We start from the raw sequence: 288,358 nt of genomic DNA, 5'->3' as shown, positions 1-288,358 counted from the left end.
AGAAAGACTTGATGAAACTTGACAAGCTTGAAGAGATATTTTCTTAAGATCTTTTTGCCTGAAACAGTCCCCAATAACAACTCAGTGCTGTAGGACTACCAAACCTGACATTGCAGCTGCTACCATAATTCAAGGCAGCCACCAGCAGAGGACAGAGGGTTTCTGTGTCTGCCATGACATCCTCTTGCTGCACCCCACCATGCCCAAACTACTGCCTTAATTCACAAGTGGATCAGGGCAGAGATGATTTCCATTACAAATTTGTCATTTGGGGTTCATTTTTGTGAGCAGTTCAAGCAGCATCAGTGTTGACACTGAAGACAGTCAGCTCAGCTCAGATACTTTTGCTGAGAAGTTCACCAGCACTTTTTCCTCAAATTCTAGGGAAAGTTAGGTCCATTAGACTTGCACTTTGATTTCTAATTTTCTGCAAAGCAGAATGACAAGGGCCTTGTAGGAGGAAAATGAAACACATCTTGTTAGTGGCTGTGTTAGACTGAGTCAGCCAATAACCCACTCAAAGCAGAAAGTACTGGGTACTGAAGACACTGGGGCTCTGCCACCAACTGTTTTATTGGGCATACCCAGGGGCTGCTGCTGTAGGTACCACAGAACTCACTGTGTCCTCACCCAGCCTACATCCAAAGGGGATAACAGCTCTTCATATCTCTTGATCTCAATACACAATAGGGGTCTGCAGAGGTCTTTGCCTCTCTCCACTGCCTGTCTAGTGAAATTACACTCTTATTTTAAGAAACCCTGCCAAAGCATCCCCAAAGTGTATGACTATCTGCTAAAGTACTCAGTCATCAAAAGAAACTTTTTGGTTTAATATTTAGCTAGAATATTGAACCTAGCCTTTCAATACTTTATTAATGTATCGATATTATAGTTTGACTCCTGCTGAAAAAACACGCAGTTTTCAGTCCTAAACCATTTTCTTCTACAGTCCCAAAAGAAAAAATAGACATTTTCCCCCTGCTGCAGCTCCTAAATATGATACTGGTGTCACCCAAAAGTCAACTATGCTTCCTGCTTTTATCATTGATGCACAGCCCCAAGGCAGGCTGCTGGTGCAGCGTGGGACAGAGCATGAAGATTTATTTTTGGCTCACTTCATCTTAGGTGATCAAACATCAGGCATTTCAATGCAAGATACCTTTCTCAGGGCAGTGTAGTGTGCTCCTCACTCTCAGGTGCTGTGGGATGCTCATCCCTCTCTTCTTGGGGCTGTGGGCAGTGTCTGCTTTAAGAATGGACCTGACTCCTGGGATCAGCAGATGCTAGTCATTATGAAGGAATTTTTTTTTGGCAGAAACAGCTTCCAAGGGACTACAGCTAAGGTTTAAGGAGTGACTTTTCACACAGGGAAAAAAAGTGTTTTACACTTTAAATAAGAGGAGGACAGGCTAGCACCCCAACAGTGTGTGGGCAGGATGCAGTTAGTGCCTGATTGCCATCTTCAGCCACCTTCCTGGTGCAGCTGTCCCAGGAGGAGCGACTGTTTTTGCAGAAATGACAGCTACCGGAAGGTCAGCCAAGCTTACCTGCAACATGAAGTACTCTGGAGGGGAGGAGAAAGCCTTCAAACAGAGGCACAGCTCTTGCCTCGGGGCCTATGTTGACTCTGGGTAGACAGAGACCAGGGCAGAATACTGACAGATGAGGAAATTAGGGTCTCCCTGATGCCATGCAGATTTTGAAAAACTAGCTCCTGAGTTGCACCAGTGCAAGCAGGGGTGCATGAATCCGTTCTATCCCGGGCACTCGTGGCAAGAGGATGCGTTAGTGGGAAATATCCTTGTTTCTTCTTTTTGTTTTGGCCCCTGTGAGGTGCTCTGCACACCCACGCAAAATGCAGAGCTCACACAGTCCAGGGAGCACAATGAGGGGCACAGCAGAGGCCCACAGAATCACATAGTCGTGGGTGCTGTTCCCACCATAATGTTAGCCAGATGTCCCGGATAAAGCCTGGTGTAGATACACAGATTTAGAGAGAGCAGTAAATCAAGATGTGCTATAGCTAACCCCAGACATACAGAAATCGTGAGTCATGCCCAGAATAACCCAGAGATTAGCTTTAAAATGTGTGGGGTTTGAAAAGCATAATGGATGTTGTACTGCTTTTATTTTCCTGCCGTTCTTTAACATTTCACATGCACTTTGATTGGATTTCGAGTAACCATATGGGTTAAAACGGATTTTTTTTTTTTTAAGCTAGATTTATAAAGATGCTATAATAACCTGATTGACAGGGATAAGACTTGCACCAAAAAAAAAGCACTATTAAGAGGGGGAACTTCAGTACAGTTGCAGAGTTGGGTAGCTTTGAAGTGCCCCCAAGCTCATCCTTAATGGAGACTAGGACAGTAACAGCCTCACTGATTTGAAGTCAGAGTAAATATCCACGGAGAAGTCACTATGATACAGTTATCTCCCTGTAGCACAGCAGCATCTAATATGTCAACAGCTTGAAAAGAACGTTTCTCCTCCAGGCAGCCTTTACCCCTTTATCTTAAAATAGGGCTGAGTGTTACTCTGTTCCTGGCCTTTTAGGAAACACCAGCCTGGACTTTTTAACTTCCCTGTCCCACTCCTCCTGATAGTTTAAGTGACATAAATAAACCATGTGCTTTTAACTCGTGGCTTCACTGCTTGGTTTTTTGTCTCTTCCATAGCTAAGCCATAGCTGAGAAAGCTGAAACTTAAATAAATATCTGTATATGTACTATGTTGCTGCTTTAGTGATGGAATCTGAACATGAGGAAAATTTGAACAACCGTTGAACTACTGAGGCACCACTACAGTGAAATTAGATGCAGCAGATGATTTGCCTCAGGCAGGAATAAAATAATTGGCGTCCCGACCATTTGTGGTTTAGCATAATGGGGGTTTGGGTTTAGCCACCCCAGCCAAACCAGTCCCATTCTAAATTTCCCATGTTTTTTGTATTTAAATAAAGTCCAACTCTCCCAGGCTCTGTGAGGAGTAGCAAACCCGGAGGTCCTTGTTTTCTGTTTTCTTTTAAAAGCTGGGACATACTCCTGTGTTTCCACTCCTACCACCTCTGCTCTCCCTGCATTTGCTTTGGAGTCACAGCTGCCCCGGCTGTTGGTCCCAGGGAAACTTCCTCTGATAATGCTCCTGGGAATAGAAGAGATATGTAGCCAAACTGGTAGCAAGGCTGTGGTTGCATGCATGTTTGCAAAGTTTGTTTTGTAAAGATTTAATCTGAGCCAAAGCGACAGGGATGGAATTTTCTGCTACTTTGGGCCGTGCACAGACACTTTGTCTGAGGTCTCCTTATCTTTGCCTGCAAATTCCATCTCACGTGTGAGTTTCCGCTCCAAACCAATGTGATATATACAAATTGAATATTCAAAAGAAGAAGAAGAAGAAATGTTTGATAATTTTTCAAACTTTTTAAACGTTTTGGGCTCTGTAAATCTCCAGCAAAAAAAGACTTGTGTGGTGATAAAAGAGAATGGAGCTATTTCTCTCACCTCCTCCTCCTCTCCCCTCCAGCTTGCCCTGCAGGAGAGGACCTCTGTCCACATTCTGCAAAGCAAGAGAGAGACATGGCTGAAAGGAACCAAAAGCCAGACTAAAACCTTGCTTATTTTGCAGAAGCTGCTGAGCTGAGGTTGGGAGGCACTTCTATGCAAGGAAAACTAGGGAGTTGCATCAGGAGTGGTGGGAAGTTTACAGTCAAAAACCTGGGCCACTGGTGGATCTGCACATGAGCCCCATGTTAGTCGTTCCCCCACGTGGAGAAAAGCTCCTTGCCTCACCTTGAGGCCCAGAGGCTAAAACTGAAAAGAAAAAAAAACCACCAACCAAAAATAAAATACATCTAGGAGTCTTCAGAGGACTGAACACAGAAAGGGATTTGGTGCTACAGGGATTTTTACAAAAGAAATTTAATAGTTGGACAAAAAGAGGCACTGCTAAAGGAACTGAATGAGGCCTCTTTGAAAATGGGGAAATTAATTAGCTAGGCAGCACGTAGTTAGTTTTAATTTTCTCAAACATCTGCATGAGAGCTTCAGCTAGTTTTCTATTAGTGACCCTCAAATTTGATCCTTGTGCTTGGAAACCTGGCAGCAGAGTCACAACACAGAATTATTACATCTGTGAAGGTGCAGCTAGTGTGTGTGAACTGTGTACAGACTTTCCAGATGGCCACTGCTTGGTTAGCATGTTGTTGTCCACTTTTATAATTTGTGATATGTGATGATGCAACACTCTAGTCTTTCAGTAAACTTTGACCAGATTAGTTCGGGGGTTTTTTAACCCTCAAATCGTTTTCTTGTTTATTTAAGTAAGTCTTCCACTGCCAGCTTGCAATATCTATTTAAGGGAGTTCTGCTGCTTTCCAATGTGCTGTGAGCTAAAGGAAGTTATTAGGTTCTTGTTTTGGTCAGGGTCCACCCAAAAAACGATTTCCTCTAATTTGGTGCATTTTGGTGGTGATTTCCATTGCTGCAGTTGAAAGGCTGTTTTAACATCTCATGCAGCAGCATTGCTTCTGTGTGAATATCCATCTGTATGCTTCCCAGAATTGAAATGACATGGTATATCATCCATTAAAGAGAGAGTGAGGTCATGGTGAATTTCAGAGACATAACCCATCTTTCTCATGTAGCATTCCCTCTACTTCCATAGATTTGTTCCTTTGCCTGTGAACCACATCCTGCTGTTTTGCCAGTGTCGTTCCTTTGACCTCAGCCTTATTGTAAAATGGAGTTCTATTTCATGTTGCATAGTTTTCATGGAAAAAAAACCCCAAACAATAACACGCAGTTAAATATCCCTCAGTTTATCTTTCCTCTAAGGTATGTGCTCTAGAACTATAGGAAATTGTACATGTATTTTGGCCTTCCTGGACTGTCCCACAGCTGAGGCACAATGCATAATGGAGTTAATTGTAATGGCAGGCCTTTGTATACAAGCTGTCCACACTGTTGTGTTTGTCAGCTGAGCTCTCAAAAAACTATTTTTCTATAAGATGAAAAAAACAAACAAACAAACAAAAACTGGTTCACCAATCTTCCAGGACAAAGGCCAGGCCCCTGTTTTTTTCCCAGTGCTATGGCCTCTTCAATTTCCTTGGAGTCTTTGAGCATTACTGTGACATAAACATTAAATGACGACAAGAATACAGCAGGAGAATAAAGAAAAAGCCACATATAAGTTCTTCCCTCCACAACAAATATTCTTGAAACACTGTGAGAAAGACATTTTCCCACTGAAATATTCCACAGGAAATAAGAAAAACCATCAACATTCTGACTTGATTGTCTAACTGAACTGTTTTCTCTTTGTACGGGAATTTAATGATTATGAAAAAATTTGGTTGGTTAGTATGCAACAGATAACACCAAGGACCTTTGTGACCAGAGCTCAGAGCAAATATTTGCGATTTTTAAGGTGGCAAAAGAGGTGTTACTTAAATGAAGGCACTCTAAAAAGTCTCCTTAAACCATCCAACTCTCCAAACCCCCAATCTGAGGATTAGTTTGAATTCACTATAAACGTGTCACTTATATTCCTTTTCTTCCTTGCGATGGGTTTCTGCGAAGACTAAGAGATCTTACATCCATTTCCACTAACTCCAGATTCTGCTTGTCCCTCTGTACACTGGCAATCAGACACAATATTGCAGATTTGCTCTCATCCCAGGAGAGCTCAGAAGAGCAGACAGGGGAGAGCAGGGTCTAATTTTCAGGACTAGGGAGCCCTTAGGCTTTGGCCAGTCTTCCCACTGTCCTGCTGTAAATCAGGGTGCTCCTGGATAACACTAGTCACCCTAAAACACTGGTAGATAAAGGTTCTATGCATTGACAACTCCTGTGCAGCTCAATGGAGGAATTATATATTTCTTTTTATGCTTAAAAAAATATAGGAGCACTAGAAAGTAGGCAGATAGCCCTATTACTTAGAAACCATCATAAACACAAACCTCAGATGAAGTGAAAAATAATAAATTCTCTTACAAAATCAAAATACAGACAACAGTTACAAAAGTTTTAAAGATCAGTAAAAAGAAATAAACACATTATTATATGTATCTATGTTTCAGATCAGCTCTGGGAGACCTCAGCCCTCTGCCTCTGATAGCATTTACCTGAATTTAGTGCTTAGTTTTTGCACATTCTTCTTCTCTGTACCTGAAAGAGACGAATCAGATACAGGAAACATTTAACTGTTATGAAAACTGATGTTGCACTCCTCTTTAAATCTGTCCTTCCTACCCCTGAATGATTCATACAAACATGTTTCAGTCAAGGTATTAATTTTAACCTTTTGTTTGTGGCTGAAGACCTTTCTTTACCCATAAGTTTTGTTCAAATACCCTGGGCACTGCTGGCCAAAGCTGCCTCCTGCCCAAATGGTAGCCTTCAGATTCAGAGGGAAACTGTGAAGCACAGTCGAGCTCTCTGGGCACTGTCTTTGGAAAACAATTGCATTGAAAACAACTCTTTGCCACCTTCTTGTTCACCCAGATGATTTCCACAGCGGGGTCAATGCCCCCAGCCACCCAAACATGAAGTGAGAGCTGCTCACTCCAGCCCTGCAGCCTGGAGAAAAGTCCACAGGCACACGATCTCTGGATGTAGATGACTGGAACATCCCTGCTCCCACAGGTCTCCACATGCTCCACGAGCATAGCAAAAGGAGTGAGCTTTGCAAATCACTGTTAGCTCTTGGCAGAGGGCCCACGGCAGTGCTGTCACGCCCTGAGGGGATTCGTGTCCGCTGCTCTCGGCTATGAGGGCACTGGGACATGGTGTTTTTCCCCAGTGGAGCCCCAGTGCCGTGGATGCTGTGCACGTCAGTCCTGCAGTGAAACCTTTGTGTGGCTCCTCCACTGACTTAGTGTAAAACACTGAAATGGTTCATGGCTCAAACATTCTTGAAATCGCTGGAGGAGTTTTGTCCACTGTGGCAAACTGTGCAAAGAAGCAGCTGCTCACCAAAGCCCAGCCACCCCTGGACATGCCTCCTAATGTGGACTGTGGAGGGAACTTGAGATAAGATAAAGGTGGTACTATTGTCCAATTATCCCAAGAGAAGACTGTATCCACAGCTGTGAAAGACTGGAATGCTAGTGGCTCAGACAGTCAAGGTGAAAGCTGAAGACCTGCAAAGTAACCACCTCAGGCTACAAGCTGGGTAAGACAAGGAAAGAGGCAAATCCTACAAGGAGGGTAGTGTTTCTTGTCCTTACACAAATGACCATGGATAGGTGCAAGGAAGGATGAAAGTGTGGGGCCAGCAGTTAGGTGGGCTGTTCCCTGACTCTTTTTATGTAGCAGAGTATTAACACTCACACAGAAGTGGTATTATGGGTAGCTCTGCCTTGGCTTGGATGCACGTGGACATTTGTGGCTGACTTACTTCACTGTCACCCAGTTGCAACTTCAGTAAAGCACTGAAGGCAAAGAACTGCATTTTGAAATAAGTATAAACAGTGTTGCAAACTAAAACCTCAGAAAATATGTCCAGAAAGGATGTGGTAAACATCTGTCAGCCTTTTTTTTTTCTTTTAATACCCAGGGGAAGTACATTTCATTACTACACATAATTACCGCCGGCTTAACATTTTCGTTGAATAATTGAGTATCCTTCATATTCTGAACCAGATGAATGGTTTGTGAGAGTTGTCAGGGAGATTAGACTGCTTGTAAATAGTCCTGGCATCCATCCATTCTGTTCCTCTCTCTAGAAAAAAACCCAAAACTCATCAATGAGGGAAGATCGCTCCAGAGGGACCAGTTTCATAGCAGTGGTTTATGTAGTCACAGTTGTTCTGGGGACGTTGAATCACTCAAGGGAAAAACTAGTTGTTAATGACTGAGAGATATGCCTTACATTTATTTCAGAAGATTTTGGGGCAATCTAGCAGTTTTTTCTTTTCTGTCTTCCGATATGATTCACCACATGAAAAAAAAAAAAAAGGAAAAGCCATCAAAATCATTACTGTATAAATAATATTAAGCATACCCATAAGAAAGGATTATGGTTGTTTGGATTTCTATTAAACTTAATATAACCTGAAAACTTCCTGCCTATATAAAGCATTATTGTTTGAACTGCAGTATTTCCATAATGTACTTTATCTAAAATTACATATATACTCTCCAGCTGGACACAATTTTAACCTTGTCTTTCAAAGCTGGATGAGGCCATATGCCAAGAGGGCAGAGGTACATATCATTAGATGTTTGCAAGACCAGTGTCTGTGTCCCACCGACCCTATTTGGTTTGCAACCAATCTATTTTGAAAAATATCCTACTCTACTGACAGATGTAGTGGTCATTAGCAAGGAGCAAGAGAGGAAGTCACTGCACAGCATCTAAACTAGGCTTTGCATTTTGTATCATTTAGGTTAGGGTTTTCAATACCTCAGAGAAACACATTTTGTATTTTTTAGACAGACGGAACAAAGAGGCATTATAACCCAGATAATTTTTTTAGAGTTAGTTTTTGTTCTGCAAGAGCAGTAGGCCTTAAACCGTTCAAAGTCTCAAAAGCAGAATCACCGTGTAGGAGCACGTGGTTTAGTTATATTGAATAATGGAAGTGCTTCAGTTCAGACAGACCTGGAACTGAAAGCAATGTAACCCCATCAGTACTGCTGCTCAGGAAGCCTAATTAGCTTAGTCAAACAGACCCAGTTTTTCAGAACAAGTGCATGTCCATCCAATGTAGATATTCCGAGTTAGACTGCTGATAGAGACAGTATTTGCATCTTATATACAAGTATGTCCTAAAGCCAGGAGTCATCTCTCCTAGCTTCAGGCACTTAAAAGAAATATTTGTTAGAAGCTTATTTGCCGTAGCATTATTGTACACCAGGCAAAGACAGACAGACACTTTCCATTAGCATTTACATATTTGATGAATTCTAAGACAAAAAAACCCTGTTTTACTTAGGTGCTTTGAAAATACTGTTCTTTCTTTCCAACTTTGCCAGTTTTTGACTCAGATCCAAAATTAGAAGTTAGTTACAATTTCTTCCATATGGCTGTCATAAATCTGTCAATATATATATGATATATCATGTAGTACATAAAAGCAAAAATAGCATGTGAAAGCTTTGAAGCATCCATGTGTTTGACATGGTTTGGTACAGAGATTCAAGGGCAGTGCATCAAAACCAGAAAGTGTATCACATATGCATTTACTCCATGGTGCTGTCCAGGACCCAGAATCTATTTGAAGCATTTTCATTTGACCATTTTCATTTCTGGAGCAACAAACAAAACACTGGTTGTGGACAGTTTTACATTTCTGAATCCCAAAGTCCTGTGGTAAAAACAGTCAAAGACAGGAGAGAGAAAACAACGTGTTGGACATGAGTTGTACTGAATATTTTACGTTGAAGTAATTAATGTAACTTATTTAGAGAGGGACTCCAGTGCTCAGTGTTTGCATGCCGTGTAGGACAGGAGAAGAAGTAACAGCAGAGTTAACTTCACAGAGCACTGCTGCTGTGGTCTGGCTTCACCCTGACCCCAAACACAGCGTCCTTGTGCTCGTGGGCATCTCTTCAGGATGCCACAAATTGGAAACTCCACACAGCATTCCATCAAAACACAGATCTTAATCTCAAAAGGAGAAAATAAAGCAAAATAAAAATTTTGAAAGAAAGGCCTGTTGATGGGGACTTATAAGCACTGTCAGTTGGTTGAAGCTCAGCACTGCTCTAACAGATTCATGTGGCCCTTGGCCACCGTAGCACAAATATACGACACAGACATCCTAGCAGTGGATCAGACCTTCCATTCTGCCTGGAAAAATGTTCACTGGAGACTGGGCCAGCAACTTTCCTGGAAAAAAATCCATTTGTGGTTGTTTTTCCTGCAATTCCCTCACCCTCACATCTAGGATCGAGGTAGGTTGTCCATCCTGCTTCCTCATATCTTCTCCATGGTCCTGCAGGTAAAATCACAGGGTACCCTGTAGTGTTTACCTTCTGTATCCTCTTTCTTGAGCAAGTGGACATCTGCTGTCAATTGTAGAGATACAGGGCCTTACAGGTGGGGGGTAGAACACATTCTCTCTGAATTGCTGGAACTCCTGAGTCAGTTTATCTGTCAGTTTCTCTGACACCTTCTCCACAGCTGTGACGACGGAGGAAGGCACTGGGCATGTCTTCACATTCTCAGAGCTGCCAAATCGCATCACCCACTGTTGGTGGTGCATCATCTTTCCAAAGTAAGGGGTTGGCATGCACTGTTGGTGTACTCTGTATAAATTTCTGCCACGTGTGTTGTTGACATAAGACATCATCTGGATCTGTGGGGAATTGTGCATTGTCCAGGTCAAAATATATAATTTCTCTCCTGGCTAACTCCCTCAGGTATTGAACACCTTTCTCTGTTGCAGTCCATTTGCCTCAGTTACAAGGAATATCATCTTTATAGCGACACCTTTACCTCACACTTGATGAGAGTCGCCTCCAGAGAGGCAGGACTTGTGTCTTTTTTCTCGTGTCTTTGTCAATGCCTACTTCCTCAGCAAGTCATCTCGTGCCTGGTTTCTTCACCCTCTAATTCCACGCTATTGGCTCCATTGTGCCAGTGCTGGGACAACCAGGCTGTAACATGCTCATGTGGATTACAGCTGAAATCTTTTCATATCTCCCTCAGCTCACTAAAGGACAGGGATCGAGCGGTGGTTGTCTCTTCTGACTCCTCTTCTGGTTCCTGTGATGGCCTTGATGATGGCTCTGAAATTCGTCCTTGTGATGGTCCTTCTTCTTCATCCTCTCCGCCCTCTTTGATCTCCTTGTCCTTCTTGACTGTTTTTGCTGGAGCTTTTTTACAGGGTCACTTTCATGTACATTTCTGCTGCTGGTGTGCAGGGACAACTGACACAACCACCTGCTGATTTTCTGTTTCAGTGGTTTCAGTGCCAGTGCCTGTTGCTGGCGCTGGAGCAGCTGTAGGGCCTGTTGTCATCTCGTTGTCAGATTTAGAGACCTTCTCTTCCTCCTGCAGGTACCAAGCAGTGTTAAGCATGGCTCAAAAGGCCCCCAGCAGTGATCTAGGTCCTCTCTGCGGTGCCAGGGTGACAGCATAGCTTCTTAAAATATTATTCTAGTGTTTCTGGATTCTTCACTTGTTCAGGGCCAAAGCACAAACATGTTGGAGGTGCCCACTGCCTTAAGAATTTGTCCATACAATCCCACAGATCCCACCACTCTGAACTATCGAGCTTTTGGGCAGATTTTTGGGTGATGTTCTTAATTATTTGTCTGACTTTAACCAAGACCTGAACCATAAAAGACAACATGATTTATCCTAGCAAGAATACCAGGTTGGTTTCAAAGGTAGTCAAGGGATATTCAATATCTTTAAAATTTTCAACTACTGTAATCAGCCTGGAGGACAAGGAAAGAAAAAAAAAAGGAAAAAAGATATAGGAAGATATCTCCCCCAGCTGTTGTTTCTCTGAGGAGAAAAACACAAAGGTGTGAATATTTATCATTCACAGTGGGTGACTCCCAAAGTACAGAGGTACCTACAATACTGAATATGTACACCAGATTGGTGTCCTGACACTATCATATCATAAGCCCATCCTACAAAATTCACCACAGAGAAAAATGTGGTGAAAATAAGGTGTTCCCAGTTTAATAAAGACAAAATTCCACAAATACGAGAGCAAATAAATCCACGTTATAACTAGCAACTATTAAATCAATACAGTTGTTCATAACAGTTTTCTTTTAACACAGTCTGGTCAGATGTGTTGTTAGCTCAGCCTTTTATGCCCCACGCTGGGAGCCAAAAAGGGTTGTTGTGGTTTAAGTCCAGCTGGGAATTTAGCACCCCACAGCTGCTGACTCAACACCCTCTCTCCCTTCCCCCCACTCTGGTGCAATGGGAAGGGGTAGTAAAGTAAAACTAGTAGGTTAAGAACAGTTTAATGATGGAAAATAAAGTAAAATACAGTAATAATGGTAAATGATAATAATAATGGTAATAAAAAGTGAAAAACTAGTGCTGCGCAATGCAGTTGTTCATCACTCCTGATCAATGCCAGACCCCCCTTCCTGAACCCAGATTACCCCCCCTTCAGGGTAATTCCCCCAAGTTTGTGTATTGGGCATGATGCTCTGTGGTGTGGAATATCCCTTTGGTCAGCTTGAGTCACCTGTCCCAGCTGTGCTCCCTCCCACTTTCTTTTGCTGCCTCCCCAGCAGGAGTCCTCGACATAGGATAAACACAACTTAGCAAAAACCCAAAACATCGGCGTGATATCAACACCGTTCTCATTCTGAATCCAAAACACAGCACTGCCACAGCTACTGAGGATAAATTAACAGCATCCTAGCTGAAACCAGGACAATGAGATAGGAGCAACGTGGGAACAGCACGGCCTTGTGCTACAGCAATCGCGCTCCAGAGCTAACACGGCACAGGCATCACGGCTCCACTGCACTCCCAGGGCTGGGAAGATGCAGTTGGATGTGTAGCTGCTTTAGGTCACATTAATTGCAGTTTTCCCCAGTGGAAATCCCAAAAGAGAAGGAAGGAAGCCTCATGAGGGCTTCATTTATGAGTGAGACAGGTCAGCTTACAAGAATATGAAAGGAAATTCTTCTTGCCAGGACTCCGTGGAAGGAGCCATTGGGATTTCCTGTTAGGTATTTGCTTGCTAGCCATCAAGCATACTCCAGACAGTATTTATGTAACATCAGGCATTTGTATTCCTCTCTACTTCTTCCACAGTCCTCTGTCACTTGAAGACATTTTGAGAGTTATTTCAACCTGGCTGTGCCCAGAGTTGACTGTGGGTGAGGCTGTAACCACTGTGGTTCATTCTGAAGCCAAATTCCTTAAATATTTGATTCAGCCACATTACCAGGAATCAAGAGACTCATTTTCAATTGCATTCTGCCTGAAAACTATTATCAGTTGGATCCTTACATTGCCTTTTTAGTGCCTGTCTCCAGTGTAGTCATACTCTGCACACTCACTGCAAGAGAAAAATCTATTTCTCAAAAATATAAAAAAAAAGTATTTCACAACCTGAAAACTTGAATGTCAGAGAAACTTACAAAATCCCTTGTATTTCCCCCTCACAGCCTCATGGTTGCTGATTTTTTACCACCTTTTGTGCTTTAAGCAGTTTAAAAACGGTGATCAAACAGCTCCTGATAACAAAAAAATGAATAATGAATATATATTCTTCTTCAGACAAGACTTCTTCCTGTGCCAAGGATCACAGCAACAAGCAACGTGGTAATACTACATGCCCACACAAGCCTCCCCTCTGCCTTTGGTCCATGTCAGTTGCACGCAGAATTAAAGAGAGATTAGTACAAAGCACAAACCTTGAAAGCAAGCCTTAACAGAGATTTGCTTGGCTGATTGCTTTTTGCCTATCACACCCTTTGTGCGGGGTTATGCTGTCAGATTTGATATCTGTTGGACTTTGCCTGAAGATGCCTCTGGCTCTCTCTGTGCGTGGAGTCACAGAGGGCTGGGCTGGCAGCCCTGGCTATGTTCTCTCAAGGAGGCCAAGGAAGGTGCCCTAGCAATGCTGCTGTAAGCTGTTCTGCCCCCAAAATCTCCGGGTTGCCCTTTAGCACTTCCCCTCCACAATCCAAGGAGGATACAAGGAAACCAAGAAGTGAAAACCTTCCCACTCCCATGGCAGTGAGCGGCGCTCCCCGCACAGGGAGGAGCCAGGACACCAGTTGTGCTGCACTTAATCCTCCTTATTTTTGCAGCACTTCTTGTAATTGTCGAAGATGCATTAGGTGTTTAACCTTGATTGTGGCAGTTTGATGTCTTTTGTTTGAAAGCTGAGCTATGAGAGCTGAGGTAAATCAACTTTTTGCATCACATTGTAACAAAAACCTCTGCCGTGCCACCTCAGCCAGCTTGCACACTAACACATAAGCTCATTTTTTAAATAAAACTAAAAAGGCTCAGTGGAACTGCCTGTGCTTTTATTGTAGGCACAATAGGAACCTAACTGTCGTGTAGGATCACAAAGAGAGAATAAAATATGTCATAAATACAAACACTTTGGCACCTTTCCATTGCTTAACACAATTTACAAAATACTTTGAGTGAATAAAACATCAGTTTGTAAAACATTGGCTAATTTTGTCCTCAGATTAACAATTAAAGAGGAACCACCTCTAATTTACTGCAGACAAGCAGTAATTTGAACAAACTTTAAAGTTAAGGATTATTTACAATTTGTTGTCTGGTCAGTCTGAGGTCTTCTGCACAGAAATTTGTTTTGCAAACTATAGCGAGCCACAATCTCAGTAGGCAGATATTTCTGAACAGCAGGGAACCCAACCAGGGACATCTGTCCATCTTCCTAAATCATGTTTCTTTCTGCGTTACCGAGGTGGGCATTACCAGCTCCTTTCTGCCACCCAAGTGCCCAGCAAAATGATTCATAAGCTGCAGAAACAAAATGCATGTCCACTGCTGTGGAATGAATGAATTTCAGTGCCACAGGCGTCTCTGAGCACAAGGCTTCCACTTGCGATCATAAAAAGCAGTTCAGATCTTTCCAAATTCCTGGTGTCACAGACCATTTTTGGATGTCCTGCATAAACACTAGGACATCTTCCACAGCAAACAAATGGACTTTAATTGGAAGAAGGAATGATCTTTCTGGTACATAAAAAGATGTTTCTCAGTGAAGAGTGGTCACATGCTTTGTATCAGTAGTCCCAGTATTACCCACTAATTCCTGAAGTAAAAATCTCTTAAGGCCTGGAGTAAAAGGATAGTCCTGTTACAGAGGACAGGAGCAATGCATACACCTAGTCTCACAGAAGCACAGCACTGACAACTCACACCAAACCAGCTCTTAACTAATATAAACAGAGACGGTGATTTTCCAGATGATGACTGCACTTTACTTCACACCCAGCAGGGTTCCTGTGAAGGTGTCCGTTGTGGCAGTGCTGGGAAAGGCTCTGCACATCACTAGTAAAACGGCCTTTGACATCCAGAAATCCACCTCGAAAGACACAAAGGACTAATGAACGACTGTGATAAAGATCCTCCACAGATAGCGCAAAAGCTCAGCAACACAGAAGTCAAGGAAGAACAGAAGAGTCTATGCTATAGAAAAGGTGGGGAGGAATTTATCACCTTTCAGAAGACCTTTTCTATCAATAAATCCTTCTGGTTTTGTCTCTGAGGGAGACAACATGTTCATGAAAACTCCTGTTGCTTTGCCACACAAACACTCACTTGCACATCTCCCTCCTGCAATTCTCCACAGTTCATCCATTAAAGTAGCCACTCTCACTTGAGTCATCCACCCCCTGTATATTTATAGCACTTCTGCTATTAATTCACTCTTTTTGTGGGTGATCTCTTGAGATATGCTCCCCCTTACATCCTGTGATTATTCATGAGAGCTAAAAATAGACAGCTGAGTGGGTCAGCACATCCTTTCCCCTTGTCTGAAACAGATCTAATCTACACAAATACCCTGCTCCGCGTTTTCTGAGCGGGGACCTCTTTACTGCTATAAGAAGACCCTTGCAGAGGATATTGCTGAGACTACAGTATCTGATGAAATAAAATTAGCAAGGTGCATTTCTCCACCTCTCCTGGGGACCAAAAGAGAAGGAGCAGAGTCTTGTACAGGAAGTATAGGCAGATGCTTTATTTTTGCAGCCTCACATGACCCCCAGCAGAGCATCTGTGGGGAAAGCTTCTCAACTTGGTTATCCTTAATGTGTGGACACATGGTTATACCTGTAATCATGTCTCATTCCACAACGACTACTAAGACATTGTGTCATTTCCTTCAGAAGGAGAAGAAATGGCAAGGGAATCATGCCCGATTCTCCAGTCTTATAACAAGAAGAATTCATATCAAACTATTTTAAGCCACGCTATTTTAGGCTGGCCATACATTAGAGGATGTTAACTGATAGGACAATAACCCAGGTTCAACAGAAAAACTCACCAAACAAGCCTGTGAAAACAACAGCCACTGTCAGCGTGACCATCAGTTAATGCAGGACAGCAAATACAGATCACGATAATTCTTCAAAATTAAATCATGAGGGTCTTCAGAGTTTAGTGGTAGGTAGTTGCCTCACCTTATACACATCTTGCATTTGCTATTGTAGCCCACCTCCTTATCAGATGAACATCTCTTGAAGACTGCAAGAATATGCTGAAGTTTTCCTTAGAGCAAGAGGCAAAAGGTCTGTCAGACTCGGCTCCAAGACAAGCAGCATACTTTTTTATTTCTTCTCTTTAAAAGGCTGAGGAAAAAAAGAAAACCAGAACAACCGCACAAATCCTTTGAAATGAACAAATTTATGCAGAGATCCAGCTCGATCTGGAACTTCAAAAAAAACAAAAGTAAAAAATAAAAGTTGTTCACATAAAACCCTTCTGATTGTGGAGATCTTAAGAAACTGCTCTAAGGTGACACAAAAACTGCTTTCTAGTGACACAGCAGTTGATGTTTTCAGACTCATCTAAAGATGACCCACTGACAAAATACAGCGAAAGGAAACTAAGAGAAGAATGCAAAACATATGAGATGTACACACAGAAATTCAATAATGTAGCTATTTTCACTGAGACTACAAAATTAACACTTGTAAACTTGTGGACACAAAGCAGATTTCGAAATAACAAAACAGCACTGAAAATAGTGCAAATTTTGTTTCCAAAGCTCACCTATAAACTGTTGTATGCATACATTATGGATGACATTTCTAGGAGGAAATACTCTTCCAGTGGTATTTCTATTTGCCTAGAGTCTTTGGAAATCTGCTATGTGTCGAAGAAAGGTACCACAAATAGCATCAAAACTTTTTCAATCTTTTCTGTATCTTGTCCTACCCTTCAAAATTCCTGATTCCTGATATCCAGACTGATGACACTGACAAAACATAATTTATGCATAAGTAGGTTTCACATAGATGCTGAAGTCAGAGCTTGTGGGCCCCAGTCAACAGGAAAATGTGTACCAGCTTCACTGTCTTCAGGCTGAAGTTTTGACCAACAATTCAGGGCAGAAATGCATAGCCCATCATTTCCAGACCGTAATCAATTAATACTTGAAAATAAGAACTGTTCACTTTCTGTTTCTATAAAGTGACTGAGACAATTAAGTGAAAATTGCCCATTGATTTAAATGTGCAAAACCAAGAGATCTGATTTCTTACAAAAATCTCCAAAGTCTACGAATAAAAAGTGACATTGCGATTTATTTTCCACCACAGCCACTATCGTGTGTTACTTCTTTGTCTTCCAGAACAAGGACAGCTCTGTCTGGAGGCAGCATGAGACAGTGACCTCTAAGAAAAGAAGTGGATACAAACCAGCGTTTACAGAGAAAAGGTGACTGGTATGGAAACAGTTACATCCTGTTTCAGGATCAGCCAAATGGCCACTGTCCACTATATGTAGTGTGAGAGCACATAGGCACACACAATTTCTGCCAGAATTAATAGTGGCCAGGTGCTTTAAAGGAGAACAGAATGCAGTTACTCATTCACTGCTCTTTCTCTTTGTGTCTGTACAGATAGTCTGCCCCCTTGTAGACAGAAAGACTATGTTGCTTTTTGAAAAAGTATCACAGTGCAGATCTCCTGATGTGCTCTGAGCAGCACAACGTTTTTGGTGTGCACCCAGCTGTGGTGACACCTCTGTGTGTTGACATCCACTCCCAGACACACTGGTCAATGACTACAAATTCATCCTGGTCCACGTCCAAGGGCTCTTGGGAGCACTGTAACACCAACCCCCTCCATGTTTTTTTGTAACGGCAGCTAATTCATTAGCCATTGAAAATGAACAAAAAAAAATATAAAGAGACAGAGAAAATTGATATAGTAGTAAAAATTTAATGGAGCAACTCACTTTTGTCAATGAAATAGAGTGATAGAAGATGCTTGCAAATGTAAGTTCCAAAAAATAAATACCACGAACATTCAAACCGCTCTCAGAATGAGATGTAAATAGCTTATAACATCTTCATCTCGACCTGCAAAATTTTCTCCTACCTATAACTTACTTTAGAACACTTTCTTTAGAAATGCCAGCATCAGCAAGATTTACAGGCCTTTATACAACTCCAGGGAAAACTGAAAGAACATTGAAGAAAATACAGAGAGGCATGACAGATTTTGGATTTAATTTCATGCTGAGCTGTGGATTCTGCTTTTCAGACTTCCCTGACTAACTTGAGCTCCTGAGGCTTTCAGCTGCTGAGAGCTGAGGTGCAAATGTGCAAGCAGTCCTCTGCCTTGGGGCTCCTTCTGTTTCCTGTGCCATTCCCTTTTCCTATGCTGCCTATCCCAGTAGGGTGGGTGGAGAGGGTGTCTGAACTAGGCAGACATCTGCATGCAGCAGAAGGTCATGGATGCTGACACATATACTTGTATCTTTTGCACTAAGGTATTACACTAATTACTCCCAGTGTAATAGCAGTGATGGTCCTGGTGCCAGTGAGGGTGTTTTCCTCCCATTTTCACTTCCCTCCCCAGTGCATGCACTGTTTACCCAGTAACAACTGGAAGGGTGCCACTGGTAACAATCTGTGTCCACACACACTACATGACCATCAGCACAGATGCAAATGGAGGATTTGTGTTCCAGAACCACACAGATCTGTGTTTAAGCTAAATAAGGCTTTGATTATGCCTTTTATTTCCAGGCTTACCAAAGGGTGGGGCATAAATAACACTATTCCAAAGGCATCCTAGAAAATAACATGCCCTGGAGACACACATTCCTTCTCTGGAGGTGGGAGAAATTATCATGATCCATTATTCTCCTCAGGCCATTATCCACCACCTCAGCCATCAGCCACACCTAGTTCCACATCCATTTACCTTCAGCTCTGCCAAAGACCCAAGAGACAAGGTTTGACCAAGGATTGTCTCAGGAAACATCATCACACTTAGACAAGTTGTTCCTGCTCCTGTAGACACCTGGGATCTTATGAGCTGCAGCACTAAACTGACAAAAACTTAATTTTCGGTAACACTGATGTTTTAAATATTGCTGTGCTTAGAAGGCCTTTTAAAAAGTAGCAATGAACCGATAAAGAGAAATGAAAGGAGTTGGCAGAAGGCATGGAGAGTTTAAATATTGGCAAAAGAAGATCGACATCAGAGATTTCAAGCCTAAGAGAAGAGAGTAGAGAAGAATGCAAATATGAAATGGAAATAGGAAGGAATACAGGAGTAATTAGTACAGTAAATTGAATAGGAAAAGAAGATTCAGCAACTGGAGAACCTGAGGTTCTGAAAAAGGCAAGAGATATAGAAAGCTAAAGTGTAAGAAAGAACGCAAAAGAAGCTGTGGATAAAAAGGGGCCTTATGAAGTAACAATAATATAAGGAACTTTAATATCAGCAGGGATCTTTGCCTTGTGTTGCAAAAAAAGACCAGCATTTCACCATATTTGCATTAATTGGTAGTGATGGGTGAAAGAAAATGACACAGACAACAGACCTAACCAAAGGTTGCTGACAAAGATCTCTGCTAACAGAGCCCAGCCATTAAATTTACTGGTGCCCTCCCGGCAAAAACGATTGGGAAGTGCTACAGCAGCTCCAGGAAGTGGCTTAGTGCAAAAGAAGATAATGAGATAAATGACAAGTGTATAGCATGCAGAAAGGACATGACCTTGAGTTATGACCCTGAGAATGTCACAGACAGGACAGAGAAGGTGGTAGGGTGTCACCAAAAATGTTACTTAGCAAAGCCAGAGACCGAGGAGTGTCCCACCCCAGAGTAGCAACGAGGCTGACAGTATCTGCCTGAGAGAGTGTGGGTATTACCACACAGCACTGCCTCACACCACACAGACCTTTTCAAGAGGAACACTGAAAAACTTACTGAAACCTTTAAAACAACTCTGTGTGCTATTATGGATAGCATCATGTGGATATGCGTGAAGGTGTCTGGCAGGCTCACTCAACTTCAGGTCTTCTTTCACCAGCAATCTCACTCCGTTCAGTTACATGACAAGTGATCCTCAGTCTGGCCTGCAGGCCTTATTGCCATCTGGGCATTATTTACATAGAGGCTTACTGTGACACTTCAGCCATCTTATTGCATGAAACAACAACAAACACGCCATCCACTGGCTCCTAAATAGCTCTTAAAGTCTGATTCACAAACAGGGCACTGGGGGAACCCCAGTGCTTCTGGGGAACTTCTTGTTTCAGCAAGTAATAGTACTCCTCAAGAATGCTATGTGGTATGGGAGGAATTTATCTTCTGTATAAAGGGAAACAGATGTCAAAAGGAGCAGGACACGAGAACATTAAGGGGCTGCTGTGAATGGTCAGGCATTCTCTTCTGAACAGTGCATGTTTTCTACTTTTTTCATAATGTTGAGTTATTATTATAAAGTCAATACACATACCTGATTTTTAACATTTCTGGGCACTCTCAACCCCTCTCAGCTCTTTTAAGAGTCAGAATTACTAAATGGATTTCAAAATCAGGTCCATTATCTCTTTTAAATCTTAATTCTTTGCCTCCTCTCTTCCACTTCTCTTTTCTTTCCTTATATTTGTATGCTTCATTCTCAGCATACAAATTTCTCACAGCAGAGACAGCTAAAATTTCATTGCCTAGAATGAAATGCCTTTACACTCAGATTAGGTACAGATTTTAGCCCCACATCCTACTAATACAAATAGTGGTCTCTCTTTGAAGGGCTTTCCCCCTGCGGCTGTGTCCCATACCCACTGTGGAATATGCAAACTGGCTTATGAAGGATTGTGTGTTTTCTCTCAGGTTCTGGTCTTCCCAAGCAGGTCTTAGCAGGAGGTGTAGGTAGCCTTAACCCAGGCTGCCTGCAGGCAGCTATGCTGCAACTGCTCTGCAGACATAAAGACCCTTAACAGCCTCTTTCTTTCTAATCTGCTCTTATCTGGACAGTTTAGATCCAATTCAGATCTCTTTTTATTTGTTCTGCTAATGGAACAGGTATTAGGTTTCCACAGCTGAGTTCCATACATCCCACTGTGAGTTTCCTGCTTAGTTCCTGACATGCTTTGTCAGCAGTGACTTGTCCAAGCTGGTAGCAGCCAAGATGCAACTGGCCATGCAGTCCCTGCGTGCTGCTGGTGAGCCTCAAAACACAACTTGGATTGCATTTTCCACAACAGGCTTTAAGAGAATTTGGAGACATTTAGAGAGAGCTCAATCAGCAGGAAGGTACCTTGTTAACTGAGTAAACCTGACGTGGGACAGAGTCACGGCTGTTTCAAAGCAAGGCATACCATGGAGTTCTGACTCACTACCCTTCCTGAGCTCAGCAGAGATGATTCAATGTTGGGGGCCTGGGGGCACTGATCACTGCAGGGGCACATCTCCAGCCCCATCTCCTGCTGCTCCCTGTCTTTACAAGGAGTAATGATGACCCTGTAACCAGCCCCTGCTGTGGGCCCTGATCAGACCTGTGGGTGACCTGTGGGTGAGGGCTTGGCCACACTGAGGTGGCCCCTCTTCAGGCTTCCAGACATTAAAGATCCTATAATCACAGCTTATCATGCCTGCTTGAGGTATGGTATACCTTACAAAGCAGACATCAGCAGGGCTGATGTTAAACCCGCCTGAACCCATGGTGCTTTTCAGCCCAGAGCACAACTTGATGGCCAACAATTGAAAGCAAAAGACCAAGCTATAGTGTCTCTTTATGGAGGTGGAAACAACTTCCAGCAAAATGGTTGATAATACAACAGGGCTGCAATAGCTTCAGCTTACCTCAGCAGGGCCAGAAAGTCAGTGTCCCCAGAATTATGACAGCTAAATACAGTACATCAAGCATCAGAGTGAAAAAAAGTTCACTCTTCCAGCATTATAAAAGCATTGTATCAGCACATACTCAGGGGAAAACCTTGCTTTGTGCTTCTTTGTTGTCCCAAAAGAGGTCCACTTTCAGCAAGATGTCTGAAGAGCCCAACTGTTGTAAATACTTTTTTTCCTGCTGGTTTTTTGGGGGTTTTGTTTTCTTTTTTTTCTTTTTTGGCTTGCCCCAGGCCTTCAAGACTCCCACACAGTTGCAGATTTCCAAGAAAGACTTCAACATGTTGGTGAACAAGAAGCTCACTATGACTCAGCATTTGCACTTGCAGCCCAGAAATCCAAAAGTGTCCTGGGCTGCACCAAAAGAAGCACGACCAGCAGGCTGAGGGAGGTGATTCCCCCCATTACTCTGCTCTTGTGAGACCCCACAAGACCCCCACTGGAGTGCTGTGTCTGAGCCGGGGGCCCCCAGCACAAGACACACCTTGACTGTTGGAATGAGTCCGGAGGAGAGACACTGAGTTGGTCACAGGCCTGGAGCACCATTCCAGAAGATCAGGCTGTGAGAGCTGCGACTGTTCAGCCTGGAGAGGGAAGGTTCTGGGCAGCACTTCCAGCAGCCTTTCAATGCCTAAAGGGGGGCTTACAAGAAGGCTGGAGAGGACTTTTTGCAAGAACATGGGGGAATAGCCTTAAGCTGAAGGAGGGCAGGTTTGGATTAGATATTAGGAAGAAATTCTTTACTGTGAGGGAGGTGAGGCACTGGGACAGGTTGCCCAGAGAGGCTGTGGATTCCCCACTCCTGGAGATGCTCAAGACCAGGCTGGATGGTGCTCTGACTAACCTGGTCTAGGGGAAGGTGTCCTTGCCTGTAGCAGGAGGGGTAGGAACTACTTGATCTTTAAGGCCCCTGCCAACCATTACCATTCTATAATTCTATGCATGCATCTCCATTTGATAACATATGCTTAGCCTCTGCTTCCTTAACTTTTCTATTAATAAAAATTTGATTCTTCACTGTAAAATCCATTAAAACCCCTCAAACGTATTTTAATTTTTAGTCATACAACAGTCTTTGGCTAGTTTAGAGGGAGTTCAATCAGATCACCTACAGTTTGCTATTTTTCTCTTCAAAGCTTTTCACCGCCTTTGCTGAGAGTTTAGGTTTTTTTCATTCTTTCATCCTTTTCTATTGGTTTCACTAAAAGACAAACAGAAAGGGTCAGTCTGCTCCAAAGGGCATGTTTGCATTCCCATCACCTAACTGAGGCGTAGCACTCCTCCTGGGACGGTGTGCATGCTGCTATGCCCACGGGCTTGGCAGTGGTCACTGTGCCTCTGCCATGCTCTGCCTGCTTTTTTTGGGGGCTACAGAAGCTCCCATTGCCAGGATGGGGTGGCGTGGAGGCAGCCCTGGCAGCAGGAGCTCTGCTGGGTCTCCGGGTGACAGACGTTGTTGCGGCAGTGATGGCACCCATGTGAGCTGTTCAGGTCACCCTGGGCATCTCCCTCTGGTACCTTGAGGCTCAGTGCACAGGGGGAGACCACAACTACGAGGGGAGGATGGGAATAATGCATGGAAAAGAAAGGAGGGACAAGCCTTCAGACAGTGATGTAGGCGTACAGTCTTCATGTCTGGAGTGTTGAGCTGCAGGATGCAGATGGGGAAACCCAAGGAGCTGTCGGACTGAACTCATTTCCCCTTCTTGTTTCTCTGCAATTTCACTTTTTACATCATGTCTGGCTGGAAGTGCTGTGATAACAGCTATCTCTCTTTTAGCATGTGCAATCTGCACAGGACTGTATATTGAGCTGAGTCAGTCTTGATGTTAGCAACAAATATCTGGCTGTGCTCTGAGCACCTGCCCCTTTATCCCTAGGGGAAGGTGTCACTTGCAGAGGCAGACAGAGTTCAGCTCAGCTAAGCACGTGATCCCAGCAGTTCATATAAAACATGCAGCTATGTCCTATGGGTATATATTGTATTTACACATGATAAGTACAAGACTGTACCTCTCAAAAACACCACGGCAGTTACAGAAAAGAAGACGAAGAAGAAAGCACACACAAAGCTACAGTTTTCATATGAGCTTGTATGCAGATTAGAAAAAAGACAAATGTTTCATCCCAAATAATGATCTGAGGGAGCAGAAAGTAGGTGTTAATGTAAGAGGTGTATGCGTTTTGTCACGGTGTTTGTTGATAATTTCTTAGACAAACTCCAAAATGGTGTGTTGAAGCAGTGTGAATATTTCAAGGTGCTCTGAATCAGAATATTGCTGTTCAGAGATAACAATTTTAAATATATTAACTCAAATGTATTGCGAGATGCTGTAATTCAAATTACATTGACAAAATGTTAGCAATGCTGAGGTAACAGTGTTTTCAAGATCTTGGCCTCAGTCGTTCCCGTGATGGATTTACAGAGTTTGTGTGTCAGCTTTACTTTTGCCAAAGAAAGGAGAACATGTATCTTTCAAAAAAGTTGAGACAGGCAAAAGAATACAGCAAATATAAAGACATGAGATACAAGTGCATGAGGATGTGAAAAAGTCATAGTTTTTGAAGGTTCCAAGATATCCTCTCTTTATATTTTACAATGATTGACAGATTTCTTCTTTGATGTAGTAAACAAATGTATTTTGGTCACTGCAGATAATGATTAAACAGTACTCCAAATAAATTTTCTCCTTTTTTGATTTTATGTTTACACTCAATTAAAATGTTAATTAAATTTGTCTTGTTATGACTTCTAATTTAAACAATATTGCATTTAATATTGGCTTAAGTCACAGAAATATTGGCTGGAGTCACAGAAATAGGAACAAAAATGGTGTCACAAACAAAAAGATGTTGCAGCACTTCATCATCTAGATGCAACAAGTCATACATAATACATCTTGTTAATATAAAAAGGATAGTTCAGCAACAGTAGAGAGCTAAAATATGTTATCATAGAATCAGATAAAATCATACTATTTTGAATTGCTCTGCTGCTGTTTAGTTTTCACACCAAAACAGTCAAAAATAAATTACTGGTTTTCCAAATGATGAAGGGTTACTTCAGGAACTCCAGGTAAGGAAATCAATGACAGACCTGTGAAGCATTGGATGAACGTCAGTACAAAGACATTATAACTAATGCATTAATAAAACATCACATGATCTTGAAAGACAGAAATTACCAAGATTTTATCACACTCTAAACAGTTACTAGAAAAAAGTGGTCTTAGCTGTAACTAATACATGAGAAGGATAATAATAATCTTGAAACATGAACTGCTTTGTCTGTAGAGAAACCACAATATCTTTCATCTGAGGGTAACACTTCAGCTTTTATTGCATGTTTATGTATTTTATCTATCTGTAAATAGAAGCAGCTTTAACTGCTTTTTTTGACTTTTAAGCATGTGCTGAAAAACCTTCTCTATCAATGGCACTCACCATTCACTGCTTTCTCTGGACCAAAAGCCACACACGGAAGGAAAAACCCTTCTTTGATCTGCTATTCCCTATGTAAAACCCACGACAGGAGGGAAAATCCGTGGGCTGTTGCAGGGTGCTGGGAGGCCCAGGACCTTCAGGTAACTTCACCAGGACATTTGCTGAGCCAATGGCGTCGGCTGAGCCATCTCCCTCCGAGTCCCTCTGCTGCCTCTTCCTCTGCCATGCCCAGTTTAAATCCCCTGCAGAAATGTCTCCTTTTTCAATACCTGTAGAAGTGGGCAACAGACACACTGTTAAGTGTGCCACAGCTTGCCCCCACAGTCAAGACCATACTTAATTGCAACAAAGAAGAAAACAGCCCAGAAAGGGTTTGGCCCTTGGAAACTTTGGAGCTGAAATCGAGCAGGGCACCCACAGTCTCTGCTTGGGACTCCCACCCATTGTGCCCTGCACTGCTCTTTCATTGTATTTAAGAGCCACTGACAGGCCTTTACTCTATGTGGTTTCATGTGGTTTGTTTAATGGCTTTTTCTCTCCTGTTGATTGTGTTCCACAATTCAATGGTACATTGCCAGAAATCTGTGTCCTTGTGTTTTAAAATATTCCATCTTGGTTGGTTGTGTTTTTCCCTTTTTCAGACCATTACTTAGACCCAGCTAACTTGGATTTTCCCTCCAGAGGTGACTTTTCTAACTATGCAATTGCCTTTTTTGCCTTTTTGTGTTGTACTGCACTCTCAAGGAGAGGAAGCAACCAGAGGTACTCATGGTACTCAAGGTGCCAAGTTCGCAGAAACATGTTTTCCATTTTGTTCCTTATTCCTTTCTTTATAATTCCTAGAATTCAGTTTCACTTTAACAGTTAAATGAACGTCAGATGCTTTCTAAGAGCTATCCACAAAGACCTCTCTTCTGAGTGTTAGCACTGCGTGCAGATTTGTGGATCTATCATTGGAGCTGTTTTTCCTATGTTTCACTCAGCAGCACGGAAATGAACACAGCATTTATCAGCAGGTCACTCTGGACCTCCAGATATTGGAAACATCTTGTTCTCAGTTTTAGTTTCACCGTCAAGTACCCCAAATAACATCAGAAATGGCTGTTTTCCCATTATTCATCCTGTTTGCCCACTCACTCAGGAATTTCCAGGGCAGAAAAGACTTCTCACCCCTGGAAAATTGAGCTGTTAACCTTCTGTTGCCATGAAAATTCATTACAGTTCCTTTACTTTCTATGCCTTACTTAGTCATTAATCTCTTTATGCCACAAAAATGTAATTTCCTTTAAGGTCAAGAGCTTCGTGGAAAGCTCTCCATGCGTGCATCACTGGCTGTTGCGTGACATTTGGAATTGAACCAGGGGGTTGTATCAGCTATTGCCAGAGAGGCTGAGCTCCCCAAAGCTTTTTGCCAACAGTTGCTTTGGCAACATCTGGTCCTCACCACGGATATGCCATTTTCCATGCACACCCCTCTCTGAAGTGATTCCCTTGTACTGTAGTGGGGCCTTGCTGTGGGCTGCTCCTGTGGGTTGCTGGTGGTGGTAAGGCCAACTAAGGAAGGCCCTTTAAAACCATCTCGGGCAGCAGGACACAGTTTACCAGCTCCTGGCACCACTGCCAAAAGATCTTTCTGGTGGCAGTATCTTGTCCCCTTATCTATGACAGTCTGATCAGAATGACTATTTCTTCTGGCTCCCTTCTCCAAGCAGGCAAAAAGTAGCAAAGGAAAAAGATGGAAAAGAACAAGAATAATAGGAGAACACAGAGCCAAGTTAGTGCCTGCTCACTGAGACATCTGCTCTACAAGAACTGGTTCTTGATGGCATGTAGCAAGCAGCTACCAGGAGAACTATAGAACTTCGTGGGGTGGTTTTCAGGGAATCTGCAGGACAAGGTTTCGCTTAGCAATGGGAGAGCAATGATTCACAGGCCCGGGCTCCCCTTTGCCTAAAAGTGGTGAGTGCTTTTACGTGACATGGAAGGAGTTTTCCACTCCTCTCCTATTCCACAGAAGAAAGCAGCTTTCCACACAGCACATGAGGGGAGAGGACAGGAGACAAGGCTAGGACCATCAAACATTGTGTATAGTCCAATCCATAGCTAAGTGGGGCCGTGTCCATTGGGCCCATCAGCTTTGAACCAAATTCACCATCATTTTGCCCTGTGTAGTCCTTATTTCCTATCAAAGTCCTAAACTAGAAGAGTTGTATTACTCTTTTTCAGCAGATAAAAAGCAGTCACGGTAGCAGTTTGTTCTGCTACATCTGCTTAAACTTTTGGCTATGAAAAGCCTAGTTCTGCTTTCTTCCAGCACATTTCTCCCCTGCAGAGCAGCAGTGCAGGCGACCTGAAAGCCGAGCCTGCGGCATGACTCCGAGTGCAACAGTGCTCAGGTCCAGACAGGAGGCTCTCAAGAAAAACACTGCAGCGGGACGACTAGGCAACCCTGTACGCTTGCCTGCACTTTGCAAGGTTGTTGTAGTGTTCCTGTTCGCCAGCTCACCGCAAACATTTTGGCAGAAAGATTTGCTGTACCCACTGGCATCTTATAAGTACATTTTAAATTAGACAGTTGCAGGATCCAGGTTCCAACTTCTTTTCCAAAGCGCTGCTCCTGTCACTGGGGCAATCCGCGTGCCTATCGCCGTCCTTGAGTTGCTATTACTCAGTCAATAATTCTGTCAAGTGGTACCTTACCAGGAAACACGCCGTAATCGGCAGCTCTGGGTCAAACCAGAAGTACTTGTGCTTCGCCATGTGCCTCTTCATTCAAGCTCTCTGAAGGTCTCATTATTGGAGACGGTCAAACAGAGGGGCAGATGCAACACACGTAAAACCTCTCTCGAACGCGATAATTGCTCGAGCTGAGTAAGACCTACCCAGAACTTCCTCCCTCCACCACGCATTGTTATGGACGCTACAAATACCCGCCGGCGGGCTCTGCCGTCTCACATTTTCACCCCGGCTGCCCTTCGCGCCGTGTAAGAATTAAACCCCCCGCTCTCCCCGCGGCCGAGCCCCGCCGGCAGCATCCAGCTCCGCGGCGCTGCTCCCCCGGGCATGGGGCACGGTGAGCGGCCAAGGGGCGGGGTGAGGCGGGGCGGGACGGGACGGGGGCAGGCAGGGGCCGCCGGAGCGGGGAGCGAAGCCTGTCCGGCGGCGGCGGCGGGAGCAGAGTGCCGGAGGCAGGACCCAAGGGGGGCGGACGCGCCGGAGAAAAGCCCGTAGGGGAGGTCGGTCAGTCGGGGGGTACCCGGGAGGGGAGGCTGCGGGGATTGGCGGCGGGCAGGGCCGCGGCGATCCCATCCCATCCCATCCCATCCCGGCCCGGCTCGGTCCTGCCCGGCGCAGCCCCGGGGTGGGATGCGGCGGCCGCGGAGCTCCGGGGTGAGCGCGGCGAGCGCAGCTCGGGGCTCCGGGGCGGCCCGGCCCGCACCCCGCCCGCCCGCCGGGGCCGTCCCGCTTCGGCGAAGGAGGGCGAGGTGTCCCCGTCCTGCCGAGCCCCGAGAGCGGTGCCGGTCCGGCCGTGCCTGGTGCGGGCGCGGTGGCGGGCACGGGACAAGTGGGAGCCCCGGGACTGTGGTGATTGCTCTGTGAGACCGCGGACACGTCGGGTGACTTAGGCAAGATGTTTGTCACCTCCAGAAAGTTCGAGTCGCTGCAGTAGTGGAAATCTGTGAACGGAATCCCGGAGTTCGGAGGCGGGGGGAGTAAGTCGGGAGTGCTGGGAGACGGGGAAAGAAGTCCAAGTGAGTTCCCTTTAACGTGCAAGAATTAAACCAGCCGGGAGTGATGGGGGTGTGCATGTGTGCTACTCGGAATTACAAAATTCAAACTGATATCTAAGAGCCAGAAGTCAGGAAAAGTAACTATTTGTTTTTCTGAGGCGGTAAACTGCCAGCACATCCGCTTAAATAGAAAATCTTTTTAACGTTTATTTGAATTGTCTAAGACATTGTTCTGCAACAGATGTTTATTGTCTAAACTTCATTTGCATCTAGCACAGCTTAATTTCAGTGGAAATGTGTATTGAAATGTGCTGCTGTTTTGAAAATCCTTTTCTGTTAATGAGACTAGCTGATAAATTACGTTTACTTTTCATTTGCAAAGGCTGTACAAATACATAAAATACAAAAAAGTTTGGCTTTGGATATGTACTATTGTCTTTGCCATTTTTAAAATTTTCTTTGGTGGCCAAAGACACGGCAGAGAAGGGAGAACTGCAATATGTGTAGTGGTGGTGAAGGAGCATCCAGTTTCTTTGGTCAAGTCTGTTCATGGCCACTTGGGAAGCAGGAAAATACAATTCTGGCCAAATTACAGTGAGCGTACTGAATGCATAGCATTATACGTTCTTGTGCAGGTAAAAGTACATGGTGAAAAGTTAAGTTTTATTCTCACTTTGTTCTCACTTGTTGCTTTGACTTTCAGAAAATTGAGAGCAGTTTGGTTCACTCTTTTGAAAACAGAAATTTCTTATTTCTCTTAGATGTAAAGTACAGAGCGACTCATGAGACGGTAAAAGCCCTCAGGTCCCTGTGGGACTCTTAACCAGAGTGCCTGCTGGAAACAGAGAGCAGAGATGTACTGGAGATGGTTGCTGAAGGGTTTTGGCATCCCCATTATCACAAGTTCCCTGCTGCCTCCTGGCATTGGGAATTACACATTCCCAGAGGAAAATTGGAGGCCAGGGGAGCTGGTGAGAGGAATGATTCTGAGTTTCTGCCTATACCATTATGTGTTTGAACTGGAGAGGGCAGTGGAGATGTGCCTTGCAATAGGGCAGGTTAAGGGATTGTGGCCTTCCACTCAGTGTTGCTTTATTCATGGCATGTGTGGCAGAGAGACCATATAGACCCCAGTGGTATCTAGGTTTATGAGCCATGCTAGAGAGCCCCTGCTCCAAATTGAAAGGGTGCTTGACCCTACTAGGATCCTTGACCTCTGCAGGAGACCACATTAACCACTGCAGACACCCCAAAGCATGGGGTGGGCCAGGAGATCAGCTAGGAGGGGGATATCTTGGTGTTCATGGCTGACCCTGACTGCTCTCTCCACCCTTGGAGTAGGGAAGCCAAATAGCTGGAGGAGGAAGCTGAATTTTGCCCTCCACATGATTGTGGTTCCACATGACTGTGGTTCTTGACATTGTACCACTGCCTTTATTTGAGTAATGTAGTTGTCGCTGTTTTAGCCATCAGATCCGTGAGGAAGCATAGCCAGACTGCCCCTGCAATGCAGAGAGGTTGGTTTATCTTTCTAGTGGTACCTGGTGGTGGAGCGATAGGGATCCCCTGCCTTGCTTTAGAGGGAAAAAAACTCATTCCCGGTGGTTTCAAGAGCTCGGGGGGCTGAAGTACCTAACCATGGCAGTGCAGGGCAAACAACAGGCCACAGGCAGGTTCTTCAGGTTATTTTTTAAATATTCTGAACTGAAGTCCATACTTTGCAGTCAGTATGTGACTGGGGCAAACGTGTTTTGCAGAGTAAATTGTGGTACTGTTACAAAGCAGTGACACAGGTTATCCCGGACCTGGCTGTTGCTGTCTTGTTATTGTAATGCAAAACCAACATCAATTTTTCTAACTGCTAAAGGGAGACTGTGCTTTCTGAGTTACTGGCTACAAAGCAGGAGAAATACATAAGAAGAGTATGGCTAAAAGATATTATTTCAAAATGTTGCTGCCAGAAGAGAATAAATTTTAATTTATTGCATTATTATTTATATTAACTTTCAAGTGTCTTATGCGTGATACTCATTCCATGAGAGTCCTGGCAGACAGTAATGTTACAACCTTCACTGCCTTCTCGCTATCCTGTCAGAGGCAAAGACTTACTTTTGTGATACTAAGTTTGCTGTAATAATTTTAAGAGAAGTAATTTCGAACAGTGGCAGAGACCCTGTATGATTTCTGCTGATTGAGTGCATCGTCCTTGCCTTCAGCCAGGGGAACTGGTACAGCACCATTGCCTTTAGCAGAGTCATGACAGTTTGTATCTGCTGAGTTGTGGCTGATAAACTCCTACGTATGGCATATAATTTTCTTCAAAGAAAGAGATGTATTTGCCCTTTGATAGACCAGTGTGATAACTGGCTTGAAAAAGACTTCCAGAAACATTTATTTTGTTATGTGCAGTGCTCCTAAATGTTAGGAATATTATTCTCTCAGGCAGCCATCAGCCAGCCTGGTGAGTATTGCTGGTTGAGCTGTTATTAACAAACACTTTTCAAGTCAAATGTAATTGTTTATTTTACAGTGGAAAGCACTTGCAATTCATATGGACACAGTGGGATTTTGTTATAAGTCAATACAATGAAAGGCTGTGACAATTTATGTGATAACAGTGTGCAGATTGTGAGTGAATTACAATTACATTGAACCTTAGCTGAGGTGAAGTTGTTCTGTCGAGAGCTTCACTGTTACCATGTTTCAGAAAAGAGTTTTAACAACTCGAGGGCCCAGTTCAGCTTCTGGGAAATGAATGAGGTGGTTGCTGTCATCTTCAGAGCGAAAAAGGACCAAGGACACCACAGTTTGGAACTATGAACTAGAGTGGGGAAATTACAATGGGTAAATAGCCAGTTATTTTCTCAGAAAATAATTTTAAAACACCCTGAGTGTACTAAAGAATTCAAGTCAATTTACTGTAGGCTTTTGTCAGATCATGTCCTTTCTGAAGGAGGGAAACCAGGAAAAGAGAGAGTAGAAAAATAGGGTGTGGGTCATCCCTTTAAATCCCTTTACAATCTTCTGGGATGTGGTTTGCTCCTCCCGTCATCCTCTTGAGAGACACTTGAAAATATATTTCTCACTTTTTAAGTGCCTCAAGCAGACTGCTGCATTGGCAGTGGCTCACACATTTTTCTGGTCTTCAGAAACCTGTATAGGATCATAAAATCATAGAATAGATTGGATTGGAAGGGACCTTAAAGATATCTATTTCCACCCCCCCTTCCCTTGATACCTCTCTTTTGAAAGTGTCTTTAATGTGCTTGGAAAATGCTCATTGACTAAATAAATGGTACGGTTTAAGAGCTCTAGCTCTTAAAAGATTCCCTAAACTAAGCTACTTAATTTTGGGCCAATGGAAATTGTCCTCCTATCCAGCACAAATTCTTATTTTTTTACCTTTCACAGAAAAAAAAAATACAAATTTGGTTCAGATGAAACAAGTTCTTTCCTCATCCCCATCCTGGTTTTCATAGAAAACTGAAGCATTGGCTGTTTTTTCATCCTCAGTGCATACATTTGGGACACGGGCCCTGATTCTCATTGGATTATGCTGCAACAAAACTCTTACATTTTTGGTAAAACAGTAAGTTCTTCTGACATCTGATATTTTTACAAAGCTGTATAGATCTCTTCTGATATTTATTGAAAAAAAGTTTGAAGGATCTGCTGCAAAAATAGAACCTCTAAGTCCATGGGAAAACACTGCAGTTCATTCTATGTTGTAACTCAAAGAAAATCAGAATTTTTGAGAAGGACAATTAAATTGGGTGTAACTATTTTTTTTATTTTTTAAAACAAACAAACAAACAAACAAACAAAACCTTTAAATGTATGACTTGTATACATATGCAATGGGAAAAAAAAAAGTGAAGTGAACCATAAAGAAAAACAAAACTTATAAACATATGACTTGCTATGTTTGTTTTTAAAAAGGTAACAGAAATCCAACTAATTTGAATGGGAAGTAGGATTGATTTTATGATGACTGGCTTTCAGTGCATCTTCTCAATTGTAAATATCATAATTTTATACTATTAAGGGTGGGAAAGTTATTTTGGGCATTGGCAACACTCATGCTGGCATCAAGACTTGACACCAGCTTTCTCAGAATCTTTCCTACCTCGAGTCTGCATGGGGAACAAGAACAAGCTTAGAAAGCAGAGAGTTTTCCCCGCTGCTGCTCAGGCAGTGATGGTTGGGTGGTGTTTTGGTAGCAACGTGTGCACTCAGGTCTTTTGGAGGATCAGTGAGCTGTCTTGTTGTGCACACTGGGGCTTGCTGGAACCAGAGATTTCATAGGGGGAAACACTTTTGAGCAGTTCTCTACATTGCCCTCATATTTCTGCAGCCAAGATGTGTCTGGACTTACCTACCCTACAGCTACCTTGGTAGGCATGCAGCGATGTTCTACCTCAGTTTCCTGTCACAGTCACCATCCCTCTCTCTTGGCTCCTGGGTGCATCTTGCAGATTGAGCACTGGGTGACATGGGAAGATGGTGATATTTATGTTGCATTTGTTGGTTTTATTTTCAGAGCCTGGTTTGCAAGCCACTCTCCCTAATTAATATGCAAGGCTTGCTGGAGCTGGGGATACACAACGCCTGCCCAGAGGAGTGCTGGGAGGAGCGTGGCTTGATCTCCCTCTTGTGGAAAATTATTGGAACTATATTCTCGTGATACTGAGGAAAGAAAAGTCCAGCATCCACCAGGGAACAAATGATGGCAGCAGTTACCATGCCACCTGATGCTCTTGTCAGCCCTCAAGGAAATGAAGAGATGGACTCTCTAATTGTACTGCATTATAATTACACAGGAAAGCTTATTTCAAGGGAAAAGGCAACTGGTAATATAGACCTGCCCGCTATTGCATTTCTCATCCTATGTAGTTTCATAGTCCTGGAAAACTTGATGGTGTTGATTGCCATATGGAAAAACAATAAATTTCACAACCGCATGTACTTTTTTATTGGCAATCTAGCTCTCTGTGATCTTTTAGCTGGGATTGTTTACAAAGTAAACATTCTTATGTCTGGGAAGAAGACTCTGAGCTTATCCTCCACAATCTGGTTCATTAGAGAAGGCAGCATGTTTGTTGCCCTGGGAGCCTCCACTTTCAGCTTGCTAGCCATAGCTATTGAGCGGCATTTAACCATGATTAAAATGAGGCCTTATGACGCAAATAAAAAATACAGGGTGTTCCTTCTCATTGGCACATGCTGGCTTATTTCAGTTTCCTTGGGTGCCTTACCCATCCTCGGCTGGAACTGTATAAACAACTTACCAGATTGCTCGACAATTTTGCCTCTGTACTCCAAGAAATATGTTGTGTTCTGCATTAGTATCTTCATAGCCATTTTGGTTGCCATTGTCATCCTTTATGCCCGTATCTACATACTGGTTAAGTCCAGCAGTCGCAATGTCACCAACCACAATAACTCGGAGCGCTCCATGGCGCTCCTTAGGACTGTCGTGATCGTCGTTAGTGTCTTCATTGCCTGTTGGTCTCCACTCTTCATCCTGTTCCTCATCGATGTGGCCTGCAGAGTCAAGGAGTGCTCTATCTTGTACAAAGCCAACTGGTTTATTGCTCTGGCAGTCATCAACTCTGCAATGAACCCAATCATTTATACCCTGGCCAGTAAGGAAATGCGTCGCGCCTTCTTTCGCCTTGTTTGTGGCTGCTTGGTGAAATCCAAGGTGGCCAGATCTTTGCCTATTCAGCCCACACCAGATCACAGTCGGAGCAAATCCAGCAGCAGCAACACCCAGAAGCCAAAGGAAGATTTCCCACCAATTAATGTTCCCTCGTGTATCGCTGAGAAAAATGAATCTTCGTTTCATAACGGGAACTTCTGTAAATAAAGGACTCCTCAAGACAAGTACTTTTCCATGGCTTTTAGATTTAAACTACACATGAAGTTTAAATATTCATGCACTTAAATCACAGGGGAAAACACTAATCACTTATTTAACTTTGAGGACTTATTTATCAACAATCATGTGTTTTGGGTGTTCATTCAGTAACACATCTGATTCAGAAAAAACCTTTTGTGCTGCCCGACAACTGGGACAGAGTCCATGTACATCTAAGGACATCACACACCATAATGGCATTGCATGCTAAGACTGTATTTGGCACTTACTCATTTTGGAAGACATCACTAAAACCTGTTAGAAACTTTAGATTTACTAAAGACTGCTGATGGTTGGAAGATGAACCCGATTATTGTCAGCTGGGAGAAGAATTCATTACGTATGTTGTAATGTTGACTGTAGTTCTCTATATGTATCTTGCTGTTATGTTAATGGCCTTATATATATGTGGTATAAATAGCTGTATATTTGTACAATTTGTTACTAAAAATTCATTGTTTGGTAAAAGTTTACAATATGCTAAACATTGTATTGCAGTATACAGTGTAAGGTGACTAATTATACAAATAGATGTGTTTCAATGGGGATATTTAAAATGAAGTAGTAACTTTTAACTGTCAGGAACTTTAACGTGTCATATCAATGCAGTATTTTTATTTTTTTCCATTGTTATTCAAACTTTTCGTGTTTAGTGACAGATAGTATGGCAGTTGTCACTGTGGCATTTCACAACGCATTTTAAGCAAGCAGTAGTAAATAACCATTGTGAGAGGATATATATATTTGCTATTTAAAGTAGTTAAAATGTGACCCCACAACACACATGTAACAAATGTTTATTCACGTACTGTTTCAATGCATATAATTTTGCTTACTATTTTCAGTGTATTTAAAAATTTGTGTCTGACCTACGTAAACCCGTGTACATTGTGAATGCACTACCTAAGCTGAGATCCTTCAGTTCTGAAACAGAGACATATCATTTCAGAAAGCAATGAACCACAGTGGGTTCCCATGGAGTTCCTTCTTTCCAGGCACTACCACAGCATGGGATTGTGTTGGGAATTCTCCCTGGGAAGTTCAGCAAGTAGGACAATATCCCATTTTCTGTTAATGGGACCCTGCACCTCTATCACCTCTGGACACTTTTGCAGATACGAGAGAAAAGATGCGGTACAACAGGATCATGCTGAAGGGTATATCTCCATTTATACCTGACCCTGCCTTGGATCTGGAAGGAAAGCTTGTTTAGTTTGGAAGACCTGGAGCCCCAGCCTTTTGAGAGGCTGTTCCAGAGAAACCTGAAAAAAACTTTATGGTTCATCACTACCTTACCAGTCTCAGTACAGAATGGTGGTCAGTGTCAAAGGCGTTCCCTGAGACTTAGAGTGGTTAAGACTTCACGAACGTCTGGTTTCAAGTCCTCATGGAAGCAGCCCGTGGCACTTCCATCGATAGTACTTTACGGCTGGAGGCTTCAGTGAAGTTCAGCAGGAAATTCTGAGGCAAGTTCCCGCTGTCTTTCAGTAAGAATGTAACTATCTAACTTTGTTGGGCTCTTTCAAAGATTTGTGTTTAAGGTCTCAAAACACGCCTTGTCTTGTGCACAATCAGAAGTAATTGAGGCTTTTTTAACACACAGCCTGAAAGAGCTCATCCTTAGCTTTAATCTGGTCTTAATCATTTAAAGCAGCAGCATTAGACTCTTCCAAAATATGCATAGTGTATAAGCTGTGTAATGTGTGTAGCAAAAGCCTTTAAAATGTAGAGGTTTGCATTGTGATTATCTTTTACAAATTAGCAGTCTGCTTGTAAATATTTTATGCTGTTAGAAAAGTGTGTAAGAACAAAGAACTCTATTTGAATGAAATAACTGTGAAAGAGAGTAGTAAATACAAAATAATTTCTACCAAAAATGTTGAAAAGCAGTGCACTTCAAGAAGAACAAAAAGCTAAACCAAGCAAAGCATGATATAACTATGTGGACTGCAGATACAGGCTGCAGGCTCTGTAACTTTGTGAGAAACAAGCTGGTGACACTGCATTGCCATGTCTTGCTTAGGGTTTTAAGTCTTACGCTGCTTTTTGGCTGCATTGTAGAAGTTCTTCTCTGAGGCTGTGTCTTCAAAAACTGCCAGCTAAGATATTTGTATACTTCTAGCTTAGTTCATGTGGTGGTGGCATTTGGCAACATTCCTTGCTATTGTTCAACAGACAGGCCTTAGGAACACAACAGTTTGAGAAAAGGTGGTGGCTGAGCCCACACCAACCCTCATGTCAATGATGTTACACGATTTCCTTAACCTTCTGTCTATCTGCTGGTGACACTTCCTGAGCCAGCCTAAACTGGGCATTTTCCTCCGTGTGGTTGCACCATTCAGATAAACTATCACATAGTTCTCAGCCAGCAACAGCTCTAAAGTGCCAACTACATACTTAAATAGATTGTCCATCAGGTATCTGTAGTTAGGCTGGCTGCTTTCAGGCATAAAGCAAACAGCAAACACAACAATGGCATTTAACCCATCGTTATAATAATCTCCATGACTGATAACTTTTTTATAGGGTTCAATTGCCTTCATGTCCACCCCGTGGTCCTGTGCCGCGGTCCGAAAGGGGAGGATAGAGCCATGGCACAGCACGGGTCCGGGATACAAAGGTGGGATGCAGGTAGAGTCCTTTATTCACGTGTGCTCCCGGTCTTTTATCAGCTCGGGAGGGGAAAGGGAAAGGGCCAGAACATAGGGCGGAGTATGAGACAGACAAGCGGGGGGACAAACCAGGATAAGGACACAGGCAAAAGGGGGAGGAGCGGGGGAAGCAGGCAGCAGGCAAACTCATGGTAAGCCTGGGCATGTCCAGGCTGTGCACTGTGTAGTGTGAATACAATGAAACCACATAATAACAGTGAAGTCCATATAATAAAGTCCTGCCAATTGCTGTATGCTTTTCTCCACGCCTGGAATTGTTCCCGTCCTGAATCTTGCTCCTTCACATCTCACCCTTTCTTATTTGTTTGAAAATGTCTGTTGTGATAGTCCTCTTGCAGCATGCTGTGACACAAGAAATAGTTAATAACAATACAAACAAAGAAAACAAAATTTCAAAGCAAGTTAAAAAGGGTTTGTTTAAATGGACTTAGGGGAGGACAGATCTGCATTTTCCAAATCAGTTTGGACAGCTGCATCTGCTGAGTGACTCCCCCCCTAAAAAATTGTTTCCAGTCCAAAATGCCACTGCTCCATGGTGTCTGAAAGCTTAGTGATAGTGATCTTCTGTGGAGTACGAGATCCTGGAAAGTAAACAGAACATGTTAGAAATGGTCTTTCTGCTGGTACAGCTGGAAGGGAGAATTTAGGATTGGGGTCGTGTGGTAAGGGCACAACTCGCATAATCTGTTCATCTGGTTTAAGATGAACTGCAGGGAATGGTAGGTTTAACATGATTCATTCTAATTGCTGTGGTTTCCTGGCACCTGTTGAAGGGATGGGTTACGCAGGATGGAACGCAGTTGAGGGGGTGTTTGTGTTATCACGCCACCCCTGGAGCTTGCTGCTTTGTTTCCTGACAGTTCACAGGTACACTGTTTAGGATCTGGCATTGAATTAAAAGTCACTTTTCTCCTTAAGTCGGGTGACTTTTTCGGGGGCAGCAGTTCTCCGTAGATGTCAGTGAGGGAGTGGCAATCCTTAGTCCAGTGTCTGCTTTTGCCACATTGCTTGCACGGTGTCTTTGGAAGCTCAAATTTTGTGGTTAACCTTGGGCAGTTCTTTTTTATATGTCCTGTCTAACCACAGTGAAAACAGGTTTGTGGTCCAGCTAAGGCTTCAGCTATTAGCCTTGCTTTATGAGAATTAGACCCCACATTCTTGCAAGCTTCTATCATCTCCAGAAGTGTGGGATCTTTTAGCATTTTTAAAGCTCGTTGGCAATCCTTGTTAGCTTTTTCAACCACAAACTTATTAAACAGAATGTCTTGGCTTTCTTTCTGCTGGACTTGATGTGCTATAGCTTCTTTTAGCCTGGTTATAAAGTCCACAAAAGGTTCTTTTGGGCCCTGATGAATTAGGGTGAATGAAGGTGTTTGGACTTATGCATCAGCAACCTTTTTAAAGGCTTCCATTGCCAGTTCTTTTGTAATGTCCAGATATTTTAAATCCACAAGAGACTGGTCTTGTCGGCTGGCATAGCTGCCCTCTCCATACAACATGTCAATGGCACTGCTTATTGGAATACCACGCCTTTCCATCTTTTCATTTACATATTTAACTATAAGCGGTTTCCATTCTGCTTCAAAAACGGACGCTTGCACAGTCGATAACAGTCCATTAATTACCGCTTTGACATCATACGGTATTAAACGGTAGGCGAGGAAAAACGACTCAAAAGGCCCAATGGTATAAGGTGAACCTAAACCGTACTGCACAATTGCTTTTTTGATGTCTTTCAACATAGGGTGTGACACCGGACGCCATTCTGGAGCACGACCCTCCTCTAGATAAATTGGAAAGGCTTTTAAAAACTCGGTGTCATTAGCCTGCGCAGCCTCTGTACTAAAGGCTTTCCAAATACCGTTATAGGGCAGGGGTGTCTTTGCTGTCCGGCAGCTGCAGGGGGCTTCGGTAACAAAGGTTTCACGCGGGCAGCCATCTCCCCTGATGTTATTGTCGGAAGAGGCCCCGGCCCCGCTCTGAGCCCTGCGCCGGGCCCGGCTCCAGCCCCCGCCGCGCTTGGAGCTGCCCCTTAGTTTCCATCTCTCCCGGGAGGGCGATGACGTGGGGGTAGAGGTGGCGCTGGAGGGAGAGGGCGTTCTGCTGGGAGGGTCCATGGGCGTGCCGGGGGCGTACGGGGGTGGACACGGAGGGGGACTGGGACCAACGGGGCGCGCGCGAAATCTTTGCATGTCGTTTCTCCACGTGGCACCGGGTCCCGCGCTCGTCCCCCGCGCTCGCCCCCCGTTTCTCCTGCGCGACAGCCCAGCTCGCTGATGCCATGATGCAAAAACCGCTGGTATTCCGAGCTTTGTTTCTCCCTCCCGCCATCCATGCTCTCTCTCCCCGCCCCTGCTGTCCCAGGACCTTCGGGGCTTGTCCTTTCCAGGGATGGGGGCTTGGATTTTTGCTCGGATTCTTGGAGATTTTCATTGGAACTGGTTATTTGGTGTTGTAGCATCATCAGAAACAACCTCCAGGCGATTAATGCTTCAATAGCAATTTTGTCTCCCCTCTCTTTCGCTTTCCAGATATTATATCCAATTTTCTCCCAGTCTTTTAGAGACATGCTGCCAGAGACTGCTTCCCCTCTGTTTTCAAGCCATTTAGCAAGGGCTTTTGCGGATTTTTTGTCTAAGGGGTGTCCATTTTCCAAAATAAAGTCTTTAAGCTCACGGTATACAAACTTTTGAGGGGTAGATAGCGAGAGGCCCATATTTTTGGATTTACTTAGTCTGCAGTTGGTTTTAAAAAATTTTTGTGAGGGTGGGAGGTGGGATTAGAGGTTTTACCGGTGCTCAACTTTCTCGGTGTGATGGCCATCTTGCCGTGATCTGGGGTTCAGCCAAGAAGGACCAGTGGGATGAAAACGCTTCTCTTCACGTGGTCTGAGCCCTTGTGGTGTGTAGGAGGTTTTTTAAGATAAAAACCTCTACCTTTGCTTTGCGTTGGACGCCATATACCGCTGTCCGAAAGCGGGGGATAGGGCCGTGGCACAGCACGGGTCCGGGACACAAAGGTGGGATGCAGGTAGAGTCCTTTATTCACATATGCACCTGGTCTTTTATCAGCTCAGGAGGGGAAAGGGCCAGAACATAGGGCGGAGTATGAAACAGACAAGCGGGGGGACAAACCAGGATAAGGACACAGGCAAAAGGGGGAGGAGCGGGGGAAGCAGGCAGCAGGTAAACTCATGGCAATCCTGGGCATGTCCAGGCTGTGCACTGTGTAGTGTGAATGCAATGAAACCACATAATAACAGTGAAGTCCATATAATAACTGTAAGGTCCATATAATAAAATCCTGTCAATTACTGTATGTTTTTCTCGACACCTGGAACTTTTCCTAACACAGTCCTGCTATCCTATCCTGTGTCCAGTTCTTGCCAGTTCTGGGCCAGCTCCTGTGCTCAGTTCTGGGCCCCTCAATTCAGGAAGGATATTGAGAGGCTGGAGCAGGTCCAGAGAAGAGCAACGAGGCTGGGGAAGGGACTGGAGCACAAGTGCTGTGAGGAGAGGCTGAGGGAGCTGGGACTGTTCAGCCTGGAGAAGAGGAGGCTCAGGGGAGACCTCCTCACTCTGCAACTCCCTGACAGGAGGGGGGAGCCAGGGGGGGTTGGTCTCTTTTCCCAGGCAACCATCAGCAACACAAGAGGGCTGGGTCTTCAACTGTGCCAGGGGAGGTTTAGGTTGGATATTGGGAAGAATTTCTTTCCAGAGAGGGTAATCAGGCATTGGAATGGGCTGCCCAGGGAAGTGGTGGATTCTCCCTCCCTGGAGGTTTTTAAGGTGAGACTGGATGTGGCATCAGTGCCGTGGGCTGGTAACCACAGCAGTAGTGGATCAAGGGTTGGACTTGATGATCTTAGACATCCCTTCCAACCCAGCTGATTCTATGATTCTATGATTCCATGATTCTTGCTATTTAGATGAAAAAAAAAAAAAAGAATGTTTTTTAATAGCCATAGTCCAAGAAAATGCACATAAAAGTGAGCTTTAACATCTGCATTTTACCCTTAGCTATTGTCAGTGTTGGTGTAAGGTACAGGTAATGCAGGCAACTCCACTGTTGGAGGCGATGTGATTGCATGTCTGTACAAAAACCTTTAATTCTACTTTGATTTCCTTTTCTTATTTTGGAGTTGTGGGGATATTTTGCTAGTTCAATTCCCTGCTGTACTTAAAGCAGGTTTCCAAGATTCATGGGTTCACATATAACACTGATAATATGATTTACAAAATACCTAGGACTGAAGAGAAAAAAACCCTATTGTTGATGCAATCTTCGGTGGGCACATTCCACTGGGAAGTATTAGATAAGGCATAGATCATGGAAGATTTCAGAACAGAATTTTAAATTAGGGCAAGTCAAGAGCTTAACAGCAGTGGATGTTAAACAACCAAGAAGATGATGTATTCTTGAAGCTGTGAAAAGATGGAGAATATTTTCTTTAACCCTAAAATATTAGAAAATTCCTTCAAACACACCCCAGAATCCAAGCTTCTTACCATCTAGGCTGATTTGAGCATACAGGAAACTGAATAACATCTCCCTTTCCGATTGGTTTTAAGTGGAGCAAAGGCTACAAAGGACACTTAGCCTTTCGTTCATATTATTTCATGAATTGGAATGTTTATTTTTGCTCTGAATTACAAAATAAATGCTAATTCAACCACCTATGGAGAAAATAAAGGTTTTCACAAGCTGCTTTCCAAGAGTCTTTTATTACCAACAGTCTTCTAGAGTATTTGCAAGTGACTAGGTACCATAAACATTTTGAAAACTTTCAATAAAAAACCTCAAACCTTTGAGCCAAAGTTGTCATGTAGCACTCATTTTTCAAAAAATTGTAAAAGAGATTTGGGCCTTCTATGGAAAACATGTGTTTAAAAGCTGGGTGTTGAGCCTGAAGGCAGTACCTCAAAGACAGAAGACCAGCTTGGCTGAAAGGGGTCTTTTGAAAATAAGACAAAAAAGGAAGCTGTATGCCCAGAGGTCTAATGAGATGGGAGGACCTCAGAGATGCTGCTTGCTGCTGCAGGGGGAAAATTCATGTGGCTGGGGCTCAACTGGAGATGAAGCTGGCCAGAAATGTGGGGGACAATAAAAAGAGTTTTTCTCCAATATATTAATGCCAAAAGGCAGTGTAGAAATAAAAGCTTGTTACAGAATGAGGTTGGTCACCTTACTAACAGAGACAGAGACTAGGCAAGAGGAGTTAAGACTTTCTTTGCCTTTGTCTTCAACATGGGTGTTGGACCAAGGGGGTCCCAGTGCCCTGAGCTGGAGAACCATGACTGAGAGCATGATCAACCCTCAGCTGACCCTGAACTCATGCAGGATCTGCTGCTTCAGCTGGATCCCTACAAATCTATGGGGCCTGATAGGATTTATCCCAGAATTCTCAAAGGGTTGGCTGATTTAGTCACAAAGGCTCTCTTGATGATTTTTGAGTGGTCTTGGGAATCCAGAGAGGTCTCAGCTGACTGGAAACTGGCAAACATTGTCCCAGCTTTCAAAAAGGGCAAGCAGGAGGACCCCAGAAACTACAGGCCTGTCAGTCTCACTTCAGTGCTCAGTAAAATTATGGAGAAGATTATTCTGGGAAGTATTGAAAAACACCTGGAGGGCAGCACTCTCACTGGTCACAGCCAGCACAGCTTCGTGAGAGGGAAGTCCTGCTTATCCAACCTGACCTCCTTTTACGACAAGGTAAGCAACCTAGTTGGCCAAGGGAAGCCAGTTGATGTGATCTTTTTGGATTTCAGTAAAGCTTTAAATACTATCTCTCATGGGATCCCTCTGGACAAAATGCCAAGCACACAGCTGGATAACCAGGTTTACACAATGGATGAGCAACTGGCTCACGGATCAGGCACAAAGAGTTACACTGAATGGGGTGACATCAGACTGGTGACCTGTCACTAGTGGGGTTCTGCTGGGCTCCATCCTTGGCTCAGTTCTCTTGAACATCTTCATTAATGACTTGGACTCAGCACTTGAGGGAATACTAACTAAGTTTAATGACACTAAATTGGGAGGACTCCCTTGAGGGCAGAGAGGCCCTGTGGAGAGACCTCAACAAATTAGAGAAATGGGCAATCATCAACCATGTGATGTTTAACAAGGGCAAGTGCTGGATTCTGCACCTGGGACAGGGCAACTCTGATTGTGTGCATAGACAGGGATTGAGAGGCTGGAGAGTAGCACTGCAGAAAGGGACTTGGGGGTCCTGGTTGATGGCAAGTTGAATCTGAGCCAGTAGTGCCCTGGCAGCCAGGAGGGCCAACCCTGTCCTGGGGGCATCAGGCAAAGCATCACCAGCCGGTCGAGGGAGGGGATTGTCCCACTCTGCTCTGACCTGAGGCAGCCTCACCTTGAATATTGTGTGCAGTTTGGGCACTGCAATATAAGAAAGATATTGCATTCAATTTAGAGAAGAGGAGACTGAGGGGAGACCTCATTGTGGCCTTCAACATCCTCACAAGGGGGGGCAAAGGGGCAGGTACAGATCTCTTCACTCTTGTGACCGGCAACAGGACTCAAGGAAGCGTCGTGAAGCTGAGTCAGGGGAGGTTTAGGTTGGACATCAGGAAAAAGTTTTTCACCCAAAGGATGGTTGGGCACTGAACAGGATCCCTGGGAGGCTGTCACAGCACAAAGCCTGACAGAGTTCAAGAGGCATTTAGACAACACCCCCAGACACATGGTGTGATTCTTGGGGTGTCCTGCGCAGCGCCAGGAGTTGGACTCCATGATCCTCATGGATCCCTTTGGAATATTCTCAGAATATTCTATGATTCTACCCCTGGGAATGTGATGGGCTCTGCCTTCACCATCCCCAAGGTTGATGGAAGGCTTTGCCCCTGCTTTCTGGAAGAAGGCTGGGTCCCTTGGCCCACCTGCTTGGAGAGCTGTCTGCTCCAGCTGCACCACCACGGCTGTTCCCTAGAAAGGCACGTTTTGCCAGGATCAGCCATAATGAGGGTGCCATGCTACCTGCAAGGCTTGCTGTTTCCAACTGCTCTAGTAAAGAAACAGAAAACACACCTGTGCATAAAGTGCCAGGTACCAAAAAGCCAGGTCCTGAAAATGGGCATCTCTGCTGCTGATGAGCACAGATGTGCTGGTGTCCCCCTGCAGGTGCCATTTCGCTCACTGGCACAGCTAAGGACACTCCTAGCAGAAGTGGAGAACTCCTAGCAGTAGAGAACCCAGGCCACACTGGGCCTGGAGACACTCCCTTCTTATGGCCAAACTCACAGGGGGCAGGCACAGCAGCAGTGACTGGGGGGTTCTGTTTGCTGCTACCCTGAGGCCTCCCCAGCATAAGTGGGATGGAGGCACCGTGCAGAGGCATACGGGCCAGGCAGGTACCCCTGCTCCCTTCAGAGCTGCATTTCTTCTGTCTGGGAGCAGCGTAATTTCCCACGGCATCCCCAGGCTCAGCTTTTCTCCAAAAGGGTAGGAGGGAAGGAAGGGCCTTTGCTGGGAGACATTTGGTCACTTGAGGAAGAGGATTTGGGGAACACCAGCCCAGCTAAGCTTCCTGCTGACATGGAGCCATTCTCCTCTCCACAAATACACTAAGTGGCTGCTCTTGTATGGACCTTGTCCTTGAAGTCACTCTCCATGGAAAGACCATTAGAGTAGCCTACCCTTGTCTGTCCTCACCTGTTCAGTGTGCCAAGCAGGAAAACTACCCTTTCAGGAGACTGGCTCAGAAAGAGGGCCTGTGGGAACGATTCCTTGCATCATGAAAATGGTATTTGTCAAAAACAAACCCACGGAACTTTGCCTCTGCCAAAGTAAGTGGTGCTCCTGTGGTATAAGGTCACTGTAACTGAAGTCCAAGTCCTCATGTGCCATTAGGGATCAGACCCAGCCAACATGGGTTTAGGAAGGGCAGATCCTGTCTGACCAACCTGATCTCCTTTTACGATCAGGTGACCCCCCTGGTGGATGAGGGAAAGGCTGTGGATGTGTCTGTCTGGACTTCAGCAAAGCCTTTGACACTGTCTCCGACAGCATTCTCCTGGAAAAGCTGGCAGCCCACGGCTTGGACAGGGGCACTCTGTGCTGGGTCAGGAACTGGCTCGAGGGCCAGGCCCAGAGAGTGGTGGGGAATGGAGCTGCATCCAGTTGGCGACCGGTCACCAGTGGTGTCCCCAGGGGTCAGTGCTGGGCCCAGTCCTTTTTAACATCTTTATCGATGATTTAGATGAGGGGATTGAGTCCATCATCAGCAAATTTGCAGATGACACCAAGCTGGGGGGGAGTCAATCAGCTGGAAGGTAGGAGGGCTCTGCAGAGGGACCTGGACAGACTGGAGAGATGGGCTGACTCCAATGGAATGAAGTTCAACCAGGCCAAGTGCCGGGTCCTGCCCTTTGGCCACAACAACCCCCTGCAGCCCCACGGGCTGGGGACAGAGTGGCTGGAGAGCAGCCAGGCAGGAAGGGACCGGGGGGTGCTGATCGACAGGAGGCTGAACAGGAGCCAGAGTGTGCCCAGGTGGCCAAGAAGGCCAGTGCCATCCTGGTCTGCATCAGGAACAGTGTGGCCAGCAGGAGCAGGGAAGTGATCCTTCCCCTGTACTCTGCATTGGTGAGGCCACACCTTGAGTATTGTGTTCAGCTCTGGGCCCCTCAGTTCAGGAAGGACATTGAGGGGCTGGAGCGGGTCCAGAGAAGAACAACGAGGCTGGGGAAGGGACTTGAACACAAGTCCTATGAGGAGAGGCTGAGGGAGCTGGGGTTGTTTAGTGTGGAGAAGAGAAGGCTTAGAGGCGACCTCATCACTCTCTTCAACTACCTGAAGGGAGGTTATAGCCGGGTGGGGGTTGGTCTCTTCTCCCAGGCAACCAACAATAGGACAAGGGGACATGGGCTCAAGCTCTGCCAGGGGAAGTTTAGGTCAGATGTTAGGAAGAAATTCTTTACAGAGAGGGTTATCAGGCATTGGAACGGCCTACCCAGAGGATTCACCATCCCTGGAGGTTTTTAAAAAGAGATTGGACGTGGCCCTTAGTGCCATGATATAGTAATTGGAGTTGGATCAGGAGTTGGACTTGATGATCTTGGAGGTCTTTTCCAACCCAATCTACTCTATGATTCTATGATTCTATGATTTGGTCCTCTGACATTTTTCACCCCTGATCCTACTGGACTGAGCAAGTTATGACTTATTAATATTCAGTATCTTAGTAAGCCTTGCAGAATGGCACATATTCTGCTATAAAATGGGCCTCTCTTCAGGTTAATTAAAAACAAAAACAAAAACCCAAACCCAACAACTGAGGCCATTAGGGAACCCAAGCATAGGAGAACAGACTCAAGCCCACTTCACATGAATTTCAATCTAATAGTGGTGCTCACTGTTTTATTACTTTGGTTAAACATATACAAACTGAATAGTCAGAAAACAGTTACATGACACTTATATTCCAAACTATGTTGCTGAAGGACTTCCTCAGAGACGAAATTTGCCTCTAGAGCCAGAATACCACAATCAGCAGACAGGCAAAACTTGAGATTCACAAAAATGGTTGGGAATATAAATTATCACAATATCTCCACACACATTATTTTTTATGCAACTCTCATTTAAAAATGTTTCTAAAAATAATAAATATTAATAAATGATGATTGTACAGTAAAAGTCCCTTTTACAGCAAAATAGTCACTTTTTGTTGTTGCTGCCTACACAATGCAAAGAAAAACATGTACCTCTAAAGAAGAAACCTGGCTTCTTTCAAGGTTTAACTCTGCAGGACTTTACTGAGAAGCAGTTATCACACCAATCCAGACACAAAGGACACAAATATATACCAATTATAATCTTTACATTCTTCACTTATTAGAAAATTTCACTTATTTTGAATTAAAGTATGCCTGGGTGTGTTTGGTGGTTTTTTGCCTCACGGAACAAAAAGGAGAACTGCTGAAAAAAAATCCTTCATTTGACCTGGACTTTATTTGATCTTCATGATCTTAATCTCAAAATCTGAGGCTACCTTTCTCTTCTGAGTCATCTGCACTGTCTCTTACACAGTGGGGTAGCAGAATGAGTCACCCAGTTTTAGCTTCTTTCTAGCTTTGGTTTCCACAACCCGTTTTGTGGTCATACAAGGTTTAAACAGTCTTTATATCGTGCTTTTTCTAGAAATGTATAGCTCTGAAATCTTATTCCCCTTACTGAGACAAAAACAAGCAGCCCTGCTTTTTCTCAGTGGAAGCCATAGAAGTTGCTTACGCTGGAGTATGCAGAGGTACAGATCAGGGCTTATGAACATAAATGTCTCAGTAAGAGATGAGCAGCAGGCATTGCATCCCCAGAGGTTCTGCTTTAACCCCGTCAACCAATTAGCATGTTTATAATTTGGCAAAGGCACTCTATTCTCATTAGTAACTTTCATGCCTATTGGCTCATGTTTCCAGGCTTCACATTTCTTATCCCTGAAGGTTTCTCTCCCAGCGCGGCTTCTCGCTCTCTATCCAAGGCTCTGGTTAACTGCTGGCAAATTGTATGTCCATGTTATCTTTTCCACAGGCCTGTCCTCATTCCAGCTGCATCCAATGCAGATATGACCAAGGTCCACAGACACTGTGGCTAAGTGAATGGAGTAAGTACAGCTGATCACAGAGCTTTTACTGGGAATTTGCCCATATCCTGACAGCTTTGAACAAGCACAGACTTGTGAAAAGAGTGCAAACCTCGGTTTGGGCAAAAAGACAATGTAAATCAAGATGTTTTTGACAGCACGTTGAGGTAAATCTGAATTTGGACTTTACACAGATATATTTTGAAACTGTCTGGAAGATAAAAAAGGGAAGTATGTCTGTTACTTCAGTTTAGACTTTATTTATGCAAATATGGTTTGCTGAATATAAATTCTTGGTTCTACCACTTACTTCAGAGACATTGAAAGATAAGAACAAAATCTTGAAAGCAGGATTTTTAAGCTTTTTCAGAATATTCACAAGTTCCAAATATCCCCCTTAGAGCTGCAAATTTCCTAGAAGCTGCAAAACTCTGCTAGTTTTCAAATGGAACATTTGCTACTTACAAATATCTAAATATGCATCAACTCTATTATTAATACATTGTAGCTGGCATCTGGCACTTGATGTGCCAGCAGCAATCACACTCTGGCATAATTTTTTTTAAATTCATGTCATCTGGTTGCATGTGATGCCTGAGGACTATGATGACAAGAAATGTGAGCATATTATTCCACAGAGATAAAAAAAAGAATGAACTCAGGATACAGAAAATTTAGTGCTGGCAGGTGATGTTTGCCAGAATGTTAAACATTTTCTTACAGTGAGAGTGCACATTTTGCACACAAGAATTGGTCCCAGGACTACGTCCTTTGTTCGAGCTTTTACTGAACATGTCTGGCACAGAGGTTCCTGGCAGAACCAGTGTGAATTGTAGGATGGGGAGTGAAGATACCGCATAACCTTCTATCCTCACCGTGGGTGCAAAGCCCTGGGCAGGGAGGCAGGCATTAAGCCATGGAAATTGCATCTCCTCATATGGTCACCAGCCGGGCATGGTCGATTTGAACATTCTCTTCTTGCATTAGGGAAGGGAAGCTGGGAGTCCTCACTCTGAGCAAATTCCCATTTGTCAGAAGCTAATTCACTTTTCAAATCGCATTTTCTACCTTTGAGGTTTCATTGCTTCTGAAGCATCTGAAATAATTGAAAGTTTGCGAATGTGATTGTACCTAGATGTCCAGTCTATCACTGTCAGCATCACTGGAAAATTTTATTATCTTAATAATTGCTCTAGATCTGCAATAAAAGTATGCGGAATAATTTGGTTCACTTCTAAAAGTTCTTTCTTTAAAGGAATTGAGCGTGTTTTCATTGCCAATAGTTTCTATAATTGCAAAACAACTGGAAGCAAACCTCATAATTAGAAAGGGCTCAAAATCAATGTAAACAGTCTTGCAGGATATTTAGTTTCAGTTCTGACTTCTCAGCTATTCCCTGGGAAAATCTCAAAGGATACTATAATATTGCCTAATCTCAGTGATTTCTACTGAATCCAGAAAATCTTTTCTTTCAGTAAAATCTCACTTCTTGAAGTCATGGCACTGAATTACCACCAAGAAGAGCGTAGCCCTTGAGACTGCATAAAAGAATAACAACAAAAGGTGGAGGGGCTCCAAATGAAAGGCAAACTTTAAAAGGCTCACATTATTACGCTGTTGTTTGTTTGGTTTTCAGCCAATCACAGAGTGTTTGAACCTCTCTCATAACTTCCGCATCTCTTAAATTGCTGTCAGTGTTGGTTCCTTACAGAAGTGAGCACAACCATTCCAGCAGGTTCAATTACCTCTTGCTGAGTTCAGTTTCAAATGGACTTTGACTCTAATGGTAACAGGTTTGGAACTGCCATCCAAATGGCCATACAGTTTTTATATCACTTTCATGAAGGGGGGAGCAGAATCTACCAGAGTGACGGACAGAAAGCCATGGCAGGATCCGCAAACAGAGCATTGACTGGCACACGTGCCCTTCCTTCCTGGACAGTTGTGAGATCATTTGGTTCCGAAAGGACTTAGAAAAGCCTCTGGATCTTTCTCACCTGGCCAGACAGGATCTGCTGGCCCACTGCATCAGCAGGGCACTGTCACAGCCCAATGGCACTATTGCTATCCAGGACCAAACTGCATCTCATCAAGGTATATGCAGCCTTTGCATAACCAGTGCACATGCTGAGCTGTGTAAGTTGGCTGTGCTGACAGAGCAGCTTAAAATAGCCACATTTTCCTGGAGGCAGAGTCTGTGAAATGCAGTCTGGGAAATTCAGTGTTCCTGTCAGGCTGGTTCATTTTGTGTCTCGTTGCTGCTTGCTTTAATTTCCAAAGCATCCAGCTAAGTGGGTGCTAAGTTATTAAAGCTACAGCTAAGACAATGGTAAAAAAAATTTAGACTTTTTTTCGGTGTATGTTCAGTGCCTTCAATTCATACACCCAAATCTTGTCACATTTTTCCAGAATATTTAGTAATCCAGAAAGGACATAGGCAGCAGGTGGGCATTTTGAAGACGCCCAAGGGGGTTATGCACCAAACTCTTACTGAAATTATACGAAATATTAAAAAAAAAAAAGACACCTTCTCTTACAGACAGTGATTTCACACTGAAAACTTTCCACAACGTGGCTACAGGAAGGCTAGAACATGGAATAATAAGTGTTATTTAAGAAAAAAAAAGTGGCAACTGAGATACATCAAAATGGAATATGGTGAGACATGGAAACTCAAATAAAGTAATTTTGGTGAATACTACTTCGGGATAAAAGATCTGTTCACATATTACGATTTCCAATGTAGTAAAACCAGATTTTAAGAGTTCCTGTAAATTTAATGCCATACTGATTTGGTTTGCAATGCAGCATTTAATTTATCTCCTTTGCTCTCAGCTTCCATCCAGATCAAGAAAATATCAAATAAAAACTATCCATAGTAAAATTAATCACAAGCATTTTGTTTGCTAATGTCTTAGTTTGGCTTCTGGATGTCTTGATTATAGAATCAAGTGTATCTTTATGCCACAGATTACATGATTAGTCTTAGGTACCTCAATCATTTTCAGTTTTGAGGTTAACCAAAATAAAATTCCCAGGCTGCAAATTCACCATATTTAAAAGGAGATGATACAAGAAAATTATTTCAGAATTTTAACATCATGGTCCTGCCTGAATGTACTCTAAGTAAATCATTCAGTCAGTTTTGTTATGTCTTGACAAACTTTTAAACTTAGCAAATTCTTAGAACCAAATCAAACTTTAAGTAGATTTAAGTGTTGACTACTGCAGGGTAGGTAGATGCTTAACCTAGACTCTACCCTGCTGAGTCTTTATGAATCAAGTCTGAAGATTTGATTTGAGAGACTGGTGCTAGAGAAGACCTCGGATTGCTGAAGGCTAAATCTTGACTCTGGTACAAGTTTTGTCTTTACAGGAACTGTGTCTATTGAATTTGACTCATAATAAGATTCCTAAAATGGGAAAATAACTTCATATAATGCTTAAATGTGAATAGTACAATCATCCCTTAAAGCATTTCCCAGTACCAAAAGTCGAGGTCGTTTCTGCCAGAAACGCGTCTTTAGTATATGTGTATTTTTTGAACTTGATGCTTAGAGAAAAACAGTGTATTTGCAATACCTATCACTTGCTGAAGGCCAAGATGAAGTTACGCTTTGGTAGGTAAGTGCAAGTGGCAAAATTTGCAAAACTGACCACTGAGTTGGGATAGTTTTCACCATCCCTAAGAAGAAAACGCTTTTCAGATATGTCTTTGAACAATCATGTATATCTTGGATTAAGCCTATTACACACAAGTTATTTGAACTTGTCTACTCAGTATGCAACATCTCATTCAAGACTGTTAGTCAAGGACACCTAGATCTTCACCATAAGCAGAGAACTACTTATAAATGACCTTTTAGCACTGAAATTAATAAATTACAATATGTTGTCACAATATCATCAGAAAAATCAAAGCACACACCTCATACACAGAGAGATCACACCAAATCATTGTTAAAGTAAGATACAAATGTTTCGAATATCACCATATAAGAATTCAAACTTGACATCAGAAAGATAAAATCCTTTTGACATCAATGACGTAAGTGGATAATGCTTTCAAAAATATTTTATGCTAAATTTCTGAGTTGGAATAGTAGATGCTGAATTCAGGCTCCTACCATAGTTAATTAGCATAATCCACCTATAATCCCCATAGTTGTGCTTCTTAGGTAAAATCAGAAATAAGATTCCTAATATTAAATTTCTCAAGAAATTGAGACTGCTGAATTCTACTTTTTATCTGAACAATCACAATTGTCATTTTTCTTTTGGTAAAAACACATGGCAGAGAAGATAGTTCTATACTGTCAATAGACTGACTCAAAAAATATAAATATATACTGTATTTATATATATGGTATGTATATATACATTATCAACAGTCACATTAGAGAATCTGAACAATCTTATTGAAATTACTTTTAAGAAAGCTTTCTGCTGTGATTTCATGTCTACACAAAGAACTGAGAATTTTCAAGTGTACCATATGAAATGGGGCTTCTTAAACATAAAGAAAACATACTGGTGAAGTATACGTGACTACGCATTTTTTTTAATGTACATGTTTGGTTTTTTTAAGATCTACAATTTCTACCAGTTATAGCTTGCAAGTTACAAAAACTAAAAGAGATCTGGAGTCAGTGTTTCCTTTCAGCAGGCTGTTGCAGGCAGAGTTCACTCACTGAAGAAACTATTGGTAAATTATTCTCAAGATGATAGTTGATGAGATGACTTATGCTGTCAAAGACACGATCTTTTGTACGAACCTTCAAAAAAAGGATGCAAGAATATAGATTAAAGAGTAAAGTACTTTCCCCCTTAACTTCACACTAAAATTGTCTAAGAACAAAATGACACAATCATGTTTTAGATACTGATTCCTTTCCCATCAAAATTGGTGGAAATTTGGCAGTTATCCATCTTGGCTTCTGTTTTATCTATTACTCTCTCTATTTTCACCAAACAGGCATTTTGCATGCAACCCCACGGTCCAGTCTACTCTTTCTGATTAGGTCTGCTTGTAAACTTTCTGTACAACATTTTGTTTCACTGTAGGTCAGAATTTTAGACCAACTTCTCTTCTTCAACAGACTACCTGCTTCTTTTAGGTGTTTGCACCTTTTTCATTAGAAAGAGCTGTGCCTCCGGACATGTCAGAACCCAGCTTTCCTGTGCAGCTCAGCATTTTTGTGCTTTTCTTAACAGAGACATTCTTCTTCAGGTGCTTGGAAATTTTGTTCCCCAAAAGTGATCCAGCCACCATATGTGCTTAGCTTGTGTTTGCCCCGTGCTGCACATCCCTGTGGTTTTGGTGCTGAAACACTTCAGGGCAGGGAATGTCACTTTTCTAGCCCACTTACCAGCCCTCTGTTCTAGCATCCTGCTAACACATATTTATTACCCCTGTGATAAGAGGAAACTGATATTGCAAGATAAAACAGTCAAGATTACCAGGAGAGGCCAAAAATTAATCCATATTACAAAACAATCTTTAGTTATTTAACCACACCTTCACAAAACGTTTCCTTCCTACGTTTAAAATGAATTAGGCATGCAGTTTTCACAGGCAGAGCACAGATCCACTCTGACAAACATCATGTTGCAGTACAGCTTTGTTTTGGGATGTCTCTACACTGCCTCAAGAAAATGCCTGTGAGCACTGCTCTGAGCAAGGAATGTCACACATTCTCCTTGAACTTTTCTCAGGAAGAGAGAACAACTTCTGTTAGAACTTTCCAAAGCCAGCTGATGTTGTGTTGAGCACCTCTCTTGAAACACTTCAATCTTCAACATTAAATCCTGGCAAAATTCCTGTAAACTTCAACACAGGATGCCACAGGGTAAAAAAACTTCCTGTAAACTTCCACATAGGGTAAAAAAAAAACAGAAACAAAGAATTTTGATGGCAGATGATGCTATCTGCTCGGTCCACATGTAGTTATATCACTGAAAGAAACCAACAGGCTCTCCTTGTTCCTGAGGCATACTGCTTTGAAAAGTAACATTCCCTAAATTCAAAGCTACATTTTCAAAATGAAAAGGTGTCTTTAAAAAGGCAGTAACTTTCTTTATCTATACTGAGATTTTCTTAACACGAGTAGCCTGCCATCACCAGAGTTCCAGTCCTCATTCTAAATCCAGAAAAAAAACCCTGCAGTCCTACATTTTAAGCACCTGAACGAGGGATCTCTTGTTCCTTTTTTATTTTTCTGTTAGTTGGATGAGAGCAGAGTAACTGGACAGTTAACTCTGCTCTGAAAGCACACCCTTAAGAGCCATAACTGTGTCATTGGGCAATGTGCGTGAAATGAATTTTCAGGTAGCATTTTTGTGAGTCAGTTTTTAAGAATAACCACACTGAGGCCACGCAGAAGAAATGCAAGCTGCTGGCACGGTGCTGCAGCTGGTCACGTGCTGGTATTTTACTGATGACTCTCCACTCTGACAAAGTTGCAAACAGAGCTGCTCAGAGGCCACGTGGGTGTCCCACACCTCTCAGAAAAGCTGTTGTTCTGGAATGGTGCCTCCTGGGCGAGGCATTTCAGGGCCATTTGGGCCACGATGGCACATCACAAGCAGGGGTAGATGCAGAGAACAAATAGGTCTCTAGACAAGGATGTCAGCAAATTAGAGCTGCTCTAGAGGCAGTGCAAAAGAAGATGGGAGGGTCTCCAGCCTTCACAGGAGGAAAATGCCCAGGAAGTCATCACTAGACCTGAGTACTCCATGCCAGTCAGCAGTGCAGCAGAGCTCCTGGTGGGACCCTGCGTCCCTGCACTTGCCACGTCACACAGCTGTAACAGCTACTTGTGGGTTTATGTTAAAGGGAAAATTAGAGGACCTCATTCCAGAAGCCACAAAACTGTTGGTAAATGTTCAGCAAGGGAGGCTACCCCCCAAGAAGTGCAGAGCCACTTCCCTGGGCTGATGTCCCCATCAAGCCCAGGACTGGGTAGTTGGCACCTCGAAAGTGCAAAACTGTTCTTTGTCTGGCCTCATGTGACAAATGTGACTAATAACGAGTACCATGGGCATTCCTTACCGCAGCAACACAGAGTCTGCAGGGCTGGCATAATTCTGCCACAGGTTTCTCAGCTGAAAGAGATGCCAACAGGCCAACTCTCACCTACTTTGGGGCTGGTTATCTAAAGTTGTCCTTTACAGAGTGTCACAGTTTGAAATTGGCCCCCTGAGAGGCTGGGGGAGCTCAGAGGTGATTGGGTGCCAGGGTCGTGTTCCCTGGAGAGCCAGTCACTGTCCATGTTGTTCGGTTCTGCTCAGAATCATACATCACAGTACCGGAAGCTGTTGGCAGTTCTGTCTTGGCTGTTTTGCTGTTGGTGTCTGCTGCGTGTAGGTGGACAAGGCCAGGGGGTGGCTGGGCTCCTTCTCTTCCCCTCCAGGGGAAAAAGGGGAGCCCTGTGACCCCCCAACTCTGCCTAGGCCAGAGTTAGAGTCAGCATTTGGAGTGTGTGCTGTGAAAGAAGAAGGACGAGGGACGAGGGACGAGGCCAGGCCTTCTTTCCCCCTCCCCCTGCAGCTGTGGGACGCTTGGGACAGCGCAGAACTGAACCGAGTGCCTGTGGCCAAGGCTAAGGGGCTTTTTCCCCCCCACTGCATTTAGGTTGGTGGGGCATGGATTTTAAGGCTCAGCATTTGAGCAGAGCCAAGTAGATGGGCTGATAAATCAGCTCAGTGCTCAGGAGAATAATGCCAGGCGAAATTGGAGATGAGCCAAGAAAGGTTCTGGGGTTACCTGCGGAAGCTGACCGGAGGCAGCTGAAAACTGACTCAGAGGACACTTGATAAGCTGGACTACACTGCAGCAGCCTACGAGCCGAGGTATGAAACCGAGAGGGAGAGATCACACAGGACCGAGGAGCAAGGACTTAAAGCTGTCTTCTTGGACTTCATGAGGAGGAGAGACTGCAACAAACAACTGGAGCTTGGTGAGGGGGGAACGTTCAGGCCCAGAACACTCCCACAAGAGAGACTGCATTATCCAGCAGCTTGAAAGGCTTCTTCCTGGACTAAAGTTAAAGGGAGTGGCAAGGGCTTGAAAGGACTGACAGACAGAAATGTAATATAAATATATAGTTGCCTTTAGTTTGTACAGTATATTTATTTGTGTAAATAAATGTATATACTTCCCCCTTCCCCTATAGAAGCCTCTGGTCTGAAAGTTTCTCTCAGTTTCTCTGAAAGTTGGGATAAATTGTGGGAAGGGGTGGGGGAAGCCTGAAAATTGGATTTTTGGATTTCTAATGTGGCTAAAACTGCCACACAGAGGAAAAAGAGTTACCCACTTGCAGCTACCAGGACTCAAGAACAAAATTCAGGACAATGATTTTAATCTCTGAGCAGAGGCTAAGCCTCCCCAGAAACAGGACAAGATAGCTACAGAAAACTGGAGCTCCCTTGACCTCTCCAATCCTGCTGTGGGGAGGGTCCCTTCATCAACTAAGGCAGCCTTTCTGCAGCAAAGAGATGGGTCTTGTTTGGGAATCAGGTCCCTAAGGCTCCCTGCAATCTGCAGAAATCGTGGCGTGTGTCTTCTTCTAGGCATCCGGGAGGGAATCAGAGATGTGATGGCGTACTAGAGATACAAGGCAGTACTTATGAACAGTTGTGAATAAGCTGTAAAGAACATTAAACACATTTAGAGGAAACGTGCAGAGCCAGAAACCTCATGTATTAGTGAGGACTCGGTGCTTACAGTTCCTTCTGGGTCCACCAAAAGAAGGTGCTTGGCTTGTCCGTTGTGCATGCCTGTCAGCACGTAGGAGCCAGGATTCGTGGTACTCTTCCTCACAAGGAAATCTCCACACTTCTTTAACAGCTGTTCTGCTTCTTTCCTGCTCATCTCTCCTTGATACCACGGCTCTGCACTCAGCTCTTCAGCTTCAGTCCGGGCAGCTCCCCTGGATGAAACAGGACTGGTGCATCCCGTGGAGGTGGATTTCTTCAGCATGGCCTCAGAGGTTTGATTCCTGAGGGCATCTTCAAATGGTCCTGGTTATGGAGATAGAAGCAAGAGCAAGATCATTCAGAGGTAAACCATGTAACAAAATGGTGATATTCCAGCCGTTTTAAAATGGGTTTGTTTTGCGTTGTAGCCGCATCACTCTACCTTTATGAAAAAAATAAAGTAAGATATACTATGAGATTTACTGCTTTATGGATTCTATTAAGACTGAGGAGTGTAACATGTTTAAAATGTATGTTATGCACAGAAAAATACCAATAAAAATGGCAGTGAACCTCTGCAGGAACTTTTGAAAGGTACTGTTTTTATTTCAGCAGTGGCTATTGTCAACAGCTGTGTTTATATGATCTGGTACCAGGCAAAGCTCTCCTTTAGTCTTGCTAGGTATATCAGACAGTTTAATTTCAAATAAATTGCATAATATGGGTAGCTAATGTCATTATACTCATATCTGGTCTCTCTTCAAACAATTTATTCATTTAAAAATTATCCATTACTGAGTCTCCAGCCCAAGGCTATGTCTAGAAGGGAACAGCCACCCCTACCACTCAGCCCACTCCTAGCCTCCATCTAGGAAGAGAATCCTGCAAAATAGACAAAGGTTAACACATTTAATGCCATTTACCTGGCTAAAATCAGCCTCGGGGAAACATCTTTTAAACCCCAGCTAAACCCCAAATTCAGTGCTCCTTCCTGCAGAGTCGAATGGAGAGATGTGCCATTACAGACCCCAGCAGGAATAGCAAATATGTCTGTGGGTGTTTCATTACGTGCTGTACTGACCCACTGGAAGCTATTTTCCCTTGCACGACCTTCGCCTGTTCCACTAGCGCGCACCAAAAAGCAGAGTGTTTTTCTGTGCCCACTCGACCTGCAGAAGGACATCTGCAGGGCAGTGCTGTGGGGCAACACTCCAGCTCTGAATAGACTGCTCAGATGAGAGGAGTACACAGCCATGCTTGCATGGGACCACAGAGAGGTTAATTTAGCTCAGGGAAATGGAGTAAATACCGTGCTGTCACAGCTTATTGATGTCTCAATTATTAGAAGTAGCTTATATATGTCTTCACTAAATTGCAATCTGCACTAAGCCCAATTCATGTTCAGCCTGACAAACACTAACTTAAGCTGGAACATTTTCTAATACTACTTTTCTCTGATGATCCAACGACTGATAAAGATTAATGAAGGCTGGAGGACCATAAATCAATTTTCCCTATTTTTAGGAAAATAATGAGTATAAAATGGAAGTAAGCATGTGCATGTTTTAAGGCATGGCATGTTAGAAATCAAAATTAACACCTCTGACTTCAGACAGCACACTTTTCTCATTTCAGATCTATATTCACAGATAGATACTCTCTCAGCTTTCTTCTCTCCCCCCTTCTTTCAATCCAAAATCCCACTAAGCTGTGGAAATAGAGTCATACCTCAACAAAAACATGCCAGGAAGACAGTTTTATGTATACTGAGATAACAGAAATGTAGATACATTATTTTACAAATAACGTATAGGCACCAACTGCTTTGTCTCACTGCCTTTTAATCACACAAACTGATTTAAGTAAAACGTGTCAGGAATTTATTTGAGGTAGGAAGTGTAGAAAAACAAAGAAATTTTTCTGTGCATCAAATGCTTTCCCCATTATTTCCCGTTAAGTGTCTCTCTGAGGCTGAAAACAACGTGTATTGTTAGCACCAACATCAAATTATGGCTGATGCTTAAAGCATTGTTTTGCAGTTATGGCTATAATTCTAATTTAGGAAAAGCAGACTTCAGAGTTGGAATAGATAGGATAGTAGGCCTACCCAGTGCAAGAGATAACTCAGCCTTTTAATTTCCATTCCTTGTTGCACAAAGCTTTTGTTATACGCCTTGACTTCCTAGTAAAATACTCACAGGACAGGCTGGAGCCAATTCTCCACCCATCCACTCCTCCACTCTCCTTCACTTCCCTGTATGACAGGGCTCCTGATTTACTTTTCTTCTGACATAGTTGCCTGTGATGTTCAGGATAACATAGACTGCAACTTACCCTAACTCACATAATGCAGACCAGCTTTAAATCTTCAGCCACTCTGTTTTAGCTCAGTCCAATATGAAACCATCATGAATTCTAAAATTCACCAGAATTACACCAGGAATGCTAAACTTTGGAATTAATTTTTTTTTCTTTTGTTTAATTCAGAACTAATGCACAAACATATTGGGTCATTTGTTAGAAAGGGAGTGAATAGGAAGGGAACTCACTCATGTCAAACAGATCTTTTCCTGGGCTGCTTGCTTTGGTCTCCTCTGTTGTTCCACTGAAGGTACATTCAGCATCTGCCTGAAGTGCCAGTAGAGCTTCTACATTTATATGCTGGGTGTTTACATATGTTGGCATCTCTGCTGTAGGTATTACTTCTGATTTCTTTTCTGGCATACTAGAGATATCCAGAGATCCTGGAAAATTCAAGACTTTATTTTCCTCTTTTTTTTTTTTTTTTTCTATTTGACAAAGCAGTGTTGGTATAAAGACCAATTAACACCACACCACACTATTACAAGTTTAAAATTCCCTGGAATGGGAGATGAAAAGTCAATAATTGCAGGATCTCGTAGAAAAAGGACGTTGATTAATGGATTCAGGACTGTGTTTCAATGAGGGTTTGGGGGCATTATTATTCAGGAGGAAAGGAAACCTTTGTAAATAAAGACTCAGTTTCAAAAATTATATTCAGCTGGGGAGTCATGAGAGGAGGAGAAGGAATAAAATCCTCAACTCTACAGATTAACGACAGACAACATATTCTGGCATTTGAAAAGAAAGTGTCTCTAGAAACACAGAAAGTTGTCACATAAAGGTGGATGAGGTGAAATTTAACACGTTTTGAAGTTATCTACTTGGAATTTATAGACAACTACAAAAAAACCCATTACACATTATTTGCTATTTGTGGAACAGAGAGCATTGCTTCACATTTCAAATGAAACTTCTCACTTTAGGCCTTTCCTTAAAAAAATTCCATCTCGCATACTCTAGTAGGTCGGATTTTCAGAACAGACCATGCAGCCTGCCTTTTAATATCACAGGGGTTTAGGACATTGAAAGTTAGAAAGCTGAAGATTTGGGCAACTCTATTTATGAACTGCCCTGCAGAAGAAAATATTTTATGAAAGTGTGCATTTAATAATTTATCCAGAGGTAATTAACAAATGCATTTCAACTGGTATCAACACTAAAACTCAGACAAAGGGAACCTATCAAAAAAAGTGCAGTTCGTTGCCTTAAGACTTTGAGACATCAGACTTTCACATGCTTTGCCCACCCAAGACCACCTGAAGTGTTACAGCTAAAAGTAGCAAAACTCACCTTGTGTAACAGGCCCATGATGCCATTCTTCACTGACTTTGTCTCCTGAGTGATGGCTCTGATAATAAATTTGCTCTCTTCCCACTCCTGTTGCAGACTGGAATGGACATGTGCAAGGAAATTTTCAGTTGCCTTTAAAATGCTCAGATACATAATCAGTGGCTCTGACAATTTCCTTGGCTGTATTCTGTGTACTCACACTCTTCCTTTCTGAGTCATCATGGTGTCAGAATATATATATATCCCAAATACATTTGTGTAAGAGTAAGATATTACCAGTGACCTTCATGCATACTTCCCTACTTCCTGCTTTTATTAAGCCCCACAATACCGAAGGATACCATCACCTCTTTCAGTACATTTTCCTTTCACATAACAAGCTCTGACACACCGTTCCTGGGAAAAGTCCCATAGAAACCTGCCTGGGACCAGAAGACAGCCCCAGCAGTCTTCAAACCACGAGCTGAAAGACCCACTTTGGTACCAGGGAATCTGGTACCAAAACTGGATCTGAAAACTCCTCTTAAGTGACTATGTTGATATTGCAGTCAAATTTTGACAGGAGTGCTGGTAGAAATATCCAAGCTGACCTTAGTTCAACATGAGGTGGAAAACCTACCTAGGAGTCTGGCTGAATACTGATGGCTGTCAAGTTATTAACATAATGAACTGTTTGTAATGACTGCACTAGATTAAGTGATTCTGCATTAAATCATTCCCAGTTAGTGTACAGTATTTTATACTCTCTGAAGCAGACATGGTTTCCACAAATGCATTTACCCTCAGTGGATTTCTCTTCCTAGATCCTGATTAATCTTTTAAAACCACAAGGAACTCACCTCCTTTGTCTTGTTCTGAAGCTGCCTATCGTGTTGCCCCCCTAGGTCAGCAATGCCCATTCAAAAGGAAATTGGTCATACACGAAGGACTGTGAGCTATAAAGGCTGCCAAAGTAAATCCCATCTTAAAATACACGTCTTTTAAAAATTTTGCATCCATCAGCAGGATGGCAGAGATGCAATTTCACTGACCTGAGCTGTGACTGCAGCAGTGGGAAGTCTTGTTTTGAGCCTGGTATCAAGGAAGCCGCCAGGGGGAGGTATTTTGTTTGGGATGTTGTTGTAATAGTGATGCTCTGCTGCCTCGTTTTCTTCCTCCGTCCACGGGTCCTCAAAACTCTGCATCCTGTAAGGAAGCGAGTGCTTTGTTTTGCCCCTCGCTTGTAAAGCACTTAAGAGATATTTTCATCAGGTTAAGACTGCCTGTCAGGGGATCACTATTGCGTGTTATTTGGACAACCCAGCTATCATCATAAGTCGGGAAGCAATAATGGATCATGCAGGAGACCTTCTCTGTTTAGACACACTTATCTAAACCTCCTTTGCAATGGATAAAATTCTTTATGCTGAGTAAAGGATGTTTTTACTTAGCTTTAAAGACCATTACAAATCGAATTAAGCAATTTTATCTAATCCTACAATAGCACTTGTAATATTATGAGTTGATTGACCAACTAGGCTCTAAAGCTTTATATCTAAAGATATGCTCTATCACCAGTACAAATCTGGAAGAACTTCACAAAGTCAAGAGACATGAATACAGCATGCTTCCAGGTTAGGATAGTAGCATTTTATAATCACCATATACCTGTTTTACTTTGATATAAGAGATTGTGGAGGGTACCAGCTCACTGGAATTTATACTAGTATTAACAAGCATATGACAATCCATGTCTCCAAAGAAAACAGAATGCTATATCCCAGGTTTTTAAACATGCACAGACAGATTTTGTATCCTCCAGAGAACAATGCAGTCAAAGCCTCTGTATAATACATCAGATTCCCCAAAACATCACCCTAATATGAGAAATAGTGAAACATCACTAGTCATTTTGGAAGCCCAGCTCTCTAACTTACTCCATCTAAACTGACACAGCTGCTATGACAGCAACAATGAGGAAACACCACAAATAACATCCATTCTTGGCCATCCAACTCTGCCTACTAACAGCAACAGAAAACACATGATCGTTTCAACGTCGCCATGAAATCCATATTTAGCCTATTCTTTTTAAATTAATGTGCTCCCTTCATATTCATTAGGTAAACGCTGCTACGCTAATTCAGCAGGAACCTCTTTTTAAAATGTTTAAATCCTGTCTGTCTCCAGCAACATCATCCACCACACATTTCATTACATAAAATAGAAAGCTAAAGGAGATCCTTTAGCAGTCTTCTGGAATGGCACTCACCTATCCTGGAAAGTAGGTATCTTAGAGGGACATCGCAAATATTGCTTAAATCGAAGCTCGAATGCTTGCCCTATGGTACTGATGACATCCTGGGCCAGGCCATCACAGCATTCCAGTATATGACAAGCTAAATGAAAAAGATTTGACACATGTACATGCAAATCATTGTTCTTGTTGTGGTGGGACGCACTGACCTGTGACAAAACACCTACATGTCAAGTATAGTTGCCCTATTAGAAGTGTGCACCCTTCAATAAAAACCAATTATGATACAGTGAATTTCAGGTAACGGTGTCTTTGTAAAGGTTACATAAAATTGCACTGGTGTGTAACTGCCATGGGCAAGATCACAAATCTGTTCTGCTATTTTAACAAGTCCACAAACGCGAAGATCTCGTACAATTTCACGTTATTACCCTAAAGCAATAGATTATGTAAGAATTCTAAGCTTTAAGCTGAAAATACAAAATATTAATAGATGGTAATAACAGTAAAAGCTTTCTTGGGTTTCCTCAATGTTATTACACTTCAGTTCTATATGTAATCACCCCCAAGCTCACAAGCTGTTCACTTTTTCCAAATTACAGTCTGAGGGAGGAGCAGTATACTCAGAATACTTTCTAGACCATGGGCCCTGACCTTACTCCAGGAGTACAGATCTTGGTACCTTTTCCTGCTTCCCTGCATGGAGACACTCCCAGTAAACTGGTGGGTCACTGAAGAGCACAGAGGCAGGAACCTGATTAACTCCAAACCTTCCTCATGTGCCACCTCTCCGAACCCACTGCGACACATGCAGTAGGGAGGGAGGCTGGCAGCACAAGCTCTCTTCCTATGGAAGACTGAGAAACCTTTATCAGCTCTCTGAGCACCCAAATCTGCCACAGTTTTAGATCAGCGAGTGGCTCAGACGTCTCATGTGACAACACAAAGAGGTGAATTCATGGAGAACTGACTCAACATTGCAGGAACATAGATGGGTGTTAAGAGCTGGAAGCTGCAGATCTGAATGAACAGCACTCATCATGATATGTGGAAAAGCCCAGGCAAATTAATTTTCCACATTCAGAGCTGGATGAGCACATGGTCTACTTGCTGTAGCCTGGACTGGGTTTGAAACTCTGCTATTTTCCAAGTCCTAAGCATTAGTGTGGGTCTTTGTTCAAAATTACTAATTTGTATCACCCCAGACTGCTTTAAAACCCGAATACAAACTCTTCAGCTGAAAAACTGCATTTTAGTACATACTTAGTGTCCAGCTCAGTGGAACCAAGTGCTTTGGATGCCAACGTCCTACAAATAAGGGTTGGTCACAACATTTGTGTGACATAGTTTTAATTAACATTACATAGAGAGACTAAGTAGGTTTAGAATTGACTTCTCAGAGGCTGATCCACTCGACAGACATCTGACGAGGCCAAAATAAAGGGCCAAGAAACCTGCAGTTGTGCAGGTATGGAATGCCTGCTGCCTCTTCTTCAGCAGCACCTCACACAGCATGAGATGGCACCAGTCACAGTGCTAAACAGATACAGTGGTGTTCTCTTCTCACCTTAGAGCACCTGCCATGCTGACCAGCAAGCTGAGGCAAATCCTGATTCAGGGGAAAGGCCGCTAGCTGCATGTTGAAAGTGGATTCAGCAGCCAAAAACAGGACCTCCATGTGTCCAAAGGTGGAGGCAGACATCCCCAACTAGCAGCAGGATATTTGCTGTTTGCACCCTCTGCACCACTGCTGGTGGCATCCCCATGAACATGGACCAAAAGCAGTTAGGGTAAACAAAGCTAAGATGTTTGCACTCTCTAACTAGAGTGCAGATTTAAAGAGGCTACATTGCTCACTGCTAAACCTGTGCGGAGCTGAAATGGAGCATGAGTCATTAAGTAGTTTCAGTAGGTGACATAATGAGTAACCTGTTTCCTTGGATACGTGAATGGACTTTCAGCAGGTAGGAGATATGCTTCTTGTAAAAGGCTGAGAAGGTTTGGCTCACACAGAGATGATTTTTTTGTGAATGTTACAGCAGAAAATAGACAGCCTTTAGCTTGCTAGATCCAGAATACAAAACACGAAGACAGCTTCTCCATCCTTGGGAAGAAATGAGTTTAATATGGAAGCTATGCTACAGCACTGGTGGTAGTGTCAGTAACAGCAGCAGTAACATTTTCACTAGATATAGAAACAAAGACAAATTCCATTCTAAATCGATTTGCAGATAACACAAAGAATGACACAATGGCAAGTGACGGTGACAGAGGGCAGTTCAGATCCCTTGGTATATTAGATCCCTTTTAAAAATATGTTTTAATGCAGGCCACATAAAAAGTCACCGATCTGCAAATCACTGATGTAGATACAGGAGTGGGGAAAGTGCCCATAGGAAATGCAGAAGGCTTCAAGATCACAGTGTTGCAGAATGATTCAAATTTAGTAGTAGAATGGCTAAGGCTTAGTAGGAGAGTAGGCCTAGAGAGCAACACTCCAAAGTAATAGGTTAGCAACCTTGTTCGTGAGAATGGAATGTACTGAAGAGGTAGGAACAATAATCAAAGGATTTAGCCAAGCATGTATATAACGATTTGTTACCTTAGATATAGTAAGGGTCTGCTGAACAGTTTCTAGGGGTAAGACAACTTAAGCAGATTTATGATTAGAGTAGATGATTACCAATTGTTATCAGTATGAAATATGAGTTTGTGTTTGTAACTAAGTGTAACTGCTTTCAAGTAGAAATTGTACGTGGACATGTTTGTGTGAGAGTATAAAAGCTGTATGAAAAACGAGGGTCTTCGGAATCCTGACTTGGGACGCTAGTCCTCAGGTTCCCGGGCCCCGAATAAAGCACCGCATAAACCGGCACTCTGTTGGTTTGTGTTTTTGTTACGGGCAACAACAGCATGAAAGAGTTTCACACGAGATAACAGTGCTTCACTGCAGCCAAAAGGGCTAATGATGAGGACAAAAGCAAGGAAGACTAGGAAGGTGCAGCCTCCACTGTACTGGTAGCCCCTGCTATAAAGGTATATTATACCTTTTTAAAACAATACAGAAAGATCAAAGAAGGAGAAATCAGCAGAAGGATGGAGGATGTGCACTGCAGCTGGAGACCTACAGAGTTCACTGTCAATCTTTTCATAAAGAAAACTGAGAAATTACTTGACCTAAGCACACCAAAGGAAAACGACTGAATGAAGTGTTCAGATGACTCCTCAATCTGGGACAGACCAGTTCAACAAGGAACAGTCACAGGAAGTTAAGGCTAAACACATCCAACACGAGATAGAAGGAACACATTATGTGAAACAGTTTTTGTCTAAAATCCATTCACACAGGAACAGAAAACAAAGGACAGGGCTCCTGCAAACCCTACAGTGCAAACATCTACAATGCCAACCCACTACATCATTACTGAGATCCCTTAGAACAACTGAATCAGACTCTGGTTTAGCAGAAGGGTACTGCTAAAGCAGGTGGGGTGGAGAGCAGCTCTGCACCACACATCCTACAGTCTGATGCTGGAGCCTCTCTGAAGGGGGACACATGATCTTGTAACATGTCATCCATTGCAAAGAACTGGACTAACTCCATACCTCCCATTCCCCATAAGTTTTCAAGGTGTTTCACCAGTATTCAGAATATTAGTGTGTTTAGTGCAGGTATTATTTATTTATGAGGTAGTGCTCTCGAGTCTGGACATCTCTGCACATGGACAGATTCTTCAGGTATCTAAAATCATTAAAGAGAAAATATGGAACCTACTAAATTAGTTGTGTCGATGGTAAGGTGGGCAACTCAGGGTTTGCAGAGTTAGCTTTTTGGAGTTTTTTTGAGCTATTCTGTTCTTCTCTATGACTCTATAAATAATAAATAGATTCTCAGGTATATTACACAATACTTTGTATCTTGCATTAAGACCTAGTGATGCTTTCTGCATTACAAGCAGGAATGTCTTTTGGACCTATTATTTCAGACTGTAATTTACAATCCTTATAGTTTATTTTTTGAGAATGTGAACTGTATCTTAGATTTTGAAGACAGTCAACAAGAAGGTCCCTGTCCCTGACTGACTGCTGCTAAAGCAATGCAACCTTGAATAAAACCTCACTGAGAAAGAGAATTACAGTAAGCTGGCTGAAAGCTCACTATTTGATAAAGAATGCGATTCTGCCAGGAAGAATTAGGCATGTACTGAGAAGACCTAACAGATTCAGCTGCCTCATCAGATGACTTAATCAGAGGACTGTTTAGTTCTTGCATGGTGATTGGGTGTAGGTAAGATTTAGCTGTTGCCTAGAAGCTCATGCAGCCAAGTAAAGCAAGTGTTTGATTTAAGAGATGAAGAGAATCAAAGTGATATTTGGATATGAACTAGAGGCAAGACTTGTTCCAAGTCTGAGAACCAAACTGTTGCTTCTTATTGCTACACAATCTTTTTGTGACTCTGTCAAAGGCAATCTTTTTATTGGGCTGCATTTATATTTTCTCGGAGAAAAAAAATCTGACTTAAACCATGAATAATTTGTGTTTCTCAAAGGAAAAACAGATGTCAAACAGGTATTTCTAACTTACCTCTCCGATTAACAGGATCCTTAGCTACATATGCAATATAGTCAGTTGTATCCTGTCAAAAAATTAAGATATCTACAATGAATGCAAAAAAATATTTGCACTGATCATAGCAAAAGATCACAGTCCAGAGTATGTATATTCCTGTGTGTAGAGCTTCAAATGACATGTTTTGCTCTACAGTTGTATGCTACTTAAACCCCATATAAATGTTTATGGGTTTTGGTACTGATTGCACCACTTTCTCCAGAATGTGATCTATTCCAGCAGAATTTAAAAATCTCTTCCAAGGCCTTTGAGAATTAATTAAACAAACTCAGTAGGATTTGGATCAAGCCTCATTTAGGAGGGAGTAGAATTACAAGTCCTTATTTTCGAACTGCCCAGAGATTTTGGTCCAGAACATAAATAATCAACCGGTTCTGAGGTAGAAAGAGTGGGAGTGACAGCCCTGCTCCCCAGAAATACTGAGCAATGGTATTTATTCGTGTGTGAAAGCAGGTGTGTTTACTGACTACTACACCATATGGCACAGAGGTGGTCAGCCCCTGCTTGGCTGTGACAAGCAGAATCCCAGGATGCTCTCCCCTAGCCCGTGGGCTGCTCCTTGCCACACTCCTTGCCACATGCCAGGTGGATTTTCGGGCAAGATATTTTCCTCAAGGATTTTTTGCTTGCTCTCCTGCCACAAGGGGCGCAGACTTGTGTCATTGTGCAGATGGAACAGAAGGGGCAGTGTTTCTGGGAAACATTTAGGCCACACAGCCCTGATGCAATCATGAAGTCCTGGTTAGATCTGGTGTTTCCTGACATGCCTGGCTAGTCAGGTGTAGCTAAACCTGAGGGATACACAGGATACACTACAGCTGGCAGTATAACTCTATCCAAAGCCTTTTCACTGATCCCAGATCATTGGCAATTATACCAAGATCTAATGCCATAACAAACATGAACCTTCAGTTAAAAGACAGGCTTCTTCAGCTTAGTTTTCTCTAGTGCAAACACACAACACAACCACCCACCCAAAACAAATCACTGTGCTGCATGTCTGTACAATTTCCATCCTAAGGAGAGAGCAAGGGAAATGATGAAGCAAATTCATGGTTCTAGTAACAGAGGTGTAGCCATATCACTTAATAGACTATTGGAAGACACTCAGGCACAGTAGCAATGAGGTTGGCCTATAAAAAAAAGCAGAGTAGAATGGCCCTAATATTTTGTCCAGTAATTTCCGATGAATCCTGTGACGCAGTGCCTGGGCAACCACTAAAATGGAAATAAGGGTGCATATCAAAAAGTAAGGGGACAAGAAAAGTGACTATGTCTATAGTAACAGATAAAACAGAGCCAAGATGAAGGCCTGAGAGTTGTTTCACTGGTGTCCATACTGTTCTATTGTTGCTATTCTCTCATGCCCCTCTGTGCTGTTTTCTCACGCCATGCTCTGAAACTCTCTGAGGGACCAGCATGTGCTGGGCATCAATCCCAAGAGGCCACTATGAGGGAAGAGGGTAAATGTTTGGATGCAAATTTCACTGTGCTATTTAGTTGCAGGGCCAGAAGGGCCAGAAAATGGGCCACAGATCAATTTATTTACTGGTTCAGGCACAGCTAATGGATACATTAATGGCTGAGTAAATCATAGATCTATCTCACAGCTAGTGTGGACGTGACAGTCTGGAACTACCAACTCGTTATTACCTCTAAAGTTCAGATTGAAGCTGACTATGACAAATCATTAAGGACTTAATGTGGGCACATTCCACAGTGGGTAATTTAGAAGATTCCCATCCAAAAACTACACAAAGATGGGCTGATGCAGCAAAGTGGTCCTTGACATTTAAGGACTGAAAACAAGTATGAATGAGCCGTAATTACCACTCCTAAGAAATTGCATCGTGGTGGTAAAATTTGGAGGTGTGGCTGAAACGGAAAAACTACTGCCTTCAGGGACCTCTGAGAGACCTGCCTTATTAGACCTTATGAAAACCTCCACTCTGGCATTTCAGCAGATATCTCCAAAAACAGATGTCTTGTCTAGCAGCCTGGAAACAACCGCCTGAAATTACTATGGGTGAAAATTGTTTAGTGTATCATAAGGAGGGGCTGAAGAGAGCTAAAGCAGATCCAGAACACAGTCTTGGAAGTGAACTAAAAGTTGTTCTGAAACGGTGTGTAAAGGATTTGGTGGGGACGTTTTTAAGCTGCCATGTACTGACACAGCCAGAAACTGACTCACTGCAAATGGGAATATTTCAAATATATATATATGGTATTCAAGCTGTTCTCCAAGACTGTGGAACACTTCTCCAGTGGTTACATTTTGAATAATAGAAGATAATTAACAGTAAGGGAGTGGGTGGAAAGTTGTGAAGATAATTTCTGCCATGAATGTGAGGCAGATAGCCAGAGTATAAAGGTGGATGGGGTAGAGAAGTGAGGGTAGTCTCACTTCCTAATAAACCAAATTCCAAAATTCAAACTAAGGGAAAACATGGGCTCAGATCTAGGTTCCTAGTTCACTATGACCCTTCTCTATCCAGTTTAAATTTCATATAAAGAGGTGAGCTTATGGGCTGGAGCCCAACTGTGGCTGGGAGACACAGTTCAGTGGCAGCAGTCCTCCACCAAGTGGAAATCACTAAGGGCTGATGAAAGTGGTGTCTAGATGACCCTCTTAAGAGTAAATAAAGCTGTGACTTAAACCACATCCTCGCACCTTGTCTTCTTCTACACACATCCAGGACAAAGGAACCACCTGCTTTATGAACAAGCTTATGGTTGTTCAAGCTTATAGTATCAAGCCAGACACTAGACCACTAAGATAAACTTGTAGAGCGTCATTAGATACTCATAGCTACCCTCTTCCCCTCAACGTCAGAATGAATTCATGCAGTAGTAGTCTTATAGGGAAAACAACTTTACAGTCTCACCATATCTTGTAGGCTCCCTTCCACCATGCAATTTTATTTCTCTGGTAGCTCGCTGACTCAGTAGCATGATTTTTATCTCTCTAAAACATTTGGAAGATCTTGTTTACTCCAAATCCAATCTCTTCTACTGCTGCTCCTCTCCTCTTTCCTGGTAAATCACTCTAGCAGTGGGCAGAGTGAAATGGTGTTTCCAGGACTTAGCATTTGGGATGGCAGATGGGCAGCGAAGAATCTTCTTACGGAGGCAGGGAACTGTGCTAATCACTCCTCTGCCCACTTCAGGAATTGTTCATTTACAGCATACATTGCAATCTGTTGTATTTCAAAGCTGTTGTTGATCCATATTTTGTTCCCCAAATCATTATGATATGGTGTCCTTTTCCCTTCTGTAACTGCATTGAACTCTGCAAAGCTATACTAAGACTAAAGATTGCTTTTACATTTCCTGAGGGTATCTAAATGAACAGAGGAAGCGCCAAGGATCTTTACCTTAACAGCGTTGAACTGCGAGAATTAACTCACAAAGCAGGCTAGAAATTGCCTTACCTGTAGCACACGACTGATAAATCATGGATGATCATACGATGGAGGAAAAGGCACTCATTCAATTAATCTAGGTTTAAAAGCTTTCAAACCTCTAAGGTAAAAGGTGAGCAATGTCAATATTTTATAATTCCCCCATTGCTTCCTGAGTGACAAATACTTTTTAAGCACATTTATTAATATACCTTCAATAGACAGCTTATAAAACTAAGGAAAAGCACAACAGGCAGAAATCTGCCCTTTGCTCCAAATGAACCAAATGGGTAAAATTGAAAGCTGAATTGGAAACCGAAAGCTTTGCAAAATGAGAAAGTAAGATCTGTGCTTCCTGAAAGCCTGTCTTCAAGCCATATGAGTGCAGCAAATGCACCTGAAGGCAGTATTTAGTAGTCTTCTTCTCAATGCACACTTAAAGACGAGAAGGAAAAAAAAGTGCTTCATTACTATAACTGCAACATAGTCTACTACTGTAAAAAGTGCAAATTAAAAACAGGATAAAAATTCATACAATCCCATATGACTGTACCACATTACTCAGAGAAACAAAGAGATGCTTATTCGTTACTATATAAATGCTCTCAACCCCTTGATACTTTTTTGTTCCAGTCATTCAAAGAGGAGGATCTACGAATGCTTGTCAGTCATTCCCCTCAAAAAAGAGTTTGATGGCAACAATCAAGATGAATTTATGAAACAAAAACCAGGAGCTACTGTGGCCGTATTTTTTTTTTCTTTCAGTAGGATATGCGATAAATTCTGTCCCACAATCCTCACAAGGCAGTATCCACGTGGGGGGAAGGCTTCAAAGGAATGCTTACCGGGTCACCTCCAGACGCAAAGGAAATAGATTGCATGTGGTGATTTGCTATGATCTGTATGGATCAGAAAGAACAAGTGTAAGTCAGATAGTTTTCTTACAGTTTACACATTTTTTGATTTCTTTTCTGGCTTGCATACAGGTGAAAATCCAAAATCAGGATCAAAATTATCCACAAGGAGTAAAAAGAGTAGCACAATAATATAAACAAACGGAAGGATCAATGAATCTATCCTGGTGTTCTTTAAAATGTATCAGGACACTGCAAAATTGCTAAATGTGCTCAGAACTCCAGTAAATCATACAGATCTGTCAGACAGTATCTTTGGAGAAATTTTAATCAGCAAAAACTCCCTTTCTTTATTGCAGACAACGATGAATGAAGCAAAAGGTCCTATTCATCAAAACATTTTTCTGCTGATGCCACTCTGGTGAAATCAATGAAACCATGACAATCCGTACACCAGCTAGAGTTCCTAACATCGTTTCCAACACCCACTGTGTCATTTTATGTTTCAAACATCAACATGTTTGGAATATGCAAACAAAAATTTGACTCTCACTGCACTGTAGCATTGTGGACAAAATCACAGGCATAATCCAGGGCATTTGAAATTCAAATTGCTTATGTACGATTTGAACTAATACAATATTTCTCTGGGAAGAGACAAATTGTCCTGAACATACAATACTAGCAGAACAGCTCTGCTATTCTGAGATCTAACTTATGAAATCTTTTAATAATGAAATCATGTAATAATCAAGAAAGAAAAGGTCATTTGAAAGAAACTTTCACTTGATATTTGAGTCACATAAGACATGCCAAGGAATTCATCTAGGAAAGGACAGGCCTCTATTTAGTGCCTCAAAGCACATGACAATAGAATTAGTATCTCAGTTTGGAGAGGGAACTACATACTTCAGAAAACTGTTTTGGAAAAAAATAGGTTGAAATATATTTTCTGGGATGTTTTACCTATCCTGCATCTTAAAGACCTGAACTAGCAACTACCTTCCTTGGAAAGAAAAAAGCCTGGCACGACTTTGTCTGGATCTTGCTGCTTCATTAAGTCAGAGAGAGTTGATAACTATTTGCAGTGTATCTTTCATGTAAAGAGCACTTCATTTTCAATAGCCCTGCTTGTCTAACAGCAGCCTCTGAAGATGTGGTTAGGTTTTAAGTGTTCACTGGTGAATTAGTGTTCTATTACTCATCAGTGAGGATATCCTTCACTTTTTCCCATAAAGAAGAAGTAATCTTAACAATAGAAATGAACTAGTGAAGATCTGTTACACATTTAATATTGTCACTACCCTGACTTGTGCAAATAACCCAATTTTTTTACTCCAGCATCATACAAAACAAAAATTATTTTAGATTGTCTCTAAGCTAATTTTTTCCAAGTTTTGAGAAAACTGAAAAGTGCTTGAAGCCATTAGTTCAAGTCAGTTTGTTTTTTCAAAGAAATATACAAAACAAACCATCTTCCACCCAGCCCTGCCTAACATATTCACTGAACTGTTGCTGCAGCACATGCAACTGCTTTCCTTCTACCCTCAGGGCCAACAACGCTGTCTTGTCTTTTTTCTTTCTTTCCAGCTCCCCTGGGAAAAAGAGGCTTTTACAGAAGTTCACAGCCTTCTTCCTGTGTGGGGCCTCAAAGGGCAAAGCTGCTGGGCCATTCTTGTTTGCAAATCAAATGCTTGGCACAAACAAGAAACAGGGGAGACCACAGCCACACTACGGATCTCTGAGAAACCAGACATTTCCCAGGCCAGCAGCACCCAGAACAGTCTATCTCAAAAAGAATTATGTGAGAGAAAGATGAAGAGTTTTGTCAACTCAGAGAAAAGGCAAAACATCTGGGGGATGACTCTGCTCTGCAATAAATCAGTTTAACTACAATTCTGCCCTGGCACTGGCTGAAGAGGAGGCGACTTTCAGGGCTTGGCACTTTCTTAGTAGATCTAATTAACATCAGGTTCCTGTGTTTCTGACTGGGGGCAACTGTCCCTGTGAGAGGCACTGCTGTGTATATTCCATAGTAAGGCTACAAACTGCTGCATCCAGCCATAGCACTGCTCCCAGTGTCTCAATGCTCACTGCAGGAGATCTGGATGTTTTCTAAGCAAGGATGACAATAAATGAATGAAAACATGATGATAATAATAATCAGCAAGCTTTTTTAATGGACAGTGTACGCGTTCTTTCTCATTCTTTAATCCTGACGCCCTGAAGGACAGTAGGAACTTTATTGTTTTCCTCTCTGGCTGTATCTGGGCAGAAAGTCGTTGTGCCCTAACAGAATATGTGGCTCACAGCAAATAGCACAGCAGTGACTACGCATGTCCATCTGCTTTCTCTTTGTATACCCTGAGCAAGGATTTTTCTCATCTCATACATCATTCACAAACCACTGCAGTGATTCCCCAAAGTGCATCTGTACCTTCAGCACAGTGAAGAAGAAGGAATAAGCTACTTGAAAAAAGGCTGCCTTGCCTCTCTGAAAGACTGGCCTTTCACTGCACTGCAAAATGCCCAAGGCTGTATTTTTAGCAGTGCCTCAGGAACGGTTTGCCCTTTTAGGCTCTAAATGGAAAGAAAACAGTGAAATAGGGGATGTACATTCGGTCCTTTAGTTGTTTACTCCAAGCACATCCCTTGTACCATCCTGAAAGTTTGTAATTGTACCCAATAAGAACTACCATGACCAGAAAATGACATTTCATGTCATAGGTCTTTTAAGAGCAAAACCAATCTACCAGAAACAGGGCAAGAAGGAAATAATTCATGAAAGTTGTGTTGAATACTGGAATAAGCTGACTTCTACTATGATTCATATTTTGTTTTTATTAATTTTATAGACATTATTGAGGAATAACTTTGAGCAACTGAGTATTTGACAGACAGCAGCAGACTGTTCATCAAAAGCCTTACAAATTAGTACAGAATTTGCACTCACCTGTTTCGTATCAGGATTCATTAGATTTAAGCTGCTGGTGGAGATATTCAACATTATGCTCATTCCTGCAAACTGAAGATTGCTCTTTCCCAAGATGCTAGAAAGGACTTTGCTTGGTGGCTGCGAGGAGGGGGGGGAAAAAAAGCAGATTTTTGTCCTCTGTTTATTTGGGATGACCTTCATTGTATGCAGGGTTAACCGTGATCTGAAAGGCTTCTAAAAGGTTTATGACTTTCAAAGAACATTTACTCACAACAGCTGCTTCCCCCTGGAAATGATTTCTCATTTATACTACTACTGCTTCTACTAATGATAGTAGCTAGGCAGGTAGTCATCTACTCTTGACCTAACAAAACAAGAATATATGATATAAAAGAAGACTTGATAGAAAATAGGGGGTTTGTAAGACAGCAAAGTCTCGCCTTCACTAAGGAACCAAGTAAGCAGACTAAGATAAATGCCTTCAGTCAGTCTCTTAAAATGATAATGTTCTTATTCTGTAAAAACAGCTTCAACTCTTGAAAAGAAATCTGTTCTCTGCATCCACTGACTTCTCTACCCACTCACTCCCCACATGGAAAGTGGGACTTCAGTGATACCGATGGGATGCTTACAAAATGGGATACAGAGTGTTATGGACTAGAAGACCTTTAAAGATCTCCTCCAACCCAAACCCTTCTAAGATTTTGCTTGTGGACTTCTTAGCAGCAGGCAAAAGCCCAGACATAGGCTAAACAAAATCTCAGTATGCTGCGGTACCACACGCAGGTAAAGATTACTCCTAACTCAGAGAATAAGTACAAAGTGTTGGAATGTAATAAAGGGGATGTAACAATACTGATAACTTTTGCAGGCATTTCACTAGCCCTCAGGAGGTTTTGTAGCAAGTCAATAAGTTATGTTGACAAAGCAAAATTCACAAACTTCTCATCTTTGACAGCTTTGGGGAACCACAAATCTGTGTGAGAGCAGCCTCATTCAGGTAAACCACAGCCTGTACAAAATCAGGGTGCCCAGCAATAACAGACCAAGTCCTTCTACTTGCTGAATTTCCACTTGTGAATATTTATGCTGGTTATTAAGATATAAAAGCAAAGCTGTGACTGGAGGCAGTGTTCTTCTGCCACTGTATTTGCATTTGTCCTAAGCTGCCTGCAAGCTTGGAAAGTTCTGTTCGTAGCAGGATGGACACACCTGTGCTTCTGTAGACCTTAAAAGTTTACATACATTTAGTTTTAGCTTCTTTTCCTTCTGTTTAACTGATTAAAAATACACTACCTGCGTACTGCTCCCATGTGATGTTTGTGCTGCACTATTTTAACATGGTCACATTGCAGAGCTAGTACTTCATTAACTTCTCAATAAAACAATCTCCTTTGAATATTCTTGTATATCTCTTCTTTCCTTAATCCTTCATGATTCCCAGGTGGTGCCTAAGGATCACGTGCCCACAGTACAGTCAAAATGTGAAAACATGCCCTGAGGAACTACATGTCACCCCAACCAATTTGATAAGCCACCAGTGGCAAAGACATGATGAACGTACAGACCAGCAAAAGAGACCTGTATTTGATGTTTAGCTAAGTTCTGTTGCTATTCCTTTTCAATAACTAGTAAGCAGTATTGCCTCTAAAACCCGTAACAGAGTAAGCTGTCTCACTAGGCAGGTGGAACTCCGTTTAACTCACTTTTCCAATTGTACTTTGTGTCATTTTGCTTTCCAAGGGAAAAAAAAAAAGATACTTTTGTCTTTACTTTCAGTATTAAAACAAAAAGCCAGAGAACCAAGAGATGCCAGTGTGATAAATGTGGTCGTGGGGGGAAACCACAACCCTAATTTCTGAGACAATTTCCAATTGCACCGTGACATGTGTTGTCACATATGCCTGATTTTACAGAGGAAGATCCTCCATTGCAAACAAGTGGCATTTCATCCCATCCCTTTCTACTGAGGCACTGCCTAGATGGTGCAGCAGGTGGAGGAGTGGACAGAACTTTTTGTTCAACCCCCACTCTCCTCCTATGCCCAAGATCTCACACACGGGCTATAATTAACTGCTTTCTATGCTTCTTCCCTCAGAGTTAGCAATATATCCCAGCTTTGCCAGCAGGCCTCTGGAAGAGCAGGCAGAGCAAGACTGTTGAGAGCCACCAGTGCATGAGCTGAGACAAGGCTTCCTCTGCTCCCTGTCTGAAGATTCTAACTCCTACCACCCAAATAAAAATAAAAGCATGACAATAACCGTGTCAGGGACACACTGGGCTCACCATAAGTGCTGGCCACTGAGCATCAGCCACATGGAAAGAGCATGGGGAGAAAAGGATCACCTGATATGTTCTCTCCATTCCCAGGAACCAGTGATTACCAAACTCATTAAATGTCACCAGTAGAGCTATGCTCAAAGAACTGACCTAACCACCTTCAGAACTATGTATGTTTTTGGCTTCTGCTCTACCTTCAGCACGTTTTTCCATGATTTACTCATGCATTTTGTTAAAAGCCATCCCTTTTGTTTGTTTTAACTCTCCCACATGTGACCTACAAAAAAAAAAAATAAAGTAAAAGGAGGGGGTTTCTACAGAAGCCACATAAAGGCACAATCTTCGTCCTAGATGTATTTGTGCTTCCAGATGCCTAAAAAAGCAGATCCTGACGAAAAGGGCAAGCAACAACACACCGTGGGTGAAAACAGCCAACACTTTACGTGATTAATGATCTGCAATTCTCAAAGCTGCTTTAAAGTCACCTGCCTGCTGTGCCCGGTCTCCTCTGTGCTGAACTAAGAAAATAGAGTCAACTGCACTACAAGAAAAGAAAAATACCTTTCGTTTCTTGAAGGCTCCTTTGGCACCAGGCACGGCTTCACAAACACGACTGATTGCTTCCCTGAAGAGACAGAAAATAGCTTTATGGCAAATTAATGTGTGGATTTCTTCATTACGCTTCAAATGCACTGGAGAGAACAGTTTCAGACCATATTTCTGCTTACAAGTGAGGATAGTTAGCAGGTCAGTTAGCTTTCTCCTCAAAAAGAAAATGTTTTCTTGTACTATTAAAAAGAGATTTTTCTCACTGTAAATAGAAATATTAGCCTTAATGCCTTCTTCCAAGTCTCATTTTTGTACATTGCTTAACACCTTTTTTTAAAAAAAAATGTTTCTTGTAATGTAAGAGTTAGAAAGGATCATTTTTGTCACTACTATACTATGCATTTTTCCAGTCAGAGCAAAACCACCAGGCTTTAGATAGCATTAGAACCCTAAAACATTCCTGGTAATATGCATGTTGTATATAATCCATGTGATGTACAAAATTTTAACTGATATCTGTTCGGTACAATCTGAATAATTTATTAGTGGCCTTATTTTTATACTGTAAGCAAGATTAATGCCACCAACATTTTGCTTAAGTTTTGTAATATTGCTTCATTCATCCCATTGCACTTGGGTTGACTGAAAGAAATGCATGTTCAAAAATGATTTGAAGCTACACCCTCTCATAGAAGAGTAACTGTATACCACAAAAACTCTTGAAATCATTCTGCTACAAACAAATCTTGTAGTTCCTTTCATGATTTACCAGCTTATTTTCTGAATAGTCAGTCTGGTCAAGGTTTAGAATTTGCTCCTGTGCATGTAGAGACTTTCCTCTGACCACGACAGACAAAGCTATAATAGCCTGTCCCACTGTTACTGCAGAAGAATTCCTCATTTCACAAGAACGAGCAAAGGTGACTCCAAATCTTGTTAAACAACTATTTTTAATATGTATTGAGACTAACAGGACATTATATTTAGAGCCCAGACCATGCAAATAACAATACCTTATGCAACAAGCAAATAGAAAACAACAGAATGGGAGACAATGAACTACAAGCTAAAGAACAGTCAAAATAACCAAAACCTTCAAGCATCACCTGGATAAAAACATAAAAGATGTTAACTTTGTGCCATATGCAGTGTGTTTCAACTATGCATTGGGTGATGGCACGGGATCAACAAATGAATCAGGAGAGAAATTCATGTATTCAATGTATAATGGCTCAGGAAATGTCACAGATTATATCTGGTTGCAATCAGTGAGTGCTATATAGTTATGCCTTGGGTGCTTTTACCTAGGGCCCAATCCAAAGTTTGAATCACCTGAAAGAATCACACGAATTTATTGCGTTTTGGGAGGTGGGTGGTTGTGACAGTGAACAGGGCTTGAAGCAGGTCTACAATCCTGCCATTCTGAAAAAGTGTGAGATTTATAGCAAGAATGGTCAAAAAAGCCTTCAGGCATACAATTCTTTCTTCAGGTCTAGAAGAGAGCTTGTTTGTTCCACAGCTTATTTTTTGGGAATGTTTTCCCCCCCTACCTACATCTACTTGGCTAATAAAATTGCCTCTCACTACAAACCTCGCCTTGCATATGCACTATAGCTACAACAGCACTCCATTTCACAGCTCAGTGCTTGTAGTTAGTTCCTACATTCACCACAATGTTTTTTTGATTCAAAGTAAGTGTTTTATTTAAAGTAGTTACTAACTTTTCTTACAGAGAAAGTAAAAATCAGTTGCTTTCAAGGAGCAGCCCTGATGCGTCTTAAAAATAAAAGCACAGCAAGCATCATGCATAGTGATCACCATGCTACTGAGACATAGGCTACTCCTGGAAATGTGATCAGGAGAAATGAATATTACTCTTCTCAAATGAAGAATTCACTAAACATGTTTTTCTTTGGCTCAGGACAAACAATCAGACACCATGTTTTAGAGAGTCATCCCCTTTGGCTACTGAGCTACTTGTGGTTTCCTTACTCTTTCTTCCACAGAACCAAATCCTTTGGAGGCAATGGGGTGAGCAGTCCCAGCCAGTGACAGCCTCCAGCCCACTGCTGTCTTTAAGACTCATGCCTCTTACTTCACCAGGTGTGTCTTATCTTCCCTGGCATTTTGGCTCTAAGTTGCTCTCACAGAGACATCACCAACACTTCATCCTCTTTGTCTTCTCCAGTGGTCCAGCTGGTGCATTGAGACACCTGACAGGTTTTGCCTCTCACAGAACAGGTTTGTATTTCAGAGATATGAACTGTTCTTGAGGGATAAATTCGGATGTAATTTCCTTTCTTTTCCTATTTGCCTCCACCATCTTTTCTCTCTAGTGGCAACATGGAATAAAAGAGAGTTTTTCAAGCCACTGCATCTGACAAAAATTGTGTACAGTCTTGTTATTTTTCTAGTACAGGGTTGGGATTTGTAGTGGTTTTACTACTACCTCTACTGTCTGCCAGCTCCTTGTAATCAGACATGAAGTGTGTTACTCAATAGATTCATCTGACTCAAAGACCTTGTCGACCAAAACTGCCACTTAGGTGTAGGAGTGGAAACGCTGAAAAGGCTTGAGCTCGGGGCAGAAATATGGCAAAGCAGCCTTAGCTACTCCTTGTACATTCTGCCTTGGCAAACCAGGGAAAGCACTGAGCCATGGAAAGGCTGGGCTACATGTCCTCTCACTCAGGAACAAAGTTCTATACATTTTCCAGCTACCTGTCTTCATTTTAGTAAAATAGCTCAGTTTTACTGAACTCGGTGTTCTCAAAGGCTGTGGCCATGCTGTGGCTCTTCAGTTTCTGAAACTCTGTGAATACTGAATGTATTCAAGCAATTGCAGAGTTTAATTTAAGAATGCTTTTAGTGAGAATGCTGGGAACTTCAGAAAATACATTCGGAGAGCAATTCTGCATAAGCAAGGTCAGAGTGCCCTGGCATCAACTCTTTGCATACCTGCAACAGAGGGCACAGTACTTTTCCTGTGTGGGAGTTGAAAAGTCTGAAAGAGGTATGTGAACAAAACAAGACAAAATAGAACAGCTGAATATCTGCCACTGCACTGATAGGCATTTTTTTCCAAGGGCAATCAAGATGGTTAGAGGGAGCACCTGCCCTATGAGGAAAGGCTGAGAGAATTGGCATTTTGAGACAGGAATAGAGAAGGCTTTTGGGTGACCTAAATGGATCCTTCCAGTACCTGAAGGGAGCCTACAAGAAAGATAAAGGGAAACTTTTTACAGACTTTTTACATGTAGTGATAGGACAAGGGGAAACAGCTTCAAACTGCAAGGGAGCAGGTTTAGATTAGATGTCAGAAAGAAATTCTGTGTTGTAAGGATGGTGATGCACTGGCACAGGTTGCCCTGAAAAGCTGTGGATGTCCCATCCCTGGAAGAATTCAAGACCAGGTTGGACAGGGCTCTGAGCAACCTGGTCCGGTGAAAGTCATGAAATAGGGGTTAGAACTAGATGATCTGTAAGGTCACTTCTAACTCCAAAAATTCAATGATTCTATGACAGTTCCCAGATCACTCCATTCAGAACATTCTAGGAGGATGGGGGTAGGGGTGTCTTTACACAGATAGCCTGGTGATGTGGAAAAGACAGCCTAAAGATTTCTTTCTGACTTGCATGGCCAGGCAGTACAGGGCAGACATAAGCTTCTTGTGTGGAAATGCTTGCCCAAGGAAGGCAGAAGTCCTGCACGTATCTGCACGGCAAAACATTGCACAGAGTTTGGAAAAGCTGGATGCAACCACATTTGCTTCCTTTCCAGTTAGAAAGTTATTTGACACAGATACACATCACACCTTTCTAAGCCACATCCTGTTTCATTAGTTAGGCTCAGATAAAAACCAGTGTAGAGCCAGGCTGATCTCTTGTAAAATTAGTTACTGCACTGTCTGCAGCAGGGACCACATGCTGAGTTCCAAATCTGCCCAGAAGTATTTTCTGCTTTGCAGATGGTCATACCATGGAGTCATTTTCTTGGCACGAAACATTTTGTGTATTTTGAATATAATTTCAGCACGCAAGATTATCCAGTAAAAAAATTACCAATATGCATTTTATGAAACTCACCTATTCTGCTTTAAAGTGACTTGACATCTGAGACAGAAAAAAGGACATTCTACATTGCCATTTTGCTCTATTAAAAAGCCTGGTAGCTTTCATAGCTTTAGTGATATTTTACTCTGCTATACAAAGTAGCTGGCTCAGGAAGCTCAAATCTGCTCCTCTGTGGAACACCATCACATGAAAATACTCTCCATTCTTGTGGTTTCAAATATTTTTCTGATTGTGCTGTTTTAGTTGTTGCTGTTCTTAATTAATACAATTTAATTGATTAAAAACCAGAATTCTGGAACTCATATTTCAGGGAAATGACAGGCACATAAAAACAGCACAGATTTTCTCAACATGTTTGGAAAAAGTAAAGCCATGCCAAATAATGAGACAAGAAAATGTGACTTGTCTTTAGTCTGAAATGTTTTGTATCACAGTACTTAAAACCATCTAATATTCTCTTAAGATATTTTAGTATTCTGTAGTCCCCAGGGTTACCTTTTCCACCTCCAAAGCTTAGGACTTCACAGGTTAAAAAAAACAGACATCAAAAGGTGGATTTTCTAAATGAACGCATGACATGATCGGAAGAATTGTACAGAAGACTTACAGTTATTTCTTAACAGTACTATGTTCCTGTCAATTTTAATAACTTCTAAATCATTACCAAGTATTGTACCAGTATTTCCTGAGGAGAAACAAAGTCTGTACTAAATATAAAAATAACTTGCTTCTGAAAAAGAAAAAAAAAAAAGACAACAGAGACCAAAAGTACATTTTTAGAAATCTGTTTAATAATTGAAACACTGTTTGTTCTTTTGCAAAACAGGCATAACGGGCATGTGCTGCCTGAAGTAGGACAGGGGACATCCACAAGCTCTGAACACTAAACCACTATATTACTGTTTACAAAACTTTAAGCGCCAACTTGCAGATTGACCACGTCTGGAAGATGTAAGGCTGAAGAAGCAGCTAAGCAGAAGCACGGGCATGGAGAGGAAGGGCAGGCTAACTCTGCCATGAGTTCAGACTACAACACAGGGAGCACCCCTGTGGGGAATCGCTCCCAGAAAGTGGTGCAGAGACCAAGTGGTGCCATTTGTCACACCATCCCGACTGCAGTGAAGCCTGTCTTGATGGGAAGTCTGGGAGAAAAGGTTTGTGGAACAAGGTGGCACCAGCAGATGTGTCACACAGGCTGATGTGACATCACTTGTAGAGCAAGGAGAAGACAATCTTCTTTTTCTTCTTGTCAGCTCCTCGTTTTGTTTCTTCAAATGGAGTTTTTTCACAAGCAGAAAATCTACAAGCAGAAAATGAAAGGAAGCTGGCCAGCTTAATTTTTGTTTTATTGAATAAACTTTATACAGTAAAACTGTTGACTTTGGCAACTGTTAGAGTACCACATGCCATTAGGTATTTAGCATGCAATCTATCTAATGATAGTTATCCTTATGCTCCTGCATCTTCAGTGTGAGACTTCATTCAACTCCTAAGAGAAAGCAGTGCACTTGTGAGGACTCTTTTGCCTTTACTGCCAAAGGGACTTTTTACCCATTGTTATGCTCAACGACAGCTCTGTTCTCAGCATTTATAGATGACCTAACTTTAAGGAATATTTGGGATAATTTCTGTACAATTTGTACCTTCTTTTATAACATGCAAGTAAATTTCAGAAACCCAGTTTCATTCACCAGTAACAGAGAAGTCCACCTGATCTTGATAATTTCTTTCAATACAGTTCTTTCAATACAGTTCTGAGCAATAGCCTTATTTAGGAAATGTAGAGTGAAACTTGTTTATCCAGCAGCACACCTTATTTAGGTATATCTCTTAACTCTGCATGCATACATAGCTTTTATGGACGTAAAGTATGAGTGAATAAAACCTTGGCATTGAATCCACACCTACAAAACCTTTCTCATACACAGCCCTCCATCTGTCATGAATATGGTCAATGGCACCTAAAAAAACTAAAAAAAACCCCAATGTACTTTAAGGTTTAGATCTGTTAAGTAGCTCATTCCTTTAACTTCTTTTGTGACCTTCAGGCTTTTTTCCACTCAGCCTGGTCTCTAGTCATTTATCCTAGTACTGGTCAGACAGATGGAGACAGAGAAATTAAAACTGTTTTCTGTTGCTGAATCAGGATCATAATAACCTCCAAACTGGGCCCAGCCTCAGGTCATTTACTAAGGTATCTTCTCTATCAAAGAGTAGTGCACAGCAGATATTTTGAAGGATGACATAAAACCTTACAAAAGTAAAATGAAAACATTTAGCCTAACAAATATTTTTCTCTAATCCCTAATTGGTATCACGTCCTAAGCAGGACTTTGGAGACAGATACCTTACAAAAGCTCTTTTTTTTATTAGATGATTATAGTCCTACTGCTGCCCTTTTGAATAACTGCATAAGATAGATGACATTTTATAAATATGCAAGCTGTGTTTGCCAAAAAGGACTGCCCGTTCATGATTAACTGTATTCTGTGACTGGACATGTCACAGAAATGACATACAAATTCCTTAAGCCATCATTTCTTTGTGTAATCAAGCTGCCAGGTGCAACTAGCAGAACGTGAGAGTGTCTCCAAGTTTCTAGGCAGTCATTAACTTCGTACTGCAATTTGCATTTAAAATATGTTAAGACCACTCTGCCTCAAGTCCTGCTTCTGATTCTGAGCCACCAGATTTCTGAAAACCCAGGGTACAACTATCCACATAACTGCTTCCCTGACTTTTTGGCTTTCAACTTTAGACCCTCTCCATCCCCTGAGAGGCTCTTTGTTTTCCTACAAAGGCATGTGAGCTCAACTAATTGGTCTCACTCCAGCTTTGTATTATCATATATTAGTCAAATTATTCCAAATACTGGGTAACATTTTCCACACTAATACTACTTTGAAAATGAAAGATTCCAGTGTTAGGCATACAAAATCCTATTTATTCTACCCCATTTCTGTGCTAATGACAGCTTAACTAGCAAATGTAAATTATTCTCTAACTATCAGCTGTCATTGCTGCACTCAGTGGTGTGCTGTATGAATTATAAGGATGCCTCCATCCACTTTTGAGAATCTTGTTTCCTGGTGAACCTAGCAGTAGTCAGCACCCCCTGCCTCCCAGAGTTTTGACTCTGGAGTAACTGTGTACATTCCTTCCTGCATACAGCTGTGCATCCAGATGGTTTATGTGTTCTGCCATCCCCTAAGCACCATCCCCTAAGCACTGCCCCACAGCCAGGGTACACACAGCAGAAGGCAGAGGTGAACTGCACTCACTTTCTAAGCAAGACAGTGTGTTAAGGAGGACACTGAGTAAAGAATTCACTGCAGATAACACATTACCTATGCACCTTCAAAAATCACAGGAGAAACATTCTTCCTTTTCAATGTCTTCCACCCTTTCTTTCAGTGATGCTTGCTGACAGTGGATTTCTGCAAAGAATACAGATATAGTTGAAACACCACATCAACTGAGCTTCATTCGTATTGTTTAGCACTGGACTCAAATCCAGCTCTAAAATTTGGATTTCCAGCATCTCTCCTCCAAAAGCTTGGGATATTGGCATAAAAGGATTTGCTCTAATAATATTCTCTAATAAAGTTCAGGCCACAAATTTGGAGAGGAATCTCTTTCCAGTTGTTCAGCACAACATGGCTCATGGAGAGGGCTGGGATCAGAGTTTGGATTTGGGTCCAGCACTGATATGAAGTATCTTAGTCCTCTGATCTATTTGCTACTAAGATAGCATGCAACATAATATTTGACTCAGCATGGGGAGGTGAGACTTTCTGATGCTGCATGCAGCAAACATGGCATTCCATTAAATGCCAGTGAACATGCACCCTTGTAGCCCAGACTTGGGCGTGCAACAAAACAGTGCATGCAACATCTAATTCAAACCAGTGCATAACTCACTCATGCATGCAACACAGAAGTGAGGACTCATTACACCAGAACAGCTTGAACAATAAGGATGCAAACATATTACATGAACTGCAAACACTGCACATGTTGCAAAAGAGTTTTACCTGATTTTTAATTTTTTTTTTTTTTTAATAAAAAGCCCAAAGACACAAAGGGCCTGGCCACAGAAACCTAAGAGGGGCCCCTTTCTGTGAGGACGATGGTAGATTTCTGATGAACTTTAACCACTTGCCACCTGTGGTTAGCCCAGTAGTCTCGTCTGCTAGTCCTCCTGTTGCTCCATTGTGTTGAAAATTAAATGCTTTTGTTCGTCTTACTCCCCAGGAAAGTTATCTTGACTTCACATGTGTTACCAGAATTATCACTGGATAATTAATGATGCAACACGTGGATTCAGCTGGCTTCCATTTATCACTGTGTATAACTGCTGACCCTTGTCTTGTGCATCCATTTATTTGCTCAAGAGTTCACATGATGTTACATTCATTACAGAAAAGAATAAATACAATACAAGTGATTATACTAGTCTACTTCTTCTGTTTCTCCTGGAGTGAGAGAATCCTGAGACTCCAAATGTGAATCATAAAGGGGAAAATCTATTATAAATTGTACATAGCTGTTCACTTTTCTCAAATCAGACACAAAATTAGGACAACAATAGCTTTGCAAGGCACCACAAAGGTTGTTATGATCCAGTGAGGTGCAGGACACGTGGAAGTGCTTGCTCACTTGCTTTCACATGGAGATAAACCTCTCGTTGCAAGTTTTAACATTTTAGTTTACAAAAAAGTGAAAAAGCAAAACAAACACAAGTTACAGGCTAGGTACGACAGCATTAGATGGCATGAGTTGATATTTCACGTGACTGCAATAAGGCAGGAAAGGCCACTGACCAAACTATTTACACTGGGGCTTCAATGCAGTCCCTGAAATTGAAGCCAGAGTTGTTCATTTGTCAGACTGGTCCATGCATATACACTGATGCATATGCTTTCCTAATGCATTATAACAGCTGGGATGTTCAAAGCCATTCAAGTTATCTGGACAAGCTCTGCTCATTGATTTCTTATCTCTAATTCACCAGAAAAGTGGAAATCTTAGCTCAGTTTTTAAGTGATTTCTAAATACTTGCTCAACAATTTAAGTGCCATTTACAAGCACTAATTCATTTAATCACAGAATTGTCTGTGACTGGGACTAACAGTTTGTCTAAAATAATACCCAGATATTTCAGCAGAGCCACAGACTACATGTCTCACCCTCCCAGGACTGAGCCACACAAGTCTTTTATTCTAGGAGCTTATCCTACTTTGGGATTTGGCTCATCCTCAAGGCAAGCAGAGGCATAAAGTGACATATGCAATAACTGGAAGACAGAAAGAAGGCAAATGGAGGATTTCTAATGACTGACTTCCTATGTTTGAGCTCAGAAACAAGGAGAAAAAGGGCAAGAAAGCAGGCAGAGACAGACGTGAGGCAGTGCTAGAAGAGGAGTAAGTGCTTTGTACGTGAAAAACACAATGCTTTGTTTATTAGGAAGAGATGCATGCAGACTTCCACACTAAATCAGGTAACTTGACTCATTTTTTTCTAACTGTTTTTAAATTGTATTTAGTAAACACTGCATAATGCCAGAACTCATATCAGCCCCAGACAGATCACTTTCTGCTATGACTGGTTTTGCAAGGTCTTCGCAAAATAACAGGTCAAACAGGTTAGATGCATGCAGTGGGATCAATTTACAAAGTTCTGGGTCAGAAAGGGATCACAGCTGCTGTGACATCTGTTTCTGCGGCTGTAGAAAAACAGCACAGAGAAATTTACACACAGGAGAGGCTTCACTGAAGCTACGGATCCGGGTTCCTCAGCTGATGCAGCCACGGCTAACGTTACCAGATCTACAGGCCCAGGCCTCTGCAGGTCACACTGCACCAGAAGCCACCAGGCTACCAGGAGAGTTTTACTGGTGATAGCTGCGGAGAAATCAGCAATGGACATACCTAAAAATAAATGTGTGATGTCATGGACAGAAATGTAAGTTTCAGTTGCTTTTATTTCATTTGTAATCAAAGGGCTGCACAGACCGTTTGGCGCCAGGTGTCTTCTTAAAGACGGAATTGGTGCATGTAATATCAGAGCATCAGCCTTATTAATTCAGTACACACCTTAAGGGCCATGTTATGTTTCTTAATACACATGAGGAAGTTAATCAGCACATGTGAATTTTAGTAATTCTTTAATAATATTTTCTTAATAAACCATAGGCTTGTATGAGAAATGCTGTATGACAAAGTATGTGAGTACCAAAAACATAAGACATGACAAGGAGATTTCTAGAGCCAGATTAATTAATGAAATGCAGCCTAAGATGCTAGATCCTGATTCAAAAGTCACCTAAAAACTTCTGCTTTCAGAAAAGTTTTAGATCAGGAATTACATGATCAAAGTTATGAGTTTTCAGGGTTTCATGATAAACAAAAACCTGTAAATGCAAAAAAAAAAAGCAAAACAGGAAGATATGACTTCCTCCTTGAAAAAAATATCCTGTGATTTAGACATGATCAGAGGAAGATGGGACAACAAAATAACCACTATGTAGTAAAATATGCTATAACTTCAACAGAAAAAAACATAATTCAAAGTCTGTTTCACATTAAAAGCCAAGAATAATTTTTTTTCATATTGAAGGAACTACAAGACAAAGATATTTTGTTTGTGTACACCATACTGCTTCAGATCACCAAATATGCTTAAGTATTAATGGCAGACTTGTGCCTTTAATTAATAATTAATAATTAATAAGAAAAGTACAAAACTATTCCAATGAAGACACACAGTGAAGGAAATGGCAGAAAAATAAAGATGAATTCAGTTCACTTGGTTGTAGAAACCAAACCCACTAATTATCACAACTGTTTCACGGGCCAGTATCACTGAGCTTCCAAGTGGGAAACACAAAGGGACCACCTGCATTGGAACTACAAGTCTGCTTAGACATGAAATAATTTTAAAAGTTCACTGCTGCAAATACATCAGAAACGTACATGATGACATTTTTTAAAAACACAGTAGTAAAATTCTCAAATGCCTTCACAGTCCACATCGCCTGAAAAAGAGAATTCTGTCATTTACCTCTCCTTGGGCTTTTATGCCTTTCATCAATGCAGCATCTTGACAAATCAATGTTTGTGGGGACTTATGAGGTCCAACTCAAAGCTGCTGTATGCAAGTATAACTCAAAAGTCAGTGCATACAGACCACACGATCAGCATGCATGGCTAAAACCAAGCAATTTTTCTCATTTGATAAAAGAAACACTTAACTGTTTATGACACGACAAATGGTTTATGATAGACTTATTGGCAACCGTAAGATGCCTCAAAGAGGTGAAATTCAAGGACTGTATCCAGTAGTGTCACTTTATATGTGTTTCTTTGGAAAAGACTCCTTCATTATTTCAATTCCAGAAATTGCAAATTGCGGTCTCGAGTTGCTATGAGTGCCACGTTCCTCTGAAATCACATTCCTCTGAAATCAGTGACTCAGGTTTTCAAGTGAAAATGCCTGCAAAACACCGTTTCCTATAGTTCTTAGAAAATATTCTTCTTAGAACAAAATGATTCATGGACACTTCAAAAGAGCAGTACATAAGTGCAACGCTCTCTAAAGAAAATACCATGACACATTTAAAAGAATTGCAGTAAGAACATAATACAAGCTTATTGTTTCTTACATACAGTCTGAAAAAGAAAATGTTATTCCATTTGTCTCTGGTGTCATTGTGGTGATATATTTTCATTTGTATCCTTTTTAGGATGGTTTGTACTCTGACATCTTTTCCCAAGAAATTCTGACACCTTTTCATAAGAAATTAATACAAAAACCTATAAACACAGGTCCCCAAAACAGCTCCCTAGACTAATTTTGCCCATGCATCATAGATTTTACGAGTATTTTCATTCTCACTGGCTTGAATGTCATGAAACTGGTAACCAGATAAGTGCCTTACTTGGCACAACAAACAGGCAAACATTTTCTTAAGTACTTCCTGGTATATCAAAAAACCCACAAAGAAAATATCCTTGAAGCCCTGTTGGAGCCGTATTAGCACCAGGTAAGAGATTTACCTGTAAAAGCAAAATTAGAAAGTGGACTGAAGGTGTCCAAAAATTCTTTACTATGTGTTTTGCCATCTTCCCAGCCTTTCCACTCTGGGGACACAACTCAGAAGTTACTTAAAAAAGCGTAGTTGTACAAAGTCTTACCTTGCAACCTGTGTTCTAGTATTGAAGTCAAGAGATCTCATTGAGCGTAAGACTTCTATACATCCCAAGTACTGTAAGGAGAAAGAAACAGTTGGAAAATTTATTATAATTATGCTTGAGTTCTGGGAGAAAATGCAGCTAACCATTAAGAGTCACTGTGCAATTCTTATTTTTACATTTTATTTATCCTATGCCTCCGGTAGGTTGTTATGATTATGCTGTTGTATGTCACAGATTTGTTCCGTAAACATTTTATTTCATTTAAGTCTCAGGTTTGGTTCAACATATGATTTTATGTTTAACCCAATCACTGTAATACACCTAATTTATAATGTGTTGATATTTATCATAATGTTTATTATGTGTTTTCTTCTATGTTAATTGTTCCAGTTTAGGTATAAAACTAATCAAAGTAAAAAATAATGAAAAAGGAAGTGTGGTAAAGGAAATTCATCTAGCACTGGTTAGTAGGAAAAACTTATTTAAGAGGGAGAGAACTAAGTCTCATTAGAACAAAAAAAAGGCAAATTATGGCAGGGAAGGCTGAAAAGAGTACCAGCAAGCAATTCTTAATAAACAGCTCCAGGATATATGTGATTTAGTAATTTCATTAATTACACTAGTATAAAGATATAGGAAAATAATAACCCGCTAGTAACCCATGCTGGGAGATGGATTTAACAGGGTCATTCAAGAAAGGGAAGGCATGAAGGTTAGCTAATATTAAGAAAAGACCAGACTTATTGACCCAGATTTCTGCCCTGCATCTCTGCGGAAAAAAAAAAAAAAAAGGGGAGGACCATTACAAAAGACATTAAAATGTAACAGTATCTATCACAGGAGTGAGAAAAACTCTGATGAATCTTCTAGACTTGCTTCCAAAAGTGGTCATATTCTGCATATGCTAGAGTCTACCAGAGCTACAGCTCCTGTCAGATATTTGGATAATGGCTTTGCAGAAACCAGCCCGTGACTGTCACACCCCGTGGCAGCACCTTTGCGTGTAGGTTAAGTATTCAACCACACACCCAAACTTCTGAAAGTCAGAGGAAATAGGGATGAGTCTTTACATCATGAGCCTGATAATGCCTTTCTAGTGTTGTGGGTTTATATCAGTTCTATATCTGTTTTGGTATCTTCACAGCATAATGCAATCTTTTTGGGCATGAAACTAGCGCAGAAATCAAGCGAGGTCACAATTTTGTGCCTGTTCAGGAATTTTATTTTCACTGAAAAAATGATCTTTAAATTAGAGAATTGCTGCAGCAGTAACTATATTTGAAACTTCAGCAGTTTTTTCGTAGAAACATGTATGCCATAAACTGTTTACAAGCTGGGGGAGTATCTAGTTTCTTTTCACATATTATTATTATTTATTTCTATCATATGCTATGAAGTCATTACAACACTGAATAAAGTTGACTCCCATTTGTCAAATTGCTTGAGCTTAGACTATGATAGCACACAGTTTCTGTGAAGGGTTGCCTCAAGATCCATTTCCTAGAATATTTTAGAAATCTCCCACAATCTTACATTTTTTGAAAGTTTGTATAATGCTCATGGAAAATGTCTTGTCTATAGAGATCCTGGCACATGGAGCCCTCAAGCTAATGGTCATACTTTCAAACTGTCTACACTATCATCAGTCATCTATCAGTGCAAAATTAGGTAATCCTTGTATCTTATTACAAGTAGATTCCTTTTTTACATATATGTCTGCTCAAGTACTTAAAACATCCAGAACTACATTTTCATGCTCTTATGAAGGAAGTTAAGCCATTAACTCTACTTTTAAGTGTATCTCAGAGAGTGATTTCATTCTCTTGGAGATGAAGTTCTTTAACATCACTTGAGATAATCAGCTGAAGTAATTTAACTTATAGTAATAAACAGCAATGAACGATGCTTCCCTGCATTCTTTTTGTGTCATTTTGTTGCAGTCCTAGGATGCTTCTGTAGCTTAATTTTGCCAAATATTTATTTCATACAAGATGTTTTTATAATTAAATATGCAGTAAATGGTATAAATATTCTAAGGTATTCCTGTGATTTTTTTGTTATAGAAATACTTGGTTTTCATTATCTCATCAACTGTTAATTTAGACCTCTTGATATGAGACCACTCTTGGATTGCACTTGTTTCTTCACTTACCTATATTTGCCAAAAATCTTTTAAAGTAAAGTAATTGTACAGGTTTGAGAACCAGGCCCAGCATTTTGGAAGCAAACTCTGGAAGGTATTTTAACAAATACATGCAGGCGTGCAAATAAATACACAAACACATATGCACACAAGTCACTGTCAAAATAGACAAATAATTAGACAAATACCCATAAACGTACTTAGAAGGCGTGCATTTAGACTCCTTTGAGTTATACTACCTGATCTGCATTAACAACAGTAGAGACAACATCAGACTGAAGGAAAGTCAGATGGAAAAATTACCCTGTACTTGTTTTATGTGTATCATGGAGACAGCTGAACACAACATAGTAAGGCTTGCAGTATTCCTGACTGATCAATGCAAAGATGGCAACTGATTTTCTGGGATAAAAGATGTGAACACTTAATCACCACGGCATGTTTTCAAGTAACGAAATTACTATAAAAATTGACATTCAAAAGGTCCAAAGGCCAACTACAGGGACATATAACTCACCTACTGCTATGCTTCAATTATTCCCCAAGACCAACACTGCTGTCTAAAAATATCCATTTGAAGTACATCCTGACAAGGATCCACAGAAAGAAGACATACAACCAAGATAGCAAGTAAATAAATTATTCATTTATTTCAACAAATAAATACCCTGATTAAAAAGAAATGCTATCTTTTGCTTTAGGCATTCCATGAAACATTTAAAATATAGTTATAAAACAGTCTACTTCTAAAAAAAGCTCCTCTTTGCCCAGCACTTAATGTATATTCTAACCAATCAGCTACTGTATGCTGTGAGATTTATGAGATCCTGTTATCATCCTCCCTCTCATTGCTCAGGAGCCAAATATACCGAGATGCAGCCCACCTTGAAGTAGGAGGATTTTGGGACTACCAGTTCCAAGCTCTCTCGGATAACATTCTGCCTTCTGTCAACTTCCTGATATCTGAATGAGCTTCCAGCTTGTGTACCCTCATTGAAAGGCACTGTGTCCCCAGGAAAAGGTCTTTCGTATGAATGAACAGCTCCCCATTCAGAGGTTTCAGATTCGTAATTAGTACTTCGCATGCTAAAACAGTACCTTGCATGAAAGCAGATGCAAATCTAAGAGCAGAGTGCCACATACACCTGGGACCATACATCTCTCACTGCATGAGGTTCCAGCATCCTTACTAGCTACAATTTTGCCAGGCTAGTGTAAGAGAAGGCCCGGACTTCTGGTTTGTGAGGATTTCCTCCGTACTCCCTAAAGTACTTGTCTTCACTATGACTCAGGCAGAAAATTCTTGTTCAGCAGCTAAAATCTTTTACTGAAGCCCGTGCAAGAGAGAGTATTGAGTTCTCCCAACATTTGTCAGAAAAAGACAGTTCAACACATGAGCTCTGAGTGCATTCGTGTGCTCGGAGACAAGAGGGAAAGCAAATGCAGGTAGTCACTGTCAGAGCTGCCTTTTGCTCCATGAATATGAACAACCTTGTTCAGTGTCTCCTAACAAGCTCTCCAAAACACCAAGTTACCGGAAAAAACGCCTCTATTGTCGGACCCAGAAGCTAGCAGTAAAGACAGCAAGAAATACTTTCATAAAAACATAACCAGACCTATTCTGTGATTCTGGGAGGGTGCAGCCCTGTACAGCACTGCAGCAGTCCAACCTAGGGGCCACAAATGCTTGAGTGCTTGAATGCTATGTGCAAATCTAGCAGAGGAGTGTCTACCCTGTACATGGGTAGCACGAAGATCTACACATTACTTACTGTCAAATAAAACAAGAACTCCTTATCTCTGAATTTGAACTTACTGGAATATCATTAGCTCAAAAAAACTGCATGGGTATTCTTAGTAAATTGAGGCTGACTGGTTCTAAACACGTAAGCAGATGACCCATCATCAGGTCTGAGTGGTTCACCACTCTGCAGCTTGTACCTGCCTTGCAGAAGTTATGTAAGACATAACATGGTTACATCAGCAAACAGACACGCACTTGCACTGCTAGCCAAAAATTAGCCAGTGCCCTCAAATACTGATGAATCCAAAGTGTGCTCCTGCATTGCACAGCTGCAGATAACAGCTTGGGGGCTCAAAAGTAAATTCTGATTCCTGGGGTTCTGGGTGGTGTATGGAGACCTAAGCCTTGAAAACAGAAATAAGGTATCTCTTCATAATCTGGTCAATTCTCTGCAATTTTCTCACCCACGGGATTAGGCTGCCCTTTTACTTGGCATGTGCAAAAGTGAGCATCTTCTTACTTGCCACATCTGTTCCTCATGTGTACTTCAAGTCATATGCCTACATTTTTATGATTCCCTTTTTTATTCCATTTTTTTTTTGAGTGGGGAGGAGGGGTAGGAGAGTGGGGGAATTTGTTTGGTTGGTTTTGTGGGGTTTATTTTTCTACATTTTATTCTCATTAGCCAAAGACCTAGTCCAGAATTAAATTAATTCATGAAAGTAAATGAGCAGTTAGTATGAACTGATTGGTGGTAGTTAATTACAGTTGAAGACTGCCTTATTTAAAAATAAGAGCTTTTATTTAAAAATTAGATTTCATTGCTTCTACTGCAACATGCATTTATTTATGCATCAAAATGACAGTTCCTTCTAATTTCAGAGATCATCATTAACAACCAACAGGGCTTGTGAAATATGCACTAAGAGTTCCACAAGGTTCTACAATACTTAAATATTATTTTCAAGTTTCCTATTTACTTAAAACATATTAAGATTCAAATCCAGATGCACCCTAACAAGCAGGCCATAATACAAAAACAGTAACAGCCCAGGACTTGATTTCAAGATAGTAAGTTTGTCCACATGTAACTGTGGACCCAGTCAGGCCTTTTAATAACCATGTTGATGCATGAGAAAGAAAAGAGAAGGAAAAAAAAACAAACAAAAAACCAACACAAAAAAATAGCCCAAGCCACAGCCAGAGACTACAAGATTGAAAAATATCTTACTAAATTAATTTTTCTCTTTAGCAAATTTATATGAAACAGTAAATCTCATATCATACTATTTGCTATCACAATATTAGATGAAATTCCCAGCTTAACTGAATTCACAATACCCGCTTTCTAAACTGATGAAGTGGGAAAAACCCCACCCACCAAAAAAAAAAAAAAGACAAAAACCCCCAAACAAACAAAAAACCTCAAAACCCCCAAACCAAATCAAACAAAAAAATCCCCAAAACAAACACTAACAAGAAACTGTAATCAGAAGATGTTGTCTTTAATAAAAGAAACTAAGTTAAAGAAAAATAATAAATGCCACAATGCTTCCTAATTTTTTTAATTGTGTTTTAGCTGAACATTTATTACCTTGAATAGCTTACTAATTTGACTGAGACATGCACCACAGTTACTTAACTCAGCTAATCAGCAAGAAATGAGCACAAAAAGAGAAGATACCTTATCAAAACATACATTTGATTCTTTACTTCACAAGGAGATCATAGTGTAATTACGTGTATTTGACTTATATGATTTGATTGAATTAACACTTGAAATCTTTTAAACAGAGAGGCACTGAAAAACAGTATACATAAAGAGCCTTTATATAGACGATGCTTGTCATTGACCCAAGGATGTGGCTCAGCTACCCCGCTGGGACAGGGATCTGGGAGCTTGGAAAGTTTTTCTGAACTCACTGGTTAGCTGGGCCAAACTACTTAGGAAGTAAAACTTCAACAAAACAGCACTGTATGGAGATACTTCTCTGTATCACCAAAAAGTCAGTATTTTCTGAAGACTAGTGCGCAACAAACTTTTTTCTTCTGTTTTATTCTGTATGTTTGTTCATTCATTTGTTTTATGGATCCTTCCTTTCTTTTTCCTACCTTAAGAGCCGCCCGTTGCTAAGACAGTAACTGTCAAACTTCAGGGAAACCCTTTCCTGGTAGGTGGAGAGCCACTGTCCTGCCACAGTCACGGCAAACATCTCACCCAGACTCTGGCATCACAGAAGTCTGTGGGACACCTTCTCCCTTCAGGTGTTGCTGATAATGCAGAAGAGGCAGCCTTTGAAAATGCTGGCTACCACCAACCGAGCAGACGGCAGCGTGGTTGGAAGAAGGTCCTGCATGCACACAACCATTCAGATTTGTGGCAGTGTACCTAGATACTTCGAGAAAAAGAATGGAATGGAAAATTTGTTCAGTGACATTTCTAATGTAGAGTGAGTTATAATATTAGAAAAAGCTGTGGGCAGAACCAAGACTGGATACTCAGAGAAAAATAAATTTGTCTAAGCAGTAGTCACAGAGCTCCAAGTCAGCTGCTAGAGATTTCAGTTTCTCTGGTAGTTTGGGATATAAATAAACTTGCCTTTAAATTCTCTGCTTAGCTTTCACATAACATGATACTGAGATCTTACCTAACGTGAGTGTTATTCTCCCAGTCTCCTGCTTGGAGATGACACATCTTGGGGTGACACATCTCTTCAGGCACATAGGCAGGTCTCTGTGCTCCACCAGCGTGTGCCAGAGCACCCACTCTGTACCTCTGCCCTGTGCCTTCCTGCCATCTGCAGAATGGCACACCTGGCTGGGGGAGCAGCCATCCTGCACAACAGAAACCCTGACAGCCTTGTCCTGAATGAGGGAAAGGCCCTATATTTAGACGTTGCCACATTCCAGCACCAAAAATGTGTAATAAACATATGCTGCCACGAGAAACAGAAAGGCTCTCTTCTGTGCTTCCATACTTCTGCAGTTGGCAATTTTTGTGCCAGTAAGTAACCATGTATAGAGCTTTATAGTGAATCAATATTTCCCCCCAAGGTTTTTTTCTCATTAAAGAACGTGTGTTCCAATGCAGACAGAAAACTCTAAGTAAGGATTGATTGAATGCAAATGGAAGAGAAAATCTTCTTTGGAGCCCAACTGCAAATAAGCCTCAACCATTTAGCTGTAAATTTATCATCACAAAATGCTCCATGAGACAAGTAAACCAACAGAGCTTCTAAACTAGTACAAATGATGATGCATGTGACTGTCAGTTGCACTCCTCTTGGAAACAGGTGGTTTGTTTCTTCATCAGTGGATGAGAGAATACAGATTTCCCTAGAATACTGCCAACTTTGGCCAACACCTAGCTCCTTGCTGTTTCCTCTTGTACAATTACTGATTTCTGTAGCATAAAAATAGATTATATGTCTCAATATAAGCAGAATAACAATTCTCAACTGGCAAATGATAGCCAACAATTTCAATGAATTGACTTATCCTGTTTGAACACGAGGCTCAGGTGTGCACAACTGTAATAATTGAGGGATTTAGAAGGCAAACACAGGCATTTTGTGCCTCCCAGAAATTAATTCCCTGACTCATGTACTTAGATTCATTAATTAACACATTTTTAGTATAATTCAATGCTATTTTGGCAACTTATTGTGTTTACTTCTCTATTTTGCTCTTTGAACGGGATGCTTGTGTTTTCAATAACAGGGATGCCACTAAAATTATGCTGTAAAACTTTTTAGTAAAGGAAGAAGCCTTCATAAGCTCTTGATTTAACTACCGTAGTAGAGTTATAAAATATTTTCACAGGAGGTTGCTCCAAACAAAAAGTGTTTGTTTAGCATCTTGAGCACAAAATGATAAAAAGAGAGCTCACATTTTAAAATTTTCATTGAGTTGAATGTGAGTTTCTGTGTATTTACTAGACATCTAGCTTTAACCACGTAAATCCTTTTACAGTGATTTTCCTTAGGATTTTCATAAAGGCTTTCAATCATAGGTCAAGTGAGGCTGAATTCCACAGAAATTCTGGGATCAACTATAGAACAAAGTGCCTAGCACTGATTAATTCAAACTGAAAGTCTGTGAAACCTTTTCACCTAATTAAATTCATCCCAAGTCTAACCCACTAACAGTAGAAAAATCAGCTTCTAAATAAAGGAAGGCAACCGTATTTTTCTATCTTACAGTCCTTTCTTGCACTGAGTTGCTCAAGTGATAAAGAATAAATGCACCTTAACAGGACAAAACAACAAAAATTATTTACTTATATCTACTTTTATGTATACTATACATGTGCATGTATATATTGTTCTACACAGGCTTTGAAATCCTATCTATTGACTGGAAGCATACACAAATATGTAGTGCCACTGATATTTAAAATGTTTGCCCAAATTCCTTGTCTCTAAAGAAGTCTGCTATTTTTTATTATCTCTGAAATGCAGTACATAAATATTTATAACTATTTTCAAATTTCAGTGGGCAGCTGTATATATGTATTAATAAACTGATACACTATATATATAAATAAAAAGTTATCAAGATTCGCCAGCACCCTGGAAAAGCTGGAAATAGGTTATTCCTTTTTCTCCCATAAAGATCAGAAAACCTGCAAAGTGCTTCTTCAGTAGCCAAGGATTCATATAAACACAGAGGCCTTGGAGAATAACACCAGTTGAATGCCTCCAAATCTTCCTGATGATGAGGCACAGACAGAGCGTCGTGTTTACAAAATATACTTGGGTGCCACCGACATCAGAACAGAAGGAAAAACAACACTAAGCAATACTAAACATTACTCTCCATGTCTGTTAACACATCTCTGAAGTATGATGAAGATTTTGTGTCATTAAATATTATCAATTGCTGAGGATAAGAGATACCTGAAAAAAAGTTGTGCAACAAGGTGCAATATTTTCACTGTATTTCAGCATATAGTTTCCCTCTGTTGACTGTAGAAATCTCCACACAATATGAGAATTTGAGGCATCTTACCAGTAATAAAATAGTTAAATAAAAGTATATCCCATAAACCTCTGTAAGAAAAGAAGAATCCATTCTATTTGGTACCTATAGTCGTTTTAAATTTGTCCTCTGCAAAAGCATTCTGGTAGCACCTCACAAAAAAATCACAGTAAGGATTCAGAACCCCTTAAAAAAAAAGGTGAAGGCTTCAGTTAGGAAAAGAAGAACATATTTTATCTTATCTTGAAAAGCAATTTCTTAAGTTAACTCTAAGGTCTTATTTCTTGCTAGCAAGGGGAAAGATGTAACAAGAGAAACAAATTTTGCTTCTGACAATTTTCTAATCTCCATCTCAAATGGGGTTGAAAACAAAACACCTTCAAATAAAATACCTTCTTCTTATTTCATACCTGTAGGTGGATGAAACAAGATTGCCAGCATCATGGTCAAAAATATTTTTGCTGTACAGACGCTAAATGAACTGGGCTTTCACAAGATTTCAGAAAAAAAAACCCGTATCGGTAGTTTTGTGTGAACAGTATTTCTTATGTTCTTATCTTACAGACAAATGCTTTTGCATGCAAAACCTCAGAAATGCAAGTATCAGAAGTTCACGCATTGGACAATGATTTATTCCATTATTTTAAATGTAAACACATTCTGTACTATGACTCAATTCTTTGTATGGGCTGAAAGTTTTCTTTAAAAAACGCTACACTTCGGAAAAAAAAAAACACAGAACCTTTAGTCCTACCCTTTTTAAAATTAATTTTAAAAATATATAATAATGGATGAATGCAATTATTGCAGTGTGAACCACTTAGAGTATGCACTGCAGTATCACAAATGAATTGGTTCATTTTCACAGCTGCATACTTTAATTCAGTGAACTTTCCAGACTGTTTTGCTGCTACCTTGAATATCTACTAAGATATATTTCCCTTTAAACCATCATGGAGATTAGTTGGAGCAGCTTATGTTCTGCATCAGAACTCCTTTAACACACAAAAGCTTCTGCAGCCAAAACACTATGCTTCAATGGTTGAAAATCATAATTAGACATCTGAAACTGTTAAATATGAACACCTAAAATATATCCAATTATTAAAAAATTTATGCTGCCTCAGTCATTAAGTAGAACTGCTTGATAAGGAGTATTATTAAAGCACAGACCCAGAAAATGGAGGATCTAACAGGTGCTTTTCCACTATGCCAAATACAAACCTCTGTTAAGTATCTGACACACACGCTATATTGTTATGCTTTTTAATCTGTGCATTTGGAGGTCTGATGTCGGAAGGACCTGTCACTGTCAAAACTGAAAATCCAAAACATGCAGGGAGGCAGAAGGAGTCCTTTTCTATCTGAATGCCACATGTACCTCTGGTCTTCATCCCAAGAGTTCTGCAGTTAAACTCGGCACCCCTGCTTTTTCTGTCCACCTTGTGCTCTTTTCTTTGTGTCATCCTATACCATGTTTATTTTTATCGTTTATGGTTTTGGTTGCCATTCCTGCCTAATTTCAAAGACCTTTTTTTTTTAGCCTTTAAACTTTTAGCTGTGACTCGGATGGTCTGATTCACTCTTTTGAGACCAAAATCTTTCCTGGTCCTATGAAAATGTATTTGAAAAACCTAGGGGAATATCTAACTTATTAAACAAACATTCTAGATTATTGAATTGCACCCAATCCCTCCCAGAAAACAAGGGATAACTGGAAATATGAGACAGTATCGAGTCCCATCATTACTGGACAGGCTCTGCCTCAGACCTGCCTGGAGCAGACAAAGGTAGAGCTGCATCACTTTTTGTTCTAAACATGTAGAATCAAATGAAATTAATATTGCATGACTATGTACAATTGCAGAGAAGCAATACTGAATCCCTCCTGCTCTAAGAAATTTATTTCATTGCTTAGGGGAGTAAACCAACTTGAAAGAGTGCCAGTAGCTGGAAACACTGGTTTCCTCTGACACCAAACCAGGGCAGATCTGAGGGTTTTTTTCATTGTAAACAACAAGAAAATTTAATATTGATACTTTGTGCATTCACCTGAACTATCTTCTACAAAACAAAGCCAGGCTGTAGCACAAGTATAGGTACTGTGTTAGTGGAGACAAGATTTCTCTTTGGCTAGAAGAGAAAGAAGCACCCTGTCCCTGGGACAAAGGAGTACATTGTCTCCAGCAGCACAGAAACCCCGAGGATCTTGGTTCATCTGTTTTCCTTATGTTTGTAGTGGCAGATATTTAGATTGGGCTCGTGATATTCTTACTGCAAACACTGTCGGATGACAAATAAAGAAACCAACCACAGAAGAAATTCTGGCTGCACGTCGTTTTTACCTCCGAAACTGACCAGCTAAATTCATCTGGGGATTTTAAAACTGCAGGATATATATAACTAGCAGGATAAATAACTAGCAGGAGTGTATAATTTTTGCTTTAAACAAAAATATTTCTCACTTCAGCTATTCAAATCAACATTAACAGTGTCCAGAGCATGTCACTCACAAAATAACCCTAGGCATGGAAATTATGTCAAAGCTTCCAAGGCAATTTGCAAACACTCCAAATGTACTGAAGAACAGACATTCACATTGACAGTTGAATTCTTCAACTCCGAAATCAATACATGCTTTATTTCCTATGAAAGGTGTGCAAATGTACAGTAATAGTACTTGATTCATGTAATTAGAATAATATTATAATTAAAGACTCTACAGTATGATTTCTGCTGGTAGGAACTGATCTAATTTCTGTGAGAAATGGTCTTTTCATATCAGTGGGCTGTAAAACAGACCCACAGTACTTCAGATCCATGGAGATCAAAAGAACAGTTTTTGAGAGAGCAACAGGCATCAATATCATTCTTTCATAGTTCGAATAATAGTGAAAGAAAATGCAAAGGATACTAACTGATCTCACAGGAACATGGCACAATGGGAGGGCTTAATTACTAAAACCAATGCTCTCTTTGTCACTTCCTTCTCTCTCCCCTAATCTGCATGCATGCAGCTTTAAAATCCACAATGGTTAGCCAGTTTCATTAGTCTTTACTAACACTGTTTGGGTACCTGTGTTGAGGATAGCAGACTCTGAACCAAAGTCAGTATTCTATCCTATTATCACCACATGACTGAAACACACAACACACTTCTTAAACCTCATTACAAACAGGATGCTCTGGGACTGTGCTCTTTATTATTAGAAACACATGCACATAATCCTACTGATTATGTTTTTACTCAGACCATGTCAAGCTATCAGTGACTAACCATCAACACTACTGCAATTTGACTGACAGAAGCAGAAATTGAATCTGACCTAAAAAAAAAAAAAAACAAAAAAAAACCAACCAAAAACCAAAACCCAAAAAAACCAAACCAACAAAAACTTGCACAAATTTTCTTCTAAAATGAAGATAAATTCAACATCAACCAAAGAGAGAAACTAAAAAAGTCTTGCTGTTATGTTAATTTTGTTGTGGTGTGGGTTTGTTTTTTCTTCTTAAACAGCAAACTAATGCTGGTTAGAACAGAAATTAAAAAGAAGAAACACTTTTCCAAAGAGCCCTCAAGTCTTCTAGGGGAAGGCCACATATGTTGCAGTGTGTCAGCTCCATTTAAGGCTGAGCTTCAAAGTCTGGGTTAGCCACTAAGGAGACACAGCAATTCAGTCCATCCTTAAGCTCACACACAACTTTCAGTGTACAGACTCAGCCTCAATTTGTTTCAAAGGGAATGCTCCCCATAAACAGCGTCGTGCAGGAATGTTTGCAGAACTGAAGCCTTGATGTGGTGATGTGTTCGAACAGCATCACAGTGATGTCTATTTTCCATATCAGATAAATATGCTGTTACTCCCTCCCAAGGAATGAAAGTGTAAAAATATTAAAGAAACAACTGCAGTTAGGATTATACTCTTTAAATACTTTGCTATAATATTAATAATTTAATGTGCTTTTCACTGAGATATTTGCCTGGCTTGTGATGATTCTTTTGGATGAAGCTGTTCTTCCTCTCTCCCAGACACTATATTTCTATCTGGTTTTATGGCTCATTAGCTTTTTCAGATATACTTCACATAGGTATATAAAATTATGCTACAGTATTTTTGGCTTATTTAGTTTTGAGCTGCTGAGAAAGAGCATTTAAAACTCTTTGACACTTGTTACAAAATCCAATCATGAGTTACCTAAAGACAGACATCATTTGCCTCTTGACTCTTGACTGTGCTCTTAATTAAATGTAGCAAAACTCTAAATGTCTATTACATTATCCAATTAAACTCATCAGTAGATATTTATCATTGGACAGAAAGGTTACATTGAAATCTTTAACCATCCTTACATTACTCAGTTTTACACTTTTTTTTATTCTATGTATTCGTTTTTTCTGACAACAGGAACATTTACAATCTCTCCCCATAGTAATCACTCCCACTGTGGGGAAAACAATGAGCTCTTCAATGACTTCCATTACAATAGCAAATTATTTCTTTTTTTTTTTTTTTGTCATTACTTCATAATTTGTTAAACTGTTCAGCAGTAGCATTAAGTAAAACATCAGTAACTCACAACTTTATGTCCCCTAATATGGTTATGGTCATTGTGTAAGTCATTAGTAAATTGTGGGGTTTTTTGGTGAAAATTTTTATATTAAAATAATATATAAAAATACAGCATGAAATCCACCAGGAGAAAAAAAAATACAGAAAGTGCCAGCATTTTTGTGGCTGAAATTAATTCCATCATAGCAGACCATGAAAATCAGAATACAGCTACTGTTTACCATAATCCTACACCCATTTTTAAGCATTATACACTGCCCATTTTAAAGAGGAGTAATGTGTGAAAATGTGGGGACAGCAGTGAAGTCTCAGATTTGCCATACATTGTACACAGGAATTTTGTGCCTCTTCAGAAGACTCTAGTGTGAGCTATCAAACTGCCCAGTAGTTACAATTAGCCCTGTCCCATGGCTAATCTTATGTTTTGAACATGGATTAATGAGAAAATAGTAACCTGATGCACATTTACACACAAAAACTACAAAAGTTTTGCTGTTGAAAAAAAAAAATCGAATTTTCGTCTCATTTAGCAAATGGCATATGGAATTTTCTGCAAGGCATGTGGTACTAATTGAACATGGTACGAGTCCACCAGACAGTCAATATAGCCATGAGGTATCCAAGGAATGTTTCCCTTCAGTGGACATTATCTGTGTATTGATTTGATGGCCTGAATGGATAAAAGCTTCGGTAACAAACAGTGTTTGAGGATTTGGGAACTGCACTTCTATTCTTATCTGTAGGAATGCTGCAGTTGCTGAGGAAAATTTTGAGACACTTAATAAATGAGCAAATTAGGAACTAAAGAGGATCAGTTTATTTTCATTTACTCATTAACCACTTACTGTGGTATTTATTTTCAACCTTCTTTTTTTACACTGAGACCACTGGTCTGTGCCAGAGACCACTCTCATGCCAGAGAGCATGAAGCCAAAGTTATCACCCAATTTTTTTAACAGGAACAATAATCTAGGTTCCATACATTTTAATGACATTAACAAACACCTAAAAGAAAGTTGTATGGTACTAATGATTTATTTTGAAAATTCTGATATACACAATGTGTATAAATACACTTTCAGGTATTTGACACCAACTGAACTGATTAAAATATCAGTTATGCTATCTGTGTTAGATACGGGTTAATTATTAACTTTAAATGTTAGTTCATTTCTATATAACTTTAATTCTCTTTTCAATTCAGGTAAAACAAACAGCAGCAGTGAATTCTCACTTATCCCAAGCAAAATTAAAAGTCAAATGGTTGAGTCCCCCGAGCTAAGGCGAAAATGACTTTCTGTCAACCAGAGTATTTCTGTGCAAAAGAACATCAGAGTCTCAACACCACTATATCCAGCACCAGTGGGTTATTTTTATCGAGACACTTGAAGAGTAACAGAGCAGCAGTTTGTGGCTTGAAAGGTAGCACTGACTCCTTTGTAGCTCCAGTAAATTTCAGAGTAGTATAAAAGACAGCACAATTTCAGTAGTACTCTGAATGGGTCAACTTCCTCAGTCTACCACCACTTGCAAAATCTTCCATCACCACTAACAGAAAGAAATGAAATCTGCTTCCTAGTCCTTCAACAGTTAAATGTGCACTCTGCTTTTGATAACAAGACTGGAGAAGAAGCAGTGAGAGTTAAGTAACAAGGATGTCACTCAGTTTTAGAGCATCCTGAAATAAAGTCACACTGTGACTCTTATACCAAAAATAAGATGAGATTAAGAATAGACCTGTAATATTGGTAGTCTGTTACAAAACAGTTTAACATTCAATACAAAAGCCACTTGGCAAATAAAATATGGCAACTAAAGAACAAATCCTGGAAAATAATGTTATTTTTATACTTTCTGCACTGAAACTTTATGCTGAAAGGTGTAACCAGAATCTTACCTAACTACAAAAAACGTTGCACATACCCTTCTCTTGAAGGCTCTAATTTAACAGGTGGTTTCAAAATACTTTCAAAGCATATGGAAATATCACCCTGTAAACCTAAGAACCTCTGCTCTTGACATGCTGTATCAATGAACTGAAAAGAGCAATAACATTTGAGGTGGCTGAATCCTCATTATGTAAAACAAGCTGCATTTTCCTGCTCTACCCCCTACAGTATTTCTATTTGTGGAACACAATAAGAATTGTGCTCTCTGCCTTACTTCCCTAAGATTTCAAATATCATTTCAGTTTAGAAACACACCTGCCCTGAGAGGTATTTTCAAACTGAAAAATCATGCATGATTAACAGTTTTTCTCACATCAAGGGCTCCTTCTTTCCTCCTGTATATTGCACCAGACATATTGAAAGGCTACGTATCCAAGATATATACAGTATGCAAGATAACACTGAAAACCTAAATTCAGAAGAAGGAAAAAAAAGACAAACCAAAAAGTAACAAAATCAGCTTTTAGCTTAGGAACAGTATTTTCACACAGCTGTAGAACATTATTTGCAGGTTTGCTCTAATGAAACAAATTAACACAGCTTCCCAACCCTGCCTTCCTGCATTTACATTCCATGCATTATGCACCAAAAAAGCAATATACAAATAGAGATCCTTTCAGCCTGACTACCCTGTCTGCAAAACCAGCAGAGAATTTTCCATTGATTAAAACAGAGAATGGAAGAAAACAGACCAACCTTCACAATGTACGTCACACCAGGTCCCAGGATCTTCTCATTCGAGTGCAGCCATCCTCGAGAGGGTTTACTGACAAAGCTGCTACTTTGATTCCAATCTTCACCTCCCAGGTGCATTTCCTCTGACCGTGCCTTTTTCCCCATACTCATCTTGCTCACGTCCTGCTGAGAACACGAAGTGGCAGAGACAAGGTTACATGTGTTGTCTGAAGCCCCTGCTGCTGAACTAGAAGCACTCGAGCTTCCCTGCAACTTGGAGACAGCAAGCTCCTTTACTGCAGAGGAGAGGCTTTTGATACCCAAAAGGCTGCCTGTGCTAGAGAGTTTCAAGTGGGACACTTTATGGATGAGGCTACACAGGGTGGTGGGTCCATCTTCATGGTCCTTGCGGAGAACCTCTGGTGAGACCAGGTACGAAGGTGAAGCTGAAGTCGTAGCAACTGCTGAGACCTTGCTGTTCATGGACAAATTGTGAATAAGATCATCAACTGATGTCACAGAATCATTCCTGAAGCGGTTATACTTGGTACGTTGAAGCATGCCCTTCTATCTGCTCTCCTGCATATGTTCTGGCAAATCTGATGCCAAGGCAGGAGATGCCTGCACTAGCATAGCAGGCGATTCATAACGACACGGACGGATAACAAGATTTTGGGGTAAAAAAAAATCAAAGAGTATAAGGAAAAACAAGCAGGGAAAAAAAAAAGTATATTTTTAAGCAATTTCTTTTGGTTCCCTGTTAAGGTTGGGTGAAGTAACAGTTTTCTGTGACTGAGATCCCAGTCCTGCTTAGAGCTGCCAACTCGCTCACAGCAAAAGCATGACTCACACAAATGAGAAGGACCCTTTTCAACAAAAGGCTGTGAACACTGCAAATCACTTCCTGTAGCCAAAAAAAAAAAAAAAAAAAAAGAGAGAGAGAGAAGGAAAAAAAAAACCCACATCCACCCACTTACAGCACACTAGCTACCAATCAATTCTCAAATTTCCTTTTCCTATCTTCTCAAACAGATATTTCCTTTCAACCTTTAATTCCTATCCCCTCCCACCACCCTTTTAGTACCAAAGGCAATTACTTTCAAAACTGAATTAATAGCCTTTATGAAACATCACACTTTATTCTTCTGTTAAAATTCTTCCACCTCACACATTTGTGAATCTATAAAGAAATCACAATTAGATAGCAAATACTTGGATAATATTTACATACATATATCCCCTCTCTCCTGTGCCTGCAACAAAACACAGGCACCTTAAAGGTTTTCAGAACAGATGACAGAACTAAGGAATATAGACATTTTCTCCCACAAAAGCAGTCTAACAGTGCCTTTTTGTCAATGCTGTCCCTCACAGAAACTGTTATATCCCAATTTTGACAAAGAAATCCTTCTCCCCGTTACTCCACAAGAACATTCTATTTTAATTCAGGAATTACATAAGTACCTATGTGTGAAGAAAACCATTTTTCTGATGTCTGACAACAGGCTTAATAGATGTTTTTTTTCACCACTGATATTCACTCTGAAGAAAGACACGAAGAAGATCTTCAATTCACTGGAATGTTTGGTTTAATTCTGAAAAACTCAAAAACCTGAAATAATATTAAAAAGTCCAGAGAGCAGCAAACTGACATCCTGCAGTGAAAAACAAAAAAATGGTCTTTATTTAGCACGTTAGTCAAAAACACTTGATCTGAGAAGCAGCAAAACATGCAGAAAGCAGGTATTTAATGTGTCCCACTTTTTTTTTTTTTTTTTTAAAAGACAAAATATGTACAGCATTGTGACACACAATGCCCATCACAAGCCATATGGCTTTTTCCTATAAATCAATCTGCTTTGCAAAACATCTTTCGGATGTAGGACAATACACTGCATTATAAACAAATTCAGACCAGAAAAGTTGCATAGTGCAAAGCTATTTCTTAAATACATGACTAACTGCAGCACAACTTAAAGGAAAAAATCCTATGGAATTCCTTCCTCCTCCCATTACTAAAGGCTGCAGCATACAAAGTGCAAATACAGTGAAATAGCCAGCTCAAATACAGGTATTTAATTAGTATATTCATGACATATTGAATTAAATCAGCACCTCTTATCCCAGCAGTGATGAATAATAGCAATGTCTTAGTCAATATAAAAGCAGGTTTCTACTGATCTGCAGAACAGCCTTTCATCACCACACTGCAAACCTGCTACAGCATCCTCACAGCATGCATTCCTCTCTTCATCCTCCTAGCACAGCAACAGCAAGTATACACACCACAGCCTATTTTTACGTGTCTCTACAGCCCAGAAAACCCTACTGCTCCCGAACGACTGTCTTCATTAGAAGCGGCTAGCGAGACTGCAAAATGTGAATGAGATTCTGAGCGTGTGAATGAAAGGGCTGGCTAGCATCCCCACATTTCTGTGAATGAAGCGAGGCCTCGCAGCCTCTGCCAGGCAATCCCTTGGGTGCTCACCAGCCCAGCCAATACCAGCCGGCGCTGATGACTCATTCAGCAAAGCCTTGCTAAATAGTGGAAGATCCCATTTCGAGCACAGGCGGCACCCTTTTTTTGCGGCAAAGCCAGAAAATGAAGCCGGTGTCTGAGCCGACGGGAGCGGGTCGCAAAAGCCCCCCGTGGGAGACGGGGTGTTCGCCAGAGAAATGCCCGGGGTGTCCACAGGGGTGGCAGGTGAGGAAAACCGCGGAGTCGGGTCTGGGTTTTCTCCCCGACTGTGTTCATTCAGCCAATTCATTTACATCCAGGACAGGAACATGAATGTGCACATTTCGTTTGATGTTTGATTGCTCCCTGCGTGCGCCCGCAGATTCACTGGCTTTGCAGGTTCGCCTTCACAGACCTCCGGTGAGAAATAGCCCCAAACAAACAAACGAAAACAACAACAAAAAAAACCCCACACAAACAAAACCCCCAACCGAACAAACAAACAAACAAAACATAAAAAACCCAGCCACGAAACAAAGCCCAAACCCTGCCTGAAAAAAAAAATGCATGGACTTATTTACCCCTTTTTTTACCCTGTTAGCACAGTAAATATTTAACGGTGGTATGATCATCGGTCCACTGAAGGGGGGGGGAGGGCAGAGGGGAAGCTAGAAGACAAAAGCTTCCCAGAGCACCAGCAAGAGGTCTGTTTTCTGACTCAGTTTCGCTGGACACAGAAATGCTACCAAGACATCCGTTGGACGTAGAGCTCCTCTGGAAACCTGATATTAGGCACTGCAGAGGACTAGAAGCCACTGCATTACCCAGTGCTTGAAATCCAGTGCTTATTTCAGTGTCTGACTGGGGAACTGTCTCCTTTACAAATCCAGCCCTGAACTGGGAGAACTGAACATTTTTAAAACATTGCCTTTTACAGTTTCTGGGATTAGAAACAGTGCATAATTTTGCCCTACATAGGCAGCAGGTTCAAATCCAATTCTGGGAAATAATGAATGAAATAAGGAGACCGTGTAATAGGCATAAACTCCAATTAAAATTAGGATCTAGCTCATTCTAGCTGTTGCCAAAGAATTTATAATGTCTTTGGCATTTCCAACACCATGCCTGTAGCTTGCACACTGACTATACCACATCTGCCTTCAACAAGCTTGTTGCTGCCAATATCATAGAGAGCAAGACACTCAAACCACCACTTCTTCCTTATCTCTATTTGAAACCTATGTTAAGGCAGCTCGTAAAGTGGATCCAAGTTGAAAATGAGCCTTTTTCTTTCCTTTTTTGCAGGGCTATGAACCACCATGATTAACAAACAACCGTGGAACTATGACTTCATTGCTGACCCAGCAATAAAATGGCAGGTGGAAATTCGATGTTAATAAATGCAAAGTAATATATATAGTCCTAGAAATACATACACAGTGGGGGTGGTGCCCACTGACAAAGTACAGCATTTCTTATGAACTAGAGGTAATTTTGGCATCTCAGTCTTCTTTTTCAACTTCTGCTGGTTTTCTTTTTCATTTCTGTTTTCTCATGGACACTCCTCTCATCCTGGTGCAGTCCTTGTTTCATGTCACTGTTCCTCCTTTTTCTCCTCCAAGCAGCACTCACGGTCATATCCATAGCTAACATCTTTTTCCTTCTGTACCTTCACTACCTCTGCAGACTATATTTCAGAAGAAAGTAATTTGTCTTAACAGTAAAGAGTAGGAAAAAAAACAGATGTTGGGGACAAAATTAGAGGGAGAAACTACATTTTGTTGAGGTTTAAAAGGTTTTAAATTGCTGCAGTTGCAAACATAGGAGACATTGTCAATACACAAGCTAAACGAGGTAAGATGGTGTGATCACCATAAAGAGGAAACACAGGGAGTACAACCACTGTGTTCCTCTAACTGTAGTAAGAAAGTCTCCTGAATGCAAAAAAGGTGACTTTCAGTGACCCGTATTTAGAGAAATATTAATCACATAATCAGATTTGGCAAAAGTACCTCATTCCAGTAACACACTGTGGTCAAACATGCACTCTCTATCCAAATAAGTGCTAGAAACTGTTGAAGTTCTGCTGAAAGACTACTTGCATTTCCAGGGTTTCTGCCTGGTAGCAGTAAAACTGCTTGTGGACTATACTGGATTTAAGAAAAACATGGAAGACAGAGTCTTTGGAGGGGAGGGGAGGGAATCCAAAGTGGATTTGGGTTAGCTAAGTTAAAAGAAACAGTGAATCTGTCCAGAAACACAAACACAGATGTTGCTAAGAGTTTTAATACTATACAAAAAGTAGCCATAAGGCCATCATAGTCGACATCCCTCTTTACAACAAGCCCTAAACAATGTTACTATGATGTAACATTAAGCCATCAGCAAACTGGATGCTATTCCTCACATTGTAGTATGATGGACACAAGTATTTATCCTTGGGCTTTAGTAAATGTTCTTGCAGAATCTTTAATACTAACAAAAGGTCAATTCCATTAAAAAAAAAAAATTCAATAGGACAAAGATTTCTAATATCCTGTAGGGACATTCTTCTCTTGATTAGTTAATTCAGACGGAAAAATACCAGCTTTCTTTACACGGCCCAAGCTAGACATATACCAGAAATCTTTATGTGAGACAACCTCAGATGATCTAGGCAACAGAGGAGCAAGATGACATCAAGGCAAGCTGAAAAGAAGTATGATATAACTTTCTTAAGAAAAAATATTTCTAAACAATTTGACCTCTTCTGTTTCTACATACTTAATATATTATATTCTGTATTCCTCTCTTTCTCTGATTTACCTGCATACAGAGCTCAGTTACATCTTACTGTGATTTCAAGGGAGGCTTATCATGTAGCTGACAGAAACAATGAGAAGCACTGAACTTCCCATCAGCACCATGACCATCTACCTCTACCTCAAAATATTTCGCAGGAATAAAAACACGGACTGGGCTCACATCACTTTTTTTTCATACTGGGTGTTTGAGTCACATCTCAGCTTACCGTCCTAGGCAAGAAAACCACATGATCACCACCAAAAACCCCCAAAGGTCTGCGGGCAAAGGTTATGGTCCTCCCCCAGCAGAAAACAAACAAACAAACAAACAAACACATACAAAGGGGAAAAAAAATCAAACAAGCTGGGGGAAAAAAAAAAAAACAAAACAAACCAAAACTATTTTAACAAATTCCAGTTAATTTATTTCAATTAAAAAAATGTGCTGTAAATTGCCCTCATCTCCCTTCTCTTTCACGGGCTCAGAGTTTTGCTGTTTCCGTGGCAACATTATTGCTAAGAGTGGGCTGCAGCAGGAAATGGGAGCATTATCTGCGGCTTTGCAAGTTATTTCTCTGGAAAACCACGTTGTTGGAAGTATTACTGTCCAAAATCAGAGATCGTTAATCGTTAATGAGCTACTTCAAACTTAAATTACACCAGTAGAACGTAAAATTTAAGGTCTGAAATGCACCGACACATTTCTGCGCAGGTGCTCACATTTTGAGCCAGAAGCTGACCCTAAACAAGGAGGATGTTTTTTTCTGCTAGCTGAGAACACTGAAACAATTTTGTCGTGAGGCACATTCACCCAATGAAATATGACATGAAACATTTGGAAGAAAATGAAACTTGTAACTCCTTCTGCTCCATTAGTGGTTCCTGGGGGCCTACTGTTAAAAGTCAACACACTATAAAAGTTCAGAGAAAAGATGGATCTGAGATAATACCCGAATCTGAACATGACACTAAGCTTTTGCAAGGCAAGATCATGCAGGGAAGTGCATTAAAATCTGCAAACTGATACTAAACCAACTCTTGCAAACCCCTAAAATTTTTATAGTAAATTATTTATTTCTCTAAGCCAGTCCCTGAAGTGAGAAAGAAAAGTAGCAGCAGTGTAAAAGGGATGTATTTTCTAAAAAATACACCATCCAAATACACAACCAAAAGCTCAGCCATGTCTGTTTGGCTGCCTACACCTTCTACAGACATCCTTTGTAACCAAAAAGCCTTTTCCAAACTAAACAATTCTGTGTTTCCATGATTTTTCCTCTTTCTCTCTGTCCCAAGCTGGCACCCTCTGCACCAGGGACCACACTCCAGCTGGAGCATCACCCTAGAGAGGGACTCTGCTTCCCAAAGAAATACATTCCAGTCATGTTTTCTTCTGGGTCCACAAACTGTGACATGCTCAACAAACTGTACTTCATTGTGAATGATGTAATTAGAGGCCCATAACATTCTCTCTGGTCCTATGATACAATCACACTGATGGAAATGATGCTGCTTCTGGATATGTGTGCATTAATGTCAAAGTGTCTCCAGGTGTTTCTACTTTAAACAATCAGAAAAACTAGAGATTCGGACGAGAAAGTAAATAGCAACCTAGTTCAGTGACAAATTATGCAAGAACTTCTTTGCTGTCTTCCTTAGATTGGAAGCCAGTCACTTACTTACTTGTTAACCCAGCATCTTTTTGGTTCTCATTCATGAAATGCATTTAATAATTCAGTAGTTTTCTTTTCTACTTTGTAATAAGGTGTCTATTTTTGTTCTGCTGATTTTTTTTAAAGGGTTTTTTTTTGAGTACTTTATTTTTATCCTGTTCATATCTTCTTTTCCTAGGAATGTTTTGCAAAGTTGCTTTAAAAAAACCCCTCTGTATGAGGTATGACTTCATGAGTTTCCTATTGATTTCAACAGGAGTCAAATTTCATTGCCAATTTCCAAATCCAAATGCAAGTCTGGGAATCTTAGCTGTGTCTGACTCTTTGTACAAGATTTCTTAGGTTGGCTGCCATTCACAAAGTAAGTTTATTTTTATGAAAAAGTAAATAGCTTCATTTATATTTTCCTTTATAAATCCATGAAAAAATTATTTATTATTTATACAGTATAGATACAAATATGTGCTTTACCACCACATTTATACTCCAGCACTTACTCTTTTACTAGGGTAGCTAAATTCTGGCAAGAAGAGCAGCAATGAAAGGATAAAGGACAAAGGATAAAGCAGTGCACTTTGCTGTACCTTTTGGCATCAGGCAGGGTGAACTGTACCTTGTCTGAGTAGGCAGAAGTCCATTAAAAAACCCAGACTTTCCCAAATCCATTAGTTCCCCCTCCCCTAATTAATAGGTTACCATCGAAATTATAAGAACCAAAAACCAACAGAGAGTATGAATTACCATCTCTGTCTTATGTTGCACATCAGACCAAAATTCTGGCTTTATGTGTAGAGATTTGGTGGCAGCAGCAGAGCTGTTCAGACTGCTCCCTCCGTCCTGTCACTGACTGCGTCGCCTTTGCCATGTTGCCATAAGATGCATGCTGTGGCATCTGGCTGAAGAATAACACAGGAAAAATTGTTTGGGGTTTTTTTTGTTGTTTTTTTTTGGTTTGTGGTTGGTTTTTTTTTTTCAACCAGATCAGTTTTAGACTCCAATGAAGAGGAAGAGGAAAGGAATTGCACAGGCCAGTAAGTGTGCCTAATACCCACTTGCATCAGCTTCACACTGAAACACAACCCATTAACTTGTGCTGCCAAACCACACAGGTTTTCTTGGCAACTAAGGAGTTACATGCAAACCCACTGTCGATTAGCTTTAGGACTGAAATAATTCTAACCCATCTGCAGTAGTGTATAAGAGCACCTGTGGAGGGTTATCCACAGCAGCACTCACAGCACTCATTCCCACTGAACTGAGAATGAGGACTACTTCTGTTATTATTTGCACATATAGCTGGTATGAGTTTACCATGGTACCCCATTTACAGTAATGCTGCTTGTTATCTGACCAGAAGTGATGGTTCACTGCTTGCTACAGTCAAATGGAGGAGGCATCTGCAGACAAGTGTGTATGTGCAGTTGTGCAGGCATGCACACAGGCATGCATCTATTCAGGATGCATTCCTTTCTCGGTTGGGTTGCTTGTCTTCCTTGCATTTGAGTAACCCTTAGATGCAACACCAGGTACAGAAAGCAGGATTGCAAATCTGTGAAGGATGTGATAACGAGGCAGGGCTGGGTGGCAGGATTTAAATAGCTGATTAAATGTTCACTTAATTGGACTGCAGTGTAAAAAGTACACTGCTAGTAACGTGAGGAAAGGCAAGAAGTAAAATGGCTGCAGATGAGAAGACTGAGAAACTGTTTTAAGCTCCATGAATTGAAGCAGAGCAGAAGGAAGGTAAGCATCCTTAGCTCTGAAAGGCACTTCAAGACTAAAAAATGTTTAGAGTGGCAAAGAAATCGAGACAAAGATGTGTTTACTCCTCTACTGTCATACAGGTCAACTTGTATATTTCCTTGCTGTAGCAAAAGCATACAGTGAACTTTCTCTAGGTACCCTCAGGCAATATGTTTTGTTTGCTCAAGCAGGGCAAGCCCCTGAGAAGCTTCAGTACGATTAACATTGAGAAAGCATGAAAACTGTTGGTATTCTGAGGGTCAGCAGTTCTCCAAAGAACTTTGGGCATGTGACCTAGGGATTTCAGCAATAACAAAGCAAGGATGTCCAACAGAGAGGCTGGAGCAAAAACTTGGCAAGAGCTTGAACAGACAAGAAGAAACTGAAGCCCACTGGCTAAGCACAGGCAATTTATGGGTATGCAGGTCAGAGGAGCTATCTCAGAATGGGAGAAAATTATCAGCTATGAGTGTTTGTTGAGAAATTCATGCATCAACAGCCCAATTCCAGAACTGCCCATTGCTCACTATGGACTGGGCTACAATGAAGCACCAGTGCCAGGACGAAGAGGTGGAGGAGAAATGCCACTGGCAGAGACACTGACACCAGCTCACAGTTCCAGAAGGGAGAAAGGAAACAGGGACGTTGAAGCCACCATGTGGCCTGAGGTGGTCTGTTAGAGCAATAAGTAAAGCAAAAGGAAAAATCCTACCAAGTGCAGTGGCAACAGTAGTGCTGTTATCCCAGGTAGTTCAACAAGCACATCTGAGCAACTGACAGAACACTGTCATTACATTCAACATGTTGGCACTGTACACATGTTGATTGTTTCCTGTTATTATTCACTTTGACTAGGTTATGAAAGAGTAAGGATCCATACTGTTATGAAGTTATCATGTGCCACTGAAGCAACCTGTTAACTGTCTTGTCTAACAGTTTTTACTGACCTCCATGAACTGCAATTATCCTTAAACTAAACGCTTTAATTTGACCAGCAGCCCTTTATCTGTCTAGACTACCAAGACAGTGTCACAGCAGTGCTTTGTGCTACTAAAGCTGCTCCTCTACCCAAATGCAAGAAACTCTACCCATAGAAACACAACTTTGCACCTAACAGTGGGCAAATACTTTGCCTGCTTTTGCACAGCACCGGACTAACATATGCCTGATCAGAATATCTAAACTGGCAGAAATCTGTTGTTTAGCTACAAGCATTAGGATTGCCATGTGGCTGCAAAATTCTTAAGTGTAATTAAACTAAAAACTCAACAGTTAATGCAAAAACAGTTCTACTGCAAAAAATTTTGTACTGAAATATACATGTCTGTCTGCTGTGCAGTGACTCAAATAACACAAATGTTCACAGACATCATGACGAGAGTCAAATGAGAGAACAGGAAGATAATAGGAGGTTTCTGTATAGTGAAATGTGGGTATATGGTAATGTTCCTGGACTGAAACTTTTATTACCTTATCAATACCATTTTAATTTTGGTTTTAACATTTTTTGGCCAAAACAACAGGGTTTTTAAGTAAAAGCAAAAAAAAAAATATGCTACTGGAAAAACATTTCCTACAGTCACAAAAAAGCATAACCTATATTTAAGCACTCTATACTGCCTCCTTGTAGCCCTCTCTAGCATGCTTTCATCATGTGTACACACACAGCCATTCCACACGATAAACTTTCACTCAGGCAGAACTAACACCTGCCCTCTGCTGTCCAGAATGCAAATGAAGCTGGAAGGAGCCCTTTATTTCTACAGAGCACATTGAGTCTCACGAGAGCATCAACACCTACGGGCACCTGTGTCTGCTTCCCAGCAACTCACACCAACAAGATAGAACAAGAAGAATGAAAAACTTACAAGTCTCTGCAACATTACGTGTGCTGGATTTGGCTGGGGCAGAGTTCGTTCTGTCCACAGTAACTAGCATGGGGCTGTGTTTTGGATTTGTGCTGAACACAGGGTTGATAACACAGAGATGGTTTTGCTATTGCTGAGCAGGGCTTACACAGAGCCAAGGCCTTTTCTGCTTTGCATACTGCCACGCTGGGGAGGGAAGCTGGGGGTGCATGGGAGGCTGGGAGGAGACACAGCCAGGACAGGTGACCCAAACTGACCCAAGGGATATTCCAGACCAGGTGACATCCTGCTCAGTATATAAAGTGGGGGGGAAGAAGGAGGAAGGGAGGGACATTTGGAGTGATGGTGTTTGTCTTCCCCAGTAACTGTTACAGGTGGTGGGGCCCTGCTCTCCTGGAGGTGGCTGAACACCATCCTGCCCATGGGGGGACAGGGGATTCATTCCTTGTTTTGCTCCACTTGTGTGCACAGATTTTGCTTCCCCTGTAAAACTGTCTTTATCTCAACCCATGAGTTTTCTACCTTTCGCCCTTCTGACTCTCTCCCTGATCCCACCCCTGGGGGAGTGGGCAGGCGGGTGTGTGGGACTTGGTTGCTGGCTGGGGTCAAACCACACCATGTTATGGCAGGAAGAAGTGACTGCGGGCCATTAGTAAGCAAGACCATGGTTTAATCCCTTTTAAGAGGGCAGCAATGTCCTGCCTGCCTGTCTCATCTGTTCAGAAGCACAGAGTACTACTGAGCAGCAATCCTATTTCAATCGCTGCTTCAGCTTTTTGTTTTTATGAAAGAAAGAAGTCTATAAAATGTCACCAATAGACAAACAATCTTGCTTGGCCTCGGCGGGGGTGGGGGGGATCCTCTGCAGGAGAAATGATCTTTCCATCACTTAAGGAAAAGAAGGGATATGTATGGCCAGGAGAGGTGATGCAGAGTGAGCAGAAACATGTCACATGAGCAGTATAAGGAGGATCACATGGTTCATTTTTCTTTAATTTTTAATTATGTCCACAAAAACCATCTTGTAGTTATGAAGCAGCAAATAGATCAAAAGGATAACTAAAAAAAAAAAAAGAAAAAGGGCAAATTCTTTGTAACACAGATAAACAAAAGCAAAGAGGCAGTTTCAAGTTTTCCCCTTTTATCAGTTAATTTTTACTTCAAGATTAAAAAAAATAATTGAAACTTCTCAGTATAGCAGATGTGCCTAATCTTATTAATAAATAAACAGTGGGTTGAACCAGCAGAATATTCATTTGGCATCACCAGACATGCTACTGAACTTTACCAATGTGAAAACATTTTTTAAGAGCTGTTAAGTCCTTTTTTTGGAAAGCTATTGATCATCTAAACTGTCATTGATTTGTTTGTTTAGAATAGAACTTAGGTCAAAGTAAATTAAGTTTAGTTCCTAGGAATCTACCACAAAAGCACCCTCTACGTATACACAGTGACTACAAGATTCATGACTCTTTAGCCTGGTTTCCATTCCTTGGTTACCTCTGTGACTGCTCAGAACCCTCTGTCTGCATATCATGGGCCAATCGACAGGGGATAAAACCACTGACCAAATTCAGCCAAAAACTACAAAGAATGGGGGGCTTGGAAGGTGCTAAAGAACAACACATTAATTGAGTAAACAGGAAGGGGAAAAGGTGAAATTCTACCCATGTCTCCAGGAAGGGAGGCACCATAGTGTTAGCCTGTATTTCTTGAAATCTAATGCTTTTAATAAACATGCTTTACGTAGTACCTCAGGTATTACCAGTATTGCAAAACTTCATAGATAAATGTCAATAACACTGGCAATACTATATCAGCATGGTTAGCAGGAGTTGTTTTGCTGCCACTGTATTGGAGCAGAATTCTGTGTTATGCCACAGAGCAGTGTTTGCATCTAGGACTAAGAACCATAGAATTGGTAATGATTTTCTAATATAACTTTGGGACTCCAGACCATGTTTGCCTTCCTCTGAAGTCCTAAGACTGTCCATATGCCCTTAATCTATCTCACGCAGTATGCCAACCTGTCTGTCACCTGCACCCTCATGCAGACTGACATAAACCTGTCATAAATGCTTAAAAGAGGCACCAGACAGTACCTGAGCACATCATCTTACTTTGGTACACTTGTTTTTATTATGGTTTTTTCAGTTAATATTTCTCATGCTAAGACTCAGAAATTTAAAATCTGAGTTTGCCAAGTTCCACACACTAAAGCAGCTAGAACCAGTTCAGTTCATCCATCAAACATTCATCTCATCATGATCGTGATTACTATCCCTAGTTAGAAAACAAATCTCATGACTCCTCAGTATTTTGGCAAATCTCAGCCATTGGTCGAGCTATTCAGCTGCACATTCATTTCAATAGCACTAAATATGATACTGTGCAATCTGCAGTTTACCAACAGGCTTGAAATAAGCTTAACAGTTAATAATTCTTAGAACAAAAGGTAAAAAGGAGCTGCTGCTAAGATCTTCTCTACTCTTTCATATTATACAAGGAACATGTCTTCTGTGAATGAATTCTTCAGTAGACTAGTCAGTTACTTTCAAGGAAAATACCTTGTGTTTATTAAAACTTCAGAGAGGCTGTCACAACTCTGGGTGAATTGCTGCTGTAATCAGTCACCCAATTGGCTCTACTGTATGCAAGCAAAAGCACAAAACAAAACCACTGCACATTACACTTTTGGGTCTGCTCTTCGCATGGGTAGATAAGGTCTGCATCAGGTATAGATTTTCTGGGTAGTTCCTAGGGCTTAAATCAATCCATTAGTAGCTACTAGTGCTGTGCATACTCCCACATTATGCAGTCTGATGATGCAGACAGATTTGCTCCCACCTGCTGTGATTCATGCAGTCCAGTCAGATAATACAGTAACATTATTCAACAAGCTGCAGAAAGGTAGTCTAACAGTGGCCTCTCTAGCCTTGCCTTCTAAAATGCAGCCACATAATAAATATTTTTACTAAAAGAAAAAAAAAAGAAGAGTTCACACGGAAATTTATCTTGCTGTTCCTTTGATCGTCTTCTTGCACTCAGATCAACTAGACAAAATGTGTTTATATATCTAAATGCATATATACACATACACACACACACACACACACATGCTCTCCTCCTTTTTTTCTCTCTCTGGTAAATATAGTTACAGTTTATTTCTAAGGCTGTTTTTCTTCTAGTGTATATGGTCATACTGACTCCTATTATGCCCACAGCTTTGCTTTAATTTGAACACCCTTTGTAAAGATCAAGTAGCAAACTCTGCAGGCATCTTATGTAATTCCAGTTTTTTCTCATCACTACGCAACACTGTATGACGGGCAACTGTGCACATATTCTGGCTTATTAACTACTTGACCCTTTTCTCCTGAAAATGTATTTCCATTGCAAAATGCCCATGTGAGTATTTACAGCATATCACACACTTCAGCCTTTAAAGAATTAGCAAGAATATTAAACCAATTTTAATTGAATTAAAGACAGCATTAAATTTAAAAATATGCAGCAGTTAGGGATGCCATTTTTTTCCCCTGTTAATCTGGAGTCACATCACTTCAAAATCAACGTTTGATTCCACGAGACATTTGAGTGTACTTGACATGGAGATCAGTTCTGGTGTTTGTATGGTTAACCTGCTGAGTCGTGACTACTTGCAACTGTCAAATTCTCTCCAAGGATAAATAATTAAAGCTTCTGGAAGAATAAGCACACAGGAAGCAGTGGAGATTGGATGTACGTAGGTGTTGAGGGCATTAATTTTTATCCAATCGCTGAATAAAAAGCACATTATTCATGCAACCTTGTTCATTCAGTGCTACGTGACCTGCACCACAATACAAGACTGCAGCATCCAGTGCTGAATTGAGCAGCATTCAAGGCAACGAGGAAAGGACTCCAACAGCACCAGCACACAAGAGCAAAATGCTACACTGTAGGTGTATATGCAGCCTTTGGTTAATGCTATAGCTCTTATGACTAATGCTGGAATTACACAAAAATACTGCTTCTCACAGAATTTTCGTCTCTGGGTGCAATAAAAATAGTGAATATTAGCCTTAAGGTAGAACAACTTTTTCACTTTATTTTCAGCATGTATCTCCCATGTGCTGTTAATGATCACTTCCAGATAAAAAAAATCCAAACTCATAGCAAGCAACGAACAAAAGGGTTTATTAATTAGCAAAGTGAAGCAAATGCAATGCACTGTAGTGTGCAGTTTGCACTGTGGTGCAAAACTTTTGAAACAAAATATTTCAATAACATGAACGCTGAAAGGTGTAAAATCTACAAAGCAGTTTTAGCTGTGAAGCTGAAAAAAACCTGCTACATGTTCCTGAGGGTTTTTAAAGCACAAGAACAACTCCATGCTCCAAAATAGATTCCTTCGCCTTCACATTCCTATTTCTGTCCCATGTTTACTCACTGCAAATTCTATCTTTGGCTTGATGCCTCATATGCCTGTTAACTAACTACTCTGTTATATGTAATTGTTTAGTTGCTTGAATATTTGTATACCACATACAAAAGGTGAAACTCAAACAAGACTCTGGTGAAAAAAAATGAACGCATAAATGCTGAAAATTCAGGTATCTATAAATGTACATTAAGGTCCATGGTTACTGGAAAGCAAGACACCTTCTAAAAGTGTTCATATTATCTCCCACAACTACCTACTCACTCTGGCATTTTTAAATACCAGATCGGTTACATCATTCTTAGTAGCAGATATAACAGCTTCATATCTTTTATCCAAGCATAGGCACAACTAATGAAGATTTTTAACTCTCATTCATAATGAAAAATAATAGTCTTTTAGAAAGGCTTGAAAGCTGAAGAATTCCCTAATGACAAATTTGGGTGTTTGAAATGTTATCAGGATAAAAACTCATTTTATTTTTACATAAAAGACAGAAGTCATTAAGAACCACTCTCCACAGATTTCAAGCATACAGGAAGGAGGGAAATTAATTAGTTTCTTATCACAAACCAAAAAAGAAACTGAAAAAGAACCAAGGGGGATTTAAAAACTAAAAAACCCTGTTACTTAAATATACAAGTAATGTAAATTAATATACATGTAATATAAACATATAAAATGCTGTATCTTCAGAAAAAAACAGATGCTGACGAGAAAAAGAATTAAGGTCCTCACAAGAAGAAAAGAGAAAATCATATACAGGCAGTCAAGAAGAAGAAAATGTAAACAGAAATTTGTATATATATTAATGGTTGTAATAGGACAAATTTAATTTAGAAATAATTGGTAAACTTTAAAATAATAAAGTCCTCGAAGCATTAAACAATTTGTTAGAAAATTTGATAAAACACAAAGTAAATATCCTACTGCCATACTTAGAGAGTGTGGATAAGCTCTCAGAGTTGAGAATGGTCTTTTCAAAAGCACTGCTTTCAGACAAGAATTAGGAATCAGCACGAAAGTCTGGATAACAGGTTACTCCTCCTCTCCTCCTCCACCTGCATTAAAGCTAAGGGGAGTGTTGCAGAGCACATGAAACATCAAATTGAAAATGGCAAAGTTTGTCCTTTGTTCTCTTCACTGGTCACCCTCTGCACTGAATCCCTAGCACAAAAATACGCTGCTATAACAGGACAATGTGAGATACAATTAATCAAAAGAACATGAAATTGTCCTGTGTCCCAATGATACAGTACTAATGGCTACCATTGTTGCAAAACATTTGCCTTACATTTCGAAGGAAATTAATCAAACATAGTGATAAGTCATATTATATAATTAAACATTATTAATGCTGGGAGCCAAGATTACTGAGCTCCTAGGTAACATCACATCTTGTGTGATGTTAAGAATCGCATGACATTACTGAGGAGAAAATAGTTTTCCTAATGTTAAAAATGAACGTAATCTAATCTCCCTCTGCTGTTTCAAAATTGCAAAGTGATTAACTGGAATGGAAGAGTAACACAGGACTAATTCTCCATTTATCATGGCCAGGTCATAAAATGCTAGTCATGTCCACAATAGGTTCATTTCGGGGCTTAGCTCAAAAGAGGTTACTGACTTTGAAAAAGGGTACTGCTGACACTGTTGCAAGCCACATTTTTGACCACGTATTTTATGGAAAAGAGGATATCCTCTCAGTGTTAATGCTATAGATTAAAAAAAAAAAAAAGAGGATAAAATATTTTCAATTTTAAAAAGCTGGCCAAGATCACTTAGCTTTTATAATTTGCTATTGCCATTTGCAGTATCTGTGAGAATTCAATATCCAGATATTAAGAGGTAGACCAACACAAGCCTTTTCTGAGCAACAAATAAAGCTGATGAACAAAATCTATGAATATTTGCTTGGAAAGTTAAGATATGCCAATGAGAACTCAGTGTGTTTTAAACAGTCACAGAAAGCCATCTCAAGTATGACTACTGAATATCAGCCGAAATGCAACGTGCCCACAAACAGCAGTACTGTTTTTATCCCACCCATATATAGCACATGTTTCTGATACTCTAATATGCAGATTGCAGGTGGGAGTTTTCCAGGTTCAAAGCTAGCTTTTCCATTGAGTGGCATGTTCTTTAAGTCCATTTTTCAACCCACCTAATTTTAGGCACTTAGTGGAGGGGCTAAAGTTAGAAACCTAGTCATCCCAAACTCTCTCTACAGGCTGTGGGAAGAGATAGTCAGTGGTGAAGGGCTGATAAGATTTCACTGCAGCTGAATTACATCTAGTGAATGCCTATTCATTATTCAGACAGAAGCTATCTGCATATTAGCACTTCCAGTGATTGAATTTTGTTCGTAACAAACAAATTCCATCTAATCATTAAAAGAGCTGTATACTTTCTCCCCTTACTCAATCCTCTCAGTAGCCGGCTCTGTGAACAGCAACTCCCTGGCCTCTTAATCATCATTCCTTCTATATTTATTATCTTTCTAAAGAGATAATTCTCCCTCTTTTCTCCTCTTGTTTCCTCAGGTGGCAAATAAGTAAAATCTACTCTCTAAGAGAGTACCACAACAGAGTGGGGTTATTTTTATAACTAGAGGTGGATGAGAAACTTGTCCACCTAATGGCTTAGATTACTTTAAAATTACACATAACTCCCAAATACTTTGATTAGCGTTCAATAATTTTCTATTCTCACAGTCAAAACCTCTGCTGGAAGCCTGGGAACGTATCATTATTTATCAATTTTACTCCAAAAAGCAAAATCTCTGACAAAGAAGTTGTTGGCAGTTACAGTTAAACAATTTCACAGGATGATACAGTAAGTATTGGAAAATGGCAATAGGAAAAATAAGGGCATTTATTGCCTTTTGCATTTCAACAATTTAAAAATATGAAGACAGGAAGCTATCTAGTCAGTGCATATAGTGTAATGATACATTTTCCAAGCCAAATATAGTTGACTAAATAAAGGCAGAAACATGGGCTGCAACTGCAAAAATAGAACTGAGGAAATGTGTGTGTGGGGGGAAGCCAACAAACTGAAACCTACTTGAATTTTAAACATCTTTAGACATAATTATCTTCTGATTGCTAAGTTACAATACATACTTAATAAAAGATTTGCTTTGGAAAAATAATAATAAAAAAAACCCAACAAACCAAAACAACATATATCCTGAGACAAAAGAAAACATATTCCTACAGTTCCAGGTCTACATGCCACCATAGCCACTCAGAAAACTTATCTATAGAGCTTTTTTCATTAGCAGTTTCAGTGTTCTAGGAACTCTACACCTAAGAGACTCCAGGTATTTACTTCACATATTAAAGTATTTGTCATATATGCAATATACTAGCTTTCATTTGGGGGGGGAGGGGGCGGGGAAAGTCATGTGAATTCTCTTTATTACATCCTATGAGAATCTGAGAGGCAACTCCACAACCAGTCTTGCAGCAGACCTTTTCACCTGTGCAGGGCTCCACAACATTTACTGGGATTTATTGTGATGCATACAGATACTACACTATAAACACTTCAGAAGAGGTACCATATTTTCTTTGATTTTTTTTTTTTTCATTGTGAGAAGCTAACAAACCTTTCGGAATAAATTAGTTAATAAAAATACACCATGTAAGTATAAAATGGAATTCTATTTCAGTTTTCTCATTAAATCTTTTATTGCTTACTATGCACTAGGATAGGATTTGCTTTGTAAAATATCTAAGACAAAGATCAGAAGCAAGCAAACACATGCTTGTCTCATTTATAATATTTTAAGGAGTCAGTTAAGTTCAGTGAAGCCCATTAATTAACAATTACGTGTAAATAGTACAAGATTATAGAAATTTTTCTCATTTGCTTCAGAAGGCTTGTTTTAAAGTCAGTAAATCAGAATGTCTAGATTAATTTAAAACCAAACCTGAACCCTGCTACCATTACCTTCCTTCTAATTCTGATCATCTTCGCTATTCATATTTCATGACATCTGTCATCCACTGTAACACCATTGTAGAATACACTGCATGAAAACAGATTAAAAAAACCCCAAACGACCTGCAGCAGAAGTTTTGTAGTCAAAGAAAATCCCATATTGCTGAGGGCCTCTCACAGTGCTAAACCACCCTGAAAGGATACCTGTGATGTATGGAAAGTAGTAAGGGAGTAAATGCACGTTTTGGCCTATAGGCTAAAAAAGGAACATGTTCTTTTTCACCCTTATGTTGTGTACAGAGCTCTTTAGCACACAGCTGAGAAATCCATGGAGAACCAAGAATGCAAGGAATTTATGCAAAGAACCCACCTCAAATCATGAATCTTCTTTCAGCACTAGGAAGTGTGTGTTAATGTGTCCTACATGCAGCAAAGCCAGCAGTTAGCACTCAGTACTGGGTGTAACAGGAGTAAGAAGACAGAGTAACTGCAGGAACAGAATTAAACTGGCGTTATTCCTGATTTTAAATGGGGGAGGAGAATTTAATTCAAGAAGCCTATTCTGCTCCTGGCAATTATTTGCACTGGGAAAGCACTAGACGGCTGCTTTCCCAACTAATAGGTCTTGCACGTATGATTGCACTGGAGCACTCCTGATTGAATGACTAAAGGGAACTTGACCTTCTCCCCACTCATATTTTCAAGCTGCAGAAAGAGGCACCCTCTCTAATGTCCAATTAGAAATGGGGCAGATTGAGAGGCAACAATTGAGTGGTAAGGCACAATCAGTCACAGCCGCAGATCTCACTCAGAGTGCCATAAATATGACACTCAACCATCTCAAAGAAACTATGCTCATGCTTACCAGATGCTAACAACATCCATTTCATTTAGCTTTGCCTTCTGCACAGTGAAAAATATTGTAATTCGGTAGGAATTACTGTCAAACTCACAGCTCTAATTACATTCTGCCATTTTAAAGTGCTTGCATATGCATTTAATGCTTCCAAAGATGTCACCCTGAATACTGAAATTCTCTGTTCATTCACAGAAGACATACAGTATTAACAGCCAACACAAGAGCAGTTTAATGTAAGAAGACAACTCACCAAGGAAAGTAAGGTTCAAGCAAACATTTTTCCACTTTAAAATCTGAGGTTCACTTTTGCATTTACATTTGCAGTATTGCAAAATACCCAGATTCTACCTTTTAATCTGCTTCATGCAGCAGGAAGAACTTTGGCTTCACGAAAAAAGCATGTTGAAGAACTGCTGATTTTAGACTAAGCTTCACAATTTTCCCTTTTATCTTTATTTTGGTCACCTTAAAAGTAAAGCAAACACAGGGTCAAAAATAACTTGATGTTCTTACTGTCTAACTTCTTCACTTGTGCTTTTAATTGCCAGAGTAGAGTAAGTTCAGCACTTGATTGTTGGGTTGTACAATCCATAAAGCAATTTATATACTTTCTAAAAAAATTTCATTTTGGGCAACACTTGGAGCAAAACACATCCTTATCCTGTCACAAGTTGAAACTTGAACATAAAAAGCATTCCATGCTGATAAAACCATATGTCTTCAAGGAACATGTTGTATTTATAAAAGCTCAATCATATGATTGACTATATTTAAAAAAAGTAGCATATTTAAACATATTTAAAGCCTTACTACCTAGCATATCTCTTGGAAGCATCACAAAACTCACACTTTGTAAGGTACTCTGAAACAGGGTAGTGATGAGAAGTTCATGCTTTGGAAAATTTGGGTAAACTATGGATTTGTTTAAGCATCTCTACCAGTCTTCAACTGAATGGTGAGGAGCCTTACAACCAGTTAATATCCTTCAGGAAGACTTTTTCCCTCTCACATCCTACTGCATCTTCAGAAAGGAGCCGACTGCATTGACAAACCAACTCTATGGAATCATCACATTCCCAATTCCCACGTTCAGTCCAATGGCTCTAATTTAATCGTACCTTTTGAAAAAGTACATTATTGAACACCCTGAAGGTTAATTTTTTTCTACTCTTCCAGATATTATGTTGAGGGCTTAAATAAGGGGATACAGCTTCAAGTTAATTAAAGGCTGTCATTAGTTGTTGCTAATTTACAGTAATTGGCTTTGGTTATACATTGAGTAGATAAATGAGAGCACATGTTTAACTAACAGATGATACATTACAGGACTGTTTCCTTTAATTTATCATCAATCATATGGAGCATTTTTTATAACAAGTTTATTTTAGCATTATTCCATTCCAAAATTCTTCACTCAAATCTTTTTTTTTCCCCCTTGTTTCTCCATATGTTGATTGAAAAAATGTTAAAAGGTACCATGGTAACGCTTGCTATGCTGTAAGGCATATTGAAGAAAGTTGTCATACCCCTCAGGCATAACTAAGACATAAAAAAATGCACAATAATGTCGGAAGAACACTCCAGAGACATAGTGATAGTATCCAGACATACTATATTAGGAGATTTCATAGATTTGTTAATTATATATATATTTTACATTAAGAAATTATCATACAGAGAGAGTGGAAAAAGTGTCCATGACGAATGACAATTGGGTATTTCACAGATGCAAAACATTTTGCTGTTTAAAATAGAGTTCAAGTGCTCTCAAAGTGTGAACTGGCATTTCTAAAATCTAAACTTCACTGCTTAGCATTGAACTACTGACGTCAATGACCAATGCCATTAAAAGACAAGTGATATGCATAAGGATTAATTTTGAGGGACAACAAGTTTATCTGCCTGAAAATTCAAAAGCACATACTGGTTTTGTCTTTATGAAAACCCATCTCTGTCACCAAAGACCTAGACCAGCTACATTGTTTAGACTCCTCTTGTGCCCTTAAAAATTAAATTAACCCTATCTTCGCTGTACAGATTAGTGGCTGATATCAAGCAGGAGAAAACAGCACGATCAAGCCAGAGCATTAATCCCATATGCAACCTTTCATCTCAGAATAAAAAGCACACACCTAAATCCATACCGTGCTTGCACATTTCTGCCAACTGGACCCAAGGGAGAAAGAACTCCTTCTCATGGGTTCAGGCTGGATAACGAGCCTGAGTTCACGCTTTATTATTTAATTTTCTTTCAACTGCAACCCCACCCCACATATAACAGTAATATATAATAGTAATAACAGACCAGTGTCACCTTTATTTTTCCAATGGGGACTCACTTCAGATTTGTTTTGCATTATGGATATGTACAAAATGGTAGACTTGACAACACGAGGTCTCTGAAATCCATTTCTTCTCACATGAAATGAAATGTTTCCTATCTGTCAAGACCCAAACTCCAAGTATAACACTGCCTATGCAAAGGAGAATAAATTCTGGAAGCAGTTTGTGAAACCCTGAACCAAAAACATGAAGTGACTTAATCTCAGGCAACAATTAGTTTACCTGGTGTCCTGAAACACAACCTTATTTCTGGTATGTTTCCAAAACAGACATCTAAGTCCAAACCCAACATACATTCTCCAAGTTGTATGCATTTTATGTTTTTTTTAAAAAATACTGTTCCAGATTTACAGCCTTACCATACTGTAGTTGCAAACCAAGAGCAGTGACAACATCTAACCCAGTTCCTTCTGAAGACAGCTGCAGAGTTTGATAGTAAAGTTATATTCTATTGGAAAGGTATATATACCAAAGACCTAGTAATGGCCTTAACATACCAATTTATAAGGTAATCTGTTTAAACTGAGGAGCATGAAAGGGGAAGCTCTGACCAGGTTTGCATGACTATGGCAACTGTATGTTGCAGATTATGGTTCTGTACAAATGTGGCTGCAATCCATTTCCACCACCCACTGCAGTTTCAACAGGAAATAAATCTGTGGTATGTTTTGGCCAGTCCTTGGTCTGTGCTGTTGTGGGAAACCAAACAGGTGTTCAGGCTAGGGGCCCTGAAACAGCAACTCAGCCAGAGGCCTCTGAGATAACGCTGGAATTTACCAAGCGATCTTGGACAGTCTGTGTAAGAGAGAAAAGAAGCTGCTACCTGTGATGAGTACCTACAACTGAAGTTAAAAATAAGAAAGAAGAGACTGTTTAAGTTAACACCACTTATGAGATACATACCGGTACATATTTAGCAATAGTTGTGTGTTGTCAAAGAGTTTGAATAGAGTGTGTAAATTGAGAAGACATGTGTAACAGTATATAAAATAGATCCCTGCATGCCTCTTTTCCTGTAACCTAGAAATCATTGCACTAGGTGTGATAAAAATGTCTTAATGTAAACATTGCAAGCCTTTTCCACCATTATCCGGGGACGACGAGGACAGAAGAATAAAGCCTCTGTTTTAGTGATGCAGTCAGATTGTCTTATTTAACAACTAAAGACGGTTTAAAAAGTGTAGAACTGTGTCAGACAGATTTTTAGGCGTTGTCATGCTGTAAAGGAATGGAGAGCCATGCATCCTGGCAGGCATGTCCCACGGGTATTGATGTATGTGAAGTTCCACAGTGCAGATTCAGTCAAAAATGCGAACCAAGTTTACACGTCCCCACCCCTCTGCCTGCCAAAAACTTGCACTGAGGTTGTTATGTTACCAAACACCTCATTCCAGAAGGCTTGGCAAGAGACAGATTCACAGTATTTTTTTCTGCCTTCTCAAAGAATCAGGCTATCGTCTCCCACAGTCTTTAATGTTTCATCTAAGATTAAAATCAGCATGGCCAGCAGTAAGTATAGGGATTTTTTTCTTCAAAAAAAAAAAAGAGACAATTCATAAAGTCTGAACGACCAGCAGTATTTTGAGATGCAGAGCATTGTATAACCTCTGGCTTGAGGCTGAAGTCAGAGACAGTCATGCAGGCTTCAGCTCTGTGCTGTACAGCAGGTAGGATGAGTGGGACCAGTGAGTCAAGAGTGACATGGCTGTGCCGGAAAGGCAGGCAATTCCACCACCACAGAAGGGAGGGTGAGTTGGAAAAATCGGTTTGGAGAAGAAGGGAAACTGAAAAAAGACAAAAAAAGGAGGTATTAGAGACCTGACAGTTCTAAGATACAGCTGACAAATTTTAGTGTCAGGGAAAATCCAGGACCAAGAGCTACCTAAGGGAAGGAGTGCTGGGAGTCCAGTGCGATGGCACAGACAGCAGGGCCAGGCACAATCATGCCTGTGACACAGAGGGGACTGCACCTCAGGCTCCCTGCAGTCTGGGGTTGACCCTGGCATATCCTCCCCGTGGTGCTGCCTGGGAGCCTCTTCTCACCACTGCCACCAGCGGGAAGGGATCACTGGCAGCTGCTCTGACTCAGCTGCTGCAGCCAAATCCACCCCAAGGGGGGGGCACGGTCCCACGACTCACGGACCGAGATGAAAGGGATCAGACCCAGCCAGCACGGGTTTAGGAAGGGCAGGTCCTGTCTGACCAACCTGATCTCCTTTTACGATCAGGTGACCCCCCTGGTGGATGAGGGGAAGGCTGTGGATGTGTCTCTCTGGACTTCAGCAAAGCCTTTGGCACCATCTCCCACAGCATTCTCCTGGAAAAGCTGCAGCCAGGCTTGGACAGGGGCACTCTGTGCTGGGTCAGGAACTGGCTGGAGGGCCGGGCCCAGAGAGTGGTGGGGAATGGAGCTGCATCCAGTGGGGATCTGGTCACTCACATCACAGTGGTGTCCCCAGGGATCAGTGTTGGGCCCAGTTCTGTTTAATATCTTTATTGATGATTTAGATGAGGGGATTGAGTCCATCATCAGCAAATTTGCAGATGGCACCAAGCTGGGGGAAGTGTCAATCAGCTGGAAGGCAGGAGGGCTCTGCAGACGGACCTGGACAGGTTGGAGAGTTGGGTTGATTCCAACGGGATGAGGTTCAAGCAGGCCAAGTGCCGGGTCCTGCACTTTGGCCACAACAACCCCCTGCAGCCCCACGGGCTGGGGACAGAGGGGCTGGAGAGCAGCCAGGCAGGAAGAGAGCTGGGAGTGGGGATGGACAGGAAGCTGAACAGGAGCCAGAGTGTGCCCAGGGGGACAAGAAGGCCAATGGATCCTGGCCTGGATCAGGAACAGTGTGGCAGCAGGAGCAGGGAAGTGATTCTTGCCCTGGACTCAGCACTGGTGAGGCCACCCCTGGAGTGCTGTGTCCAGTTCTGGGCCCCTCAGCTCAGGAAGGACATTGAGGGGCTGGAGCAGGTCCAGGGAAGAGCAACGAGGCTGGGGAAGGGACTGGAGCACAAGTGCTGTGAGGAGAGGCTGAGGGAGCTGGGGCTGTTCAGCCTGGAGAAGAGGAGGCTCAGGGGAGACCTCCTCACTCTGCAACTCCCTGACAGGAGGGGGGAGCCGGGAGGGGTTGGTCTCTTTTCCCAGGCAATGATCAGTAAGACAAGAGGGCTGGGTCTTCAGCTGTGCCAGGGGAGGTTTAGGTTGGATATTGGGAAGAAATTCTTTCCAGAGAGGGTGATCAGCCATTGGAATGGGCTGCCCAGGGAGGGGGTGGAGTCACTGCCCCTGGAGGTGTTTAAGATGAGACTGGATGTGGCATCAGTGCCATGGGCTGGGAACCACGGTGGTAGTGGATCAAGGGTTGGACTTGATGATCTCAGAGGTCCTTCTCAACCCAGCTGATTCTATGATTCTATGAAAGCATCACCAAATACAATAGTACAAAAGAATGATTTCCAAACCTGCAGTCAGTTCATACTCTGAACCTCAGACTAAAAGGTTATGCCCCAAAATAAAAGTTAAAAAAAATTGTTTTAAAAGCCCCAAGGCCTAATATTTTGAGCCTGCATGTCTCTCCTACAGTGATGACAGATTACCATGGGAGGAATACCAAGATGCAGGAGTTACACCACCAGGCTAAGCCAGCACAGGCTTGCACCTTGGTGTGCTCCAGCATGAAAGCAAGCTCACAGCATGCATCTGATTTTGAACAGTGGAATAAGATGTACAAAATACCGGAAAACTATTATGAAACAGAATATTTGCTGGGATTCTATTGTTCACTTACATCCTAGTCCGAAATTTGCTGAGATGACTAAAGACTTTTCACTGATTTCAGTGGACCCTCAATCAAGTCCATATGAATGGTTAAAAGGTGGGAAGGAAAAAACCCATTTTTAGCACATCTGCAAGATGGTAAAACAGGACCTGACTCAGTATCCATGACAACACTGCTGATATTATGCTAAAAAAAAGAAAAGGCATTAAGTTTTAATACCTGTAAAGCAAGATGAATCAGTTTGCCAGTGTTTCTCTTCAGTGAATTTGCTGAACTACTTTTTTCTTTTTTTTTAAGGTAAGCCTGTAAATACATGCATGTAATGATGTAAGATTCAAGTGTGACCAAGGCAGACTTCAGTCAAGGATATTCTCAGGAAAACTACTAAAAGGCATGTTCTCTATGATCTTCTAACTAGAAAAGTTTAGGGCAGAGGCAATCCCTTTTCTTTAGATAAAGGGACACTGCTGGTAAAACAGGACAACATCTCAATGTGAGCACATTTCCAATATTTAGAAGCGAAGCTACCTGAAGAAAGCTCTTTTTGTATCAGATTAGAAAGATGGCCCCAAATGTCCTGAATGAAATAGATTTGATGAGTGTTTTTAGTCCGAGCAGCAAGAAAGACAGACTCCAACAAAATGTATTTCCAGGTAGAATCCTCTTCCCATCTATGTTATACCTATTAAATTATTTTCTGTACAGATACTGCATGATAAGGTATAATGGAACAGTTTAAGTGGTGGATATTTGCCTTTACATGAATGATGAAAAAGCTGATAATTAGAAAGATGGGTTGAACACTAAGAAAATAAAAATATTTATACTTAATTTTGAATGAAGTTGTCTGTCAAGACAGATTCAAAGTTCTGAGTATCTCTTGCAACAGATGATTTTCTAGTATCTAAAATAAAGACCAAGGGAGTCAACACAAACACTCAAAGTTGAGACATATACAGAGGGAATTAAAAAAAAATTAGCTTGCAAAATACAGCATTCAAAATCGTGGGAAAAAATTCAAATAGCTATTCAGTGCAAGGGAAATATTTTGAAACAGGCAGAGCTGAAAATGAGCACTGGACGACAACAAATCAAGGGAGTTTCCATAAAGTAAAGCAACAGACTAGTGAAGTTCTGGGATAACACATTCTTACAGGAACACAAAGCAAAAGAATGATATTTTGGCAAAATATCTGGATATATTTGACTGGTAAAATCACTTCAGGAGCTGTGTATTTTGTTCAGCACATGTTTATCCCACAGAAGAAGAGTGGTAAATACTCCCGTGAACTTAAGGAACATGCTCATACTAAATATAAACCACCTAGCTGCATTCACTGAGTCAGGAATAGGACAATAATCACATCCAAGAAAGATCCCTGGAAAACAAAAGGGTAAAGGAAAAATTCAGCCTGGGGAAAATACAAAAATACTAGAATATGTAACCAGAATTCATTGTTCCCAAAGTTTCTGAAAACTAAGTTCTGTTTAACTCCAATGAAACAAAGACTTGATTCAAAATGCCAGGAGAAACCCACATCAATTATGTGTTGCATTTCATCCCAGTTCTACCAGTGATCCAAAAAGACCACAGCCCTGGGCCTGACTCCTCACAGAAGCTTTGGTGTCACACACAAAACAGAGGAGAGAAGGGAAAATCTGCCCTGTGTAGGTGGCTCCTCAAAATGGGGAAACCCTGCTGTCTGACAGGAAGAGTTTTTTACATTTTTTATTGTAAGGGGGTGGGAACTCTGGTCCTTTATGCTTATTTTATAACATTTAGATCCACCTACCTTCCAAACATTTGTAAATGTTCCCACACTGTGACATGGGTAATAGTCACAAAACTGTTATTCTTTGACACAAAAATGTAATTGTTCTCTGCCCATTACCTTAAAAAATTCTGTTATCATCTTCAAACAGGGAGCACAGCAATTAATACTGCCTTAACCAAAACCCAGAAGTATTGACTTTCAAAGACAAGCTTGTCATTTAACATGAGATCAGTGAGCCCTCCAGTGGCTATTTTAAACCTTAAATTGTCACAATAACCTTAAGAAAAAAAAATATTTCTGTGTATGTGGTTTATTTGGATTCTGTTTGATTTCATTTGAATTCAGTCATCTTCTACTACTTTAATTGAACAACACTTTGAGCAACCTTTTTAATACTCTCAAATAGATGTATTTTCAGCTCACATACATTTTCTTTCACTCCTGTATATGTTCAAAATTTGTGATACATCTTAAACGTTTGAGTTACTTCACAGAAGTTAATGAGGAATGTTCATGTAAGAGGAGGGGAAAAATTCAATTCATTGGACTCAAAATCAAAATCTTAGCCTATAAACCCGTAGTATATAAATCCTACCTCTGGAAACTACAAGCATCTGGGACAAGGAATAAATACACAAAGGCTCTTTCAACGCAAAACCCAGCACGTGGCAGATTTAACATAAACAAAAGATGTTGCTTCTCATAAGGGAACTTGTTTAGCCATGGAACTCCTTGTAACAAGATACAGTGTTGTTGTGGTGGTCAATAAAAAATACACTAACAGTCAAGTTCAGAGCAAAATACAAGTCTCTATTTTTCCCATGTACCTTTTTATATCCCTTATTAGTAGCAAGCAGCAACTTAGATAAGCAAGCAACAGTGTTTTAATTCGCTATTATTTATTGCTGATGTATTTGGCAAGGCTCAAGGCTATACTGGGGTTCCCACAGGACTGAATCTAAGCACTCCACAGTCTGTCTTTTCTTTCGTTAGGGCTGCGTACATAGTTTTCTTATCTCGAGGATATACTCGCAAGTTTCCCCAGTCAATATCTTCTCCCAGAGAGCTGACAGACCCACTGCTAATCCTCACACAGTGGAGAAAAAATGTTTGGCCCAAAGATGACCTGAAGATTCATGAAACAGAAATTCACATGGCCTATTATTTGTAAAGAAATCCCTCATCAGTAGGCCCAGAACCGAGACTAAGAAGGGAACATGTCATCACATGCTTTTCTGATTCTTACACAATTTAATTCTGAAAGGTATCCATTAGAGAAAGCCACAGGGATAAGTTTGGCTAAAAGGATCTTTTCTCAGGTCTAGCACTGACATTTTAAAGTTTAAATAGAGCCTTTACTCAAACTATTTAAACATTGTGTCAAAAATATCCAGTAAATGAAGAACTCTGAGATTGAGCTACAGGTTTTTTTGTCCTTGATCCACTTTAAGACAGCGTCATATTGCACAGCCTACAGGAAAAATCTGAGGAGAGCTGTGCCTCATTTAACAGCATCTTCTTCTGTTTGATTCTCCAGTCATTATACAGTATCATCCTGAATTTGTTATATGAGCATTGGTTGCTATGGAAATCATCTGCTAAATTCAGCATTATTGATTTTGTTTAACATGGGAATAGAGTCATTTTCCATTCATCAAGGCTGGAAAAGACCTCCAAGAACATCAAGCCCAACCCTCCACTGAAGTTGACCTTGTTAACTAAACCACTGCACTAAGTGCCATGTCCAATCATTTCTTGAACACCTCCAGGACTGGTGACTCCACCACCTCCCTGAGCAGCCCATTCCAACGCTTGACAATCCTTTCAGTAAGGAAATTCTTCCTGATGTCCAATTTGAATATCCCCTGGCTCAGCTTGAGGCTATTTCCTCTTGTCCTGTGTCTGTCTGCCCAGGAGAAAAGGCCAACCCCCCACCTGGCTACAATTTCCTTTCAGGTGGTTGTAGAGAGCAATAAAGGTCTCCCCTGAGCCTCCTTTTCTTCAAGCTAAACAACCTCAGCTCCCTCAGCTGCTCCTCACAGGACTTACTCTCCAGACCCTTCACCAGCTCCATTACCCTTCTCTGGACCTGCTCCAGCCCCTCAATGTCCTTCCTGAGCTGAGGGGCCCAGAGCTGGACACAGCACTCAAAGTGTGGCCTCACCAGTGCCAAGTGCAGGGGACAATCACTGCCCTGGCCCTGCTGGCCACACTATTGCTGACACAAGCCAGGATCCATTGGCCTTCTTGGCCACCTGAGCATACTGCTGGCTCAGGTTCAGCTGGCTGTTCACCACCAGCTCCAGGTCCTCTTCCAGCTGCTTTACTACCACTCTTCCCCAAGATGCAGCACAGTCTGGGGTTGTTGTGACACAAGTGCAGGAAAATGATGTGGGAGACAGTATCAAAGGCTTTACTTTGATAAAGGTAAAGGTAGAAAACATCCTCTTTGATCAAAGTCGAGGTAGACAACATCCTCTTTCCCTCATCCACTAAGCAGGTCACCTGGTCATAAAAAGAGATCAGGTTGGTCAACCAGGACCTTCCTTTCCTAAACCCATGCTGGCTGGGCCTGATCCTCAGTTGTCCTGTATGGGCTGTGTGACTGCACTCAAGATAATCTGTTCCACAACTTTCCCAGGCACCAAGGTCAGGCTGACAGACCTAACGACATCCTTGTACTTTTGCTGAGTTGCCTCCCCCTTCTTCCAAAGGTCATAAAATCTCTTTTATTCCATGAGTTCCAGTGAAAGCTCCCTCTTCAGTCAGGCCAGTAGTCTTCCCTGCCAGCTTGTTTTTAGGCAAATAGGGGTGGCCTGATCCTGCACCTTTAAGATTTCCTTCTTAAAGTGTGTCCAGCCTTCCTGGACCCCTTTGTTTTTAAGGACTGTTTCCCAAGGTACTCTCTGAACTAGTGTCCTGAACAGGCCAAAGTCCACCCTCTGGAAGCCCAAGGTACAGGTTTTATTGACTCCCTTCCTTACTTCACCAAGAATTGAAAATATCGTTTTGTGGTCACTGTGCCCAAGACCACCACATCTCCCACCAGCCCTTCTCTGTCCTTAAACAGCAAGTCTAGCAGGGCAGCCCCTCTTGCAGGCTCACTTACCAGCTGTGTCAGGAAGTTATCTTCCACACGCTCTGTGAACTCACTCGACTGCCTCTGGTCCACTGTGCTGAGTTTCCAGCAGACGTGTGGCAGGTTAAAGTCTCCCACAAGAACAAGGGCTGGTAATCGTGAAACGTCAGCCAGACACTTATAAAATACTTCATCTGCCTCTTCATCCTGGTTGGGAGCTCTACAGCAGATGGATGGTCTCCCACCAGGATGTTTGCCTCGTTAGCTTCCCCCCAGTCCTCACCCACAGGCACTCAGCCTCATACCACTGCCCTGGAGCTCTGCACAGTCAGAACACCATCCAGTGTACAGAGCCATCCCACCCCCTCTCCTTCCTCACCTGGCCCTTCTGAAGAGTTTGTAACCATCCACTGCAGCTCTCCAGTCATGAGAGTCATCTCACCACGTTTCCATGATGACAACTATGTCACAGCTTTCCTGCTGACAGTGGCTTCCAGCTCCTCCTGTCTGTTACTCATGCTGTGTGCACTGGTGCAGATGCACTTCAGCTGAGCTATTATTTCACCCCCAACACTGCCGTGTCACCCCCGGGCTCATCAGTGTCACTTTTCAGATCTGAGCTGTAGTCTTTTGACTAGGTTCTGATGATTACTTCCACAAGAAGATCCATAGAAACAGAGTAAGACAATTAAATCTCAATGAAATTACACAGATCAACACTAGCCTCCAAGCTCTGCAAGGATCTGAATGAATTGCACACAGTCTGCACTTCTAAACTCATCCTGCAAGCTATGACTTGGGAATAATGTATTCAAGAATTTATTCAAGAACACCTTTTAAAATGCTGTTCTTGAACCAGCATGGGTACTGGTAGGAACATGTATCATAATTGGGTCTATTTTTCTAGTTTATCTTCTCTCAGAGGAAAATCCTCAGCAATTCAGATAGATTATTTTCAACACTTACATTGGATTATTCTCAGACAGCTAAACCATCAAAACATAGCGTCATTCTTTAGTCTCTCCAGGACCTGGTTCACATTTTTGTGTGAACTGAAAAACAAGACAAAAATAATCCATCTTCTGCATTTACCGAGGGGATGTTAATTAGCACACAAATAACTCAATACTTATTATAAAGTCTTTCAAATGAAGTAAAGTAGTAAATTCAAATTTAAGTATCTAAATTGAGGCAAACCAATTCTGAAGATCAAGCCTGCAGAGATGAATACTGTTAATATTACACATACAAGTAGCCCGAGGGTGCTTTGAGGGCTACTAGTGTTGTGGAATACCAGGTAAAGACCACACAGAACCAGCAAATCAAATCAGCAAATAGAAAGTAATCTCACTGAAATAAGAACAAAGCGAGACCGATTTTCTACTGACTCAATGTGTTTGTGGCTTTACTGCCTCAGAAGGCATATGCACCAAAGGCTGAAGGATATTTACCACTGAAGCATTTATGCAAAGCTTTTTTTCCCATGTAGATTCTCTGCCTAGTAAGGCATCTGTAACATCATCCTCCATCAGAGTCCTTCTGCTCTATCCATCCATCTGTTATCATGAAATCTACAATAATTTATCAACATTTCTGTTAAGTTTGACCAAACCAGCCAACAGGTTCAAAATTAAGGATCAAAACTGATGAAGAGTATGATTGTTTAAGCCTTGCTTGTTTAAGCCTTGTTTAAGAAACACTGAAAATATAAAAACATAGATAACGGTTCATCAATATATGCTACGAATGTGATTCATGCTCAGATTATTCACAAGTTATTAACTGTATATATGACTATGACTCATGAAGACAGTACAAAAGGTTCCTTGACTCTGATCTTGCTGTTCTATTCAGAAAAATACATTCAAGCATCTGACGTTAGTGTTTTACAAGGACATGTTTGAAAACTGAAGCACAGTAAAAGTACATATAACTTATTTTTTTTTTCCAAATGTCTAATAGAACTAACCAGAAAAATCTGCAGAAAATGTCAATCAGACACTGCTATGCACAACACAGATGGGGAAACTTGCATCTTCCCCTTCTGACAAAAAGCACAGAAAATATTTTCATCACTACAACCTACATCCTGAACTCTGTATATGCAAAAGTGAGGTGCACATGGGCCCTTCATTGTAACAGATTTTTATTTATCATGGCCCACATACCTCTGTGGATGGCCTTGGTCACAAGTAACAGGTTAGACAGAGGATTTAAGTCTGCTTCTGTCTAGGTACATGAGATCATCCCCCCAATAATGTCCATAGTCCATCTTCAGTCCTAAAGAGCCTCTATGCTGCCTACAGTCATGCTGTTCTCTAACAGAGTGCAGAATCTTGATGCTCAAAATTATACCTGCCTGTTAACGGCAACAGGAGACAGGGACAGAAGCTCAACAATATTCTCCCTGTGTTTTGCCATTTTATCTTGGGTTTTGCCATTTTATCTTGTGTTTCAGCAGCAACTGAATCAGAGCAACTGCCCTAATCAGACTAAAACTGCCCTAATCAGGGCTCTAAGCAGGAGTTTACATTCCAGTTGAGCAGCTGTCTCACATTTCTTCTAACAGACCTATGCCCCTAAGGCTATGCAGAATCCTTTTCAGTCTGCTCTGTGGCAAACTTTGAAATATGCCTTGATACCTGCTTTCGACATGCTGAGGGATGATTGTATGGTAGGAGCTTGTCAGCAGCTTTTCTCTTTAATAAATATAGGTATTTGTGGTTTCATTCATTCCTGACCTGGTTCAGAATCTTCAGTCAGGATGTCAATTCACCACCTAACAATCCTAATTTCAGAAACTAACTTCTTTAAACAGGAAAACATATTTCAATTAAAATTAAAACATCATTCTAGAGCACTGGAGAGAAAAAAAATTACTTTTGTTCTACAGTCAATATCAGCAAACGTTACAATGGGAAAGCATAACTGACACAACCACAGAAAGCAGGCCCCAAAGAAACAACTGATCACAGACAGGATCAGTTGTACCTAAAATATTCCTGCAGGATGTATTTTTTTCTAAAATGTTCTAGACAATTAAATTAGGTACTGGTAGGAAATGTTTCCTAAGATCCAGCACAAAGCAGCCTTGCTAAAGTTCAAGCATTTTTGTTCCCTCCACACTAGTTACAGAACAGTTTGTTCCCTTCTTTGCAGTGTGACTGACACAGCCTTTGTGTGCAACAGTATTCTGAAGAAAATGCTGAAGAGCCCCGTTTCACCCAGTACCATACAGTGTGGCTGAGGGTGGACCTATGGAGGTCATCTGGTTTAACATCTCTGATCAAGCAGGGCCACCTAGGGCCCATTGCCCAGGATTGTGTCCAGATGGCTTTGGAAGATGTCTAAGGATGGAGACTGCAGCAGCTCTCTGGGTAACCTCTGCCAGTGCCCCATCACCCTCACAGTAAAAAAGGCTTCCTGATGTTCACAAAGAACATCCCATGTTTCAGTTTGTGCCCACTGCCTCTAGACCTGTCACTGGGTACCACTGCATTGAGCCTGGTTCTGGTCTTCTTTTCACACTGCCTTCACGTTTTCATCTTTTTAGCCTTCATTGGACTCTTTCCAGCAGCACCAACTTCCTCCTGCACTGAGGAGCCCAGAGCTGGGCACGGTACTGCAGCAGCAGCCTCACTTGTGCTGAATGGAGGGGCAGGATCACCTTCCTCAGCCTGCTGGCAACACTCACCCTAATGCAGCCCAGGGCACTCAGCTTTCCTCGCTTCAAGGACACAGTGCTGGCTTACATCCAATTCAGTGTCTAGGAAACTCCCAGGGCCTTTTCTGAAAACTCATCTCCAGCTGGGTGTTTCCCACCATGTACCAGGGTCTGTGATTGCTCCTCCCCAGGTGCAGGACTTTGCACTTCCCCTTCTTCAACTTCATGAGGTTTTTCTCAGCACATTTCTGCAGTTCATCCACCTGGCAGCACAACCCTCTGGTTCCTCAGTTACTTGGTGTTACTTGGTTACTGGTTATTCAGTTCCAAGGTGTCACCTTGCTGGTGGGACACTGTGCCCCACTGCACAGGTCACTAACCAAGATGCTGAAAAAGCTCAGGCCCAGTACTGACCCCTAGGACACACCTCTAATTACGGGCCCTTCACTAGACTTTGTGCCACGTATCACCACGCTCTGGGACAAGCCATTCACTGCACTGCCTGCACATCCACCCCACGCATCAACTGCTTCTCTAGGAAGGTATTACTGGAGTCAAAAGCCTTACTGAGGCCTAGGCAAACAATAATGACTGCTCCCCCCTGGCTTTGCTGGACCATTTGATCACACAAGTTTATCAGGTTGGTCAAGATGTCATGATGAATCCATACTGACTACTCCTGATGCTTTTCTTGTTGTTCACATGACTGGAAATGATTGTCAAGCTTAACTGTTTAACAAGTTTAGCCACTTAGCAAGTTTATTACTTTTTTCCAGTAACTTCACAAATTATATCCCTAACACTAATGTTTTCATTTTAGGAAAAAAGATAGCAAATTAATAGTGGAACTTAACAAGTTCCTGGTACTGTTGCATTATTTATCATTCACCAATGCTTTTAAGTCCTGTCTGGGAAAAGAAATGATGAAAGAAGAAGCTGAAATGACACTTGGATACGAAATAAGATCTCCTAATCCTGGATTATTAAAACCAATATGTTAGCTTTGCCAGCTCTGCCAGTTGCCTTACAAACACACTTGGGTCAGTCCTGACTAACAAGGACTTTCGAATTAATCAGAGGGATCTCAAATAAGATTGAACACATATCTACCTAAGAATCCTTTTAATCTTCTTTAAAATTATGATCAGGTATTGTTACGAGTATTAGTAATAGAAGGAAAAGTTGCTTTAAAGGGATGCCAGACCTTCACTTCTGAATGAATTCATAGGAGGAAGGCTTACAGATAGCCTTACATGAAAGTCATTTTTTCCTCATGTGGAATATGCATGAGACAAGCAGAAAGCTCAGAAAGAAGGCACAGAAATGAAATGTCTTCCAATCCAGCAAACCCCTTCGTCATGACGAGTTATTCTTCCCCCCCCCCATTATTACACAATGACATTCCTAACAGAAATTATTGTGTATGCTCTGCCTCAAGTATTTAAAAAAAAAAATCAGTTGTGATGTCTGAAATTAAGCTAAAAAACCTCCCAAACCCTCTGTTTTGAATAATTCAATCAATACTTTTGAAAAATTGCAGGTGATTTGTACTTTTACAATTATACTGGAATTGACACTCCTGCTGAGGACCTTTGCTAAATGAATTTCACACGTTTAACTACAGCAGTTTGAAAACACTGACTTCATTTTATCTGTAGATGACCTGCACCAACAAGCCCTAATATAAGAGAAAAATATTACTGCTACATTATGATAAGCACTCCTTTTAGTGGCTGTAAGGTGTGAGACTGGCCTAAACTTTATTAAGACAGGCTGCAGTGCCACTTGAAACAATGATGCTAAGAAAATCATCCCTATTACCTACGCATGCCATGCCTCACACGGCCTTGGTTGTTTTCCTCTCCATGAGAACATGGAGATGCATTACATTATCACAGGCAGTACCTGCGTTTCTGGCAGCACCACAAAAGCAGAAACTTAAAAAAACTAGTCTCCTTTTCCTGCAGAGGCCCAACAAGAGAGCAGCACACTGCAGCCAGGGTACATGGAGCTTGAGAGCAAATTTAGGTTAGATATTAGGGAAAACCTGTTTGCTGTGCGGGTGGTGAGGCACCGGAACAGGGAGGTTGTGGATGCCCCATCCCCGGCAGCGCTCAAGGCCAAGGCTGGACGGGGCTCTGAGCAACCGGACCTCGTGGGGGGTGTCCCTGCCCACGGCACGGGGTTGGAGCGCGATGACCTTCAAGGTCGCTCCCCACTCCTTATGGTTCTGTGAAAGCAACCGTGAAATCGCCCTTCCTGGCCACGTCCCCACTGAGTTTCTCTAACCCCAGCTGGCATAAACACCACCCATAAACACATCCCGGCAGGTACGGAGCTCCTTATCAAACCCAGACACGTTTTCCCAGGGGAAACGCTCGCTGCGCCGTTCCGCCGGGGAAGGCGGCCTGTGCGCCGGGAATGCGGCCCGCAGTGCCCACGCTGCCCCGAGCGCCCCCACGGTCGCTCTGTCCGCACCGCGAGCGAGCGCCGCACGCGAAGCGCGACAGCCCAAGAGAGAGCGGGCTCGCGAAAGGCACGGGGCAAGCAGGGCACCGCGCTTCCCACGGGAGCACGAAGCCGCACGGAGCGGTCCCAGTCGCGGCCCCGGGGACACCCGCGACGGGGGCGACAGGACCCCGCTCCACACGAGTCGCGCCTGCGCGGGACGCCACAGCTTCTCCCCCCTCCCCTCCCCGCGTGCTGGAAAGCGCTGGAAGGGTGCGCACGCCCCGCCCCACCCCGGCCGCCGCTGGCCAATCATGGCGAGTCCGCGCCCTCCCCGCCCCGCCCCCCGGGCCCTCCCAACCGCCCCCCTCCGCCCCGTGACGCAACCGCCGCGGCCTCCGCGGACTGGCTGCGGGAGGCGAGCGCGCGGGTCACGCGGCGCGGCGGGCGCGGCACGCGATTGGCCGGCCCCGGCAAGAGCCAATGGGAGCCGAGCCGCCGGATTCAAATGGCGCGAGGCGCGGAAGCGGGCGGTTAGTGCGCGAGACGTCCCTGAGGCGTAAAGAGAAAGAGAGGGGCTCCTGCCGCCGCCGCTCCTGCCGCCATGGCCAACAAGCAGATCTACTATTCCGATAAATACTGTGACGAGGAATACGAGTACCGGTAAGAGACTGCGGGAGGGGCCGCTGGAGGGATTCGGAAGAGCCGTTCCGGAGGAGGGTGGCTCGGGCAGGCGCCTCTCCCGACGCGTGCCCGCTTCCCTCAGGGAACGGGTGGAGCGGGGCCAGGGAGGGCGCAGGGCCGGCGAGCAGGGCGAGGGCGCAGGGCCGTGTCGAGCCGAGCCTCTCCGTGCTGGGCTTTCGCGTGGCTTTGGGCCGGCCGGGGAATGGGGGGCGGGTGACCGAATGCTGCTGTCGGCCGGCCCCGATCGCCTGGCGAGCGGCTAAAGCAAGCCCTGGCCGCAGGGCGATGGAGGGCGCGGAGCGCCGCCACCACAGGGAGGGAGTTGTGGCGGAGCCTGGGATGGGGCTGCGCCGGCCTCTGCTGACGGGGCTGCTGCTGGAGTTGTAACTCTTTTAGCCTTACTTTAAAGCGGTATTACAAATATTTTAGAAGTCCAAAGTCCTTATTTTTTCAAGCAGCAGATACGGTAGCCACTTGCCAGGAACGCATACTTATATAAATGCAGCGTGACTGGAGCGTGAAGAATTAATCTCCTCTAGAATGCCGGTTGGCTTCCAATATGTAATTGCATTACAGATGTAATGTTTAATAGGCATAAGTGATTTTAAACTCGATTGTGAGACAGATTTCATAATCAGATTCATGGTAACAGTCATATACCCTAGGCTTTTTTATAGAGAAAGTAATTATTCATTACTTGCTTGCTGTCTTTTGCTGCAGAGCTGTTCAAGTTTTCTAGTGTTGTGTGTTTAATAATTGAATCTGTACAGACACGTGATGCTACCACGAGAACTTTCAAAACAAGTGCCAAAATCTCATCTGATGTCTGAAGAAGAGTGGAGACGTCTTGGTGTTCAGCAGAGTCTTGGCTGGGTTCACTATATGATCCATGAGCCAGGTAAGCACATCTGAAAGAATTAAGTGGAAAAAAAAGGTGTCTAAAACATTAACAGCCTGGTGCTTACCTTAAGTGTGTAATGGATAACTCGTGCTGCTGTGGAATCCAGCTGGAAGTAAATACCAAATGTTAGACTCCTGCTTATCTATTTCCTGTTTTAGCCCTTTGTCAACAAAGGCAACATAACCTTAATGCTCATGTAGGTAAGATCCTGTGTTAGTGCTCTGAAAAATCTACAGTACAGTTTGAACTCTAGCTACAGAGCCTACTTAAAAATCAGTATTTTATTTAATGGAGTGTGAAGCCCCAGAGTCTACGAATGAGGATGTACTCTGAGAAGAGCCTTTTTAGGTAACTTACCATTGGCAAGCCTGACTAAAAAGTAACAGGTGATACGTGAACTGCAGCAGCAATTGGAGTTCCAAGTTTCTGAAGAATCAGGTGAAGAAATTAGTGTAACCTTCCAGTGTTTCCCTTACCTTGTTACCTTTGATACTTTAGACTTTTCTGGAGGTGTTTAGGTATAAGTCAGATCAATAATAATGTAAGCTGGCTGTATTAACTAAAGTGGATTTTTTTGATGCTTGACATGATGTACCTAACAGACAGTTTACCTAGTTTGCTAGTCTAAGTTTTCAGTAAGAGTTCATCAAATAGCCTAATGTAAAGAGACGGTTGGTACTAACTAAAATTACTATTTTTTCCAATACTTCCTTCCCGTAAGTGTCTGAAGTTTATGATACAGGTACCATTTGGTATAAAACTAAAAAACACCTGTTTGACTGTTACATGGTTACTGCAAAATTGGTCTGTTAATATTACATGTGGAGCCATATTTGGACTTCTTGATCTACTTATCTGATAGCAAGCTTCAACTATTATCCCAAACTTCTGAAATTAAAGAAATCCTTTCAAACAAGACTTGAGGGACAGACTGATGCTTTCAATTTTCTTTCTGCAGAGCCACATATTCTGCTCTTCAGGAGACCTCTTCAAAAGGCAGAGCAGAAATAAGTCATCGCCTCTTCAATCTTCTGGAACTATGTATATGAGTGTATATATGTTGGCAGTATTCAGTGAATACTTTAAAGTTACAAAACATACATCCAAACCTGTGCATGAGCTGTATTATTCACAGCAACAAAGCTCAGTCAAGTGAAATTTCAAGTAGGCTGCTATAATGTTAAAAGAGCGGATGGCTTTATGTTTACTGTCAATGTAAGTGCCTCTCTGAATTAAATTGCATTCATGTTTGTGTTGCACATTCTGGTTAGATGATCTTGTTATCTGTGTTCGGTGACTTTTGCACTCATCTTTTCTGCTGTATCCTAGTATATTCAAATCTATTAGTTCTTCTGTTTAGGAGGAAGTAGGCTTAAGAAATAAACTGCTTTTTGTGTTCTATAAAGCCTCAATGCCTGGAGTTCTAATTTACTGTCAAAACAAGTATTTGTTGTCTAACATTTTATGAGTACCTACTCATACCTACAGTACCTACTGTTTTCATACTGGAAAACAGTAACTTGGTGATCTTATCCCTGATTACTTGGTATAAACTGTGTTGTGTACTTCTTAATATTGCATAGAGATGTCTTTATGCTTGTTCAGTTAACTCTGCTAGTACCAGTTAACTTTCTATCACAAGCTTTGACTCGGCAAGTTCCAGCCTGCCCTTCCTGTCTTGCATTGAAATTGTCACTGTGAAGTCTTGGGACCCTGTACTAGCAGCCAAGCACTCAGATTTTTTTTTTTTTAAACATATTTCAGTATATTGTGTTTCAGTAACTCTCAGTACCAGGGGTTCATTTCCAACATGAGTTAGCATTACAGCTGTGTAGGATTTGGAAGGCCAGCAACAGCAGGGTCCATCTGCATGTGGCTTAAGTGACGAAGCATGTGCTGTCCCTGTGTCATGTGTGCTTGTTGTGGAGACAGAGGTAAGTAACATGAAAAGTCTGGTGAGGAAAAGGACCCTTGCAGGCCTTACTCTAAAAGCTGCCTGAGCTGTCTGTCTCAGTGGTGGTCTGAACCAGGCCGGGTCACACCTTCACTAAGAATCCTGCTGAGCTCTGCTTAAGCCGTGCTCTTCCTCGGGCTGGTGTCTTTGGAGGGTCCCGCGTGCGTGCCTGCCCGCACTCCCTGCCCTCCCTCCCTGTGGCACAGGATCCCGCATTCCCTGCCGCTCATCCCTGTGGCACAGGATCCCGCATTCCCTGCCGCTCATCCCTGTGGCACAGGATCCCGCATTCCCTGCCGCTCATCCCTGTGGCACAGGATCCCGCACTCCCTGCCGTCCATCCCTGTGGCACAGGATCCCGCATTCCCCGCCCTTCCTCCCTGTGGCACAGGATCCCCCATTCCCCGCCCTCCATCGCTGTGACACAGGATCCCGCATTCCCTGCCCTCCCTCCCTGTGGCCCAGGATCCCGCATTCCCTGCCCTCCCTCCCTGTGGCCCAGGATCCCGCATTCCCTGCCCTCCCTCCCTGTGGCCCAGGATCCCGCATTCCCTGCCCTCCCTCCCTGTGGCCCAGGATCCCGCATTCTCTGCCCTCCCTCCCTGTGGCCCAGGATCCCGCATTCCCTGCCCTCCCTCCCTGTGGCCCAGGATCCCCAGCACGGACCCTTCCCGCGCCGCCCCGCCTCCATTGCTTGGGCGTCACGCGCGCGCCCCGCCCGCGCCGTGGCGTCATCGCTGCGCGCCGTGCACGGGGCCGGGGCGGCGGCGGGGCCGAGCCCCGCCATGTCGGCCGAGAGGCGGCCGCGCTCGGGCCGCGGCGGCGAGGTAAGGGCGGCGGCGGCGCCCGCAGTCCCCTGCTCCCCCCTCCGGCTCTTCCCGGCGCCCGGCTGCCTCTCCCTGACCAGGGGTCTGCCCCGCCGGCCGCCCGTGCGCCTCCCCGGGCAGGGTGCCTCCCGCGGCTCCTCGGATCAGCCTTTGGTTCAGACCGGGGAGAAGAGTCCTTCTGGAAGGGCAGAACCGGGGGGAGGGGTCGCTTAGGTTGGAGCACAGCGAGTCGCTTCCCACCGCTTGGGATGGGGAACCCCAGGCGTAACTTCCAGTGAGTTTAAGTGTGGAAAGCTCTTCTTATTCGGGCTGGGGAGTGCTGCAAGGGCAGGTAGCCATCCCAGTCGCTGTAAAGATGGGTGCCCAGGCTCTGATCGGTAACAGCGGCGTTGTGCGCACCAGTCAGGCTCGGAGGTCTTAGACATCCGCCTGCGATCACAGCTGCGTCCTTCGTGTTTTGATGACACGGCAGTCAAGACCTCGAGTCTCGTGTCATTGTCCTTCCGCATATACATACCCAGTTTAGCTCGATGGTAATTCAGAACAAATGGAAGACTTACGTTACTAAATCTGTGTTGTGCCAGAAACAAGAAGGCTGTGTAATAAAGTGTTCGTTTTAGGCAGTCTGCCTTAAAATACAGATGTGCACTGAGACATGATTGTTACATACTTCCAGAGTTTGATTAGCAGTAATGCGAATATATTTATGAATTTTAGCTTATACTGTTCAAATATGAAGTAAGAATTTGCATATTTGCATTTACTGCATCTTATCTTAAGCAAGCTTCTGTCCTTTATGTAATTGACCTGTGTGAGTGTTTCATGATAAGTGAGGGTATTAAATAACTTTTCAGAGCGATCCCATTTTTCTTTAGAATTCCTTGGGGGTTTTTTTACCCTCTTCCTCCATTTCTTTTTGGTGAGTTTATTGTTTTGCATGTTTTGTTAGAAGAGAGCAAACTAACACTTTCCAATGACACTTAAGGTCACAGGACTGAGTATTTTTCACTTATTAATCTCCAAATGCATGTAGCCAAAACCCGTTTTGTTTCTCAGGGCATCAAGTTGTCAGCAGAGGTCAAACCATTTGTTCCAAAACATGCGGCGGTAACTGTGGCATGGTCAGAACCCTCAGAAGCATGTGTCTTTCCTAGGTACTTAACTACATGCTACCCATTTGTTCAGGAACCATCTTTGGATAAGTATGTATATTTTCTGAATCTTATTTCTTGGGGGATTTTAACCTTCTGGTTTTGGACTTTGAATACTCATCGGAAGTCAGGGCTCCAATACGTTAATAGTCTAACTGTAGAAGTGCTTCTGCATTGTCTTCATGATTTAGGTTTTTACGTCAGTGTTCCTTGGGCATGTGTCTGGTATCCTGCTCCCAAAGGCCTGTATGGTTACAGAACATTAAGGAGGATGTGGTGGTCTCCAGTGATTGATGTGGCTTGTTTGTGCTTTGGAAGGAGCTGAATCCAGTCCTTGGGTGAAAGAAGGGTTGCATTATGATCGAGCTGGGCTAGATATAGTTGTATAAAAGGAAGAGGAGGAGTCTTCAAGACGGCTTCTTATGCTGTAAAGCGTTTAATATATGGGGCCTTACCTGGATCTCCTCTCCACGACCCATGCATCCCCAGAAAGGCAGTTTTAGTAAGAGTGCTATGGGTTTCTAAAAGTCTTGGGGTTTTTTGTTTGGTTTGGTTTTTTGGTTTTGGTTTGTTTTTTTTGTTTCAATTAGGGCCTGAGAAAAGACATAGACTTAAAAAAGTATTTTTAAATCCGGAGCAAACTGGAAAAAAGGCTACATAGTAGGGTGGGAAATAATTGAGTCTTGTAAGAATCTAATGGTGTTACAGAATTCCATCATTGCTTCTCAGGACCCCAAGCATTGGATTAATTATCCAATTACTACGAAGTTGTTGGTGTGTCCTTACAAGTACAGCCTTAGTAAACATGGTCATTTTAGGCCTTCGTTTTATCCTACAGGAAATGTCAGTGTTTTCAGCCTATTTTCATTTGTAATATAGATATAATGTTGAGGTGAGTTATGGCCTGATGTATGCATTAGGGGAAAACCACAGCATTAGCATTAAATCAGTTCATATGAAAAAAACCCAACAAAAAACCAGCAGCAGTATTCTGATGAATGTTTTGCCTTGTTGGAGCTGGGACATATATTTTTGAGTCTTATTTAACATTTATTCTCTGTATAAACTGATTATAAGCATTGTTTTGACTACAGTCTATCAGAATTGCAACGGTCACTATGAAATGTGTTATCTGAAGTCTTCTGTTCTGATGGGAAAGTTTCTCTGTTTGTCATTATCTACCCAGAATTCCAAGGCTGGCCACTTCATAGTGAATAGCTTTAAAAACTAAATGCACCTTTCTTAAGCTTGGAAATTTCCATTCTCCCTAATCAAATCTGGACTCAGTATATTTCTGGACTAAGTGTGGATGGAAAGTGAAAGGGAGCTTTTGAGCATACATTTGAAGGGAAGAGACATGCCCCAGTTGTTGTGTTTTTGTAAATTATTATGGTTAAATGCAGGTCGGTTAATTATTATCTTACAAGTCCACGTCATATTTCAAGCATGTTTTGTACTCCATAAAGTGGTATACTCCTACTTTGTTATTATGGCATTTTAAGACAGGTTTTAACGTTTGTGTTTTTGCAGTCAACTCTGTGACTCATGTCCTGTCATTACACTGTGCTTTTGGTTTGTTTCACAAGAAAAAGCCTACTGAAAATAAATATGAAGAATCTTGCTACCCTGAAACAGGCATGAGAACTGTAACCTCAAAGCAGACTAGCTTTGAAACTTGGAAATTGTTAACTTCTGTACTTTAAGATATTTGTTCAACTGCATGTTTTCACAAAACAAAATTTATTATTTTTAAAGAGATGTGTAGCAGTGAGTAAACCCTTAAGTGAAATAACATGGATTAGTTTTCTTTTGAAATAGCGCTTTCTTGTTAAACAAATTCTTTAGCCAAGGAATGGTATGTTTGTCTAGGCAACAAGTAGATGCTGAAGACTTGCACCAGGATGACTTTAATTTCTTTCTCAATGTCCATCACACAGTGGTCTGGGAGATCCTGCCTTCCGTGAATATTCCAGCTGCTCTTACCCACCTGACGTTGTGGCAAATGCGTGTCCAGTAGCTGGCTCACAATATCATTCTAACAACTCAACACACTATAATGGTTCAGGAATAGTCGGTGAATCTTCTGAGCAAGCATATCCAATCAGACAAGAAAGTAAGAGTCTTTCAAAGGTGAGCAAATACGTGTTTTTTAAAAATGAGTATTCTTGTTTTAAATCAACTTTATAAATGTTTGATTCCTGTTATTTAAAGTGAATCATTGCTCTTGTAGTGATCCTGAATGGCATTTAAAGTGGGTAGTAGTTTAATGTACCCACATTCAAAAGTTCACAGAATTCTACACTTCAAATTAATACAGTTTTTCATGCAGCATTTCTGGAACATGAGAGAAATTTAATTCTTTTGTTTTTTTTTTTCCTCAGCAAGCAGCATCTAGGGGAAAAAAGAAGGCCATTCATACTGTGCTTTCCATTGTTCGCTATTTGGTCTTGGGAGAAAAGGGGAAGGGCTATTTTTGAGTCTAGTGGCAGCTTCCATGAACCTGAGTTAAGAAAGACTTGGTGTATCTGTAGTCAGCTGTGTGACTGCTAAGTGATGAGACCACATGTTGTTAAAGGATTTCTAGGACTTACTACAGGTAGAAGACAATCCAAAAGAGAGTAGGAACTTGTGTTGCTGTGGAAGTGGAAGAAAGATTAATGTTAGAGGAGTACTCTTTCAGTGAAAAGTAAAACAGATGTTCAGTAGACATATTCTGCTATTTTTTGTATGTGCCCGTTTGGGGATAAATTTCCTGAAACTTGGATAAATCCTCAAAATATAAAGGGTTATAATGTATTATCAACCCATTTCCCTCTGTGGTTAGACATTGTGTCTCTTAGATTTTTAGGGCTGCTGTTGTTTCCATCAGTAATATGTTGTTTCATGTAACCTGTTCTCCAGTCACATCCTTCTGGTTTACCTTACTCCCCAGGCAGAGACCTGGTAACTTCACTGTGGTCAAACCTGTGTAGAAAAATTGTAAGATTAGGTCCTAAGCATGCATTACTAGACATAAGATACAAAATCTAGAATTGTTAGTGTTCTTGCTGAGAGGAAAATTAGGCACTGAAGCTGTGTGGGGAGATGATGAGCTCAGCATTAGCACTCAGCGTTAGGGGATGTAACGTGAAGAAACTTCATTAAGCTTCTGGGAGGAGTTCTGTGATCTTGTAGTGGCTTGGGCTAAGCTGTGTGCTGTTTGACAGTCTTTGTCATTGTTCCCTGTCATTTATTTTTTTGTGAACTTAAGAGAAATGATTGATCTTTGCAGCTTTGCATTAATTTGGTCACGTCTCCCAGCGCTTTAACAATTTAGCTTTGGAGATCAAGAAATGCCTTGTCCTCCCACTCAAAAATATAATTTTGCTGCCAGACCTACTTTGAATGTAGTCCAACATCCTGTAATCAGAAGGTTAAACCACTTGTCTAGATTGGTGTAGCATAGTTTACATAGATGTGTGTATTCCTTGCTTGCTGTACTGATTCCTACACCCAGCTCTGCCAAACTGTGCTTCTTGGAAGAATCACAAGGCTTTCATGACTGTACAGTATAGGTGAATGTGTGTCCTTTGCAGGGATCATATAGATCTGTCTTTCCTAACTACTTTGTCTGCTCTGAGATTTTTGGATGTTGTGGCATCAGTCTCATGAAGTTTTGCCTGTAATATGTAATTTAGTCAAAAGATCGGCATGCTTTTAAGATTTTAACCCTGTTCTAGAAGAAACTCAGTTTTAGAAAATCAGATTGACTGATTTAATACCAAACAATGTTAAATTATTGGAAATGCTCTGATTATTGGGGTCTTAAAAGTGCAGTTGTGTAGAAGCATATGGAGTTACCCATCTTGCATGAGCTATAATAAGTGCTAAAAATGGCACAGTTAACAAGGTAGATGAAATTAAATAACACGTCTCTAACTGGCTGTTCCTATTTTTATTGGTTATTTGTGGTAATGGTATACTAACTATGTTGTATTAATTTGGTGGTCAGGCTCTAGATGGAGAAGTGGTTAACTGTAACTCAAGGCAGACTTGCTAACTTTACGAAGTTCAAGTAAAATCATCTAAATATGTCACAAATACTTGCAGCAGAGGAGATCAAAAGAAAGTGAGAAAAAATCGGACAAGAAAAGGCATGATGGAAGTGACTCTTCAGTCAGAATTATGAACAGGACTTCATTCCCAACTCCTGCATGCAGCAGAGATTCCATGAAGCCAGGTACAAATGTGTTTTTTGGTTATAAGTTCGTGAGATAGATGTAAAATGATTGTCTGTGCTCTAGCCTACAGTTTGAGATCATGTCTCTAAACCTAGAATAGTTACATAAAAAGATACCTTTCCTGTGTGACTGTTTTTGAGAAGGGTGACTTAGATCTTTTGCTGATTGAACAAATTACCATAAACTGATTCAAAAAATTTCTAAAACAAGCATCTGAATTTACAGTTGCTTGTTGAGTCAGTGTTGTGTATACATTGGTTATAATTGCTAGTTTTTTTATTTAATATGAGCTGTGTGTAGCAATAGTGTATTACAAAACATACCTAGAAATTATTGCAAGCAAGTTTAATTACTTAGACTTTACATGCTTTATTCAGACAGGTTCAATAAAACTACAAACAAGAAGTCAACTCAAACTCCAAAACCAGAGTCTCTTCCTGTACCCACATTTGAAGCTAGCATTCTGGATTTCCACATGTCACAGAGTTTGGGAAGCAGTGAAACACTGAATGTACAGCACAAAAGTGCACCAGTAAGTTCAGTGGGAAGTAACACTACATGCCTTAGTCAACCTCAGGTGTCTCTTTTGCTGAATACAAAGGATAGCCAATGCTTTCATGTTGCAGAACTCGCAAAAATAAAACTTGTCCGAAGTGCAAGCATTTCTGAATGCAGGCATTTTGTGTTCAGTATGATAGTTTAAGAGCTAGTTAAGTACCTTGCAAGCAAGGAGTTTCCAGAGCAAGAGGTTGTAAGGTTCTTTTTGTAGATGGTGATATCGGTGCTTGCTGTCTCTCACCCTTTCTTACTGTTCTTTCTTTGTCTGTGCTGCCAGTAGTTAGAGGAAAGCCAGGTACCCTTAGAATGTAGATTGGTGCTGCTGTAGTCTAGACTTCTAGGTTGCCTGTACAGACCACATATATTCCTGAATATATATTTCTTAGGAGCTTATTATTTTCTCTTTCACCTGGAAATAATAGTTAAGCAGTCACTTACTTACCCAGTGTGTAACAGATTTAAGAAAAAAACAAAACAAATCTGCATTGTTGTGCTTAATTACTTTGTGCTAAAGGATAAAAATAAGAAACTGAATTCCAGAAGGAGAAAAAACATTGTTGAGATGTAAGGATTTAACTTTGTTCTTCTTGATTTCCTTGCTTCCTTGTTTGTTAGTAAAATACTGCTGTTTTCAACAGTATGTCATACATATTGAATCAGAGTTTTCATCAGTGATAAACAGTTAATAATTTTGAAGGATCCAAAACGAATAATATTTCCAGTGCCTCTGAGTAGAAAACTGCCTGTGATGGAAAAAAGACCTTTCTGATATCACTTGAGTTTCCTTTTTCATTACTTATTTAAGTTTGATGATGGACTTTTTTTCAAGTATGCTAAAAACATTAAAATATTTTATTGTTTGTTGTTAGATCATGTTTGAGTGCTTTTGCAAAATGTAAGAAGGCATCTCTTCACACCAGTGAAGAGACATCTGCTTATATTTTGTAATGCTGTAGGGTTGAAATGATGGTTCCACTAAGAAAATCAACAAAAGGCTATAAAATTTCCTACACCTTTGTCTGTGGATGGATTAAGGATTTTTTAATTTATGGTGGGGGTTTTTTTGTGTTTAGCTCTGTTTAGGTTAATGATTTTAATCCTGCTTTAATGATACCTAACTACTTGTTTTACAGGAAGATACTTCTGCAGAAAGCAAAGCTTCATCAAAAACTTTAAATGAAACAGGAACCAATTTAATTCCCTCTTCATTTGATGGTAGAGGTAAGTGCTCCAAATGCAAAATTATTTGCCTGTATTTTTTACTGCTTGCATCTCATCAGTTTGGAAAACTGAAGTGTTCTGAGAAGCTGTGGATGTGTAAAGTTAAAAAAAAAAAAAAAAAAAAAAAAAAGAATTAAAGAGCAAGTTTATTACAACAGGAAAAAAAAGCCCAAGCAAATTAAGCTGTATCACTTTCTTTCAAATGAGATGACCACTTACTGCTCATTGCTTCTCATCAGCTGGGATTATAGAATTGTGGAATCATTTAGCCAGCACCCCCAGGCCCTTTTCCCCCAGGCAGTTTTCCAGCCACTCTGCCCCCAGCAGAATTGTGTGAAGAAGGTTCTGTTCATCAAGACTCTGTCTTGGAGGCATCAGTTGCATTAAGTATTGAATTGTCTTTAGTGTCTCTCACTGGATTTCTGTGTATACAAAGACATGCTCTGGTCTGGACAGTTTAGTCCTTATCTTCCTATTGGCTTCAGTAAGGATTCAGAAAGGACAGGTTAATCTACTGGCATGTCTTGAAGGGCCCTCTAAAGATAAACGTATTTCAGAAGCTTTAAAGTCATGTGGTAATGTTTTTTTTTGTCACATACTATTCTCGATTCTTGAGAATTGTCCTGTCCCTGAGAATAAAGTAGCAGTTTCTGGTGGGTTGACCTTGGCAGGCAGGCAGACTCCCACCCAGCTGCCCTCTGACTCTCTCTCCTCGACAGGATGGGAGGAGAAGGTAAGATAAAAAAGCTTGTGGACCAAGATAAGGGCAGAGAGGTTGCTTGCCAGACACTCACCACAAGCAAAGCAGACTCAACTTGGTAAAGATTAATTTATTACCAATTAAAAATGGGGTCAGACGGTGAGAAGCAAAAACAAAACTAAAAACACTTCTCCCCTACCCTTTCTTCTTCCTAACACTGAGTGACACAGGGACACAGGGCCCACTCTCTGCCATTTCTTCCTCTGTAGGGCCACAGCTGCCTCTCTATGGTCTGCACCACAGGCTGTAGGGACATCTCTGCTTCAGCACCTGAGGCACCTCCTCCCCCTCCTGCTGCACTGACCTTGCTGTTGGCAGGGTTGCTGCTCTCGCAGTTTTTCTTATCTTATTCTCCCTCCCAACACCTGCACAGTGTTTTTTACTCTTCCTTGAACATGTTCTCACACAGGCACCACCAGCCATGGCTGATGGGCTCTGCTGGGGCTGGCAGTGGGCCCATTTTGGAGCTGTCTGGGGCTAGCAGTGTCCATCCCCTCACAGAGGCTCCCTGCAGCCTCCCCCTGCTACCAAAACCTTGCCATCTAAACTCATTTTGCTATTTAATTGCTCAGTGGAAGTTTTTCTTCAGAAGAGTTCAGATTGTGTTCTGTATTTGTTGTGTGTTAGGAATATTTACAGAATTGATTCTGTCTGAGTTCTTTCAGAACATTGATATCTCTGAGTTGGTAGTGGGTTACGTTCTTGTACACTGAAACACATGAGGTATAGTGTAGTTAGTATGATAGATTTCCAGATATTATTTAATTGTGATTCTGTATATGGTGTTGGAAAGTATATGGATTAGTTGCAATTCAGGAAAGCTGTCTGGAGAAATAACGTGTGAGTGTCTTGTTTCAATCTTTCCTCAGGAGGAATATGGCTCTGCTGTACTTGCTAGGCCTTGATTAATTCATTAATGGTCCTTTTTGTTTTGAATATTTGAGAAATATTTTTGAGACGTCTTTGTGTATCATTTTTTTTTCCCTGAAACACCTGGAGATGGCTCTGCTCAGCCACGTGTGTCTTGGGCCGGGGTACTTTCACAGCCCCCAAAGAAAATTATTTCATCACCAGCATCTGAAGGTCTTTCCAGAGGCAAAGGGAAGGAAGACAGTGAACCAAAGGTACTTGAGAATCCTCTGCTCTCAACTGATTTCTGTAACTGTGATTGGGTCTCTTTACTGGCTTTCTTTTTTCCCCCAGGTGCATTGTCCATTTCTAATGTAGCTTTTAAGAGATAGTATAAAGGCACTTCGTTCTTATTAGAATTTTTCTTGTAGTGGAAAAGAATCACAAAATGTCAAAACCACAGTTCTACTGAACAAGAACTTTCACCTTTTATACTGGATTTTTTTCAATTTCCTGACCCTCAGATTAAGACATGAAACATGGAACTCTTGCCTTGTTTGGCTGGATATTTCCTAATGAAATCTCAGTAGCCCCCATGTGTTCTGATAACAATGCAATGTGCTTTAAATGAGGAATTCTTACAGGTCCGAATTTCCACTTAATGTCCTAGCCTGGATTGATTAAAATACCCTTTTGTTGTGTAAGTGTAGTCACTTGCATTTATTTTGGTAAGTAATACTGAAAAAAAAATTAATTTCTAAAGGTTGTACCTCATAACTGTTTTTTCAGCAGTCAGAAACAAAAAATTATGCTAGTGAAACTGAGCTTGAAGAAGGTTCAGAAAAGAAGAAAAAAAAGAAGAAAAAAAAGAAAAAAACAAAGTCATCCACTGATGTAGAGAGACCTCAGAGTGAATCTACTACAATACAGGAACCACCGAAGATTGAGGTACAGTGAAGAGGTTTTTATTACTGTTCTTTTAAGTGTGTGAGTATATTAGGAGACGAGATGATGACACAGCTTTGCACAAATTTAAATTCAAAACCTTTTTGTAGGGGATATTGGTACAGGTTTATTTCAGCTGCGGTGTTTGTCAGAGGTTACTGGTAGGAAACAGTTGTACTTTTTCAATTGCCACATACTCAATGAGCACAGAGGAGTGCAGAGGAGACTTAGCAAATTTGGAGTGATGTGTAACAGATAACAAAAGTCAAATTTCTTAAATTAAAGATATTCTGAAGCAACTGTTGCACAGGGGATGGGGAACATACTGAGTACTACAGTGTGCCACAGCTTTAAAAAAGGCAGTTCCAGTATTACAATTGTGACTCTCTCACATCAGAAAGCAATTTCTGTGTAACATAGCTGACACCACTTACATTCCTGGCTGCTAATTCCAGTTTCTTTCCAAATTCATGTATCTGTAATATGCATATTAGTATTTTGATACTTTTGTGTATCAGTATTGCAAAAACATTAGACTCTCCCACATTAGGGAATTGTTATATGGTCTGTGGTTTAACAGTGCTTCATTGAAGGCCTAATATTGTACAGCATGAAATAACAGCATAAAGAAACCTTCCTGGCTGGCTTCTGTTCTGTATGTTTTAACTTGGCACATGAAACAGAACTGTGTCTACCCAGTTCCATTGTGTGGTCCCTTGTCCTGGAATGGCACAAGAAATGACTGTTAACAGACTTCTTTGTTACAGAATTAGGATTAGAAGCAAAGACCAGCAGGTTCTTTCTTATTTTTGCTCTGTGCTGCCACACAGTGCCTGACCTGTGAATGGCAGAAGTCCTGGAAAATAGTAAAAGGGTAATGGGACTATTGAAGACAAAACTGGAAAAAAATGGCATAGAGTCATGGAACAGGACATGCACATTGCACTGAAATTCGTGTTTTGGCAGTGGGGGAAAGTTTTCAGGCCTTCCTGGTTTGCTGGGAATGCTTGTCTCCTCATCAGTTTGAAAAATGGGTGAGATGCTTGAATGATGCTCTTGAACTAATAAAACAGGAAAGGATCATACACATGGAGCTTCTGAGCACCCAGGAGGTCTGAGAAGGTTCTGCTGTGTGCAGCAACTCACCAGAGCAGTATGTTGGATTGCTTCCTAGTTTATACAAGTCAGACATTTATAGACACTGGTAATGAGCATAAATGGGGAAGGGTAATCCTGTTTTTCCACACATAGTGATAGGCCCCGAGCTAGATACTTTCCTTGAAGAATAAAATATTGAAGCTGCTGTTGATAATCAGGGTAGTGCTAGTAGTAGTGGTCAAACATGCAAACAGTGCTGGGAATCATTAGGAAATAAAAAGGAAAATGGATTATGACAGTACAGAATTTCAGGGCATGTCTGATCTGAATACAGTGTGGATTTTGTTTTCTTATGTTCCTCTTACTCCTTAAAAAAAATACACATTTGAAGTAAAAAGGTAGACAGAGGGCTCCAAAAAGAATCAAAGCTATGAAGCAGTTTCTGTGGGAGGCAAGACTGAATAAACCAGGATTTTTCAGTATGTTAAATACATGGCTAACTGGGAATCTGACACTGACAAGAAAATAAAAAGGAAATTATTTGGCCTTTCTCCTAATTTTGTTTGATGTCCTCTCATTCTTACAGGTGATGAGTTAAGAGCAAATATAGGGAGGTGTAATGTCTCACTAAGTTTAATTATTTTAATTATTCATGTTTCTACAGGGTGTTGCAAATACCAGAAATTGATTTGCATTTAAGAAGCAATTGGACAAAATGAAATAAAATTTTATTCTAGTGGGGGCTGTTTACATCTGAAGGTACTATATATGGTTGCAGATGTCCCTAAGCTGGAAGAGTGTGTTTGTGAAATATTTTTCTTGCAGTTCCCTTTTGGCTTACTTCCAAGCTTCTTTAAAACCATTTCATTGGTTGAGGTGTGTCAGTCCTTGTGCTAAAGCTTCCTAGTTTGGGGTGTTTAAATGAAGCCTTTCAGGCAGAAGAGGTGTTGGTGTGTTCAGTAGTATTGTATCACGGCTAAAAAGGCCTTTCAGAAAGTGGGAGGAGGAACAATTGAATGAAAACCAAACTGGTGGATCAGGATCATTGTGACTGAGAGAGTGGATGTAAAGTGCCCAGTGTAGAGCAAGCTCCAGCCTGTCTGCACTTGGTTAATCCAGATTCTGCATAATGTATCCTCTACTAATAAAACTTACTCTAAGCCACAATAATCATTTGAGTGATTTATATATTTATTTCCATGCTCTAGTACTCTGTTACATACTGCCCTTTTTGTTCTTCACCACTCACATGTTTAAGGGAGACTTGCACAGCTGGAGACTGTACTGGAAGAAGAGGGAAGTTGTTTGCAAGGCTGTTAAATAATTTGAAGAACACTCATTTAGGAGTCATTTACCTCTTAATTATTTATATCAGCTGATAGCCATAACAAGCTGCTGTTGGGAGCATTTCTCTTAAAAACTCTTTCAGCCCTGAATTAGCTGCTGCATAGAAGACATAACCATTGTAGTACTCATCATACTTGGTGGCACTACAACTTGGCTTCTGAATTTTTGTAGCATGAAACAAATTACGATGAATGTTTGATAAGCAGGGAGAAAATCATTTGAATGTAGAAAAATCAGTTTTGAAAACGTGGACTTGGTAGTTATCTTACAAAATCATCTTTTGATTGATTTGTTTAGGATGTTGAGGAGTTTCCTGATCTGACAGCTGCTTCTGATAGGAGAAACAGGGTAGGATCTCAGAAGTCATCCTTTACTCCTGCACTCAGAAAGCAGTCTGAAGTAAGTAATCTTGCACCATTATGCAAATCAAATGTCAATTATGAATCCAAGATGTTTTTTGGGGGGTTTTCTTTACGTGAGTGAAATAAATCCCAAGAATTTGGAAATTCATTCAATAGGGGAATGAATCCTAAACGTAAACCGCAAGGATTGAAAATATGACTTTTCTTGCCAAGCAAATACCATAAATAATAAAGGTGAAACTCCAGGTTTTTATTTCTTTGAAATTAGTTTTGCTGCTAAAAATTTTTGTCCTTGGCTTTGCTTCCCTGTGATTATTAGCGGTTTTAAAAAAATCCCAAACCACATTGTTTGCTTTGTGTGAGGCAGTAAATTGCATTGACAGGGATGAGTGAGTAGCAAAAGGCACAATAATTGCTCAGAAAAGATCTGTTATAAAAGAAGTGCTACACAGACATGTACCTCAGATGAAAGCAACCCCTTAGCTTTGTAGACATAAGTGGGATATAACCTCTCAAAGCTTACTGTAGAGACGTGATCATTAGGCCATTCATGCTTCTGTAACAAATACTTGAAGATGTAGCTGCCTTGCTAGTTTTTTCTTCCAAATCTGGGGAGGGGGGAGATATAAATACAAGTGTGATTAAGTAGAGTGGTGGCTGATAAATGATCACATTTCTAGAAGGCCATGTAGGGCCTTCTCTTTTCCAGGCTGAAAGTTGTACTGCTCAGCTTGGAGTCCTCCACAGATTCGCTGAGGGTGCCCTCAGTCCCACTGCCTGTGTTCTGTTTGAATTTAATATCATCTTCACCCTTTTCCATGTGTCTTTAAACGTGTTTTTAAATGTTTTCTCTTCCTCCCTGTCACACTTTTGTCTCTAAATTTCAAAGACCCATATCCCTGAAGAGCCTTGTGATACTCAGTCTCCCTCACTGGATGAAACTCCCAAGGTGGACGGACTGACAGGGAAGCAAGCTTCATCTTCGGTATTAGAAAGAAAGAAAATACAGGTAAATGAATTTATGTTTGGAAAGAAGTTTACAACTCAAAATGACAAAGGAAATTAACCTCCTTAAATATAAGACTAAGACCAAGCTCATCTGGGATTGTATTGGTACTTTGAGATGAGTGACGAGGTTTTCTTGATCCGAAGCAGTTAGTGGTAGTAATTGCTAATGCCCAGTTTGTGATCCAGAGTTTAGGGAAAAATACAAACTTTTCATTGATGTCTATGAGTTTTCCGGATATCAGGAATTTTTCTTTCACCTGTCTTACTTGATTGTGCCATAAATTCCAGTCCAAACTGATTGTCTAAGGAGCTGGGAACCTATTATAAGAGGTTCTGACAGAATAAGACAAGGAGGCAAGGAGATCCCATTATCTCGGGGCAAGGAGGAGAAATGGGGAGTAACAGTGAGGCCAGTCAGTAGTTCCATATTGGTGGGTAGGTTCTGGCACAGCTCTGATGCAAGGTGAGATCCCAGATTAAGACTTAGAAGGTCACATTCCATAACCTTGTTGTAACAGGAACTATAATGAATTGATCCTCCAGGGTAAGACTTCTGAAAGTGCAATATCTGATAGTCGCTTCCTTAACATATTTTGCTGTGGTAATTTACTCTTTCGTAGTCTTTGCTAGACTGTTCATGTGTATGTAACCTTTGTATATTCTGAATCATTAAATATGAAACACAGCTTTTGCCTTCTCTTCAAAGCAGACAGATCAGTGCTTATTAGGAGGTGGTGCAAAGATAATGACCTCTCTCTTTAATAAGACATTGAAGATAATGATTTATTTATGTTGCAGTCACATACCCTGGAAGACTAAGAATAGTTTTTCTGTACTGTTAACAAAACTCTAAATTCTGATAAGCCTTTTATCTTTTTCAGAGATAGATGGCAGTCTGACCAAAGTGGGAGCCTGACATAAAACACCTTTTTATTGAAGACTTTATACTTTTATGCTTTGTTGCAGTACCTATTCAGAAGTTACTTGAACTGTTTCTGATTTTTTTATATTTTTGACATTGAAGTTGATGTGTATTTAAAGATCATTGAATCAAGTTAAAAATCAAAAGCATTGTGGATAAAGATGTTAGTGTGTATATACACCATACAAAATAACAGTCTTTGCATTCTGAAATGGAGAGCATTACTAATTGATACTGAACTCGTTTAGGAAACATCCAGGAGCAGTGGTAAGAAGAGTCAAGTTCCTGTGCAATTGGATTTGGGTGGCATGCTGGCAGTCTTGGAGCAGAAGCAGCAAACAGAGAAGTTGAAACAGTCTTCTAAACCTGTGGTGTTTTCAGGTATTTGTTACTGTGAAATTTCTTTCCACTCTAGTTGGTTTTTAAGTATTCAGACATTTAAATGTATTTAGATTTCTGATCTGTAGTAATCTCTCAATATCCAGGCAGGAGCCGAGTTAACCAGATACAAGCGAAAATGAAGATTCTTTAAAAAAAAACAAACAAACAAACATGGCAATCTGAATTGTTTGGAGGAAGACTTGTGAAAAGAAGAATTTTCAGGACAGTGGCTTATAAAAGAATACCTTGTATAAATATGAGACATGTTTGAAATGTTGCTTTGACAGAAATACCAATGTTCCTGGAGGGTTTTGCTCTGCCTGTATGTTACTGTTCTGATCTGAACCTGCAGGAAGGGGCTACACAGTAACAAAGGCTTTCTTAATCTCTGATCCTAGAAATCCTAGAGCTGTAACTTGAGTGAAAAAGCTCCTTTGCAAGCACAGGGTGTGTTATTTGGGAGTCAGGCAGCCCAAGTATGTTCTGACATACCTGATAACTGTGAAATAATTTATGTTAACAAAATGCCAGGTTTTGGTAATGGAGAGAATCTTTCAGTCCTTCTGGATGCATAACCAGAAACAAATAGCCCAGTCTTTTTTCATTATAGGTCCAAATCTAATCTTGGCGATGCTGGTGTAGTATATTTCTCAAAAGGAACCATGATTTTTGCTAGAATTTGATGATGATGACATTTTTCTCCTTTTTGCAGCAAAGTGTTCTTTTAGAAATTATTTCAGAAAAAACCTAATCACAGGAGACTTCATCTTGCAATACTTATTTAAAAGCTCATTTAAAAGCCATCACATTAAGAAGTTCAAAATATCAAGCATTGATGAGATTTTCCTTCACTAAGTGAAAGACCTTGTAATATGCTTCTTAAATACTTTTTTTTTTTGCAGTTGATCTTGGTTTGTTTTTTTTTTTTTGTCCATTTGAGTAACTCAGACTCAGTGCTGCAGAGCTGCTAATAACCAGTTTTTTTCAATAAAGTTATACACTGTTTGGATTGATGAGTAGATAGATGGTGGAGCACAAAGGTATGGGTTGAAATACCTGTTTTCAATCTGTTGCAGAAGAGAAATTGATGTGTCATGTTTGTATCCTGGTAGTATAAGGCAGATCTTACTTTAGCTTTATACTTTTTTATATGTTCAGTGCACCCATTAAATTGGTGGGTACCAAAATACAGCTTTAATTTGTGGAGTGGCATTGTGTGAACTCCATAATCAGAAGAGGACAGTGAACAGGAAGGGCAAGGAGTGTGACCACAGACAGGTTTTTTTTCTTAATTCCACTTACTGCTTCATGTGATAAATAACATCTGTGAAAGCCATCAAATTCAGGAGCATGAGAACTGTGAACTTGAAATGATAATGTACTCAGTGAAGGAAATATGTATCTGCAGGATGTATGCTTATGTATTTCCTCAAATCCAGCTTCAATTATTGTGGTCACCTATGCTGCACAACATTCTTGGCAGTGTTTTTATTTGCCTTTGATACACAGAGCCAAAGGAGAAAAGTTGCAGTGTAGCAGTACTGTGAAGTAAACTGCTCATGGTAGTACTGCGTGTGGTGTTGGAGGATCAGCATATAAATACTGTGGAATGAAGATGGCTTAAGACAAGCTGCCAGAATATTTGGGTGTTTTTTAGGGAAGAGAGGGTTGCCTGAGTCACAAAGGTGTCAGGCTCGTTTCACTGATACTTATGTCATCCTCTTCATTGACTTGCTAATGTAAACTGGTTTATATTGCAGGAAACTGAAGTTTGACAAAGTACTCTCACAGGATGCAGTAATTCCTACTGATAGTGAGGGAGAGTAGTTTTTAGGGTGTGAGGCTGTGGTTTGGAAAATCCAGGTTTAGTCATTTGTGCAGTCATTTAAAGTTTCTGTGCTTTAAACCCTCTAAAAAAATAAAAGTAAAGTAGACATATTTTGGGAGCTGTGTGGGTTAAGCAAAAGAGACATAGCTGTAGCTTTACATTACTCTTTACCCACATGCAAATGAACTTCATCCATCTTCAACATAAGGTGCAACAAAGGGTATGTGTAAGTGCTCAAGATTATTTACAGCAAGAAAGTCTAAAATCTGTAATACTGCTACCCAGTATTTATTTTAACACAGTACAGAATCTGTGGAGGAGGAAATGCCATTACTATGAAACATGGGGAGTCCTGAAGGTTTACCAAACTAGCATGGCATGATGTTGAAGGTAGCCTGGACTGCAGTGTTTTGTTAAGTTCTGCTTTTGAGAGTTCAGAGACTGAGCCTGTGATTCTAGGGATATAATAAAAGCAAAGGGCACATCAGTCTTCTGGGAGGAGTATCTTTTTAAAGTTTCATGACACTGGATTGCCTGTAAATAATCTTAATAGCAACACAACACAAATTTAAAATGTGTATGCCAGTCCTAAACTTGAAGTTGGATTCTAGTTTAGGTATTCTTTACAGTTGTCTGATGCAGACTTTTTTTTAATCTCAGTTGGTGGTGCCATACCATTGCTTTCAAAGGAACCTTCTACGGCCACGAAAAGTCACCGGTTGAACCAAGGAAAGATGCCTCATAACCCTCTGGATTCCAGTGCTCCCTTGGTAAAGAAAGGGAAACAGAGAGAAGTACCTAAAGCAAAGAGACCAACACCTCTTAAAAAGGTCTGCATATTTTTTACCCTAATTAATTTACCTTTTACCTTAATTAAGTTTGATATTACTTTAAGAGTCTGTTAAGCCCTCTCGCATGGAGATCTGCATCTCAGTGTCCACTTATCTGAATTCCATTTTAGCTTTGCTTGGTTTCAGAAAGGGGAGGGGCTTGGGGGAGAAGAGGGTGGTCTTGCTAATGGCATATACAAACTCCCCAAAAATACACTTTCTCGCTTAAATCAACTGGTAGCTGAAGAGTGCCACTAACAAAAGTGTCCACACATCATTGGTACAGGGGGACATGCAAAGAAATATTAACTTCTTTTGGCAAATACATACTTATTTTCTGGACTGGGGAGAATGGATCAAACAGAGGCAGTGTTTGATGTTTCTGTGCTCTTCCAAGCCAGAACTTCAGCTGATTCTGCAGAAACTAGGTTTAGGTCCATCTGGTGATTTTTCTTGTATCTTCTCTCTTTGCCCATTCATGTTGCTTCCTGTCTATACAGTGGATTTTTTTTAACTTTAGTTCTTCCCTTATAGTTTATCTCTAGTAAATATTTTCTCCACCCTTACGCTGGTAATCAAGGTAAAAGTCCTTTTCTGTGTAAATTTAGGAAATATCTTCCCTTCTTTTTGTGTGCAAATAGAGAAAATAAAGTTGTAAACCTTAAATGCCAGTGCTGAATCTCTTTACTAATGGTCTGTATGTAAATATGTGGTAAGAGTAATGCTTTGTTATCTCTGTGACTTTGAATTGATTTGGTTTTGATACATACTTGCAGATCATTCTGAAAGAAAGAGAACAAAGAAAGCAACAGCACCTGTTGGAACAGAAAGCAGCACCAAAAGATGAAGATAATGTTTGTCAGTCTGCAGAAAATATTACTGAAAACGAGACACTTCTACAGGATAGTCAAGCAGGTATCTTTCAAGAGAAGCTGTAATAACAGTACGTAGCTGAAAATTTGAGAGTGAGCACATTTAGTACTTTTTGAAAATTCGTACCAAATACTACCAAATGAAAGCTGTAACCTCAGAATTTTCTAAGATTCATCTCAGACTTATCTTGCCTTCAAACTGGGTCAAAGCTCATAGTCAGTGTAGTTGGGTAACAGGGATTCTGATGACAGTTTCACACTTCTCCACCTGTTGGTTTTATGATATGTTGTAATAAGAGTTCCCACATGCCTCCGGCAATTAATGAAGTTTGAAATGAGGAAAAAACCAGTATTGAAATAAAAGAAATGTTTGACCCTTTTCCCTACTATCACAGACTGTTGTAATACTGAAATTGTGACTCCTCCATATATATTTGACAGATTGATCTCTTGTAATGCTTTTTGATTTGTCTTTTCATTGAAATATCTTCATTTACTTGATAGCTCTTCCTGTAATGCAAGTTGCTGAAGGGTTTCTGGAGAACACAGAGACCAAGGAATCTAAAGAAGGTTCTGTAACTTCAAAGCAGCTAACCACCAATCTTCCAAAAATCCACAGTAGGAATTTTAGAGAGTAAGTATGGGTTGTGTTGATGTCTGATTTTGCACAGTACCACCAATATGGCATTTTTGAAACAAGGTAGTTCAGTTGGGTTCTCTGCAACACTAACTGGAGTTTAGACTGAAGGCTCTAAATTATTTTCTTTCAGTTTTTCTGTAAACTGACACACAAAGAAATGATATGCAGAGAAAAGCATTGTAATTCTCACTTGAAAATGTATGTTCCTTGAAAGAACAAAAATACTAGAAAATCATTAGAGGCTAAGGGAGAAAAAGAAGCTTCTGTTAAGGTGTAAGTACTTTATTTTAAATAATGGAGTAACAGCTAAAGCAGTAAGGTGCACTACTTTATTTCTTAAATACTATTTTTAGTGAGTAGTGTTGTTTCATACTGCCAGATCAAATGGCAAAAATGTAAAGAATGTGAGTAACCAGACAACATTTTCATGTTGTGGCTAGGCAGAGAAATAAAAGGAATATTTATGACTTATTATGTATAAACACTTCTAGTTTTGTGTGACATGCCGTGTAAAATGTTTCTTTGTAAAAGAAGAAACAGGGGTTACTATATGTGAAGAGGTCAGAGATCCAGTCATGACAGCTTAAAACAGTTACTTGAGGAAATCAGCTTTTTAACTTTTAGTTCTCCTCTCACAAAGTCACCATTGCATCCAATAGTAGTGGTTAATAGTGATGCAGCCATTCTTCCTGGGTTAGCTCTAATTTAACTTTTAATTGCCATAACAGTTACTTAATTTGTGTCTATGCAACAATGTTTTACTAAGAGCACTGTTTGGGTTGAATATGTACAGCACAACTCAGTCTTAGCTATTACAGGACATAGAGCATTCAGTTTAGATTTTTTTCTGTCTTCAGATTAAATTTTTAGTGGTTTTAGTAGATCTGTCTTCAAGACTTACTGAAATCAATGGGAAATAGTAAATAAAAACTCTTGTAACTTACAAAAAATAATTCTGAAATAATTGTCTCTCCAAGATCCAGGATAGATGTCATGATCTCTTCTCATCTTATGTGAATTTGTCACTTGCCATCTTTCAGTTGACTATGCAGTTGATACATCTTTAGTTTTTCTCTTTGATACTCTTCTTCACTGAAAAGTTCTTTGTGTAAAACATGGGGTGTGGGGAAATAATTTATAACTCTGATCTTTCCTAGAGAGTACTAGAAGGATGGAGTACATCAGTTTTTATGCTTTTGTTATGAACAGCACAAAGCTGTAGAGTGATAAGTGAAGTTGGGTGACAGACACGAACGTAGGGAGGAGGAATTTGATCCAGTTTTCCATGTTTGTCACATGTAGCCTTGAATTTGCAGAAATAAGCCAGAATTTTATACCCTGGTTGCAACAAAATAGAAAAATGCTTCAGTAGAAAAAGATTTGCACGCCTCTATCTATTGGTATAAAAATATATGCAGTTTTATTGTACATGTGTGTATTTTTAGTATGGTTTGATAAGGGGAGCCAGATAACACAAGTAACAAAACTTCCTCTTAAGTTCTCAGACACTGAAAAGAATCTTAAGTAGATTTTTGTTTTCATGTATATAGTAAGTGTGTTTGGAGTGGAAATAGAAAAAAAAAAAAAAGCAAAGACATAGAATAGAAGTTACAGTTTATATTTTACATGTGTTACAGTTTTAGGGGATTTAACATTTGATTGATCCTTTCTTCCAGTTACTGCAGCCAGGTGCTTAGTAAAGAAGTTGACAGTTGTGTGACAGACCTTTTAAAAGAACTGGTTCGTTTCCAAGATCGTTTGTATCAGAAAGACCCAGTAAAGGCCAAGATAAAACGCAGGCTTGTTATGGGTCTTAGAGAAGTTCTGAAACATCTGAAGCTGAAGAAACTGAAGTGTGTCATCATCTCTCCTAACTGTGAAAAGATTCAGTCAAAGGGTAAATAAGTTCTTAAAATATATATATATATCTGTTAAATAAAAGAAATGTAAAAGAGCAGACTTGGTGTACTGGCAGTTGTTATTGCAGGGATTTATTTCAGTAGCCTTTGAAATCCTGCCGTATAAAGTTGCCTGCCTTGTTCAGGTTGTTTGCTGCTGTGCAGCTGAAATGTGAGCTGAGTAAAGAGTGGCTGGGATGGGAGAAGTTATCTGAGGCTAAGGCCTCTCTGGTTCCTGTTTGGCAGTGCTGCTGCACAAAAGATTGCACTGGCATGGCTGAGAAGATCCAAAGGTTGCTCTGCCACCGTGAGGCATCCTACTGTATCAGTCTCTTGTAGGCCACAGGGTGACAGTAAATTGTCAGTGATAGTTTGCTTAAAAGTTGTTGTAATTATTGGGATTAATTTAATTGTTGTAGTTGTTATCATTTAAATAACTACTTAGCAGCTGGGTCTTTTTTTGATGCTAGATGAGACAATACTACATATATAGCAAAATATGGAATAGTAGCAGTCTAAGGACAGTGCTAACTAAGAATTAAGAAAAAGAAAAAACAAGTTCTCCTCTAAAAATGGGGATCCAACGCTGCTATTGAGATCCCTGCATTTTTTCCTGTAAAGTGTAATTTCAGAACGGACCCCGTAACCTTGGGATATTTTGTGCCACGTTTTAACAGTACAGCTCTTTAGTTCCAGTCAGCTTGACTGTGTTGTCTGCTGCAGGTGGGCTGGATGAGACTCTGCACAACATTATCGACTGTGCCTGTGAGCAGAACATCCCCTTTGTTTTTGCCCTGAACCGCAAGGCCCTGGGCCGCTGCGTGAACAAAGCAGTGCCTGTGAGTGTGGTGGGGATTTTCAGCTACGATGGGGCTCAGGTAAGCAGAAATGGGTCAGTTCATGCTTCTGCTGAGCTTTATTTTTTTTTATTTTTTTTTTTTTTAACCTGGGAGATGAAAATGGTCTGATTTTTTTAAGGTTTTGTTCGTTTTCTTTTGCTTTTGCACGTTCTTCGTCACTGGTCATATACAAAAAGAAGCTGGTTTCAGAAGTACAGCCAGTCAGCACTGTTTGAAAAAAAAAATACTTTTGCCATCTCTTTCCAACATCCTCTTAATCTCTCTCTCAAGTTGTTTTTTGGGGTTTTTTTTCCAAGAGAACTGGTGTTTTTATAAATGCTTATAAATGATGTGTTTTTCATGTCTTCGTACGTACTTAGCTGCTCAGCTTTTATGTATGGACATACACGTTCTGAATAAGGAATATTCACTACAGATTTTCAAGGAGATGTTAATGCTTACTGTATGATTTGAACTCTGCTAATATTTTATATTGCTGTAGGACCATTTTCACAGAATGGTGCAGCTGACAACAGAGGCCAGGAAGGCCTACAAAGATATGATAGCAGCTTTAGAAGAAGCAGCTAAAGGAGGACTACGAGAAACCCAACCCAGCATCTTAACACGTGAACCTGAAAAAAATGGCTTATCAGAAACTGGTAAACCAACTTCCAAGGACTCTGATGAGGATGTACCAAATTACAGTGAGTATTTACTGATTTGTTTTTTGTTCCATTTTCATTCATGGTGCTCTTCAATCCTGCAGTTTTCAAAGGACACCTGACACTAGTTGTTATTAAGCCGGGGGAGGGGGGAGATTCTTTTCTATTATTTTCCCCATGATTTTATAAATCTGAGGTCAGCTCTTGCTGAGGAAGTGCTAAGAGAAAATTCCTCTCTGAAATCCACTGATGGCAGGCAGTACTCGCTGCTTTGTTCAAGGAGGTTTAACAGAGCTCCTTATTATATTTCTGTTTGTTAAAAAATCCGCTTGGACTTCCTTCTAGAAGTAAGTGCATACTCTGTAACTATGGTTGTAGTGAACCTGTTTGAGATGCATCTTCCTGCCCACAAGCATTCACTTCTAGAAACACTTTCCTAAGGTTGGAATCACCTTCAGAGTGGATCCCACCACTGCTAAACTGTTCTTTCATGCATCTCCTGATGTTGCATGGTATAAATGCCAACATGCCTGGGTGTCAGTTTATCTCAGCACTTATTTGGAAGAGGGAGTAGAGAATCGACTTCTCATTTTAAGTTTTTCCTCAAACATTATATGGTAACATGTTTGCTGGTTTTTTTTGTTTGTTTTCTTGTCTGTTTGGTTTTCTGTTTGTTTTGTTTTCCAATATTCCCTAGTTAAAGTCTGGAAGAGAAAACTTGAAGAAGAATACAACCCATATGCACTGGAGTTGGAAAAGAGTGCAGCTGCTGACATGGCGATAGTGAATTTGGAAGAGCATCAGTAAATCCATTCTGTGGGGCTTTTATTTTTTTTTTCTATTAGATCCCTAGGAAAAAGGATAATTTTAAGAACTATCTGAATTTAGCCAAGTAAACTGTTCTGAATCCCATTAAGCAAAATATACACTGGAGCACGTGAGGCACTGGTTAATGTTCTTTATGTTCTATGTGTTTGGCTGATTACTATAGCAGATGCAACAGCAAATTCTTGTAGCCCCAAACTACTTAAAATGGCTTGGCATACTTTAATAGACTAGCACTGATATTTTTTTCTTTTTTTTTTTGGTGGTGATACAATATACCAAAAGAATCTGATGGAAAAATAACTTTCTTTGGGAAGAGATTCCTTGAGCCAGAAGGTTGGGGCTTGAGGGGAGTTATCCTTAATTTTTAACTCTTGTTTAAAGAACTTCAGCTGTTACTTGATTGTGGGTTTCTTCTTAGTTTTTTCCTTCTAATTGAATAAGCCTGCTCAGATGGACAGGCTGGTGTCAATGTCACTTCCTTCAAGTCAGCAAGAAATTAATTTGGGGCAGGCAGCTTGAGTGAAACTAATTAAGGAAGGGCATGATGGCAAAGTTCCCAGTTAGCTCTTCTGTGTGCTATCTTGTTCCTTTGGGCTCACACATCAGGTGTAAAGGAGAGAGCACAGACTACAAAGGTCTGAAATTACTGAAGTAAATATGCTCTGTTTAGACATTTTATAAATTTTATGTTTCTGTTGCTGCTGAGACTAGTTTATCATAGATCCTGCTTTTAAGTTAGAGCATACTGAAGGACAGCAAATGTGCCAGCCTGCTATCCTGTCTGTACCTTCTCCTTCCTGAGACTCCTCATTCCTTCAATTTGGGGTTGTGCTGGTATATATATATATATATATATAATGCTAAGAGTTTTTCAGCAATCTCAGTTTGTATCTAAATAGGGAAAATTTATATCTTATAAGAAATAAAGTTTGTATACTAGAGGAAATAAAATTTTAAAAGCAAAATGTGCTTACAGTAGTGACGGAGCATCTTAGTGGGAGTGGCCTGTATAAATACTGTTGTGTGCAAGTTGTAGATGTAAGAGGACAAGCCTAAAGGAAGTAATTGGAGGGATGGACATGTAACTTCTGTCAGCTCTTCTGGAAGGTGACACAGATGCCATGTGTGCTGCTGCCAGCATCTCTGAAGTGTGTCTGTAAGTGCTTCACCACAGTGAACATTTGTAGTGCAATACTCTGGAAAGTAGCTGCCTTGTGATGGTAGAAGTGATATAAAAACTTTAAATAATTTTGAAATGCAAACAATTTTGTAGAATGTAAATTGTATAAAATCTGTTACAATATATTGATTCTATAAAGAATGGTTGTGACTTAAGTAAACTCTTCTGGTGGGAATTTAATGATGCTTGAACTGTCAGTTTTGAGGAAGAACATCAACAAGGGGAGGCAGCATTCTGCTGAAATGCTCAGTTGGTCACTAGTTATGATGATGATCTTTTTGTACTAGTTTCTTCTAAGCTGTCCCAGTGACAAAAGATGGTTTTGGCCAGCATGTATCCTTGATCCAGAGGTAAGCTGTGATTCATGCATTTAAACTTGTGCCACTTTGATATACTCTGAAACTGCTAAACCTGATCATTGCATGGAATGGGGACCAGCTGGTGAAAGAAATTGGGTTTTTTGACAGTGTTTTCTACTTTGTCTTACTGTAGAAGAACATAAAAAGTCACTTTGGAAATACTACAGCTTGTTCAAAATCTGAGGAAGTTACTTCCTGTTCTCAGAGAGTAGCAAAAAAATTCACTATAAGGTGTCACAGCTGTGTTCACTAATCCTGTTATACAGATGTTTGGGTTTCTTTTTACAAAACTGAGCTAAGCAAAAAATCCAGCAATTTTTTTACTACTTGGCAGTAATTTGCTGCTGAAACAAAGCAAAGCTTAGCTGTGTCGTCTCTAATTCTGACCTCAGTCTTACAAAACTTCACCTTCCCACTCAGCACCACAGAACTAAACTTGCCTGCTCCAAATCTATTGAACAAATGGAGGAGAGGCAGTTCAAGGAAAAGTCTATTTATAGTTGTCCCGGGAACACAAAATGGGGAAAAAATTATCTCTAAACATTAGTGTCAGATTAATTTATCAGCATTAATTTATGACTGCCAATGTGAAAAATAGAGAAAATGGTTAAGAAAAACAGGGAATACACAAGAATCTTCACCTACCATGTGAAAAAAAAAGAGAAAAGGGTCATTCAAGTCTTAGTGTGAGGAGAATACTTTCCTAAGTGTGGGAAACAATCTAATTTAAATCTTAGCAGCTAGGGGATAACTTAGGAGTAACTGTGAAGCTTTCTGCTATTGCTAGGAGCAGCTGTCCCCATGGACTGGTTATCAGCTGGCATCTTATTTGCTTCCATCCGTTGAAAACCGCTGAGATGATAATACAGAAAACTTGAATTATACTTCAGATTTGTGTTTATTAGATGCAGAAGGACGAAAAGCAACGCAGTAAAACGGTTTCACTGTGGATTGTGTGGGTCCTCATATTTTCAAGCTGCAGTTGATCACTAGGAACAGTCTTCGAATTCATTCAGTGTAGAATTTCTTTAAGCTATCACAGTTATCTCAAATATAGAAGAAGAATTTGCAAAAACTAAAGAGTCTGCTTACACTAGGATACTTGGTAATCTGTGTATTTTAAGCATTACTCAGAACTTCTTTATTTGGTACAGAAACTTTATTACTGTCATGGTTTTAACCCCAGCCAAGCACCACACAACCTCTCAGTCACTCACAGAGGGATGTGGGAGAGAAGTGTAAGGGTAAAAGTTAGAAAACTCATGGGTTGAGATAAAGTTTAACAGGGAAAGCAAAATCTGTGCACACAAGCAGAGCAAAACAAGGAATGCATTCACTGCTGCCCATGGACAGGCCAGTGTTCAGCCACCTCCAGGAGAGCAGGGCCCCATCCTGTGTAACAGTTGCTCGAAGACAAACACCATCACTCCAAATGTCCCTCCCTTCCTCCTTCTTCCCCCCCCCCCTTTATATGTCACCTGGTCTGGAATATCCCTTGGGTCAGTTTGGGTCACCTGTCCTGGCTGTGTCTCCTCCCAGCCTCCCATGCACCCCCAGCTTCCCTCCCCAGCGTGGCAGTATGAAAAGCAGAAAAGGCCTTGGCTCTGTGTAAGCCCTGTTCAGCAATTACAAAAGTATCTCTATCCTATCAACACTGTGTTCAGCACAAATCTGAAATACAGGCCCATACTATAAACACTGAAGAAAATTAACTCCACCCCAGCCCAAGCCAGCACAGCTACCCAAGGAAACGCGCGTGAACAGATCCAAGCTGCTGACCCCAGGAAGGAATGCTCTTCAAAACCCTGGCCACAGAGTGTGAGGGGAAACAGAAGGAAATAAGTTAAGTGTACAAGTTGAAATGCCTTTAAATAAATGTGATCCACATCTTAAATTTCTAAGTCATATGCCAAGATACTCAAGGCCAAAATTAACTGGCTTGTGTAAGGAACTCAGAGCAGAAGATGCACATCATATATTGTTTGAGCAGCACAAGTCTTAGTGAGACTACTTTTGTCCTTCATTAAGCTGGAGTAGCTGGCATCGGAAAACCAGAGATAGTTCCAGCATGGGATGGGTGGCCTTTCTTGCAGCATGTAACTAACTTTGTTACTTTGGTACAGTAAGAATATCCCCTTCCACGTCACGCTTGAGTTGATTCTCTTGAATATCAGTTTTAATGCCAGCACTAACACCTGCAAAGACATCTCCAAATGCTGTAATAATAAGAGTACCATACATTTAACTTGCATACATTTCTCCTTCTAGCCTGTTCATGCCTTTGTCCACTAGAGGCTGTTTTTCTTGTTGCAGGTCTCCTGAAGAAAAATTTCAGAATGATGTGTTAATATTGCTTTAAAAATTAAAATGGAGCTTAAAGGCTGCCTATGCTAACTGTCCCACATGTCATATCCAAAGTTTTCAAAAGTTATCTTTGTTTTAACTGTTGGGAAAAAAAAAAAACACATTAATAGCTGGATATGGGCTATTTTCCTTTAAATGTACAGTACCATTTATGAAGTCCAGTAGTCTCTGCAATCCAATTAGTCCAGAGATGTGATGAAATTAATCTACTATACTCAGTATACACAGACTTACTGTTTTGGGCAGGAAGGGAACTACTGACTGATGAGCACTTGGTTAGTGGACTGAAAGAACAAGCTGACATAACTGCAGGGAATTTCACAGAGCAGTTTTTACTGCACAGGGGGTCAAGAATGATGGCATGTACAGGAACACTAATCATTTTGTTATATCAATACATTCAGCTGCAGAAGTGTGAGAGGCAGTTTATAAAATTGGGACTGCTGTGCCTGATCTAGAAAGCACTGTAGGGGATACCTTTTCCAAAAATTCTTACCCATGTTTTCTTCCAGTTTTGCATCATCGTGGCATGTTCACTGATTGCACTTCTCCAGGTATCAAATTCTTTGGTCCATGCATCCTGACCAGCACTGTCTGAGAATTGTACATGGGATGATTACAGAGCCATGTCATGGTGGAGAAGTCAGTACCTGTTCAGTTGCAGGACTTGCTGTGGCAGGTTGGGATAGAAGGAAAGAAGCCACTGTCTTGTCCTTCATTTTTCTCTGCCTCCTTTCATGTTATTTGGCAGTAAAGTTCTGGTGAAATGGTTGTGTCTCTTTCCCTCTGCAGCAAAATTAATAACCCTCCAAAGTAAACAGGTTTAGTGCCTTTATCTGCGATTTGAGATCGAGAAAGTATGACCTACAAATTAAGAGTTCAAACCCATCTAACAAGCACAGGAGTGCTCCAGTTAGATCATACTGAGCCTGGGGACAAGAGTGATGTGATAGGACTGGGTCCAGTTAGTAAATTCTCAATTTTTTAGTAATGTTATATAATTACTTATTCTTCCTCCCATTGAGAACTTAAGAAGAGCTATGTTACTGCCTCTTGATGAAATTCTAGTGCTAATTCTGTCTGCCAGCTTTTCTTGCAGAAGGTAACACTGGTGGGGATATAATGTTTTCTATTTATCCTTTGGGACAGTAGCAACAGTAGCAACACTTTTAGAGTACAGTGAGAGCCCCTGTCTCTTTTTTATATTTACATTAGTTTCATGGAGATGCTCTTCATTCTGCTTCTGAGACAGACTTAAAAGCAGTGGCATAACTTGCAAAACTCCTGTTGCTTTTCTCTGTCACTGAAAAAAGCAGCACTGTGCCATTCTTGACAAGCTCACATTCACCAGCTAACTAAATCTTCCTTCACCTTGCCAATAAAATCCATGCTTTACCATGTTCATTGCTCCTGCTGTCTTTTTAAAAAGATTATTCAGACCTTCTCCAGCCCTGGATGAGTTCTCAAGAGCTAGGTGCAGTAGGCAGTTTGGATACCCAAAAATCTTGCACAGTTGCTGAAGTTAGCTAATTGCCCTCCTGCTTAGTGTGTGTCCAAATGGAGCAGTGAGGACTGACCTCACCCAACTACAGGTGGTTTACAAATCTGATTTTTAAAAATCCTGGATATCGGAGGTTTCTCTTTACCATCTGACTTCCTTAAGTCCTTATGAAATAAGTTTTGTACTTCACTCTGTAGAGTTCCAGCAGAGTATCTATTTGTAACTCTCTAGTACTCATCTAACTTTCAATGTCATTAGTTTAGCAGGTTTTGGTTTAATATCTAGATCATAACTGCTAATTTACAGGTTAGTCCTTTGTGGGAGGGGGTGGAAGAAGGAGCTTTTATGGGTCTAAAACCTTTTCATGTACAACCGAAGTGGGTAACAATACAGCAGGCAAGAGTTATCTTCAGATATGCACGTTTTATGGGTAAGTACTACAGAGGTCTGCTCATACCAAGGTCAGGCCAAACCCGAGATATGTTGGAAACAAGCCTACCTTTATCTTCTACTGTGATCAGCACTTCCGATGTCGCGTTCCCAGCTTCCGAGATGAATGAACACGTGTACTCTGTGTTTTCTGACACTGAATCTTTCACCCAGCTCAGAACATGCGCTCTGCCATCAAGCAGCACGTGAGACTGCTCCATGATGCATGCCTTCATCGTTTGTCCGTTCTTCTTCCAGACAAAATAGGAGCCATCTGGACCTGTAAAAACGTCAGTCAGCTTATTCTGTAAGAAAACAGCAGATGAGTCTTTGAAGAGATAACAAAAGCCTGCTACCTCAAGATTAGGCTTAAATAAGCATAGATGGTTGATTGTAATGGTTTTTTAGGTTTCTTCAGCTGAAATTCTGGGTATCAAAAACCCAGGATAAAAATGAGCTAGCACTGGTAACTGAGGTTCAAAGCCGAAGCTGCAAGTGAGTTCATATGTACTGAGGAATTCTGTGTGGATTCTCCAAAGGGGGAACTCAGCCCACTAAGATGATGGAGCAGATTGTGAACATCAGCACTATCCACCTATATGACTTCCTGGAGGGCCAGGACACATCACCTACTGCTGATCAGGCTTCTGGTAGGAAGCTGAAACCATCTGAGACACGCCTCACAGAATCTGAAAACAAGGCCAGGAGAGGAAAGCGTTCAAGAGCTCAGTGTGTCAAGGATGCTGGAACTAGTGATGAAAGAGACACAACTGGAAAAAGCACGGAACCAGCAGTCACTTAAGCAAGACACAGCTTGAAAGAAGCTTGGATTAACAACAAAGAACAATCTAATTTTTTAGCCTTGTTGCTATTATTTGTCTTAACCTGCAAGGACAACGTTTGAGTAAATCAGAGATTGACAGTAGCCTAAAGGACAGAACAGCTGTTCCCAGAAAATTAGCAAGGTTGGCTGAAGTGTACCTGGCACATCAGAGCCTTTTCATTTAAAATACAGACATCTGGGCCAAACTAAGAACTTTGCAGTAATTCTGACGTTCAAAACATGCCTATTTCTCCCTCTGGGCCTACGATCCAGACTAGTCTTAGCAAGAGAGGACATAAAGAGAAATTTGGGGTAGAAAGAAGATAAGCTATTTTTCCAAATATGTCCTGACAGAAGGGGTAATCTACTACAGAAGTCAGCTTCATGAGCACTTCAAATTGGAAATCGATGCGGTATTTTGTTCCCCAGAAAAATCTACAGTTACTTTTAGATAATCATGCAGGCAGACAAAAAAAAAAAAAAAAGATAGTTTTTACATCTGTACACTTCCTCTGTGTGTCACGTTAAACTCTTACTAGTCTTATTTCCAAATCTGCCACAGATACGCACACAAATCAGGAGTTAGGGTGAATGAGAGAGAACGTAATCTAATTAAAGCATTGCAGAGTTTCTCCAAGGGAAGTGGCACAGTCCCAAGGACTTGGCAACAGCTCTAACGAAGTGCAGAGAGCAAACATGCTGGACTGAAAATCACAGAAAGAATAGTCCAGCACATACTCTTTTTTTTTTTTTAAAAAAAAATGTGTTTTGTGGATGATTGTACTTACTCTGCAGTTAACAGCAGATAGGTTACATGTCGCTAGAATCATGGGACATCTGAAAACAGGGACAAATTATTCCAGTAAACTAATGCTGAAGTTGGAATTTGGACAAATGGGAGGAACAGTCAGTACAAGCACAGCAGAAAGACAGAAATCTTGAAGCACCATTTTAGGGCCATGCAAGGAAGTGGCACATTCCGTGCAGGACAGGTCCCTAAAATTACTTCAAATGTACTGTTCACATCAGAGAACCTGCTCTACTTTTTGGGGCTAAAGAGCAGAGTTGTGCTGAAAATCTGCCAAAAGTTCAGCTTAGATCCACATTTCACCAGAAGACTAAAGTCCAATGATTTCCCAAAACAAGAAATTTTTCAAGCTGTGATGGTTCAGGTTGGCCCCTCGGGAAGTTGCAACTGGGCAATTTTACCCAGTTACCTTCTCCACTCTGTTTTCATTTTCAGGATGGAACAACTGAAAAAATACACTGAAACAGTGTCATCTGCAAAAGCTTTCCATCATATTTGTTAAATGCAAGTTTTCTACAGCTCTATGGTGAAATTAATTCAGACTCGAATGTAATGGTTAGAGAATTATGTTTTGAAAGCGAAGGAAAATAATATGAAAATATAATCTGCATTTTCTACTGTTGCTATAATACAAATTAATTACACGTCTAATGCAAACTTTAAAATACGAGTTTCTGACACATCTGATCTACTTACTTTGCCATCCACTTTAAGAATGCTTGAAAGATTAAAAAAAGTAAACTTATTAGATCATAATAAGCAGAGAATTAAACAGCACAACAGTCTAGATATGTAACTAGCTATGTCTAAGCAACCACAAAAGATACTTCAAAGAGTTAACTTTGAAAACAGTGCCTCAATAAATTTTAATAATAAAATGTGATTAAGTAAAATCAACTTCACTGCCTTGATTTTAGATGGGAAATTAACATGAAAAATGCAAAAAACCTTGCTGCATTGTCTGAACTACCCCTTTCCTTTGCATAAGCCCTTCACAGTTTCCAGTGTCTGTGAAAGTGTTTGCTTCTTTCCCATGGAGATCTCATTTTCTATACCTCTGCTTTCAGTAGTTTGAATGAAATGGCACTACCCAGACAGTAACAGCCCAGGAATTGTCCAGGTTAAGTTTCTGCTGGCAGAAGGGGTTCTCTGGTCTATGTCAAGTCAGGATGGGTTGAATAAACCATGTATTTAATACCCAGATGATTTTTCCTCAGTATTTTCCACGAGAAAAAAAATGTAGGCAGTCACACCATAAAAACTTAAACCACTGCAGCTGCTTGTAAGCTTCCCCCATAGTCTGTGTTCACTGAGCTACTGGTGTAAATTTGACCTAAGGGTAAAACAAATTGGTAAATAAAACCAGGTTTAAAGAATTGAAGTATACAGCTGCAGATCCAGAGCAGCGTGGAGATGTGCCCTGCTAAACTGGACCAAATTAAACATTTACCATATACACATCACACCCTAACAGACACAGGGCTTTCAAGACAGCTTGGAGATACTCATTTAAAAGGAGGAGATTATGGATTAAGTAGAGCTCACCAACATAAGGCTGGGGGAGGGAGCACTGGCCACGCTCGCCCCTTGTGCCAAACACTGTGATGTGCAGAGCTGTGCAGGCATTTCCAAAGCAGCCCAGTCAAGCTGTACAGTGAGACCCTGAGCAGTGCCACCCCACTGCTGCTGGCTTAGCACATGTTCTACCTGGATTTTAAGCTGGTTCTTGAAGGGTGGCACTAGAGCAAGGCTTCCCTATATTGAGAAGAACACTCCCAAGACAGAGAGAGGGGAGTTGGTAAAACAAAACAAGAGTTGCCAGCAAGCCTAAACCTCTTAAAGCTTTCCCCAGCTAACCTAATTTATCCCAAGTTGACAACAAATTGAAATCCAGGGAAGATAACCCACAGGTATCCCACAGAGAAATTCCATCAGGGTAATGAAAAGTCTTTTATACAAATCCCTATAATCTAAACAGAATTGCTACCAGAGGCTATCCACAGTGATGGGAAGTTTAGGAGAAAAGCCTCCCCTCTATAACCCAGCACAAACCAAAACCACTTCCATGTGCAGCAGATTAAAAAAAAAAAAAAAGTGGCATGTGGATTTAATGCTTGCTATCTAGCCTGTGGCTTTGCTGAATGCTGCTGAAGCAAACATCACAGATTCCTGAAAATCAAGGTCATATAAGAAGCTCTCATCTGGAGCACAGATTAAGTTGTAAAAAGGCAGTACCACCTGGATGCAGGAAGGTTATTTTGAATCGGAGATCAAAGTTAGCCCAGGAAAAGGTTGGTCAATCATTAATATGTAGCACTAAAAACCAGCACTACCCCCTATGTGAATGACAGATTTAAGGCTGGTTAAGAGTGTCTTGATCTGTAGGAGTCTGAGTCATGGCTGCTGGTAAGCTCCTGGAATAATAAATCAGTAGTAAATGAAGCCATCAGAGAGTAACTAACTGGAAAACAGGGGAAAGAACTTCTAAACTGAGACAAGCATCTGCAATTTTCTGAAAATAGTGTGCAAGTTACGCAGCCCATACATTCTGTAACCAGAGCGGGGTTTTTTGTAGTTTTGGTTTTTTGGTGGTTGGTTTTGTTTGTTGAAGTAGGGGCAGTGCATTCCAGAAGGCCAAGTAAGCCCTGATAGGAAACAGGAATTGCTTTAAAAAGTCAAGGAAAATAGACCTGAAATGCCAGAAGAATGTTGCTTCCAACACCAAATGTTTGGTACTGAAGAATGCACGACCTACAGCACAACAAACAACTGGGTGCTTCGATAAATCATCAATCTGTTTGTGCAACATCAACACCACGGACTGATGCAGCCTCGCTAAGGCAGATGAAAAGCAGGAAGTGCTTCCTGGGAAACGGGAAGCAGCTGCTGGAAGCAGCAACCAGTCTCCAGAGGTGATGTACAGCACATGCAGATGGAAGTGGGACGTGGCATCTGTCTTCTCCACAGAGGCATTTAAAAGCAGGTTGGGAAAATGTCTGACTCGCCCCCTCAGATGAAAACTCAGCTGGTCACTGTCCACGCTTCCCAGCAGGAACAGCACTTATTTATTTAGATGTTCTCTCGAGTGGGTCCAGAAAAAGGGTTTTGCAATTGGAACCCAGATAACTTGCCTGTGAAGAAAAATTAAACGACTGGCAGAAAAAAAAATTAGATTCTGCTTTGAGTTCGCATAATTATCTTTGGCCCTCCTATCGGCTAACAAGGATACTATGCGGAATTTAAAAATAAGAAAACTGGAGAATGCGTTTTAAGGGGAGTAACGTGCCCTCCAAAAATCACTTCTGTTCTCCAGAGAACACAAACCACTGTTTCTGCTTCTTGTTTGCCAGGTGGATCTAGCAGGAAAATGACTGGAAGAGATGGAAATGAGATTTTCATCTCCTCTGAGGGGACAGTGCAAGTAACACAAACTGAAGCAACTCTGGCAACAGTTTCTGCTGAAATTATTAAAAAGACATGACAACTTTGTTCCAAATTAGTACTCAGTTAATCAGCCATCACACCAATGGATTAATAATCACAAATCTACAGGCTGTAGCTCTCGTGGGGAAGAAAAATAACTGTACAGGTAGTCAGTTTGCAATCCAGGCTGGTGGAGGTAACAAGATGAGCTGAGGAAGCCAGTGTAAAGTTTTGGTTGTGCTCCAGAGATTCCAATACCTGTCCCAACCACATCTCACCTGGCAGGACTGGGAAGTACAGCTGCTCAATTGTGGGCAGGCTGTAGTTAATACCAGTGTACTGCTCCAAGCCGGGGCATTACTGAAGCAAGAATTTCACATTAGCAAGGAGAAAACCAGTAGAAATCCTTATGGTGAATTGCAAAAGGAGAAAGGCTAAGCTCAGAGGTCAAGCAAACCCTTATAAGCAAATGGTACAGAGAAGTAAGAACCAAAGTGAATCGCTTTCTCTCCCAAGAGAAGACACCCCAAAAGGCATTTAGAAGTTATATTTGTGCCTCAAAGACCCCAGTGCAAAGCAAACTTCTCCTTTTACACCTACCTAGTCATGCTACAAAACCTGACATGGATTCTGCAAAGCCTTTCTTTCCTGTGCCCTTGGAGTCTTCCCATAATCATGTGCATATCAAACTCAGGTGGAGAATACTGCAAAAGGATGGGCTTCTTCAAACTCTGCCCTGGTACCAGGGAGCAGCTTTGAAAACCTTGCCATGGGCTCAGTTTAGCCAAGCCCTCTGCTGAGGTGTGATGCAGCCAGTAGGATTTTACACACCTACTGATGTGTATGGGACACACCTGCAGCTTGAAATGCTTAAAGCACATTACAACAGTAATAACCACTTGCAGGCCACCAAGAACCAACTACCAGTCCTTACTGGACTGATTCCTCCACAGGGAGATTTTTTTGTGTGTGTGTGTCTTTTCTCTAGTGTTTTAGAGCATTTGTAGATTACCAAAAAGCCACACAAGAAGAGCTTTCCCAACTGCACCATTTTATTCATTGTACAGGAAAAACCTGTATGAATGCAGCCAGCTGCATCTTACCTGTGCAAGGTAAGATTCTGCTCAGCAGAAGAAAGAATAAGAAAATCTTCTGAGGAAAAAAATGAGTAAGACATTTTTGGTTCTACTTCTTTTCTTTGCTCTCCCCTTTTTTACCTTGAGGCACCTGATGCTTAATCATGTTTATACTGAACTTACTCTAGTCCTTACAAGAAAATTAATATGTTTAAAAAAAAAGGAAAAGGTATTTTTTTACACACCCTTCCGTGTATTTCTTAGCTTGACCATAGCATTTACATATAAAACTGCACAGTGAAGGGAATTCCTATAGAAGTGTTTCAAAATCTGCTCTTAATGCCAGAATTTAAGAATGCATCACCCATTTCACAGTCCTCATAGAATAAATTTTCAATTTTCTTACAGAAGTCACTATTAAGGAAGTCAACAGAACCCAGGTAACATCAGCACTTACAAAGGTGTTTAATGCTGTTGGGTTTGCATGCAGAGTTAGATGTAAGAGGGTCTAAGCAAGCCCTTATGCCTGTAAAAAGAGAAATGCCAGCATTCCAGTAAAATAATTACAGCCCTAAGATACTGAAATCTACGGTAACAAGGATATCTCCAATGTCTATTGAGTTTTATGCAAAATTGGTCTGTGTTATTTACTTGATTTTATAACCTTAAGACTTCCATGTCCTTTTTTATTAAAGGAACAATTTTAATTTTTCAACTTACCTTCTAGACTCATCTCAAGTAATGAAAAGCAGGTGTCATATCAGAGACCTGCACTAAGGAATGGTTTTATAGTACCAAGATGCCTTTAAGTGATGTCTGGTCAGTTGAAAGAATTGGAACAAAACTACAAAATTTCAAAGAAACAGCAACTGTGAGATTACTGTAGCCAAAGACGCTGAAATTGAGTCACAGGCACACAGCACGAGACAGAACACCTGAGAAGCTAATTCATAAAAGTGGGGATATGGAATTGTTTAACAAGGTGCAAATTCAGCATTCCCATGAGGACAAACTGAACGTGGATTACTAAGCAAAGCATGCAAATTTAAGTCAAGAGCATTGCTTCAGGAAAGCATCACTGTGTAAATCTCAAAATACACTGCATAAAAATTTAAAAGATTCTATAAAGTTTTAAAATATTTGTGCCGTGGACTGAATTGCCTTGAGAGATGCAGAGCTTACCTCTTCTAGGCTACTAATTAAAACATTTTCAGGTTTCAAAAACCTCGCTTTGTATCTCTCCACAGCCATAATTCACATTAAGAGACACCACATGCAACTGGTTACGAACCACAAGTGTATGCTCACGGCAAACTGCTCTTTGATATTTGTGTTCTTGCAAGAGTAAAAAAGTAACAACCCTGGTAAACTCCATTTTAAGATGCACGCTGTGATTTAAGTGCTGTGGTTGGTAATACTACACTAACATTTTATCTAACACGAAGCACATTCCTACACAGGCTCATCCTGCTCTGGGTGCTGCACTCCTCCACGCCTCTCCTGACTGAGCTCCAAACCAGACCACATCACCCCAGGGCTCCATGGGTAATGCAACCCTGTAAAGGATGCCAAAAAAAACCCACACATGACTTATGACTTATTTATGTGGGTCAGTCAGCCTCTGACAGACAAGCTCCTCCTCCCAGGAAAAAAACCATCAGGCACACCAAGGGGTACAGGGGCTTTTGAGCCCTTCTGCTGAGCCCTGTGATGCACGAGGACGTGGTGACACCAGCACGGGCAGCCCTGGGGCTCCTGCACACAGCCCGGGGCAGGGTCTCTTTCAGACTCACTCTGCAGGCACCTTGAGTCTTGCAGCAGTGCTTAGTAAAGTGCAGTGCGTTGCAGTTTATATTTTCCCCACCCTTCTGTGTGCCTCTCAGTGCAACTTGAGGCTTCACCAAAGCAAGAGAGAGAGAGAAAAATCTCTATTGAACCACTCGCAACTCTGATTCTTGGAAGTTACAGATCTTTTCCTCCATGGATGGGAAGCTTCTGGCACTCCCTTTAGAACAGCATAACCACGGGGAACAGGCACTGCGTGTGGGTGTTATCACATACCCATCTCAGCAGCTCCATCAAGTAGCAACTGCTTTAAAGTATATTGCCAAGTTCACAGAACTTTTATTGTTCACACTCCTGGGGTTATTTTACCAAGGCTGACAATAATCCATTATGTAAGACCTCCAGCTGCAGACGAACTAAAGGGAGATGTGACACCACGGACACAGCAAGTCTGAATCTACAGGGCAGAAGTACACATAAAGAATGGTGTTTTGCAGCGTGTCTTACTATAAAATAAGCATTTAAATTGTTGCTCAGCGTGATCACTTGCCTGGGAAGTTACAAACATGGATATACTACTCTAATACCGGATGAGGAGCTGTCAGTAAAGCATCTCCAAGCAGAACCAAAACTGCTGCGAAAAGCCTGTTTCTACTGTACCTAATTTCAACAGAGAAATTTATAAAGCAGGTGCATACACCATCAGCTGTCTGTCCCCCCTGAACCAGATAGTGTAGTATTTTATTCAATTTATTTGAAGCTTGCCTAAAATGTCTGTAAAGGGCTTAAAAATTTTGTAATGGGAGAGAAAATTCTAGTAGTGAAAGTACACAGGAAGCCTGATGTTTGCCCATGTGCAAACAGGTCTCTGGAGAAATGTGGGACTCTTCAGGGGAGCAGGGAGAAAGGAACTGGGAGAAAAGCTGTACAGGCAGATTTATTCCTTCCTCTTCAGGTGGGGCAGGAGTACCCCATTCTTGACAAACTAGTTTTTTTTCAGGAAAAAAAAAAAAAACCAGTATGTCACAAGTGGCTGTTGGTGCTTTATCCACTTCAGCTTCACCTTGCTGAAATCAGACAGTTACAAGGTTGTAGAGTGCTACCCCTAGGCAAGCTTTCAGGTTAAAACATGTGGGATGAGTAAGAGATGAGCAAAAGAACTCACCAACTCCTGCTGAGTTTCCAGACAGCTTGAAACAAGACATTTACAATTAAAAAAAGGAAGAGATTCGTCAGTTCTCATAAAACAACATTAGAAACTCAAGTCAAAATAAGCTTGAGGTTTTTGACTGGATGATGTGACATATTCTTTTTTTTTGCATATATATTTGCATCATACACTGGCTTGATACCATATCCTTTATGCAGACAACCAGGCACAACATTTAACTCTCTACCGGTCTCACTTAACCTTTCTGTTCCTTGTAGACACATTTCTCCTTATATTCATAGCCGAGGGAAATAAAGTTCCATTTAGCTACGTTTATATAAAGAAATATCAACAGACACTGAAGAAATGTGAATAAATCCAAGCAGAGACTTTCCTAGCAAAAGCACTTGCTTAGTCACCCCCCCACTCAGGATAAATGTATACACCCTCACATGCAGAACCCAGAAAGATGCAAAATATCTGCAGTATGATGGTTTGCATTTGTTGGGTTGGGGGTGGTAGTGTTTGATTTTTTTAAAATCAACAGACTACAGCTGTAATTCTGTGTATGAAAAGGGTGTGATGTATCAGCCAATTGCTTGTTTCTCAAAGGGAGTAAATCCCCCATCTGTAACACAGAGTTGGGTCTTTCACTGCTTCCTGAGATGAATCAGAACCACTTCCACAGCTGGGGCATCTTGGCCCTGCCTGTGCCATCACTGCACCTCTTGGATGTCAGGTGGTTTTGACAGTTTCTTCCAATATGCACCCCTACACCTCCTGAGGAGTGAGTTCCACAGGCTGACTTTAGGACACTACTCCTTCCTTCACTGCCAAGGCAAATACAATTAATCACAATTTTCAAAAGCAGCATGAGCATCATTTTAAAAAAGGCACAGTTGGATGAAAGAAAAAGTAATTTTAAAATAAATTCCAGGTCTGCTTAAATCTTTTGTGATATTTATGCTAATGTTTTTCATGTTGCACAATGAAGTTTCTGAACTGCCTATAGAAAAAGTGAACGAATTATTGCTGAAAGGCCTTTTTTCCATCTAAATTATTCCATTCTATGAAAGAACCTTCATCCCACCCTTGCTCTTTTTAGCCACGGAAATAAAAACAATGCCTCTGTTAGGATCTACACTAATACGAATTTATGCATTTTGATCTGACTCCAGATAACACTCACACTGAGACCAATGTGAAACCATGCTAGTTTTTAAAATTCCTCCATCTATGTAATCTCTTATTTTAAGGAACAAGGTTACATCCAAGGACCTGTTCAGATCCATTAAATCACACTTAGCTTAAACCAGCAATCACAAACTGTAATTCGTAACAATCCAAACAAAAGCTGGAAAGTAAGTGAATTGCTATGGAGAAAAGAGCTTTTTCCTTCTCCTGTACACCTCAGATAATACATCCATCATGAAGTGGAATTTGTTGTTACTGTAAGTCCTTCATCATTTAAAATAAGACGAAAAAAGAATAACTGACCTGGCCCAGAAAATACGCCAAATTCAAATCCAATACAAGTGTGTTTTTTACATTGCATACACGCTGACAACGAAAATATCTACCTGCTAAACATTACTCTGCAATCCTGATCCACTGAGCCTAGTAAAGTCAGGAAGTGGCACCCTGAAATTGTGTATGTCTTCTCTCCCCTTTGCCCCCCCAGCAGCCCCCCTTCCCCCCAGCATCAGAAAAGTAAAACTTACACAGTACATGGTGACATAGCTAAGCCTTTAATGCAGACCATGATGGCTTATACAGGGGTCCTCCAGCTTACCTGTGGCTTGGCAGAAGAGGTGGAAAGGTCCCCGGACACTAACATGCTGTGTCTGGTCACTTAGGAAAGGTGGCAACAACATGACCTTTATGGGGTCTGTGCTAGACCAAACATCAGGCTGGGTACTGGTGGGTGAAGGAGGTGAATCACTTCCCACACAGGACAAAAAGGAGGTACCAGTAGGAGGGAAAGGTATAGGAGATGAGGCTGTGTGACAGAAGAGGACAGAAAAGAAAGTAAAAGGGTACTAAGGAAAAAAGTTTTAAGAAATACATCACACAATGAAGAAATAATGCAAAAAGACAAATGAATTCTAGAAAGGTAGTAAGAGGAAATGTCCCTTGGCCCCTAGAGAAAAGCACTTTCCTCCTTCACCCACGTTTTTTCCCCCCCATCCTTCCAATCCCTCCCCCCTGGGTTATAACCTGCTCATTTGAAGTTGAGAGGCTGTTTCAAATTAATTATGAAAATTCTCGCTTTTCCCCTTAAAGGAAACCACAAGGAACATGAGTGCTTGCCAAATGGAAAGCAGTGTCATTGTGTCACGTTTCATAAATAATACAATTTATTTTAATATTTATTCTGTTATATGTACATAATTAAAAATAGAAAAATAAAACCAAACTGAATCTTATAAAATATAAACTGTTTACACTAAGATGGTCTAAATTATGGAAGTTCAACATAGAAAAGCAGCCCAGGCATTCTGCTGTTTACTGTTAAAACAAATTCTACTTCTAGCAATATTTACAGAAAGATGCAGTGAGAGGAACAATTCTTCAGGACTGTTACTGCACACAAAATGCTTTTACAGACAAACAGTGCTGCTGTGAACCAGGCTGAGAACAAATGCACACTTTCACGTCAGCAGGCATGATTCACATAAACAGTTCAAAGGACTGATTGTTTAAGCAGCTCCAGTTTCAGTCTCCAGTTGCATAGGAGAGTGGAAGGTATCATCCGGAAAGGGTGATGCTGCAAAGATTTGTCACAAAAAGAAGCTGAGTTATTTCTGAATCTGAAAAGAAGAAGAAAAAAAATCGGCAACGTTTTCTCATCAGGCTGAGTCCTTACAGTCCACTTCAGAGAGTCACCAGCTGAATTGTTGGAGTTAGTTCTTCTTGATTCCTGTTTTGCTCCCACAATGCAAGAAACCTCTTTCCTTGTCACTGCTAACTGACAGTTGCTTGCCTGTACTGTTTCATTAACTAAAGGAAAAAAAAAAAAATCCAGTTTTGTATAGAAAATAAAACATCACTATGTCCAGCTTTCTAGCTGGTGGGGGGAGGAAAAACAAAAAAAAAAAAGAAAAGCATTTATTTCCTCCTTCCCCATTCCCCACTTACTCCATGTTTTGTACTGATATTGTTGTACCTACATTTCTAAAAAGCAGCAAAGAAAAAAACCTTTAAACAAGATTATCCCTGAGTCTTACACAAATCAAGGCAATGCTATCCCCATTGTACCTTAAAATCTAAGATACTTAAAAAGTAGTTAAAAAAATTAACTTTAACCAACTAAAGAGATCTAGTGTGCCAAAACACAAAGCATAAAACTAAAAATAATCACTAGAAGCAAAGAAAAAAATGTCCCAATCTGGACAAAAGTCTATAATTTACCAATCTGATAAACTAAACTCAATTTCCAATTTGGAATTAAAATGAAACTAGGTCTTTTTTTTAATGGCAACTAAAAACGTGTGTAGACTGAAGTACTTTTTAAAGCCAACTGAATTAAAAAGTTACTTTTACTCTATGGAAGAACATGGCCAAAGAACAAGCAAGAAGCTTCACTAGAGCAAAGCGCTCAGTGGGGGGAAAAAATTGGGAATAAACAAGTGGTGATCTGAAACTGGCCATTTAAAAAAACTTTAAAAAAAAAAGGACAGTACAACACAAGATGCCACGGTCTCCAGACAAGAACACCGCTTCTCTAATCTGCTGAGATCTGAATGGAAACTGACTTGCTGTACAGCTGAAGCACGAAAACCCCGCTATGGCTTGGCCCGTCACACCCCGTGCTCCGACAGCCACGGTGGGACCACAGCTCGCATCCACCTCGGAAAGGGAAGGGATGGCTGCAGCCCTCAGTCCCCTTCCACGTCCGAGTCCGCGAACTTGAGCTCGCACTTGACATCGAAGGGCTTGTCCTTGGCCTCCCGGGACGCCTGCGAGTCCCCGGCCTGCAGCTGGCTGTTCCCGCAGTCGGGCTCGGTCTCGTAGCCGGTGTCGTGCGCGGGCTTCGGCTGCTCCCCGCTCTGGTGGCTCACGCTGCCCTGCTCCACCAGCGTCTCCTTCACGCTCTGCTCGCAGTCAGAAAAATCCGACTTCGTTTTCTTCTTGCCGAGCAGCATGACAGAGCGGAACTTCAGGCACTGCCCCGGCAGGTACCCCTTGTAGCAGTTGTAGGAGAGCAGGCACAAAAACAGGATGAAAAAGAAGAGGAAGAGGAACATCAACAAGAAGTTGTCGTTTGACTTGAGGAACATCGTCTTTTCTGGGACCGCATCGGGAATTGAATTGAAGAGCTCTGTGTTGGAGGCTACACTTGTTAGGACAGGGCCAATGGGCTTTGTCACTATCCTTGCTGTCGTTACTGGTACCATGTGAGTGGTCGAGGTGTGAGCAGTGGAACCCTCAGTTGACACAGCTGACGCTTTTGGCACATCACTATTACCTTCTGTTGGTGCAGATGCTGAGGTGGGGCCCACCATGGTGTGCTGTATTTTTTTCAGTTCCAAAACATGCTTAGCCAGCACTTGAGAAAATTTCTTATTCTTCACTTTTTCTTCTGACAAACACTGGTAAACACCACTGTCTCCTTCTGATAAATTGAAGATGAGCAGTGCCTTTTCCAGCAGACGGTACTTGGGACTCTCCACTCTCAGCACATCATCTCTGAACTTCCAAACTACCTGTGCCAGATTGGACTTTTGAGAACACTTGAGTTCTGCTGTGCTCCCATGCTTGAATGTATGCTGTAGGGGATTCTCTCTTACTTTATCTGGAACATCAAAATAAATGTGCAGAGTATCAGCAATGATTCCAGTTTCTCTAATCTGTACAGCTTCACAGGACTGTGTTACAGTCTTAATAGAAAGTGTGAAGGTTATGGCATTCACCTCACAAGACCAAGATGGCAGCATGCAAGAATCTGAGTGAAATACCAAGCTACAGCTGCACACAAAACATCGAGACAGACTGAGAGACAGGACACCTCAAACTCTAAGAGAGCCTCCACTTCTAGACAAAGATGAGACCTTGCTGATCCACAACTGAGCGTGCACTTGAGATGAGTCATTGAGGCAAGATACTGAACTTGGGGGTAAATTAAACTCTTAAGAGCTTTGTTTACTGCAGCTCAAATCTCCTGTAACACTGCTGCCTCTTTAAGATGTCCTTGATCTGGTGGCAGCAGCACACACTATAAAGAAAGGACCTGTGATTACTTGTCTTAAAGCACTATGGAAGGTACTTCAGCTGCTCTGTACTGTGTTCCAAGTTCCCCCTCCCCTCTGACTATAAAATCAGCTTTTTTTCCAAATCACTTAATCTGATCTAGCAGCAATAACCAAGCACTTGTCAAGGCTCACAGTAGAACGTCAAATGCTGTATCAAAGAGACAGAGGCCTCTGCAATAGAAGTACTTCTGGTATTGCTTTCATTCACAAGTCACTGTTGAGGTGCCCCCGCTCATTTCAGGGGGTTGTGCACTGCACACTGAAATGCATACAAACACAGACATTTTTAAGACAACATGCAGGCTGTACAGATGCTCAAATATTCAAAAGCAGAATCTCATACCTATAAAAATGTAAATGCATGTTCAGGTAATCACAAAAGCAAAGATGAACTAAGCACAGCTCTTTCACTACTCCACCTAGGCATATGAAAGAGCTCTGCAAAGACTAACTCACCAGAACAAGAAGATGCATCTCCACCTATGTGCTGAATCCAGTTCCTGTAAAAGGAAGCCCAAACATTAAAACTTCAAATCCTGTTTCCTAGAGCCTGCCTATTCCCTTGTACTAAGTCAGTCATCTTATCTAAACAGCACTAGCAGACACAAATGGATAGAAAAAAGTCTGTATTTGAAAACATTTGTTTTTTAAAATTCCACTTATCGGTAAGGGACAAGACTGATTCAATACTGACTGTAACTGCAAGGTCATCAAATGCTACCATTACCTTCCAATTTCAGCTTCTTTAAAAATATCAATGCAGGAAGCTTCGAGGGGTTTCCATGCACAGTAAGGATCCCTTGCTAGAACACAGTCAACACAAGTGGTGTACTTGTCACAGAACGCCACTGGGGACTGAACCACACCAGAATTTGAGCCAGCAAAGAGGTATTTTCTGCCCTAAAGAAAAACAAAGTAAAAAAAAAAAAAATAAAAATCAGAAAGAAATCACAGTCGATCACTTCCTCAAAGCCAAAAACTCATTACATGCTTTAAGTATCATTAAAGAGTAGCAAACATTCAGCCATGTTTGTAAAAACTGGTGCATGAGGGGAATAAGCATTTGATTAGCTTTTATCTCTAGAAACTCAAGCTGAAAATATTGCAGCAGTGCTCAAAGTGTGAAAAAGACAACAAAAACCTGAAACAGATACAGCTCGTGACAATGGAAAATAACCATGTCTAACCATGGCTTTATCACACAGTTTTTCCAGAAATATGAATGCTCCAACAATCCTTCTATGAGGTAAGGCAAGACTTGAGTCATCCTATGAGGATGACTAGCCTGCAGCAGGTACATGAATGCCTAACCAGGCTCTTTGTAGGACCTGCTCCTGTTAACCCAAAGCAGCCCTACTGCCTTCAGCTCCATCAACCAGCCAGGCCTCTGCAGCCACATCAGCATCAGCTTTATGCTTTTCAAGGAGGAACACTGGCAGTATTCAAAGGAAAACAGCACTGGTAAGAGATCAAGGAAAAGGGGAATATAATTAGATCACCTGCTGAACCATTGCTGCTGGGATCCCAAACAAGTGTCACTCTGACACAACAGGAAAAGACTCATTCCAAAAGACTCTTCCTATAAAAGGCAGGCACCTGCCATATTTCACTCATCTACTTAAAAGCTCAGGGAAGTTGATGGCTAAAGCTACACTGACTTCACATATTACAAGGCAAAGACTGAAGAAAGGGACCTGTGTTGCAAACCCAAACCACCAGTGACCAATCACCTCCTTTTGAGAGGCTCTGCACAGAAAGCCAAGTGGCACACCCCACCTTGGTAGTGGGTTGGCTTCATCCTGAGCAGAACACCAAGTGGATTTTTCAGCACCCTACTGCAGTTGCCACAGCAAATGGGCCAGATCCAAGCACAGAGTTGTACTGCAGCCACACAGATCTCAGTGCACAGAAATGTCCTCAGGGGTCATGTCTGCAGGGGGACTGCTTGACCCTGGCAGAATGAGCATGGTCACAAAATGATGGGCAGACATCCAAGAGAGACTTCTGGTAGAGAAACATTCTTCAAAACATCTCCTGTTCATGGTGCAGAAGTTTTGTCTAGACATGAGAAAAAGCCTCAAGAAAACAACTATCAGACTATCTTAGGGGCAAATTTGGGTTTTGGAACTCACTGATGCTGTTTTGCTAAGTAAGCAGGTTCTGCCATGAGAACTCAGAGCAGGTCAGTGTCTTTAATGCAATGATCATGAGAAAGTCTCCAGAGGAAGCTACAAGACCAAGCACAAATTAGTTTGGATTGGTCTCACATATGAAGTGTGCAGACAGCTTTCAAGGACACTCTCTGCACTGAAAAACACAAGGCAGAACAGGATCAAAAAAGAATCTGCTGGAAGACTGGAGTTTGAAAGACAGCTGAACATCCATCTATGTGCAGTCTTCCGTCCTGAACTTTAACCTAGACTATGCTGCATTGCCCATGGAAGAAGTGTACAGTGCTGGAGATGTCCTGCTTCCTAGGAAAAGCCTCCCACTCTGTCAAAGGCTCCCCCCATGTACGAAGCACTGTTATCTCTCTTGTGCTCTTCTAGATAATGCTGCCACACTGTGCATGCACTGTAGTGCCTCACAGGTTTCCCAGCTCATACATCCAAGAGTTCAGGGAACATGCAGCGAGCTGAGAAGACCATTAGAAAAAAAATCCAGACAAACCTTCAAGTCAAGTAGAAGATCTACTGTAGGATCCCCTGACTCTGCCCAGCATATTAAACAATGTGGGAAAAATCTGGAAACTACTGAAAAATGTGTTCAGAAAGGACTCTGAGTCCAGAGGGGTCTAAATCCCACCATCAGGGTAATTATTACCCTTCTGTGGTTAATCCACTACTATGGGATGCCATGACATGTATCAAAATACCAGCTCTAGGAAGGACTTCAGCAGCCACTGACTGTGGAGGCAGAAACTTGTGTTTTCATGCTGGGGAGCAGCAGTAAATCCCTGCTTGGGTGGTACCAGGACTGTACAGCTCTCATGCCTGGCCCAATCTCCCACTCATCATCACTGAAAAGGACCTCTGCTTTTATGAGAATGTACTGGGTAGCACTGCTTCAGTTTTGGGGTTTAGTTTTATGTCTCAACAATTATATCAGGAAGCAGTGTTTTGTTTCAATTCTAAGCTTTGAGAGAAGTTCCTTTGTGAAAAGGCAGTGCATTCCCTATGCACCCTCTGTGCCATGATTCAGGATGCCCTTGAGGAACTGAGCATGTAGCACCTGGACTCAGAATGAATACATTCAATGCCATTTTTTCTACACTAGTCTTGGCTACCATGTACATGATGGAACTGCTACATCACATGTCTTTGGTTTAAGGCTATAATGCCCACCTCTTCCCTTGCACACCCAAGAAATGGAGGAATCATAATTAAGCCACAATGAGAAGAACGGGCATTAGCATATTTATTAGAGGAGTCATCTATCCTTATCTTCTATCACAGAGCAAACCTGGAAAACCCTGTCAAAACAAGACACTTGAAGCTTTCTTTGCAGACAAAGCAGAAGAAACCAGCAAATACTTTATGTACATATGTAGACACATAATATATATCCACACACATATATAGAGAGCTGCCAGCGTGATGCACCATACAAAAATAATACAAACATCTTTACTGAAAACTATAGGCACGAAAAGATTTTAATCCTGATTTTCATTTGTCCAGCAAAAATATGCTCTGTCCTCATGACTTCTTCCTATTATAAGCATGAAAGGACAAATAAGCATGCAAGTTGAGCTTGTAAAATTATGACATAAAGCTCTGTTCCACTGAGCTGATCATGTTGACATGCAAAGTTCTATTAAATATCACAGAAAAATAAAAGCTGTTTCAAAGATATGTTGGCAGTATTCCTAAATCCCCAAGCTGCAGAGAACTTATCTTTCACTAGGTAGCTACTGAACGCTGGTATTACTATCAGACACTTCAAAAGAGGCATTTCAGTCCCTGAAATCTCAATGTCTGAGGGGTCTGATGCTACAAGTCACTGGTTAGGGCAGTGGAGAGGATTTTTCCTCGCAGATCTGCAATGGCCACAAGAGGTCGGGATTTTTACATTACTCCTAACCCGCAGTCTGGTATTCTGAAACACCTTACAGCTTTCAGCTTGTGCACATGGAATCAAACTGAAGATCTGCACACTCGTGCCCACCCCACACCCCTTCCCCACGTCCACATACATTTAGAAGTTTGGCACCTACCAAACAGACTGAAATGCAGCAGGCAATACGTGACACTGCTGCAGTACCATGAGTTACAAATGCAGCTTTTGGGTAGGTGCACAGTGATGGGTCTCCTGTTGCAAGGTTACAAAGTGGTACTTAAAAAGTTTTGGAGAAGAACAAAAATGAGATGAATGCTTGATGCTCACAGCACTTACTGTTTTGGATGAAAGCAAGAGAGTTTGGACTGGTTCAAAATCTGGAAAAAACTGTGTTTCTTCAATAATATGCATTCCATTTTCATAGCTGATGGCTTTGTGCACGGCTCCCCGATCTGAAACAACAGAGCAATATGTTTAAGTAAGATCCTTAAAACAGAAAGGCAGGAAAAAAACCCTGCACAATTGCTTTAACTTGTCTCAGTAATCTGCTTGCTGTTCAGATAAAGTCTTCATAGAACGCTGTGTCAAAGGTAACCATTAAATTTGCCATCAGCAGGAGCTCTGAGCAAGAAAACATTTTGGCACACAGAACGAGCATTTAGAGATTTATCTTCTGTGTGTTTTTGCTGCTCTCATGCAGCTTTGCAGTTCTTTTCCTGCAATACCTTTTCAATGTTAGGTTAAGACTGTCCACTTACTGTGGCACCTTGCCTTTTAATGGAAACACCAGCTCTACAAGCACTGCAAACATGGAAATCTCAAGAGTTTCTCTTTGAAAACTAAAGAACCAGCATACCCTTAAAACAGAGGTCTTCTGCAGAACTCACCTGTACCGATGAACATCACATCATACACGGTGCCATTGAGTGCTCTGACTCTGTCTACCACAATCTGTGTGTACTTCACATCTTGCTTTACCAGCCGAGGTCTGTCTCCCATTGGGGTCACTGAGTCATCCATCAGAGGATGGTCTCTAACAAACTGCAGTGTCTTGTCTGGTAAATTCAGTGAGCTCATGTAGCTTGATCCTCCGGCTTCGTTGTTTATACACTAGCAGGAAGACAGGGAGGGGGGGGGAACACCAAAACAAAAGAGACAATCAAATTATATCATTTACTTGTACAAAACAAAGACACAGCAGGCATTTTCTTCTCTGCATCACTTTGGCCAGCAAGCACACCTTCATACTACACTTATTCTAGTGAGGCAAGTCCTCAGGTCTCATAGCACTCTGGCTTCTGTGATGTACTAATCCCTGAGCCTTGGACTACATTTTTGTTTGGGCTCAAAATACATACTAGGAAAATATTCCTTCTGTAACTCTCACACATTTTAACTGCTTTTAGCTGTCACCTCATTCAGCACCAGCAACAAGACGACTGTAAGGAACGTAAGGAAGTAAGAAAAGTCTGAAAGAGACTGAGCACTATGAACATTTTAGTCTGTAGAGCAATGCACTGTGTTGGATAAAGATGCTGAGAACCTACAGAGACAATGCAACAGCTGCTATACTTCTGTTCATTTGAACTCAAAAGTATTTCTAGTGTGTATATATATTCTGTTTCACCAGCAGAAAATTATTAACAAAATAACAAAAACCCCAAACCAGTAAATAACTCAATTCTAAATTAAAAAGAAACAAACACTTTGGTTCCCGGATACAAAGTTCAGAACATATCACTTCACTGTTTTTGAAAGCTTTTTTGCAACAAGAAGTAACCAGGTAGGGCAAACAAATAATTCATTAATAGGTTACCTAACGCTTTCTAGTCTTTTTACTTTTGAGCATTAAAAAAAAAAAAAGTCATCAGATCCAAGATTTCCCAAACTTACCGCACCAGGTCGAGGATTAGGGATCTCCCCATTGTATCGTACCCACTTTGTATGAGCCTGTTCCACTATAGCACTCTGCATGTACTTTCCTTTTGAGAAAACCTCTTCTACAGTAGACAGACTGTATGCACACACTGCTGACAACCCCACGTTATTCCTACAAGTTCAGGAAGAAATGAAAAAAAAAAGAAACAATCCCCCCAAAAAACAAACAAACAAACAAACAAACAAAAAACACAGGAGCAATTATTAGTTCTTGTAGTAACCAACTGACACTAAAGGTACTTATCCAGGAAAAGGCTATACCACACTTACAGCTGTGGGGTGAAGACTCCATATATCACTGGTTCGTTTAAAGTCGAAGACTTGAGAATAAAAACATCATTGATAACATTGAAAATTAAGTTCTTATCGGGGATGGTACAAATCAGTCTGGCCTTGAGAAAGGACGTCCATTTTTTTTGCAAGATCCTTAATCCTCCTTGGTCCCTCTTACGACATTAAAAAAAAATAAAAAGGTATTTGTGAGGAGAACTAGTAGCATTTTTGCATTTAAGAACCACTGCTATAGCACGAAATTACTAAGCTCTGTTATTTTCTAACATTTCGTCTATAGCAACCATCAATAAGTGTTAACACATTCACAAACAGAACAGTAAAAAAGCCACAGGAAAACTGATTCAACAACAATAATGCAGAATTGTTTCTATCACACACACAGGCAACATGGAATACGAGAGTTAACGAAGAACCACACTTCAGCAATAATTGAGAAAACTGAGATGGGCAATGCACCATCAGGAAAAAGCTGTTTATTAGAACAAGTAAAATAAGGGTGGAAGTACTATACTGTCCCTTTAGAGAAATAAGTAATATTGCATTTTTCCTAAGACATCAAAACTGTGAGTTAAATTCTAATGCTGCAATATGCCCTTAAACTTGCCTGACATTGATACTTTCATTAGAAGAAATGCAGCAATGGTTTAGTCCTGCTAGCAGTTACCACCTTTATTCAGGATTTGCAGTAACAAGGCTTAAAGAAGTTAAGATACACTGACAAGAAATGTTCCAAAATATTTGCTAATCAAGCTGTAGCTCTGATACTCCACTTCAAAAAGCAGGGCATATTGAAACTGCATTGATAGTTCCCATTCATTATCCAAAGGTGTTAGGCAAAGTACTAAAGAAAATATGCAAAATTTATTAAAACAATTAAGTATAAATGCTTATGGATTTGCAACTTGCCACTGACTCCTATTTCAAACAGAACAGTCTGAATTATATAATTATATAATAAAGAAGCTCTCATATTCCACAACAATCCCCTTTTAAAGCATACACAAGCTGTCAGTGGGTAGAGGGTCATAAAAAGCCCAACATAAACTTTCCTCCAGCTCCTTGTTTAACAGAAATCTCAAGGGCACTAACTTTTCATTTATGTTTTGACTTCCATGTTTAAATATAAAACAGTGAAGTCAAAATAAAACTTTCAACCTCATAAAAATGAGGCGGAGAGATAAATTTCCTGTTGGAAAAAAAAAAAAAAAACCCTTGAGGAAATTGATACATTCCACTGAAAAAGTTTTTGTTAAATCAACATCTTATACTGGGGGAAAAAAAACTTTCATCAGCAAGATTTTCAACCAACACTCCTGAGGAAATATACTTGAATCAGCCTAACCCAGTGAGGTTTAAGCACAGCAAGCGTGACAATCAGGCTGCTGGTGACCATTTTCCTTCAGGCTCTGGCAGCTGTTAAGAGCTTCATAGAAGTCCCATCTGCTACACCAGAGCCAAGAACTATTTTGCTGTGGACACAGCTACAGTTCTGCTTGCATACAGATACTTGAAAGTCACTTGACAGACATCCTGTCTGCTCAGCCCCAACCAAAGTCTGTTCTTCACAGGGAGTTGTACTTATCAAAAAAGAAAAAAAAAAAATAAAAGAAAGGAAAGCCTCAGGAAACACTTTTTCTGTTGCTGGGTTTTGTCACGGTTGGTTTGTTTTCCCCTGGAGGAGAGGAGAACCCCCAGATGTATTGAAATTTCATAACTGTGCAAAATTAAGTCAAGTATTTAATCACAAAGCAACCATTAGGCTTCCTCGGTTCTGAAGAACTGACTGGAATTGCTGATTCACTAAGATTCACTAAATTCAACCACTTTCAGTTAACTGGCAGTAAGTTCACAAAAATAAATGCTTTTTAACACACATATACAAAATTCTAGTTGATATAGTAACAGTAAGTTGAACTATCTCCCACCTTGCAGACCCTAGCTATTCTTGGAATCATCAGTTTTCCAATACATTCATACTCCACAGACACCTCGGTGAAAAAGAAGTATATCTTGTCATCTTCTCCATCTGTGCTGTTTTGATCTGCTCTTATCACATCAGCAAAAACAAAATTGGGCTCTACAGACACAAAGAGAAGAATTTTCCATTACATATGAGACTACTAACCTGATTCCCTCAAAGACCCTCTAGGAGTTCTCTTTCACCCAAATTCCACATTGAATTTACCTGCTCTCTAGTCACTGACCTCCCTACACAGTTTCTTGCTCATAATATGAATAGTGTTTCTCAAAAACAAAACAAAAAACCAGCCAGGAACAGAAAAAAAAACTCCCCAAACCCGCAAATCCTAAATGAAAGCACTAAGATACCTCAGAGATCTCTGAAGTAATGAGATTATTACTGCACCATAATGTTCTTCAGCCCATACTCAAACATGGTTTTCTAATGGGCCTGGAGGACATGACCTCCCTTGCCTGCCTCCCCTCCATTTCAGCTACTAGCTGAAAGACTAAAAACAACATTAAACATGTGTTACAAAACTCACTATCCTGTACTTTTTGGTTATGATGATCATGATTTTGGTCCTTTTTGGCACAAAGCCTCAAACCTCTGAACGTTCACAAAGCTCAGTGAATTCTGAAATTCAGGAACTGAAATCACCAAGAACCACGATCAGCTCAATTTGAAAACCCATTCCAGACCAAAAACATTGCTTTCCTTACTGTATCATAACTAAGCTGCATTATTGCAAAGAAGAACACGCAGATATAAAATAAACTGCAGCCATTATTGTCCAGAGTAAGCCTGTATATCTTGAAGTTGTTTTCATTGTCAATGCTGATAAAAATCAACATCTCTTGATGGCATCATGAGGGCACACACTCACATGTCAGGGTATGCCAGTATAACAAAATCCATTCTCTCTATCAGACAATTGCTCCTTACACCCAGGAAAACTCTGTCAGTGTGGGGTTGAAGAAGGAAAAGTAATTTATCTGGGCCAGTTCTCATGCCCACTTACCATTAAGCCAAGGTATTGCATACTCTGTTCTCAGAGGGCTCTGATGAGAGTGCCGTGAAATAATGGGTTCACTTCCCAAGAAATTGTAAGAAGTCCCAGAATAAAGCTCCTCGTCTTTAACACAAAACCAAATATTTTAGATCTTATGGACTGGATACCAAAAAAGGTACATAAATATTTTCTGAGTCTATGTAAGCTTAAGCTTCCCACAAGAAAAGACAAACAAGGACTTCCTCTAAATTGCCCTGGACATGTATTTTATGTTTACATTTCTGCTGACTGTGCTGAAGCCTAACACTTCCAGAGTGTGGTTTATTGATGCTCTAACACAAGAAGTGATGAAATTCAGAGCAGTTTTTGTGGTACTTTAGCACTTAACATGTAAACCTACAGTTCATGTAAAACCATGCAAATTTACTTAAATGCATCAGAAGTCTGGAATTATTCTTCTCTCTTTCTATGCCACCATTGTTCAAACTCAACTTTTAAAAACGCAGGCACAGTGCAGGGAGTTGTGTTTCTCATTTCCTGTTTCATCCTATGTTGAGCTTCTCTCATGATCTTTGACACAACAGTAAATCCATCAACTCTGGATCCCCCAGGTCGAGATTCAAGGGTGTCTTTCTATGCAGTAAGTCTACCTGCAATCAATATCTCACTTCTCTATTCTGTCTTATGGGTAAGTCTTCAGGACAGCTAAAAAGTACCACTTGTTAAATTTACTGAAATTGCATTAATGGATGCTACAAATGCAGCCAAGTACATTTAGACTACCTGGACTAAATAGGTTAAACACCTGAAAATACAGTTTGAAAATTAGTATTTTAGAAGTTGCTTCCAAAACAACCTAGAGTTTTTAAGTTCTCCTTCAAAAAACATGCTAAGGTTGACTAAATAAGTATTTTAACATCTTTACAGATACACAATAAAGGGAAAAAATATGGATGCAAGCTACCATTTTGACACTGACAAACTGGAGCATGACAGTGGGAAAGACAGAACTTTTTTTATATATAAGAACAAGGTAGGCAAAGTCTGAACTTACCAACCATAACAGATGTGTAGCTTTGAGCAGGATCAAATGGACATCTACCCTTACCATCCTCATTTTTACCTCCAAGTTCAAATGAAGTTAAATTCTGCAAAAGAAAAATCAAGTTGAAAACCACAAAACAACTGTTGGCACTTTTTCAGCCACTCAGCTCATGCAAAATTAACTGAAAACTAAACACTAAATATCAGGCTATATCATCAACTGCCAGAATCAAAGGCATTTTGTGTATAATTATAAAAGGCATATGTGTTTTTGGAAAATCTTATCAAGTCCCATGGACAGAGAGGAAATGTGATCCTGCAATTTGTGAGGCCAAGAACAGAAAAGAGCAAAAGATGAAAAGTTAAATCCAGACAGACCTCGAGAAAAAGCACCCACGAAAGACACCAGGAACAGCAGGGAAGTTAACTGATATATGGAAAGAACTGGCAATTATTGAATAAGCCTGAAAAGAATAGGGAGTCTCAGAAATCAAGAAGGCTTTCTGAAGCAGATTTAGCAATTTTCGAGATTATGTTAAATTTGTGAGATAGGGCATAATCCAGCTAAGGCTTTAAAAAGCAACAGAGTATTTTGGCTGCTACTTTATAAATCCCCTAAAAAGACCAAGAGAATGAGGATCAGAAAGATGATGAACTGCAGCCACAGTACTGGGCAAGTAATCAGTTATACTGTGTAATGGAGACATTGGAAGCTAAGAACAGTGGCTCCTGGCAATATTCCAGAGGTGATGGCTGGCAGACTTGCAAGCAGGGGAGACAAAAAGGCACAACTACAAGATTTCTCAACTTTCGAATTGCTAAGAGCCGCAGTAGGGAAAATGATACAAGAGTCAGCAGTGAGAAAAAGGGAGTTTTAATTTTGTGCCAAGACTTCACTCTGAAGCATTCAGCACTATGAATCTGTGGCATAGCCAGAAGCAGAGACAAAAGACAAGCAGAGACAGGAATCTGAGAAATTTTGGGAAGATCTGGTAATGGGTGGAAGTTACAAACAATGTAATTTCAGTTTCAGAAACTGGTTTTATGCTAACACACAATACGCAAAGAATTACGAAAAAGTAAATCTGTAGTTAGACAAGATGAATCAAGAATTCATTAAGTGCTCTGAAAAAAGGAACAGTACGGTTTATTTCCATAATCTATGGTGGGACAGTGCAATAAATGCTCCTAACCTTACAACCAGCACTGAAGATACAACAGTTTCAGGAATGGAGATCAACTTGTTTACCTGAGCTGCTTTTTAAGTTACAGTTGTTGCTCGGTCAAAACATACACAGATTTCTTACCACGTAATCACATGTTGGCTGAAATGCATTAGTTCCACACACGTAGAGGAAAGTATCATTCAGCTGCTGCAAGACACGCACGTAGTTACGACACTCCGTCTGTAAGAGAGGACAAGGAGAGAACCAGTCTGATAAACCATGGCTTCCAACATAAACAGATGATGGTGTGCTGTCAGCTTGTCTGTTGCCACACACCAGAGAAGCCTGGGTGACACGTGGGTGACACTGAGGCACCATCTCCCTACAATCTCCAGGAGTTCTAATCAATCCTGCAGCATCTGGTTCCTACAGTCATGTGCAGCTAGCTGCCTCAGTATCCTATCAGAGTAGCATCACCAAGTACCATATATTCAGCAGGGTCCATCTCAAGATGTTTTTACAAAAGCACAAGCTCCAAACACACATCCAATCCATGGCAATGACTAGTTAAACATGGAGTTTTGGATTACACCATCTCTTGTACACCTCAACGAAACACTGACAGTCAAGGCTGTTTCTTAAGAGCAAAACCTGTAATTCCCCTAAATTAGCTATAAAGTTTTGTCACTTCCTGCTGTCCTTCCACCCCTCCTCCCCCCCCCCCCCAGTCCCTGATATCATTCAAGGAATCTTCTTAATTTCTTTGGTTCTGAAACAGAACAATGAGTTTGAGCAAAACCCTTAATAAAGGATACCATAAAGACTCAGAGTAATAACGAAGAAAAACAACTCTAAACACCCACTTAGAGAAGGGGAAAACCAGTATCAACATCCCTTAATTCTTGCTAGTATACTGTCAGACACCACCACTGAACTGTTGTACTATAAACTTCTTAAGCAAGTTTCAGCACTGGTCTTACTATTCCTTCTTATGAGACAAACTAGGTATTTCTGTGACTGTACGGCAGAAAACTGCAGGGAGGGGAAGAGAGTAAAACCAGTTTTCTGCCAGATGAGCTCCTTGAACAACTGCATGAATGCTTTCTGCTGGCACTACACAGTACAGTGGTGATGGATGAGGGAGAGTGTAAGAAATAGCAACAGTGGCTTAAAACCTTGACCCTTTTGAAACTCCTGGACTATGCAAAACATCACAGTTACAATAAATGTGACTACTAAATGGTTACGAGCACAGTGAGGGAAAAGTATGGCCAGCAACAACTGTGAGTTGCTAACTAGGGACAGGGGAAAACAAAGAAAATAAATTTAGAGCTCTCTTTGTGGGGTCTAACATACCCCACCAGTAATCTCTGCAGAGGACTTGTGGAGATTCACACACAGCTGGCTAAACATATGCATATAAGAGAAACATCTCACAGTCATTGTGGCTGTGAGTATTATTACTAGCAAGCCCAAATGAACTTGGAAAACACAAATAACATTCTCTGACCCCATCCTGAAGAGGCAGACAAGGAGGAAACAGCCCTTAAAATATCTGCCACACCTCATATTTGGACAAGGTACTGACAGTCACCAGTGGAAGGAAAAGCAGTAAGCCAGTCCAAGGGAGGGAAGAGAGCCCACTCCCACCCTGGGCAGCCCCATGAAGGCAGAATGCCTATCGGCCCTGGATGCAGCACTTGGGGTTTTGTAGCAGCATGAAATGAAGAGGCTGCAGGTTTAAGGGTCACATCCCTGCAACTGCAGAGTAGGACTGCTTTCTGCATTCACAGACTTACAGGATTCTACTTTCAAACCTGTGCTAAAAGCCTGACTGACAGTCTTGCCCAGCAAACCCTCGCTCTGCCACATCATTAAATGAAATGGTTTTACACGAGGGGAAAGGTACATCCACATACAGTCAACTACCTCGAGTAAACCACCTCCACAGAGAGGGAAAAAGAGCAAGCCAGACCACACCCTGGCAGTCGTGAGGAGTCAGTGGTTCCTAGAAACACCCAGGGATCCCAGGGGCTGAGCTTGCCTGCACCGCCAAGCTGTCAGGAGGTCAGGCTGCTTAGGAAGGTGCACACCCGCTGAGCACCACAAGGGGACACAGAATGGGTGAAAAAAACCCAGACACCTATGCCCTAAAGCAAAGCAAATGAAATTATCAGTCATTCTGTAAAACCAAACGCTGGGAAGGAATTATTACAACGACAAAACACAACAGTTGCTATCAGTTACTTCAGTGAAAGTGATACTGTTTTAGCGTTTTAAATGGAAAACCATTAAAACTAGAGCACACATCAGGGTATGTTTAGATTTTCAGACATTCAAGTAACAGTCACTAGCAAAAAATAATGAACTAATGAAAAAAAACCCAAACAACAAAACAAACAAAAAACCCCCCAACCCAAAACAAAAAAAAACCCAACCAAACAACCAACCAAACAACACCAAAACCAAACAAAAAACAAAACAAACCAACCCAAAACCAAAAAGTTACCAACCTAGGCGTGCTGCAATTTCTAATGCTCAAGTTAATTTAGAAAAACTGGGCGATTATTTCAACATTTAATTTCAAACAACTGGATACTTTCTTTTTTTAACATCACTTCTCTTGAACTGCAATGTGTAGTATCTTTGCCAAAGTTCAATAAAAGTACCTGTTCTGATTTGCCCTTGACTGCGCATTTTGTCCTTTTATCTTCTGCGGCCTTCCAGTGTAACTAAGTGAAAAAAGAAGCAACAAAAAGGCACATTCAAAGTACTTCAATTCAATACAAGATCTGAAAATCTTGCAATAACACACACACACACACCAAAAAAGGCAGTCCTAAAACTATCTGCAGCAAATGCAAGTTATTTATTTTCCCAGTAGTTTTCAAAGGTTCAAAGCCATTCTTTCCCAGGGAGGTGACAGTTTCAAATTCATGTGCCTTAAGCAGGACTAAACTACTGTTATTATCTTTTGGGTTCATAATGATGACTCCCCTCAAATTGCTAATAAAGTTTTCATTACCATATGCATTAGGGAGATGCAACTGTAACTGTTTTAAGTATTTTCAATTTTAAATACTTCCCAATTTTATTAACACTTGAATAAAAAACATATAGGGGAGAGGAATTGCAGAAAACTTATTGGACCAATTTACACTATACTGAGTACAATTTTGACAGCTACATGTACCCATTAAACAAGTTTTATATGCTGGTGACATTTCCCACCACCATCCATAAATATGTTCTTCAGATTAAAGATCATATGAGCATCTTCCAAAGCATGCTGTGTGGGACTCCACGCTGCACCTCTACGTGTCAGCCTGTGCTGCTGATGGGATGAGAAGTAGGAGCCTGGGAAGGACTGGAAGCAATACAATGTTAGCAGATTTCTGCCTGGCTAAGCTACTTTGAGAAGCCACCATCAGCACATCCAAAGTACCTCTCTGAGCAAGCTGGATCAGACCTGTCTGCACCACCTCTTGCTGTGCAGACACACCCAGACACAAAAGAGAAGCTCAGACTCAAAGGACAGGCCCATTATTTGCAGCACATCTGCAGGCTGCACTCCTGAGGAAGCACCAACTGTGCTTCTGTTTCAGATCAGGTGACCCTGATTCAGATTAACAAAATGTGGCCCACTCCTGACTGTAAGGATATGGGTAAGAACCACCATTACAGATGACACCCGAAGTCCCTCCAGTCCAGCATCCTGCCCACAAGAAGGAAATACCCAAGGATACCTCTAATTAGTTGTTTATATCCAACTTCTCCTTTCTTCCTCTCTTTGAGTCTACAGTATCTTCCAGAAATAACACTGGAGTAGCCCACACAGTGGTTTCTCTTTTAGGTACCTGCTACCTAAAGCGCAATGCTACTGATATTAGGCAATTAAGTCAAATTTGGTGCATGATTTTCACATGGGGGATAATGTATTAAAATGCATACCTCGTGCTGCTTCTCAGCAATATTCACTGCGTTTAAGGCAAAGATCACTTCCCTGGCTCCTACATATAGAACATTTTTGTCTTCACTTAACAGCAAGGTTGAATAGTTTGACACTTTTGATTCATTAAAATGTATTAGCTGGACCTCTGTTGAAATGGAAAAAAAAATAGCACCACATGAAGAAACACAATCACTTAGGTTCAAGCTTATGAGTCATTTTTTCTAAGTTGTCTAACAGCTGTTGGGTAATTTGAAAACAATAAAGGTTAGTTCAGAAAACCCATGTAGAAGACGAGGGACACCCCTCAGAAGCTTGATTCAGCAGAAACAGCAGCTCCCATCATAAATGTCAAAATCACTTGTCCCCACTTTCTCATTCAGTGTCAAATGCCTAAATATTTCCTCTCGTGGTGATCCCTATAACTCACTTCTTCCTTTATTTTTTTTCCTACCTGCTTTTTCTAAACTTCCATTTTCCACATTCACTGTCAGGTCCTTTCTCACCTTCTCCTTTCCACATACCAACCTACTGTGGAAAATCAGGTCGGTCACCACATCCCTTGCAACTGCCCCAAACAAATCTTACAAAATATCCTGCACCTTAAGATGACACTTCAGCAAACTGCCACAGCAGAAAGAAGACACAGAAGCTAAGAAGAGAACATTTATAGATGGTCAATAAGCTGACTGTGAAATGAAAACCAGAGATGAAATGCATACAATAGAAGGAAAACAGCATGAGGGAAAAATCAAGATGAAAAGGAAGAAGAAGAGAAACAGAGTGAGACATGAGAGAAAAGGCAGTGGAACAAGGAAGCTTGCAGACTGGACCAGAATAGCTTGGAGAAAGATGACACAAGCTGACTAATATAAAAGAATGGGTTTTTTTCTGCATCTACAACCATAATGGAAAATTGAGACTACCATAAGATTAATTAGGCATGGCTTTTTAAGATATAGGTGAAAACAATGCATTATTGCTTCCAGTTTTAACATTAGTAATTGCACATTTTCAACTACAGTACTCAAGAAACATTAATCTTAAACTAGATTTTCAAGCATGTAATTTTGAAATCTTTTACTTGGCAGGAAGATTTTCCCTAAATGTATGAACTGGTTCCTACAACTCCACTGAACTAAAAATTCCCTCTCCTATTGAGAGCAGGTTTCCAATATTTAAATGCAACAATCTTTAGCAGACAGACACAGAGAAATAGCAGGAATGAAAATAAAATTCCATTTATTTTGACTAATTTGGATGTGGGTCTGCAGTACACTACTGTACCATTAAACAGCAACTTGCCAAATTTTAACTACTATAAAAGATCTGAGCATCAAAGAGTCAAAGCAACTACAAACCTTGTCCAGACCACCATTTCTGAAAAGCTTCATCAGCAACTACTAATTGCTATGCCAATAATCAGGAAAAACACTTCCTACAGTCATCTCAATCTGTTTATTCCTACTACATTCTTAATCTCCATCTATCTCTTCCTGTAGTAGGACTCTCAGAATTTAATACCCTTATTTTAAAGGCTGCTTCTTCACATAGCCAATCTATTTGCTTGGCTTTCTTTAGTTACTGCACAATTGTTGCTTACTAACTAGGAGTAAAAAAAGGACCTAAAAGCATCCATGCCACATGGAGGAGGGGGTGGGGAGCAAGGAGAAAATGGAAAAATATATATTCACAAACAGCAGCAAATAACTACTCTATAGTCCTTGTTTTAGAGCTCTTTTCAGACTCAGGTTAAATTACTAAGCCAAAGGCTAAACGATCCTCTGATTCCTTCTACTGCTCCTGGCACCACATTTGCAGACTCCTGTAACTGTATTGGGAGGTCATGAGTATTTGCTGCAACTTCAAATACAAGAAAAGCAGTGTTCTGTGAAAGATTGTTTCATATCTAAGCACCATATGATGCTGTCAGAAGAAGGCCAAATGCCTGTTTTTCCTTTGCCTGGTGATTTATTTAGTGCACAGGTTGGCTTGGTGTCAAAATACATCTCAGACTGAGAAAGCATAAAAAAGATTATTAGCTGGAGAGATGCACTTTGCTGACATGTTCAGACTCAGAGTAAAAATAATTTGTTTTAAACAAAATACACCTATTGGAGTTTTCTCTTGAAGCAAACTTCAGCTGCAAGATCCTTCTGCTGAGAAAGCCGAATGTGGAATTCCTCCTTTAAAAAGCTCTATTTTCAGAGATGCTCAAAGGACCTGAAACCAGTTAACCCAGTCCCCAAGTAATTTTTGAATATTCTGGTCCCAAGCACTTCATAAACTGTGCAAAGCCAGCAATACCTGACCAAACTCACAGCAAACTGGTCTAAAGAACACAGGGCTTCAAGGAGTTTCAGATCCTACAGAAACCCTGGAGTTGTGGAAATGTCCCGTATTACACTGCTTAAATTGCTGTTCTTACCTCTGTGTTCCCAAGTGATCCTCGGGACTGGGCCAAATGCTACTGCCACTTCTAGCAACAAACCCCAAATTGCATAAAAAACACCCAGAGCCATTTTCAGTGTCCTTGCCCTGCAGGGTTGGCTGGACGGGCGCGGTAGGTAGCGTTCCTTCGGCAGACGAAATGCAAATCCCAGGGAGTTATCAGAGACCGGGCATTTCAGACCTCGAGAGGCTGGAACAACTGTAGCAAGAACGTGCTTTCCAGCAGATCACTTCAAGAGAACGCACATTTTCCAGGATGCTGCGCACAGGAACTGCCCACACTCTCCACAGGCTGCAGAGCTGCTGAGAAGCGCGGCCGAGCGCATTCTTCTGTTTCAGGGGAGAAATGAACGGTGCTGTGGAGAGAGGAGGGGAGTTAGAAGCAGAGGAAAAAGCAAACCAAATACTGCCAAAAATAGCACTGATCTTGTAGTATTTCTACAGCTGTCTGCACAGCTCAGTTTGGATAAAAAAAAAAAACATTAATTGATGAAAATAATATTTTTGAAAATAAAAGACATCACACGGCAAATAAACAGCAATTGAAAGGAGTAATTTCAATCCAGAACGCCAAGTACAAATATTCTGAATTTTCAATTATGTTTAATGCACAAAATCTGAGTGTAGTTTAAGTTCAGAGAGCAAAGAACATGAGAAGTGCAGCAATAATCCCAAGCACCGGTGACACAAACCTGCTGTGCCTCCCATCCTTGGGATCCTACACGAGTGTCTTTTTTAGTGAAGTATTCTAATGCTACTAATGCACTCAAGGTGTGTGGGGTAGAAAGCAATACAGCTACAGAAGCAAAGAGCTAATGCAGTGCATACAAAAATAAAGGGAGAAAGCATTGAACTAGTAAAAGTGCTAGACAGTTCTGTGAAAGTCACTCTGTCTGAGTTACCCATTACTGTCAGGCCCAGAAAGGCCTGTCCACTATAATCAACAAAACTGTTCACTGCTTTGTACATCACCTTCCACAAGTCTCCACTGCTCCTGTTTTCCTACAACCCCTCCTAGGTGAAGGTTCATTAAGTACCTAGCAGGAGAAGTGAGTGCATTCATCAATTACTAGAATACAGATAACTTTTGAGGGCTGTACACTCAGGGCAGGGTGGTGGAGAGAAAAGCACATTGTCCTTTGCAGCTGGGCACAGATTTTCACCTGCTGGATTTTCACCGTGCCATTGCCTGGGAGACCAGCACAGCACCACTAAGAGACGTGCCACAATCCAAGACAGTCACAACACCAGGACGTGATCCAGAGGGCAAGCAAAGGTTACAAAATCATTAGCAGCATTAAAGAGGAAGGGGCCAGTACTTCAGGAACACTGAAGTAAAAAGACTAGGGTGAAGCTGCAGCAAGGACATCTCCAAGCACAAGCAAGTTTCTAGGAGGGAGAGGTCCCGGGTTTAAGCAGGCAAAGGCAAGTTGGAACCTCTGGAAAGCGCAGCCAGCAGATCCACAACAAAGGCAGAAGTAACATGGCTGAGTAGACAACAGGCAACTACATCTGAAGTGTCTACACCTGCTTTACTAAATCATCACAGGTAACATTAAAAGATTTAAAAATCTCGTTTGCTCCTACAAATCTTTGTCTACCAAGAAAAAAACCCACGCAGGACCACCACTTGCTCAAGCTGAACTTGTGACATAAATATGTTTTTGTGGGGTTTGTTTTGGTTTTTTTGTTGTTGTTGTCATCTTGGTAAGCAGTTCAGAACAGATCCAATTGTTTGTAGCAGATCATGGGCATCATTTTGGTTTTTAAGGCATTATATTTTCAGTTAGGTTTGTCTGTCTGTCATTCACCCTTCCTGTTTATCATCATACATAAGCAATTCCACATTTTGCTCTCCAATACATAAAAAAGTGCCCACTCATCAAAGTTAAAAGTTATCACATAAACATATTCTGTTTAAACACACAGCTTTACAGATAAGGGTTTAAAAGGAAACAGCAGTTCAGTGGTTAAGTTCAAGGCAGTTTGGCAACTTTATAACAGAGATGTATAGGGGAAAACAGCAGTTTGAAGAAAGATCTTTGAGCCATTATTTCTACACACTGCTAATTCTTTATTTCCTGCTACCTTTAGTTACTGAAAAGACTCCATGTAATAATTCCCTGTTAAATCTGGCTGTTGTGGTTTTTTTTTTCCTAAAAGAGACAGCCAGGACATCTATAAGCTATCAGTTACCACATGGTAGAGATTACTCCAGAGTAATTCTGAAATCCTGTAAATTTTCTGGACTTTAAAACAGGACTAGCAAATCCAAGCCCCACCAAAGGATAACCCTGAGTTTCCCTACAGCCACAGTTACATTCCCAGCCTAGCTCACCTTTCTCAGACAATGCAAAAGCAGAGCAAAGCCTGAAAAAAATGACAGTATCTTTTGCAGAAGACAAAAGGTCTGGCTGGACTGCTTAGCACCTACTTTGCTGTGTGGACTGAGAATTGCTCTGGCCACATAAAGTGGAAATCTGTGATTTCATTCCTACAGTACAGGCTTGCAAGACAGGTCCTTTTTTCGCATTAATAAGTTTGACTTATTAAGTGGGATGTTATTTGTTGATCTATGGTAAAATTTTGCATGTTATAAAAGGGGTGAGACACACTACAGTGAATGTTACATGCCAAATTGTGCAAGATCCACTTTGTTCTCATTTCTATGACTTTAAATAGAGATGAAAATGCACTCAGGACCTTGTCCTTTAATTTAGCCTTCAATTTAATTACTCTCCCTTACCCTTCCCTTCCCTGTGCTAAAAATTATCCTTCACTGACATCTAATGGGAAGTCATCCATAATCTAATATGAACCTCTTTTTATGTAACACAAGGGGTAGAAAAAGAAAAAAAAAAAAAAAAGGCTCAGACAATGGCCTGATTTCCAAATTAACTCAGTTCCATTAGTGTTCACTGGCTTTGATTAGATCTGAGTGCTTTGCACTTCTGAAAACTTAGGTCTCCTAATGTTTTAAGTTTTACTCTGAAAAACGAGCCACAATTTGCTTGAAAATAAGAACACTGAAAAAGTAAAGCAGAAAGAAACTTGAAATGCTTGGTTAGATACTTAAACTCTAATTAAAGTGACCACAGGCCTACTTTTCTGCAAAACCGTTAACAACTTTCTGAGGTAAATTTAAATCAGTAATTTTAGTTTTCACACTCTGGTGATGATTTTAGATCAGCGTGTAATGATGAAAGGCAGCAAAATAATGTACACTACTTGCATGAGTTTTCCATACTGCTTGTGCCTGTGGTGGCTAAAAACAGGGCAACTATAGAAGAAGAAACAATCAACAGAGCTCCTGTCAGCTTGTCAGAGCACAGCTGGAAGTTCAGAGCTATGAACATTCACATTCACATGTATAATTTTAATGCACAGGCAGAGAAATAGGTAGAGCAAACTTCCTGCTCTCTCAAAGGACAGAAAATCAAAGCTGTTAGAAAAATTTCAGGCTGCAAAACTGCTAATAAGTAATATTAGCACAAATTATGAAAGCACAGAGTTGAAATGGTACATATTGACTGTTACCAAGATCAAAAACACATTTCTCACATTGCCTGTGTCACTAGGCAAAGACAAAGTGCTTTGCTCTACCTTCTAGAAAAATGCAAAACACTAGTGCTGCAGTGGGAGAAGCTGAAGAACCAACAGTGGGAAGGAGACTGTCACCTTTACTTCACAGAAGTACCTGTGAACATAAAACTTCCATCTTTCAGAGATGTCAATTCAGCAACCCTTACCAATACCTGATTTTTTTAATAAGTAACGCAAACCAGAGGCCAGTGTCTACTATCCCAGTCAGCATGGTAAAACTGGATCCAACTGTGTATCTTGTATGCACAAATCCTGCACAAGTTATCTAAATTCTGGAATTTCAAAGTTAAGAAATGACCAATTTCACAACACTGGTTTTGAAATAGTCTTCCTTCTAAGAAATACTTAGTTGCATTGTGCAACTTAGCAGTTTGTGTAATATCGAGCCAAACTAAGTGGATCTATCTTTATTTTCCATATGAAGGTTAAAAACATAGGAGAATTCACTAACATACCAGCAGCAGTCAGCACTGTAGCTGGGATCCTTGTGATTCCCAATAAATGATCATGACCATCATAGGGCATCCTGCCTCTCCCTGTAGAAAGCCAAATGAACACTGGCCCTCCTGGCCTAATTCTGCCGCTCTTTTCAGGATTCCCCAGCCACGCTAAGCGTTCCCATCGTTTTCCTCCCATTCTCTATTGCACTTTATTCTCCTACACAGGGTTTATCTTCCCCTGCAATCCCTCACCTACGCTGCGCTTCTGCTCCCACCCATGCTAACACCCCGTCGTCTTCTCCAACACAAGCAATGCCCAACTACGTGACCATGGGTGATGCAAGCCCTCAGTGAGGCTGCCAGGCAAAAGACCACCTTCCTCTGGGCCCTAAAGAAGGCCCTCTGCAGTATGTACTACTCCCCCACCTCTCCATCAAATCACTTTCACACCACTCACTGGTTGTCCAGGCACAGCAAAAAAGGACCTCACAGTAAGCAACAACCGACTGCAAGACACCCTTCCTTTCCCTACTGCCAGGAGCAAAAAAAACCATGGCAGGTTTATCAGGCAGCCCTACCCTGCTATTTTTAGAATAAAAAAAAATAAATTTAAAGATTATGCATTTGCAAAACTTGTATGTTACCAGGATAAGGGATATGAATCTCAATATGCAGAGGCAGGCAAATTTATGAGCAAATTGCTTCCTCCAGCAGAAAAGGGAGGGGTTAAAGGATTCAACTGTCAGAGGGCATAAACTGCAAGTTCTCCTTAAATAACTTTCTTTTGAAAGCTTATGAAGCTTTAACAGAATACAGGCCTGCTTTAATGTTTATTGATACCTGTTTTATAACCTCTGAGAGCTGAGTTTTATTTACAAAGTTTGTGAATTTCAGATCAGTAAGGCCAGTCTGGATATATCCTTTGTTTTAGTTCTCACCCTTTCAAAACCCCAAGCACCGTGCTATTTTTAAACAGTCTCATGAAAAACATCATTATTTACAATCTTTTCATTACAGAACACATTAGGACTCACTTGCTGCTGAAGTAAGGCACAACCTCAAACTAGCAGACCAGTAGCCCTTTATGACTAACATATATGTAGACCATGGGATTATTCATATTTCAAACTGTAACTGAAACACTTTGTAGTTGCTAGGTGCTTAAAAATTAGACAAAGATTTTTAAGATAATTTGATGTGGTCTTTATTTCTACCTGCTGGAGGATGTGCCCTAGTGCAAAAAGAGGATAAAATTTCTTAGGAAAATAAGATTACCAGTTTTAGGTCAGAAATTAGTACTTTCTGATTCTGCATGATAAATATGCTTAATCAAGCAGTACTCAGGAAGATAATGCTTGTGCTTAAAGCAGAGAATATCTTTATCTTCAGTGGAATACTTAGAGAGATATTTTTTTTTTTTAACTCACATTCCTTTTCTTTTACCACCATGTTCTTTTTCTGGGGGTGAAGATTACACAAAGATAAAGTATTACACAAAAAAAATTACAAGACAAATAGGAGACTAAAATTCTTAATTTTCAGATTACTGGGGGTAGATCATTAAAAATAGGCTACAATTTCGAAAAGCAACAGGAAAGAGCTAACCACCTTGGATGCTGAGCTATCCCAAATACAGAATTCTAGAGCTCCCCAGGACACGTTTTAAGACCCTCTTCTGCCTCGTTGGGTACTCCCAGATATTGACCCCGGGTTGTGACAGTGTCAGTGCTGCACTGAAAACTACCCAAATGAGCAAGAAATAAACTCCCTAAAATTTCAAGTTCATATTTCCCTACCAATTAAACATACTGCCACAGTCAAAAATATTGCTCAGTTTCCTTCTCATTTCTTTTGGGGCTCATAGGACTGAGTGAGTCATTCAAGTTATTTGAAGATGCCTACTGGCAACTACTGGCACTTGTGAAAGTACCTGCATGTCTAAATTAACAGGCACATGTGTTTTAAAAAAAACCAACTATCCTCAGTGTCCAGTAACACTTTCAGAGCCAAATATCTCCAAAAGCAAGTCCAACAGCCCCTCATAACACCAGCTGTGTAACACAGGGAAGCTGCAATCCTGAACATGACCATTCAGTGGTAACTGAAGAACAGGTAAATTTACAGTATATTTCCAACTAGAAAAAGTCCCTTTCCTGCTAAGTTTCTTGAGTATTTTGGTCGTGGAGCAAAAGAAAGCAATAAATCAAGCTTATAATAAACCCCTTCTTTACATTTTTCAGTATGCTGTAAGTCCCTAGTTTTCTTGCAGTGTCTTTGTTTGTTTTGCTAACAAAGACACCTATAACAGAGTCACCACGAATCCACCACAGTCCCCCTTCTGCTGTGGGGCTGTACCTCCAGTTTCTCTATACGTACCTGCCACCCCTCTGGAGCCTCCAGCACAGCCGGGAGCTGGGAAGCAGTCAGAAACACATCCTTTCTGAGAAGAGAGAAGAAACAGGCCTTGACATCATTACCACATAAACCTGAAGGGCAAGTTCTGATAGGGGAATTATAATAAATCCTCCCCCAAAAGTTTGGCTTTAACTTCCCAGATTACCAGGGCAGACCATTCCTGACAGAAACCAGACATGCTACATTTGCATCCCACGATCCAAGATCCTGACACTGCACTTAACACAAGGAAAAAATATTAAGCAGACCTGATAAAAAGCATACACATCAACCCTTTTAAAATTTAATTTGTTTCTCCTATCCCAAGCTGCCTGATCACTACTCAGTACAAAATTATTCAGCATTTGCACTACAGTAGCAACTACTGATACTGGTTAAGAGTCTGGGACCCTTCCTATGCTGGTACAGGAGAAAGCTCAGAAAGGTCAGAAACCAGCCAGCCCCACAAACAATTCCCTTTACTAAATCTATATAAAGAAGCTCCAACACTCTCCCGCATTACTTGTGCATTATGCACAAGCTCAGAAAAGAATACCTGGATATGTATGACAAAACCATGCAGGTTTGTACTTATTTTGTTGTTATCATAGGAGAACAGTGGGCCACTCCAAAACAATCACAACTGGGCACAATGAGGCATTTATCCAAAGACTACTGTAGCTAACACACTTCTCAATATGCAGACTCGTAATACCATTACATCAGGCTCTATTTAGCATATATACTTCCTACTGTTCATCCCAGAGCTTTTAGAAGGGTGTGAGCTATGTAAAGAGATGGTGCTTTTTAAGATACAAGTCATTGTGGGTTTGAAGTAGATTTCACTCAACAGTACAGGGGTTCCCAGAGATGCAGGTGGGAAGATGATGCACCTAGGAAAAAAAAAAAACAAACCCAGTCTCCATTGCACATGTGAGGGCTTCATTCTTGACCCAAAAGATTATAAAGGCTCACAAAACAAAGGCCCCATAAGAAACAGGACAAGGAAAATTACAAGAAACAGCTCAATACTGCAGGGTCTCTGAGGAAAGGGAGAGCCTATACAGGGTCTTTTTCAGAGACCTTCAACAGTGCATGTTTTGTGGCTACCAGTGCAGCAGCAGGTATCAAACAGCTACATCAAACCCACTTTTGCTTTTAAAACAGTATTTTCAGCTATTTTCTGGGTCTTTTGTGCTATAGAGAAGGGAATCTAGTCTGATTCTCACCACAATTTTTTTCAACAGAATGCCCCACGGAAATTCATTGCCCATCTATGTCACAAGCACTAGGAGAATATAACTGACTTATTTTTGATGTAAAAACAACCTTTCAGTTCTGCTGGGGAAAAAAATCCAGAGCAGGCAAACTGCAAATCATCTGACCAGTTATGAAGCTGTCCATGAACCCACTTGCACCAGATCATATCTCTATGGCTCTACAGCTACTCAGTATTTAAGTGAACAGTTAAAATTTACCAAAAATTGCAGCTTGCCACAAGATGCCATCCAGAAATGTAGTCACTACCGCTGCTGGAGTTTTCGGATCCTTGTGCATTTCCTTATAGCATACTGCTTGCAGAGTGAACTGTAATTATCTATTTTAGCTGCAGATACCTTAAGGGAAAAAAGGAAAATTCTCTTTTTCCTCTCTCAAGAAAGGGCTTCTAGCAGCCTGTGGCTTGTAGGAGCACTTTCATTGTAATGAAGCACTTGCATATAAATGAATAGCGACAGTAGGTGTGAAACCCCTCGCAGCAAATTATCTGACCTGTATATACTTTATTAGAGATTTTCAAGTCTGCACAAGTGGCTCCACGTTTTAGCTAGGGTTTGAGGCCACTGAAGACATGAAAGCCAGGTGGACAGACAGCTGGGGCCCAGACCAGCTCTGAGCCAGTCCCTAGATCTCCATGGAGATGGGGAGAGGCAGAAGAACTACCAGCACTTCCAAGCCGTGGCACGTCAGCTCAAGAACTCTGTTCCCAAGAGCAATCCATCCCTCCTCGGTGTGGTACCTAGGAAGGGGCCACTAACCATCGGTGTTTCTGGCAGAGAAGCCCACGAACATGGGGCTGGGTGTGAGGGCAGCTGGGCTAAGGCAAAGGGTGGTTTGCAAGCAGGGGCTGATTCCTCTCCTTTGATCAGACTGCCACTGGCTGCCTGTCCAGACACCACCTGTAGTCACGCTACACACGAGTAACTACTCACAGCTTGCCAGAAGCTCTGACATAATTGAGCCCTTTAATCCAACCAGGACTAGAGTAGGAAATTAACATCCATGTAAACCCTGCAGATTGGCAGACATCCTTCGGGTCCTCTTGTTTGACCTAAGCCTCACAGGTGATCCCTTACAGCAGGCACTGTGGGCACTGCTGGGCTCCCAGACAAACCTTATACCCCGTCAAGTTTTCAGAGCACTTCAATGTAAACTTAAAGGGGAAAAAAAAAAAACAAACCAACAAACTACTTCTTCTGGTAACAATTACTTAAGCTGGGGTGGGGGGGAGAAATTACACCATGAACAGCTCGTTATTTTGACAGCTGTGACTAAGTCCTCAAAGATTAAAGAAAACACCTACTGGATTATAAATGAAAGACAACCTGGAATACATTAATGTAGAATAAAAGGATAGCCACCTTAAGGAAATTTTTCATAAAAGATCCACAATCCTTCATATATGTGTGTTTGCATATACTTTATTTATTTGAAGACTTTCTTCTAATGTGTCAAATCCCAAAGCACATTAATCCATTGTAAGGTATTTCTGGCTGTCACAGCCTACTTGTATTAAAAGTAAAGAAGAAATTCAAAGAACAACATATAATATGTACTCCTTTTCCTTCTGCACATCAATTACCATCCAGATCAGTAGCATTTCTTTCATTCTGTATTCAAGCATATGGCTGCTGTAACCAGGTCCTAGTGATTCTAAATGAAGAGGAGAGGAAATGCAAGAAAACCATCTTCTAAGCAAATTTTGTTTACTCTGAGAACTCTTTAGGAGACCATGGAGGCAAGTTTTAAGTTTGAGAATGTTTCTAGTATCACAGCACTGCACACAGACCTTACTGAAACACAATTTCCAGATAAATACCTTGATGATCACAACTAGAGGTGTATTTGCTACCCGGAACTAAAGTCAGCCATAATCTACATGTACTGGCTTTCTCAGAAAAACTATTTTAAATACTTACATGGAAGCCACAAACAAAGCCAATGTACAGCTATGAGTAACTAAGGCTGCCCACGCTGCCCACAGATAGTCTGTCACTTCAAAAACTTTCCTGTAAATGCTATGTGTGGCTTTAGAGTGTTAAAATAATTGCACAAAAAGGTAGGCCAGACAACAAGAACTGTGCACAGTACCAGTACTATTTTTTAGTATTTGGTCTGACACACAGAAATAACTGCTGCTGACACTGTCACCACCTCTACTGCTCCCACCCTGTCTGGATGGGGCTGGTGATTTTATCTGCAAGCCCCCTATGCAAGACATTGTGGAGGGGGGAGGTGGGGTGGGGTGATCAGGGAACAAACACACCACAGGATTTACAGAGCAAAGACTCAAGTGTTTTCCCCCTTTCCTGCCTGCAAAGCTTCACTTTTCATGAATCTTTATTTCACAGAACCATGAACTGGCCTAGCAACATCCCTCAACTTTTTCTAAACATTACAGGAAAAGATATGTGAATGAGCTTTAACCTGCAGCAGGGGCCCACACCAAACCCAGTTCTGAAACAACAAAGCAGAAAAGCCCTCTCATGTCTCAGACAGTCACTTCAATCTAGCCCAAACTGTGCTGGCATCTTCAGCTTTCAATTCCCCTGTCACCCTGACACTCCTCAGATCTCACAAGCACCCTGAAAAAGGCCAAGAACAACATGGAGACTATCATGAAGGCAGAGAGCTGTGAATTCCTCGTGTGTCCCAATGGCAAACTACAAATATTAAGGTTGGGCCACCTACCGCAGAGATGGGATTTTCTCCATTTTTAAGGATACGAAGAGATTCTGTAATCAAGCAATCTAACCTCCATAAAACTGAACAGGAACATTCATGATACTATCTGTGCATCCCAACCATTCTTCAGGGAAAGGATCTGAGTGTGTTTCACAATTCCAACTTTCTTCCAGTTATGTTACAAATATCAACACAGAGTTATTTCAATCCAAAACATTGTAGTGGTTCTGAATCGAATTCCAGCAAAAACAGAGAACATTCAACACAACTGTGTGAGACCAAGAGCCACATAGCATGAGAGAAAAGGAAGGAGGATGCACATCTGCATAAAGAAACTAACACACTGGCTTCAAACTGAACTTTTTAAACAATGGACATCTAAAATTTTTATGTACCTGCACAGCATTTGGTAGGGAAGGAAATGTTCTTTCAGAAGTGGCATTAGAATATTTTGGTCAATAAACAACAGTCTTTGAAGAGCAGAGATCACTGGGAGCACCTCTATATTCAACAATTTTTTTATTTCCATAAGATCAATACAAAGGAGATAATGACTTCTTCTCTCATCATAAAATCCAATATCATCCAGGTCTCCTTTTCCTTCTATCAGAAAAGGAATAATCCTGAAAACTACGTGCTAGTTCAAAAACCTGAAGAAGAAACAGCAGATGATCCTCCAAATCTTACTCCAAGTATTCAGTGAAAAGTAACAGAAAACAAAGTCTAAATTCTGCCTGTATTTTTCGCTAATGTTCTTTAACAGAATAAATGAAGCACACTGCAAGAAAATCAAGAACTAAAAAACTCAAAACAACTGCCTGTCTTACCCAAAAGACTATAAGCTGCCAATTATGTGGAAACACCTCCTAGTATTAAAAAGTGAATGAATGTTATCTATTTCCATATTCACTCTAACACAGCAACCCAGAAAACCTAAAACTAAAATCAAGATGCTATATTGTACCATCTGCTTTAGTAAGAGCTTAAATCACATATTCTGTCACTTTCAGAGAACACCTTTTGTTGCTTTTCAGCTATTTATTACTACAGTATTTTGGGTTTTTACTTTCTGACTCTTCACAAAAACTGCACTTACCACTATCTACAGGTGATAGTCTGAATACATTCAAGAGACTTATCTGAACACTGAGATTACAAAACACCTAGGTGTTACTTCACAGGGTTTCATATTTAGTATTTTTCAATGCTGCCTTGATATTTTTCTCTCTTGCCTAGAGAAATGCATAGCCCCTTCCAAAAAAAAACCAAAAAAACCAACCAAACACCAAAACAAACCGTCACATAGAAAACCCCAAATCCATAGGAAAGGAAAATATGTGAAAAAGAGGCTTTAATGTTCTTTAGAATTAGAAGTACTTTACCATCACGGTAGCGTAGAAAAACCAAGTTATTCAGTATCAGATTCTAGTTTTTCAGACTTTTAAAGCCAGTTTTTAACAAATTAACGCCAGTTACTGACAGGTGCTAGGCCGTGAAGTATCTTGGCTATCAGAGGAGGCAAATTCAACAACCACCTTGTCCACACAGCAGAGGTTTTCAGTACCAAAACACCCCTGGACAGTTTGCCCACCTGGAACACTCAACTCCCTAAGTTGTACATATGCCTGTGAACAACATGCACTGCTCAGGCACACTGACAGCAGAAATGGCACAGTGGCAAGACAGCTTTAAAAGCACATTCAAAACTCTGCCTTCCTTCCCCCCTCCCAACCCCAAAGTTAATTAGAATTAGGCAGAGGAGAAGGAAAAGCAAAAGTAATTTTCATCTCAGCACACAAGATTAAAAGACAGCACTCCTCCACCTGCACAGCAAAACATTCTGCACCGTAAAGAGAAGCCCTGGCAGAGGTTACCTGTCCGTCCTGAGAAAAAGCTTCTGTGATGAAAAAAGCAGGCAACTTCGGTTCTAGGAGCCAGAGAGTCAGCTCCCTAGTTGTGTAAGACACAGCACAGCCTCCCCGAGGGAGCTGCACAAGGTTGCTGAAGCAGGGGATTTGAACCAAGTTATTCAAAACAGCAGAGAAATAACAAAAACAAAGCTTCACTGCATTTGACTACACAAAAGTCAGAAGTTGAACCCTGCAGCATTGTTTACTATTAAAAAAAAAACCAATTTAAATTCATAGGTGGAATTCACCAATTTTCTGTAAAAACAAAACAAAACTGTTCACGTCCAAAAAAACCGCAGAAAGCTATAAAAAGGGATTTCCTCAAGCTTTACAAGTTATGTAAGGACACCTCAGACTTACAAACACAGCTAAAATTTGTTATGCTTCTGAGTATCTTTATCTTACTATCACGCACTACAACTCCTTTATCACACACACCCCTTTGAAACTATCTTCTTCTCAGGTTCAACTGCACAAAGTCATAACGAGAATGTCATTAGACTGGTTAGGATGATACTTCATATCATATTAAAAACATGACCACTCAACAGCAAAACAACCAGAACAGACCTCAAAAAAATTCACACATTCCTGAATCCACCTGTATCACATTCCCAGTTTCATCTGGGACAAAGAACTACAATATCCAAATGGCAGCTGGATCTGTGATGACAATTTGGTGTTCTCAGTTTCAGATGCAGTGAGGGGATGGCAGCACTGGGCCTGGCTCCCAGTGCTTCACCTGCCACTCCACAGAGCTGCTTCTGCTGCCCACCACATATAGCCAGCTTTGCACTGGACATGAATCACACAGGCTAAGCAGTAAAACCTTTGCAATTTTTCCTCCATGTGGCATTACGCATACTGAATACGGTGTGGTAAAGCCCTCTTTTTTTCCTCCATTAATTCTTTTTCTATGGTAGCTAGTTGAAGAGTAAACATCAAGTGCTGTCAAGTCTCTTTCAAAAGTTCCAAGCTGAAGCCAGTGCCTCCATGTTCCAATCCTCTCAGATGCAGAGGGGAACCAGGTTCTAAAACATTCTCATATGTGAGATTAAGGCACAAACGAGGCCAGATGCTGGATCCCAAAACGATAACTCAACTTTATTTTGTAACACAAAAGAGCAAAGAGAAAGAAGGAAGACAGAAAAGTGGGAAAAGCTAAGGGTAACTGTTAAAACAGGACAGGAGGTACCATCCCCATGAAGTGCTGCTGGCTTGCGAGCTGGGAGATCTCTGCTGGGCTTCTTCCCTGGTCCCTTTGTATCCTCCGAGGGGTGGCAGCAGCTCCCACAGCTGTGCTCCAACAGCCCCCCCACATTCCCTAAATCCCCTCGCCGTGGTACCCCGGATGCCCACTGGCCAGTTCACCAGTATCCCAGTCAAGGTCGCCCGGGACCAAGATGGGCTCTGAGTGTCCCCGGCTGGTTCCCTGGTCTCCAAGCAAGATCTACCTGGTACACCTTATATGGGAGAGTAAGTCCTTCTGGTGTTTTTTGACTGTAACAACTATTTATCTTTTGTGCTCCTCTGCCTGCCTCTGCTGGCTTGCTGGGTGCCTCCTGGAGCTTCTTCAAGTCGCCCGGCTCCTACAGCAGCCCAGCTGTGCCATCAAGACTTTTTAACTCCACCTTGAGGCAATGGTGAAGCAGACTCCATCTCATAATCAGGCTCCATCAGTCCACTACACTCCATGCCTGTGCTGTTTGTTTCATAAGCTGCTTTTTCAGCAGCAAGTTTCAACGTTCATGTTTCCATATGACAGAGATGGGTGTTGTGGTTTACACAGAAAATCAGTTCCTTTCTTCCTGTCACCTGGCTGTGGGATGACATTGCACAGGGAACCTTCTCAAAGTACACCCAGTTCTGGTTTCCAAATTTATTTCCACTGATAACTTGATACAGGTTAAAGATTAACAACAAAAACACTCCATACTAAAGCCAGTAATTTCCCTCAGGTCCAGTTATCCTCATATTAATGAAAGTAACACAGAAACATTTATTTCTACTTTCCATTCCCATTCCTTGGTACCTGACCCTCAGACAACAAACATCAAGTTCTATTTTAAGGTACAGAATCAACAGCACCAAGGAGCAACGCGATTTTCACTGAACTGACACATGCAGAGTTGAACATTCTCAGCTCTCACACCTGGCCTGTCACCAGGTCATTGCTGTTTTCCTCTTTCTCCTGCAGTATTCCACTTGTAGCATGTGGTAACCCACTCTTCTATTAATACTCTTAATTACAGCACATTTAGGCTTCATAGGTCCTAGACACCAGCTGTGCACTGATAAACTATGTGAACATCTTCGTTTTAAGACACTCAGAAATTTAGCAGTGTGCCAGGATAAATGGCTTAAAAATCATCTTCTGGATCCCTCAAATAGGGCTGGGGGAAACAAGCTAGACAACTGCTCCTCTTCCTTACAGTTGCAAGGGGTCCAGCCTGCTTACTGAATTCTGGCCGCTGTGTTTGCTGGTCTCCATCCATCCCCAACTCCCAGCTCAGACTTAGACCACCATGTAACTGGTTGGGGAGGTCGACTGATCAACTTCCACAGGTTAAAAAACCTGCTTTAGGGAGGGGAAGGCTCAGGGTTAGTTTAAATCCACCCATAGTACCTCCTTCAGCAGCTGTGCTAGCTTGGGGCAGATTGAAAGCTACGTGGAACACTACTGGGAGATACTATGACCCTCAGATTAGCTCAGCTGGTAAGAGCACAGTGCTAATAATGCCAAGGTTGCAGTACAGTACAATACAATATCCTAGTATTTGCTTAAGACTTGGACTTGATGATCCTTGTGGGTCACTTCCAACTCAGAATTTTCTGTCACTCAAATCTGAGCCTTTCCTGGGGGGGAAAAGAAAAAATGGGAGTGGGAACTAAGTAAGTGCTAGATTCACTCGAAGTCCTCCCTGTCTCACCTCAGGGCCAAAATAAGAAAAACTAAGGAAGTGATGAAGGATCCTCCTGGTCCAAAAAAAGAAAACCTTGAAGGACTGAGGACTGCATAGGATTAGGCCTGCGACAGACACAATGCAGCTCTCCCCTCCTGGTGCTGCATAGCATCCACTCAGGGTGCCGAGCTTCCTGCAGGACTGCTTGCTGAAAAAGATGTTGAAAAGACAAACGTCAGAGCTACCTGAGGGTAGGGCTACGTCCCCAGTGCTAAACACTGCTCTTCTGCTGCAGCATCATTATTAGTTTATTCTGCCAGTGATGAGTAAGAAACTACAATTCCTTCTCATCAGCTAAACCGTGGCCACAGTCGTGCTAGCCTCACATCTACCTGCATATTCAAGAAACTGCACTGTCTCTGAAGGACTGGCAAACAGCATGTACCATAGGACAACTGCACGTCCCAGCCAACCACACTCAAAACAGGACATACCAGGTTTAGGGTCAAAATCCAGAATTCACTGCACACTGCAAAGTTCATTTTAAATACCCGAGATCTCAACAGGAGATTAATCTCCAACAGCAGACTGCAGTTCTTTTTTTCTTGCCAAGCACCATGGAAATGCAGTAAAATAGCCTTGAAATTTAAGAAATCATCATTTCACCCTAACAGATACACCTAATACACACAGCTTCAGAGGCAAGCATTTTAAAAGGTTTAGGATTTTGCTGTTTAAGATTATGCTAGCTCAGAAATGAGTTACCCTTCTCTAACATGTTAAACCTCTGCACCAACCCTAGCATTTTTTATGCTGAAAGGTAACAGAATCATACTTTTGAAATAAGCTTCTAGTACTTTTCACAGATGACACAGATACAGATTTTATGAATCATCATTATATTATTGTACTGTTGCTCACTAACCTTTGCTCTTTTTTAAACTATGTACAGCCAGGGTGTCTGCACACTTCTGTAAGACACAGAAAAAAATTATAGATACCAGCACTACAAAAATGTTTGTACAGAACAGAACTTGTTAAACATTGGTGTTTTGTTGCAGAATTTGGTTAGCAACAAGTCAGCGATTACTAATTCTGGAGCTTGAAAAACACCCTCTGATTTTGGGATAACTTCCACAAATGAAGTGATTTATCATGTGTTGTTACATCCATTCTATTGGGTTAGAGAGCGTTGATAATACCTGTTCCCACCTCAATACAACCCTTGTTGCTGATTTCAACAATGCAAAGGTCATTTTGACCTTTAGCTGGTAACTGGGTTATCAGTTTGTACCCATATTACTGCTTTCTGTACATCCAAAAACACAGGTGCAGATCTTTCAGTACAAGTGCTTCAGGTTTCACATCAAATTATGTGTGAGCATGTCAGGAACAGGATTAATAGAAGCTTTGCTTGCAGAACATTCTCATGAGCATTACTGGGATTTTAACTCCTGCCAAGCCTAAAATGAGCTTTTTCTTATGCCAAATGAAATGCTGTAGAGAGAGCCATTATTACCCTTGATGATTAACTTTTAAGAACCTTGTTTGCACTATCATTACAGACATTTGAAAGGAAAAGACCAGTGTGAGAGCTGCACACCACAGAGGTTCTACCTCAAACTTTCTTGACAAAACAGATAATTACTGCAGGTTTCCAGCCCCAGAATGCTAAATTTGACAGGTTTTAGTATAACAAAAAAGTAGAACTAGAAAATCACACGAGGGCATTAGAGGCAAGACAAGATTTACATGCTTCCTTCAAGGTTTAGGGCTCAGAGAACCACAAATCTGGGCTCCAAATGCCACCATTCATGTCTTATCTCAAACCAAAGATTCCCACTCCAGACCACTTACAGCTTTCACATTTCAAACGTCACAGTGGAAAAATTAGGTTAAGCTCAGCCAAATGCAAAAATTAATCCCAGACAAGATAGATATGTCAGATAATTCAGCGGCAATTAATGTTACTTGTGAACCAGATTCTGCAGAGGTACTCAAGCTGTTAGCTGCTTCCCTGTATCCTTTTATAACCTTCTAAGGTCATCAGCTCCAGACACCACATTACCAAAAATATGCAGAGGAAGAATATCCTTGAGACTGCTATATCCTCTTTCCTGATGCATGACCCCAAACAGGCAGAGACAGGACTCAAGAAGATCCCTTCATTGTCTATATTCCAAGTGTCATTCTACATTACAAAATATCTCCTGTTCCAAAGTGCACTTAATAGAGTAAGAAGCAAACCAAAGTCCCCATGCAGCCTATAAAATAAATGGACAGTTTCTTAAAATAAATAAATAAATAAAAAATCATTCCACATTACTTCAAATCAATTGAACCTTTAAGTTCAAAGTTGTCTGTTGATGTATTAATTTCCTAAATTTGAATTTCAATTGTTATAAGTTTGCTGTTTTGTTTTGGGTCTGTTATTTTTTTCTGTTTCGTTTTTTTGTTAATAAGTGAAGATTCAATACAGTAAACAAAACAATGGCTCTTACTAAGCATTAGTTTCCTTCTCACTCTCCCCTGACGCTTCTCCCAATTTTCTCTAATTGGAATATTAGCTTTAAACTACTGCAAGAGTTTAAAACAGAAAAGCCAAACAATGTCCCACTGTTAAAATGTGAGCCTAGCTCAGTATTGTTATTTATGAATAGAGTAACTTCTGTTATACAGGCTTCTTTCCAGCAAACTACTATTCAGACTTCAAGTCTAGAAATTTTTTTCTTAGAAACTGAAAACCACTCATCTGCAAGTTTTCTATAGGATGTGCAGACATGCAGTGAGAACTTAAATCTCCTAACAATCGGCTTGCTTTTCTTAAGTAGCTTTTGCAGATCTCTTAGAAGTCATCCAAGGTATCCAAAGTACATGGACCACAAAGAGAAACTGGTACTCCAGATTAACAACTGTGCATTAGCTGCTTTGCTACTGCCCTTTGACAATTAAAGACAGAATGACAGATCTCATTATTTCTGTTGCTAAGAATCCTGCCTCCTGCAGGACTGTTTGCTAGCAAGCTTCATTTAAGCTTCCTTGTTCTTAAAAGGCCACAGACACATTTCTGCCTGGCAAAACAGACTGTCTTTAACAACAGATTTGCTGTTCAGTGACACACAAGAAAACTGCGCTGGAGTCTGCATGCAGTGCCCTAAGCTGTGCACCAGCAAGGTCAGCCAACTGCACACCTCAAGGCACAGCACAAGCTGCTCCTTATTGACCCCAGAACTTCTATGATTCCCTTCTCAGAAAGCCTGAAACTGACAGTCACTCTGCAGAAAAAAAGAATACAGGTACCAGAATATCTACGGTCAAACAACTTCTCTATCTTTTCTAACACAACGGGCGTTTATGTGTTTTACCATCAGCTCTTCTGAGCCACGGCACTTTAAAAATATCTGAGTAGGTTAAAGTATTTAAACGTTAACATGCTTTGAAAGACTGGTGGCATATCAGACCTTTAAGTGACAGAAAATGGTTATGCAATTTCACTACAGCTGACCCCTCCCCCAAGACTGTTAGCAAAACACTTGCCATGCTGTATAGCCTCAGATGATGTGAACTGACATCACTCCTCAGCAGGAAAAAAAGCCCTTGCTTAACTTACCTTTTTGTTAGAATAAAGCAAAGAAATTCAAATGTTAACATCTGAAAGTACTGCTGGAAACAAACCTTCTGCAAGATAATGACAAGCTACTGAAAAGCTAAAAAAATTGGGATTTTTTCATGTACGTTTCAGCAGTGAGACAAAAGTTTCATTTTGCTGCCCTTCACCTAGGTACTCCAACCTATTCCCAATACACAGGGAACCCAAGATGCATCCACTGCTGCTTCTACAAGTATCAAAACAGGTTGCTTCATTCTACATACTACAGCATTTTCTGTAAGATTTCCTACAGAGTCCTTCCTGTCTGACATGAGAGAGGTTTCACAGAACATTTCCTGAGAAAACATGTCCTGAAATCAGTCTGGTCAGATCCTGACCAAGGTGAGCTGCTGACCAGCAATCTCTCAGACCACTCCATGGGTGATGGATCTTTTTTCATCCAACACCCAGAACTCCTCAATGGCATTTATCTTCTCTCCTATGCTTTGGTACATTTCCAGTTCTCAGAGACATGCTAGGTTTAACTTTTCCTGATACATGCCAGCGCAGTTGCCAGTTCCATGCCTGAGAAAGAGCATAAAAGCCTGGGATCAGCTGCTTCACCTCCAAAGGACACAGAAACTGCAAAACCAGGTGACCACGTCTGGAAACACACCTTCTCAGCAGAGCACTCCACCAGCTCCTGTGGTGCACAAAGGCTGGTGGTGACAGCTGGGCTCAGGAAGCCTCTAGTGAAGTGTCACAATGGACTCACAGAAAAGCTCTTCTTGGTACAGCACATGAGCAGCAGCTCTAAAACGCGTAATTTTACTAACCAGGGAGACCTGAAACGTCGCCAGCAACTACAACAGAAAGAAGGTGAGAGGACTGCCTAGTAAGATCTACAGCACTGCAATAAATAAAATAATGGATTTTCATGTGGCTTGTGAAAATTCCAGTTTGCACCTTTCAGTCAAAGTTTACACCACTTTCAGCTTTAACATCTTAATGCTTATAGTCACCAAATAATTCCCTCCTACTAAGCCACTTCATAAGGTTTCAGGGGGAAAACAAGTTTAAAGAGACAGATGAATAATGTTTATTAACAGTCTGAGAAGTCAGCAGCAAAGCCTGCAAGCACCTCCCACAACTTGCTGTCCCCTTCTGGGAGGATCTCCTAGCCACTCAACTCCTTCACATCCACCTCCACACTTACCCAGCCATCTCATTCCCATTCCCCACACCTGCCACAGGGTAGTATGACCACACTTCCACTACTTACAAGCAAGGTTAGAAAATGCCATCAGCAGAGACAATCTGATGCATATGAATGCAGACAGGTTTGAAAAAGTGCCTATTCCTCTCAGTAGCACTTAATCTGGCCTTTCAACAGCTTGCTTCCCCCAAGCCCCAAATAAACCCACGTCCACGTTCTTCTGGTGAGAGATGCAGATGCAAGCAAAGATGCCACAGCAGCCCTTCCATTCCCTCACACAGTGCCAGAAGGGGCAAGGGCCAGGCAGGTAACTCTCTCCCTGTTTCATAGTTTTGACTCCTGGATGAGTGATAAATTTTAAGATCAAGAGGCAACAAGAAGCAGTCTCTTAGACAGCAAAGCACAAGGTCTATTCGTGGGACATCTGCTGTCACCAACAGGCAAAGAAGCACGATTTCAAGGACTAAATGCACCATCATCTGGATCACCTGGCTGAGGAGGGACAAAGGCACTAAAAAATCTAGAGCTGAACAATGTTTCTCAGGTAAAATGCTCATCCAACAGCAAGTCTGCAGTTCTCCACTCCTTGCCCGCACAGTTGTGAAACTGAGACAAATAAGATTACAAGATCTTAAAGTGATCTATTAAAGCAGATAAACACCTCATTGTGTCACTGCAGCACACTGGAAGACATGACCAAAACACAAATCCCTGTTTTATGAAGGAAGAGGGCTTCATAGCTGCAGACTACCACAGAAGAACACAGGGTTGTTTACGCTGCTGTTTGCTGAATTTAAATACAGGAAAATAGCAAATAAAAATGCTTAGAGAACATACAATATCGTCAAACTCCATTACAATAATGTCAACTGTTTGTAGTCCCAAAGATTAAACTCTACTGGATTAGTAAGGATGACATGTCACTTTTAGGAAAGCCTATCTGTGACAATTATATCCATGAGACTGCAGAAGGTTGATCACCAGCAGAGGGAGGATAAGGCAAGTGTACAGGCCAGAAAGTCAAGTAATAGTCCACTCCACAGACAAGACTATAGTCAGGCCAGGGTTTAGACAGCATTCAGACCTTTAACCTACACAGTGGATGCTGCCCATCAACCAGGACTTGAGGAAACTAGTGTAATACTGCCTCAGCTTTTTTTACATGGATGGTAAAGAACAACTGCTGATTAGCAAGATTTGCATTCAGCACTAAAGAGGACATTACAATACAAGAACAAAGTATAGCTTGTTTGGGCGAGTAACACACCACACAGGGATGGCCACATGGACCAGCAGAGATAAAAAGTAAAAATAAAAATAAAATTAAAAAAAATCAGGGGAAAGATATTTCAGGGGAGTAAGAAAGAATAAATTTTTAACTGGGACACCATAGAGTCTCATCATCATAAAGATCTGATTCGAGGGAAGCAGCAGCACAGGAGGTCAGGGAAGGGAGGAAAAGGACAAGGAATAGGCAGTTTCAGTTACTGCATAAAGCACAACGTGAAGCCATGACTTATGGCTGCATCCCTGGAGGACTGGCCTTCGTCCTGCCCTGCTCCTGTGCTGCTTCCTGCAGTGGCTCAGAGTGGTGTGAAGATGTCCCCACCTACAAGCTGTAGGAGTAAATATGGAAGCACCAGATCGTTTCCCTTTGCTGTACATTAAAAAAGTTCTGGAAACAAGGGTGTTCCAACCCGCTCAGATGCAGAAAGGAACCAGGTTCTAAAACATTCCCACAAGCAAGATTAAGGCACTAACAAGGCCAGATGCTAGATCCCAAAACGATAATTCAAGTAGTAATTTATTCCACCAGCACAGAAGAACACTATCATCACTAACAAAAGATGTTTTCAGATGTTGTGCACTATTTCATCCTAACCAAGGCTGACCAGGGGCACACTGATCTGTGATACGTCTGCAGACAGTCTTTCCTTTTCTTCTGCTTATAAAGGGTCTGTGGTTGACAGCAGCTAAACAGAGCCAAGTGCAAAAGGAGAGAAATTTCCATGGATCTAAGAACCAAAAGAACCTAGACTGAGAAGTGGCAATCACTTCCGCCTTCAGGGCAAAAAAGGCATAGTCAGAAAAAGCTGAGTGAATTTAGTTAATCATAACCACAATAAGCCCTTCATCTCTGTGGCACAACGTCCCAGGCTTTGCAGCTAACATTTCACTATGTGAATGGGTAGAAACATTTGCTCACATAAGCTGGTTAAAAGTGATTCAGCCCAGATGTCCGAATGGCTTAGCAGTCTTTGTTGTGAGATGTTTGCAAAACATCAATAAAGAATGACAGACACAAATACATGACTGAGTTCCTGTCCAGAGGACGTGTAAGGCCTGGAGTTCAACAGGGCTATTTTTGGCAGCATGTATTGCTAAAACTCACTGATGTACCCAAACTATGGTTATACAACATTTGGTTCTTGTTTGAAGAAAAGGGGAAAATAGGATACAGTCTGGAACCTGAAAGACCTGCCCATTAGGGTCCCCACAGCCCTGTGCAGCACTGCTGCACCTTTCAGCAACAAGGAGACAGAGCAAAGAAAGGAGACAGGAAAAACGCTGCCAATCTTGGAAAACACCTGATACACCACAAAGTGGGGTGAAGTGTTCCCCTTACAGCCACAACTGTTTTGACTAAAATGTTCCAGGGTAAGTCCAAAAGGTTTGTCTTACAGGCAGTGGCAGCTGTGAAATAACTAGGGCCAGAACTGCATTTATAGTGGGTCTGCTCAGATACCTCTATCAAAACAGTGGCACTGTCCAGCTCTCTTAGTACCACACAGAGAACACACACATAAAAAGATAGTATTTTAAAAGCAAGTATCACAGACATAAAAAACTTAACAGAAGAACCCAGGGTGAGAATAACACAGGCAAAACCTTGAAACGAGGCCAGTAACACACCAGTAGTTCATCCTTCCAAATAACAAGGTCATTTTCTACTCTCATTGTGGAACGTATTGATCCTAATTAAGCACAAAATTTCCTCCAGCAATATGATGTCTGGTTCAGACAGTTTCTGCAATGCATGTGTACGTTACAAATTTACCCTTAAAAAAGCAAACATGGGAAAAAACATGGACTTGATCTATTATGCAAATATGTGTTAAACTTGCACATACAAGCTTCTGCACAACTATTACACAGAGGTATTTAGTTCAGTATGGTAAAAAAGTGATGCACAACCACTTTCATAAATAAAGACATTCATCTCTCTCAGTGATCTGAAACAACAAATCCATTCCAATGCTACTGCCCCAGATTACCTGCTTAACAGAATATAGAGCTGAAACCAGCAAAGAAGCTTGATTAGAGCCTGTCTTCCCCAGAATATACCCTGTATCAACAGACAAGCCTTAACATGAGTTCAGACCCATCAGCAGCAGACCCACCAGTCCTCCCCCACTACTTATAACAGGTTAATATCTAATTTGTAATAAAGAGGCATTTCACAGGCAGAAGAATGAATATGTAGTAATCAATACTTATAAAATTTATCATTACAGCAGGACACTGTCTTCACAGATGCTATGTTTACCGTCTTCAAATTTAAATTTAAAGACCACAGACAAAAGGAAACACACAACTCTAGAAGGGCATAAATGGTACAACAGCCTCCTACATCTATGAATTTGCATCTACAAGAACAAAATTCTCCTCCTTAAAGCCATCCCCATCTTTAAAGCTCATACATTCTTCTGCTTGTAGCAGGCTATTCAGATGTCATAACTTGAGAGTATTTGCCTTGACCAAAACTTAAGAAGTTGGTTTTTAACTCTGGGGGTGGAAGGGTTGGGAGAAAATTGAGCATCAAGTACCTAATTACAGCTTAGGTGCAAGCAAAGTGAAAATTTGCTCACACTGTAGACACTTTGATAACACAAGAACATTGAAACCCTGATCAACCACACTCTTGATACACTTCTGCCACAAGTCTTTCTGTTCTAAAGCAAGAAAATTACCCTTTTTATATCACTCTCCTTCACAAGTCATTTATAACTACATTTTCATGTATTTAGTTATAAATGTAGTTTTCCACACTATTGTCCAGAAAGGAAGGCAAAAAAGTAAAAGCAAAGATTTTGTGGCAAAGAACAGAACACTGGGGTTAAGGAGCAAAAAGTAAAGCACTCAGTAGAGCTTCCCCTGCACAAGATTTCAAACGTGCAGAAAAGTTTACTGATGAAACAGTCTTTTGTTCTCATTTGTACCTATCATTTCACAGTGCACTGGCACCACTCTCCTGCATCTATATTTTGAAGGTGTATGGACCAACTGCTATACATAAAATTGTACAAATATTCTACCTGCCACACTCTTGGGATGGTAATGTACAAGCAGTTGCTCTGGTCAATTTTGTTCCAAAAGCAGCAACTGCTCTCCTCATTCCTAAAGAGAATTTAATGAAGCCATCTGCTCACAGTTCAGATTATTCTAAAAACATCCTGCATTCTTTATGCTCTCTTTTGCAGTTCAAAGCCTGGCTAGCATCCCAAGGCTACAACCTTTGCAAAAAGCAAAGCAAGAAGCAGAAGAAAAATTCACTGAAAATATTTTGCTCATATAATCGTATGCAGATATCATATTACTGACATCATTTTTGGCAATGTTTGTATTTTGAAGGAAGGCAATAGACTAGTAAGTTGCAATGCAAATATAAAATTGAATCTTGCAATGCTTGTTTTTAAATATTTGAATATATTATTTGGTAATGTAAACAATGTGCAATCAAGGAAGTTAACTGATCCACAATTTAAAAATAACTCAGTGTTACAGCCTCACAGAAGCACAGCCACTAAATTAAAAACTTACATTCACTTAGTTTTGGGAAACTCTATCCAACCCATCTGTAAAATACCAACCAGGAAACACGGATTTAAAATAACTGCTGCACAGGCTATAGGAAAGCGCTGTCACACAATGGAATTGCCACACACCTGCAGCAGCTCGTTTCAGCTTTGAGGATGTTGCCCATCCTCCTGGGATGTACAGGGCAAGAGTCCTGGAAGAGGCACAGCCAGGCAAGAAGGAACCCGAGGTAGGTCTCCTAGATGAAGTTACTGCTTTTACACAGAACACAGATACATAACACATATTGACTTTTAACATTCCAAACTTAGAGGCCCATTTCTACAATTTCCCATCTGTTATCACCCCTCTGGCAGCAGCTTAAAACATGATTTTTCAAAGAGATGTATTCCGGCACAGGATTAACTTCTGCTGCATCTGGCAGTATACATAAGCTGAAGCGTGGGTTTCCAACTGAAAAATACACCCTTCAGTCACCATGCAAGATCAGAAAGGTAAAAACCTGTTTCCTTGTGTACCCAAGACAACTCTGAAATTAATAGTGCTGTAAGTCATCTGGGAACAGAAAATACATTCATCATAGTACCAAGCACAATGGAGCCTTGCATTTTGCCTGGTTCTTTAGATTACTTTTCAACACAATTAACGGTTGTGCTCAGTTACAAACAAAATATCATGAACAACAACAACGACAAAAATCAAGAAACTATGACTGGCACAGTAAAAAAAAAAAAAACAAACAAACAAACCCTAAGTTTATTTGTAGGGAAACAGAGCCTTCAGACACCAAAAGCAAGAGCATGAACACACAACATGCATGTTTTGGGGTGTGTTGTATCCACAGCAAGACTTTGCAGAAGGCTGGGTACAAGAAAGGGAGAAGAATCTCTCAAATGTTTTTTTATGGTAGCTTCCAAAAAGCATGGTTTATCAGGGGGACTCACATTTAACATACTAAGATCGAATATTTGAAATTTCAGTAATTGCCTGGTGAGAGTTATGGCAGTAGCACAGGACAGGCAAAAATCAGAGTAAAGCTGCTGTTAAAAAAAAAAAAAAAATCGGCAAAATTCCATACACCAAAACCTGGGTGTGAACATTTGCTCTGCTCTTGCAGCACTAAGTGACAAAATTCTGTGCTCACAGTTCAGAACATATTGTCAAAGAGCTGCTTCTTCACAAAGCCAAGCCTGTTGCAGCATGAAGAGAAACAAGAAATTCTCAACTTCCAGTTTTTCTCCCACATTTCTCTGTAATAAAACCAGTCTTTTACTTGCATTCATTGAAAAAGTGTGCTTTCCAAATTTGGCCTTTTCACAACAAAAGCAAGGATTTAATTTCTGGTTTTTTATACAGGGAGAAAAAAAAAAAAAGTAGAAATGGTACTGCAATGACTAAGAAATATTACTTTTTTTTCTCCAATGCTGGAATTCTCCAAAAGCAATCATGTGGCTACTGTCACAGGCATAGCTAACTCATCTCAAAGAACATGTGGCTAACAGAGTGCTCCCAAACCAGGACAAAGCTATCAAAGGAACTCCATAAAGCCAAAACTAAACTTCTACAAGAAGCCAGTTCTCCCATTGCAAATGGTGCCATTTCCTCGTTCTGCACATGATAAATGACTGAAACATAAGGTTCAGGAAAATCAAAGCAGAAAGCATTAAGACAGTGCCACAAGTGTTGAAAACACAGCACCTCCTGTTCTAAGAGACAAAACCACTCCATAATTTAAAGGAAAATGGTATAAGTAGGGTGTTTGCTACACTCACTGATTTAAAAGAGGTAAATACACCTCTCCTGCTCTACACTGGCCTGAGAACTTGTGCCCTGATGGCAAAAGCTTTAGTAACCGAACTGTGTTGGCTCACCTTCTGTGTGGCAGGACAGGTAAGAAGGCACATCTGCAGACTGATGGCAGGATGAGCCTTGTTGCACATCATCTGGACACCAGCACTGAACGCTGCCAGGATGCTGCGCCCTCCATTTCAGTGAAACAGTCCCTAAACACTGCTGGTCTCAGGCCAGAAAACAGGCAGCCAACAACACGAATCACTGTGAAAAGAGGAAGGAAAAGATCTTCCCATCAAATGTAGTGTGTGTGGGACTCCACACCTGGTAGTCAGTGGCTACTTAGCAAATTACTGCTCGAACACCACTATTATCCAACTCCTTTTCCTCTTCTCACACTAATGAAAATTCCAAGCATTATCCCCCGGTGCATCCTGAACCGACCCAGGCCACATGGGCAGAAGAGGTTGGTATTCCCTACCAACACAGCAAAGAGAGAAGCAGTGCTCCCCCAAACACCGGGGGCATCCCCCCAAACCAGGGATCCTACTAAAAGAATTAAGGCAGGGACCCAGACCGCTGCTTGTTGTAGCACTTCTCAGATCCGACGTACAGGAGAATATCATTCTGGGATATGTAGAGACAAATTAAGCAAAAAACACATTTTCCAGGTTAGTGCCTAGAGTCACATCTGTGCACGCGCATTTTCTCTCCCCCTTGCTGTCTGATCAGTGTTATTTATCAAGGATTAAAGAGATTGTACCGTAAACTACCCAACTGCTTGAAATTTGCTTCGTCGGAAAAGACCCCAAACTCACTTGTTTGAAATGTGTCAGGGAAGAGACAGAAGATAATTTGAACAAATATTAGCAGTGCATTAATGGAGATGCAGAGACTTGTCAGCAGCAGACACAGGCTTCTTTCCACCTCCACCAACCAGGAACAAAATGTCATCACCCACGGGATCAGAAGAACACGACCAGGCAAACAAGCAGAAAACTACAGACTTTATACAACCACTAGACTGACGGTACCTGGAGTGACACTTACACAGCAGTACATGTGTACACATATACTAGTATGAGAGCTGCAGAAAGATACATGTTCACAGGGTTTTTTCCTTTGTTCTTAAGAGACAAATGAAAACACTTAAGTTTAGGTTGGTTCAAGAAACTTACCTAGATGAAAAACTAGGCCATTTGCTTGTACAGGGAGAAATGGAGGCGTGACATTACTTTTCAGTCAGATCAGTTTCTGAACGTAGCTCACTATATTCAGAGCCAGACAAATTCTAATACTAATACAGGGGAAAAAGTGAAAGCTCATTTAACTGCATATTTTCAAGAAAAATATGCTGTTTCCTTCCCTGTGCAGAACTACAGTTTTGGGAGGTGTTAAGCTTTTGACTGAAATTCTGCCAACTAGAGAAAACACATTGGAATCTACTAGACCAGTTGCTGCCATGGAACAAAGCAGGTTTCCAATGATGCACCTGTGTCCTCAATTTGTAATTGCATTTGGTTATCTTCTGAATCTCTTTTATGTAATTCTCCTTCTGGCACTTGCACCAGGGATTTGACATAAACTCTGAAGCATGTCTCGTGAGCTCACAGCACACACAGGGTTAGCAGGTTCCCAGGATGAGAAAACACTGCAAAATACCAACCTATTCTATCTGAAGTCCTGTGTTAACTTGTGTTTCAGCTCCAGAGAAGGTGAGAAGCATAACCAAAGGCTGGGCCAGGCAGGTTCTGAAAGCCCTGTGTTGATGTCAGGGGACCGAATAAAACACAAGTGCAAATGCACGAGCTGAAAAACAGCAACATGAGCGTCCCTGAAACACACCTGCCACACACAGCTAAAGGATTTTGATCTTCAACAGTACTGATAACATGTCAGAGCTTGTAACACAGGTGTACTAAAGAGTGGAAAATCTGGAGTTAGGAATAGCAAGATTCAATATAGATCATGCCACCTCTGCTCTCCTCCCATCCCATACCTTGTGTCAGTCCCCTAAGCAGGGAGAAAGCATGGCCTTCAGCTGCCTCCAGAGCCTCTCTTTGCAGCAGTGTATGGGGGATGCTCAGCCTCCATCACTCTGTTCTTACCCCCAGCTTCAATGTGAGCTGTTCCCAGAAGATTTAAAAAAAATTAAAAAAAAAAAAATAAAAATCACTGAATGGCAGCTCTCCCACAGTCCTCTCCCCAGGCTGATGAAGGACAGCAAACTGTGGCAGCACAGACATAATGCTTCAGCACTGTGTGACCATAAGGATGTGTGCAACAATCACAAATGGCCAGCAGGACCAAAAAAGGAGCAGTGAAGAAAAAGAGAGAGGGACAAAACACCGATGCTGAAGCCTGTCTGTTTACTCTTATTTGTCTTCCAATTTCAATAACTGCAAAACGTCAAGAGCCATTTGAGTGCTGTGAGAGAAGATAAAATGTTCAGAAGTACAATTTCTACCACAAGTTGGTTTCACCACTGTGATATCACAAAAAAAGGATGAACGAGCACTGTTAGTGTGTTTTTTAAAATTTACTTGCCGTGACGTGTTGAAGACTGAAAATGTACCATAAAGGATGATTTGGAAACCCAAGGCGATGGGTACAGCAGACACACAAACCAACTGCATTACAATTACACAGTCTCACAGCCCCTCAGCCTGATGCAACTTCTTGCAGCCTTTGTTGGCTGCCTGAACAAAAAAAAAAATTGAAAAAAAAAAAATCAGAAAGACACGGTTCTTTGAGGAAACAATTTTAAATAAATGAATTCAAAATAACCTGATGTTTAATCAAATTCTTCCATCTCACTATCAAATTTAGGCTGACATGGTCATCACAGGATTCTAAACGCAAAACTGGTAGAGAAACAGGTAGTAAAATAAGTAATTAATGGCTGCACCCTCCAGATCAGTGAACAGTGACGGACTGACCACAACACATGGTACAGTCACAACAGCTGTAGCAGAGACAGAATGCTTTTTACAAAAGCTATAATGAGGATAGCTTAGAGCTGCCAAAGAAAAAGTTAACATACAACTAAGACCTTCACGTGGGGGCACTTCATTAACCTTTGATTCTCACGCTATGCACCCCTGAGCAATGGGTATGAGAAACTTTGTTTTAAGAGGTATGTCTGCCTCAGTATAAATGTACACTGTCAGGGGGTCCCAAAGAGAAAGCATTGCAGTTCCTAAATCGATTTAGGTGGGTACTGCAGTACTGAGAAGTAGAATCAAGCCTGTGATTAAAACCCTGCCCAAGCATGGATGGCACCTACTTACTTCCCCCCCAGAAGAGCTGGATGCTGAGGCTATCACTCAGAAGTGGGGCTTCAAACCAGATAAATCATAATTCACAGCTACTGGTGCAAGTCTAACTTTTCTGCCCATCACTGAATTTTTGATGTTGCAATTCATAGACCAGACTGAAAGGTTCCCAAGGCAGATAACAAATATCCCTGTAGGTTAGTGTATCACTGACCAATGTGCCTCCTAGCACAGTTCAAACAAACAAACTGTACTAACAGACTGTCCATTAATTAAAGCTGACAGCTTCCTTGCCCATCAAGCAACAGCGCATTCAGGAGCCATCACATAAGGAAACCATTGTTAGTCAGTCTCTTACATATTCAACTGGAGAACAAAAGGTGACTGTTGTACAATCCACAAGGATTTCTGCAGGTAGCAGGGCTTCTCATCAACAAACATAACAGCAAAAAAAGATCTTGTACTGAAAGAAGAGGTGAAAACTCTCAGTAAAAACAGAACAAAACCAAACTAATGTTTTCTAGTATAGTTGTTCACTGAACAGCACCCTCTCATAAGCGCCATCAGATTTTAAGTCTGACAGTACACCACTTAGCCACTGTCATTAGCTGGAAAAGACAGTGTAAAATAGCTCCCTGGGAAGGAAAGTTTACTCTCCTTCCCTCCTCCCAGATCGCCATATTTAGTGCTCCTTCACAACTTTTCAAATGTATGAATAAAATACAAGATTTTGACACTTGAGTATGAGACAAGCATCGCAAAAAAAAAAAAAAAAAAAAAATCAGATCTTCACTTTTTCCAAGACATTTGTGATATGGCAGTTCTTCTTCAATAAAAAAAAAATCTGATACAAGAAGTTGCAAAACACCAGAAAAAAAAGGTAAGGAGAAAGTTCCTTGCATAAAGGAATGAAAGAGAGATTTTGAACTGCCGGTGGTGTTCCATGAATACATAACACATTTAAAAACAAAAATTGATTCACATTCATATCAACACTGTTTCTAAACTGTGATTATTATCAACTGCACCAACTACTACAAACAGTAATCACAGCTGGCACAACGTGAGGACCAACTCCCAAGAGCAAAATAAATAGTTTCATCCCAGTTTTCCTAAAAGCAGCAAAATAGATGAAAGAACATCCAAAGCTTCAGAAACTAGTAACGAAAGAACCCCAGAACAAAATGTAATAACAGGCTGAGACAAGTAAAGGGCCTCTAATGGTAGTGATTTATTTTATCACAGCCTGTTAGTGTCAGGTTATGTAATGAGCCCACATGATTTAGGAATTCACGTAGGGAGAAAATGTTTTTCAATTAGCAATATGGATCTGGGTTGGCTGATGTCAAGTGCCTGTAAGTGATAATCTCGTGAAAATGACAGATGAAGACTTTAAACAACGGCTTAAAATTCATTACTTTTTTTTGACCGCAAGTTTATGAAGGTATGCCTTAATGCTATCTTCAAAATCAACTAAAAGAACTTAGAAAAGCAGATGTAAGCTGTAATTCTCCCAAGCACAGCATATCTCCTACTTTCAAACATCTCCGCTTCTAAATTAGGGTACAGATGAAACGAGGTATGAAGCCAAAGCACAGAGGTAGGCAACCCGAGAGCTATGAATTAGAAGGGGAGAAGACTGTAGGCAATAAAAGAGACTCACAAAGATCAATTATTACATGGCAGGCATTTACAGAAGGGAAGATATGGATGGGAAAAACATGCAGCTACCAAAGCCAAAGCTGTCATGGAAAATCTGTTTGCCCTCCTGTGTAACAGAGGCTGCTAAACCCCTCCACAAGTCAGCTGAAGTGAAAATCTGCTCTTATAAAAGCAGATAGTCCCCAACATACAGCCTCCTGCAGAGGTAGAGCACATTACCAGTTTTCTGTTACATAAATGTGCTTTATTACTGCCCTGAAATATCTGCCTTCAGCTTCCAAACATCGACGTGCTACGTACATTACTCTAAGGAGTCAGCTCTGTTTTTCTTCCCCATCATCTGTATATGTTCATTTATGCCCATTACCTTTTCTTTGCTAAGCCACACAGGTAGTGCTTCTTGAATTTATCCCACTGTAAACATTTTCTAGCACTTATCAACTCCAGGACTCAGGTAATATCCTGTACTCCTTCACAGGCAAAGAAGGTAGTGGAAGAAGGTCAAACTATACTTTTGTGAGCCTTGCTAAACTGATATGCATTACAAGCACCACAGATTAAAAACATACATGGAATCAGCTCATAATGGCTAAGACATTACAATAGAACTCCCAAACTTTCAAACTCATTCTTGGGAGTGGCTTTTAGAACTGGGTTTTTGAGATGTTCAGACAGTGTCTGTCCAAAACCTCATGTTTTCAAAGGAACCAGGTTCAGAGCCAAAAGTCATGACTGAGACCATCAGCCTCTGGGGGCTGTCAGGAAGTCCTCTGGTGTCCAGTCAATTTTGGTAGCTGTGGAGTTACTGAAAGGAGAAGCCTCCAGCAGGCATTTATAGTCTCCAGAATCTTCTAAGACACAGATACTCTTGTTATACACATGGGGGATAGGTAAAACAGTTTCTTGAGGTTTTGTTTTGGCTTTGGGTTGGTTTTTTTGTTGTTTGTTTTTTTTTTTTTTTTTAAATCAGCTATTATTTCAGTACACAAAAATATTTCCTTAAGTTATGCAACTTCAGCCAGTTCAGCACAGGAAAGGCACTTCCAGGGTTAAGAAGCAAGAAGTAAGCATTAAAACACTTATGCATTCCTTTTTGAGTGAAGGTACACCACTTCATGTGGATAAAGAAGCTATGTCAGGTAGAAATCCTTCTGACTAAGTAAGGACAAGAGATAAGCTACTGAGACAGTTACAACACATTTTTCTTATGACACAACTTTGACCATATCATGAACAGACACACTTCTCTTCAATCTGAGTCCAATTCTCATACTGCTAGAAGACACACAAAATCACCTTCATCCTCTTATTCTCACCAGCTAAAATGTACATAAAAGTTTGCAAAAAAAAGGGTACAAATGGGATTACAGAAACCAAATTAAACGTTTTGACTCATTCCCTTTTCATCCTCTACAAGCCAATCCTCTTGCCTTCATCACTCAGCAGAAATCACTCAGATCAATTACCATCTGCACTTATGTTCTTTAAGCAATGAAGAAACCCAGTGTCTTCCCCTCAATCAATCTTAGACATTTCATGGATGAGAGCAAAGCAAACTTTCGGGGTGGGTACAAAGAGGCAGCCCAGGTGCAACACCAGAGAGGTCAGAGTTCCCTCACACCACCACGTCCCTTAAAACAGCTTTGCCTCCCCCCCATCCGGTAGCCGTGTCTGGCCACGGCTGCATCCAGCTCCTGTCCTCCCAGACATGAGTCCCCTGCTCACAACAGGGAGGAAAACAGAGTGGGGATAGGAAGGGAAGAGAAAGGGCACTGTGTTTTCCACGAGCTGGCTTTCTGATTTGGGGGCCCATTTTTGTTTAGAATTTGACTTACTTAAGTAAGTTCAATAAGTTTTCAGTTCAATATTCCGGTGCATGAGGAAAGCAGCAGCCACAGGGATTTAACACAGCGACTACCATGTCTGCTCCAGGAAGCTCCTCAACAAAACAGGCAAAAATACTTAAAAAAATTATAGCTACAGAACTGAGAGGACTTCAGAAAAAAGCTCATCAACACCAAAATGGTGAAAGAAAAAAAAAAATCCAATCCAATACTGCACTTGAAGCGAGCCCTGAAAAATGCAGAAACTTGATGGCCTGGGTGGCGTGGGTTAGCATTCAGACAAAACACATCAGTTTGGGCAAAGAATATTCCCACATTACACACTAGACAACCTTATTAACAGCATCGCTACCCAAAAGTGAGAGAGCCCAGCCCTCATGACAGGCCCTGTACCAAATACAAATCCTCTAGGAAGACATCTTACTCATTAAACCTGCCTTTTTTAGGCCGCTTTTGATGAATCCAACTTCTACAGACACAAAGCAGCAACTCAGAGCTCTTCACCAACATCAGACAGGACACAGGCCACTAAAGCTTTTGTGGAGGACACAGCCCCACCTTCCCTGCACCAAAGTTTTGTTTGCTCTCCCTTGCCAGTGCCAGATTGGAACCCAGACTGGACCCATATGCTCACAAACCACCATTTCAGCGGTGTGCCATGCAAGCCAAACCCTGCCACACAGCACTGTTCCCCCAAAAACCACGCAGAGGGCGAAGGATGGAGGACAAGCTTCCCAGAGGCTCAGAGCCTGTTCCCTCTGGCAGGCGCTGGGACCTTGCTATGCCAGACTCCCCATGATTACAAAAAAGGGGGGACAAAATGTTAGCATCAAGATGTTAAAAAAAGAAGTCACGGTTAAACACAAGAATGTTAAATAAATCCATGCTTTAATTTACAAAGAAAACTAAGACTATGCTCTTAATGTCCTTCAGGTGGCACAAACTTCAAGAGCCAGCCATCACAGCAGCAACCGTCCCTCCTTAATGCATGCCTGGTTGTGTTTCTGTTTGGTGAAAAGTTTGGGTCAAAGCCCTCCTAGATTCTTACCACATCTCACATCCCAGTCAGCCTCTGGCTGCCTCAGAGGACTCAGGTCACACCAAGCCACCAGCTGGTGGCCAACACTGCTGCCACAGCCAGGGAGTCCCGAAGCAACAGACACTGAGATACCTCACAAAAGAAGGAAGGAGGTCTACAGTTATCACTTGCCATTAATAATTTAAGGAACAATATCAGACAGTTATTTTTTAAAAGGGCTCTGTTCAGTGTTAAAGGGCACAACTGATTTATCGGATCCCTAAAAGGCATCTTATCCATGCTGAATACATTAACTGATCAGTTTATCACACTAAAGGTCAGCTCTCTTTTCCTACAGCACACAAAACCGGCTTTTATTAGTTCACATTTTATACTTTGGAACCCTTGCCCAGGTTTTTCACCTAGAATCTGACTGTCAAATGATTTGTACTGTAGCTAGAATTAAAAAAACCAAACCAACAAAAAACCCCCCCAAAAATAAAACAACCCCCCCCCAAACAAACAACACTAACCCCCCCCCCCCCAATTTTTACCCATTTCTAGCTTTGAAGAAACCCTGCTGATACTCACTTTTCTGACCCATAAACACAAAATAGCACTGTAGCCCTTGTAAAAGAAGGAGATACATTCCCTATGTCCAAACCCTGTTCCACAGACAAATGTGTTATTTGAAATAAAATCAGTCTAAACAATACAGCAAATTAGGAGTTTAAAGCGCTAGATAAACATACTCAGCATGATTAAGTACATTTTATCCTCCAGGAACTCTTCAACTCTTCACTGAAGACTTATCATGCGTATAGCAACCATTCTTCCAGGAAGATGATTAAAAAGAAGCTGCACACCATACTGTCCCTATGATGCAAATTTTGAAACAGAAAGATATCTGCGTACTTAAAAATTAAAACATTAAATCAAGGAGTAAATTAAGACCCCTGTCATTAAACAGCTGTGTTTTCCAACACACTCTTTTCAGAATTTTTCCACCATCCAAAAGCAAGCAGTACTCCCAAAAAAGACTACCCACATGCTATGCTTATGTACTATGTGACACTATGAAAAGTGTTTCAATCTACAGAAAGTGGACAGTTTTCAAATTAAACAAAAACTTCTGCTTTCAGCCTTCTTACCTAATAAGTAGCCTGGCATTAAGCCAACTGGACCAACAAACTCCACTGCAACTGCCACATATGGGTGAGCTAAAGATAAACATTTTTGTAGCAAACCACCGCCTACTGCCTGCAAAGTCATTACTGAATGACTATTCCATATTAAAATCAGCAACTTGCTGAACATAATTAAAAAATATAGGTTGGAAGCAGTATATTAAATCTTAGGGAGACTACTTAAGCAGCAGAATGGAAGCAGTGAAAAAGCACCAACAACTGACAATAACAAAAATACAGAAAACAACCCCCAATCCATCAGCAATCAATCTCGGTGAGCGTTGCAAAGCCGACAGGCCAGATTACACCACCTCTGGGTTCTTTAGGGAGAGCCCTCTCTCTACACTGAAAGTCTGGGCTTAACCCAAGACATCCCACAGAACGAAATGCCACCTCTATTGAGAGTAAACAAGATGGTGAAAATCTGTGCCTGCACAAACAGGATCAACTGCTAACCTGAAACTAAAATCAGAGAGAAAACAAAATATACACCTTGCTCTAAGAAACTGCCAGCTGGAGACATCAGGGTGACGGATGCTGTTATTAAACCAAGCCATAGCACAAGTCAGGGAGCAGAGATCACTGCAATGTGAGGCGAAGACATCGTCATCAAAAGGAAAAGGACATTGTGCAACAGGTCTCTGACACCCCATCCTCTGCAGTCCCATTCTAAAATGTGGGGGGAGAACAGATAACCTGACAATTCATCATCACAGAGATCATAATCTCTTGCTTCAGGGAGAGGCGTGGAATTAAAATAATTCCCTCCTTCGGTGGCTGCCAAGGAACATGACCTACAATTCCACACTAGATAATAAGTGAAAGAAAGCCAGCATTTATGAAATATTTTTTATCAGCTGGAAGAAACTGTCGCTTCGGTCAAGTCAGATCCACCCCTAATTTGTTGATGCCCATTTTCATGCTCCAGCTCACCACAGCACAGATCACACCACGGTTTCACTGACACTCCTCTTGCTGGCAAAACCAGCTGAAGCAGCTCTTGGCCCCACAGTGGTGCTACTTTGTCCCTGGTGGGGCCATACTGCTAGCAAGCAGCACTGATGTGGTGCAGCATCAGGCCTCTAAGCACTGCCACTTCTGAGGAGGCTGCACGGGAGCAAGGAGAGGGAGTTGGCAGAAGTGTCTTAGGCTGGCTTTTCTGGCACACACAGAGGCAGTGATGCACCCACACCAAGAGGCACAAGCTTCCATGAATGCCATGACCACCTGAAACACGTAGAACACCCCTAATGCTGCTGCATTTGAGTTAATCTTAATGAGCAGGCGGTGACATCGGATATTTGCATATGTGTTCACAATAGGAGTTTTATTGTGCAATTCTCGAGCTACACTCAAACAATAAATATAATCACAGAGGAGAAAGAGGCAGCTCTGGTTTTGCCCATAGTAACGATGAACCCACAGACAAGCATATGTTGGGAACAACCACACTGTCCTGCCAGTAAGGGCTTGTATTCACGTTTCACATGCCTCAAATCACACTGACACCTCTTTTAGTCAGGAGGAGGACAGCATGGACACCATGACATGCCCAGTGACATGGAGTGACCATGTGCCCAGGCCATCACACCAGTTTACACTCTCTCTACTCTGGCAGCACCACTGCATCACCACAGCTAACCCCAGGTTGGCTCCTCCCTAGGTCTTTCTCGTAAAGTTGTAGCACCTGTGTGCCCCAAAAGCCACTGAGATACACAGGTAGCTGAAAACTCTGGGTCCTTTGTGACATGACAGCCAGCCTACTCCAAGTTGCAGGGCATTCCTATACATCCCAACACACTGAGGGGTAAAGACTACACCAAGTTCAGCCTGGCCTTTCTGCCTATGGTACATTAGACATCAACTATTGATACAGCAATACCACTGTAAAAACCTGCAGCACCTTTTCCCATGGGTTTTCATGTATAACTAGTATGCATAAATAGTTACCCCAAGGGAAAGGGCCCACTTCTTGCTATAGTTAAGGTAAAATGTCCAAGGTATTGCTGGTAGTTGAGAAACCATCACCATACCTGAGTAATCTTTGTAAACAAAATAAGCCTCTTTTTGTAGACTGTCTGGGTACACACTGCTCAGGAAGATGAAAGACAAACAGGTCACACAGCTAAAAGAGTTTTAAATACCTGCTTTGGAGACAACTTCAGCACAATACAGAGGTTAAAAAAAAAAAAACCAACAAAACCCAAAAAACATGTTCCTTATTTACAAAGTACTATGAGATCTTAGGAGCTCCTATACCTTTATCTCAGTTTGTAATTAGGATTCTCTCAGTCACATGTGCACAGGATTATAGATTTCCTTCCCTTCCCCCCCAGTCCCTACCAAAATCAAGTTTCAAGTTTGTGGACTACATCCAAGGAGCTGGTTTCTATGCATTCCTGAGGGAGAAAGGGCTATAGAAAAGCCTTTTATTTCTGCATGTATTTCCCAGAAGGCCTAACTAATGCAAAAGGAAATGTATCAGGCGTCTTCAATGGGGGGAGGGCAGGAGGGGATTAACATGTTTCATGGGCAGAGTGTGTGCAAGTGGGGAGGGGTGAGCACTTCAGCCTGAGCAATTAAATGCAACTCTTTTGTAAACCTTACTGTAGGATATCTGAAATACCCTTTTCAACAGAAAAACCTACTCGAGTAAACGCCAAAGTAAATTGCACCAAAAAGACAGGCTGTAAGTCACAAAAAGCTACTGTGAAGGGGCACACTTGAGATGCATATGTACATCTCTTGAGAATCACCACTGAAGCACATCAGCATCGTGAAGTTAAGGGTATAAACACAGGAGTGCATGTTTCCATTGCAAGTCAGTGTCATCTGCATGAGCAGTTTCACGCAACTGCTTGCAATGGTTTCCTCCTCCTAAAATGATTTTATACATATTTCTCTACAAAGCTTTTCAAGAACTTACCAGGGTTAGTCCCAGGTTCAGAAAGACTTAATGGTAAGATTTAAAAAAAAAAAAAAAGGAAAAGGCAATCAGAAACAGAGTAACTGCTCCCTGTACTAAAATAAATAATACAGAAAAATTGAATTAAGACTCTGGCTGCTGTGTCTATTTCACTGCCAAAGTGTACCTGTAGGCAATGCACCAAGCAGCTTTTGCCCGTCCTTGTATCTCTGGGGACCCAAATCCTGACCCCAACTATCACAGACACTGTCAAGCAGAGCACGCTGCCCCGAGCCTCTCCTGCTCCCCTGGGGGATTGGGGTTTTTTTATTTAAAACATTCCCCTTCCTTTAGCTAGCAAAAGCAGGATTTTAAGCAGATATAGGCTGAGTTTGCCAAAGGTACATGTTGCTTTTATTTTCATGAGGAGGAGAGGTAGCAGACCACACAGCTCAAGTTAACAGTTAACAAACTTACCAACATACAACTACTTTAACAAGGGAGGGTAGTTTTACTGCACTTGCTGGTTCAAAAATTCCTACTCTACCTGTACTTAAAAACTGTTTTCATGTTTAATATAGCATGCAACTATTATAGCTGCCTCTTCACACTAAGTAAAAACAAATTCATTCCTAGAGTTAATCAACATTAATATCAGTTACAGTGTAAACAGCCTAGCATATTTAACTAGTACACTCAATAGCATAACCACTCATCTTCCTCTCCAACCCTCTCACAGAAAAGTAAAAGCAGCAAAATTATTTGTTTACTTAAAATCAAATAATCAGGTTGATTGTTCTAGGATCATGCTTTTAGGTGGTGGATTACTTAGCATTGTAATTAAAACATTTAGCAAAATCAACTGAAAAAAAACCTAGCAAGATTTATTACTGATTTTGCTCGGTCATTTTTCCTATAATCTGATTTTACAGTATTTGAAGACTTTCACTTTTTCAAAACTATATTCTAGAATTTAAACACTAGAAATTATAAACATTTATACACCTCTTTGTACACAGAGATCACTATTTCTAACAGTAACCGATTTACTTAGGTGGAAAAAATCCAATATGGAAGCAACTTAAGAGTTTATCAGGTTTATAGGAGAAGGTGATATGGAATAGCTTGGTCGTTCATTTATTCAGGTACTGAAAAGATCCAACAGCCAGAAACTAATGATCAACAATAAAAAGCGCAGACTCTCACAGGGGAGAGTAATTAAAGACTGGAAATAAGATGACATGGGGGATTTGCAATCATTAGAAACAAAACGAGGGGAGATCCGTTTTCTGCATGGGGAACATGAGAGCAGTGGGCAAGGCTTGGCACAGGATTTCACTCAGTCATTCCAGAGGTCTGTGTTACTCAGGGGTTAAGGTAATTTGCTGTTCTTCAGGGAAGCACTGGGTTACTTTTTTCTTCAGGTTATCTTTTCACCTCAGACAAGCTGAAGCTCACCATCCCACCAACCTCTGTCTCAGGCAACAGACAGGGCACTGAAGGGGCAGGCAGGACATCAGCTGCTGTAAGCTTGGGGTGCTACAAGAAAACTGACTTCCCAACTGTGTGTCAGGATTTTTCCTAACTTTTACATTTTTTGATAGTTCTACAATGCAGCTCTAGCCACAAAGCTGCAGGAGCAACGAAGGACAGAGCACAGCTGCAGCAGCAGCATGCAAGGCTCTGCAGTGTAACTCCTTCTCGGGGCAGAAACCACTCACCAGCCTCCTGTCACACGTCCTGCTGCCTCAGAAAGAGGGAACCTTCCCATCCCATGCAGTGCTCAGGAAGACTTCATGCGTGTACCTCTGAGAGACACAACAAAGATCCAGACAGCAATCAGTCTTATGGCTGTTTTGAATACATTTCTCCATTATTCCACCCAAAAACAAACTGAAACAAAACACAAACCCCAAAAAAATACCCACGCCACAGCAAAAAACAACAATTCATCATTACAGCACAGATTTCTTTCGTTACGAATCTGCCCAACCCATTACCAAGTTGGAAGCTAAACCCAAGCATCAGTACATTTGTGGAAACGTAATGTCTCATCATTACATAGCAAAGCTCTACTCAGTCAACTATCTGAAAATTATTTGGAAAAAACTTTCCTATTTCTCTTTGGCTGCATACACATCTTGGCAAAGTCCCACCTAGATTTTAAAAAAAGTCTCCTTCACAAAGCCATACTCCTTGAAGTCTGGTCTCATTTGCCATGAATCCTTTCAACACAAGTTCTCCATATTAACTCCTTCAACCTTGCACAGCATAATTACACATGTTCTCTCTGCATATTTTTGCATATTTAACTGAGAGATATTTCATGCTAACGCAAAGGAAATGTCTCAGCACACATTTATTTCATATGTTATGGTTACACTGCACTACACCATTTACTTCTCAATTTCTAGATAAACACTAGCATAGAGCAGGTGTACTTCATAAACAGCGATTGTAACAACACATAAAACACAACGTAACTACTCAGCTGAACATCAGCTGAAAGCAATGCAAATGGAACTCCCCAAATTGCACAGGGTAATCAAGAGCCTTCGTGAGAAATCCCATTTGAAGAAAAATCTCATTGTAGACCAGGAAAGTGATGACTGTAAAATCAAACAAATGGGAAGATAAGTTTCAGCCTCAAGACATTGTGAAATCTGCAAACATGCCAGACCTCAGAAGACTTTCTCTTAAAACCTCACATGGGATCTGAAGCTGTCTGGGATGGTCTGGAGCAAAAGAAAAGCAGCAGTATGTGATGTTTTGCCTGCGTTAGTAGCAATGTGTTTGGAGGAAGTCTCTTGTCCAAATTATCATTATCGACCAAGGCATTTGTGCTCCCACTGTTACTACTCTGATGTAGCCACGCGGGCTGAAGGGTTATTGAAAAGACACTAACAGAACTGGATATCATCTGCCAAACTGAAGTCAACAGCAAGTGCCAGCTCAACTAAGGATATTTCCTGCCTCACCAATCCTTCTCTTCATGAGACTACAATTCTCAAGCAGAGCAGGACCACTGATCTAATGCTTGGTGTGGAAGTGCTACTCTTGACAGAGTTAAACATACTCCCCCCTCTCCAGAGCCTTGTATGTCTCAAGCCTCTGAAGGCAGGGGTTGTCCCTTCAGGAAGCAATGAATCTCCACCACCTAGAAAGACGGACAAAATATAATCAGTCGGCAGGCACTGAGCTCAAGCAGCTTCCCTTCTCCATTCTTGACTACTTCCTAAAATATTTCATCTGCTTCTGTCACCCACGAATCCAAATCAAGAAGGCAGGTCCTATAATAAGAGCAGTGAATACTCCTGAGCTTGTAACTAATAGCTTCTCAAACCAAAGAAACAGGTATAACTTGTTTTTACTTCCCCAAGTTCCTCATGCATCCTCAGAATAACATCTGAACTTCAAGTAAACAGGGCCCTTCAGGATTCTGACCTTCACTAGATTTCCAGACAAGAAAATTTGTATTTACATGATTAATAATGTAATTACTATAATTACTTATAATAATATATTAGTATATATGTGTTAGGTACTATAACATATATTAATACAGAGATATAATTACTTATATGCATTAAAATCTTTAGAAAGGCACAGACTTCTTTCAGTGACTGATGCCTTTAAAGTTTAAAGCAACATTTAATATAAAAGGAGAAAATGTAAGAGGTATGAAAATTGGGTTATGCACTCACTTTACTTTAGTCTTTCACGCAAATTTGAGCACTTTACTCTGTTGAGCTTTTTGAAAATTTTCCTCCCAGTTGTAAAATTCAAACTGCAGATTCATGTTGTCCATGTAACCTAATTTCATGGTCACGAGGCTCTGGAATTCTGCTCTACACACCCCCAGTCTGGTCCTTGGTCGGGCTGTGGAAGCAGCCGGACTAACCCCAAACATTTGTGATTCCTTCAAAAGAGATCATTACTTTCTCAGCAGTTTCTGTGGACCTCATTTTACACTGATGAAGGCGAACTGCAAGCAGCAACAACCAGAACAACAAGCAGCTACTTTGTTAGTGCAATAAAACCATGTGAAACTGCCAGCATCATTCTGAGTTGCTGAAATTGCCAAGTTTTACTGCACTGTGTTAAACAGCTGGGCTACAAAGCAAAGTCACAAAACTGATCGTTGGTATTTCCCTCTTCCATTCACCCTTCCTCACAGCAGATGCCAACCACTCAGCCACATTTCATTAAAAGTAAAACATGCAGTCATCTGATGCAAATATGGTAACCAGAAACCTCGCACTGTTTTAACCATTTAGTTCTTGACAGAGTGAGGAAGGAAACCTGAACACTGTCCACTTCAGACCCGCAACTACACTTCTCCAGCTGACATTTACAGCACGACTTTTGCCACTAAAAAGCAGTATTTCTCAGTACACAAATAAAAGCTGCATTATGAAAAAAATTACTTGGAAAATTCAAGGTTACTCAAGACACCAGTCATATGGCATCTGATTAGCTTAATTTAAAAAAAAAAAAATTTTAAAAGGGAAAGGAAAAGGAAAAAGCTACGTACCCAGACAGAAGATAGGGAGAGTAAAATACCAACAACAGCTACTCCAGATCAGAAGTATCATCTCTACGCTCCCCAAGCAAAGTTACACCGTGCCAGGTTTCAGCCATTTCGGAGAAAAGCAGGTCTTATCACACACATCTCCCACGACAGATGTGACCATCCTCTCAAATCACTCCAGCTGAGTGCAGAGAAAAGCCACGTGCACCCATGAAAACAAACCTCATCTCCCAGCAGCCCCGAAAGCCAAAGCAAAACCAAGAAAAGCCTGCTGTGGGGTAAACTGTTTCTGAAGGACCGTCTACCACCAGGCCAAATTCTGCTCTCCTGCCTGCACCTGTCCTGTGCTCACTGCACACCGATCCATGGAAACCATCTCATCAGCCACAACACTTGTCAGGGAAGGCTCCCTTCCCAACAAAGATGGACTTCCTCTAGAGAAGATATCTCAAGGTACCCAATTCTTTGTGGGTGCCATGGTCTCACTGACTGTAAAAACCTTCCTCATCTTGTACCTTACATCAGCTTTTATTTAGTCTATCTGCTGATCTCCCTAGAAAGAAATATATATATACACACACATTTCTTTTTGTAGTAGGAGGGAAAAAGCAATTTCAAGACATCAAGCCTCAGACACCACTGCATGCCCAACCATGACTAAACAACTCAGTAACAAAGATTTGCTTCTTAGAATCTGCATTTTTGTCAGTGTGACAGCTTTGGTTTCCCTTCTCTGACCAAACTCAACAAAAAAACCTTATTAAGAATTAACAGGTTCACTCAGACCTTGACTGAAATAATGAAACTTTCCAACCCAGTAAAATAAAGAAATCTGTTAAATGAACACAAGGTAAATTTCTTCTTAAATTCTTAGCTTCTCAAAATGCTCCCAGATTCCTCTCCCCTTTTGTTTTCTCTGCTTCTTAATAGACAAAGCATCAATACCATCAAAATTTAACAGCATCCTTTCAGTATTTAACAGATACTTGTTATTAAGATAGCATAGAACATTATTCTGATGTCTTCTAAAAGGCAGATTTTATTCTTGGTTTGCCTTTTGGTTTGCACATATTTGCTAAACAACGCCCTATTGATTTTGGATTTGCTTAGAGTGAGTTCTGTTCATTTATTCAAGTGAGCTTTTGTGATGCTCATAACCCAGGCACAGTTAAATTTTAAAAACACAAACTCAGAACTAGTTATGTAATACATACCACAAGTTTTAATAAAAAGCAAAAGCACTGGCAAGATTTAAAAGCAATAACCAGAAAACGCAATAATGCATTCTAGAAGACAACTGAAATCTGGCCCTGTCATCCCAGCCCCCATTTATTCATCTAACATCAGCATGCCTTTGGGTAAAAAATACTGATATTCAACTGCCAGCTACTTTTATAAACACATTATTCTCTATACATTATTGCAAATCACTTCAAAGCCTGATGACTTCAAAACAGATCTCAAGATTCAAACTGCAGGTTTGCACACTCACAGAGTAAACAAAGCAGCCAACCCATTCAGCTACCATTTACACAATACACACAACATTTTTTTGTGAATTCTTTACATTTAAGCTGTATGGCAATAGAAAACATACAGTACCTATATATGGTGTACCAACAAAATAAAAATAGACAGCTCCCCAGTAAGTCAACATGAAAACAACACCAAGGCACTTACTCAGGCATTGCTGTCTGTGGGAAACTGCACCTACGTGTGCATGTTTCTGTAGTCTCTGTGTTGACCAAGGCTTTCAGAGAGATGATGAAAACCAGTCAGAGAAAGAGATCCCTCTCCAGTGTACATATAAACACAAGATCATTTACAAATTAATCTCCACTTAGGTAGTATGACTCACAGTCAGTTTAAGACATCTCAATCTGCTGACTAATTCAAACAGCTTCACTGTTAGTTATGATGTAATGAAACTGGTCAGTCAGCAGTGAAAACACTATGTAAACCTCTCTCATTTGGAGTCTAGATTACAGAATTTTACAATTTAAGACAATTCTTTTCCATTGCCACTAAATTATTCCCTATTGTGACAACTCATTTTCTAGATGAAGAATCTTTAAATGAGCTTTCAATTTACTCCCCCAAGAAAATATCTAAAAAATTAATTTATTACCTGCAACTCAAGCTGCATGGCTGTTCTCAGAGCTCTATTACAAGAACCGCAGCAAAAGGTTGCCTTGAGCACTTGGCAATGGCCTGAATTTTGTCATCAAGTAATGAGTCTGCCACAAAAACAATGACCACATGGCAGCAGCCTGCTGCATATAAATCCCTTTGCTGCTTAAAACTAGATTTTGGATCAATATTAAAACATAACCAAAACAAACCCCCTAATACTATCTGGGAAGAGTAGCAGGAATAAAAAGCATCTGTGTTGCTCTCACTAACAGAATGCAAATTAGCACTAGGTTGTTTCACATTCAAGCAAGTGCAAAAACAAGAATATGAAACAGAGAAAACTTAGCTCTGCACACAGTCAGCCCACAAGTGCTAAATGCTTCACCATGTGAATGGGAAAAGCTTTCTAAAGAGAGATTAATACTGAGAAGCAGTAAAAGAAATGCTGCATGCTTTGGGAGTGGGCCCCCTTCCTCTCCAGCCCTGCTTACCCTTTCCTCCCATAGGGCTTCAGTTCTTGGTTAACATCTCTCTGTCTGAAAATAATTGCCTACCTCCTAAAGGCATCCTGGACAGTAACACTCCTTAATCAGCAGGAGGACAGCTGAGTGATGTGAGGCATTTCCACCTTCTCCCTGGAGTAATCACACCATCTCCAGCAGGCACTACTGCAACATCAAGAACTAAAATGACTTTAAATGTGGTGCTCTCCCATAATGAGAGCCATATTCCAATAAGGCTGCCCTCCAAAAACCCACTTCTACTACACCAGATGCCTATTAGGACTTAGCTTATCGATATAGCTACTGCCAAGGATCAATTAGTACAGCCTGCATACAAACCTCAGGGAAAATACATTTGTAGAAATGAACTCAGCAGGTTTGGTATACCTAGACACATAAACACAAGCAATAATCAGTTGCATTACCTTTAAATTTTTTATCACAGTGTGAACACGGTAACAAGCAGCAGTAGGTTTGCAAGTTCTAGTGCCATGGCATAGGAAGGATATCAGTAGAATTAAGATTTACAAAATGGGGTGAATTGTCTGCACAAATATCTTAGAAAATAAAACTACATATCTATTTCTCAATAAACTGGAGAGATTGAGAGAAAAAACAGGCTCATGGGCTTTGTTCATACACTTGCAGTGGGTGTACCAAGAAGGCAATGTGTGAATCAGAATAATACAAATTTTGGCTTTCACCAGATCAGTAACATGCTGTAGTTTCAGTTCCAGAATGAAACATCAGCATCTAGAAACTGCATGGAGGTGTTTCTTCAGAGTAAGTCACTTTTTCTTCCCCACATCAGGCATTCACTTAAGAAAATCTAGACACGATCCTTATTCTCAGAGACACCAAAATCACCTTTTCTGTGAGAACACCTGCATCCCATAATTCTTTTTATCCAGTTTTCTATCCTTCCCAACTCTGCCCCCTTTCCCAGCTATCCAACCTTGAAGTCCACAGCACGCAGCTCATACCTATGGCTGATACTCTTACTCCCTGCCCCACACTCATTTAATTTTGCAGGTTATCCAATAAAAAAACCAGCTTTCCCTCCTCCCCCCCTCCCCGGCATTTGGGATCCACATCTGCAGAAAGATTTAGAAAAACTCACAGGAAATAATTTTCACACAGAACAGACGAAAGGCAAAGTTCAGTGACTGGATGCAGCAGGCTCACTCAAGTTATCTCCCAAATCCTGCTCATCCTCCTTCCTCAAGGCTCACTTTCTTCTAGTTTCAAATTATGCTGTAAACTTCAAGGAAGTGACCACTTCTCTCACTGGTGTTTATATACTGTAAACTCTTAACACACCAAAGCCCTGCCTGACTGGGGCCCTCAAATGCCACCAGAACACAATAGCCCTGGTAGTGCCATAAACCCATCAATTACACTTGAGTCCAGAGCCTCCAGATTTTTGCAGGAAATGGAAATCATTAACTGTGAGAGTGAGACACACTGTCCTTTCGCAACACTCAAGTCTCTCTTCTCCACACAAAGGGAACTACCTAATTTGGTTATATCAGACATGGTTTGATTGTTGGGATGAAAGTTTCAGGAGCCTCCATAATCACTTCCACAGCCCCTCAAAGAATCAGTTAAATCTCAGCTTGCTTTTTTCTCTCCTTCCTGAACATTTTTTAAAGCTCACATTTTCATCAACTATAGAAGATCAAACTGCTCTTGCTTCATGCCACACTACAGTAACAGAAACACTTAACCCTTTTCACACAAACTCAGAAGAACAAATACAATCAAGAATTAAAATTAAAGCAATAAGTTTTGAAAATGGAGAAAGCAATCCCTGCTTTGGGAGATCTGGAAAAAAAAAAAAAAAAGAAGCACTTTATATCCTTAAAATGATCAAGGCACGTTGAGAAACTTGAAAAAACATGGCAGCAATGTAAGCAGATACAGAAACCTTGAGTAAAAAAATGTTTTGCCAGGTATTTAAAGCATTCAAGCCCAGAAGTTATTTCTTCACACAGAGCCTAGACAGGGAAGGGGAAGTGCTGCTGAAAAGCTCAGGTTTTCAACAGTTTCCTGTTCATACTAGAATACTTCCTTGATTAATTAATGTATTCCTGTATGATGTACATCCACACAACCCCCATGTACAGAGACAGCCCTCACACGACAGGCTCTAAACCTCACCAGCACATTCTCAGCTCTGCAGATGGCCACAACAAGCAGCAAAAAACTTCATTACTGACCCCCACTAACACATTCTCTCCCCCTTTAGCAGTTTCAGAGTTCGGCTGTTCCACACACCTCTCAGAGATGTAAAAGCCTGAGTAGCTGACCTCAGGCTCTGGACCAGATCACTCTGTCCTCCTGCCAAAGAGGTGAGCAGGGGGTCACAGCCAAAGTCCAGCCACATGCCACCATTGCCACAGCACACCCAATTCCACCTGCCACAAAGCCCAGTGCCAGAACAGGCACTTTATTCCTGTGAGCAGTCCTCTGGCTGACAGCTGGGCTGAGACACAGTCTCTCAACTAAATGAGACACGTTTTGCTGTGCATTTTATGAAATGCCAGCAGCTTTCACCCTCCCACCCCCTGCCTCTGCCACAAACCCAAGCACTGAAAGCACTAACATAAATACATGGTTTTTAAGGATCGTTAGGCAAACTTGGTAAGTCACAACAAAGCCCAAGAAAAGAGATCACCATGCTGCTGCTGGTTCTGTCCTGAACATCCTGAACATGGCATGCCTTGCCTCTCATTCTATACACTTAACCCTTTGGCACACATCCCACTGTTGGTTCAGCGTGATGAGTCTGGAAAATCTGTGCCAATGTTACACATCATTTGCAAACACAACAGACAGCTATGTGTACATTTGTTGTACACAACAGCATTAGGAATTTCAGGCAACTACAAAGCAAGCTTTATATACAATACTTCTTTGTCCTAGGTGCTAGAAATGCTATATATATAACCTGATTTACGTAAGCTACTAACTAAAAATAACAAAAATACCAACTTTACTCTACCTATGTAACTGTCTGTGCAGTTTGAGATCAAAATTTAGATTAAAACAATCTCTAAGCAGCTTGGTATTGAAATTTAGACTAAAGTGATTTTCATTTTAATGAAGCACGAATTCTAAGTCCGATGGAATATACTTGTCTTTAAAAGCAAGGTATCAACTATGTTTTTAAGAACTGCTTTGAAGTAAAGGAAATGAAACATCAAGAATTACAAACTAAATTGACTTTTAGCTACAGTTTTTCTCTTTGAGTGAAGAGCAATAATCACTCATTTTTATTACGGTTTTGGCCTTCACATTCCTATACTCAGGATGATTCAGGAAATGATGAGATTGTTTTTTTCCAGTACAGGCAGTACCTACCTGACATTGTTCTGGCTCACAACAGTACAAACAGTTCCATCAATACATTTTCAAAAAATGACTTGCTGAAACAAACACAGTGCTTCAAAACTGTGTTTTCTCTCTCTGAATGCTGAAATTGATAGGCATCATTACTCTTCATATCTCAGCAATAAAACTTTTTTTTTCTTGTTTCCCACAGGAATCTTAATATATGCCAGCTTTAGATTGTATGGCCTATAAAATGCTTATGGTTTTACTGTCAATATTTGATTAATTTTAAGCCTAAACAAAGGTTCTTCTGTCTGTGAATGGAAGGCACACTCAGAGGTGGCAAAAAAAAGTAACAGCATATTGCCTGAGTAACCAAATATAGAATCTCAACTACATTTACAATATTCAAGTCTTAAATCTCAAGGCTTGAACATCTTGAACTCTGCAACCACAAAGGATTTTCAACACCACAGGAAGGGTCTCAAAAGAGCCTGCTGAAGTCACTTGATCACATCTGAACAAGTTTTGAAGTCATGGCAGCAGTCCTGCATGGACATCTAACCAAACATTTTAATGGTGCTACTGCCTGTAATGGAAGTACTACATTGAAAATCCACACTGCTCTTCTTAGTGAGACCACTAAAACATTTTTCAGAAGCCAATGTAAAAGCCTGCAAATTCTGAACAAAGGCTACTGTATTATCTTCTACATATGTATCTATTCCAGAAGAGCATTATCCAGACAGACACTTCAGGACCTGGATGAAATGTTCACCAAGGCTGCCCAAACACCATGGTCTGAACACACGAGTTCAGAGCTACCACAGCATCTTTCCAGCCAGAGGCACATGTTTGGATCATCACGGTCTGTCTCGCATTCTATGTACCCATCTTCAAACTCCAGCATGTGCTTTCAATATTCCTAATTTTTGACTACTTGGTTCCCCACCTCTACACATCTCTATCTGCCTTTTAGGCAGTTTCAATTCATCTTATTTATTTGGACCTTGCTTGTTTTTATTCTCTTTTTATGGAACAGGACATACACCCTTACAAAGCTTGCAAACGACTCTTCAGTACCCTAAAACAGGGGTTAGAATCTTGGCTGTAACCGATACAGAAGCCAATAAATTACGTTTCCTACTCTTAAGCATTACTCCACTCCACTCTTTGCACCATACAACAGCTATGGGAATGCTCTCCCGCCCCCGAGCAGCAGCTGACAAAACCAGCACAACTTTGCTTCTCTGGTGATAACCACTAGAACAAGACCACCCTAGAGAGGAGGTGTTTGTGACTTTGGTGTTTTACTGACAGCAGTCTTCCATCAGAAGAAAAATGACCACACTCTTCATGGGTGTAACTGTACACACTTGTATGATGTCTTTGTGTTCAGGTGGTAAGGCAACTTGGTCCAACAGTTACTTCAGCCTTAAAATCCAACTGTTTAACTCTGGTTGAAGCTCAAAGTTGCCAAAACAATGCTTCCTCCTCTGACTATTAAAAAAAAAAAAAGAAACAACCCACACCAATTAGTGCTAAACCTCACCTTTCTGATTCATGAAAGCTGAGGGAAATGCTGTAACTATGCCCTCAAGTCCATCTGACATACAATCCTGTATGACCAGGATGACGTATTTTCTGCTAGTTTTATTTAGATCCCAAGCAGACAACAGTTATATCTTATCAATATCCATGCCTAGCCTTCCCTCCAAGTTTTCTTTTCCTTTTCTCTCTCTTTTATAAAGGAGAACATCCTTCTAAATATCCCAGCATCACGAACTTACCAGTCCTGTTTGCACAGTCACTACGAACTTGGCCCAGTAACCAACTTGGTCTTTCAGTACAAAAAACTTCCTCAAGAAATGTTAAAGGTTTGCACATGAGCAGCATAAAGGGCACTTCATGGTCAAGGCAGAAGCAGCATACGAGGCTACTACTGACCATACAGTGCACTCCAGCCTTAGCAATTCAGATGGAACAACAGGTCTGCAGAACTCCCTGTTTTGGCAGCTGTAGCCAACCCTGTCCATTTCAACTATCAATCACCAGCCATGAGGGTTCAGTAGTATCTATACACCTCTTCCTTCTTAAAGAAGAGAAATGACGACAAAATACTGAAGAAACTCCATATGTAGTTCCAGTCATGGACAGCCACTTCTGCCTTCCCCTGCAGTCTGTACTGACCAGTCCAAAGCAAAAACCCAACTTTAGCTATCCAAAGCAAATGCACAGAAGAAACAGTTTTATTTCTTCCCTCTTCAGAGGCCCCTCACTGCACTAGCCCTGATATTATAGCTCAGCTCTTGGTAGCACAAACATGAAACCCACAAGCCATTCAGTATTTCTCCCCAAGGGACTATGCAAGGAAAATGACGGGTGGCAAAATTCCGCTGCTCTTCAGTAGCGACAAATTCCCAGGAAATGCTACGTGGTGCATCTGAGCCTTACCCAGGAGAACACTGGACCTGAACAGAGAGCAATCCTTTCACAATACTGCTACCTGACCGCCGCTGCATGAAGAAAAGAACAGGCAGGTGGGTAGAGGAGGGAGAGACGTGAAGGTACACCAAGCATAAACATGCCCTTCCACACAGCTTGCAAGCCGACAGCAAGTTTCTGCAGGAAGAGCTTGCTCTTGCCACGAGCATAAGGCTTCTGTGCATCAGCCATTATATTGCTTCAGAAACTAAGATTTAGGGTACATCTCATGTTCCCTGTCTTTGAAAATAAGTCTTATTCAACAGAAAATTAAGGTTTGGGTTTTTTTTCCTTCAAACCCTTTTATCAGAGACACAAATCTCCTCGTGCAACGGACTTCAGGTATAATTTTGGTACAAAATATACTAATATAAATAGATAGCAACTAAACTGGTGGAGTGATATTAGTGCAGCTATAATCAAAGTCAGATGGCCATCTCCAGAACATCACATTTGTCCCCAAACGTCACCTTGAAACCTAGTAGATGGGGAAAGGATAGCTGCATTCCTTATAAAATCTCCACACTCCAAGGAACGTAAGTAACAGATATGGTTAAAGTAAATTATCTAGTTAAAGCTTTAAGTTTGTAAATTTTGAAAAGGTTTTCCCCCTGCTTTTTGTATCCTTAATCAAAGGTTATAAATGTGTAAGGGATGGTCGTTGCCATGGAAATATGCAGGCCAACATCTCTCTGTGGGAACCTCAAAGCTCCCTTCACTGCTGGGGTGCCGTGTAATGACAGGGTCACATTAGCACCTTTGACTCCCAAGGCCCATTTATGTGCATAGAAATTAGCACAGCTGACTCCACTCACCTTCCACAGACAAACAGCAACTACTCCTGCTCAACAAAATTTCTTTCTGCTCTTGCCCACTCCCCAGGATGTGCTCCCAGACCTGTTTCAGCACCATCCTTCACACTGCAGCAAACTGATCTTCAGTGTGCACAGCCTGCTCAGCAAACACTAAGCAGAAACCTGAGAGTGCAGAGGCCATCAGATGCTTCACCTGATCAAGAGCGTCATTTCATAATCTCTTGAGAAATTTCTTTTTGCAAAGAAATTTGTGTACAGTAAATCTGCATCCTATTCCAGGAAGATGAAGGCATAGCTATGAGGAAGAACAGAGGCAGACATGCAGCAACAAGAACTGAACTCTCATAAAAGCCAACCATTAGAGAACAGAAGATAGGCTCTGAATAATGGTTACTTTTTTCCCTGCTGGCTGTCAGTACTGAAGCAGGAAAAAATGTTCCTAAAAAACCTCAGCAGAATTCCTGAATATCAGCATGTACCATTTGATCCACAATCAATTCATGCACATAGAAGGCCCGTCTCAAGATGGATGCAAGAAGATGCTTTTTTTTATCTTAAATCAATTCCAAATAGGCAAATTCAACCATTTGAGAATGTCTTCTTATCAGCATCTTAATACTGTGAGCAAATACACACATTTAATTTATGCAGTTGTGTGCTTGTATGAAATAGAGATTTGTGTCTCTGACATCGCAATAATAAATCCCTTAAACACATAAAAGATAAGATTCCAGATGCATTTAGAGTCAATTTATTTGCATATTTGAGGACGGAAACTATTCCAATAGTGTCCACCCTCGTTGGAAATGGCTAGTCAAATATTTTAAATTACTAATATATTGTGAATGTATACATATGGGTTGGTTCCTTTATTTTTAATTCTTTGGAGAGAGAAAACTGCACGGAGAGGAAAGCTCTTAAGCCTACAGAAAGGTCTGTCTTATATATTTATCGTACAATCCCTCACAACTAATCCCAGTGCAGAAGAAGTGAAATGAAAAGGCCATCCTATGTCTCACTTACCTAGAAGATAATCAGGATGACCTTTCAAGGCAGTTTATTTGCTGAGTAAAACCTAGTCTGATTCAACTGAATAGTAAATCTGTTTCCAATAGGGCCAAGAATCTAAACATTCAACTGCAGATTTTGAACAATCCCAATAATCTCAAGAAGAAAAAGGCAGTCATTCTCTCATTTAAGAGAGAATTTTAACAGCAAAGAAAAATTTAATTCTTACTTCTTAGCAAAATGCAGATACTTTTTAGTGCCTTTGCAGGGGCTTTTTGTTGTTGTTTCAGTTTCTTGGTGGGGGAGTATTACTTCTATCAAAGGTACTTATTTCCTTTACACCTACAGTTCTGATGGAAGACAAATGGTTCTGATTTCTGAGAAAGGGACCCTTCAGGTAGGGTACATCTACAGCCAAATACAGATAGGGATCTGTGTGGGCATACATATGCACCCCCAGCAAATCCTTAGTAATTTTATGCAATTGCTGAGTGGAAACAGGAATGCCTAATTTCTTGCCTCTGGCCACTGTATGCACTTTTTGCGAAAAGCAACAACAGATACGTGGGAGAGGAAAAAAGCTTTGAGCACAGCATTGCTCCAGCAGACTTCTGTATTCAAAATGGCCAACTAGAGCATCACTGCCCTGTTACTGCAATTTATTTTTTTTCAAGTTTTCTTTAGGGTTGAGGATCTTTTTGTTGGTTTGTTTGGGATGTTGGTTGTCTGGGATTTTTTTTTTCCTTTGAGAGGGGGGGTTGTTCGGGTTTTTTGTTCTTGTTGTCGTGGTTTTTTTGGTTTTGTTTGGTTGTTTGGGGCTTTTTTTTCCATTTGTTTTTGAGAGAGGTCAGGACAGTATGCTTGTACAGGGCCCCTGTCCTACAGGCATATCCCCACCCTCAGCTATGCTCCACCCACACAAACCTGCTGGCAAGGTCAGGGCCCTGATTATGAACTTCTGTGTGCAGACCACTCCTCTGTTTTTAAATGATTTGCACACAATTCCTTCCATACTCAAATTAATTACAGACTTACACACAGCAGTATCTCACAGCCCACACTGCAATGTCTGGCAAGAATTACAGTCTGCCAAGAATTTCTAAGATTGGGCTTAGAGAGAAAGGTGATAAATATTTTATAAGATCAGGTTGAGAGAATATGGATTGTCCCAAAGCCTGCCATTATATTTGATCAAATGATCAGTACAGCCTCTTTCCACAAACTCTGTCTTCCTTACATCCTCAGGCAAGCAAGAGGAATCTCATATGGTTTCACTGAACAGCCACGTGTTCTGCTTGCATTAACTGGGATTTCATTCCTTAAATGGGATTTAATAAATGTCTTCTGAACGAATTTCGAGCATTATGAGATGATGTAAAAGCACAGAGAAGGGTATCTGTAAAATATCATACTGACATACATTCTCACTAGACAGTGTTACTCCAGCAAACAAACCAGTGTCACCCATGTGCATATGACAGTCCCAAACAACACACAGCACAGCCAGTTTTATCTCTCCTGCTATAACAAGAGATGACCTGCAAAGATGACCAAAGATGTGAAGTAATGCATCCTACAGAGGTAAATTACTAAATTCAGTGTGTCCTCACACAAGCTTTGACCAGCCTATACCACTCTAAGCAATACAAGAGACAGCTCCTTTTGAAGTATTTCAAATTTACAAGTTTAACCACAACAAACCTAAACAAAGTCAAGCACAACTTTTGTTACCTGAATTAAGACACGGATTCAGTGTGCACTTTGTGTTTTAAAAAGTCTATATTGCTCCATTCTCTCCAGAACACATCCAAATTGCATGGAGGGAGAATTCAAATACAAATCCAAAGGCTTGCACATCTCTAGGTCTCTTCCCTACATCCTGCATTGTTTTTCCAGGAACAAACAAACTGAACTCATTATCTCGTTCAGTGGAAATGAGAACAAAGACATTCTATAAAAACAAAAAGCCTCCATGTTTCCATGCATCTCTCTGTATGTACAATGACAATGTTCATACAGTATTATTTATAAAAAAAAAAAAATAAAGCGCAAATGAGCATATACAATTATTTGGGGCAAGAAGAATGTCTGCTTTATATTGGGAGAAGGAGGAGAACTGAGCAGAAACACAGTTAAAGCCTGCCCTTGAAAACCACTCTTGAAGAAAGCAAGAACCATAATCACATTTCATGCATTTTTTTCCCCTACTCTGCCATTTGCAATGCATGCAAATCTGTGTGGACCCGCACATTTTATTCTAGCACAGAGGAACACCAGACTTCCCACTCTGCCTCACTGAGGTTCTGTCAGACCTGCTTTAGCTTCGGCGTCTCTGCTGCACGCCAGCAAAGAGCTAACCAAGTCTGCAGAAGTTTCTACTCTTCTGCCTGCTTTCCCAGAAGAATTGCCCATCTCCCTAAAAATTCCCCTGCTTTGCATGTCTCCCAGATGAGTAATCAGATGCGCTGACAAAGTCATGATTTCCCAGTTACTTCCACATCCGTGCTCCACCCCCTGCACATCTGCTCAGCATGCACAATCCTGCACAGAAAACACAACCAAGCTCCTCATAAGAGAAAGGGAACTTGCCTGCCCTTGCAATGAGGCCAACAGGTACTAATTTTGCAGCAGTGTTCAATCCTCTTTGGCCTGCCTCATATATAGGCTAATACTAATTTTTTAAGAGGATCAGTGCAGAAAATGCCTGGTGGATTATGTGTTCACTGCTGTACATGAACAGAGAGAAAAAGAAATAGGTGGAAAAACAGGCAAAGACAAGAAACTGGGTACACCACTTTTAGATTACCAACAAACTTATTCTAAACTTGATACATGGGCTTCAATTAACTTTATTTATCATCTTTAGAAAAGTTCCTTATCTGCTTACATCTATAGTCCAGGTTTTTATTATTTTTCCATCTGTTTTGTTTCCCTCTCAGGCCACAAAAACTGGCATGTAAGAACATTCTCTTGAAGTAAAGGCTGCAGTTCAGCGCTTTAAAACACTTACTTGTCAAAAATCTCAGAGTTATAGAACTACTAACAACATGCACGCCTCTCATTCAAAAGAAAGTCTTTCATTCTCCTCCACTCCCTTATTTAAAACAAACAAACAAAAAAAAAAACAAACAAAAAACCACTAACTGTACCAAAAAGAAGTTTTTCCTAATTTATTCATGCCGTTTTCAAAGATACGGAGCACAACACACTTCCTACTGCAAGCACTAAGCTTCCTCATAGTGAAGGCAGACTGCAGCAGCACCCCTAGAAAGCTAAACAGCGCTTTGCATTCCTGGTATTTTAGAGGCAGATAAAAGACAGAACATAAAAGCTTTTTGGCTAGAATACAATTAATGCAAGACCTCATTAATCCAGTTCTGGATAGCAAGATCTGTAACTTCCCCGTCATCCAAGATGATGGTACAGATCAGCCTGAAATATGAAGTGCTACTCTTTGTAGCTGAAGAGCTGTGGTAGAAGAAAAAGTCATTTCTGTTCCTTTCACTAATTCATCCAAGACACAAAGACAAAACCCTCATATCACAAGGAAAACAATTAAAACACTTTCCACACCTAGCCTGCACAGCTACATCAACTCACAGGTGAGTTAACTCTCCAAATAGAAGCTGCAGCAGCAGCCTTTTGGCATTCACAAGCTCCTCATGGTACAGCAACTCTACAGCCATTTCAATTTCCCAAAACTTGAGACACAAGTAACATAAGTGGGACATTTCTCATTCTTTTCAATGCATTTCTTCTACCTATCTACCTAGACACTCAAGCACAGGACTATGCAAAGCCAGATGAAGAAGGCCTTATAAAAGGCTGCTATTATCATCAGAGAAATGACTAGTTAGACAGAAGGAGAGCGAAAGCTTCAGAGAAAGAAGAATCAAATAAAAAGCCAAAAGCGCTTCCCACCTCCTTGTTTATTATGCAACTTCTAAACTGGGCATACCTTTCTTCAGCTGACTAAACATGGCATACAGCAGCTAAGTACAAGGCACAACAAAAAACAACCTCCCTAAAGTGTTTAATACTAACGTCATAATGAAAATCTGAATTCCCACTTTAAATTTCCAACACAGTAATTCATATACATATGTGGGGGAGAAAAAAAAAAAAAGAGGAACTTCTAATGGATAACTCAGAGAAGTTAAAGACCTGCTTTGCTTCTTTTTGTTGTCATCTTAAAATCTCCAACCTCATTGTCACATGCCACCCAGAAAAAATTTAATGATTTTTTCTGAAACTAAAGCATTGTGAAAAATTCTCTTAGTCATGTCTATAGTCAATTAAACCTCAGTTTACTAAGTAGCACAGTAGATCAGCAACCACTCATGAAAAACACTTTCATGGTAATGTACCTTCAGTAACTACTTTTCTACTTATTTAAATCACACAATATGAATCCAACAAGATCCAACATTTCAAAGCACTGAAGGCTTGTAAGAAACGTTAGTCAACCTTGGCAATTATTTCAAGTTACCATTGCACAGCAAAAACTGGGATAAAAAACCTCACCTCTGAACATTTAGCATAAATACTTTATTTTCTTATTATCTACAAAATCCCTATTGCAACAACTGTGGCTTAGATTCCATTTTCCCTGGAGAAAACCATAACTAAAGCAAAAAAACTGGCAGAGTTCCAAAATAGCATAACTATGACAGAAATGCTCCAAGATTTTATTTCCATTGATTTAGAGTCCCACTTTGGAAAGTCATCCCTAAAATCAGAGTATGGCACAACTATCTACTGACTTATCCAACACCTTTTGCAAACCAGGTGGCATATGCAAGCATTACATCTAATGCTAGCAGGCCAGACCAGGAGTCACTTTTGACATGACTTCACTGTAAGAAAACATCTAAGACAATGTATTTTAACAACAGAATGTTCATTCAACACACACCCCTCCAAGCCAGCTGGCAGAGAGGGTGAGAGTCCACCCAAGAGAGAGCACAGTGCAGTCTCCAACTCCAGCCAAGTGGCCCTGGGCAGATGATAGATCCTCTCCAGCTCCTCCCCAGTAAGAGGCTGCATGAAGCAGGTAACTCTAAAGCTCAGCTGCCCAGGAGAGAGGCCAACAAGGGAAGCATCAGAGCATCTAGAACAACTCCCCTCCTTGCAGGACCTCTGTGGTGTAAAGGCAAACATTTTGGCATGGTACTGCTGTACCCATGAGAGCAGGTTAACAAAAGGTTATCAGGTTTATACAGGGACAGGAGGAGAAGGGACTGAATCATAATATACCAGCAAAGAGATGGTATATTAACACAGCATATTAAATGAAGTCTGTGGGCACACCTCTACTTACAGTGTCCATAAAAACCTATGAATCAGTGTTCTAGTTTTGAAATAGACCCATTCACATCAAGTGCTTCATTTGCTGTGGAAGTAGTGACCACCCTATAATGGCTTTCATTTCAAAAAAAAAAAAAAAGAATTAAAAAGCTAGCTGTAGACCTATTTCAGTAGGTATGAACGCAAGCAGCTTTTGTCAGCAGATTCTGCAGCAATCCCTGACCATCACAAAGAGTACATAAAGTAATTGCTTCAGGGGAGGGGGGGTGGGACAGTGAAATACTTCCTCTCCAGGCCAAGAGATCCTAGTAAAGCCAGGCTTCATCTGTCAATCCAGCACCACATTTACAAAGCTTTTTTCTTTGTTTGTTTTTCTTTTAAGAAGATACACGTAGAAACACGTTCCCTTACCACTCGTTTGCTTCCAGTGGAAAAGTCACCTGTACCCCATCTCAGCTACAGGAAAGAATTATGAGCACCCACCCATACACAGCCTGCTCACCCCAGGCGGCACACTGTGCCAACACTTCTCCCCGCACAGCAGGGAATGTTTCACCCCCCATGAGCTACTCGGTTCTCTCTCCTACAACGCCCCATTCTAACTCAGTTTGTAAACGATACTCCCCCTCCTGCACGGCCTCCACATTTGCCATCCGTGCAGACGGCACGCCTTCCTTTAGGCGCACCTGCGTAACCGCCTGAGCTCGCACTCTTTCTAATAAAAGTAGTAATTAAACAGTTCTCTAACAAAACCTTCATACAGGTATCCAAAAAGGAGTATGAGATTAGTAGCTATTTCTGAGCCTGATGGGCACAAAGCAGGCAATAGCCTACCGATAATTAGAGCAGGAATTTTTTTTTTTTTAAGAGGCTTTACAACTACATTGATTTCCAGAGGCTACTAGAAATACTTGGATGTCATAGACTTTAAAGCGATGTTTCACGTTTTTCAGCCGAAGTAACAACTCCCCGCAAGAGGTACACGATAATAAAGACATGAATGAAGACAGGAAAAGGCTTCGGCATTAAATGAAAGAGCAGACTGCAAAAAGCCCTTCAACCTGCAGATCCATCAGATCCCCTCCCACGTCAAGGCAGGAGCAAGCTCCTGCTCCCCTCCCTGCTAAAGGCAGTCACGTCACAGAAAGGAGCTGCAACAATGAAGTTACCACGGCTGCATTCATCCACTCAATCCTTCTCCCTTCAATGCCGACGATGCGTAGTTTTGTATACGCGGAAAACATCATCCAACAGCCCACACCTCCGGGAGCCGGCCAAGACACCCCCTCAGAATTAGATCAAGGGCAAATGGGGACAGGAAACTCTCACTTCACCCGTACCTTGCAAACTGGGCACCTCCGCGGAGACCTGATTTAAACTCTCCTGACAGCTGAAAAATAAAACAGCACACAACAGTTCTTCAGAACACAGGCAGCCGGCTCCCCGGCAGCGAGCGCCCAGCGCGGCGTCCTGCTCCCCGCCGAGAAGAGGCGCGGCGGCGCTTTCCCGGCACAGACAGCGGCCTCCCCGGAGCGCCCGGACGCGCTCCCGGCAACCTGGGCTGCTGGCACTTGGAAACCGACCGCTTTCCCAGCCCCGCGAAAAGCGCCTCGCCTCCGTCCGCACCGCCCCGAGCGCGCCCCGGCCCCGCGGCAGGTGCGGGCAGTGGCCCCGGGGCCGCCCCAGGCACGCACCTGGCCGAGCCGCGACGGGCGATCGCCGGCGCCGGAGCCAGCGGGACTCGGGGGAGGTGGGAGGAAAACCAGATTTATAAACCTGGCAGCCCTCGCTCATTTGCTGCCGCGGGAGGCTCCTCCTCTCCGCCTCGCCGCGGCCGCGCCGCGGGTGGGGGCTGCCAGCGCCCGGCGCCCCCCGCCCGCACCCCGCCACGACCCCCGCCCGCGCTCCGCAGGTGCGGCGGCACCGCCCGCCCGGGCCCCCCAGCCCCGCACCGACCTCGGAGAAGGGCGCAGGCACGGCGGGCACTGCCAGACGCTGCCCCAGCGCCCACCGCTCTGGCGCCGCCGCCGCCCGCCCGCTCCCTCCGCCCGCCCCCCTCCGCCGTCTCCTCCCCCCGGGCCGGCGCTCGGCCCGCCCCGCCGGGCGCTCCTACCTGCGGGGGGCTGCGGCGGTGCCCTCGCACGGCCCTCGCCCGCCTCGGCGCCTTCTCCGCGGCTGGGGCCGGGCCGGCGCAGCCCCCTCCTCCCCGCGCCGGAGGGGCAGGGCGGCGGCGGCGGGAGGAGGAGCAGCGGGAGCGGGAGGAGTTGGTGCCCGCGTGTAACAAGTTTGGGTTGCCCCGCAGTATGGCGGCCGAGCGGCGCGGGGGGCGGGCCCGGCCCTCGCTGCCGGGGGTCCGGCCGGGGGGCTGCACCGCCTTCGCCTTGGTGCTGCCCTGCCCTGCCCTGCCCTGCCCTCCCTGCCCTGCCCTGCTCTGCCCTCCCTGCCCTGCCCTGCTCTCCCTGCGCCCGTTAACGGCGGCGGCCCCGCGGGCCGGCCCGGGGGCAGCGGCGCGCTCTGGCATCCCCCCGCACGGCGCCTCCCGGGGCTGCGGGGCTCGGGAACCGCCGGGGCTCGGGAGCCGCCGCGCCCCTGCCGGGAGCGGGTGCTCTGTCCCGCAGCGCCCCGGGCCGAGCAGGAGCCGCCGCGCCTCCTCGCACCCGGTGACACTTGTCGCATTCCCCTGCTCCTCTCGGAGGAGCGTTCCCCTCCCCGTCTCGGGCAGGATGGATCCGCTCGCCCGCAGACCACAGAGCAAACCGCACCTGGGATGCAGCCTCTCGGCGCCGTGGGAATGCGAATAGCTCGCATCGAAAGCAGACGGTGCTAGAATTACTGCACCTTAAAGACAGGCTCGCCTAGGTGCCTGCTCGGCGGTGTTAAAGGGGCAAAGAAAATAGATCAGTGTCTGCACAGGTCTCACCCGGGATCCTTCTGCTGAGTCACAGATGAGTTATTGATTACCATCGTGTCCGTGCACGCCTGGTGTGACTGTTGTGATGAATGACATGAACCAACACATGGGTGACTGGGCTTTTCTTTTTATTACTGTGGAACAGGTGATACCCACTGTCATAGGATTGATATAGCTTGGTTAGCAGGAGTCATTTAAGCAAGACTGAACAAAATATTGTTTGTTTATTGGCATTTGCTTTACTGGCTGACCTTTTAATGCCAGCATTACGCAGTGTGTATGTAGTGTTACAATAACATGACAGTCAATTTCTAATACCCATAATTCACATTAGCTGTAGATAAGAAATACTGTCAAGAAGAAATTACTGAGGAAATGGAACCTTTTAAGGACGTGGAGTCATAGCGGTAACGCCACATGAAGAAAGTTTAGATGCAAGGCAAGACCTGGCCACTTTGATATTTCAGGGTCTTTGAAACAGTGCGATTTGAAGGAGGGTATTAGCAGAGCCAATGAACAGTTTATTGTGTGGAAAACATTGCGGAATCCCCTTCACTTCATAACATTTTCAAAATGGTCATTTGACTTAGGCCAGCTTAACACTGGGCCACGGGTGTCCATTGCAGTGTTAACATCAAGTACATTCGTTTACCATCAAAACATCGGATATGAAGCATGGAGAAAAAGGTAGTCATACCCAGCTCTGGGAGGCAATAGGAACAGGAAGCAGGAGGGACTGAGGGCCAGGGCCTGCCAGGAAGGGGGATAACCACTTCTGATGATTTGCCTGGGTCTTAACAGGACAGCATAAAAAAGGATCAAATGTTGAACCCATGCCAGAAAATCCATAGTGCAAATACGGTGGGAAGATAAAAAAATCCTTATCATATTTTATTTGGGCAACTGCTGTAATTTATACTATCAGAAGAATCAACTCAATCTCCTTTGGGACTGGCTGCTGATATTAGTACAGAATCATAGAATCAGCTGGCTTGGAAAAGACCTCTGAGATCATCAAGTCCAACCCTTGATCCAACCCCACTGTGGTTCCCAGCCCATGGCACTGATGCCACATCCAGTCTTATCTTAAAAACCTCCAGGGACGGTGACTCCACCCCCTCTCTGGGCAGCCCATTCCAATGTCTGATCACTCTCTCTGTAAAAAATTTCTCCTAATGTCCAACCTAAACCTCCCCTGGCACAGTTTAAGGGGAGGTCCTACTGCTGGTAGGACCCTCTTGTCCTACTCTTGTCCTACTGATGGTTCCTGGGAGAAGAGACCAACTCCCACCTGGCTCCCCCCTCCTGTCAGGGAGTTGCAGAGAGTGAGGAGGTCTCCCCTGAGCCTCCTCTTCTCCAGGCTGAACAGCCCCAGCTCCCTCAGCCTCTCCTCACAGCACTTGTGCTCCAGTCCCTTCCCCAGCCTCGTTGCTCTCCTCTGGACCTGCTCCAGCCCCTCAATGTCCTTCCTGAGCTGAGGGCCCAGAACTGGACACAGCACTCCAGGGGTGGCCTCACCAGTGCTGAGTCCAGGGCAAGAATCACTTCCTTGGACCTGTTGGCCACACTGTTCCTGATCCAGGCCAGGATCCATTGGCCTTCTTGGCCACCTGGGCACACTCTGGCTCCTGTTCAGCTTCCTGTCCATCCCCACTCCCAGCTCCCTTCCTGCCTGGCTGCTCTCCAGCCACTCTGTCCCAGCTCGTGGGGCTGCAGGGGGTTGTTATGACCAGAATGCAGGACCCGGCCCTTGGCCTGGTTGAACCTCATCCCGTTGGAATCAGCCCATGGATCCAGCCTGTCCAGGTCCCTCTGCAGAGCCCTCCTGCCTTCCAGCTGATCGACTCCCCCCCAGCTTGGTGCCATCTGCAAATTTGCTGATGATGGACTCAATCCCCTCATCCAGATCATCAGTAAAGATATTAAACAGGACTGGGCCCAACACTGATCCCTGGGGACATCACTAGTGACCGGATCCCAGCTGGATGCAGCTCCATTCCCCACCTCTCTCTGGGCCCGGCCCTCCAGCCAGTTCCTAACCCAGCCCAGAGTGCCCCTGTCCAAGCCTGGCTGCAGCTTTTCCAGGAGAATGCTGTGGGAGATGGTGCCAAAGGCTTTGCTGAAGTCCAGACAGACACATCCACAGCCTTCCCCTCACCCACCAGGGGGGTCACCTGGTCATAAAAGGAGATCAGGTTGGTCAGACAGGACCTGCCCTTCCTAAACCCGTGCTGGCTGGGTCTGACCCCTTGTCCATCCTGTAGGTGCTGTGTGATTGCACTGAGGATGATCTGCTCCATAACCTTGCCAGGCACTGAGCTCAGGCTGACGGGCCTGGAGTTTCCCGGGTCCTCCTTCTGGCCCTTTTTGTGGATTGGTGTGACGTTCACCAACTTCCAGTCATCTGGGACCGCCCCAGTGAGCCAGGGCTGTTGGGAAATGATGGAGAGTGGCTTGGAGAGCTCTTCCACCAGCTCCCTTATTACCCTGGGGTGGATCCCATCTGGTCCCATAGACTTGTGAGGGTCCAAGTGGCTCAGCAGGTCACTAACTGTTCCCTCCTGGATTACAGGGGGGCTGTTCAGCTTCCTGTCTCTGTCTACCAGCTCCAGAGGGCAGTTGTCCTGAGGACAACCTGTTACTGTTGAAAACTGAGGCAAAGAAGGTGTTAAATACCTCTACCTTTTCCTCATCTTTGGTGGCTATGTTCCCCCCCATGCCCAAAAAAGAATGGAGGTTTTCCTTGCCCCTCCTTTTGCTATTGATGTATTTGTAGAAGCACTTCTTGTTACCCCTGACAGAAGTGGCTTGACTGAGTTCAAACTGTGCCTTTATCTCTCTAATTTTCTTTCTACATGACCTAACTATATTCCTTTTTTCCATAGTCAGTAAGCTCTCTTTTTTTTCCCATAATTTTCTTTAAAATCTCAGACTGGCCATCTTCCTTGCTGATTCACCTTTCAGCAGACTGGGACAGCCTGCTCTGGTGCATTCAATACTTGATTCTTGAAGCATATCCATCCCTCCTGGACCCCTTTGTTTCCAAGGGCTGTTTCCCAAGGTACCCTCTGAACCTGTCTTCTAAATAGGCCAAAATCTGCCCTGCGAAAGTCTAGGGTAGAAGTTTTATTGATGGCCCTCTTTGCGTCCCTGAGTATTGAGAAATCTCTCATGGTCACTGTGCCCCAGACATTCACTGACCACCACATCTCCCACCAGCCCCTCTCTGTTTGTGAACAGCAGGTCTAGCAGGGCCCCACCCCTGGTAGGCTCATTTACCAGCTGGAGCAGGAAATTATCCTCTATACACTCCAGGAATCTCCTAGACTGCCTCTAATCCACTGTGTGGAGTTCCCAGCAGACATCCAGCAGGTTAAAGTCAACCATGAGAACAAGGGCTGGTGATTTTGAGACATCAGCTTGTAGAATAATTCATCACCCTCATCATCCTGGTTGGGTGGTCTGTAACAGACTCCCACCAGGATGTCAGCCTGGTTGGCCTTCCCCCCCAGTTCTGATCCACAGGCACTCAACTTTAGTGACTTCGAGTTCAACAGAGTCAAGAGACTCTCTAACATATATAGAGCCACCCCTCCACCTCTCCTACCCTGCCTGTCCCTTCTGAAGAGCCTGTAGCCACCCATGGTAGCACTCCAGTCATGCGAGTCATCCCACTACATTTCCGTGACAGTGACTACATCAGAGCTTTTCTGCTGCACGGTGGCTTCCAGCTCCTCTTGTTTGTTGCCCATGCTGCGTGCATTGGTGTACATGCACTTCAGCTGGGCTGCTGATTTCACCCTTAACTCGGGATCATCTCTGGAGAGCCTGGTTTCAACCCCTTCCCCCTTCAAAGCTAGTTTAAAGCCCTCCTGATCAGCCCCGACAACTTATGGGCTAGAGTCCTTTTGCCCTTGCTAGATATATGAAGCCCATCTGACTCTAGCAGGCTAGATAACATGGAATTGGCCCCATGGTTGAAAAAACCCAAAATTCTGCCGGTGGTACCAATCCTTTAGCCACCTATATGCTAGCAAAACCCTCCTGGACAGGACTTTAAGCCTCTCCTGAGAGATACAGCTATGAAATTATATTCCAAAGGAAGAAACAAAGATGGTTTTTTAATCTCTTTCACGTTTTATGAAGTCTAGGCTAGGGTGGTTCTTAGAACCAAGTAGGAAAATCACAGGGATTTTGTCAGGTTTTCCCCAGAGAGCCTGCAGTCTGCACAAGGTTCCAAAAACCCAGAGCAGCACAAAGGAACTGGAGCAATGGCTAGCACCAAGACAAAATTTCCATTACTTCTTCTGTCTGTATCCCGGTTAGATTTCATGACCTTTAAGAATTCTATTGTTCATTTGTATAATGTAGTTTTCAGTCTCCATTCTCAGTAAAACCTGCAGAGTCTTGCAGACTGAAAGGCCAGAGGTAAAACAAGGAATTGATATTTGGACCTTGTCAAATACCAGATTCTTGGTCACATTCAGGATGTGCTTTCAAGTCAAACGTGTTACTAAATGGAACTCATTGAGAAAAAGGAAACACTATAATAATAACAACGGTGCTGGGTACATACAGCTAGTAGGATAAATTGCACCACTGAAGATTCCTATCTCTTCCAGTTATGAGTAGTGTCTTTCACAGGACTTAAAAAACAAATGGCCTCCAAGGCATGATGGACACAAATCTGGGAGGCTTCCAAAGGTCTGTGACGTTGTTCTGGATTGTATGTGAACTAGTGGTGTAGGGCTAAAGACACTTGTCCTTGCAGTAATTACAACTGATTTTGTGTTCCTGAAAAAAGATGATCGGTTTTCAAATACGGCATGCTGTGGCAGTGAGATCACATAATGAACAATTATTAATACATGTCCACAGCAGTTCCATAATGAGTATTCCAAGAGCATGCAGGAAACATGCTTTTAAAAACCTCTACTGTAAGCATAATAAAGTCTAATCTTCAAAAGGACAGATAATGCATTCTGCGAAGTAATAATATGTAAAGACTGCCTCAGTCATAATATACCTAATTCAGACAACATGTTGAGGGTTGAATATACACGTGGGTATTTTAAGTCTAGGCAAACTGTATCAAATCTGTGCCAGGAAGAAAAAAACAAAACAAACAAACAAAAAAAAAAAACACCAAAGAATTAAGCAAGAAAAAGGTTTAAGAAAGCTGTAACAACTGAGTGTGCTCTTAAACCTGAAGTCCTTAATTAAACTCAGGAAGACATAAGCTGAAGGGTAGAAGATACCACAGGAGAGCAGGGGATGAGAGACCAAAACTGGCTTGGAAGCCAGATCTGAGTCTGAGGGCAGATCAGTCCAAGAGTGAGTGAGGGAACAGGTGGTAGGTTTTCAGTGAGTCAGTGAAAAGGGCAGTCAACGTGCCTGAAGGTTTGCAAGCCAATATATAATGCAGTGAATAGGTCAGTAGCAGAGCTCGTGAGAGAATGAATGGATGTGAGGATAAAAGAATAAATAGTTGGGTTGAATGAGTGCGACAACAATTCTGAACAAAGTCAAAGTTTCAAAGCTGAACTCTTACATTGCTACGATGGCAGGACTTTTCAGATCAGTCGTGACTGACGTCAGCCAACGCTAGAGGAAAACAACACATTCCTGAAAGGAAAATCATTTTCACTGACAATCTTGGGAAAATAGCATGATAAAAATGCAGATTTTAAGTGCATTTTACAGTCATGACAACAAAAACAGGTTTGGAAATCTTAATACAGAAAAATAAAAGCACTGTCCAGTAAATTAATGTTGATTAACATTATTAAGCTACTCTAGAACTGACATAGACCTAAAATTATTTGCCGAGTAGGAAGATGCTATTAACTCTTTATCCTAGCAAGGAACCTGATACACAACATCTCAAAGTGATTTGTGCAAGATTATACAGTAAGTCAGTGGCAGAACCACAGACAGATAAAGACTTGACCTTTTACTTTTGTATCTTCCCCATCAGGCAGAGAAAATGCATTGCCTTCACTTTTGTAATTACAGAGGCAATGAAACTAAATTATAATAGTCAAGGGGTGTTATCTCCTAAGCTTGGGGTTTTGGGGTTTTTTTGGGGACTGAACGCTTCCTATATCATTACGGATAAACGTAGCAATTATGTAGAGGATACACTCTGAGATTTTAAAACTGTTCCTTTATTTGCTATGTGTCTGTTTGTGTGTCTAAGACAGAAGAAGATGGAGCTAAGTCAGTGCTGCACAGACATCTGCATTCAGATGATGTAGTGCAGAGGAAGTGCATGGCTGGATGACGTGGCACAAGAAGGTCTTTTTCTCCACTTTTGGTGGATCTAGTGGCTAAGAATGCTGTAAAGGTCACAGAGAGTGTTCTCCTTTTATTTCCTCATCTGGGAACTACACTGCAGGTTATTTTCTCACCCATGCCGTTGTCTATAGTCCAGTCTGTTAAATCTCACTGCAAAGCCTGTTAAAAAGTTTGCTAAAGGGACACACAGTGAATTTAGGGAAGGATGGCAAAAGTGGTAGGGATTCCCCTTATTCTGGTACTGTATAAGCATTTGTATTTTAAAATGAGATATCATTAAATTAATTATTAAGTTAATTTTATTATTTAAAACCCAAATATTTTGTGTTAATAGTTTTCACTTATTGGTGTCCAAACATGCAGCCTGTAATTCTTACTCAAACAGCTAAGTTATGTGCATAGGTACAAAATTATGAAACTAACCACTCAGTTGGTCTTTTCGTAGGAAGCTGGCATGGAAAGACTCAGGATCAACAGTCAATGAATAATAAATGAATGATAAAAGACACTTTATCCACTTTACATGGTGGAAGAAGTGCATCGGCTAGTGAAGGAGGCACAACATGTTTATTAATGAGAAAAATAATAAAAAAGGTGTCAGCAGTGCCTGCCTCAAGGGACAAGGTCAATGAGGCAACATCAATAATGTAGTACATTAAGAATATAGTGATGAAAAAGTAAAACTCAATATATCATTTTTCATCTTTTTTGAAAATGCAATTCCATTTCCAAAAAGATCAAATTAATGAAATTTTTTAATGGAGTCATCACCAGTGACAGGAATTATTTCTGATTACGTGTTTTTCTCATCTATTATATCAATCTCAAGCTATTGATGTGGGGTAACTGTGCTATTCATGAATAAATATGAAACCAGAGAGGTAAAAAAGGTGTGCTGTTATTAACACAAGAAAAGCAAATGTAGGGTTTGACAGTAACGAATTGAGACATTTATAAACTTTATACTAAGCTTGCAGTTTTCCTCTATGAACCCTACATTTTTATTGCCTGCACTATTACAATACTTTATGGCATTTTCTCATTTTTCATGCTTGTTTTTATGGACTAATGACTTCATATCACACTTCACAAATACAAGTTAAGGAATGGAATTATAAGGGATTTTCCTGGTTGTAAAAGATAGCAGCCACAAACCTGACTCCTTTAGGTAGTGAGCAAAGAGTTTGCCTTTCTATCATTCAGCATATTGTTTTAATCCAATTTATTTCCATACACACCAGTTTACCTGGAGAGAATCACAAGACTGGTGGGATTCTTTGGCTTGTACCAATGCCTGTAACTTCTGCTGGATTACACAGGTAAAACCTGTAGACTCCAAGTTTGGACTTTGATAAGAAGATAATCTTAATGTTAAAACATGCGTCTCATAGTTGTCCTGTTCTTGTACTGGTCATGTCTCTCAAGTAATGCACAAGGCAGTTGGTTCCTGTCAACCCTCACATAACCATGAGCCTGCAAAAGGAGAAGTCAGCAATGGAATACTGTGAATAAAAAGTGAAAGCAGACTCCTTTCTTCTCCTTGTATGCTCTTTTTTTTTTTTTTTCTGTTTGTTTGTTTGGTTGGTTTGGTTTGGGTTTTTGTTTGTTTGTTTGTTGTTTTTTTGGTTTGGGTTTTTTTTTTCTGCTGGCATCCTTTGTCCTTCTTACTCACAAAGAATGCAAAAGCCTGATGTAACTTTCTTCTTGAACTAAGGTACCAAGTTAATCTAATAGCCACCCCTTTGGCTGAAGCCAAACCAGGTCTTGATTTCCCAATGTGATGTCACAGGGACATTGCTTTCCTGCTCTGCAGTAAGGTTTGCCTTTCCACTGGTTGCTCCTCCTGCTCCTTCTGTTACTTCATATGGAGAACAAAAGCAAAGGATCCTATTGCCTCATTATTGTAAATTAAATAAAAGGATGTAGAGTACAGGAAAGGATGGGTTTTTCTAAGCTGATGTGAGCAATTTGCAGCTATCAAGACCCTCTTGGGAACACAGTGCTCTGTTCCAGAGAATAACAGAGTGAAAAATAAAACATAGGATGGAAGGGACCAGGGATAGCCTTTGACAAGAGGCTCACAAAGACAGAAAAGATCATTTTAGGTGTGCAGAAATTGGGAACATTTTATAGTTTTTCTAAGACTTGTGTAACAATCTAAGTGAGTAGAGGTGCACAATATGGAAATTCACATCTTTATCTTGCTGTACCCCCAGAAAGGGAACAAATGAAAAGACATTATGCATTTAATGTGTTGAGTGGTTTGGCTGTTGGGCTATTTTATCTGTCTAAAACATTAGAAGTTCTTTGTTCCTGTTTCTGCAGAACTGCTGGACAACACAGAGAAATAAAAAAAAGAAGTCTTGGAAGAAGAGGAAGCAAAAGTTTTATTGTAGAGCAAGTTGGGATTTTTTTTTTTTAATATAATCCCAAAAGTTCTCCATTGCTTATCATAAAAACAATTTACAAGGAAAGAGTTTCGGTTACCATGATTAAATACTGATTTTGTTCTTAAAATTATGGAGTTAGTTAAAATTTTTATAAATTAGGTAAAAACTGGGCCACGGTAACTAATATACCTGTGCTGAGGCTGGCGAGACTGTTAGTTAAACTCTGTTAGTTCTGTGTTTTCTTATATGGCATTTAAGTGATTTGTTACCCAAACAGCTGCCACTGTTCTTTGCTTTGGTTGCAGGAATCAAAATAGGGAACGAAAAGTCAAGTAGAAAGCATGCATCTTCAGTAAAAAATATCCAAGATAAAGTAAAAAAAAAAAAAAAAAAAAAAAAAAAGGTAAAGAAAAAAAGATCAGCGAGAAAACATTAGAAAAATGTAATGACTCAGCTGGACCTGTTATTTATGTGTTTCGCACATTTAAAATGTTTTTGCACTGTGATAAAGGGAAAGATAAGAAATATTCTGTAATTAGAAGCAATAAGGAAAATTCACTCCCAGGCTTCCTAGGGTTTTGGAGTTGCTTTCAAGGCCTGTTGTTTCTGGTTATTATATCTGTCTTCAGTGTTAGGGCAGGCCTGGAGTTTCCAGCTTCTGGGATTCATTGTGTGATATGCCTAGGGGCAGACATTTTAAAGCAATGCTTTTGAGAGTCACTGGCAGTCTGCTTGCGCTGTGTATTCAGTCTGTATCTATTGTGTGCACTCCTTTATTGGAAAAAAGTACATGATCCTTCAACAAAGGGTAAGAAAATGGTATTTATTGCTTTCCATGCCCACTTTTTCTCTGACCTTGCAGCTGAACAAATAGCTCAGTCAAAGACAGTTGAATTGATTTTAGGGATCAGTATCATATCAGTCCCTTCCATTCACTGCCCGCACTTCATACAGATCCTGCTGCCTTCTTTCCACGTGAAATCCCATTGTTTTGAGGCTCAGGCATGCACAACACCAGGCTCCCTGGCTGCTGCTCCCTTACCTGGTGCAGAGCCCAACCTCATTTGTTTGTCTGTGAGTCAGTCACTTGGAAATCATTTCATGCATAGCAGCCTAGGAGGTCTGGCAGTAAGGAATTATTAGATAGTAGGTAACATCGAAAAAGCAAACAGCATCAGAAGAACCACTCATGAGTCTCTGTGTGAAGCAAAGAAAAAAAGTAAGCCAGGCCCAGATCCAAACATGTGAAGTTGCCTGCTATTTTTGCAGGAGTAACAGATACTTTCACAAACGCTAAGTGATAGATCTTCCAGAGACTAAATACACATCCAAAAAGCAGGCTCGGATTGCCCATCTGTGCAGCAAATTACCAGTGGTAGGAGCTCAGGAAAAGGGTTCCTGTGGTACAGTAGGCCAAGCTGAGAAGCCACATTATCTCCAGCCTCAGTGCAGTGGACTAGTGGCACAATATCCATTTGTACCATGCATCCTTAAAGTTTCATGCAGCATAATTATTTAACACACTTAAAAATGAGATAACCAACTGCTGTTCTGAGGGATTTTAAGCCTATTAATGCCATGTCCAAGTTGTGAGGCATTGTTGTCTTGTGTCCTTGTGTAATTTTGACAATTACTTGGTTTTCAATTAAATGGAGAAGATGAATAGCATAATTTACACAAGGCTGGGCCTTATAGTGGGGTTTTCTCATCTCTTTGGAAGTGCAAGATCTTCCCCTTCATGATCTTCAAACCTTAGTCTGGCCAACAATTTCTGTAGGGTGGCCTCATCTGTTGCCAGCTCTCTGATCATCAACCAAATGTGATCAGGGGATGGAGCAAGACAACCTGACCCTGCCATGCTGAGTCTTGTGGGTACAGGGGGGACCCATCTGCCCCTCGGTGTCATCACCCCTCTCCGCTTTTCCCACAGTTTTAGAGTGTCACGGCCCCTCTCCCCTTTTCCCAGCTGTGCTGCCAGCTCACCTCAGCACCAGAGCAAGTTGAGCAAAATCCTGACCTGATACTGAGGAGCAAAGTTTCAGTGCACATTGCTTCATCTCTGGCAAAAATTACAGATGTAGAGGACAACATATTCCTCCTGGGTGACACCTCCCTTCTCAGCACGATTTGTGAAAATCCCTGCAAGAGCAGCCTTTTTCACAGAGCTCTCACACAGAAGGAAATGACATGGGAGAATGCCATTATTTAGAATGTCTACAGTTTTTTTCCTTAATTTTTCCAGTTCCTCTTCTGTGACATTCTGGGTGTTACTGGTAATTCCCGGACATTTTTCCAGCCACTTTATGGCAACCAGGTACAACAGGCACTTCAGCAAGGATTGGTCTTCTAAGAGCTAGCTAGAATTATGTTTAGGGAAAAAGAGAAATAGCAATTTAAAAACATGTATTAGAATCCTGATAAATCAGAAAAGTATTTTTGTCCACATAATGAACACTCTTTTTGATGTTTCAGACTAAGGAAATTAGATAAATCACACAAGAAGTTTTTCCTGTGTTCTGCAGTGAGCCTGGCTGACTGGCTTACAGTAAGCAAGCAGTTTGTGAAGACTTTAAGGTTGTTTTGGAGTGCTTATTAGTGATAATTTGAAACTGACTGATGTCAGGTATATTCCTTGATTTAGAAAAAAAGTTAACACATTGTTGTCACTAATGTGTGGAGTAGCAGATTGGCAAGGGGGCCAAAAGAGCCTGCCCACAACTCCTGTCCCCTGACAACCCTTGTGCAGTATATGGGCCTCTACACTCCCACCTTCCTCCTGTCCTCAGACATCCATTTGACCTTTATGGGGACAGATTTCCCAAATGACCAAATGCAATACAGATACCCAGTCAATAGAGGTGTTTGTTGTGCTTGTTTCATAATCTGAATGGAGGTAGGACATGCTCTCAGATTCACAAAACACCTAAATGTATCCACCAACCAGAACTAATTCACAGTACGAATTAATTAACGAGAAGTAAAAGCTCAAAAAGGGGAAAACCAATGATTCTTCACCCTTTATTGTATATCGCTCTTCCCTGTTCTAAGAACAGCTCAAAAGGAGTTGCAGGAACTGTGATTTGCATTGCTAGGTCTTGTTCATACATGTTGTTAAACCACACTCCATGCTGGTTTAGTTACACCCAGTACCAGCACCCGTGATAAAAGCAGGATTTTATGAGGCAGTTTAGGAAGCCTAGAGCCTTATGTACTAGGGCTTGTGCCACAGATAACAGAACAGCTCGTATCACGGGGAGCTGGGCACTTCCCTCCTTCTGTTTGTAGGATTTAAGGATTAAAGATGATTGAACATTCAGTCTCACCTTGCGTATCAAGGAGCTCAGTGAATTTCAGCCAGGGTTTCCTACAGCTAGTGCAAGTAACGAGTATAATTTCTTTTTTTTTCTTTTTTCCTGGAGCACAGCACAGGTGATCTTATTTGAAGGCAGAGTAAAGACGGCAGGATGCGACTCTGCCCTCCAAGTTCAAAATCAAACACGGTGTTTTATGGTGTGGGAAGCTTGTCCGGCTGGTATTCAAAGTGCATGTAATTGCTTCTCACAGTTCTGCTTTGAAGGAGAGGCTGTCAAGTTTTCATGACTATCTGGCCAGCACAACTCACAGACATGAAAGTCGCGTATAAATGTTTACAGACAGATATACATACCCACCATGCAAGATTGTTGCTCATCTTACTCTCCTGCTTTCAAAGGGCCAGGAAGGAGAAGAAAATGCTGCACGGGTATATATAGCCTCATGAACAACAAAGGGCTGCATACAGTAAAATAATGCAGCCCAGATCTCAAAAGAAAGAACGATGGTTTGATTGTTGGGTTTTCCCCCTTCCCCACTGTGGAGCCTGTAAGTCTGAAAACCAAACACACGTGGGAATCAAACAGATTTCCTACGTGCGTGCGTGGTAATTCTGCAAGAGCTGATCTGAAGGCGGTGCTGCCTTAAGTGCTAACCAGTGTGTTTTCAGGATATCAGCAGTGGGTGATCTGTTTAAACCGAGAGGTGACCAGCTAATGACCAGTTGGACACTTTTTAGGCACTCAAGAAAATTTAGCAACCTTAAAGCCTTTCACATCCTTCTGCAGCACTGTGAGCCCACGTGCCCTGTTGCTGAAGGCAGCAATAAAGCTTAGGCAGCTTAGCTAAGCCAGAGAAATGAAATTACATGTCGCAGTTCAGCTCGCCGTGGTCAGTGCCCTCAGCCTCCAGTTGGAGAGCAATTTTCCTGATAGCAACTGTTCTCAAAGCTCAGTAATACCAGCTCTTGCCTTCTGCTAGTCTTTGTAGAAATAAAATCCCCTATTTTCCTTTCTGATTAAATAAAGTGTCTCACAAAGCCAAAATGACAAGGTTTTAATGGTATTAGGAGGAAAGAACAATAAGTTTGTCTCTAACCTCAGAGATAAAAGCACCAATCAGACTTAGGAGTGCAGGATAAAAAGGAAGGAGCACTGATAACGCTCTAGGCATGAAGCTATCACAAGCACTTGGTCACTCACTGGACCCAGATGGAAACGCATCTTACCTAATGGAAATATCATCACACTAGATAGCAGTTTAATTGCTAGCCATGGCTGTCTCCTTGCATATAAAATACAGTGAGTTCCTCTCAGAGGAGAAACCTCCCTGAACATTCATGTGTATAAGGCTACCAAGTGTTTGGTGATGATCCAAGCTTGAGGCACCTCCTGGGTCTCTCCCCTGAAATCAGCTGTTCATTCCCACTCTCTCCCACGGATCTGTCCTAGGTGTGGTGCCTGTTTTTTTGCAGCTTTAGAGTTTTTTAAAGCTGGGACATTTCTTCAAGCAACTTGCAGCAAGGCTGCTGGAGTGGTCTCCCCACCAGTAGCAAGAACTGGGCAGGGGAGGGGAACAGGAACACCTTCAGGCTGTATTGCCACCAAATGCTCGGTATCATAAAACAACAGCCCAAGTAATTATACTTTTGTCAGCACTTCTCTTGATTTCATGGATTAGTACAAGGAAGACAGGCCATACTGGAAAGATCAAGGGCTGTGATGACTAAGGAGTTAATTAGGGAGGTCTGAAACTCTCAGTACCTTCCTGGCTCTTGTCAGACTTACTACTGCTCTAGGGATGTGAGCAGGGCCATACAGTGAAGGCCAGAAGGTGAAGCTGGGTGTGAAATCAGTGCCCTGCTGATGTTGTGGCATTCAGGGCCCGGGGAAGCTGCTCCACGAGGAGCTTCTCAGAAAGTCAAAAATCTGTTCATGTGAGACTGTGTTGCTCTGACAGCCCTTCTGCTTCACCCTGCCGACTCAGCCATCCTGTTTATGCATTCCTGGATGCCTTTATCCTGCTCTGCAAGGGTTTGGGTGGCTTCTTATCAAATTAATTTCCCATCTTTCAGAAGCTGTTGTTCATTAGTAATGCAGAAAAGTTTCCCATGCACTACAACCTTGTAAATGGAATTGGTGCTGACAGCAGTAAATGCCTTATTATGTTCCCTTCCCAGGAAGACAGTGTGCTGCCCCACTGCCAGTTTTCAGAAACATTTTCATTTCTCAAGTAAAATGTAATAGTAGGAAGATGCAGTCTGAGCTCAGAAATCGATGCCTGCTGCTAACTAAGCTGCTCCTTTGGGAACTTATTGGTATGAGCCAGCACAATGATAAATTGGGGGAAATGATGTTTGATCAGGTTCTGTAGAAAGCAATTGCATTATGATATTACTTACTCTTTGTGCAGCATAATAAAATGGTAAGAATGACTTGTCCCTGTGCAAAGTGTTTTGGTGTAATTTGATTTTCCTCAGCATGCATGTGTGTACAGTTACTGCTTGAACTAGAACTAACATTACAGACATGTCTGTTTATTGCTAGCCTGTTATGGTGGAGTCTAAAAACATTTGTTCTCAATAGTTTATTTATAAACATTCTTGATCCTTTTTGGTCAAATGGGATAAAGTCCTCACTTAAAATAAACAGTCTGCATTACTCCATCTTCATTTACTTTATACAGTGTCAGGTTTCCATCTTAGATGTACACTGCAAACATGCAGCAGCTCCCAGCCTGACTCCTCAGTCCCCACTGGGTTAACTATGCAAATTGATAGTAAGTGGTAAGCAGCCAAAAAAGCACTTTAACCCTTTCAGAGGATGTCCATAACTGTGTTTCTTATGAATAAATATGATCATTCATTAATAAATAATTGTATTTTTAATTTATTGCATCCTTAATGAGTCTAGATTCAGTTACAGGGAAGGAAAATGGTTTCTACGTGAAGCTTAGACTGTTAAAGAAGGAGGCAGTGCAGCATGCAGAAAATACTCTCTTGGCTTTGCCATTTTCATGAAGGAAAAATGTGGCAAAAAAAGTAGCTTTTCCTACCATTTAAAAAGTATACCACTTGGAGTTTGGAGGAGTTTCTTTTTGTAACCTTTCTGTTCAACACCAGAACTTTGAAGTTCCATGGAGATGCACTGTTAGCCTGGTGAAGCTGCAAGGACAGATGAGATCCGTGGCACTTCCAGTGTGTGGATTGGCCAGAGAACCCCTCGGAATTGCTTTTGTGAGCTTCTGCATTGTTTGAATGTTGGCACTTCTGCTTCCCCACCCCACTGCCCCCATCAAATATCTCTTGTTATATTTGCTCTTTTCTGAATTCGGGTGCTTCTGGTGCTGGTCTTGGCCGCTTTCCAAAAAGGAAGCTTGGAAATCACAATCGCCTGTGACAGGGATTGCCACCTGCCCGGGGTCTTGGCAGACCTCCTGCAGATCGCTGCTGGAATAATCAGGTAGAACTGGGAATCTGAATTTTAATGAAGCTTTTAGACTAGACAACAGTGCTGTAAGGGATCCGATGGATGGGTAAGGCTTGTGTGAGTATCAGGGCTTAACCTACAGCTATAAAAAAGGAGAGGCTGATAGCAGTGATACTGTCCTCCCTGTAGGAGGGCATTGGCATGTACCTGGAGCTTGTGTTACCTGCCTGCTTGCATGTGAAGAGGCAGTTTGCCCTGGCCCTTTAGGTTAATGGTTATGCATATTCTGCAACAAATTCTTTCCCTTGAGATTAGGAATTCTCAGGTACAGCCCGAACTCCTCGAGCACGTTGCAGTGGAGGATGGGATATCTCCATCCATGCCTGCAGGCCCCGGGCAGGCCGGGGAAAGCTTCCCTGTTTCCTCTGCCCGCTCACCGTGCACATCCCGACCCCGGGAGCCGGCGGGAGGGCGAGGGACAGGGGAGGGGAGAAGCCACTTCTGCGTTTAAGCCGTGCTTGCCTCTAATTTATTTTTGCAGAGTGGCTCGCTGCTTGCCTCTGTTGTGCAGCCAGACCGACCGCGCCGACAAAAGCCTTGGCAGAAGCATGGCTCTGCCTTGCTCATTCTCTTTTTGGAGGAATTAACTGGAAAGCCTCCCTAAGTGTGTAAGTGCCATGTCGGGGAGGAGGGGTGGTGAAGCATTGCACTACAAAACATGTCGACTCAATATCGATTGTGTTTTAACTAAAATTAAAATAGAAAATATGACCTAACAGATAATCATAGGTGAATCCACAAGAATTACCATGGATAGTTATGCTTTAGAAGGTGTTAGCAGGTCATGGTGATGCCCAGAGCCTAAAGTTAATCACACCCAGCTGACACATGGGTTCTTCTACTTGGAGGAGCTGTAACAAAAATAAGGCTGTCAACACGCGAGGAAAAGAAAAGATATTTATACATATATATGTAAGTTACATCCTTAACACTTCATTCTCCTTAAAAATATTCAGAAGCAATTTTTTTTTCTCAAGGTAACCCTCTCGAAGGTCTGGGTCACACGAAGGTCTGGGTCACAGGTTAGCTGGAAGCTTTCTGATCTCAGAGGGTTCCTTTTGTTTCCCAGCTGGCCTTTGAGTGTTATGGAGCAGAGCCACGAGAACGTATCAAAAGCAAAGAGGGGTTTGAAGTGGGGAGGCAACCACCAATAAAACAATATGTGTACAAAAGCTGGGGAAATCCAGGGAGATTTCCTAAAACGAATTGTGCAAACCAAACACCCTACGGCTGAGGAAGTTTCTGCTGTGCCGAAGGGGCAGGAATCCACGGCAAAGATACCGTGTTAACTGCTCCTAATGAGTGCAAACATGAATATAATCGCTGGTAAATACTGTTGGTGTTTAAAAACAAACAAAAACCAGAGTGAAACAGATAAACTCTCCTCTCCCTTCGAAGGACCTGCCTGGACAGGCTGCCAAAACCCTGCCTGCAGCAGCTCCCCATGGGAGCCCGATCCCAGCCTCTCTTCCCCATCCCTTTCCCAGGTGGGAGCTCTGTCACCCTGTCTGTCTTCACCAATTTCTTCTCTGCCTCAACCTGACATGCTGGAGAGAAGGCTGAGAGTCCTTTTTCTTTCCCTGGTTTCTGCAGCCTGGGTGATTTAGCACATCTGCCTTTCTCAGTCACCCCTGGATGCTGGCCCTGCTGTCCTCTATGAGCTATTCTTCATTCCTGCCTGCAAGTGCTCTCTTTTCTCTCCTTCATGTTATACAATTATCCGCTAGGTTAGCTGAAAAAGTACTGCATTCTGAGTGTTTTCTTTTTGTACAGTGAGGAAATACCCCTTTCCCAACGGTTTACTCACTGTCCCCACAACGAATTGGAGTTTGCCCTTGAGGATGATGCCAGTTGTCCTTTCTCCCCAGAAGCATCCTGTAGATGTTTGCCTGGTCCCCAAAGTCCGTTGTACCTTTTTTTTTGTTCGTTTGGTTGGTTGGGTTTTTTTTTAGTTTTTATTTTGTCCTCTTTGTTCCCCGTGATATGGCAATAAGTTTGAGGGACATCATTTCTGTTTCCTTCTTCATCTGTTGTAATGACTCACATAGTCCCTGCGTCTATAGACGGTGCATTTTTCATCCCCTAAGTAGGACATTCCTGACAACCCTTCTCCTTCTGACAGCAGACCACTGTGCTGAGCAGCAATCTGTCATCTGCTGCTTTGGGCAGCCATCCTGAAGAGGTGCTCTGGCACACGCTGGGAGCAAGGACGGTGATGTTGGGATGTATCCTACATGGGGTCTGTCACGTGTGCAGAGCTCTTCTGGAATGTGCTGGCCTTGCTGAGGATGGGTCTGTCAGGGGTATGCAACTGGCATGGACACAAGGAAGTGAGGTGCACAGGCCAAGTGATGTCAGGAAGTCTGCAACAGGCTCTGGAAGAGAACCTCGACCCTGAGCACTGCACTAATGGCTTAAACCATGGCATGAATAAAAATGAAACATGGTCTCAACTGAAAATGTGTAAGATATAAAGAACTAATTTCTCTTTGTCCTTTGGACCCTATTACTTATTGTAGGACTGTGGTCCAGTACTTGTGCTCTGTGTTACCTTCTGAAAATTTTACAGCTGCACGATGGGACACCTATGGATATGCCTGTTTTCATGAACTATTATGTCTTTGCAGAGCAAAACCTCTCTCTTATTTCTTCCTCACTATGAAGTTATTGCACAGTTTTGGTAGATTGAAAAATATCAGTCACAGAGGTCTAATTACAGAAGGAAATAATTCAAATGTAGGATGTGTTGAATAAAATCCCCCTCCCCCATTTTATAAATTTTTAGGTCTACTGCACCTACTTTACCAGTTTCTCTCTTCTGTTTTTTTTTTCTTTACTATGTGACAATTTAGCTGAGAACACAATGTACCTCAGACTGCCTACCTTATTAAAAATCAGTAGATTTTTCACTCACACTTTTCTTTCTTTGCTCATCTGCAGAGGAGATGCAGGCCTATTTGCTTAAATCAAGGCTTATGATTCACCAGCACATCAAAAGAGCAATCCCTATCACGTCAGTTGCTTTTATTATTGCACCTTGTCTCCATGATCTCCACTTCACTCTTGCTGCAAAAGGAGGCCCCTTTATCACTTCCCTTCCTTTCCTTCTGCTCTTAGTGGAATCTGCCTTAGCAATCAGAATAATAAT

General features: G+C 41.4%; 5 protein-coding genes across 44 annotated transcripts; 3 read left to right on the top strand and 2 right to left on the bottom strand.

Moving 5' to 3' along the window:
* Positions 1 to 28,133: 28,133 nt before the first annotated feature.
* On the top strand, positions 28,134 to 37,576 carry S1PR3 (sphingosine-1-phosphate receptor 3). Of its 6 annotated transcripts, none has more exons than XM_032676328.1 (3): positions 28,134 to 28,315; positions 28,891 to 28,994; positions 33,514 to 37,576. In XM_032676328.1, the coding sequence occupies exon 3, from the start codon at positions 33,697 to 33,699 to the stop codon at positions 34,840 to 34,842; it is 1,146 nt and encodes a 381-aa protein (XP_032532219.1). In that variant the 5' UTR covers positions 28,134 to 28,315; positions 28,891 to 28,994; positions 33,514 to 33,696; the 3' UTR covers positions 34,843 to 37,576. The 6 variants fall into 6 exon arrangements, with proteins under 6 accessions (XP_032532219.1, XP_032532217.1, XP_032532216.1 ...); XM_032676327.1 differs by lacking the exon at positions 28,134 to 28,315 and adding an exon at positions 28,382 to 28,478; XM_032676326.1 differs by lacking the exon at positions 28,891 to 28,994.
* Positions 37,577 to 46,922: 9,346 nt separating this feature from the next.
* SHC3 (SHC adaptor protein 3) lies at positions 46,923 to 142,665 on the bottom strand. Of its 15 annotated transcripts, XM_032676914.1 has the most exons (17): positions 136,903 to 142,665; positions 136,491 to 136,609; positions 124,999 to 125,115; positions 107,200 to 107,390; positions 106,833 to 106,915; positions 105,757 to 105,921; positions 89,674 to 89,744; positions 77,417 to 77,480; positions 74,594 to 74,713; positions 71,632 to 71,685; positions 67,341 to 67,392; positions 62,771 to 62,897; positions 61,551 to 61,704; positions 60,520 to 60,616; positions 59,415 to 59,609; positions 56,894 to 57,189; positions 46,923 to 52,943 (listed from the first exon to the last, which is right to left on the bottom strand). In XM_032676914.1, the coding sequence occupies exons 6-17, from the start codon at positions 105,904 to 105,906 to the stop codon at positions 52,815 to 52,817; spliced, it is 1,509 nt and encodes a 502-aa protein (XP_032532805.1). In that variant the 5' UTR covers positions 105,907 to 105,921; positions 106,833 to 106,915; positions 107,200 to 107,390; positions 124,999 to 125,115; positions 136,491 to 136,609; positions 136,903 to 142,665; the 3' UTR covers positions 46,923 to 52,814. The 15 variants fall into 15 exon arrangements, with proteins under 15 accessions (XP_032532805.1, XP_032532803.1, XP_032532811.1 ...); XM_032676912.1 differs by having other exon boundaries at positions 136,491 to 142,665; XM_032676920.1 differs by having other exon boundaries at positions 107,200 to 107,277; positions 136,491 to 142,665.
* A 419-nt stretch (positions 142,666 to 143,084) lies between these two features.
* On the top strand, positions 143,085 to 145,557 carry CKS2 (CDC28 protein kinase regulatory subunit 2). The gene is made up of 3 exons (XM_032676749.1): positions 143,085 to 143,235; positions 144,027 to 144,154; positions 145,116 to 145,557. Exons 1-3 carry the CDS (start codon positions 143,177 to 143,179, stop codon positions 145,166 to 145,168), a joined length of 240 nt encoding a protein of 79 aa, XP_032532640.1. The 5' UTR covers positions 143,085 to 143,176; the 3' UTR covers positions 145,169 to 145,557.
* Positions 145,558 to 146,869: 1,312 nt separating this feature from the next.
* Positions 146,870 to 171,517, top strand: SECISBP2 (SECIS binding protein 2). 8 transcript variants are annotated; one of them, XM_032676880.1, is made up of 18 exons: positions 146,870 to 146,938; positions 147,995 to 148,140; positions 150,027 to 150,219; positions 152,179 to 152,308; positions 152,687 to 152,841; positions 154,001 to 154,088; positions 155,848 to 155,972; positions 156,487 to 156,645; positions 159,385 to 159,486; positions 160,339 to 160,458; positions 161,628 to 161,760; positions 164,249 to 164,418; positions 165,195 to 165,333; positions 165,795 to 165,924; positions 167,607 to 167,827; positions 168,552 to 168,706; positions 169,170 to 169,371; positions 170,027 to 171,517. In XM_032676880.1, the coding sequence occupies exons 1-18, from the start codon at positions 146,897 to 146,899 to the stop codon at positions 170,134 to 170,136; spliced, it is 2,520 nt and encodes an 839-aa protein (XP_032532771.1). In that variant the 5' UTR covers positions 146,870 to 146,896; the 3' UTR covers positions 170,137 to 171,517. The 8 variants fall into 8 exon arrangements, with proteins under 8 accessions (XP_032532771.1, XP_032532777.1, XP_032532778.1 ...); XM_032676887.1 differs by having other exon boundaries at positions 146,885 to 146,938; positions 148,093 to 148,140; XM_032676883.1 differs by having other exon boundaries at positions 146,885 to 146,938; positions 147,995 to 148,092.
* A 2,097-nt stretch (positions 171,518 to 173,614) lies between these two features.
* Positions 173,615 to 269,207, bottom strand: SEMA4D (semaphorin 4D). 14 transcript variants are annotated; one of them, XM_032676875.1, is made up of 22 exons: positions 268,926 to 269,207; positions 268,153 to 268,202; positions 248,420 to 248,506; positions 214,600 to 214,663; positions 208,158 to 208,536; positions 205,732 to 205,877; positions 204,450 to 204,512; positions 201,922 to 202,020; positions 200,625 to 200,718; positions 199,580 to 199,693; positions 198,524 to 198,675; positions 196,575 to 196,750; positions 196,260 to 196,416; positions 195,254 to 195,476; positions 194,703 to 194,818; positions 191,035 to 191,207; positions 190,764 to 190,807; positions 189,524 to 189,850; positions 186,848 to 187,054; positions 176,061 to 176,270; positions 174,557 to 174,654; positions 173,615 to 174,014 (listed from the first exon to the last, which is right to left on the bottom strand). In XM_032676875.1, exons 5-22 carry the CDS (start codon positions 208,249 to 208,251, stop codon positions 173,985 to 173,987), a joined length of 2,523 nt encoding a protein of 840 aa, XP_032532766.1. In that variant the 5' UTR covers positions 208,252 to 208,536; positions 214,600 to 214,663; positions 248,420 to 248,506; positions 268,153 to 268,202; positions 268,926 to 269,207; the 3' UTR covers positions 173,615 to 173,984. The 14 variants fall into 14 exon arrangements, with proteins under 14 accessions (XP_032532766.1, XP_032532767.1, XP_032532769.1 ...); XM_032676876.1 differs by lacking the exon at positions 174,557 to 174,654; XM_032676878.1 differs by lacking the exon at positions 189,524 to 189,850.
* Between the last annotated feature and the right edge of the window lie 19,151 nt (positions 269,208 to 288,358).

Source organism: Chiroxiphia lanceolata, chromosome Z, assembly GCF_009829145.1.
Source record: "Chiroxiphia lanceolata isolate bChiLan1 chromosome Z, bChiLan1.pri, whole genome shotgun sequence".
Lineage (NCBI taxonomy): Eukaryota > Metazoa > Chordata > Aves > Passeriformes > Pipridae > Chiroxiphia > Chiroxiphia lanceolata.
The sequence above is the reverse complement of the archived record's forward strand: the minus strand, read 5'-3'. Positions and strand labels throughout refer to the sequence as shown.

Bases quoted from the DNA above. Each gene is read 5' to 3' on its own strand.
- S1PR3 (XM_032676326.1), top strand. From the start codon at position 33,697: ATGATGGCAGCAGTTACCATGCCACCTGATGCTCTTGTCAGCCCTCAA.
- SHC3 (XM_032676908.1), bottom strand. From the start codon at position 106,296: ATGCTTCAACGTACCAAGTATAACCGCTTCAGGAATGATTCTGTGACA. The intron at 57,190-59,414 runs GTGAGTTCCCTT...CTCCATAACCAG, and splicing joins AAAAGATCTGTTTGACATGA to GACCATTTGAAGATGCCCTC. The intron at 52,944-56,893 runs GTAAGCACCGAG...CTTTTTTTGAAG, and splicing joins TGGTGGACCCAGAAGGAACT to GTTCGTACAAAAGATCGTGT.
- CKS2 (XM_032676749.1), top strand. From the start codon at position 143,177: ATGGCCAACAAGCAGATCTACTATTCCGATAAATACTGTGACGAGGAA. The intron at 143,236-144,026 runs GTAAGAGACTGC...GAATCTGTACAG, and splicing joins GACGAGGAATACGAGTACCG to ACACGTGATGCTACCACGAG. The intron at 144,155-145,115 runs GTAAGCACATCT...TTCTTTCTGCAG, and splicing joins CTATATGATCCATGAGCCAG to AGCCACATATTCTGCTCTTC.
- SECISBP2 (XM_032676880.1), top strand. From the start codon at position 146,897: ATGTCGGCCGAGAGGCGGCCGCGCTCGGGCCGCGGCGGCGAG. The intron at 148,141-150,026 runs GTATGTATATTT...TCCATCACACAG, and splicing joins CAGGAACCATCTTTGGATAA to TGGTCTGGGAGATCCTGCCT. The intron at 150,220-152,178 runs GTGAGCAAATAC...AAATACTTGCAG, and splicing joins AAAGTAAGAGTCTTTCAAAG to CAGAGGAGATCAAAAGAAAG.
- SEMA4D (XM_032676869.1), bottom strand. From the start codon at position 208,251: ATGGCTCTGGGTGTTTTTTATGCAATTTGGGGTTTGTTGCTAGAAGTG. The intron at 199,694-200,624 runs GTAAGTTCAGAC...TTTGTGTTAAAG, and splicing joins CTACACATCTGTTATGGTTG to ACGAGGAGCTTTATTCTGGG. The intron at 190,808-191,034 runs GTAATGGTAGCA...TTCCTTTTACAG, and splicing joins AAAGAAGCTGAAATTGGAAG to GAACTGGATTCAGCACATAG.